This window comes from Dromiciops gliroides, chromosome 4 (assembly GCF_019393635.1).
Source record: "Dromiciops gliroides isolate mDroGli1 chromosome 4, mDroGli1.pri, whole genome shotgun sequence".
Classification (NCBI taxonomy): Eukaryota; Metazoa; Chordata; class Mammalia; order Microbiotheria; family Microbiotheriidae; genus Dromiciops; species Dromiciops gliroides.
In genome coordinates, this window is record NC_057864.1 from 244,047,535 (window position 1) to 244,295,178 (window position 247,644).

The 247,644-nt window shown below is 40.9% G+C and overlaps 5 protein-coding genes, 1 non-coding gene and 1 pseudogene across 9 annotated transcripts; 3 read left to right on the top strand and 4 right to left on the bottom strand.

The window, feature by feature from the left end:
- Nucleotides 1-8,605: 8,605 nt before the first annotated feature.
- On the top strand, nt 8,606-21,120 carry HMGA1 (high mobility group AT-hook 1). Of its 2 annotated transcripts, none has more exons than XM_044004984.1 (5): nt 8,606-8,735; nt 13,146-13,295; nt 16,623-16,706; nt 18,034-18,084; nt 19,547-21,120. In XM_044004984.1, the coding sequence occupies exons 2-5, from the start codon at nt 13,194-13,196 to the stop codon at nt 19,598-19,600; spliced, it is 291 nt and encodes a 96-aa protein (XP_043860919.1). In that variant the 5' UTR covers nt 8,606-8,735; nt 13,146-13,193; the 3' UTR covers nt 19,601-21,120. The 2 variants fall into 2 exon arrangements, with proteins under 2 accessions (XP_043860919.1, XP_043860920.1); XM_044004985.1 differs by having other exon boundaries at nt 16,626-16,706.
- A 90-nt stretch (nt 21,121-21,210) lies between these two features.
- Nucleotides 21,211-25,117, bottom strand: SMIM29 (small integral membrane protein 29). Of its 2 annotated transcripts, none has more exons than XM_044004983.1 (5): nt 24,988-25,117; nt 22,779-22,976; nt 22,581-22,606; nt 21,911-22,016; nt 21,211-21,719 (listed from the first exon to the last, which is right to left on the bottom strand). In XM_044004983.1, exons 2-5 carry the CDS (start codon nt 22,887-22,889, stop codon nt 21,654-21,656), a joined length of 309 nt encoding a protein of 102 aa, XP_043860918.1. In that variant the 5' UTR covers nt 22,890-22,976; nt 24,988-25,117; the 3' UTR covers nt 21,211-21,653. The 2 variants fall into 2 exon arrangements, with proteins under 2 accessions (XP_043860918.1, XP_043860916.1); XM_044004981.1 differs by having other exon boundaries at nt 22,779-23,089; nt 24,988-25,075.
- On the top strand, nt 24,136-36,836 carry LOC122755975 (extensin-like). Of its 2 annotated transcripts, none has more exons than XM_044004980.1 (2): nt 24,136-24,836; nt 36,772-36,836. In XM_044004980.1, exons 1-2 carry the CDS (start codon nt 24,523-24,525, stop codon nt 36,782-36,784), a joined length of 327 nt encoding a protein of 108 aa, XP_043860915.1. In that variant the 5' UTR covers nt 24,136-24,522; the 3' UTR covers nt 36,785-36,836. The 2 variants fall into 2 exon arrangements, with proteins under 2 accessions (XP_043860915.1, XP_043860914.1); XM_044004979.1 differs by lacking the exon at nt 36,772-36,836 and adding an exon at nt 34,863-34,920.
- Nucleotides 36,837-76,401: 39,565 nt separating this feature from the next.
- Nucleotides 76,402-168,613, bottom strand: NUDT3 (nudix hydrolase 3). The gene is made up of 5 exons (XM_044002187.1): nt 168,214-168,613; nt 146,707-146,817; nt 89,759-89,803; nt 88,293-88,377; nt 76,402-85,907 (listed from the first exon to the last, which is right to left on the bottom strand). Exons 1-5 carry the CDS (start codon nt 168,310-168,312, stop codon nt 85,729-85,731), a joined length of 519 nt encoding a protein of 172 aa, XP_043858122.1. The 5' UTR covers nt 168,313-168,613; the 3' UTR covers nt 76,402-85,728.
- LOC122726938 lies at nt 146,227-146,334 on the bottom strand. Its single transcript, XR_006352929.1, has one exon. It is a non-coding gene; the product is annotated as a U6 spliceosomal RNA (small nuclear RNA).
- A 15,535-nt stretch (nt 168,614-184,148) lies between the features above and the next one.
- RPS10 (ribosomal protein S10) lies at nt 184,149-197,149 on the bottom strand. The gene is made up of 6 exons (XM_044002188.1): nt 197,050-197,149; nt 195,529-195,678; nt 193,623-193,794; nt 191,430-191,507; nt 184,636-184,691; nt 184,149-184,238 (listed from the first exon to the last, which is right to left on the bottom strand). Exons 2-6 carry the CDS (start codon nt 195,676-195,678, stop codon nt 184,197-184,199), a joined length of 498 nt encoding a protein of 165 aa, XP_043858123.1. The 5' UTR covers nt 197,050-197,149; the 3' UTR covers nt 184,149-184,196.
- LOC122754124 lies at nt 186,027-186,512 on the top strand (annotated as a pseudogene).
- Nucleotides 197,150-247,644: the final 50,495 nt, after the last annotated feature.

A 247,644-nucleotide genomic window follows, 5' to 3' on the forward strand; every position in this document is an offset into this window, starting at 1 on the left:
TAACCCTCATTGCCCTGCAAAAAAAAATTTAATAATAATAATAATATCAATAAACATGTGCCTGGCACTGTGCTCAGCTCTAGAGGTGTAAAAAAGAGGCAAAAGACAGTCCATGACCTCAAGAAGCTTACAATCAAATGGAGGGGCCAACATGCAAACAGACATATACAAAGTAATCTATATACAGGATAAATAGGAGATAATTAATACAGGGAAGGCACTAGTATTAAAAAGGGGTGGAGGTTTCCTGTGGAAGGTGGGATTTTAGTTGGGACTTAAAGGAAGTAGTTGGGAGAGAATTTTAAGCATGAGGGACAGCCAGAGAACATGCCCAGAGCCAGAGATGGAAGTGTCTTGTTCGTGGAATTGCTGGAAGATCAGTGTCACTAAAGATAGAGAAATGGGGAGGATAAAAGAGGACAAAAGAGGGAAAGAAGAAAATGATAAAGAGGAAGAGAGGGGGGAAAAGGGAAAAACAAGGGATAGAAGAGAAGAGGAAAAAAGGAAAGGTCTGAAGAAAAAGCTAAAGGGAGGAATGAATGAAGCATTTATTAAGTCCTATGTGCTAAGTTCTTGCAGATACAAACAGAAAAAGTAAGACAGTCCCTACTGGCAAAGACAAAGAGGGCTTGAAAGAAGGAAGGAGGAAAATGGAGCTAGAGAAGGAGGGAAAAGAAGGAAGTCCAGTTCATTGAGAGTTCCAGATAGTTGATTGATTTAAAATTTGATTTTGCTGACTGATGTGATTCCTCTATACTATACAGTTGCTAAAATTTTGGAGAATCAGAAAGTGTCAAACAGCTTGTGCACATTCACAGATAGAAACATGCACACATGACCTGATTCAAAGGACATGAGGTTGCTGCTACCCTGTCTGGTCAGTTTGCCATCCTAGATATGCTAGGTTGGAGGTGGAAGTCAGGAGACTCAGCAGTGCAGCTGGAAGAGAAGTGAGCTGTAGTTGGTTCTGGGCAGGAGCTCATCTATGAGAAAAGGGGGTGGAGGCATCTCCAGGGCAAAAAGGTCACTAGGCCAAAGGTGGAAAAAGAAACTCATGTGGTAATAAGTTTAGAGATTGGCCTTGTGATTTCATTACTATAGAGAACTTCAGGTAAGGAAATTCCCTCTACCACTGAAAATGGGCACCCTCTCTGCAATCTGCAAGCAGGTAGATTTGAGAAAAACCTGGAAAGACTTACATGAACTGATGCAAAGTTAAGTGAGCAGAACCAGGAGAACATTGTACATGGTCTTTTTTTTTTTTTTTTTGGTGAGGCAGTTGGGGTTAAGTGACTTGCCCAGGATCACATAGCTAGTTCTACAGTCTTAAGAAGTGAGAACTACAAAATTTACTGAGAACTGATTCCCTACCCAGTCCCCTGTTTCCCAGACAAATGAATTGCCTGGGGCTGACTGTCTCTGTCATTTCCAGACTCTTGATGGACTTATGGACGTTCCCCCAAGCAACTTCTCCCCTACCAATGTTCCCCACCTTACTCCCTGGACTTTAGGTTATTAGGTAAAAAGATTCATTTACATTAGTTTCTGTGAGAAACTTACCTTTCCCAAGGGTAGTTTCATAGCTCCCTCTGTTCCCTTACCTCATAAAAACCCTGTCCTTGTTTCCCATCTTTGGGTATTCCTTCCTAGCCTCCGAGCTTTGAGATACCAGGAGCCTCTACCCAGATTAAAGACCTTATTTCTCCTATATTGATTGTTTCCTTAATTTCCAGGTTAACAGAAAAATGCCTAGAGCTCTGAGTTAAGTGATTTGCTCAGGGTCATATAACTAGTATGTGTGAGCTTGCTATGTGTGTATATGTATATACTTATATACTCACTTAAATATATATACACATACATATATATTTTACCCCAAGGGAAAGCTTGAAAGCAGGTCTTCCTAGTCTCAAGGCCATTTCTCTTAACCACTATTCCACAACTGACTCTATACTCTGGTAAAGTGTATGACCTTGTTTGGAGAAGGCATAGAGATAATGGGTGTAGTCACAGGAATTATGGTAGTGTTGATTTGATCATTGTTCCCCATCAAGAAATAAAAAGGAGGGGCAGGTAGGTGGTACAGTGGATAAAGCACCAGCTCTGGATTTAGGAGTACCTGAGGAGAGAAGGGAACATGGGTGAGAGATGTTTCAAAAGTAGAAATGACAAGACTTTGAGAAGAACTAGGAGGCATCTGTAGAAGTTACAAAGAGGAAAATTTAAGATTGATTTCAGAAGAAACTTCTTACTAGAGCTATCTGAAAGTGAAATACAGTGCTTTCATAAGTGGTAAATTCCTCCTGGATTCACATCCTATCTGACCACCAAACCTGGTCATCTCAATGCTCTCTGTCCAACCATCCCTTTTTATTTCTTTTTTTTTGAGGGGGGGAATGGGGGTTAAGTGACTTGCCCAGGGTCACACAGCTAGTATGTGTCAAGTGTCTGAGGCTGGATTTGAACTCAGGTACTCCTGACTATTGAAATAGTCTTCTTGTCCTGCCTCAAGTCTATCCCCACTCCAGTCCATCTTCCACTCACCTGTCAAGTACAGATCTGACCATGTCATCCCCTTATTCAATAAACTCCAATGGTTCTATTACCTCCAGATTCAAATATAAATATTCTCTGTTTGGCTTTTAAAGCTTTTTACAATCTAGTCTCTTACTGCCTTCTATTTTTTTTTTTACTTCTTTGTTATCTATGATCCAGAGACAGACCTCTTTCCTTACCTCTGCTTCCTCAATTTCCTATCTTCCTCCAAGACTCAGCTGCTTTCTTTATCTATTCTCCCCTCACCACTTGTCTTTCTTTGAAGATTACTTCCAATTTACGTTGTATATATCTTGTATATATATATATATATATACATATATACACACACACACACACACACACACACACACACACACACACACAAAGTTCTCTCTCTGTCTCTCTCTCTCTATATATATATATATGTTCCCCATTAGAATATGACCTCCTGCTATAAGAAATGACAAGCAGGCAGATTTCAGAAAAACCTGGAAAGACTTACACGACCTGATGCAAAGTGAAGTGAGCAGAACCAGGGGAACATTGTACACAGGAACCTCAACATTGGACAGTAATCAACTACAAGCCATACAATGATCCAAGACAATTCCAAAGGTCTCATGAGGAAAATTACTATTCATATTCAGAGAAAGAATTAATGGGAATCTGAATGCAGATCAAAGTATACTATTTTCACTTTATTTTCTGTGGGAGTTTTTTTGGGTCTGTTTTCTCTTTCACAACATGACGAATATGGAAATGTGTTTTGCATGATTGTACACACATATCTTATATCAAATTACTATCTTAAAGAAGGGAAAGTGAAGGAGGGAGGGGAAAATTTGGAATAAAAAATTTTAAAATTAATGTCAAAATTTGTCTTTACATGTATTAGAAAAAATAAAATACTATTAAAAAAAGACTAAAACAAAAAGAAAAAAAAAGAATGTGACCACCTTAAGGGCAGAGACCTTGTTTTTGCTTTGGTTGTTATCCTCAGCATGAAGCAGCATCTGGCAGACAGTAAGCACTTAATAAATACTTATTGACAACTATCATATACCCACTCCCCTGAGTCTTCTCTTCCATAGGCTCATCAGCCACAGTTCTTCTAGATGACATGGACTCCAAAGGTCTTGACCATTCTGGCTTTTTCTGGAATTTTCTAGAAATCAATGTCCTTCCTAAAACGTGAGTGTCCAGAATTGAAAGATGTATTACAGATGAGGTCTGATCAAGGTAGAATGCAGAGGGACCACCATCTTATTCCTGGAAGCTAGGCCTCTCTTAATGTAGCACAAGATGATTTTTTTTTTAAGTTACACTATTAATTTATGTTGAATATACAAGTCACTGAAAACTCCATTTATCTTTTTCAGACTGCTTTCTATCTGTACCTTCCACTACCACCTTGGTAAAGTCAATTTTTCAAACACATGTATAAGGCTCTGCATTTACTCCTATTACCTTTCAGCTTATTATATTCAGCTAAATGGATTTTTTTGAAAGAGAGCAGAAAATTAAATTACCAAAATAAAAAACGAACAAGGTAAAATCACAATGAATAGTGCCAAAGCCACTATATATGGTTATATCCCAACCAAAATGAGCACCTCATTCCTTTTCTCCCCTGCCCTCATCTGACAGGGACAATTCTACATACTTTTGTTGACGTGTGCCTACCAGCATCTCTCTTGCCCTAAATGGACTCCTCTCTCTACCCAAGTCTGATAAACTTAACAAACTTTTGGTTAATATGTGCTTACTGCTAAACATCTATGTGCTTGGAGTCCAAAAGTCCCGAGTTCAAACCATCCTCAGATACTAGTTGTGTGAACCTGGGCAAGGCACTTAGCCAATGTTGGCCTCAGTTTCCTCATCTATGAAATAAGGATGGGGCAGCTAGGTGGCACAGTGGATAGAGCACCAGCCATGGACTCAGGAGGACCTGAGTTCAAATATGACCTCGGACACTTGACACTGTGACCCTGGGCAAGTCACTTAACCCCAATTGCCTCACCAAAAAGAAATAAAGATAATAATAACACCTACCTGCCAAAGTTGTAAGGATAAAATGAAGTATTTGAAAAGCACTTTGTAAACCATAAGATGTTCTATAAATGTTAGCTGTTGTTATTACGGGCTAGGCATTACCCATCCTTCAAGATCTACCTTCTCAGTGAAGCCCACCCTAACCCAGAGAAAACAATTCTCCCCCTTCCTAAGAGTCTGAAGCATTTGGTTCACTGGGTTTAGAGCTGGAAGCAATTTAAGAGATCTTCTAGTCCAACCTTCTCAATATACAGATTGGTAAATTAAGTCCCAAAGAGAAGGGAAAATCACTTGCCCAAGTATACACAGCTAACACAATACTAGAGCTGGGACTAAAATTCAGGTTATAGGACCATAGACTTGGAGATGGAATGACCTTAAAGATCACCCCGTTCAACCCTCTCATTTTATAGATGAGAAAATGGAGGCCCAGAGAGGTAAATTAAGTGCCCAAGGTGACATAGGCAAGTTGTTCCCAGACTCCAAATTAAGCTCCCTTTCTACCTCTGAACTAAAGCTCTCCTTACAGTGTGACAGTGATTTCCATGCTGTCTTACAGCATCTCTCCTGCTGCTTTCTAATTTTTTTTTTTATCTTGATGTGTCTTGGTGCTGGATTGATTATAGGGACCTTGAGGGCTGGGTATCTTCTGGTAAAGGGCTTGGCACATAGTAAAGTACACAACATTGGGTGAAGAACTGAATGAATTTAGGTCAGGTGGGACCCAGGAAGTCTGGGAGGGAGGGAAAAATTATCTGGAGTTGAGTGCACTGGATTCTTGAGACTGCCAGAATGTCAGAGCTGAAACCGACCTTACAGATAATCTAATATACCCATTCTCCCCTTTTAACAGAAGAGGAAACCGAGGCCCAGAGATTGGAAAGTCACTCATTTCTCTATGGTTGTTTAGTGAGTTCATGGCAGAACCAGGAGAACCCAGGTTTCTTTCCATACCACATCAGGTTGCCTGTGTAGCAGAGAAGCCCCTCCCCCTTTCCAGGCCACACAGGAAGCCTGGGATATGCATACTTCCAGCAGTTAAAACACTTTTAAAGGGGATGGGGGTGGGGGGTGGGGGTGTTGAGGAAACTTAAAATAGCCCTTGGTCAGACAAGCCCTCTCCACCCCCCACTCCCCACTCCAAGCTTCAGACACTTTCCCGGTTTCTACAGGGGAAGCCCTAACCACATTCTTCAAGGACAGATGAATCCTTAGGGTACAGCAAGATGGCTCCCAAATCAGGACTTTTGGGAATGCAACACTGCTGCTCTGGTCAATGACTGGGGAGGAGGGGAGAGAGGAGGGCAGGGAGGGGAAAAGAAAGAGGAAGCTCCAGCAGTTTCTATTAAAAGCGCCCAGAGGGTCATATACAATTAACTCTCAATACCCCGCCCCCCACTCTCTGAAAGACCAGGTCTCGGGAAGAGACTGCTACTCCCCGCCGCCCCCTCCTCCTGCCCCCGGTCTTTTTTGTGATTTCAACTCTTCCCTCCCCGGCCTTCAAAGCTGCCCTTTGGTGTTCAATGTGACCCGATTTCACCTGTGCAAAATTGCTTGCTTTTTTTTTGTCCTTCTCGGAGGAAGGGATTGAGTTTTTAAAATCCATTGACATAGATGTGCTTTGGGCTGCCCCCCACCCCGAGGAATGGTCCGGGCTACGTGCTCCAATATTACCCTCCTCATTCTCCCAAGCCCTTCTCCACTTGGGAATAGTTCGTTCTCTAGCGTCTTCTGTCCCAGATCTCTTGGCCCTGAATCTCGGAGAAATGATCCCAACCGTCCTTCTCCCTTCTAGGAGGGCTGCCCCAAAGCCCATCTCCTACCCCTAAAAGCCCATCTCAATAGAACCCAAGCTTACAGCCTGCTCCACAGTGCCTCCCCCACCCCCATCTTTAAAAGCAATTTAAAGGCTTCCAGATCAAGGAAAGGGAAAAGGCAGGCTCCCATGCCGGGACCGGGACCCATCGCTCTTGGTTTAGGGGTTTCTGAGTTTTTCTTCCTTAGAACTTTATTTTATTTTTCTGAAGGGAAAGGGCCAAGGAATGAATGACACGGGAAGGAAGAAATAAAGAAAAGAAACAAATGAGTCACAGTTGAGTGTGTCACCGAGCCCCGCATTGCTATATCCTTCATCACTGGAGGTAGTGTGAGGACTCCCCTCAGGAATTCAGGGGCCCGAAGGTTTGGGAGGAGTGGAAGCCGCCGCCATCTCTCCTCTCCAGGTCTGGCCCTTTTACTGCAGGCAACTTTCTACTTCTTCCTCCTTTCCACCGTCAAAGTGTCCCGCCTTCCTTTTTTATGGGATTGGGGGGTGGGTGGGTACAGAAGGGTATCAGGCACCAGGAACCCAGAAACAATCGCCCCGGTCACCTGCCCAAAGGGCATTCCCTGGTTACCGGGGTTGTTTTTTTGTTTTTTTTTTAGGCAAAAGGGCTAATAGTTCGCCTAACAAGGCAGTCCCTGTTTTACAGGCCATTAGTGTCCATTAATAAATTACAGTTAGATTTCACACACGTTTTAATTCCAACTGTCTTGCATTTCACCAGTCAGCCAAACTTTGGTCAACCCTTTCACAAGTAGACAAGGAATAAAGCCCCTTAGACAACCTAACTTAGTTTAGGGAAGTGGAGTACTTTATAAGGAGAAAAACCATAAATTGGCTAATTGGTTTTTTTTTTCTTATTAGGGCCATGTTAACAGGTGTTTCAGTGTTTTACCCTTACACTCTGCAGGCACCTACACGGGGGCACTCGAACTAAGCACGTGTGTACAGACCTGTACAACACCCACCCACCCACATACTTAGGATTGTCCCCACCCAATTCTTCCCACCTCCATAACAGGATTTGAGGTTTGTTTTGGTTTGTTTTGGGTTTTTCCTAGAATAAAGCTAGAAGAGACCCTAGATATAACTGAGTCCAAGTCCCTCTTTTCACGCATGAGGAAACTGGGTCCCACAGAGGTTACGTTGACTTCCTCTAGGTCCTACAGTCGATAAAAAGGCAGAGAAGACCTCCCGGCTGCAAGGCTGGCGCCCTTTTCATTACACCACCCCGGCCTCTCCAGCTCCCAACTGCCCCTAACAAACAAGAAAAGAGACCCCTAGTTTCACCAAGGGAAACTGGGAGGGGGAGGGGAAAAGGGGAGGGGAAAAGGAAAGAGACTATCCAATCGGGCATGTGCGTCCCTCCCCAAGAACCACAACCCCAGGGCTTCTTCGAACAGTGCGTAGTAACGCACTTCCACCCCCAGACCCCACACTCGACCACGCGCCTTCAGCCCCCAAGACCAGGACCACGTGGAGACAGGTACTAAGAAACCCACCATGCTCCGAACCGGCCCCCCCACCCACCCCGAAACCTGATCCCTCAGGCCCACACTTACCCACCCCCTCCCCTCCGCCTCCCCCCACCCCCCCTCCGCGCCCACCTAGCACGCTAGCCCGAGGCCGCCTTTTTAAATCCCCCAGCTCATTTGCATGGCCCCGCCCCCTGCGGTGACACAGCCTCCGCGCGGGCCGGCCTCCGGGCCGTTCCCCCCCCCCCCTCCATACTCCCCCCCCTTTGCCCCCGGTCTCTCTTTTTAAGCTCTCCTGAGCCGGGGCTGCGCTTCTCTAATTGGGAGTGTGAGCCGGGGCTATTTCTGGAGCTGGCGCCGCTCCAAGAGGGCGTGAGTTCGCGGCTGCTGTTCGGGCGGTTTTCTACCTTTTTTTCCTCTCTTCTCCCCCCCCCTTCCTTCCCACCACCCACCACCCTTTAAATAATTTCTATTTATTTATTTATTGGCGGGGGGTGGGTGGGAATGCTCGGGCCGGACCCGGCTTCCTGCCTCATGCCTTTATTTTTTAAAATGTCTATTTATTTCCCCCACCCCTCTTTCCTTCCCCCCACCCCTCCTGCACTGCCCCCCCCCCGAATGTGACACATAAATACCCCGCGGGGGCCTGGGCGGCGGAGCACGCGGCCGGCGGTCTCTGAGCGCTTCTCTCCTCTCTCCCGGTTTCAGATCCGCATTTGCAACAAGCGGCGGCGGCGGCGGCGGCAGCGGGAGGAGCCCGAGCAGGGAAGCTTAGCGAGGTCATTCGTTCGCAGTCCGCGTTGCTCCCCCGCAACCCGGAGCTACGCACCCAAGCCGGCCCGCTGCCGGTGAGTGCCTGCGGCTTTGGGGAGGCCGCCGATGGAGGGGAGGGGAAGGGGGGCGGGGGGCGCCGCCGCCGCCGCCGCCGCGCGTGAAGGGGAGGGGGGCGGGAAGCGCGCGCGCTGCCGGCTTTATTCCCAGGCTCCTGGGCTGCGCGAGCGGCCGCCGAGGTGGGGGGGGGGGCGCATTCGAAAAGGGGGGCCCTCCTAGCACGCCCACTCCCCGGCCTCAGAGGCGAAAACCCGGGGATTGGAGCGTGGTGTTTGGGGGGAGGGGACTCGCACCCGCAGGTAGCCCCCCGGGAGAGAGAGAAGCCGGGGTTCGGTTCTTTTCTCCTCCCCCACCCCCCGCTCTCACCTCTCGCTCTGCATGGAGGCTTTATGATAATAAGAGTATGGGTTGCTCTTTGCAAAGGAGCGGAGCCCACCCGGACCTGGTGATGGAAGCGGGGCGGGGGGGGGGGGCGCTCGGGTTGCAAGGGCACGAGGGAGGAGAAGCTGGGGCTGGGAGGGGGAGAAGTGGGCACGTGCGTCGGGTTCATGCCCATCCCCCCACGGGAGCGGAGGGAAAGGAAAGTCAAGGTAGTGAAGAAGGAAGGGGGGAGGAGGGGCAAGCGCCCCTACCCCCCGTTTGTGACCCCTCCCTCTCCCTCTGGAGGCGGGGCTCCTTTGGGGTAAATGGGGCTTAAGCCGACCCAGCCCCACCCCGCCTGGAGACCAGACCGGCGGCTTGCTGCTCTTCTCACCCCGGGCTCGGCCAGGCCAGCCTTCCCGCCCCCACAAACAGGTTTCTCTGCTTTGCTGGGCCCTGTTGGAACTAGCCCTTTTTGGCACCCCAGGTTTTATTGGGGGGGGTGAGGGGGCGCTCACCCCCGACACTCAGCCATTGTTTCCTCTTTCATCCCTAAAGGGACAGGTACTCCCCCCCCATTTGACTGGGGAACGGAGAGGTAGGGTATTGGGGGTGGGGAAATGTTCTTTGGTCATTAACTCAGTGGGAAACAGAAGGCCTGAAAACGAGGTCCCCCAAAAGCTGAAGAGGCCGGCCCTTCATTCCATCCTGCCTGCCGGGCTGGTGATGGCCTGGTTTCTGCAGAAGCCCAGCTTCCTTGGGGGAGGAGGGGTGTGTAGGTCTCCCCCCCAGGTAGTGTGATTCCACCTGTGAAAAGGAAGGGAGTCACATCTGTGACTTTCAGCAAGCCACTTTTTTCCTTCCCATCTTCCCCTCGATCTGGGCCTTAGTTTCTCCATTAGTAAAAGGGCGGGATTTGGATAGGCTTTTATAGGAACGGTCCATTCCAAACGGCTCAAAAGTCTTCCAAGACTTCTAGGTGGAATGATTTATTTTATCCCATGAAAATTGGACCTCCTTCTATTTAAGCCATTCATTTTAATTTGATTCTCCATTCTCCGAGGAAGTAGACACACAGGATAGGTATGTGTGAGCTTAGCAAGAGCAACTGGAGTGGGTTAAAGTCACCCAGGCCATTGGGGAATGGATCTCAAAGGTTTCAAGTATGACTAAGCAAGAAGATACTAAAAAGGGGCTAGGGATGGGTTCCCCATCCCTTACCTCACATCCCCCCCCCCCAATCCCAGAACAAGCAGGTGTTGGTGCTCAAGAGTTGACTTGAAAGGATAACTGAGTGAATTGCAGCTCCTGGGTGGGAACTTGGGGGGAGGGATGGGGCAGATGGTCCAGATTTCTTATGAGTTGGGCTTTCATTTAGCTGATTAATTTTGTTTAGATTTTAACGGAAACCTGTGGTGTAATATAAGATTCTAATCACTGTCTAATTACAAAGCAAGGCAAACCACTAATTACAAAGCAGGATAAATCACCAAACCACCTTGTTTAAAAGTATCTCAAAATCTAAAATGTTATAAAATAGAATAATTACCAATAGGGCAGAGACCTGCTGTGTGGAGAGAATTTCCCCAAGGCAGAAGGGTGAGGGGGATTCAGAATACTCCATTGAGCTTCGTTTACAAAACATGGGGTTTTTTTGTTGTTGTTTTTTTAAATCTGTGTGTACATACCAGAAAAACTATTTTTTTAAACTACTTAAAAGTTTCAAGACTTTTAGTTTCTTGCATCTAATGGCATATAGAATTGAAAAGGCATGAGGTCCAGGAGGAAGAGAGCTAGTTTGGGGGTATGAACCTGCATTGAAATCCTACCTTTTGTCATTCACCTGTGTGACTTTGGTCAAGCCACTTGAGCTCTCTGGGTTTCAGTTCCTCATTATGTTGACCAATATCCCTTTCAGATCTAAATCTATTTCTTCCCCTTTCCATTATCTTATTTGATCCTTAATGTAATCCTCCAGAGATAAGCATTGTACATTTTCACTTAGCCCCATTTTATAGATAAGGAAAACTGATTCCCATCAAAGTGATGGGTTGGGTGTTTAGGGGGAAAGTGTGTGGCATTTGGAGCAAATGAGTACCTGTTCCCTGAAAGATTAATCCTGGGCAGACAAGAGTCCAAAGGTTCAGCTCTCGCTCTCTCTCTCTTTCTCGTTCTCTCTCTCTTTTTTTTTTTTTTTTTGGTGGGGCAATGAGGGTTAAGTGACTTGACCAGGGTCACACAGCTAGTAAGTGTAAAGTGTCTGAGGCTGGATTTGAACTCGGGTCTTCTGAATCCAGGGCCAGCATTCTATCCACTGCCCCAGGTTCTGCTCTCTCAAGAGACAGGAGTCTCTGCTATGTGACTGATGGTGGTCATTTTAACCTTGGGAATAATAACTTAGAATGGGGTGTTGCCAGTGGAGTTCATGTTTCAAGTTGGAGAAGAGAGAGTCTAATCTCTTTTAGAGGAACCACTGTTCTTCAAGGTTCTAGGATTATATTGAGGAATAGGGGGAGATGGTGGGGACAGCTGGATAGAGAGGCCATTTCTGAGTCAAGAAGACTTGTTCACAGCATACATCTGACAAATACTGGCTTTGTGACTCAAGTCACTTCACCTCAGCCCCTTAGCGCACCCTCCATGGAGGGAATTGCCTCATCTGGGGGGTTCCCTGTGCCAGTGAAATCACACAGTTCCCCCTCTCATAGGCTTCACAACAACCCTGTGAGGTAGGTAGTAATGCTATATTATCCCCATTTTGCAGATGAGGGCCTGAGGCTTCGAATGGGAATGATTTGCTATTGGATGGCAGAGTTTCAGATTGGGCCTCCTCTTGGCTGCCTAATTGTGAAATGCTTTACCTTTTTGCAGCGAGAGAAATCTTAGGTTTAATGTTTGAAAGAATTTACTAACGGAGGGTGACACAACTCTAGAATGGGCCATGAAGAGGAAAGAGCTTTAAGAAGAGATAAGAGGTGATGCTTTAAAAGAGTGATCCTGCCTGTTGGGCAAGTGAGGTAGACTAGACTAGATTACTTGGAACCATTTTCTAGAACTTTGCAGAACTTTTAAGCCTCCAAATATTCCCTGGTTGGTGGAAGGTAGGGAAAGGACGGAGCATAGATCTTTGTGTCTCCTGGGTTGGGAGGAGAAAGAAATAGACATTTATATAGGAACTGTTATACTGAGAGCTTTTACAAATATTATATCATTTGACAATAAACCTGTCAGGTAGATGTTGTCATCCTCCTTTTACAGTGGAGGAAATGGACAAAAAGGTTAAATGACTTGCCCAGGGTCACACAGCTAGTAAGTCTGGGTTTGGACTTGGGTCATCTTGACTCTATACCAGAGCTTAACTGCAAGCCTAGCTGGCCCTGAATGATTCTCAAATGTTCAGCAGCAGACACTGAACACCAGAATCATTAAATACCAATCCCTTCATTTAGCAGATGAAGAAACTGAGGCCAGGGAAATTAGGTAGCTTTCCCAAGGTTACACAACGAATAGTGGTAAGTCCTGGGTTCCCTATAAACATGCCCCACCCTCAAGATGTGTTCTCCTCTAGTTAGTTACTCAGTTTTTCTCCTGTGAAATGGACTCGGCAGAGGAATGGAGGGTCCTAAGTGATAAGTTTGTGGTACTGAGCACAGTCTGAAGCGATGGATTCTCTGTGCTGCCTTTCTCCCTTTCGCTCCTCTCCCAAACTTTGTTCCTGGGCTAGGGCATCTGGGCAGGTCCCTACCTGGAAAAGCCTGGTTGGTAGGCGGGTTGTGCCTCCACTTCTGCCCTGGGCCCTGTGGGGGTGGCAGAAGCTGGGGTTAAGACAAAGAACCTTTTCTGAGCTGGGGAGATAAGGCATAGATTAACTCCATCCCATACAGCCCCCACCACTGCTTGAATAGCAGACACTCCTGGGGGAGGAATCGGCTTGGGTGGGAGCCAGGGAATTCCATCTTTAGGACAGAAGGAGGGAGGAACAAGGGGCCGGTGGCAGGTGGCTACAAGGAGACTTTTTAATCATTTGTGTGGTTGTTGTTTCTTCTTTTTTATGATTCTCTCCCCAGCACCCCACCCCCCTACCCTTTACCACCTCTCATTAGAGAAGGGGGAAGATGAGTGAATCTAGTTCAAAGTCCAGCCAGCCTCTGGCCTCCAAACAGGAGAAAGATGGGTCTGAGAAGAGAGGGCGGGGCCGACCCCGGAAACAACCTCCGGTAAGTGCATGGTAAAGAGATGTCTGAAAGCATCAGCAACCCCAACCCTGTGGTCTCCCCCCCCCCTTTTTTTAGGGGTGCTCAAATAAGGGCAGAATGCCAAAGAAGAGAATAGGTCAGCAGCTTTTATTCCCCATTAGTAGAAAGATCATTGGGTTATGAGTCAGGGGACCAGATTCAAATCTAGCTCTCCTACTTTATTAAAGCGATTGCCCCTCTCTAAACCCCACCTGTGACATAGTCACTAAATCTTGCAGTTTGTAGGTCTTACAATGTGAGTGTGAAGGGGCAGCTAGGTGGCGCAGTGGATAGAGCACCGGCCCTGAAGTCAGGAGTACCTGAGTTCAAATCCAGCCTCAGACACTTAACACTTAATAGCTGTGTGACCCTGGGCAAGTCACTTAACCCCAATTGCCTCACTTTAAAAAAAAAACAACAATGTGAGTGTGAAGTCTTAGACTAGTTTTCTGCTAGGCCTGAGAATGAGTACATAGTTGTGGGTACTATGAGTACTGGGGAACTGGGGGAGTAAATCTGGAATATCAGGAAAACTGGAACAGGGGAAGAAGAAGAAAGGCCAGTAGGGAGATAGACTTCTGTCCTCCCTCCCACTCATATCCACTGTTACAATATTGACCCTGAGAAAGAATTTGGTATCTGCCGTCATCTTGGGAGAGAAGAACGGTACTAAGGGGGGGGGGGGACCACACAAAATCTGAGGGATCCTGTCTCCCGTCCCTGACCTAAACCCAACACATGGGATCATAGCGGTCATGAGAGGGTAGTAGAATGAAGCTGGCACTACCAGCAGACCAGGTCTCCTGTTGGCTAGCTGTGTAAGTAACCCTGAACAAATCACTGGCTTCCTCGGTCTTGGCTTTCTTCTTTGTACCCTGAAAGGGTTAGGATCATAGTACCAGTCTTCTCTCTCTCTGCCACGACTGCCCTAGCCCTACCCTTTGTGTGGGGAGAGGGGTGAACATGGATTTTCTGTTGCTCTGTTACAATCCTCCCTGGGGCTCAGAGATAAGATGTGGGAGAACTCTGAGCATCAGTGTGATTTGTTGGGGGCAATGGGGAACTTGGGCCAAGCAGGGACCGAATGAGCCTTTGTCCTTGGGATGGATCCCAGGTGACTTGTTTATAGTTGCAGTCCAAGTAATCTAACACCCACTCACTCCCCTTTGCCCACAAACCTCTTTTCTGGCCAATGCCAGCCAGAAGGATGGAAAGTGACCACAGACATGGTCAGGTTTAGAGCTGAGGCCAAGACAGCTAGGTGTTACAATGGCTGAAGCACTGAGCCTAGAGTCAGGAAACCCCTGAGTTTACATCTGGCCTGGGCATTTACTAGTTGTATGACCCTAGGCAAGTCACCGAACTTCTGTTTGCCTCACTTTCCTCATTTGTAAAATGAAGATAACAATAGCCTATTCCTCCCAGGTTTGCTATGAGATTCAGATGAGATATTTGTAAAGCACTTGACACATAGTAGGTGCTGTATTAATAAATAGCTAGCTAGAATGTGTTGGATTTACTGTGTGGTGGGCCATGCATCTGTAATCTGGTAGATATCCAAGCCACTTGAGAATCTTTAAGCATCTGCTGGTAAACTTAGGCATTTCCCTCCCCTTGTGGGATGAGTTTTTTTGGGTTTTTTTTGGCGGGGCAATGGGGGTTAAGTGACTTGCCCAGGGTCACACAGCTAGTAAGTGTCTGAGATCAGATTTGAACTCAGGTACTCCTGAATCCAGGGCCGGTGCTTTATCCACTGCGCCACCTAGCTGCCCTCATGGGATGAGTTTTGAAGGAAGTAAAGCAGGCCTCTCTTGAGGAAACTTCTACCCTCTCTGTTCTAATCAGGAGCTAGAATACTTTGTGACCTTGGATGTAGGTCAGGTTACCTTTGGAACCCATCAATAAAATGGGGACACAGGCCCATCTTGCAAAATCCCTGCACACTGTCTCTCAGAGTCATTGGATGAGTAATGGATGGGAAATCTTTCAAGGGATTTAGTTTGTAGATGAGAGAGGTGGTGTGTGTGTGTAGAGAAAGAATAGAAGAAAGACTTTTAACCCTGTGTTTCCTGGGAGGTCGATTGGGTTAGGCTGCCCCGTGTCATGGGGTTGGCCGCCCACTCGCTCTCTGCTCCCCTTAGTCACACATGGACATCCTTTCATCTCTCCCTCCCCTGTGAAGTCAACTGCCAGCACTCACCTTCCTTCTTGCTGGCTGCTGTTGAGCAGGGGAATGGGTGTTGGATTACGTGGACTGTGGCTATAAACAGCCCAGGCCACTGAAGAAACCGGAGCTGGGACGCCCTTCCCTCATTGCCCATGCGTTATTCACAAGCTTTTTATTTCTCTTTGGCTTACGAACATTTCAGCAGCAGAGGTGGGGGGACCTCCAAGGTGGGGTCCGAGGCTTCACTTCCTTTCCCCAGGGGAGGTGGTTTGGCAGAGCCCCCAGAGTTCTGGTGGACATAACTTTCCTTCTCTCTCCTCCCAAGGAGTTAAATTTATCCTTTTCCCCCCTTTACCTTTATCCCTTCCTTCCCCCACCCCCTCCAGGGACTGATGGAGAAAGGTGTGAGGGAGCAGTTGCAGTATGTGTAAGGGGCAGTAGACTGGGAATGGAATAGAATCAGAGAAAAGGGAATTTATCATCATCAGTCAGCTGGGCCCCCAGGCAGAGGACATCATCTTACTTCCAGTGGGTTTTCTTTTTTTTCTTTTTTCTTTTCTTTTTTGTGGGACAATGGGGGTTAAGTGATTTGCCTAGGGTCACACAGCTAGTAAGTGTCGCCACCTAGCCGGCCCCCCCCCCTTTTTTTTGAGACAATTGGGGTTAAGTGACTTGCCCAGGGTCACACAGCTAGTAAGTGTCACCTGTCTGAGGCCAGATTTGAACCAGTACTCCTGACTCCAGGACCGGTGCTCTATCCACTGCGCCACCTAGCTCCCCCTAAGAAAAAGCATGGAGGAGGAATGGTATCCCAGAGTACAGATTATGGATCAGAGGCCTAGAAAGATGTTCATAGTTGGCCTTCCAAGACCTTGACCTTTGTAGGGTCCAGGTCAGCACCATGCTTGAAATTTCCTTCTGTTTCATAATAGAAAGGGAAGATTGAGTAGTGGTTGGTTGACTTTAGTCAAATCCATTTCACTTCATTTGTAAAAATGGGTTCAATAATTTGTGAGTTTGAAGGTGTTTCAGAAATGTGATGCAGTCCTTTGGTTGGTGAGAGACATACTTGTCTTGCCTTGTCTCCTCTACTCATTCTCTCACTATTCTCTATTCCCTGCCCTATGTTGTCTTCCCTCCAGAAGGAACCCAGTGAGGCACCAACTCCCAAGAGACCTCGGGGCAGACCGAAGGGGAGTAAGAACAAGGGGGCTGCAAAAGGCCGGGTGAGTTGCTGGGGCCTGGGGAAGGAAGGGTTTCCTCCACTTAAGCAGCAGTTTTGGTCTCAGGGCATAGATTAGGATGAAGTTAAGAGGTTTGGTGTTCTTCAGCAGAATTTGGAAAGCATCAACTTCTTAAAACCCAATGTTGACTTATGAGGGGGATGAGGGAGGGAAGGGTTAGAGGCATACTCTGTGTGTGTGTGTGTGTGTGTGTGTGTGTGTGTGTGTGTGTGTGTGTGTGTGTGTGCGCGCGCGTGTGTGCGCGCGCGCGTTCGTGCCACATGCACATCCTCAGCAGCAACTAATCGTGACCTGTCTTGGAGGTTGGGGACACAGAGTAGCCTGGAGTCAGGAAGATTTTAAATTCAGTTCTTGACTCACTAGCTATGTGACCTTTGGCAAGTCACTTAATCTCTGATGTGTCCTCCGTTTTCCTCATCTGTAAAATGGGGATAATTAATAGCACCTACCTCTTTCCCAGAGTTGTTGTGAGGATCAAATGAGGTAATTGTAAAGGGCTTAGTTAGTACCAAGTCTGGCACATAGGGAGAGCTCTGAAAATGTTGGCTATTATTATTAATGGGAAAAGACACTGCATTTCCAACCAGAAATCCTTGAGGTTCCTAGTTCTGTTACTCACTGTGTGACCTTAGACATATGTAACTTGGTGTTTCCTCATTTGTAAAATGAGAAATAAAAGAATACTTGTTTTACCTCTCAGGGCTATTAGCAAGGACCGGTAGATATAGAGAATGAGAAACATTCTCAAGGATGGCCTGCTATAGACTAGTACTTGATAGAATGTTTTTTATAAAACTCAATAAAACAAAATGTTTTTTGCTTAGGGTTAGAGAGGAAAGAAATTGGTGTTGGCTGAAGGGGCTTTAGTCCCCTTCTGATTCTCCTGGCCTTAGGGAGAATGGGAAATGATTCATCTAGGGTGTAGGGGGGAAAGGGGAGGAGGGATGATATTCCATTCATCCCCCAAGAAATTTAATTATTGAGGGGGTGGTGAAGGAAGAGGGGGCCAAACACTTTGGGGGGTGGGGACACAGGATGGCTTCTTTGAGAAGCTGTTTTTGCTTTATTTATTTATTTTGAGGGCTCTCGACTCATATCCTCTGAGTCATGGGTGGAAGAGGCTTGGGTCTCTGGTGGGAGGAAAAAGGAGAGGAGTAGGGGTGTGGGGGTGTATAGAATGTCTAGTGTTAGAGGGTAAGCCTTACCTAGCCTTGGAGGGATGTTGAGAGTTCTGGAGTGTCCCACCATACCTGTGGAAGAAAATTCTCCACTCTGCTCCCTTTTAACTCCTGGGTCTGTTCCCCTTTAGAAAACCACCACTGCACCAGGGAGAAAACCAAGAGGTAGACCCAAAAAGCTGGTATGTACAAGAGATGCACTGTGTGAGAGATGGGGGCGGGGGGGCTGTACTCTGGGGTAGGCGGGTCACCTGTTTCTACTACCAGGATCTGACTTGGTCACAGAGAAAGCCTTGAGGAAGGGAGAAGGATGATGCTAGAAATCCCAAGTATCAGTGCCCTGCACATAATGTCGTCTTCCTCTCAATCTTTTCTCTTTTTTTCTCCTGCTGCTTCCCTTATTCCTCCCAAGGAAATTTCATCCACTAAAAATCCCAATTCCCCCCTCCAAGGACAACCTACCCTAGACCAATAAAAGTGGAGAAACAGTAACCGGGGTGCTGTGGTTACTGGGGTCAAGGTGAGGGACCTCTTGGTGAGGAGAATGGATGGCTGTTGAGGCTGGGGGAAACTGCCCAGATACCTCCTGATAAAACTGCAAGGTGGTAGTTAGCCTGAAGCCAGGCACTGTAGGCAGTCTGAGCAGCTGTGTACCATAACCGTTTTCCTTCTCCTCCTCCTCCTCCTCCTCCTCCTCCCCTTACTCACCCCCTTCTACCCTGTCCTACTACCAGTGGCTTTCTGTCTTCAGCCAAACCAGTCCCCCTCCCCTGGGGTGGGGGGTGGAAGAAGAGAAACAGCATCTGGCAGACCTCCAGGAGTGAGTAACAGGAAGCAACTTGTTTTGGAGTCTCTGCCTGGCATGGGGGCCGCCCTGGGTCCGTGCGGTGTCCCCGAATTCCCACCCTGTGAGTGTGCTCCAGAACTCACTTCCCTTTCCTCCACCAAGGTCAGCTCTCGGCCACCCCCTAAGCCAGCTCCTGCTCTCTAGTATTCTGGGGATCTTGTCTAGACCCTGTGGGGAGTTTCTGGGCTGGCCGAGATCCCTCTGAGAGCCCAGCACCCACAGGGCCAGGAGAGAGAGGAAACAAAGGGTGTATCTTATCCAGGTGGCTCACCTCTTGTACTCCTGCTCTGCCACAACTGCCCACCAGGGGATGGGGTCCCCCTGCCCTCCATCTCCTTTTGTGCTTGCTTTTCTTAGCTTTCTTTTGCCAAGAAAGAGGTTTGCTCTGAGCTTAAGCCACTTCCTTTTCCCCCCCTCCCCCTCTGTAGTGGAGAGAAAGAATGCCTGGGGGGGGGGGGAAGAGCCGCCAGGCTGCTATGGGAGCCAGCAGGGCTTGGGGAGGAGCCTTGGGGAGGGCAGGGGAGGGGAGGAAGCAAGTGGAATGAGCTCTGTTTTCCCTTTAAATTCCTCCTCATTTTATGAATGAAACCGGGCAGCAAGAGTGCTGAGTCACCCACACACTCAGCCCTGAGTCATCCCAACCCTTGGAGCACTTGGGGATTGCAGGGGGTGGGGTGGGGGGGCTAAGGCCCCCCCTCCCCAGGTCCAGCCCTGTGGGTTGTGGGGGGGTGGTTTGTGGGGGAGCTTCAGTTCCCTCCTCCCCTCCTCCTTCAACTGCAAGCTTCCTTTCTCTTCAGGAGAAAGAAGAGGAAGAGGGGATATCCCAGGAGTCTTCGGAGGAGGAGCAGTAACCAGGTCTGCTTGTATTGCGCTACCTCATTCCCCTTGATGATGATGACGACGACTCGGCGGCCCTTTCCTTCTGGGACTAGACAGAAAAATGTTGATCTTCTTTAAATCTCCACTTTTCTTTCCCCACCTTTCCTTTCTCTCAGTCTGTCCTTCCTGGTTCTGCTGGTGAGAGAAATAACTGCTCTACCAGGGAAATGCCTCCCCATTCACACATTGAACATGTTCACACTAATCCTGGCCACCCACTCCATGTGGGATTATGCTGGGCAGGGTGGAGCAGGCAGCAAGTGGTTGAGGTGCTCTGCCTCTCCCCCCACCTCCCACATCCATCCATCCATCTATCTACCCATAGACCCACCCACTCTTTCCCAGGATAGGGATTTCTTTTGTATTCCTGCTTCCCTGGACAGAGCTAACCTTTTGACTTAGCTGCCAACACCTGTTTCTTTGTCTCTGCCCCCTGGAAAATGGGACCAGGGTTCCTGTTTTCCCATCTCCCTCCCCCCTTGCCCACCCCAACTCAAGGGTTTGAGAGGGAAGGACAGATGTCCGACTATCTTGATCCTAAGAGCTCAGCTTCAACCGACTTCTGTCTGGGGATATTCTATATCATACTATCCCTCCTACCTTTCTACCTAGTCAAGCTTGGTCCCAAGGGTGGAGGTGGGAGCAGACTTTTTACTGGGAGTTAGAAGGGGGAGCCCAATACCTACCCTTCCCCCCCCCCCCTCCCCATCTGCTCTACACTCTGGCATTTCCTGAGCATCAAACTGGAATGGGGCTGGGCTGGAAGTCTAGGGTGTAGGGTATGAATTGAGAAGTAGCTAAGGGGAAGGGAGAGGGCCTGATTCATGTTTCCTTGCTGCTCAGGAGATCTAGGGAGAAGGGGGACTAGGGAGAAGGGGGACTGGACAATCCTATTAATTTCCCCCAATCCTGGGCTGGCCTTCCTGGGCCTATGATTTTTGCCTTTGGAATGCATGTTTTGCAAGGATATTTCCTTCTCAGCCCCCCACCCCACCCCCCTCCATCCTTTCAGAATGCCATCCCCCTCCCCCTAGGAGCTGGTTACATCTTCCCTCCGTTCACAATCTACCTCTGAACACATTTTGTTGGTTTTCTTTTTTAAACGGTTTTGTTCTTGCATTCTGGCTTCCAGACACTCAGCCATGCAGTTTTGTTGGTTCTCATGTTCACCTGCCCTCTAACCCTTCCCCATCCACCCTGCTCATCCTCCCCAAATCATCACAAGGAGGGCTTGGGGAGATAAGAGTGGACACCAGGCCTAGTTTACTAAAAAAGTGACATTGTTGGGGAGGTGGGCCCCAGGGGAGCTGCCCACCCCCACTTCTATCAGTCCCTCCTTTGGTAATCTTCAAATGGGGAGGGTTATGGGAAGGAGGTCCAGCTGAAGTGGGGGAAGGGGTGGTCCCAGACTGGTGTGAGGGGGGAACCCCCCCCCCACTCTGGTTTCCTATTTGCAGTTACTTGAATAAAAATAAATTCCTTTTTTTCTGGATGAAAGTCTGATAATAGGGGTATACTTCTACGTGTTCTTGCGGCCTTTTATAGATGGCTCCAGGACCTGAAATGGGACTAGATGCCACACTCCCATCCACAAAACATTTTATTTACAAAATAGATACTGTGTAATATAAACAAAGCTATCCCTAGAGACAGAATTCCACTATGAATCCCTCCCTAGGAAGCCATGACCCAGCACCTGACAGCAGCAAGGGCAAGGTTGAGCATGCTGGGACATCTCTGGGGAAGGCAGGAGTCCAACAGGGCCAGCTGATTCCTACCCCTCCCCTTCAGTTTTAGGGTTTGCTAAAATACTTCAGGAAAAGCAAGGCAGAGATGAGGATTCTTGTCAAAGGACAGCTGTCCTAGCCAGCAGGTCAAGTAAGGAAGGGACTATTGTGCGTCCTATTGCTGGGCAAGGCTGAAGAGGGAGGCTCTCCAGTGGGAGATAGCAGAAATGAGCAGTTCTGGACTCTTGTAACAGGTGAGAAGGTCTCCCCTTGGGTGGGGCAGTTCTGCTTCCCTTGTTTATGTCTTCACATCCAGCAGGGGCATCCGTTTATGTTGGTAGCTACTGTGCCAACCATGGACCACCTGTAAGGGGAAAAATGGAGCCTGAAAACCCCAACTTTGTACAGGTCCCAGTCTGGCTAGTGGCAAGACAGGAAATGGCTCCCCAAACCTTCAGTGGGGTATTCTCACTCCTTTCATCAGCCCAGGATATCCAGACCAAAATAATCCCTGTGAGAACTCCAGGATGAGGCTGGAAGGGTTGAATCACTCACCTTGGGATCCCCCACCTCACATAGCAACTCCTGCTCAGCTTCATGCAATTCTTCAGCTGGGTCATAACTGTACATAGGCAGCAGATGGTGCCGGAGCCTGTCGACCCTGGAAAGGAAGGGGTCCCCAAATTTCCCTTTTTCCCACTCCTCAGGCCCCAAAGCAGACACGGAGAACCTTCACTCAAGGTTGAGTAAACTGACCAGTCTCCACCTCCCCAAACCCATCATGGTGTTCAGAGAAAAGTAATAAGGGATGCACACCCTGAAGAGGAGCATCTCCATAACCAGCTTTCAGAGATGATACAGAGGGGAATCTTGGAATAGATGGGAGACTGGAATTAGAAGACTTAACAGGATATAAAACACCCAAGTGTTTTACAATTTTGGTCTTTGAGTTACATATACATGTGAATTCATTTGATCTTTACAACCTCTAAAGTAGATGTACTAACAGATGGGGAAACGGAGTAACAAAATGGCTACGTGCAGTGCCCAGTCCCACACAGGCATTATCTAAAGCAGGATCAACACCAGTCCCCCTGACCCCGGTTCCAGTATTCTGTCCAGTGCGCCACCTAGCTGCCTAATTAGGGAGGTCCCCAATCTGAAGCAGCACTACCTTCTCCCACCCCCTTGGTGCCCGTTTCCCTTCAGCTGGACCAGCACTTACCGTTTCTTCTTCTGGATGTACATCATCTGCAATAAAGCATACAGGGTGAGGAGGACTAGGCAGAAGAAGGGTCCATCATCCCCTCCCCCCCCACTTCCAACTACCATCCCCAACAAGAGATCCATCCACCACCCTAGGAAGAGCCTTTGGGGTAAAGGGAGGTGCAGGGAGGGATAAAGGTAGGGCTTCTTTCCTTACCACAGCCACCACCACCCCTACTAGGGTGATGAGGAAGAAGGGGCCAAGCACGTAGCCCACCAGGGAGTCACTGGCAGCCCTTGGGGCACTGGGTGCTGTCGTGTTACTCATCACATCAGCAGCCAGGGCAGGGGCAGGAACAGCAGAGAGGAGCCGTCAGCATGGGGCGCTTCGGGAGGGACACCTCCACTCGGGTCCCTGGGGTCAGGGGCACAAAAGTTCTCCATTTCACTCGATGGGATTCAAACCTGGAAATCCCTCCAGAAGGCTGACCATGACCTTGCCCTTCCCCTCCCCGAGGCCTCAGGACACTGTACAAGAACAATAATGATATTAACACATTTCTATTGGGCTTTCAAAGTGTATTTCTCACAACAGCACTATGAGGCAAGGAGAAAGGTGGGGCCTTAAAACAAGTGCAAATAGCAAAATTTCCCTTTCTCCAGGGGAGGAAACTGAGACCCAGAAAGATGAGTGACTTGCCCAAGGCCAAAAAGCTAACAAGTGGCAAGACAGATTCAAACCCTAATTTCAGAAACAATTCATGTCAGAAACCTGTGACCCACCAATAGAATGTGTCATACCTGGGTTCAAATCCCACCTGTGTGGCCACAAGCACATTATAACCTCTTTCTCTGGGGCTTGTGTTCTTATCTTTTTTTTTAAATTTTTTAATAGAAAAAATTTATTTTCTAAAATATATAAAAACAAAATTTTAACATCAATTTTTAAAAAACTTTGTGTTACAACTTCTCCCCCCCCCTCCATTCACACCCCCCACCCACAAGAACTCAAGCAATTCAAAATAAGTTATACATGAGTAGTCATGGAAAAATTCCCATATTAGCTAGTTGTGAGAGAAAACAGTCAAAAAAACCCCAAAACTTCAGATTAAGGAACTGTCAGAGGAAAAGAAAAAAAAATTCTTATGTGTTTCCATCTGTTTTCAGATGTGTTCTTATCTTTTAAATGAAAGTTGGACTCAGTGATGTCTAAGGTCCTTTCCACTAATTAAAATATTTCATCTTTTCTTCACCACCCACTTCAAAATCTTAATTGATGGGAACAGTCATTTATTAAGCACCTACTGTGTACAGCGTTCTCTACTAAGGGCCGGATTGGAACCAGTCCCAGCAGAGAGAGGGGAAGTCCTGCCTCAGAAGTAAGAGATGTTGGAAACCACCTGACTATGCACCTTTTTCCCTTCTCACCCTCTGGGACCAAGGCCAGAATGGGCTCAAGAAGCTCATCTAACCACACCCAGAGGCTCCATTTCCAAGAAGAGCACCAAATTTCTAACTCAGGGCAGATTAAAGAAGGCACACCCACCCACCCACCCCAAGGCCACCCTCTTTCCCAAGGCAAGATGTGCCACACTTCGTCCATGCAAGCGACACCCTATCCCCTCACTCTTGAAACGTGGTTTTAAGAAATCCCTTTCATTCTTACACTACCCTACTCCCCACTCCCAGACTCAGGTCTGGACAGGGCTGGGAAGGCTCCATGGCCTCGACCATTCCAATCTGCAAAATGCTAAGAGCAGGGACTGAAATACGGGGAGGGCAGAGAATAGCGAAAAGATGATGTCACTATCTGTGACACCTTCAGGTCCTTCCCATCATCTCCCTAGGGCCAGTAGTACCCTTAGTTTGGCATAAGGTTGGGAGTCCTGGCAAAGAGGGGAGGGACCCGGGGGTGGGCAGCATCAACCTGACCCAGTCCCAAAGTCCTGAAGATCCTGAGGATGCCAGGACCAGGTAACATCACGCTGGGATGGGGGCAACGCAGACCTAAGCAGTCAGCTTCCCAGGGCAGCTCCAAGAACCCCACCCCCACCCCGAGTCCCCGCTGGGAAGGTATCCAGGGCTGGCCCCCATATTCATCAAGCCCGACCCACACATTCCCGCCTCTCCAGCTCGTGCACACGCCCAGCTTGGTCCTGGGGAACCCCCGGGCACCTGGGCATCCCCTGCCCCAGAGCCACTTCCCTCAAAAGGCACCTGCTCAGCTTCCCCCACCTCCCGCAACCCAAGCCCCTCCGGATTCAACGGGGCCCAGGTAGGAAGGAAATGAGGTGCAATGTTCCTGGGGAGTTCCTGGGGGGACGGGGGGAGAACAGCTGCCTCTTGCCAGCCAGGCCTCTGCACTCCGGGGCACGGACACCGTGCCCGCACTCTGCAGCCCCCCGGGCACTGCCAAACGGCCTTACCTCCCGCGGCTGCGGCCCCAGCTTACACGGCCTCCGCAAGGCTGCAAGCAAGGACCCCCCCCATTCTCCCCCCACCCCGGAAGCGGCCAGAGCAGCGCGTGACGCTAGAGCCCTGGGAAAGAGGGTGGGGCCCAGGAGCCAGAGTGCAGCCAATCCGGAGGGGAGGTGGTGGGCGGGGCCGGAGAGATAAAAAGCACGGCCAACCCCAAATGGTAGGATGGGCGGAGTCCCCGAGCCGCCAATTACAGGGAAGAGAGGGAGGAGGCGGGACTAACATGCTCCGCGAGGACGGAAGCGGAGGGCGCGGCCGGGAGCCGCAGGGGCGAGAGCGAGACGTCAGGGGGCAGCAGAGGGCCGCAGAGCCGAGGAAGGTTAGGGGAGGGTGAAGGAGGAAGGGAGGGGGGAAGAGGAGAGGGAGAGGAGAAACCTATTTACCCAGCGTCCTTTGAGGCTGGCAAAGAAAACTGAGAAGCTATGGCGTCCATTCCCCTGCTGATTCTGGTATACTCCGCATCCTCCACTAGATATTGTGGTGGCTCAGAAGCTGTTAGAGCCCTGGAGAAAGAGAAAGAAAACCCCATCGAATCCTCCATCCCCACCCCCCCAAGGAAATACTTCCTAATGGCTAACCTAAGTCCCCCGGGGCTGCAGAAGCTCGCAAGGCCTCTCTTAATCTGTTCTCCATGGAGCCAGGAGATCCTAAGGTTCCCAAATCCATAGAGCAAGCCCTTTGGGGTGCAGGGGGATACCCCCACACCATACCCATGGACTTAGGAGGAATTGGGAGCAGACCCAGGATGGGCCACAGACATTAATTATCTCTTCCCATCTGCTGAGCCAGGAGGAAGAGAGGGCAAGACAAAGAATGAAAAAAAGTGGCTTATATTTGTGCAAATTCGTTTTAAATTGGTTTTTATTGGATCAAAGCTTTAGAGCTGGAAAAGGGCCATAGGGTCATCTGGCCTTGTCCAACATTCAATTTTATGGATGAGGAAACAGACTCACGACTCCAGGACTCACGATCATTCTACTGTATATTAAAGCCATTATGTCATTTGATGGCCCCTGTGGACCAGCAGGGCAAGGATTATTACCATTATTTTATAGATGAAGAAACTTGGATTCAGGGAATAGCTTGTCCACGGGTCACACTGCTGCTAATGGTGGAACCTGGACTGGAACTGTAGTGGTATTGTTACCACTACAACATACCACTGCTACTTTTCACAGTAACTCATATTTTTCAGTAGTGGCTTCTTTTTGGGGGGGCATTATTTTCGTCAGTAAGTTTCTGCACCTCCTTTTCCATTTCACCAATGCTACTTTTTAAGGAGTTGTTTTCTTCAGTGGATTCTCCCCCCCCCCCCCATTTGTCCAATTGTATTTTTTAAGGAAGTATTTTATTTTATTTTATTGGGGGGGGGTAGTGACTTGCCCAGGGTCACACAGCTAAGTCAGTATCAAGTGTCTGAGGTCAGATTTGAACTCAGGTACTCCTGAATCCAGGGCCGGTGCTTTATCCACTGCTCCACCTAGCGGCCGAGGGTAGTTTTCAACATTGATTTTCATAAGATTTAGAGTTCTAAATTTTTCTCCCTCCCTCTTCTCTCCCCTCCACAAGATCGCAACCAGGTTATATTTGTACAATCCACAAGTGTTCTTTTTATCAGTTCTTTCTATGGGGGTGCATAATAAGCTTCCTCATTAGTTCCTTGGGATTGTCTTGGATCATTGCATTGCTGAGAGTAGTTAAGTCATTCACAATTGCTCATTGAACAATACTGCTGTCAACTATGCACAATGTCCTCCCAGCTCTGCTCACTTCAATATACATCCATGTTCACTAGTCTTTCCAGGTTTTTCTGGAATCATCCTGTTTGTCATTTCCTGTAGCACAAGACCATTCCACTACAATCATATAGCACAGCTTTTTCCATCATTCCTCAATTGATGGACATTCCCTTGATTCTCAATTCTTAGCCTCCACCAATAGTTGCTATAAAAATTCTTTGTACAATTTTCCCCCCTTTTCTCTTTTTCATGATTACTATTGTTAATGGTTTCCCTTCCATCCTACTCCTTTCCCCATGATATTTATTCTATTATCCATCTTCTTTCTTCCTATCACTCTTCAAAAGGGATTTGCTTCTGTCTGTCCCCTCCCCCAATCTGCCCTTCCATCTTTTGCCCCTCTCCCTTTATCCCCTTCCCCTCTTCTTTTCCTGCAGGGTTAGAGAGATTACTTCACCCAATTGAGTGTGTACATTATTCCCTCCTTGAGCCTTTTCTAATGAGATTGAGGTCTTTGAGCCAATTCTGCTGAGTGTTAGGCTCATTTACTGCCCACATTAAATACCCCCACTCCATAAGCCTTTTCCTGTTTCTTTCATGTAGGATTGCACCTCTGCCCTTTCCTCTCCCCCAGTGCATTTCCTTCACCCCTCAATTTAACCCTAAAGATGTCATCACCTAGCTAGGTGATACAGTAGACAAAGCATCACCCCTGGAATCCAGGGGAATCTCAACCAAAATCTGGCCTCAGACACAAGACAGTCACCTACTGTATAACCCCAGGTATGTCCCCCAGCTCCAATTTCTATTTTAGCTTCTTCTTCTAGAATTTCAGGGCAATTTTCCCTGAGAATGTCTTTTTTTTTAATTAATTAAGTATTTTTTTTCCTGTTACATGTAAAGATAGTTCTCAACTTTTGTTTATACAAGCTTTCCAATTTCAGATTTTTCTCCCTCCCTCCCCTCCCTCTCCCCTCCCCTAGACAGCAGGTAATCTGATATACATTATATATATATATATATATATATATATATATATATATATATATATATATATATATACACATATATACATATATACATATACACATAATAACATTAAACATATTTCTGCATTAGTCATGTTATAAGAGAAAAATCAGAGCAATGACGAAAAACCTCAAAAGAGAAAAACATCAGCACCAAAAACAAAAGAAATAGTATGGTTCATTCAGCATCTACTCCACAGTTCTTTTTTTTTTTTTCCTGGATTTGGAGATCCTCTTCTATCATGAGTTCCCTGGAACTCTTCTGTACCATTGCATTGGTGAGAAGAATATAGGAAGAATATAGTCCATCACAGTAGATCAACACTCAATGTTGATGATACTGTGTACAATGTTCTGGTTCTGCTCATCTCACTCATCATCAGCCCAGGCAAGACCCTCCAGGTTTCTCTGAACTCCTCCTGCTCATCGTTTCTTACAGCACAATAGTGTTCCATTGTATTCATATACCACAACTTGTCCAGCCATTCCCCAATTGATGGGCATCCCCTCAACTTCCAATTCCTTGCCACCACATAAAGAGCAGCTATAAACATTTTTGTACATGTGGGTTCCTTTCCCCTTTCCATGATTTCTTTGGGCAGAAGACTCAAAAGTGGTATTGCTGGGTCAAAGGGTATGCACAGCTTTATTGCCCTTTGGGCATAATTCCAAATTGCTCTCCAGAATGGTTGGATCAGTTCACTGCTCCACCAACAATGCATTAGTGTTCCAATTTTTCCACAGCTTCTCCAACATTTATTATTTTCCTTTTTTGTCATGTTAGCCAATCTTATAGGTGTCAGGTGGTACCTCAGAGTTGTTTTAATTTGCATCTCTCTAATCAGAGATTTAGAGCATTTTTTCATATGGGAACAGATAGCTTTGGTTTCTTCATCAGAAAACTGCCTGTTCATATCCTTTGACCATTTCTCAATTGGGGAATGTCTTGGATTCTTATAAATTTGATTTAGTTCCCTATATATTTTAGAAATGAGGCCTTTATCAGAAGTACTGGCCATAAAAATTGTTTCCCAGCTTTCTGCCTCCCTTCTAATTTTGGATGCATTGTTTCTGTTTGTACAAAAATTTTTTTATTTAATGTAATCAAAATCATCCATTTTGCATTTTATAATATACTCTATCTCTTTTTTGGTCATAAACTGTTTTCCTTTCCAAAGATCTGATAGGTAGACTATTCCTTTCTCTCCTAATTTACCTATGGTATCACCTCTTATGTCTAAATCGTGTATCCATTTTGACCTTATTTTAGTATAAGGTGTAAGATGTTGGTCTATGCCTAATTTCTGCCATACTATCTTCCAGTTTTTCCAGCAGTTTTTGTCAAATACTGAGTTCCTATCCCAGAAGCTGGAGTCTTTGGGTTTATCAAACACTACAATACTAGTGTCATTTACTACTGCGTTTCCTGTGCCTAGCCTATTCCATTGATCCTCCACTCTATTTCTTAGCCAGTACCAGATAGTTTTGATGACTGCCGCTTTATAATAAAGCTCCAGGTTTGGTACCGCTAACCCACTTTCCTGTGAATTTTTTTTCATTATTTCCCTGGATATTCTTGATTTTTTGTTTTTCCAGATGAATTTTGTTATTATTTTTTCTAGCTCTATAAAATAATTTTTAGGTAGTCTGATTGGTATGGCTCTGAATAAGTAAATTAATTTAGGTGGTATTGTCATTTTTACTATATTAGTTCTGCCTATCCATGAGCAAGTGATATCTTTCCAATTATTTAGATCTGATTTGATTTGTGTGAAGAGTTTGGTAGTTGTGTTCATAGAGTTCCTAGGTTTGTCTTGGCAAGTAGACTCCCAAGTATTTTATATTATCTACCATTACTTTAAATGGAATTTCTCTTTCTATCTTTTGCTGCTGGACTTTGTTGGTCATGTATAGAAATGATCATGATTTATGTGGATTTATTTTATATCCTGCTACTTTGCTAGAGTTGTTAATTGTTTCAAGTAATTTTTGAGTTGATTCTCTAGGATTCTTTAAGTATACCATCATATCATCTGCAGAGTGATAGTTTTGCTTCCTCCTTGCCTATTCTGATTCCTTTAATTCCTTTTTCTTCTTTTATTGCTAAAGCTAACATTTCTAGTACAATATTAAATAATAGGGGTGATAATGGACATCCCTGTTTCACCCCTGATCTTATTGGGAAGGCCTCTAATTTATCTCCATTGCATATAATATTTGCTGATGGCTTTAGGTAGATACTGTTTATTATTCTAAGGAAAGCTCCACCTATTCCTAAACTCTCTAGTTTTTTAATTAGGAATGGGTGTTGTATTTTGTCAAAAGCTTTCTCTGCATCTATTGAGATAATCATATGATTTTGGTTGGTTTTCTTATTGATGTGGTGGATTATGTTAATAGTTTTCCTAATGTTGAACTAGCCCTGCATTCCTGGTATAAATCCCACCTGGTCATAGTGTATTATCCTGGTGATCACTTGCTGTAATCTCCTTGCTAATATCTTATTTAAGATTTTAGCATCAATATTCATTAGGGAAATTGGTCTATAATTTTCTTTTTCTGTTTTTGCTTTGCCTGGTTTTGGTATCACCACCATATTTGTGTCATAAAATGAATCTGGTAGAACTCCTTCTTCACCTATTTTTCCAAATAATTTGTATAATATTGGAATTAATTGTTCTTTAAATGTTTGGTAAAATTCACCTGTAAACCCATATGGCCCTGGGGATTTTTTCTTAGGGAGTTCATTAATGGCTTGTTCAATTTCTTTTTCTAATATGGGTTTATTTAAGGATTTTATTTCCTCTTCAGTTAACCTGGGCAGTTTGTATTTTTGTAAATATTCATCCATTCATTTAGATTGTCAAATTTATTGGCATACAGTTGGGCAAAACAATTCCTAATTATTGATTTAATTTCCACTTCATTGGTGGTAACATCACCCTTTTCATTTTTGATACTGGTAATTTGGTTTTCTTCTTTCTTTTTTTAATCAAATTAACCAATATTTTATCTATTTTATTGGTTTTTTCATAAAACCAGCTCTTAGTTTTATTGATTAATTCTATAGTTTTTTTGCTTTCAATCTTATTCATTTCTCCTTTAATTTTCAGGATCTCCAGGTTAGTATCTAATTGGGGATTTATAATTTGTACTTTTTCTAGCTTTTTAAGTTGCATGTCCAATTCATTAATCACCTCTTTCTTTTTTTTATTCATGTAAGCATTTAGAGCTATAAATTTTCCCCTAAGCACAGCTTTGGCTGTATCCCATAGATTTTGGTATGTTGTCTCATTATTGCCATTCTCTTAGATATAGTTATTGATTGTTTCTATGATTAGTTGTTTGGCCCATTCATTCTTTAGAATGATATTATTTAGTTTCCAATTGATTTTCATTCTACTTTTCCCTGGCTCTTTCTTACATGTAATTTTTATTGCATCATGATCTGAGAAGGATGCATTTACTATTTCTGCCTTTCTACATTTGACTATGATGTTTTTGTGCCCTAATACATGGTCAATTTTTGAAAATGTGCCATGTACTGCTGAGAAAAAGGTATATTCCTTTCTATCCCCATTCAATTTTCTCCAGACATCTATCATGTCTAACTTTTCTAGTAACCTATTCACCTCTTTCACTTCTTATTTATTTTTCGGCTAGATTTATCTAATTCTGAGAAGGGGAGATTCAGATCCCCCAATAGTATAGTATTACTGTCTAATTCCTCTTGTAACTCATTTAACTTCTCCTCTAAGAACTTGGATGCTATACCACTTGGTGCATACATATTTAATATTGATATTACTTCATTATCTATAGTACCTTTAAGCAAGATGTAATTTCCTTCCTTATCTCTTTTAATGAGATCTATTTTTGCCTGAGCTTTGTCTGAGATAAGGATTGCTACCCCTGCTTTTTTTTACTTTAGCTGAAGCATAATATATTCTGCTCCAGCCTTTTACCTTTACTCTGTGTGTATCTCTCTGCTTCAAATGTGTTTCTTGTAAACAGCATATTGTAGGATTCTGGTTTTTAATCCACTCTGCAATTCGCTTCCATTTTATAGCAGAGTTCATCCCATTCACATTCACAGTTCTTATTATTGACTGTCTATTCCCCTCCATTCTATTTACCCCCTTTGTACTTTTCCCCGCTTCTTTCACCCTATTCCTCCTCACTGATGTTTTACTTCTTACCCCTGCCTCCCCCAATCTGCCCTCCCTTTTTATCACCCCCCTCTCTTTTCTTTACCCTTTTCTCCCTTGCTTTTGTCCTCCTTTCTATCAGTCTCTCCCTTCCCCTTCCCCTTTTGCTTCCCTAAAGAATGAGCTAAGTTTCTTTATCCCAATGAACGTGTATGTCATTCCCTCTTTGAATCAAATCTAATGAGAATAGGGTTGAAACAATGTTCACCCCTCCTTTCTTTCCCTCTATTGTAATAGGTGTTTTTTTCACCTCTTCATATGATATAATTCATCCCATTCCACCTCCCCTTTCCTCTCCTCCCCATAGACTCCCTTTTTAACCCCTTAATTTTTTTTGTATCATCACATCAAAGACAATTTATATTTATACCCTCTGTGTAAACTCCTTCTCTCTGCCCAAATACATTTACAATTCTTAAGAGTTATGAGTATTATCTTCCCATGTAGGGATATAAACAGTTTAACCTAATTGGGTAACCTTTTTTTTCCCCTCTGTTTACCTTTTTAAACTTCTCTTGAGTCTAGTATGTTAAAATTGAATTTTCTATTCAGTTCTGGTCTTTTCACTAGGAAAGATTGAACGTCCCCAATGTCATTAAATGTCCATCTTTTCCCCTGAAAGAGAGTGCACATTTTTGCTGGGTAATAGATTCTTGGCTGCAATCCAAGTTCCTTTGCCTTCCGGAATATCATATTCCAAGCCTTGCGGTCCTTTAATGTTGAAGCTGCCAGGTCCTGAGCAATCCTGACTGTGGCTCCATGATATTTAAATTGCTTCTTTCTGGCTGCTTGGAGTATTTTCTCCTTCACCTGATAATTCTGGAATTTGGCTACAATATTCCTTGGAGTTTTCCTTTTGGGGTCTCTTTCAGGAGGTGATCGGTGGATTCTTTCAATGATGATTTTATCCTCTGATTCTATGATATCAGGGCAGTTCTCCTTAATAATTTCCTGGAATATGGTGTCTAGATTCTTTTTCTGGTCATGGCTTTCAGGCAGTCCAATGATTCTCAAATTGTCTCTCTTGGATCTGTTTTCCAGATCAGTTGTCTTTCCAATGAGGTATTTCACATTTTCTTCTATTTTTTCATTCTTTTGATTCTGCTTGACTGATTCCTGGTGTCTCATGGATTCCTTACCTTCCAACTGTCCAATTTTAATTTTTAAGGCAGTGTTTTCTTCAGTGAGATTATGCACCTTTTTTTCCATTTGGCCAAGTGAATTTTTTAAGGCAGTGTTTTCTTCAATGAGATTATGCACCTTTTTTTCCATTTGGCCAAGTGAATTTTTTAAGGCAGTGTTTTCTTCAATGAGATTATGCACCTTTTTTTCCATTTGGCCAAATGAATTTTTTAAGGCATTGTTTTCTTCAGTGAAATTATGCACTTTTTTGTTTCATTTGGCCAGTCAATCTTTGTGCTTCCTTTTCCAAGCTGCTGATTCTTTTTTCATAGTTTTCTTGTTTTGCTTTCATTTCTCTCCCCATTTTTTCTTGTACCTCTCTCAATTGATTTTTAAAATCCTTTTTGAGCTCTTCCAGGAAGGCTTTTTGTTCTTGAGACCAATTCACCTTCCCTCGTAAGGCTTCCCATGTAGGCAATTTGAGGGTATTGTCCTCATCTGAGTTTGTGTTGGCTTCTTCCCTATTGATACAGAAGCTCTCAATGGAGAGGGCTCTTTTTTGCTTCTTACTCATTATTGCAGCTTACTTATTTATTTATTTTTTAAGTTGAGGTCTACTCTGGGGGCACCAGGGTCCCTGTTTTGGGCTTCTTGTGCAGGGGTATAGGTGCTGTGTGACCGGCTTTTTACTCTGAGGCCTTTATAGTGTGTGTAGTTCACCCCCCTGCACTTCCTGTCTGAGCGCGCTTGGCCAGGTGCCCGATCCCGCCTGTCCCGTTCGTGGCCCTACACCTGGAAGCCTGCCCTCCCGGCCGTTGCAGGTAGGTTTTTCCACTGTCCTTCTTGGCCACCAGATTTTTGAGCCAGGTTCCAGGGGCCTCAGTTGTTTGGCTGTGGCCCACAGCTCCTGCTGACTCGCCCTGACCCCCTCGGCGCTGGGTTGCTGCCCTTCGCTGGGCCTCCCTTTTGCCCAAGTCAGACTGACCTTTTCCTGAAGTCTTCTAAATTATCTCTGGTTGGAAGATTGTGTCTCTCTGTCTCTTTGCAGGTTCTGTAGTTTCAGAATCCATCCAAAGGCTTGATTTAATGTTCTTTTTGAGGGAACAGAAGGAGAGCTCAGGCAGCTTGCTGCTTCCTCTCTGCCATCTTGGCTCCGCCTCCTGAGAATATCTTGGAAGATGATGTCTAAGCTATTTCCTTGATCATGGTTTTCAGATAGACCAATAATTTTCAAATTATCTTTCCTGGACCTATTTTCCAGGTCAGCAGTTTTTCCCAGAAGATATTTCACATTGCCCTCTATTTTTTTATTCATTTGGATTTGCTTTATTGTGTCTTGGTTTCTCATAAAGTCACTGGCTTCCTTTTGTTCAATCCTCATTCTTAGGCAATTACTTTCATCAGAGAGCTTTTGTACTTCATTTTCCATTTGGCCAATTTGACTTTTCAAGCTATTGATTTTTTTCTCATGTCTTTCCTGTATCACCCTCATTTCTCTTTCCATTTTTTCTTCTACCTCTCTAACTTTATCTTCAAAGTACTTTTTGAGCACCTCTATGGCCTGAGACCAATTCGTATTTTTCTTGGAAGCTTTAGATATAGGGGCCCTGATGTTGACATCTTCCTCTGAGGGTGCCCCTTGGTCTTCCTTGTTACTGAAGAAACTTTCTATGGTCCTCACCTTTCTCTGTCTGCTCACCTTGCCTTTCTTTTACTTGATTTTTAGCTCCTTAAATTGGGGCACTATTTCCAGGCTGCAGTATCCCTAGCTTAAGAAGTCCCAGGTGGTATGATTTAAGAAGGATCAGGTTCTTCACTCGCCTGGCCTGTTCCCTGATCCCAGATGACTCCAGACCAACTTGCCAAACTTGCTAATCAACCACTGGCCATAGAAGCTTTCTACAGTAAGGGATCTTTTCTGTTTCTTTTTCTTTTTTTTTTTAGTGAAGCAACTGGGGTTAAGTGACTTGCCCAGGGTCACACAGCTAGTAAGTGCTAAGTGTCTGAGGTCGGATTTGAACTCAGGTACTCCTGACTCCAGGGCTGGTGCTCTATCCACTCCAGGGCTGGTGCTCTATCCACTTTCTGTTTCTTACTCATATTTTAGCCTATTTTGTGACTTTTAAAGTTGAGCTCTGTTCCTGGGGCACAGGGGCCACTGTTGCAATCCTCTTGTGGTGCGGGCCAGGGGCCTGATCACTGGTTTTTTGCTCTGAAGCCTCTGTGGCTTGCATATACCTCTCTGCTCTGGGCTTGCTCCCTGTGCTGGAATGGCTTGGCCTAGTTGAACATGTCCTGTGGGTGGTTCTCTAGCTGGCAGTTTGCCCTCTCAGCCAATGCTGGTGGGTCTCACAACTGACCTGCTTCATCACCAGCCTTCTGAGCCAGGATGGAGGGGCCTCAGCTGCTGATCTGTGCTATGGCCAAGAGCCTCCAGCTAACTTGTCCAGACACTCTCCTTGTTGTACTGGCTCTCCTTTTGCCCAAATGAAACAGACTTTTCCTGAAGACTTCCAAATTATCTCAAAATAGAAGATTGTTTCTATTTGTTTTTGTAGCTCTGTAGCTCCAGAATCTGTTTAGAGGCTTGAGTTAATGTTGTTTCTGAGGGAAACTCCAGAGAGCTCAGGCAACTTCCTGGATTCTCTCAGCCATCTTGGCTCCACCCCCTTAGTAGTGCCATCTTTACAAAAGATGAAGCTCCTGCCTTCAGGTAGCTTCCAGTCTAACAGAACAAGATTAGAAGGTGTTAGGTAAAAAATGGGTGTTTATGTAACAGTTCCCCTGAGGGGTTTAGCAAAGGTACTTATAGCTATCATACATACATATATCTATATAAAGAGATATAAATAGATGCAAATCTTAGTCTAGTTTTAAGCTTTAATATCTTAGAACTGATCTAAGACTTTTGGAACACATTGGATAATTGTTACAGAACTGATCACCTGAGCTGGAAGAAAGCTTAGAATCCACTGAGTTGCACCTATTCCTTTATGGGGAAGAGGAGGGAGAAGACTTGAAATTCAGAAAGAAGTGAGTCATTCCCAGAGCTCAGAGTTACAAGCTCAGAGTCAATGACAAGACAAAAATGAGACAATTCCCCAAGGGACTTCAGAAATGGTGTCTCATAGAAACTGGCATCTGAGATGAGCTTTGAATTGAGAACTACAAAATTTATGGAGAACTGATTCCCCACCCAGTCCCCTCTTTCCCAGACAAATGAATTGCCTGGGGCTGACAGTCTTTGTCATTTCCAGACCCTTGATGAATTTATGGACCTTCCCCCAAGCAACTTATCCCTTCCCAATGTTCCCCACCTTACTCCCGGACTTTATGTTATTATGTAAAAAGGGTCCACCTACATTAAGTAGTTTCTATTCAGAGTCAGTAACACCTATACTTAATTTAGGAGCAGTTCTATTATTTCTTTTGTCAGAGGTTCATTTACATTAATTAGCTATATGTCTCTCTGGAGCAATCTTTTGGTTCCCTTTTTGTTCTGTTACCCCATTAAAAATCCTGTCCTCTGTTCCCATTTTTGGGTATTCCTAGCTTTGCCATACCAAGAGCTATAGTTCCTCTGCCCCGATTAAAGACCTTATTTCTCCTATATTGATTGTTTCCTTAATTTCCAGGTTAACAGAATGAAGCTAGGGAATTGAAGAAACAGAATTTGTTTCTGTGATGGAGAAGAACATGGATGAAAGCATGGAAGAGATAAAAAATAAAATGTTGAGTTTAACATTTGTTCAACTTATAAGCCAGAACAAAATAATGTAATGATCCCTCCCAGGTAACACAAGAATTTTATTATTTTTTTTAAACTCATAACTTTTATTATGATGTAGTCACTTCTAACAATTTCTTCTACATAGTGCTTACTTTTCCATAAAAAACAAAAACAAACCAGTTGTACCAGAATGTATGTTACTTTCTGTTTTGTATTGTTTGAAATATTGGGAGCTAGCCCGTCTCTGTTCTAAATTATTAGGAAACTCAGCTGGAGTTTTTAAGATATTGCTACTTATAAGTTAATAGTATTTTAACCAGTTTTTGGCATTAAGCATTTATTAAACCATATTAAATGTTAGTAAAGGATTGACCACATGTCTCCTTGAGTTCCCTACTAGTTACATACCTAGCACATTTTTCCAAGCTGGAGAGGAGAGTGTATGGTTAACTCAAGGGGGTCCTGGTGCCAGAGAGGAGATAATGAAAGCCTTCTGAGATCCACTCCAGTTCCTCCTTCCGTAGAAGTGACTCTTACACACTGCTCAAAGCTAATTGGGTAGCATCATTCAACTCCATTGATTGACATGACTTGGGGGTGGTCCATATTAAAATGAGCTGTACCTTGCTGACCTCAGGGTCTAATGAAAGACAAACCCTCAGTGAGCCAAGGCTTTCAGGTAGGTGTGGTTTCTATTGTTTCTACTGAGTTAGTCTGATTTCTATTTCTATTGATCCACTTTAATCTCCCAAAAGAGATTAGCTAAAGTTTCTGAGCTAAACCTTAGAGTGGGGGGGAATCTCTGTGTTCTCCAAAAGTCCATTATTAGTAATTTTTTTCTCACAGGTTTTTGTAATTTACTGCACACTATCCATTGTTTTTGATCTGAGGTTTTAAACATGTTTTATTGATACATTTTGTTTTAATATCACCTTCTTAAGTTTATCTCTTTATTACCTAGAAAGACATTCTGTATAATAAAGGTCAAAAAAATAAAACAGGAGAGGCAGGGGATTAGGAGTTTGGCAAAACCACCAACACATCAACCAGTCCAAAGTATTGCATTTTATATGCAAAATAGTCACATATGCGATAGTCTACCACCACATCTGCAAAGAAAAAAATTATATTTTCTCAGTAGTCCAGTGGATAGGGTACTGTGCCTGAAATCAAGAAGACTTGAGTTCAAATGGAGCATCAGACATTTACTAGCTGTGTGGCCCTGGACAAGTCACTTAGCATCTATTTGCTTCAGTTTCCTCATCTGTAAATTGGAGATAATAACAGTACTTACCTCCCAGGATTGTTGTAAGGATCAAATCAGATAATATTCATAAATGCTTACTAAGATCAGTGCCTAGGACATAATGGGCACTTAACAAATAATGTATTCTTCCTTTTCCATGCTAACCATGTATAACATTGGTGTCTGCCTCAAATAGAAACTAATCCTTGCCTGCTGCATATTGACTTAGAAAACCACAAACATGGGGCAGCTAGGTGGCACAGTGGATAAAGCACCGGCCCTGGATTCAGGAGGACCTGAGTTCAAATCCAACCTCAGGCACTTAACACTTACTAGCTGTGTGACCCTGGGCAAGTCACTTAACCCCAATTGCCTTACCAAAAAAAAAAAAAAAGAAAGAAAACCACAAACTAACATTTTATTGTTGTTGTTCAGTCTTTTCTGTCCTTTGTAAAGAATTGTTATTTGAGGTTTTTATGACCCCATCTTTGGCTAGAATTTATTTTTAAAAAACCTCGGCACGCACACTGGCCTCTGGGGCTCCACAAATGGCACAGTGCTCTACCCACTGGTTGTAGCCATTGCCATGGCGCTGGCACCTCACATCATCACTCATGGGTGTCTACGTGGGCCTGGCAAAATTATAATGATTGGAAGCCTAGTGAAGGCAATCATGTGACTGTCAGAGCGTCCAGCCAATTGGCTGGGGGTTGTCTGGGGTCTGCTGGGAAGAAGGGGGGAGGAGATTCACCATTCTAGCTGGAAGCTGGAAGCTGGAAGCTGGAAGGCGACAGGACACTGCTGTGTATTCTCAGCTGATTCCTGGGCGGTAGTGTTATTCAGGTTGTATAATTTCCCTTTCCCCATTTTATTTCCTTTCCTTGATCCTACTGATTCTGTTTGCTTGGTTTTTTAAAGTTCGTTCTTGTTAAATAAATCCTGCTCTGTTTTGAGGGAGGCTGCCGGTCTCCTTCCTTGCCCCAATATTGCGGCAAGCCACTTAGCTAACACTCCCCAATTTAAAATTGGTCCCGGGGGCAGCTAGGTGGCGCAGTGGATAGAGCACCGGCCCTGGAGTCAGGAGTACCTGAGTTCAAATACAGCCTCAGACACTTAACACTTACTAGCTGTGTGACCCAGGGCAAGTCACTTAACCCCAATTGCCTCGCCAAAAAAAAGAAAAAAAAAATTAAAATTGGTCCCCATGCCTGCCAGACTATTTGGGACCCCATTTGGGTTTTTCATGGCAAAATACTGGAGTGGTTTGTCATTTCCTTCTCCAGCTCATTTTACAGATGAAGAAATCGAGGCAAACAGGGTGTAGTGACATACCCACCATCACACAGCTAGTAAGTGTCTGAGGCTGGATTTGAACTCACTCAGGAATATGTCTTTCTGATTCCAAACCCAGTGCTCTATGCAAATGACACTATTTATTTTGTATTTGTATTTATATTATTTAACACTTCCCAGTTACATTTTAGCCTGGTTTGGGCTCCACTAGGGAGTTTTGTAGGGTGATTGGCTAGAGTTTGACACCTCTGATGTCAAACTAAGGTAGTCAAACTTGACGAAGATACATAGAGTAACTTCACATGGTAGGAATTCAGTGTCCTAGGGGGCAGCTAGGTGACGCAGTGGATAAGGCATTGGCCCTGGATTCAAGAATACCTGAGTTCAAATCCAGCCAGAGATACTTTACACATTCTACCTGTGTGACCCTGGGCAAGTCACTTGACTCTCATTGCTGTGCAAAAAAAAAAAAAAAGGAATTCAGTGTCCTTCACCATCTTAGTTGTCTTCCTCAGGATGATCTTCAGTTTATCAACATCCTTTCTGAAATGTGGTATCCAGAGCTGACACGATACTTCAGTTGTGGTCCAATCAAGGCAGATTATATAGTATCCAGGACACCTTCTGGGTCCTGGATACCTTTTAATGAAACCTAAGATTTCATTAACTTTCTTAGGAAAACCATGAAGCAAATCCAAATAAGACATCAACCTTGACTAGCAGATTATCATATATGACACTGTATTCCTCAGAACCTCTCCACAAGAAGGAAGGAGATAAATTCTAAATATATATATATATATATAAATTTAACTTATATTGAATTGCTTGAGTTCTTGGAAGGCAAGGAGGAAGGGAAGAAGAGAATTTGGAACACAAAGTTTTTAAAAAATTGATGTCAAAATTTGTATTTTACATGTAATTTGAGAAAATAAAATTCTAAATATAAAAAAGGAAGGAGATGTGTTTTTTTTTTTTTTGCAGGGCAATGGGGGTTAAGTGACTTGCCCAGGGTCACACAGCTAGTAAGTGTCAAGTGTCTAAGGCTGGATTTGAACTCAGGTCCTCCTGACTCTAGGGCCAGTGCTCTATCCACTGTGCCACCTAGCTGTCCCACTGCACCACCTAGCTGCTCCTTCTTTTCTTTATTTTAATTCAATTTTTATTTCATTTACAGTTCTGAATTCTGTTTGTCCCACCTCCCTCTTCCTCTGCCCCACCCACTGGGAAAGCAAGAAAAATAGAAATGTTACAAATATGCAGAGCCAAGCCAAAACAAGTTCCTGCATTAGCCATGTCATATATATGTGTGTGTATATATATATATGTATGTGTGTGTATATATATATGTATGTGTGTGTATATATATATATGTATGTGTGTATATATATATATATGTCTGTGTGTGTGTATGTATATGTATATACATATATATGGGTACAAGTGCATATACAGCATGGATGTGTATACTCTGTGTGTGTGTGTGTGTGTGTGTGTGTGTGTGTGTGTGTGTGTACTTCAGTCTTCATTCTGAATCTGTCTGGAGGTAGATAGCATATTTCAACGTGAGTCCTCAGGTTATGGTTGGTCGTTACTTTATCAACTGTTTTCTAGGGCCAAGACTACTTGTTACAGTCCCTCAGAATTCCTATTTCTTTTGCAGGTTGTTTTTTTTTCTTTCCATTTATGTAGTTGTAGTCATTGTATATATTGTTCTCTGGGTACAGCATATTTTACTCTATCACTTCAAACTAGTCTTCCCATCTTTTTTAAAATTCTTTCAATCAAAACTACTCTGTGCCATGCCCTGTACTAGTTACTGGAGATACAAGTACTAAGAATGAAACAATCCCTACTCTCAAGGAGCTTACATTCTAACTGGGGAGACAATATATTTAAGTATATACAGAATAAGTGTAAATGACATAAATATGAAGTACAAGGTAGTTTGGAAGGGGGGACACTTACCAAGGGGATGTCAGGAAAAGCTACATATTTCTCAAGATAGCATTTGAGCTGTCTTGAAAGAAGAGGGGAATCCTAAGAGAAAGCTGAAGAAGGAGCACATTTCAGGCTTGGGAAACCATTGATGCAAAGACATGGAGACAGTTGCTGGAGGATCTTGGGTACAGAATAGAGAGAAGGCAAGTTTGGCTGAATATCAGAGTGGGGTGAGTGGAAGGAATAATGTACAGTGAGACTAGAAAGATAAAAAGGGAGATCAGCCTGAGTTGTAAAGGGCTTTCAAAGTTAAAAACTGTAACAGGGTTTATTCTGGTCCTACTCAGAGAGGGTCAGGTCTGCTACATCTCTAACCACTTGATCCCTTCCTATTTCTTCAGTATCCTGAGAGGGTTGGGGAAGTCTCTGTTTTCCTGGGATCAGCTTAAGCCCCGCCACCAATTGTGTTCCCCCTTTTTTTAGAGGTCTGTGACTAGCACTCTAATTTTGTTTAATTTAACATCAGATTAGCTTTTTCGGGGGGCGGGGGGCAATGAGGGTTAAGTGACTTGCCCAGGGTCACACAGCTAGTAAGTGTCAAGTGTCTGAGGCCAGATTTGAACTCAGGTTCTCCTGAATCTAGGGCCAGTGCTCTCTCCACTGTGCCATCTAGCTGTCCCCCCAGACTAGCATTTAAAAGGAGTATTTATTTAAAAGATACAAGACCAAACATACAAATATGTTCCTCCAGTATTTAGGGTATAATCTCCCCTCCCCCACTCCTCAGGGGACAAGAGGGATATTAGGCTCATAATTTAGCTCAGTTCTTACATACCACTAGTCCCATCAAGTTCAAGTCCAAAATCCCACCAGGCTGGCATCTCAGATCATTGTTTCACTGGGATTCTCTCCTATGCTGGCTTCAATATCCAGCCTAGAGTACTGTGCTATGAGATCTCTATGGCTCAAGTTCCCATGTTGGTGATTCTGCTCCCCAGCATCTAGAATTGAAAAGGTCAAAGAAAAAAATATCAAAACTTCAAGGCTAGGGGGGCAGCTAGGTGGCGCAGTGGATAGAGCACCGACCCTGGAGTCAGGAGTACCTGAGTTCAAATCTGGCCTCAGACACTTAACACTTACTAGCTGTGTGACCCTGGGCAAGTCACTTAACCCCAATTGCCTCACTAAAAAAATAAAAAAAAACAAAAACAAAAACAAAACTTCAAGGCTATTTCTTGTTGTTCTTTTGTTGTTGTGGTTTTGGGTGAGGCAGTTGGGGTTAAGTGACTTGCCCAGGGTCACACAGTAAGTTGTCAAGTGTCTGGGGTCAGATTTGAACTCAGGTACTCCTGACTCCAGGGCCACCTAGCTGCCCCTCAAGGCTATTTCTTGGGGCAACATGGCCCAGGGGAGGGAAAGAGAGGTGGCTGTCCCCACTTATTTCATGGTATTAGCAGCTGTGAATGAATGAGTCATTCATTCCAGATTCAAATGAAAGAAGGCAGGCTGTGCTCAGTAAGTAGTTTTAAAGACACAGTTCCAACTATGGAGCCAATGGAAAGAGGCTGGTCCTAACCCCATGGTAGGCCAGCCCAGAATGTGCATAGATGGACCAGATTTCTGTATCTCCCAGAAGCAAGTCCCCAGTGCTTCCCACAAAAGTGACTCTATCTTAGTTGATCTGGGGCAAACCCCCCAGTATGCTGAGTTTATATTTTATTCTAGAGGCAATATAGAACCACTAGAGTTTATCCAGGAGGGGAGTGATATGGTTAGATTTGGACTTAAGGAAAATCACTTTGTCTACAGTATGGAGGATGTATTGGATTGGGATTCAATTAGGAGGCCATTATAATCATAAATAATGCATTCTTTAAGCATTTATATAGTACAATATCCCATAAGATTCAAATATATATACATTACAGTTTGTGCAGCTACTTCCCAATCAACAGGTTTCTGTTTTGTTTTGTTTTGTTACCACTAGTATTACTTTGAAACTTTTCAAACATTTGGGAACTTTCTTTTTGTTTTTTTGTGGGGCAATGGGGGTTAAGTGACTTTCCCAGGGTCCCAGCTAGTAAGTGTCAAGTGTCTGAGGCCGGATTTGAACTCAGGTACTCCTGAATCCAGGGCCCGTGCTTTATCCACTGTGTCACCTAGCCGCCCCCGGGAACTTTCTTTTTGTCTTTCACATCTTTAGGGCATATGTAATGTAGGGTATTGAGATCTGGATCAAAGGGTATGAATGGTTTAGAGGCTTTTCTTGCATAATTTCAAACTCTTTTCCAAAATGAGCAGGCCAATTTACACCTCCACCTAGAACAGGGCTTCTTAAGCTTTTTCCACTTGAGATCCCTTTTCACCAGAGAAAATTTTAAGTGACCCTGAGTATATAGATATATAAAATAGGTATACATAACCTTTTACTGTTGCCAAATTTTTTACAACCCCCACATTCAGTTACTCAAATCCATATGGGGTAGAGAATATGGCATATAAAATTATATGTGGTCACCTTATTTCTGTCCCAAGTTTGGGGAAAATTAGCTGGGGTTCCTAATATAGTTATTACTTAGAAATCAGAAGCTTTATCACTAGTTTTGGGGCATTAAGCATTTATTAAAGTATATTAAATATTAGTAAAAAGAGCACACATGTCTCTAAAAGTTAAGAAAAGGCTTATCTAGCCTAGAGGAGAGAATAGAGTTCAGCCTGTCCTGCTTCTTCCTCCAAGTCCTCTGCCACCAAGAGCACCTCCAAAAGAGTCTAACTGAGAGTAACTGTGTGTGGAAGCTTTTTCTGGGTCCAGAGGAGAGGCAGTCCTTACACACTGCTTCAAGCTAATTGGCTAGCATCAACCAAATCCATTGGTTCACTGGATTTGAGGGTGGTCCCATGTTGAGGTCAGAGTTCACACCTTCTTGAGGCCCAGGCAGGTGTGGTTTTAATTGAATTAATTTTAAGTGAGTTAGACAGTGAAGTCAAGTCAATCCAACCAATCTTAATCCAATCAACTGGGGGGAGGGGAGGTGCGCACCCTTTGGGCATTCCCAAAACCCTATTATTTTCTTATAAGACCCACAGTTTAAGAAGCAAGGACCTAGAATATATTGGTGTACCTGACTTCTGCCATCTGCTTTAGTATTGGTTATTTCAGTGTTTTTTTCATCTTTTTTCATTCATTTATTCATCAGTTTTTCTGGGTGAAGAGTAAAACCTCAAAGTTGTTTTAATTTGTATTTCTTTTATCTTTTAAATAATCAGTAAGCATTTATTAGCATTATATGCAAAGCACTTATTATTAGTGATTTGCAAAAATGTTTCATTGGTTGTTGATAATTTGTGTTTTTTTTTTCAACTATTCCTATTCTTTGACCACTTGTCTAAGAATTTGGGGATGACTGCTGCCTAGTCATGCCAGTCAGTCAACAAGCATTTTTAAACACTTAATTATGTGCCAGGCATTGTGCAAAGTGCTGGCAATACAAATACAAGCCAAAAAAAAATAGTTCCTGCCTTCAAAGAGCTTATATTATAGAAGACAACATATAAAAAGAAGCTGAAAAGTGGAGAGAAGGAGGGAGGAATCCAGAAGAGTACAGCCTAGTTCAGAAGTGAAGTAATGACTGGCCTTCTTCTTAAAAGGAAGTTCTGGAAGAAGCTATCCAACTAGAAGGAGGGGTGCCAAGGGCAGAAGATAACTTACAAAGTATGAGTTCCAGGGCTGAAATGATCTTTTAGGATGTTAGCTCCAGGATCACCACCCTTTATTCCAGTCCCCACCAATTTCCCCCATAACATAGGATAAAGATTTCTCTGGGGCATGATGGAGAAATTCAGAGGAGAGCAGCCTAGTGGGAAATTAAAACATGGCAGGCTTGGCTGCCTCTTGAAATGGAAGAAGGAGCCGTTCAATTACAGGCAGGCACCCCAAGGTCAGAGGATACTTCCAAGGTATGAGTTCCTGGGCTATAGTGATCCTTCATGCCTCCTCCAATTTGTAATTGTAAAGTTGATTTTTTTGAACTCATACAAGTATAAGACTTTACATTTGATATTAAATGCCACATTACATATTCAATTTTATATTCTACCTAGTCAAGATACTTTTTTTAAGCAAATAATCCATTTATCTAAGTCAATAGCAAAACAGAAATCAGAGAAAGTATGTATTGGATAGCATATATCAGACAGTACAGAATGAAAGAACTCTCCTATTGGGAGTGAGGTAAATTGGCTCAACAGAGAGAGAGAGAGAGAGAGAGAGAGAGAGAGAGAGAGAGAGAGGGAGCCAAGATGGCGGAGGAAAGGCAGTGAGCTCCCCAACTCATGACACGATCACTCCAAAAAACATCCAAATAAGGTCATAGGAAAATGCCTGGAGCAGCAAAACTCACAGAAGAATGTGCTGAAATCATCTTCTAACCAAGAATGGCTTGGAAGGTCAGAAGGAGGGAGCTGCTGTGCTGATACAGGATTCGAGCCCAACCCCACAGTCACCCTGATACAGATCCAGTCCCAGGAAGGCCTCACCAGAGAAGGAGACCCCCAGAGCCTCTGAATCAGCTGAAGCACCAGTGTTGTCTGGAACTAAGCTCACAATCTGGTGAGTGGGCTGAGCCCTGAACAGGGAAGAGACTACAGGGGTCTATGCTGGTGCTAAGGCACAACTTGGATTTTACACCCCTACTGAGAACCAGGTGGTAGGCTCCAGTAGAAGTGGCCCAGGTGGGGGAGGGGCACAGGCTCGTCAGAGCTAACAACCACAACACACAAAGCTGGTTGATTGGCAAGTTGGTCTGGGGTCATCTAGGACCAGGAAACAGGCCAGGCAAGGGAAGAACCTGATTCTCCTTAAATCATACCACCTGGGACTTCTTAAGCTTGGGATACTGCAGCCTGGAAACAGTGCCCCACTTTAAGGAGCTAAAAGTCTAGTAAAAGAAAGGCAAGGGGGCAGCTAGGTGGCACAGTGGATAGAGCACCGGCCCTGGAGTCAGGAGTACCTGAGTTCAAATGCAGCCTCAGACACTTAACACTTACTAGCTGTGTGACCCTGAGCAAGTCACTTAACCCCAATTGCCTCACTAAAAAAAAAAAAAAGAAAGAAAGGCAAGATGAGTAGACAGAGAAAGGTGAGGACCATAGAAAGTTTCTTCAGTAACAAGGAAGACCAAGGGGCACACTCAGAGGAAGATGTCAACATCAGGGCCCCTATATCTAAAGCTTCCAAGAAAAATATGAATTGGTCTCAGGCCATAGAGGTGCTCAAAAAGGACTTTGAAGATAAAATTAGAGAGGTAGAGGAAAAAATGGAAAGAGAAATGAGGGTGATGCAGGAAAGACATGAGAAAAAAGTCAACAGCTTGAAAAGTCAAATGGAAAAGGAGGTACAAAAGCTCTCTGATGAAAATAATTGCCTAAGAATGAGGATTGAACAAATGGAAGCCGGTGACTTTATGAGAAACCAAGACACAATAAAGCAAATCCAAATGAATAAAAAAATAGAGGGCAATGTGAAATATCTTCTGGGAAAAACTGCTGACCTGGAAAATAGGTCCAGGAAAGATAATTTGAAAATTATTGGTCTATTTGAAAACCATGATCAAGGAAAGAGCTTAGACATCATCTTCTAAGATATTCTCAGGGAAAATTGCCCTGAAATTCTAGAAGAAGAAGCTAAAATAGAAATTGCAAGACTCCACCAATCACCTCCAGAAAGAGATCCCCAAAAGAAAACTCCTAGGAATATTATAGCCAAATTCCATAGCTCTCAGGTCAAGGAGAAAATATTGCAAGCTGCCAAAAAGAAAGAATTCTAGTGCTGTGGAGCCCCAGTCAGGATAGCACAAGATCTAGCAGCTTTTACATTAAAGGACTGGAGGGCATGGAATATAATATTCCAAAGGGCAAAGGAAATGAGATTACAACCAAGAATCACCTACCCAGCAAAATTCAGCATTATCTTTCAGCGTAAAAAATGGGACTTTAATGAAAAAGAAGACTTTCAGATATTTGTGATAAACACAGAGAGAGAGATCCAGATCCAGATTTACCCAAGGGGAATTCCCCAACATCTCTAGTGTATCAAGCTGGGGATAGAGACATGATGGAGACTGCCAGCTCCTCTCATTTTGGCTTCTTCCCAGAGTCTTATTTTCCTTTAAGCAACCATCTTCTCGCTCAAAACTGAAAGCCAGAAGCACACAAAGTCCAAAGAGAAAGAAGAGACTTGAAGAAGGCAAAGAGACTAAAGAGATTCCTCTTTTTCACTCTCACCAACTCCTTCCTTCAAGGAGAAGAGAGTTCCATACCAATGGGTTTGGGATTCAGATGACATTACTTCCCTGGGCTGAAATTCTTTTAGTTCCTCATGAAGATTTGCTGAGGCAAGTCCAAAATCTATAACTATACGGTTTAAACACAAGCACAAGCACTTTAAAACTACAAGGATGTGACAATGATGCTCTGTTAGAGGAATTTTGAACTGATCCATCCATTCTGGAGAGCAAATTGGAATGTGAAAATTGGAGTGACACCCCCTGCTGGAGAGATACTATAGGAAAACTCCGCCATGAGGAGAAGGTATCTGAGGGCAAGCCATGTGGTTTGGAAGGTCAGTTCCTTGGTGTCAGGAAGTAACATTTGCTCGTGGGTACTGTCGATCAAAGCTACCAGCCAATTAGCTTGGAGCTGTGTGTGGGTGGATGGGATGTTTCCGGTTTTCACAGGAGGCTTGTGGAATGAAAAAGGGGTGAGGCTCTCTTTCTCTTTCGCTAGGACCTGGGGTGGGGTGGAGTGGGGCTGGAGACACTGGCTCCCTGAGATAGATAGATGAATCTAGGCCTCTTTCTCTCTCTTCACCAAATTCTTATGCTCCTTAATAAATGCTTAAAAGTCTAAACTCTTGCTAAAGCTTCTAATTCATTGGCAACCACTTATTAGATTTTTATACAGTCTAGCTAGTATCTTAGCCACCTTACAGACAGAAACTATTCAGGAAGTATACCCAAAAGGCTATAAAACTGTGCATACCCAGCAATATCACTATCCCAAAGAGATCAAAGGAAAAGGAAATGGACCCATATGTACAAAAGTATTTATAGTAGCTCTTTTTGTGGTAGGAAAGAATTGGAGATTATGGGGATGCCCATCAGTTGGGGAATGGCTGAACAAGTTGTGCTATATGATTGTAATGGGGTATATTGTACTATAAGAAATGTTGAGCAGGATGCTTTCAGACAAACCTAGAAAGATTTACATGAACTGATGCAGAATGAAGTGGATAGAATCAGAAGAACATTGTACACAGTAACAGAAACATTGTATGACAATCAACTGTGAATGACTTAGCTTTTCTGACCAATACAATGATCCAAGACAATTTTGAAGGATTTATGATGAAAAATGCTATCTACCTTCAAAGAAAGAATAGATGGAATCTGAATGGAGTTGGAAGCATACTTTTTTAAATCATAAAAGTATTTTATTATTTTCTTTTTTTAATTATTACATGTAGAGATAGTTTTCAACATTTGTTTTTGTAAGATTTATAGTTCTAAATTTTTCTCCCTCTGTCCTAGAAGCAGTCTGATGTAGGTTATATATGTACAATCACATTAAACATATTTCTGCATCAGTCATATTGTGAAAGAAGAATCAGAACAAAAGGGAAAAACCTCAAAAAACAACAAAAAAAGTAGAAACAGTATGGTTCAATCTGCACCTAGATTCTACAGTTCTTTTTTGTGGATGTGGAAAGCATTTTCCATCATGAGTCCTTCGGAATTATTTTGGACCATTGTATTGCTAAGAAGAGTTAAGTCTATCACAGTTGATCATCACACAATGTTGTTGATACTGTGTACAATGTTCTCCTGGTTCTGCTCATCTCACTCAGCATCAGTTCATGTAAGTCCTTCCAGATTTCTCTGAAATCTGCCTGCTCATCGTTTCTTAAAGCACAATAGTATTCCATTACATTCATATACCACAACTTGTTCAGCCATTCCCCAATTGATGGGCATCCCCTCAATTTCCAATTCCTTGCCACCACAAAAAGAGCAGCTATAAATATTTTTGTACATCTGGGTCCTTTTACCTTTTGTATGATCTCTTTGGGATAAAGACCTAATATTGGTATTGCTGGGTCAAAGGGCAGAAGCAGACTTTTTTTTTTTGAGGCAATCGGGGTTAAGTGACTTGCCCAGGGTCACACAGCTAGTAAGTGTCAAGTGTCTGAAGCCAGATTTGAACTCAGGTCCTCCTGAATCCAGGGCCGGTGGTTTATCCACTTTGCTACCTAGCTGCACCCATTTCCTTTCTTTTAAAGGAATATTTTCCCCAATTATATGTAAAAACAATTTTTAACATTATTTTTTAAAATTTTTGAGTTCCAAATTCTTTCCCTTCCGCTTCTCCCCCATTGAGGAAGCAAGCAATTTGATATAGGCTAGACATGTGGAATCACATAAAACATATTTCCATGTTAGTCATGTTGTGAAATAAAGTACAGACAAAGAAACCCCAAGAAAAATAAAGTAAAGGACAAGTATGCTTCCATCTGCATTCAGACTCCATCAGTTCTTTCTCTGGAGATGGAGAGCATTTTTCATCACAAGTCCTTCAGAACCATCTTGGATCATTGTATTGCTGAGAATAGCTAAGTCATTCCCAGCTGATCATCTACCATCCAGCTACATTAGTCCATTTGCTGTTCCTCAGACTGGAAGCTCCATCTCACAACTCCCATGCCCAGAATTCTTTCTCTTTCTGGTCTCTGCCTCCTGTCTTTCCTGGTTTCCTTCAAGATTTAGCTCAAATCCTATCTTCTGCTGGAGACCTTTCCTAATCTAGTTTCCCTTTTACATTATCTCCCATTCATTCACTCTGCACCTGTCTTATATGTACCAAATTATTTACATGTTATCTCCCCCATCAAAATGTGAGCTCCATGAGGAAAGGAATTCCTTTTAGCATTCTTTGTGTCCTCAGTACAGTGCCTGGCACATCGTGAGCACTGTATATTATAGAGGGGAGTAAAGTGTAAGAAGACTGGAAAGGTCAGAAGGGGTCAGGTTAAATAGGGTTTTAAATGACAGAAGACTATATTTAGTACTGGATATAATAGAGAGCCAATAGAATTTACTGAGTAGAGGGGGAAAGGGGTAACATGGGCAGACCTATAGTCATTAAGAAAACCACTTCAGCAGCTGAGTAGAGGAGAGATTGAAGTGGTGAGAGACTGGGAAACCAATTAGAAGGCTGCAGCATGAGGTGATGAGGGGCTGATTTAGGGTGGTGACAATATTAGTGGAGAAAAAAGAATATTATACTATAGGAGAGGAAGTGTAGGGGAGATGTTATGAGGGTAGAAACAAGATTTGGCAACATCTTGGTTATGTGTGGGGTGAGACATCAGAGTGAGGAGTCAAGGATCATAGAAAGGTTTCAAGCCTGAATGATGAGCAAGATGATGGTATCCTTGATAGGATAGGATAGAACAGAGAATTTGGGGATAAAGGCAAAGAGTTATTTTGAGACCATATGTTGAGTTGAAAATGCCTGGGAAAACAACTAGTTCAGGATGTCCAAAAGGCAGTTGTTATAGGACTGTAGCTCAGAAGAGAGACTAGGGCTGAATGTATAGATCTGATAATCATTTCCATAGAAATAATAACTGAACCATGAGAGCTGATGAGATCACTAAATAATATCATGTAAAAGAAAGTCATGTCCAGAACCTTGGGGTATCCCATGGTTAATGGGCATGACCTGGATGAAGATGCAGCAAACAGACTAAGAGGGAGGGTTGAGAAAGTAGTGTCACAGAAACTTAGGAGAGTGCATCCCAAAAGGAGGTAGTCAAAAGTGTCAAATGTTGCAAGTTAAGAAGAATTAGAATTAATAGACTGTTATTTGGCAATTAAGAGGAATTCATTGGTAGTTTTGGAGAGGGTAGTTTCAGTTGAATGGTGAGGTTATAAATCATATTGTAGGTTTAGAAGAGAGAAGAAAGGAGAGGAAAGGAAATGGAGGTACTTCACAGACAGTATTCTCAAGGAGTTTAGCCAAGAAAGAAGGAAGATATATGGTATACTCCATCTTACAAGGAATAACAGTAAAGAAAGTCAAAAAATTGTTATTACCTACTCTGTTATTGCAAGAGAGAGAGAGAGCAAGAGAGAGCTCTAAGCATGTCTAAGCATATGTCTCCACATACTGAAATCTTCCATTATTACTATTTTATGCCTTGGTGTCAGACTTGGAATGTGTTTTTTCTTTTTGTCCATTTGGCCTATAATACACTCCTATGACAAGATTGCTTCTGATTTTACTTCCATTGATCTTCACTCAAATGTTTGCCACCATGCTTCCCCTTTTGGTTCTTGGATTTTTTCATGTGGGTATATCTCCCTAATATGCAATGTTATTCTACCATGTCTCATTCCTCTTCCTATTTCTCCCTCTCCTTATCCCTCCATTCTCACCCTAACCCCTAGCTCCAGTTTTACTATTCTGTTCCTTTTAAAGAGGGTATAATATTCTAGAAGCAGGTTTTAATAATAGGTCTTCATCAGTCCCAAGGATAAACTTTTTATCCTTAAGGTGGGATCTCTAGTTCATAATGCTTGTCACCTATACTTTATAAATTTGCGAAAGACATACAAAGCCATAGGTTTTATTACTGGTTTCCATCTTGGATTTTGTCTCCTATCAACTTTTGGATGTCTCTACTGTTCTTCTCCCTACATTGTAGAAAGTCTCTAGAGTAACTTGATGAATATATACCTAGATAGTTTTCTTTCTCTTGGGCAGCTAGGTGGTACAGTAGATAGAGCTCTAGGCCTGAAGTCACAAAGACTCATCTCCCTGAATTCAAATCCAGCCTCAGATACTTCCTAGCTGTATTACCCTGGGCAAGTCACTTAACCCTTAAAAACGAACTAGAGAAGAAAATGGCAAACTACTCCAGAATCTTTGCTAAGAAAACTTCAGATGGGGTCACTAAAAGTCAGACATGACTAAACAACAACTTTTTCTTCCTCACCTCTTGGATGATGCCACACCTGACATTTATCCTTGGAGGATAAATGGTCCACTCCTCCTTAAATAACACCCTGGAATTGTTTTGTTTGTTTTTTTCATGGGAGAAGAGGTGGAAAGCATAAAAATAAATAAATAAATGCTTGAAAATTGAACAAATAAAATAAATTTGATGTGTTTTTGTTTTTTTTTAAAAAGAACCCATATTTGCTTCTTAGCTCTAAGAGTTCGGTAGTCCTTTATTCTGATATTGATACATATTTGTCATTGACTTCTTCAAGGGCTGGGATCTAGCCCCTTAGATCCCAGGATCTTTGGATCGAAAAGTATTAACAATTTAACAAACTTTTCTTTCATAACTCAAAATTATTTTCTGAAAAGGTAGGATGAATTTATAACTCCACTAGCTGGCAATTAGTATACTCATTCTCCCATTGCTCCTCCAACATTTAACTTTTCCCATCTTTTATCATCTTTGTCAACTTGAAGAAAGTGAGATGAAACTTCATTTGCATTTCTCATTTGGTTAGTATTGATATTGAACAATTTTGGAAATTATTTTTTTAAAGTTTGCCTTTGGGGCAGCTAGGTGGTGCAGTGGATAGAGCACTGGCCCTGGAGTCAGGAGTACCTGAGTTCAAATCCAGTCTCAGACACTTAATACTTACTAGCTGTGTGACCCTGGGCAAGTCACTTAATCCCAATTGCCTCACTAAAAAAAATAAATAAATAAATAAAAAATAAAGTTTGCCTTTTTTCTTTTGGAAAAGGGATATTTTTCTTTTCTTTTTTTTTCCCCCAGGGCAATGAGAGTTAAATGACTTGCCCAGGGTCACACAGCTAGTAAGTGTCAAGTGTCTGAGGCCAGATTTGAACTCAGGTCCTCCTGAATCCAGGGTCGGTGCTTTATCTACTGTGCCACTTAGCTGCCCCAGGGAATAGTTTTCAATGAATGCTCATGACCTTTAATTATTTGACTCTTGGGAAATGATTCCTAGTCTAATAGATGTGCCAAATCCTTTCAGATTTTGGTTGTCAAATTTATTAGAGATATTTGATTCAAAGATTTTTTTTTCAATCCTTATCTTTTATTCTAATTTTAACTACATTGATTTTGCTAGTGCAAAAGATTTATATATTCAAAATTAGTTATTTTATCTTTTATAATCTCCTATATCCCATGTCTACTTATGACTTCTTCCCCCATCCACACTTGTATGCCTTACTTTTTTTTTTTTAGCAACAAACATTTATTTTATTTTTTCCAGTTACATGTAAGGGTAGCTTTCAACATTCATTTTCATAAGATTTAGAGTTCCAAACTTTTCTCCCTCCCTCCCTTTCCTCCCCCCTCCACAAGATTGCAACCAGGTTATATATGTACAATTCACAAGTGTTCTTTTTATCAGTTCTTTGTATGGGGGTGAATAGTGAGCTTCCTCATTAGTTCCTTGGGATTGTCTTGCATCATTACATTGCTGAGAGTAGTTAAGTCATTCACATTTGCTCATTGAACAATACTGCTGTCACTGCTTACTTTTATTTTTAAAATATAGTTTAGGGGCAGCTAGGTGGCACAGTGGATAGAACACTGGCCCTGGAGTCAGGAGGACCTGAGTTCAAATCTGACCTCAGACACTTGACACTTACTAGCTGTGTGACCCTGGGCAAGTCATTTAACCCCAATTGCCTCACCAAAAACTAAACAAAAATAAAATATAGTTTATTGATATCTATTGCTTTTGTATTGCTTACATTTCCTCCAGCATTCCTCCCCCTCTGACCTGATAGCTATCTCTTATAAAGAATTTTTTTTTTTAGTGAGACAATCGGGGTTAAGTGACTTGCCCAGGGTCACATAGCTAGTAAGTGTTAAGTGTCTGAGGTCAGATTTGAACTCAGGTACTCCTGACTCCAGGGGGGGATGCTCTATCCACTGCACCACCTAGCTGCCCCAAGAAAAGTTTTTTAAAGGAAAAAAGGAAAAAATCAGCAAAATACTGGAAAAAAAATCTGTGGTTATATTCAGGGTTCCACATTTCTGGATTTCACCTGTGAGATTAAAATTGGATATTAGATCATAAATCTACCCTACTTAACCTTTCCCTTAATTTATCTCCCAGACTAGTAAATGGAAGAAGCTTCTGGTTTTCTAGATAGAGCTTTTATTGTATGGTAGTCACAAGGTGATGTTGATTAGAAGGATAGAAAGTAGAAATACAATACAAATCATCTTAAGTCTAGGCTTAGTCTATATTCCGTATAAAACTCACCAAAAGCGGAAGGCCACCTTTGGGGCGAGAGACCGAGTCAAGCACGTGCTGTTAACCGAGAGCCGGGCCGAGTCAAACTCCAGTCCAAGTCTGTCTGTGCAGCGCAGCCAGGAGACCAGCGGAGCAGGAAAAAAGGCCCCACTTCCGTTCTCTCCTTGCCTTTTAAGCTCGCACCCCGAAAGTTGAGTGCTCAGCAGGCAATCTGGCCTGCGTTGCAGGCGGACTGGTGTGCGTAATTCATGCTGTTGGTCTCCTCCCCCAAAGGGTGGTCCTAAAAAAAACTGGCGTCTCTCCATTATCTAACCAACTGTTAAAACTTTTTACCACATTCCCCCCTTTTGTTCCTCAAGACACCTCTAAAAAGGAACAGGGGCAAAAAAAAAAAAAGGAGCAGGGGCTTGGGAGTATTTTGTCATACTCCTTTTTTGGAGCTACTCTTCTCTAATCTTGTTTATTTTTAAAGTTTCATTGGTGCCTTTTGTTTTTATATCATAGACACTACTGGATAAACCCTCCACCCCAACCCAAGTAAGTCATCCCTTACAACAGAGAAAAACAGTTAAGCAAAACCAACTGAAAAAATAACCACATGTATAGCTTACATAATATGCTTGTTACACCAATACCAGCCTTTTCCCACCATCGAAAGAAGGGAAATACATTTCTTCATCTTGGTCATTAGATTATATATTGTTCAACTTCATTTTATAGGATTTTTTTCCGACTTACATTAATGTAGCAGTTCTGTATATTGTTCTCCTGGTTCTGCACACTTCATGACACATTAGTTAATACATCTCCCCTTGTTTCTCTGAATTCTTTATATTCAAAATTTCTTATAGAATAATAATATCCCATGCCATTCACATGAACAATGTGTTCAGCCATTCCCTAGTAGACAGACATCTACTGATTATGTAGTTCTTCATTTCCATAAGCAATGCTGCTGTATATATTGTAGGATGTTTCCAAACTCTTTTTTCTCTCTTCAGCCTCTCTATAGGACTTAGCCCGTGGGATCTCTTGGGATAAACAATATGAACAGTATAGTGGTTTTTCTTATATAGTTGCAAATAACGATAGTTGGAACAACTCATAGATCCATAAAGAATGAATGAGCATCAACATATTGCCATTATTGATTATGATTATTAGTAATGATTATTGGTATCTTTTGTCACCAGTTTCCTGAGTGTAAAGGGAAATCCCAGGATTGTTTTCATATGTTATCTCTCTTATTAGTGATTTGGCACAGTTTTTCCTATGGTTGTGGATCATTTGCCTTCTTTTGAGAACTACTTGTTTTTACCCTGACTGGGGAATGATTTCTTAGTCTTTTAGACTCATGTCAAATCTCTTTAGAATTTAGATGTAAAAACATGTAGCAGATGGATTTTACACAAAGATATTTCTCCTCTGGGCAGCTAGATAGAGCAGTGGATAAAACACTGGCCCTGGATTCAACAGGAGCTGAGTTCAAATCTGTCCTCAGACACTTAACACTAGCTGTGTGATCCTGGGCAAGTCATTTAACCCCAATTGCCCCCCCCAAATATATATATATATATTTCTCCTCAATTTATATCCTTTTCCTAATTTGTGCTACACTGATATAGTACCTACCCCCAGGGTTCTTGTGAGAAACAAATGAGATAGTATTTATAAATGCTTTGCAAACCTTCAAGTATTATGTAAATGCTAGCTACTACTATGACTACTGTTAGTATAAAAGTTTTTTTAATTTCATAAAGTATGCTTATATACTTTGATTTTTATAATTGCTTCTATCCTGTGCCTAGTTATAAATTCTTCTGTTATCCATACCTGTGTATTTGAGCAAGGGCCTCTTGGAGCCACTGCTTTAACTGAGGCCTTGCAAACAATAGCTCTGAACCAATTGGCAGATCTCTAAGCTAGTTACACACACACACACACACACACACACACACCTTTTTCTCTGTCTCATATTTTCCAAAAATTGCCAGGATTTCTCTGGGAGAGAAGCAGCAAGGCCAGCAATAAGCTTCATGCACAGATACACATACACTGGTGATATTAAGACTTCCAGGAAATAAAAGGTAATCTTCCTCTGAATGTGTTGGGATTCTTCATTTTAAGAAGGCATTTTACTCTATTAGTTCTTTTTGAGTCCTACAATGACTCTGTGGGAGTTGAGCAGAGATTACTGTTCCCATTGTGTAGATGAGAAACCTGAAGCCCACAGAGGGGAAATTATTTGACCCTGATCACAGAACTATTCAGTGACTGAATTCTAGTACTAGTTCTAGAACCCAGAATTTCTGACTTCCAGTCTAGTGTTTCTTTTACTATACCAGGCTGCCTTCTCATTATTCTTTACAAAGAGTTGATTTTTCCACCTGAATGTGAAGGAATGACCCACTAATGACTCACTGCATGGGTAAGGAGAGGAGTTCTGTGTATTTCTTGGAATTATATGAGGAATTACCCCTAAATCCAGTTGAGTATAAAGTTCCATCTTATATTTTGCCCTCTATACTCTTTGGCATCCTAGAAGAGGGGACCAGAGAATCCAATTGGGAGAAGTTGTAATGAGACCAAATATGGGGGAATAAGAGAAGCATCACTCCAGATACATTAATCAATAAACATTTATTAAGCACCTAGGTGCAACTAGGTAGAGCAGTGCATACAGGCCTGGAGTCTGGAAGACCTGAGTTTAAATCTACCCTCAAATACTTCCCAGTTGGGGGCAGCTAGGTGGTGCAGTGGATAGAGCACTGGCCCTGGATTCAGGAGGACCTGAGTTCAAATCTGGCCTCAGACACTTAACACTTACCAGCTGTGTGACTCTGGGCAAATCACTTAACCCCAATTGCCTCACCAAAAAAAAAAAAAACAAACCCAAAACCCCAAACTTCCCAGTTGTATGACCTTAAGTAAGTCACTTAATCTTGTTTGCCTTAGTTTCCTCATCTGTAAAATTAGCTGGAGAAGGAAATCACAAACCACCCTAGTATCTTTGCCAAGAAAACCCCAAATGGAGTCACGAAGAGTCAGACACGACAGAAATAACTCAACAATAATAGCATAATTTAAAAGATATTCAAGATCAATTTTCTAGATATCTCAAAGATTAGAAGAATGCTCCCCAAATGAACAAGAATTTCCCAATGCAGAAATTCTCCACACTTTTAGAGTTTTTTACTTCTAATTTACAGGCTTGCAATGTTGCAAGCATCACTGAGAGATTAAGTTACTTGCCCAGTGTAATGTAGCCACAATGTATCACAGGCAGGCCTTGAACCCCAGCCTTCCTGACTCCAAGACCAATCCCTCTCTCCTTCCTCACCTTTTAGGCACTGGAGATAAAAAACCAAGAACAAAAATAGCCCCTCCCTTCAAGGAATTTACATTCTTTTGGAGAAACACCATGTAAAACAAGAAATACAAGATTTAATTTAAGGACAGACAGACAAGACTGACTGACAGACAGAGAGGCAGAGAGACCTAGAGAGAGTACACTAAAAGCTGGAAGAACCAGGAAAGTCACCTGGATGTTTGGATGGAAGCTAAGGATTCCTGGAGACAGAGGTGAGGTACAATGTGTTCTAAGCACATGGAGGGGCCTGTGGGAGATAAAATGTTGAGCTGAAGCAATGGCTAATACAGTCCAGTGTGACTGGAATGTAAAGAATGTGATAGGTCTGAGAGATTAGGTTGAAGCTAAAATGTGAGGCTTAAAAGAGTTTTTTATAAATGTCATGGGGAAAATGGAGTAGGGGATTTGGGTAGGGATAGGGGTTTGGGGTCCTTAGGAATTCCTCTTTTTTTTTTTAGTGAGGCAATTGGAGTTAAGTGACTTGCCCAGGGTCACACAGCTAGTAAGTGTCAAGTGTCTGAGATCGGATTTGAACTCATGTACTTCTGAATCCAGGGCCAGTGCACCACCTAGCTGCCCAGGAATTCCTCTTTAAAGAATTACATCCTCTTACACACAAAAGCAATTAGAAGTAGATAGTTGTTTATTTAGGGGCAAGGGAAGGGAAGGGAAACCAAGAGAGAAATCATTGGACTTCTTCTCATGGGAGAAAGGCATGACACAGAGGTGCCTCTGAGGTACCAATCTCCTCAAGCAGGAGACAGGCTGGTACTTTTATAGAGGACTGGTGGGAGTGACCATCTGACTGTGGAAAGTTCCTTTAGTGAGGGAGGACCATTCCCCGCCGGGTGGTTGCTATAGTTTAGGTCCAAATGAGGATTATTTAAGGATGGGACTGACTTGAGCATGTTTGTTGGCAACAGTGATGAAGCAAGTAAGTAGGGAAATATTTTGAGAAAAGGAGAAAAAATGTTTGAAGAAGAAGGTATGGAAGGGAGAAAGAGATCAAGGGTACGAGTGAGGGATTGGCCATGTCAAGGAGAAAGGCTACCTTTTTCTCAGAACTTTGGAACTAAGAAAAGAAAGACTGGAGAAGAGAGGGATTTTATGGTGTGGAGTAAAGGAGAAGACGGAGTTCACAGTGGATGAACTTGATTTTGTCAGTAAAAGAAGTGGCAAAGGTCTCCTGCTAAGCTGGATGGAGGGAAGGGGGAGGGAGTAGCACAGGGGGCTTGAGAGAAAAGAAGGTTCAGAATAGTTGCCACAGGGAGCAGGGAAGAATGAAAAGAATGCCGTGCCTTGGGGACCAGTTGGTATAAAAGAGGATGCATTTTATTGGACCCAGTCCCATTGTTTGAGCTTTGAAATTTTTAATTTTTTAAATTATGAACTTGAAAAATATCAAGCACAACCATTTCTGTTTTTAAAATATCTGAGTTCCAAATTCTCTCCCTCTCTCCCACTCCTCCTCCAGCCATTGAGAAGGCAAGCAATATATTGATACATGGGAAGTCATGCAAAACATTCCATATTAGACGTGTTGCAAAAAGTAAACAAGAAAAAGCAAGGAAATTAAAGTGAAAACAGTAAAGCATGGACATTTCAATATACAAAGAACAGAAAAAAGAGGATTTCATAAGAAATTATGAACTTTTATAACATGGTTTGTTTTTAAGTATAAAAATTTATAGGAATTTTAAGTATATGAATAATAGGAATTTAATGACAGTTACAAAACTGCTCTGCTTTTCTGTGTCCCTTCCTGAATATCTTTCTGCTTTCTTCTGTGTATTTTTTAAAATGATTCATGAATGCCCCTTTTTTTGCATCACTTTTCACTCCTCATCCCTTCTACAGGAGCATTTAGTAGCAGTTGGGGGAAGGTAGAAATTGGGGCAGAAAATATACTGGATTTGTAGTAGTCAGATCCAAAAGTGAGGGATTTGAATTAGATGACCTATAAAGGTGCTTTCCAATTCAATTATTCCAGCAAAAATGGGAATAGAGAAGCCAATTTAGGGTAATTCAGGCAGTTTAAAAACTTTTAAAAATTCATTTTGAACTTAAATATAAAAAGATTGTTATGGGAGAAAATGGGGTACGAGAAGATTCCTTGATTGTGCCCCAGAAAACTTCTGGGATACTCTGGGCCCCATGACAAGATTTTTTAAAAACCCAAAACATTCCCATTTACACAGTACAACATAAGAAAGAGGATTCAATATGATATGGGGGAGAAAGTTCCTTGACCTCCCCAGACAACTTCTGGGGTAACCGGGGCCCATAATACTCCCGTAACAAATAAAAAATCATAAATCTCCGTTTCACACTATTTACTTTTTTGAAGAACTATGTAATAGGGGGCAGCTAGGTAGCACAGTGGATAAAGCACTGGCCCTGGATTCAGTATACCTGAGTTCAAATCCAGCCTCAGACATTTGACACTTACTAGCTGTATGACCCTGGGCAAGTCACTTAACCCTCATTGCCCCACAACAAAAAAAAAAGAAAGAAAATTCATTTTCAAAACTACCCTGTTTTTCTGTGGCTCCCTATAATTTTTTGTTTGTTTTCTGCTGTGCACTTATTTTTCCCTCCCTCCCACCTAGAGAAAGCTATCATTATATATATGTATACATATGTATATGTGTGTATACACATGTATATTATATAGGTATATTGTGTGTATAGTATGTATGTAAAACAATATGATACATATTTCTATTTATCAGCTCTTTCTCTGGACATGGATAGCATCTTCTTTCATAGGTCCTTTATAAGTTATTTGAAATTAGTTGTTCTTTAAAATGTGGTAGAATTCACTTGTAAATAAATTGGATCCTGATACTTTTTTCTTAGGAAGCTCATTTATGGCCTATTCAATTCCCTTTTCTAAAATAGGTTTTGTGGGAAAATATGGGCCCCCCCTCAAAAGCTGATTGAAGTTGTCTGGGGAACAATTAATGTCAGCTCCTTTCCTTCCTCTCCTCCCCAGCAATCAGGATCACATGATGAGACAGACCCACAGCTGGTCATGTTGGGGAGGGCTGTTTAGAGGGCTGCCCCTTTGACTATACTGCATTTCAATTGGCTAGTGTTTGGCACCAGTGTCTTGTAACTGAGGAAGAAGGGAGGGGCCAGCCAGGTTGAGATAAAAGGGCTCCCAAGTCCCACTATGGCTGCCATTTCCATTAGGGAGCTGGCCCATTTGCTCTTGAATGTATAAATAAAGATCTTTGAGTCCCAGAAATTTTTAAATGTGGTTTCTCACAGATTTATTTAGGTAATTTTTTTCCTCTTCTATTAATCTAGGCAGTTTATACTTTGGTAAATATTTTCCTGTTTCACTTAAACTATTAACTTTATTGGCACATAATTGGGCAAAATAACTCCTTATAATTACTTTGATTTCATCTTCATTAGTGGTATAATTCACCTTTACATGTCTATTTTATTGTGTTTTTTTTTTCATAAAACCCACTCCTAGTTTAATTTGTTAATTCAATGGATTTCTTTATACTCAATTTTACTAATCATACCTTTAACTTTTAAGATTTCCAATTTGGTGTTTAATTGAGGATTTTTAATTTGTTCATTTTCTAATTTTTAAAATTGTATACCAATTGTTAGGTTGTTTAGTCTCCAATTATTTCTTTTTGTTTGTTTTTGTTTTTGTTTTTGGCAGGGCAATAAGGGTTAAGTGTCTTGCCCAAGGTCACATAGCTAGTAAGCATCAAGTGTCTGAGGCTAGATTTGGAATCTGTGTTTCATGCAGGTTTTTGTAGACAATTTTGTAACCAGACCTTTTTTTTTTTTTAACTGTTCTACAATTGACTAAAAGGTATGGAGGGGTAGGGGAAGCTAGGTGGCACAGTGGATAGTGCACTGGCCCTGAAATTGGAAGGATCTGAGTTCAAATCTCACTTCAGACTAGCTGTGTGACCCTGAGCAAGTCACTTAACCTCAATTGCCTTAAATATCTAGGGCCATCTCCAGTTGTCCTGATATATATATATATAAATTTTTATTAAAAAATTTTTTTTTAGTGAGGCAATTGGGGTTAAGTGACTTGCCCAGGGTCACACAGCTAGTAAGTGTTAAGTGTCTGAGGCTGGATTTGAACTCAGGTCCTCCTGACTCCAGGGCTGGTGCTTTATCCACTGTACCACCTAGCTGCCCCCTCCTGATATATAGCTTGCCACTGGACCCAGATGGCTCTGGAGGAAAGAGTGAGTTTGCTGACCTTGCACAGCCCTCCCTAACTTAAATCCAATTCAGTGCATGTCATGACATCATCCCAATGTCATGATGCTCTTCAGGAACAAAGGACAAACAAGGAACAAAAGAAGGAATTATGGACTTGGCTCTTCTCAGCAATACAACTATCTAAGATAATTCCAAAAGATTCTTGATGGAAAATTCTCACCACATCCAGAGAAAGAACTATGGAGTCTGAATGCAGATCAAAGCATACTATTTCCACTTTTTTGGAGTTTTGAGGGGTTTCTTTTTTGTGATTTTTCCTTTTCTGTTTCTTCTCTCTGTGGAAATTTATTTTGATTTGGGGACCCTACCTTTAGGCTGAGATTAGAAAGCCTTAGGCCCTCAGGGTCTCTTCTATGTGGGAGGTACTGGTGCCCCTCCCGCTCTGCTTCAGCTGAGCCAAAAAGCCCGTGGGCTGTACAAGATGCCAGGTCAGACAGCTGGGGGAAAAGCCCAGAAGAGGTCAGCACAGGGTACAGGTTGGAGAAAGTGAAGATTAAGCGGAGTTAGAATAAAGACCTGAGTGCCCTAAGGCAAGCAGCGGCTAAGGTCCTTATTGTATTAAAAAAGGTCCAGGCCCAGTAGGTGGGAAAGAGACGCAGTGGAAAGAGACACCACAACACAGTCAGGTTGTACATTTTATTTCCCTGTATTCTTAATTTTAAATAGTATCTCATAAATAAACTCTGCTTTGATTATTTAATTAAGAGGCTTCTTAATATTTTGCTTATCAATTTGGGAGTGGAGCAGTGTAGTGGAACTTTATAAACGGCCCATATTAAATTAAATTCAGTCAGATAGCCAGCTAGTCAAAACTCCCCAGTTTAGTCCTCCATAGATCAGTCCCCCTAAAATTAGCCCCAGTAATCATCAAAAATATTTCTACATCTCACAACCTGACTAATGTGGAAATATGTTTAACATGATTGCACATATATAGCCTATGTCAGACTGCTTGCCATTATTGGGGGGACTTGCAACCTGGATGGGGGGGGGCTAAGTCACCCAAAGAATTGGAGGCTTATCACGAATCTTGTAAAATAAAAAGAGATTTATTAGGGGAGAGGAATATATGGGAGGGAGGGGGAAGATACACACAGAATCTCTATGGAAAAACTGCCCCTCCAGAGAGAAGACCTGTTTTTTGTGTGTTTATAAAACAAAAGGGAGGAAATTACAAAACAAGAGGAAATGCAAAAACTGGGAAGGGCAAGATGACTGGGAGGGGATCTTTGAATAATGGGGTATCAGTGGGATATGCAGCATCCATCCATATCCTGCATATCATTTTACAGACCTTGGTATTGCTTATCAGCATGCCAGGCTAGTGCTGGCAACACCCATTCCTGAGGTGGGGGGCAGAGCTGCTGTTCCCTTGGAAAAGTTTAAGGATTCCTTGGGGGTTGGGATCATTAGGTTTCTCGGGGTCCCAGTACATTCCCACAACACCATCTTAGAGAGGAGAGGAGAGGGAGGAGGGAGGGAGAAATATTTGGAACTCAAAGATTTTTTAAAAAATTAATGTTAAAATTTGTCTTTACATATAATTGGCAAAAAATAAATACTATTTAAAAGATAAAAAATAAAAGTAAAAAAAAATAAAGCTAGCTTGTTAGCCCAGCAGTTAGTCCAGGTAAGAGGCAGTGACTGAAGGGCAGCTAGGTGGCCCAGTGCATAGAGTACCAACCCTGGAGTCAGGACACCCGAGTTCAAATCTGGTCTCAGACACTTGACACTTACTAGCTGTGTGACCCTGGGCAAGTCACTTAACCCCAATTGCCTCAAAAAAAAAAAGAGGCAGTGACAGAGAAGGGAACAACTCTTCACCTCTTGAGGAAGAGCAGGTTTCTCTCTCCTTTCCATCAGCCTGGGCACTTTGTATTGGAGCTATGAGCTACTCACCAAATAGGAGCCATCACACCCATCAGCCAAGATGGTCTGGGAGTTCAAGGCACAGGGGGCACACATCCAGAAGGGTTTAAAGACACACAATTTCTATAGGAGCCCAGACACAAAGATGAGTAGTATTCCAGGTGAGAAGTAGCTTTAGGAAGCATGACCTCTGGCAGAAGAGAAGAGAGCTGGCTATGTATTTGATAGAGAGCTAATCCTGAAAACTGAAAACTGACTTGTGGAAAAGATCAATCTCAGGGAAGCCAATTGAGCAAGCAACCCAGTAGAGATGCAGGGAGAGCAGCGTGAGAACTCTGTGAGATGGGAAAAGGCATCTGTCATAGGCATGAATTGACCTGGTTTCATGTGCTTCTTACATTTGTACTTTATTACTGGGCTGTGTGTGGCCATTCTTGCTAATGCTGTTTGTATTTGTGGGGGAGATTATACCCCAGATTTATGGTGGAGGGGGAATGTCCTAAATCTACTGTTTTTACCATGCCATTTTTTGCCTTTATTTTGTTTTCTTTCTTTCTTTTTCTTTCTTTCTTTCTTTCTTTCTTTCTTTCTTTCTTTCTTTCTTTCTTTCTTTCTTTCTTTCTTTCTTTCTTTCTTTCTTTCTTTCTTTGAGGCAATTGGGATTAAGTGACTTGCCCAGGGTTACACAGCTAGTAAGTGTTAAGTGCCTGAGGCTGAATTTGAACTCAGGTTCTCTAAATCCAGGGCCTGTGCTTTATCCACTGTGCCACCTAGCTGCCTCCCTGATTGCTGACTATTAACATGCACTGATTGGCCCCAACAACAATAACAAAACAACTAACATTTACATAACACTTACTATGCTCAGGGAACTGTGATAATAGCTTTACAATTATATCTCATTTGACCCTCACAACAACCCTGTGAGGTAGGTGATATTATCCCCATTTTAATGAGCAAACTGAGGCAAACAGAGGTTAAGAGACTTCTCCAGGGTCACACAGCTAAGTGTCTAAGAAGCTGGGTTAGAACTCAGGTTTTCCTGCCTCCAGGTCCAGTGATCTATCTACTGAATCATCTAGATGCCCAATAGTTTTGGGATGTCCAAACCCACAGACTGACCTTCAACCTGGGGACAATAATGATTGTAGCTAATACTTAATAGAGCACTTTAAGGTTTGCAAATACACATATTATCTTTGCTCTCTGGGGAGTTGGTGTAAAGAGGGTGCTACATATACATTAAGACTATTCCTAGGGGCAGCTAGATGGTGCAGTGGATAAAGCACCAGCCCTGGCTGGATTCAGGAGTACCTGAGTTCAAATCCAGCCTCAGACACTTGACACTTACTAGCTGTGTGACCCTGGGCAAGTCACTTAACCCTCATTGCCCTGCCCCCCCCAAAAAATTTAAGAAAAAAAACCCCCACAAGCAACCAAATAAAAAAGGCTATTCCTTGATACGTTTTGTATGGTAGAAATAATACATTTTATGGAATCAGGGGTCTTGGATTTGAATCCCACCTTCAACATTCATGACCCATGTGATCTTGGGTAGGACATTCAACCCCTTTAGCTTCAGTTTCCTTATTTGTAAAACAAAAGGGTTAAAATAGAGTCCCTTCGGGCTCTAAATCTATGATGCTATATGATGCTCTATCAGTATCAGTATCAAGAGAGGCATAAAACAGGGAGATACACATTTAATACAAACGTGGTTGCCAGTGTCTTGTAGGGTGGCCTGAGAAAAGTCCAACTAAAAAAAGAAATTCTACAGATTGTGAAGCCAGACATTTGTGTGTGTGGATGGCATCGTGCAGATTACATAAAGCCCAACAATACTGATGATGAGTAAGGGAGGTAGGGTGGTCATGTAACAACCTACTTTTCCCAGAGTTGCCAAGATAATCTTCCTTATGAACTACTCTGAACTTGATTCAGAGCCTACATAGCCATCCCCACCCACAGCCATTGCTGAGGGGAAAAATTATTGTGGAGGAGTGCATTTTCCGTCATCACTACCAGCTACAACTGCCGACCTGCTGCCACCAGCTGGGCAGATAGACATTGAGACCTGGGAGAGGCCCCCCAGGGCTGGTTCCAGCCCAACCTATGCATCCATCATCTGGGGAAGGGTCCACTGAAAATCACCCATGGTGATTGCCACCCACAGCACAGGCCAGCCAGCCTAGCTGAAAGCAGCAGAATATCCCAAAGAAGAGACACTAGGGAAATCAAACCCTCAGATCCTGATTGGAGAGAGCTCAGAATGCTGAACCCAAGAGCTTTGGGAACGGCAAGGATTCCAACCCAGTGCCTGCATCCATCACCCTGGGAAGCAGCCCCTGTGGAGATGCAGCCTGGCCACTGCTCCTGCTGGAGTTGCAGCCACAGGTACTGAAGACCCAGAAAGGAAAGTTCTTGTCACCAAAGTCCTTTTCACTCTAAAATGGCTCAACATCCTCCACTGGTATGATCTTATCAGTGGAAATGACACAAAAGAAGATGACTTTTTTTTTTTTTTTGAGGCAATCAGGGTTAAGTGACTTGCCCAGGGTTACACAGTCTGTAAGAGTCTGAGGCCAAATTAGAACTCAGGTTCTCCTGCCTCTAGGCCCATCCTCTATCCACTGTGCCACCTGGCTGCCCCCATGACTTTTCCATATGACTGCAGCTGAAACCTTTCATAAACATTTTCTCCTCCCATTAAAATGGGAGCCCCTTGGTACTACCTCATACCTATTGTATTGGATAATAGGACAGCAGAGGAAAATGACAAATGTTGTAGGAGATATGGGGGAAATGAGCCATTAATGCACCATTGGTGGAATTGTAAACTGATTCAAACATTCTGTAGAGCAATTGGAACTATGGCCAAAGAACTAGAAAACCATGCATACTCTTTGACCTAGTAATACCACTACTAGGTCACTATCCAAAAGGAGATAAAACCCAAAAAGTTAAAGGACCCATATGTACAAAAAACATTTATGGCAACTCTTTTCTGGTGCAAAGATTTCAAAATTGAAGAGATGCCCATCAACTGGGGAATGGCTGAACAAATTGCAGGATGAGATTATGATGGAACATTATTGTACTATAAGAAATGATGAGCAGGATGCTCTCAGAAAAACCTGCAAAGACTTACATGAGCTGATGCAAAGTGAAATGTGCTGTATACAAAGTTAACAGTAATATTCTAAGATGATCAGCTGTGAATGACTCATCTACTCTCAGCAATACAATGATCCAAGACAACTCTGAAGGACTTTTGATGAAAAATGCCATCCATCCCCAGAAGAAGAACTAATGGAGTCTGAATACAGATTGAATCATAATTTTTTATTATCATAAAAGCATTTTATCATTTTCTAGTTACATGTAGAAATAGTTTTTAATGCTTCTTTTTACAAGATTGCTAGTTTCAAATTTTTCTCTCTCCTCCCCAAGACAGCAAGCAATCTGATATAGGTTATATATGTACAATCACATTAAACATTTCTGCATTAGTCACGCTGTGAAAGAAGAATCAGAGCAAAAGGGAAAAACCTCAAAAAAGAAAAACAAAAAAGTAGAAATAGTATGGTTCAATCTACATCTAGATTCCACAGTTCTTTTTTCTGGATTTGGAGAGCATTTTCCATCATGAGTCTTTTGGAACTATCTTGTACCATTGTATTGCTGAGAAGAGTCAAGTCTATCACAGTTGATCAACACACAATGTTGTTGATACTGTGTTCTGAACATCTCACTCAGCATCAGTTCATGAGAGTCCTTCCAGGTGAAGCATAATTTTTTAAAAGTTTCTTTTTTCTTTTTTAAATTTTGGGTGAGGAAATTGGGGTAAAGTGACTTGCCCAGGGTCACACAGCTAGTAAGTGTCAGGTGTCTGAGGCTGGATTTGAACTCAGGTCCTCCTGAATCCATGGCCGGTGCTTTATCCACTGTGCCATCTAGCTGCCCCCAAAATTTATTTTTCTTAAGTTTTTTTTGACTGCTTTCTTTCACAACCTGACTAATATGGAAATGTTTTGAATGACTACACATGTATAACTTATATTGAATTGCTTGAGTTCTTAAGGGGGGTGGGGGGAAGAGAGGGAAGGAGAGAATTTGGAGCACAAAGTTTTAAAAATGATCATTAAAAATTGTTTTTACATGTAATTGGGGAAAAATCAAATTCTAAATAAATGGGGGAAAATGTGAGCCCCTTGAGAGCAGAAACTCTCTCCTATTTGTATCCCTAGTACAGTGCTTTGCCTATAGTAAATATTTAGTAAATGCTTCATTCATTCTTTCATTCTTTTATTCAATTGCCGACCAGATCAATAGGCTCCTGAATTTGTCATTTGGGTTCCTCCACAGTTAAGATACAGTGAAAGTTTAAAAATGAGGCATGGTGGAGGGGGGCAGCTAGGTGGCACAGTGGATAAAGCACCAGCCCTGGATTCAGGAGGACCTGAGTTTAAATCCGACCTCAGACACCTGACACTTACTAGCTGTGTGACCCTGGGCAAGTCACTTAACTCTCATTGCCTGGCCCAAAACCTTCAAAAAACCAAAAAGAAAAACAAAAATGAGGCATCCAATGGGGGAGACGACACACAAATAAGTAGGCATACAGAAGATGCACTCAGTAAACGGAAGGTCGGAAGGTCTTTCAGAAGGAAGTCCTCACTGTTTCCTCCCGGCCATGGCTATCTGTGCTCCTTTCTCCCTCTCTGTCCCTATTTAGGCCAGCACACACAGGTAGTTCAAGGACGCCTTTGTGCTTGAGTGGTGTAAGGGAATCTCAGGACACAGTTTGCATCCTGTTGAGGTAGGTCACATGTTCTTCAGCCTCCTGTTACTTACTTCACTTGGCTCAGGTTAGAAGCTGTAAATAATCCCTTCCAGGACCTTGCTGTGGTCACCTTTCAGAGGGGCCCTGCAGCTTGGCCAATTCTGCCCAGTCCACCTGAGCTGTATTATGACCTTTAATTTTTTACTGGAGGAGAAGCAGGCCCTTTCCTGTTCCCAGCTATACCCTCTCTACTGAGCACTGGCCAGACATGTGATACGTTTTCCGTCTTTCTCCACAACTTAGTGGACATTTGCTCACCTGGCACATAGTAGATGCTCCATGAAGATTTTTCGGCAAGGGATGGGTCCAGTGCTGTAGTCTAGAACAACCTCTGATTTTTCAGGCCTAGTCTTCCCACTCCAAAGAACTCCCTATGCCCCTTGCCATAGCCCCTCTTTCTTTCCTGTTACTCTCCTCTCCCTTCTTCCCTGACCCTGCTCTGAAATTCTAGCTGCTTGTTGCCTCCATGCCTATGGCCTCAGAGGTGTGAAATCAATTTCCCAATCCCACTTGCCCGAGTGGTACCCAATCCTTTTCTATAAGCCACTCAAAGTATCCTGAAGCAGGGACCTAGGATTCTTTGCCAGAGCTTGTTGCAAAACTGTGCCTGGTCCTGAGGCCAGCCTCTTGCAAAATGATCCCAGACTCTCAGGGCCCAAAGCCCTCTTGCCCATGGCTCTTTGCCATAACCCATTTCGTATGTGTCCGATCTGCCCTTTCTCAGTCCTGTTTTGGAGGTGTGGGTCCCAGCCTTGGTGGCAGAGGAGGGTTCGGTGGGTTGTCTGAGGTTGGAGGTGACAGTCCTGGCCCCTGTGTGAGGGGTCTATAGGCTGCCCAGTAACCTTCCCTTCCTGCTTCTGGCTCCCATGGGCATCTCCTATTAAGTCATACGGCCTTTTCTGGAATGAACCAAAGAAAAAGGCCCTTTGCTTCCAGCACTATTTGGCTCATTGAATTTTACTTTGAAGCCCAGCAAAGAACCTTGACACTGTGGGGGCACATCTAGGAATAAAGAAGAATGACAGGATTTAGGGGACCACAGACTCTAGTACAAGCCCTAGGTTTTACAGGTGGTGCCCAAGGCCATAGGATCAGAGTGAAAGTTGGAAGGTACCTTCGAAAGCCAAAGTCTTGGCTTTACAGATGAGGAAAGGAGACCCAGGGTAGTTAAATCACTGGTTCAGGGTCATACAGCTCGTCATTAGCAGGGCAGGCTGCAGGCCCAGATCTTCTGATAACAGCCCTGGGGTTGCATATATTTCGGAGGAAACAATGAAGCCTCCTTTCTCTTTATAACACCCTTTATACTACTGTTCTCTATCCAGAATCTCTCATTTTCTTTTCCCTTCTTATAGTCATTCAAAATGTGTGTTTTTAAAAAATATTGTGGGTTTCTAAAATACTGTTACTTATACATTAATGGCTATTGCACCAGTTTTGGCAGTAAGCATTTATTATTCATTAAGATCACATATTAATAAAGTATTGACCACATGTCTGACTTCCCCACTGGTCACAGGTTTACAGGCCTAAGCAATTACATATCCAGTAAAAGTCCCAAGAAGGAGGCCAAGTGGGGCAGCTAGGTGGCGCAGTGGATAGAGCACTGGCCTTGGATTCAGGAGGACCTGAGTTCAAATCCGGCCTCAGACACTTGACACTTACTAGCTGTGTGACCCTGGGCAAGTCACTTAACCCCAATTGCCTCACAAAAAAAAAAAAGGAGGAGGCCAAGAGAGCTCGAGAGAGCACATGGCCTCAAGTCTTAAACTGAAGGCTCATCCCAGGTTGGTTTCTGGGGAGGGGGAGAGAGCAACTAACACTTACACATCTGGGTTTCTCCTAGAAATTCATTATTAATAATTATTTCCTCAGGGGCAGCTAGGTGGTGCAGTGGATAAAGCACCGGCCCTGGAGTCAGGAGGACCTGAGTTCAAAACTGGCCTCAGACCCTTGACATTTACTAGCTGTGTGGCCCTGGGCAAGTCACTTAACCCCAATTGCCTCACCAAAAAAAATTAATTATTTCCTCACATGAGGAAAGCCACAGTGAAGGAAGGCCCAGAGGGGGTGCATTTTTCTGAGTTGCCTCCCCAACTCTATATCTCTCCTTAGTCAGTATCACCATCATCATCCTCATCCCATTACTACTCATCATGGCTCACATTCACACCACCTTTTAAGGCTCCCAAAGCTCTATCCTCAACACACTTCTTTAGGGCAGATGACCTCTTGTTTTGAAGCATTCATGACCTCATTCTCTCCCACCACAAAGAAGAAGATCATAGCCCTGCCAATGCCTTCTTATCCCATGCAACAGTTATGTAGGTCATGGCTTCTTAAACTTTTTCCACTCGTGACCCCTTTTCAACCAAAAAATTTTTACATGACCCCAGGAACACAGGTATATAAAAATAGGTATAGAAATCAAACATTTACTGCTAAGTTTTTCACGACCCTCATGTTCAGTTGTGCAACCCCATGTGGGATGGAGACCCACAGTTTAAGAAGCTTTGGTCTGGGTCCTTCCATAAAACCTCCAGAAAGAATCTACCCAATCCAATATGTTTGATAGGCCTTCCCCTGGGTTGTGGGACATTTCACATTCACAATACTTGACTAGTCCACTTACTTTCCTGAGTGTAGGGGCCAATTTTTTTTTTTTGGGGGGGTGAGGCAATTGGGGTTAAGTGACTTGCCCACTGCCACACAGCTAGTAAGTGTTAAGTGTCTGAGGTCGGATTTGAACTCAGGTCCTCCTGAATCCAGGGCTGGTGCTCTATCCACTGCACCACCTAGCTGCCCCTTTGCCTTTTTTTTCCATTTTTTTTTTTGGGGGGGGGAGGACCAATTTTTAATTGGAGAGTATTCTTTACATGATTGTACATGTCTCATCTTGTGTGTGAGTCTTGGTTGGTAATTTAGGCTGTGGCATATCATCCCCACCATGAATTCCTCCATTTCCTTTACAGTTTCCTGCTGTTTTTGTTTTTTTCCAAAGCTGTGGCAGCCCTAAGGAGAAGAATAGTGTGGAAAGGTCGGTTGATTAGCCAATATCCATGTATTAAGCTCCTACTATAAAAAAAAAGAAAAAAAAAGAAGCAGCTCCTACTATGTGTCAGGCACTGTTAGGCACAGGGGATTCAAAGAAAGGTAAAAGACAATTCCTGCCCTCAAGGAGCTTTACAATCCAATGGGGAGATAACAAACAAAGAAATATACAAAACAAGGTATGTAGAAAGATGAGTAGGAAACAGGAAAAGTTCTGTTAGGGAGCAACTCAGGATCATTGAAAGAGCTGCAGTTTTCAAAATATGATCTGGCTTCTTTTTCTTCTTACTCAAGTACCTGTTCAGCTGAGGAGAAAATACAGTGATAATATTCTAGATGAAAATAGAAAAAGAAAAAAAAAACAGGGATGTTTTTCTAGATGATTTTATGCAGCAAACTGCATTTAACATTTTTTTCAATTAACATTTATTTTCTCTCTCTACCACCTCCCCTGCACCCCCCTCCCCAAATCCAAACTCTTGTAACAAAATGCATAGTAAGCAAAACCCCCCCAAAACAGAACATTGGCCATGTCCTCAAAATGTGTCTTATTCTACATATTTAGTCCATTCTCTCTCTATGAGGAGGTAACATTTATAAAATTTATATAGCACTTTAAGGTTTTGCAGAGTGCTTTACAAATATTCTCTTGTTTTATCTTCATAGGAACCCTGAGAGGCAGGTGTTAATGTTATCATCAACTTGTGGATGAGGAAACTTGAGGCTAAAGGGAGGCTATGATAATTTGCCCAGACCATAAAATTAGTGTTTGCGGCTGGATTTGAACTCAGGTCTTCCTGACTCTTGAGTCCAATGATCTATCCTGTAAGGGGGGTTTTAAAAAGATCCCTCAGGTTTGTTAAGCCACCAATCTGTAAGGGCCAAATTTAATATTGGATCTCTTCCTCACTGCCCCCTCCCCAATCGTTTCTCTCAGACTGATGAGAAATGAGATTAAAAAGCCTCTTTCCAGATAAACAAAAAAACAGGCTTTATTGATGTGGAGACTAATTTAGAAATAAGAACAAAGACAAGCAGGAAATATGACCTGTAAACTTGCCCACTAGACTCAGCTGCTTTGTGTTCAACTCTCTATCCCCTGTGCGTTCGAGTTTAGCTTTCTCGCCCACACAATAAAAAAACCATTCTCTCACAGGAAACCTGGGCTGACCACCTACACACCCCAAGCTAATTCGCTGGCACCCCTAGGGGCAGCATCCAAGGCTGGCTGGGGCACGGGGTTTCTTTGCATACCCTCTGCTTGGCCAGAGGGAGCTGGTGCTTGGGCTTTTTGTGCATATCCCATCTGGGCGGAGGGATCCGGGGCATGCCTGAGGCTTTCCAATTTTAGCCAAAGATGGGGTCCCCCAAATCACAATAATTCTTACACTGTCAACCTCTCACCTTGACAAAGGGGTACTCTGGGGGACCTTCTCATAACTCTTGAGTCTTGTTGGATCTTTATAATGTAACATTTGTCTCAAGTCTCAATCCTCTCCAATCCATTCAATTCTCCACACAGCTGCCAATGTGATTTTCCTAAAGCACGTCTCACTGAATCATTCCCTTACTCAAACCCCAGTGGCTCCCTATTGCACCTATGAGCAAATTCAAACTCCTGTTTCGCACTTACAGCCAAATCCTGGCTCCAAACTACTCTTTGGGGCTCCTATTACTCTCCTTCATGCACTCTTCAGTCCAACTGAGCTGGCTTTTTTACTATTTTTCACAGTACATCTCTCCACTGATGCCTTTGTTCAGGTTGTCCCCTATGTCTAGGGATGTATTCTCTCCATACCAGAGATTCTCTCTAGTATTCTCCATAGTAGTTCAAAAGTCACCCCCTATAAATGACCTTATTTTTGTACTAGCTTATATGTGTGTGATTTTCCTAATAGAATGAAAGCTCCCAGAGGACAAAGACTTCAATTTTTGTCTTTGTAGCCCCTGAACCTAAGAGTGCCTGGTATATAGTAGGAACTGAATAAATACTTGATGATTGATCAGTTGGACCTGATGTCAATTACTGCTAAAAGAAGATGTAAATGGGAGGTGAATTCAATTGCAAACCAACCCAAACTGTCCCAGATGCAAACTAGACTTCAGCAAAGTCTAAGCAGTACTCATGCTACACTTGGAATGGTTTCCTCTGCCAGTTATAGCACCATTTCCCCATTTACGGGTCTGAAAAGCTTTTTTTTTTTTTTTGTGGGGCAATGAGGGTTAAGTGACTTGCCCAGGGTCACACAGCTAGTAAGTGTCAAGTGTCTGAGGTCAAATTTGAACTCAGGACCTCCTGAATCCAGGGCCGGTGCTTTATCCACTGTGCCACCTAGCTGCCCCCAATGGGCTGAAAATCTTGAAGTCATCCTGAACTCTTGCCTTTGTTCTAATACTAGACCTTAGCATTGTGAACTCCACTTGAGAACACCTTCAAAACCAATGGATTTGGATGATGCCAACCAAAGGCTAGATAGGCCTTTTTCTTAACTTTCTGAACTCCTTGTGAATACCTGTATGCTTTAATAAATTTTTCTTGTCCTTGACCCTTCACCATTTCTACCACTAGTAGCTTAAGCCCCTCATTGACATACACCTGAAATCACAGAATTTCAGAGCCATTTAGTCCAACCCACACCCCCAAAAGAATCTCCACTACCTCATCCCCAACAAAAGGCCATCTAGCCTCCACTTGAAAAAAACTCCAATGAGGAAAAACCCACCATCTTGTTTTATTGTATCTTTGTGTCTCAAAGTCATTAGTTTCCATTTGTTCAGTTCTAATTTAAAACAATCCATTCTCCTTTTGGTTAACTCCCCCAGTCCCCTACCTCCCAAACTGACTTCAAGCCTAAATCTACCTCTCACCAGCTTCACACTGCTCTCGTTTGCCCTCTGGGGCCAAAATGAACAAGCCTAATTCTTCTCCAACGTGATTGATTTTTAGCTACTACTATCATGTAGTTTGAGGCTTAATAATTGCTTCAAGTAGTCTTCCTATGATATAGATTCAACTTTTCTTCATCATCCTGGTTGTCTTCCTCTGAAGCTCATCAAAGTCTTTTTTTTTGGTTTGTTTGTGTGTGTGGGGGGGGCAATGGGGGTTAAATGACTTGCCCAGGGTCACACAGCTAGTAAGTGTCAGGGGTCTGAGGCCAGATTTGAACTCAGGTCCTCCTGAATCCAGGGCCGGTGCTTTATCTACTATGCCACCTAGCTGCCCCCTCATCAAAGTCTTTTGTAAAGTGTGGTGCCCAGGAACTCCAGGAAGATGTCACTAAATAGTAGGTATGGAATGTTAATTCAGTTTTGGGTTAATCAGCTGTCATTCAGTAGTAGGCAGTTCTCTGAATGAAGGGAACACAGGACAAATGAGGGAAGGAGCTCTGATCATGAGATAATGTTCAAACCAATACAGGGGGAGGGAGGTCTGAACAGCCAGGAGAATGTGAGGGCACTGACAACTTTCTGATGGTGAGGAGAGACTATCAAAAGCACCAAACCCACCTTCTGGCAAATTGACTTTTCTGTTCAAGACTGGCCCAGTGTATAACCACTGGTCAGAGTGCTGGGAGGACCAGAACTTACAGGACTTAATGGAAGGAGTGAAGTTGAGTCAGACCTGAGTTCAGGTTCCACATCCACCACTACTTTGTTGTGCAAATTTGGGAAGGTCAATTTTCATGAGGGGAAAAAAAAAACCTGAAGACTTGGAAATCTTCTAGTTGGGCTCCCTGTTCCATCCTCTTTGTTAGATAAATCACCTTAAATAGCAGCTCCATGAATGCCATGTCATGTTCAAAACCTTCATTCTTAGCATTGTCTAAAGGCCTCTTGATTTTTAAGATCCAACACAATTGCATCCCCACCTTAATGATCCAATCTTGTCTTGCACACCTTCTCAAGTACTCTGTTCTTCTACTCTCTCACAAATACCCATATTCAACTCCCTGACTTTTTGTTCATTTCCTGTTTTTGACCATTTGTCTTGCTTTCCTCCCTTTTATCTAACCATTATCTAAACATAACTCATCTTCTAAGACCCACCTTCTTCACAAAACCACCTCCAGTTACTCTGGACCTCATGCTCCTTCCTTTTTGAACTCTACTTATAGTTAGGTGCTTTGTGGCTTCTCTTCTCGGCGGACCACTCATCCTGACCAAACTGGCTGTCTAGCAGCAACAAGACCCTTTCCTGGTTTGAGTTACTGAAAAGCAGAGTTTGCACAGTAGTACTTTTCTGTTGGTCCAACTGCTAGGGGACCATTCAAGACAATAGCAGGGACAAATAACTATGAGGAACTGGAGAACTGCTGGTAAGAAATGAGGACACCAGGCAGAAGTGTATGTGAAATACCAGTGTTTATTTGTTGGCACGAAATTACAACCTACAAATTCCAATGCCTTTCCCTCACACAAAACTCAAATTGAAGGAAATTGATTAACATATAAAGGAACTGCACACTCAGACATATTAATATCAGGATTTAAAAAAAAATATGGGTGGGAGACTTTTAGTGGCGGCATCAAAGCTTTATCTAGACCACAGATGAGAGGGATGGTTTTACTTTTTATTGCTGAGACTATGAAAAGATTATTAAACATGCCTACCTCATCTTACGCAGAAAAGGTGTGTGTGTGTGTGTGTGTGTGTGTGTGTGTATGTGTATTTGTGTACGTACTATTCACAGCTTGAAACTGTCATGATCTTTCTTATTCATCCCTATTTCTCTACACCTTGGATTGAACCCAAATACTGCCAGCAAAGGACAAGCCTAGGAGAGGGGGGAAAGAGGACAGGAAGAAGAGGAATGAAGCCTGAAAAAACCTTGAAAAAAGAAAAAAAGAAAAAGAAAAACCTGTAATTTTCTTCCACATCCATATTACAGGCTTCAGAATTGTTCCCATTCCAGGAGGGAGATTAAATCATCTTCCTTAGGAACTCTATGTTAAAATGCCATAAATGGAGGACAAGCTAAGAGAAATGGACCCCCCAGAAAGCTTACCTAACTTACAAGTTATGAAGGTTATTTTGGGAAAGTGTGCACGGGGAGGGATGGGAGAAAATGAAAAAGTTTAAACCACAACATTTCAATAACCAGAATCAGTAATAAAAAGCATGAGGTGGAGGGAACATAATCCTTTGGCCCCTGATGAGTCCTACAGTTGTTCCTCTGCTTCCACAGTCCAATGAGCTCTCCTTTAGGATCACTTGTTCAATGTCCCTCTTTCAAGGTAATTGAGACTATAAATTTTAAGCTGTTCTTTTCACAGATGCAAAACACACAACCCCAGCAAAGAGGTGTTTGCATTCTCTGGCCCTGAGGATAGCTGGATATGTCCCAAGACCAGAAGTGGGATACGCCTCTTGTCCCAAAATGTGTCATGGGCAATGCATTAGAATGCCAAAGCCTTTTTTCCCCCCTGGCCTGAGATGAACAACAAAGTCCTAAGATATTGGCTCTGTTACCAGCTTCAAATCTTTGAGGGCTGGTTTCTGGATGAGGAAGCCTTGGGTTCTGAAATTTGGTTTTGGAATCACTTGATTTTGGCTGGTTTTGGTACATATTATCCCATTGTTAATATGGGGATAGACAGAGAAAGGATCATGGAAGGGCTTTTTTTTTTTTTTTTTGCCCTTATGGGGGGAAAAAACCAGATTCAATACATTTTGCTTCTTTGCCTCAACTTGAGATCTCCTGGAAACATTTGTTTATATTTGTCTAAGAAGGAAACATATAGCTTTTATATTGGGTCATTTCACAGGGAATGCTGCAATGGAGGAAAGTGGGATTGGCATTTCTAAATTCACTTTTAAAAAAACTAAAAAAAAACTAGTGTTATACTGTAAGTGACAACTTGTATCACCCACAGTGACAAGTATTCTACTGCAGAGAAAGTACTCCAGAGACAGCAACCTGTTTGGAGAGAACACACATTACTGGTAAAACCCATGCAGCTTGACTTTTGGCTTTCAATACTTCATGCTTGTCCTTTACAAAAGGCCACCAATTGGTGACAGAAGACAATGTGCTGGAAATAAAGGATTGGCTGGCAATTGCAACACATGAAGATACTCATTTGTTGCCACTTTTACAGCTCAGATACACATGAGTATGTGAGATTCTTGCTTAACACACTTCACTTTTGTTTTAAAACAGTTCCTAACATCCTCAAATACTCTCAGTCACTTCCTCAAACAAAAGACAATCTGATACACACAGCTAGGACATCTTTTTCTAAAGACATGCTAACCGTGATAACCTTAGGAGTTCAACTCAACCAGCTGAAAAGAGCCTATGAATACTCCCACTTTAGAGAAAGCAAACCTTAACAAGCAAATCTCCCAGAAATTAGGCCCATCAAATACACATTCGAGGGTCCGGATCTTTACAAACCAGCTGTGAAATTTTCAGACCATGTAGAATGGACTTTATATATTTCTTTACAAAGCTACATTCAAATCCTTTCCATTTTAAATGGGTTTCAATTCCCTTCTCTACTAATAAATGACATAATCCCATGCAGTTACTACAGTCTACTGGGGCTGTAACTAACCTTTTATATTAAGCATAGTGTAGCATAACACATTTACATAAATTCTGAAGATTTAAAACTCCACAGACCAAGACAACATGGCCTTTTCTGTCTATGAGTGGAGCAGGAAAAGCAAGCTCTCACATTAAACTTTAGACCTGAGAGGAATAGTCATCTTGATAAACCCTTTGTGCAAAAGAGGCTCCATCTGATATGTGGAGCAAGGCAGAAAAGTTGGATTCTCTCTCCCAACTGACAGCTGCTCATCCCTTCTTTGGCCTTGTCATTCATGTACCAGCTCAGGGAGAACACTAGCTTCTTGCCCAATGACAAGATAACTTGATCTCAATTTGCATTTTCCTCAGGGCTTCAGAAGCACAGATCTAATTTTTGCTTCAAGTCTCTGCTCTTTGCTAAGGATCTTCTAAGAATGGTTCAATTTAATTTTAGTTCCTATGGTAACATAGATTTTTTTAGTCCTGAAAGACTTAAATTGCTGTCCCCTATCCCAAACCAACCCCAACTGTTTGTCCCCCAACCCCCCACCCCCACCCCAATCACTCATGTTAAGCAAAGGTTTCCATAAAATGTAGCACACTTAATACTGTACATTCCTGGGGCACCCAGGATACAGAGAAAAATCAGCTTTCTACTTTTGAACAGAAAGTAAACACACAACTCAGCGATGAGAATACAGTTAAAAGAGCTCTGTTGTAGGATACCGAGTTGGACAGGACTACATGGACCTCAGTCAACACCTCCTGCAAAAGAAAGCCTTTCAGTACTCGACCTGTTAGGCAAACATTTTCAATTAAGGCAAAGTTGCTCTAAGCTACTTTGCTCAGGAAGATTCTCAAGGGGATTATTTCCAGTGTAAGTTTATGGACAATGTCACTGGATAAATTGTTAAGTCACCATATCTTGAGTTCCAGGAGTAACAGAGACTTCATAAAACAGTGTGGTTTGAGGTCCCCGTACTAGTTCTCTTTAAAGAAATTCCAGAAGTTTTTGTAGAGACTCAAAATATTCTTCCTTCCTGGCCCAATTCTTCTTTAATTGTTGCCAGAAACACACCTGGCAAATAAATGATCCTTTGAGTACATGTTAAACTATTAAGCTGTGATAAACATTCTTGGCTCTAGGTGCACATACAGAGATTATGATCAGATCAACTAGTCTGGAATTCAACACCTAGATAAGTGCTTAGCTATACTCAAGTATTGTTCTGAACAGAATAAATGTCATGGCTAATCAGCACATTAGATAGTTTGTGCTGATATTTTTGCTCCCCAACCAAAGATTTTGTTGTTGTTTTTAATGGATAGTTTTCTTTCTGCATTTGATGTGATTAGTGTATTAAAAGGATATTTGGGGGCAGCTGGGTGGCACAGTGGATAGAGCACCGGCCCTGGAGTCAGGAGGACCTGAGTTCAAATCTGGCCTCAGATACTTGACACTTACTAGCTGTGTGATCTTGGGCAAGTCACTTAACCCCATCCACCTCAAAAAAAAAAAAAAGGATATTTGGAAAGCTTAGCAAAATGAAATCATAGCTACCTTACTCTTTTGTATTTAAAGCTAATTAAAGCATAAAGTTGAAAACAATCAGAGAAAAAAAAATCTAAGATCTGATTACTGATAGACAGTAGCCTAGGAATTTCATCATACAGGTAACTTATGGTATCTTTTTTTTAAATAAAAAATTTTCTTTTTAGCATAATCCCCTCCAGTATCAATTAGTGGATTTCTGAGTTAGAATTATTGATCAGTCACTCCACCCTGCCCCATGCCAATAATGCCATTTTTCAGAAACCCTAATCAAATTAATGCTATCAATGGTAGCCCCCAACCTTAAAACTAAATGGTTATCTGCAATAGAGGTTGAGCTTCCAATGAAATGGCCCTAAAGTTTCTAAGGTTTTTCTTTAAAGTTGGATAGAATCAATTAATGTTTTGCATTTGGTCCTTCTCGATGGGAAACACATGATTTTGCCAGATGTGAAACGTCCAAGTTCCTAACATCTCCAGGAAGGTCCTGGGCTAAAGAAAATGGTGAACCTTTGTGAAAACATTGAATAAGCACCACTGAAAGTCCAATTAGATAGAATTAAAAGCTGTCAGTCTCCAGAAGGAAATGAAAGATCTGATTCTACCAACTGGAACTTGATAGAAATAACCTAGCAACAGTTTTTTTCTCATCTAAATACAGTACACACATGCATCATATTCAGCATTCTCTCAATTTTTTTCCCCAATTCCAGAGTATCCTCCCATTTTTGGTGATGTGTGAGAAGGGGCACCCAGAAAAAGGGAACACATTCAGAGGCCTCTCTGGATTCCAAGAGCTTCTAATTTCAAGGTCAGCACTGCCAAACAAGACCCATATTTTTCCTTGGATTTCTTCTCCATTACCACACATTGAAATAAGCTGTTCTTTCACATATACATTATGAAGCTCAGTCCATATGCTTGCTGCTCATCTGAGAGCACAAGAGCCCAACTTTGGAAGATATTCCCTTTCACAATTTCCAAGTCTCACATGCTTCTCTGGGGCAAGCCTGATTTCCTGTGTGGTTTACATTAACAGAATGTCAATGTGGTTAGACAGTGTAACAAAACTATGTGAACTGCAAGCAGTCCCTTGCCTTTTTTAGAGATTAAAAAAAGAGGGGAGGGAGAGAGGTGAGGAATGGGGGGAGACTATATCAAAATACTTGATTTCTGGGGGCAGCTAGGTGGCGCAGTGGATAAAGCACCGGCCCTGGATTCAGGAGGACCTAAGTTCAAATCTGCCCTCAGACACTTGACACTTACTAGCTGTGTGACACTGGGCAAGTCACTTAACCCACAGTGCCTTGCAAAAAAAAAAAAAATACTTGATTTCTGTTATCTTGGGGAAAAAAAATTACTTCACAGCTAGATTCCCCAAATACAGCTGGCTTGAGTTAATTATCCTGTACTCCAGCTTATTTTCTTGATGCAGGTTATTTTCTGAAAAGCAGATGGAATCCAAACCAAAGGACATTACCGATTATACCACATCTCTATGTCTTCAGCCCTCTCCCCTGACAAACACACACGTGCACATACAGAGAAAAATTGTTACTATGTAAATCACTACATTTTCTATTGCACATACTAAGTATATTCTCAGTTCAGGCTTCAAGAACACTAGAGAAGTATTGGAATACCATAGTGCTAGGTAAGGAGCACATTATGGTTGTGAAGTCTTTATTAATTGAAAAAGTAAACATGGCTCAGAATAACTAATTTAAAGGAAAAGGAAGTGGGGGGAAACTTATTCAGACCTCTAGAGACACATCAATTTTTCAGTACAGAAAGCAGAACTCATACTAGGGTCTAAAAGGTGCATATTCATGGCCCTTTATTTAAGAACATAGAAAGAAGCCTTGAGCAACTACTTTACCCAGAGGATGGAAAGCAGAGGAAGAAAGTCTCCATTCCATAACTTTCCCCCCCTTCCTTATAAATCACAAAGACCAAAATATTTTTTTTTTCTGTGGAGTAAGATTCTAGCATGGGCTACTAACCAACTTCTAAAATGAAAAGAGAAAACTTTTCTTCACTACAGAGAAACTTGACTGTGTAGAAACAGGATAGCAAAGCTCCTGCAACATACCTCTCAAGTACCTTATATTCATGCTCCTTCCACCAAGGTGTTTTCTAGCCCCGTACTTGGGGTTGAGAATCAAGACCACAGAGAGCAAAATTCTATTGCTGGGCTGTGCAGCCCATGTGACATGACTTCAGAAATAGTGCAGAGCAACTCTTCTGAAACGATGTGTCATCTTAGAAAAACTGATGTGTCTCAAGTTTATACTGTTTCTCCCTTCGATCCATTTCAGTTAACCCTGACTTCACAGGGCCACAATAAGTGAACCTTTCGGACACCAGGGTATTTGCAGGCTTTGGAAAAGTGAATTCAATGACTATACTTTCATGTTAGACCTATCACTCACTCACTCACTCACACACACTCCCTCTCTCTTTTTTCTCTCCAAGAAAGGTAGGATAGTCCTACTGGCACCCAATGAATGCAGCCTATGACCCAATCAGAAGTTTTACCAAATGGCTGCAATCTTTATAAACCTTTTAAGGGAAAAAAGGGAACATAAATTTAAAAAAATTTTTAAAAGAAAAAAAAAAAAGAGCCAACCATGTCTACTCTTTTGTAGTGGGTATTCACTAATAGATAAAATGTACATGGCTCCTAAAATATGAGCAAAATCAAAAGGGTATGTTTTTCAATATATGTGAATGGTTTGCATATATGTACGCACCTTTTTGTTTCTTGTTTTCTTTGGGGAAATGGGACTATGGAAGTTAAAGGTCAATGCATCCATCTATCAAATCAATCCACTATTCTATCACAAGACATCTCTAATACATACTAGAAAAGACAGGAATGGAATTTGTGATACAGAAAGGAAAAACAAAACCTTCATTCATTGGAAATATGGTGCAATAATGCACTAATTTTAAATAGGGGTATTGGACAAAGCTTCCATTTTTAGTTGAGTCTATCAATAAGTCCCTCCAGCTAAGGGCATTAATAACATTGATTCATGACACATTAAAATACTTCCTTGGCATAACTGGTTTTCCTGACCCAAACAGAAAAGCCATCAGCAGTCATTAACAATATTCTGCCCTTCCATTTTGAATTTAGCAGCCCAGTAACAAAATTTTCAAAATGTTGTTAAACAAGCCTTTTTTTTTTTTTTTAAGGTCTGCATGCTATTGATATCAAAACTTCAGTGGCTCTTTCAGGAGTACCAGCTGTTTTCCTGCACATCATTTTCAAAACAGCAAATCTATAGAGCAAAGACAGCACTGATCCGGAAGACAGCAGTAGTTGGCTGTGTTCCTGGGATGTCACTTAGATCTTGGATGACTTGGTTTGATTTTGTTTTCCTTGGCTTTTTTGGGCAGGACCTTGGAGTGCTTTAAAGTAGGAGATGGGGGTGGGGGGGCGTAGCTAGGTGGTACAGTGGATAAAGCACTGGCCCTGGATTCAGGAGGACTTGAGTTCAAATCTAGACTCAGACACTTGACACTTACTAGCTGTGTGACCAAGCAAGTCACTTAACCCTCATTGCCCCGCCAAAAAAAAAAAAAAAAGTAGGAGATGGGCTTCTTCGAAAGAGATAATATGTTCATTTTTAAATGGTCACATGGAGAACTGAGTTCAACATTTAGAATCAAAGTGTAATGCTCTGTTTCCAACCACTGGGAATCCTGAATCATGAATATAAAACTACTTTATTAGTATGGGATTACTGTATTCTGACAAAAATGCTAGTACTGCTTTTTGGCCTGTAGTTCAAAGCTTAGCTTTGCTGTGATCTTCAAAGCTTCTAAAACCAGCTATCTTCTTTCTCCAGAGTCTGACACTAAATTGAAAGGTCTACCAGACTTACTTGTTCCTCTTTTAGTGGGAGGGAAGAAAAAAACCTTTTTGAAAGTCTAAGTATTTATTAGAATTATTAAATAAAAGAGTACTGCAGATTTAATTTCACATCTTGGCTATGTTTTGACAAAGGAGATGCTACTGAGAACCTAGCAACAACCTCCTGTCCCAAGCCAGGGATTAACTAATGCCCTGCCCCCGCCCATCCCCCAAACTCACAACCATTCCTTTTTATTTCCCAACTAAACAACACAGTTGGCAAATAAAGACAGTATGAAACATCAATAAACCAGCAAAAGAGTTTAAAGTGTGCCAATACATTATGTAGCTATTCTAATAAATGATTAAGAGTCATCTATCTACACTAGTACTTCTGGGTAGAAGTTGTACCTTTCATATCCACACAGCAGGAGACAATTCAATATTCTGAGCATGCTCCATGGTAAAATTATAAGTGCTGCTATGCCAAAAACACAATAGTGAGCACATGGATTTTCCCCTCACGTGCTTCTTTTTGGGGACACACTACAGTTGCCCTAGCAAAGAAGAGGAGGAACACGTGCGGGCTACAATGGGGAAGCACAGTCAGATGCTTTAGCACAAATACGATATCCAGTTCAGCACGATAAGGCATATGGACAAAAAGAAAGAGAGATCATCAATTACAAGTAGAGCTATGGAAAGAACTTCAAACTGGCAGGATAGAATTGGCGTTGGCTATTCCAGTTCTTTAGAGATTTTAATCCCAAGAGCTCTAGTTCAAATCTCCATTGTTACCAGGGCAGGTTGAGATTCAATTCTATCAGTCTTTCACTGGATCTAGACTGGGGCTACTTGTTCCTCCTGCCTGGGTAAGTAAAAGAAGTAAAGAGTTCTTCACGTTTTCTTCGGACAGAGTAGCAATGCCAACTTAGATGACAGAAGCTTGTGAGCACCAAGGGCAGTCTGAAGGTTGTCCAACTCTTTCCTCACCCAGGTCATCATAACAAATGACTAAAGGTGAGAAAGTTGAAGAATAAACAGGCAAACTGGCCTAGGACTGTCAAAAAAAATGAAGATTAACTCTACTAAGCAGGTTACTTAAACTCTCTTCTCCTCTTCTGAAGCATTTGCAAGTGAAAGAAACTCTGTAAAATTAGACTCTTAAATGTGTCCTTCTACAATCATTTATTTACATATTATATGTCAATATATAATGTGTATATAAATGCACTGTGTGCTGAACATGACCAAACTGCAGGTCTGAACAGCACATTGCAGGACAGATTCCTGTTAAAAGATGGCCTTGCATTAGTATCTTTTAGTTTAAAAAAGAGGAAAATGTCTGGCCAGGATGGGAAATGGACACATAGGAACACTTCAGAGTGCAAAGCAGAGGAGAAGCTGCCCGTCTCTCTTCAGAGGGTAGAGGTGGTACTAAGGGAAAGGACACATCATGCACAAAATATACTTTACAAAATACATACCCACCCCACCCTTAGCCGCCAAAAGAGGATTTTTTAGAAAAAGAAAAAAAGCTCCACTTAATACCAAACAGCAACATTATCAAAGAACAATTCCTCTGTTTCAGGCTGCTGCTCATGTCTTGTTTGAAGGAGGAGGCATGTGAAGAGAGGGGAAAAAGAGAAGAATCAGGGAGAGGGAGAGATCCAGATTTTAGTCTATTTTCTGATTTCTGTTCTTCTTGGGAAGATGTCTTCAGTCATCTAATGTCTGGCACTGAGCTCTGACTGGTAACCGAGTATGTAGTGCCCATAACCACGGTGCCGTTGTTTGCCAGGCAGCCTTGCCTCAAGGTTTCAAAGTATGAGGCCTGCACGGGTTTGTGATTCTGCAGCACTTTTATGGCATCTTCTATTTTAAACCAATCCCTTTTCCTTCCTGTTGGGGGGGTAGAAAGAGGGATAGGAGTGTTAGGGAAGCAAGGAAAAGCTCCTTATCTGATAGCTAGTCTGCAGAGGAAGAGTTTAGCATCAAAGCACTTTGGCAGGATAAGAGACCCCACAGACAGATGGCCCACCCTGACTGTTCCTGCCACTATAAAACAAAAAGCAAAAAGACTCCCAACAAATTTCTTTTAATTTAATGCGAATAAAGAGATGTCTGTTTTCTTTAAGATATAACAAATTAGGGGCAGCTAGGTGGCGCAGTGGATAGAGCACCGGCCCTGGATTCAGGAGGACCTGGGATCAAATCCGGCCTCAGACCCTTGACACTTACTAGCTGTGTGACCCTGGGCAAGTCACTTAACCCCAATTGTCTCACCCCTCCCCCCAAAAAAGATATAACAAATTATACCAAAGAACAAAAAAAAGGGGGGGGGTGTCAGCAAAACAAACCAGCAAACGAACAAACAAAAATCTCATTTCATACACTGGGAAGGAGGTGACAGAAAAAAAAATTGCAATAAAAGTAATTAAAAAACAATTATTTAAATATTATAACACTAAGACTGTATTATTACTTCAAGTCAGAAGTAAAACTAATGACATTGTGATATTATGGCTCATGAATAGTACCCATATCACAAATCCTGTTGCCATACAGGACAACAAAGACTTGTATGAACTGATGCTGAGCAAAAGGGATAGAAGAATCAAGAGAACCATTGCTACAACAAGGTGGTAAAGACAAACCACGAGTCCAGAGGACTAATGGTGCAGCATGCAGCCTGAGAGGGGAGGGACTCAGGTGTAGAGTAAGACATGTATTTATTATTAACAAAAGGTTTTGGGTTCTTCTTTTTTTAAATTAGAGGTATGATGGGAGTGAGAGAAAATAGATTGTTCATTAAAAAAAAAATTTTAAGTATAGCAACACTGGCACTTTACTCATATATTTATTCGTATATTTGTTCTGAGAAGTAGTATGGCATCATGGATAGAGAGCAGGCCTCAACTCAGGAAGTCCTGTGTTCAAGTCCTACTTCTGTAAGATAGTGGCTCCCTGACCTCAGTCAATTAATTGCTCAAGTGCCCCAGCTAACTCTACCAGACGCTAAGTTGCAGAGAAAGTGTTGACCTGATTTGGTAAAATGAGTTTCCTCATCCAAGAACTCTCTGTACCAGTGAAATCACAAGTCCAGTCCTATCTCTATTCCACTGGCAATTCTAGTTCATTATTTGGTCATCTTTTGGGCACAGCAAATAGTTTGGCAGTGTTTTTGGCAAGGGGATAGCCTATGGTGAAATTATACAAATATGATTTAAACAGAAAAACCGACAATGCTTTGCTGATGGCACTTCCACTTGAATATATGTCTGTTTCCAGTGGTGTGACATTAAATCAATAACCCTTGTTACCTGCTCACCCACAGAATTCTGATTTTGTTATTTATTATTATTATTTTTTGTGGCAATGAGGGTTAAGTGACTTGCCCAGGGTCATACAGCTAGTAAGTGTCAAGTGTCTGAGGCCATTTTGAACTCAGGTCCTCCTGAATCCAGGGCTGATGCTTTATCCACTTCACCACCTAACTGCCCCCAGAATTCTGACTTTGTAAAAAGGACTTCCAATATCAATTTACAAAAGATCAAACAGCTCTTTTGGAGAGAGCCTGCCCCACAAGAAAGGCTGGAATGAATAAAACAGGAAGTCACTGAATCAGTCTAAGACTATTAAGTAACTCTTTCATAAAAAGCTCTGGATTTGGAGCAGTCAGAGAAATGGAACTCAAATCCTTATTCTGGTACTACTTCTGTATGACCTTAGCCAAGTCACTTAACCTTGTAGGTCTGTTTTTTTCACTTCCAAAATGACAGGAGTGGACTAGATGGCCTCTGGGATCCCTTCCAACACCAGATGTATGATCTTATGATTCTAAAAGGGCCACAACGAAAAACATGGTAATACCTAGTTTTGTTTTCTAAAGAAATAAGGACAGTTTGGCACAAGTTGAACAATACAAATGTTAATGACTGAGTCAGGTAGTTTTTTTCTTCCTTTCAGAAAAAATTTGATTTTAGAAATAAATTCAATATACCCTCCTGTTTTCCACTGACAGGCTCTGAGGAGATATGAGGGAAAATGAGAGCGAATTTTAGCTTATTTAAAATAAATTCTAAAATTCTCACCCTCTCAAGTTCAAAGATTTATGGGTTTCCTCCCTTCTCCTCCTTTCTTTTTAATGACTTTCCCATTTTTTCCTACAAATAATTCATGATCCTTCTGTGATATAACAGCTACTAAGGTAAGAGTACAAGGAGCACCTGGTGAGGTGCTACTTAGAGCATCATCTCTGGACACTCAACAGTCTGGATCAATTACCAATGTTAACTGAGTCCTCCCAGTCTTCCAGCACTTCTGTGACAATAAGCACAAAGACATAGGTTCTGTGCTTCCTTTCCTGGTTCTGAAGAAGAAAGAAAAAGTGAACATCTATCAGACAGCTGGTAATATAAAGCAAACTTATGTGCCTCTGTTAAGGGTACTTGAACAGGAGGATTCTTCTTTTACTTTCTTATTTTCTTAAAAATCATAGAATCTATTTAGAATAGGTTTCACCAAACAAGGTCATTTGGCTACAATACCTTGGGCATAAAGGTCCCATTCCCCCTCCACCCATACTTCTCCATGACTACCACCGAAAAACCTCCTGAAAGCACTATATAAATTCAGTCAGATGACATACCAGGCTAGGATAATGAGATCAATGCCAAAATGATCAGAGACAGTGGATCAGGAGGGTGCATCAGAGGCTATTTTCCTTACAGACTTTATCACTCAGTTCTGTTTTCTTACTTCTTGTTCTTTCTGGGCCAGCTTCACCAAATAGTCACCTCAACACCTTCTTCATCATTAAGGAAAGGCGGGCTATGCTTAGGATGATTACTGGACATTGTGCAGATCTCAGTTAAAGGCTGTGGAAGGGACTACACCTTGGAAAGTAGAGGGATGCCCAGATCATTAGAGGTCTTCAAGCAAAAGATAGGTGAAGACTTAGTTATTGTTCAGGCATGGCCCCAAGTCTCTTTCCAACTGTGAGATTCTATTATTCTGTGCTTTTATTGGCTCTGGGATGCATGGTCTCTCAAACTGGCCTATCTGCTACTTTACTCCCCAAACTGGAGTATCATTTCCCTACTTTGTGTCTCTGCACAGGCTGTCTCACCTGCCTCCAATGAACTTCCTGCTCATTTTTGCCTCTTGGGATCCTCAACTTTTTTCAAGGCTCAGCTCAGGGACCATCTTCTATCAGAAAGACTTACCTGATCTCTTTAGTCATTAGTGGTCTCTCTTTCTCCTCTAATGCTCATGTATTAATACTTACCTGTATAATGATCCCTCTCCCCAGTAAATTATAATCTCAGAAATGAGACCTTTATCAGAGAAACTTACTACAAAGATTTTCCCCCCCAATTACCTCTTTTCCCTTTTAATGTTAGCTGCATTGGTTTGTTTGTCCAAAACCTTTTAGATATTATGTAATCATAATTGTCCATTTTATTTCCTGTGATCCTCTTTACCCTGTGTTTGGTCATGAACTCTTCCCATCCAAAAAAGTACCTTCTTCCTTGATCTTCTAATTTCTTTATGATCTAACTTTTTATATCTAAGTCATGTATTCATTTAGAGTTTATTTTGGTATAGGATATGAGGTTTTAATCTAAACCTAATTTCTGCCAGACTTTTTCGTCACACTAATAAAACTTTTAAAGGTTACCCAAGCTACTGGAGTGTTCATATTAATTGCTCAAAAATTTGGAAGAAGTTAAAAGATTTAACTAACTTACCTCAAAAATGCCTACCAATCTTCCCAATGTCCCTTTCACTCCAGCCTGAATAAAAGAGAAAAGAAAACAAGGTATTAATACTTTGGTCCTCTATCATGCTGTCTTCATTTTAAATCGCATGAAAATAAAAGTTAAATCCAGATGGCTTGGGGCAGCTAGGTGTAAAAAGTGGAAAAAGCACCGGCCCTGGATTCAGGAGTACCTGAGTTCAAATCTGGCCTCAGACACTTAACAGTAGCTGTGTGACCCTGGACAAGTCACTTAACCCCAATTGCCTCACTAAAAAAAAAAATCCAGATGGCTTCCTTGCCTATAGTAGCTGTAGCAGTGCTCAGTGTCTTGGGAACATGTTGGACAGAAGTACTACCAGCTCCTCTCCCATGAAGATACATCAGCCTGACCACTTTCCATACACCTATTTATAAATATATTTTAGCCCTTCCATTGTCCAAGCCAAAAACTAGCAATGTAAAAGCTTAAGATAAAACTAAGGGCTTTTTTGATTATTTCCATGGTACTGCCACTTATGTGATGGGCCTGGGTTGTAAGGGTACACATTTGAATTCCCAGTTTTGACTTGCAGCAGGACTAAAACTGATTAGGGGGATGGAGCAAGAGAGAGCTGGGGCAGTGGGGTGGAGGGAGGGAATAGAGAAAGGGAAAAGGGGAGGGGAGAGAGACAAGAAAGAACAAGAGGGGAAGGGAGAGAGAGAGACACAGAAACAGAGACAAAGAAAGGCATCAGGCTGCTTAATAAGGGATCATTCATTTATTCATTCAGCAAAGAAATATTGTGAAAGATAAAAAGGTCAGGCAACAAAATATTGAACTAGAGACTCAGAGAGAGTTGGGTTCAAATCTTGCTTCTTCTGTAAAAATGCTTATATCTCAATGAACCTCAGTTTTTCCACCTGTAAAATGGGGATACTAGTTCTTTATTATACTACCTATCCTAGAGGATGGCTGCCAAAGCCAATAAACAGTTATTAAGTGCCCACTCTCAGGGAGCCCAGGGTCTAACAGGAGGAACAGCATGGAAACAATCACACAGAAACAAACAAGATATACACAGGATAAATGATAAAGAGGAAACTAAAAAAAATTTACACCCTCCAGTTTATTTTTTATTTTTCACTTTCCTTAAATTTTTTAGTCCCTAATTTTCCCCCTCCCTCCAGGCCCCATTCCTCCCCAACCCATTGAGAAGGCAAGCAACATAATAATTTTGTGTACTTCTTCAGGGCAGCAACTGTCTTTTGCCTTTCTTTGCAACCCAGCATTTAGCACAGTGCTTGGTACATAGTAAGCACTAAATAAATGTTTACTGACTAGTCGACTAATATCCTGACATATTTTTCACTTGAACTATTATTTGCCTGTATTTGTCCTGTCCTATAAATGACACATAAAAAGTAAAGATTTAGCAAAAATGTAGATTCAGATTTTGTAACTTTTTTTCTTTCTGGTGAGGGAGGCAGTGAGGACTAAGTGACTTGCCCAAGATCATATAGCTAGTAAGTATCAAGTGTCTGAGGCCGAATTTGAACTCAGGTCCTCCTGAATATAGGGCTGGTGCTTTATCCAATGCAACACCTAGCTGCCCCCTAGGTTTTATAACTTTTTAGGCAGATAAGAAGTAGCTTGGATCTCAAAGAACTGGATCCCAATTCTGACAGGTTAGCTGTGTGATCCTGGGCAAATCACTTAAATCTCTGAATCTCAGTTTTCTGTAAAATGCAGGTAATAACACCTGATTTACTTAACTGAGAGCTTTAAAATGCTAAATTTATCTGATTTCAAAACAACATACACGCATATTTAAAATAATTCTAGATAGTATAAAATACCTGGAAATACATACGCCAAAACAAACCCAAGAACTTTATTAAAAAAATTCTAGGGGGCAGCTAGATGGCACAGTGGATAGAACACTGGCCCTGGAGTACTTGAGTTCAAATCTGGCCTCAGACACTTAACACTTACTAGCTGTGTGACCCTGGGCAAGTCACTTAATCCCAATTGCCTCACTAAAAAAAAAATCTAAAAAACCCTTTTTATACAAATAAAATCACATTTAAGTAACTGCAGAGATATTAATTGTTCATGAGTAAGAAGGGCCAATATAATAAAAAGTGACAATTTTATCCCAACCAAATTACAAAAAAATTATTTTATTGAATTAGAAAAAAATAACAAAATTCATTTGAAAAAACAAAAAGTCAAGAATATCAAAGGAAACAATGAAAAAAGTATAAAGGAAGGAGGTTTAGCAGTATCAGATCTTAATAAAACTCCCTGATACTGGCTAAGAAATGGAAAGGTAAATCAATGGAATACAGTAGACAATTTACAGCTTCAAATAAACATAATAATCTTATATTTGACAAATTTAAAAGATTTAAGATTTTGGGAAAAGAATTCATTATTTGGTAAAAATTGTTGGAAAAACAGTATGGACCAAACTAGGCCTGGACCAAATATCTCACACTATTTACCAAGATAAGATCAAAATGGATACATTACCTAGATATAAAAGATAGATTTTACAAGAAAATTAGAATAACATGAAACATATTACTTATCAGACTAATGGATAAACAATTTATGAATAAACAAGAGAGTAAAATTAGGTGTAAAATGGATTATGTCAACTACATTAAATTAAAAAGGGCTTGGGGGGGCATCTAGGTGGTGCGGTGGATAAAGCACTGGCCCTGGATTCAGGAGGACCTGAGTTCAAATTCAGCCTCAGACACTTGACAGACCCTGGGCAAGTCACTTAACCCTCATTGCCTCGCCTCGGGGGCCCCCCCCCCGTTTGTGCAAATAAAATGAATGCAGTCAAGATTAGAAGAAAAGCAGAAAATCAGGGGAAAATTTTTATAGACTGTTTATCAGATAATAGGCTTATATCTAAAATACATAAAGAACTTTGTCAAATACAGAAGAATATGTGTCATTCTCCAACTGATAAATGGTCAAAGAATATGAACAGGCAGTTTTCCAATGAAGAAATCAAAACAATTTATAGTCACATTAAAAATGTTCTTCATCACTGATAAGAGAAATGCAGACTAAAACAACCTTGAGATATCATTTTACAACTACCAGATTGGCTAATATGATAGAAGGGGAAAGTGACAAATATGGGAGAGGATGTGGAAAAGTTGGGACACTAATTTATTGGTGGTGGAATCGTGAAATGATCCAGCCATTTGGGAGAGCAATCTGGAATTATGCCCAAAGAGTTATTAAAATACTTATACCCTTTGACCCAGAAATACCACTACTTGGTCTATTTCCAAAGATGATTAGGGAAAAAGGAAGAAGGTTTATAGCATCTCTTTTTGTGTTGGTAAAGAACTGGAAATTGCAGGAATGCTCATCAATTGGGGAACGACAGAACAAGTTGTGGTATGTGATATGATGGAATAATGTAAGAAATGATGAGCTCAATGATTTTAGAAAAATAGGTAAAGACTTGCACGAAAGAGTAAAATAAGCAGAATCAAGAGAACACTGCATACAAGCAACATTGTTCTAACAATGACTTTGAGGAAATAAGTTACTCTATTATAAATACCCAAATTAACTATAAAGAACATATGAAGAAAGATGCTACCTGTATGCAGAAAAAAAACTGATAAATAGAAGTATGTATTGAACAATTTTACACACATACACACACACATACACACACACCCCCTACCCTATTTGCATCTAATGGTAGCCATCTCTAGGGGAGGGAGGGAGGGAGGAAAAAAAAATTTATATTATAATTTTATTATATATTTGAAAGGAATAGCAAGTTGTGCACAGATTTGCAGTTTCATGTATAAGCATCTTTTTTATTGTATTATGTTATGGAAATGCTAGTTTCATTCCATTAATTAAAAATGAAAAAGTAGAAAAAATATAACAAAAAATTATCATGTACTCATTATATATAGGATACAATACAGCCAACAAGCACTTATTAAACACCTAAGTGCCAGTCACTGTGCTATGTGGCAGTGATACAAAAAAATAAATGAAATAGAACTACATTCTGCTGGTAAGACAAAATATGTGCACACATACACACACACTTTACCTTGTAGTGAATGGATTATAATGGTGGGAGATTTAGGGAAGAGAGGCAATTTAAGAAGCTACTTTTAGGTGATGAGGGGCTAAACTAGATGGGATGGTAGTTTTATGAATAGAGAGAAGGGGAGAGGTGTGACAAACAGAACTGATGAGATTTAACACCTGATCAGGTATGTGACAGCTAGGTGACTCAGTGGATATAGAGCTGGGCCTGGAGTCAGGAAGATAAATCAAATCTTCCTCAGTTCAAATCTGACCTTAAACACTTAGTAGCTGTGTGACCCTAGGCAAGTCATTTAACCCTGTTTGCCTCAAGTTTTCTCACTTGGAAAATGAGGTAGAGAAGGAAATGGCAAACCACTCCAGTATCTTTGCCAAGAAAACCCCAAATGGGATCATGAAGAGTCAGATGACAACAACAACAACAACAACAACAGAAAATGCTGAGAAAAGGAGACTGAAAAGTTGGAGAGAAATTAGAGGTAGACAAGGAAGATGATATTGTAACAGGACAAGTGAGAAATGATAGGAGCCTAAACTAGGGTGGTTGCAGTGTGAGTGGAGAGAAGGGGATGGAAATGACATGTTGTGGAAGTAGAACTGACACGACTTGGCAACTGACTTGACATGGGAGTTCCCTTTAGGTTTTCATGACGCTGCTCTCCTCTGTTACTCCCTTCTATCTGTCCCACAGCCCCTTCCCAATTTCCTCTGTGGGCTCTTCAATACATCAAGTCTTCTTGCCCTGAGAATTTTCCAAGGCTATGTCTGTCCTGGATTCCTTCTCTTTTCCCACTATACTATCTATGGAAGCATACTAAACATTTTCCCATTCAAATGAAAATATCAAGAACTATTTTTTTAGTTTGAGACTCTTTCCGGATTTCTCTTTAGGAAAGTGTGTTACAGAACAAGAACAAAAGCTGAGGTCTGGGAAAATAGATTCAAGGTATAACCCAAATTTAGAAAAAGGAAAGTCTCTGGGGTCCAGTTAAAATCATTGCCTCCTCCAACCCCTGTAGGGATTAAGAGTTATGACTCACAAAAGTCAATAACCCTTTCCCCATTTTGAAGGGATTACAGTATTGATCAGAGGAGGGGGAGTGGTCAGAGAAGAAATTGAGTGGTTTTAGATTAAGTGACTATAATTTTATTTGATAGAATAGAATGTTAACTCAAAATCGTATTTGTATATTGTGTGTGACCTTTCAGTTGTTCAGGATTCCTATGTTACTATTCATAATTGTCTTATGTCATGTTCAAGGGCATCTTTCTCAAGCAGATCAATGCTTTAATGTAGATTAACGTTTAATGAATCAAGATTGTTTCTGGCAGACTTGTGCCTAAAATGCAGAGTAAAGTAGTCATATTTTTGTCATAATTAATTTTGCTGATCTCATCAGCTCCTATGGGTTTTCATCTCTATGCAGATGGTTGCCAGACTGTGCTGAGTGTAATTGTGCTGAGCTGCAGTTATACATCTCCAAATTATTTTTGTGTATCCCCAAAATTATCTTCCCCTTCCAAGACCACCTCCTCTTTCCAAATTTCCTTGTTGTTTAGGACAACACCATCTCCCCAGTCAACTAGGCTCAAAACCTCCCTGTCATCCTTAACTCCTTTCACTTACTCCACATATTCAATCCATGGATTTTGTCATTTCTACCTTAACAACATCTCTCGTATATAGCCACCACCTCACTTCAGGATCTCTGCATTACTGCAATATCTATCTATCTATCTATCTATCTATCTATCTATCTATCTATCTATCTATCTATCTTTCTTTCTTTCTTTTTTGGGGGGCAGGGCAATGAGGGTTAAGTGACTTGCCCAGGGTCACACAGCTAGGAAGTGTCAAGTGTCTGAGTCTGAATTTGAACTCAGGTCCACCTCTGCCACCTAGCTGCCCCCTACTGCAATAGCTTTCTAACTGGTTTCCCTGCCCCAGGTCTCTCCCCATTACAATCCACCCTTCACTCAGCTTTCAAAATGATTTTTATAGACAGCAAGTCTGACCATGAAAACTTCGACTCAATGAGCTCCTGGGGCACCTTCAGTTTTGTATATACAACTTTTAAAGGTTTACAAAGAGCTTTGACAAGAAAGTGTTTTAGGATTAGTTAGGGAGAATATATTAAAAACATATTTAGGAGCTATAATTGCAGAAAAAAACTTTTAAAATGTATGGCTGGGGCAGCTAGGTGGTGCAGTGGATAAAGCACCGGCCCTGGAGTCAGGAGGACTCAAATCAGGAGAGTTCAAATCTGGCCTCAGACACTTAACACTTACTAGCTGTGTGACCCGGGGCAAGTCACAACCCTCATTGCCCCATAAAAATAAATAAATGAATGAATGAATGAATAAATAAACAAACAAATAAAAAATGTATGGCTAAGAAAGTTCAATAGGGTGAAAGTTTAAATGGAATGAAAATTAATGAATAAAATACTAGAGGGCATTCATTAAACAGAAACCTAAAGTAACTAACTTCTTATATTATAAAAGACAGTAATCTGAAGTTTTAGTTGAGTATCCAAAATAACAACCATAAAGCTGAAGCCAGTAGTTAGGTCCTTCCTGTATCAGTATGCATTATGTCAAACAATCACTTTAAAAACATGCCTCTGGAATTATGCAAATAGCAGGCACTTGAATATTTACTGATAATACAAGAGATTAAAAAAATACAACAAACTTCATATAGGAGGTCTTTAACTGGAACAGGGCACCTCTCAGAACTGTACATTTGCATTCATTGCTTGTTCATTATCAGATTATACACCATTCCCCCTTACATTAACTTGCCAATATGCCTTTTCCCATTATTTCTCCAAATTACACATTTATATTCTTTTGTCTCCCTTCCGGCTCCAAAAAGAGTTTGAAGTCACATCAATGGAAATGTTTTCTTATTTAAATTGATTTCCTCCCCACTATTGGAAATAGTTGGTTTTCCATAGCCAACTAAGAATAACCGGGTTGCACTCCATGAATTTAACTAGTGATGTTTATTATTGCACAAGAGGGACGAGCTGGCAGGCAAAAACAATTTGGAAAGCCAATTCTTCACTCCCACCTCAAGCAGCCAGATTATGCTCAAATAATCTCTGGAGACAGATGAAATGGTTTCCCACAAAACTGGACCTTCATACTTACAGTGTTTAGGAAAAGTCAGTGGTATACATCAGGGCTTCTTAAACTTTTTCCACTCCCAACCCTTTTTGGCAGAGTATATAAGTATATAAAATACTTATACAGAACCTTTTACTGTTGCCACATTTTTCATGACCCCCACATTCAGTTATGAGACCCCAATGGGGTGGTGACCCACAGTTTAAGAAGCTTTGGTATACATTACAAGGGAAGGGGAGGGAAAAGGGAAGAAGTTTAGAGAACGATTTATATAGGAAACAGAAGTTACTTTTTCTTTGGAGTGGTGAAGCAGTATTCAACAGAAGTTGAATAGGTTAAATAGGTTAAAAGCGTTTTAAAAAGAGAACTAAAACTAAAAATACACAATAGCAACAAATCCTAAAACTAAAGGGCACAATCAATTATTTATGAAGCACTGATAAACAATTATTTTTTAAGCATTTCTACAAGATCTTCCATATCTATATTCAACATAAACAGCAATGCAATCTGTTATGGTACAAAGAATTGGGCTAGAAGTCAGGATTTTGCCAGACACCTAGGAAAGTCACTTTCATTTTCTGGACCAATTTTTAATCTGTAAAATGAAGGGATTAGACTAGATGATCTTTAAGGTTCTTTGCAGCAATGGCATTATGTTACTAGATTCCAATGGTTTACAAATGTTGGTTCAGCAACAGCTGGGACAATTGAGTACATTATACCTTTTTACCTAGTGGAAATGTTCCTAATAAAGTTTTGTATAAATCTCATCATGATCTCTTCATTGACATTTCTGTGCTTAACTCTGATCCATCCTCAACTGGCAGAAACTAATTTAAATTTCTACAGTCTGTGAGCCTTTTTGTCAAGCCAATAATCAATAAGCCAACATAATTATACTAATGGAAATTGTATTTAAAAGATCCTTGTGGGTAAATCAGAGAATTACCCCAAAAAAGTATCTTTTTTCTAAATTTAGATTTGGGGATTTTCATGGATCACATTGACTTGGAGCTAGAAGTACCCAAAGGTCATCTAATCCAAGCTCCTTCTTTACAAAATAAGAAACCTAAGTTGAAAAAAAGTCAAACAACTTTTTCTAACTCACAGAAAGTAAATGGCAGATCCAAGATTAAAACCAGGGTCCTTTTAATTGTGAAGCAATGAAGTGGTAAGATATGATTTTTTTTTAAGTGAGGCAATTGGGGTTAAGTGACTTGCTCAGGGTCACACAGCTAGTAAGTGTTAAGTGTCTGAGGCCGAATTTGAACTCAGGTCCTCCTGACTCCAGGGCTGGTGCTCTATCCACTGTGCCACCTAGCTGCCCTGGTAAAATATGATCTTAACTAATTAATGTTAATTAACCAATTAATATTGGTAACTTCTGGGCCTCAGTTTCCTAATCTGCAAAATGAAGAATGCCTGTATTACCTAACTCAGAGGTATGCTATGAACGAAGTGCTTTGTAAAATTTAAATTGCTATATGAATGTGAATTATTATTATGTGTTCACTTGCTTTCATTACTTAAAGCGCTCAAAATCTCCAAGATGGAGATTAGAGATTGACCATCTCAATTCAGACATGAACAGACACAGAAAGAAGTGGAGTGAGCTTGCTGCTTAAGGAATCCAAGTCCCACTGTGCTTCCTCTACATAACAACAATCATCAGTAAAACTAGCAATGCCTTTTTGTCTTGATTCTTCAAAAAAAAATGTACATCTAAAATGAAGAACTCTATTCTAGTTCTTTATGATTCAAGTATCTACAATAAAGAGAAAGTAATTATTGACAAGTAAAAGCCTTAAGCTTGCTTCAATAATCTTTGCAGTATACTTCCCTCGCCCAAACTTCATCTCTTCTCTTTGGAATACTAACACAGACAACAACACTTGAGGAGGCTATTTTTGCATATCACATGATCACTGCATGCAGGTCAATGTAGGTATCATCATTACATATGACAGATATCTGGCTCTGATATTTAGGGATGAAGGTTTTATTTGGTCCAGAAGATTGTTTAATCTAGCCAGGTTGCTTGTTTGGATCAGTTTTTTCTTGAAGTCAAACGAGTTACAAACTGGATAAGGGTATCAAGTCAAGGTGGTGGGATTGGGCAGAGAATCCAACTCAAATCCAACTCAAATCGTATCATAGCTATAAAAATTCAAGCTATGACTGTTTATTTTACATAAGCCTAAGAAAATGAAAGTGAAAATTCTTCCCAACTTAGCTTAGATGAATACAAATTAAAGTCTAATATTTTAGGTCCAATAGATTGTGGTTGTTGTTTGACCTTCATTCTCAAAGAACACCATGACATCGGGAAGGTCATGGCATGACTTGCAAGTGAATTGGATTTAAGTGAGGCAGGGATGTGCAAAGTCACAAGCCTTACTCTCTCCTCCAGAACTATCTGGGTCCAGTGGCAAGATGAGTGGCAACGCCCCTGGAATATAGTGGGAGACCTTGGCCTTTTTGAGCTAAAGTTTTTCCCAGGTCATTTTGCTTGAGGCAACACCCATTCAATGATTAAGGCTAGGTCAAATAGAAGTGGACTAAGAAACTCCTACTTTTGGGGGCAGCTAGGTGGCACAGTGTATAGAGCATTGGCCCTGGAGTCAGGAGGACCTGAGTTCAAATCCAGCCTCAGACACTTAACACTTACTAGCTGTGTAACCCTGGGCAAGTCACTTAACCCCAATTGCCTAAAAACAAAAAAAACCCCTACTACTTTTAAAGATTCCTATGTATTCATTTTATTTGGCAGAAGGCAATCAATTAACTTATCATCCCAATAATGTTAGTTCTTGATGGTAGTTCCTAACATGTGACTACTACTAGACTTTCCAACAAGGAGACACTCGAGGCAGGGACATCAGTAATGAAATCAGGAGGGACCTAATTATGGTGGTTGCAGTGTCAGATGAGAAAAGGATGCATATATGGGGGGTGTTACAAAGGTAAAATCAACATGCCTTGACTACTGATTGGATATGGAGGGTGAAAGTGAGGAGTAAAGGGTGACACCTAAAAAAAAAAAAAAGGTGACACCTAGGTTGTGAGTCGGGATGAGCAGGAGGATGGTGATACCCTTGATAATAACAGGGAAAGAGGCGGCTAGGTGGCGAAGTGGATAAAGCACAGGCCCTGGATTCAGGAGTACCTGAGTTCAAATCCGGCCTCAGACACTTGACACTTACTAGCTGTGTGACCCTGGGCAAGTCACTTAACCCCCACTGCCCTGCAAACACCCCCCCCCAAAATAAATAAATAGATAATAACAGGGAAAGTATAGGAAGAACAGAGGGATTGGGGAGGAAGATATAATTCAGTTTTGGACATGATGAGTTTCACATGTCTACAGGATTTCCAGTTTGAAATGATGAAAAGGCAGTTGGAAATGTGTGAGACTAGACATGTATATCTGAGAGACATCTACACAGAAGGGTTAGCTGAAACCATTGGAGATGATGAGATTAACAAATGAAACTGTATAGAATGAGAAGGCAAGCACAGGACAGAGCCTTGAGGATCACCCACAGTTAAAGGGAGATTTCTGTCCAATTTAGAGAAGTCAAAGTTGCACAATTACTTCATTTACCACAAGGAAAACATGAAGGAAGATCCAATTAAGTATTTTTTTAAAAGTAATTTATGGGGTTTTGGTTTTAAATATTTACAACAAATGTAGTCAGAAGCTGCCAGAAAAATTAACTGTTGGTGCTAACAAAGTTGGATTTTCTATTCATAAGCCTTAGAATATTAATAATGGGGGCAGCTAGGTGGTGCAGTAGATAAAGCACCATCCCTGGATCCAGGAGGACCTGAGTTCAAATCCAGCCTCAGGCACATGACACTTTCTAGCTGTATGACCCTGGGGAAGTCACTTAGCCCTCATTGCCCGGTCCCCCCCCAAAAGAATATTAATAATGTACGAACTCCTTTAGTCAATTTCATGATGGACACTCTTTGAACAGTAAAAGTAGTGTGGCACCCAGCAGCAATGAATTTTTTGTCAGGAAGAACTAGATCCAAATACTGCCTCTGACATTTATTAGCTGTGTGACTATGGGCATATCATTCAAATTCTCTTAAGCCTTACTTTCTTCATCTCTACAATGGGTATAATGCCTAAGTACTGACATCAGTGGGTAGTTTTAAGTAATGTATGAGATAATGTGTGTAAAGTACTTGGCAAACTTTAAAGTGCTATATTAAATGTCAGTTATTTACATCCCTTCATGAAATCATACACAAAAGATTTTTTAAATTTATATTTGCTTAAACCAAAATCATACTATAATAATTTAAGCCTTCCAGAATCAGTCTGAAGTACACAATGTAAACTCTCACAAGAATGGGCTCACATTCTTGACATGTGGCATATTAGCTATCAGAATGTAATTTTTAGAAGATCTAGTTTTGATTCTTTGACTTACTCCTTCATTTCTTACTAAGAGAAATACCATTTATATTTACATATTAAGACAAGTTATGTTACTCTTGTTCATGGGTTTAAGATAATCCTTCCATTTTTTTCTCCTTGATCTTTTTTTCTAGGTCAGTTGTTTTTGCTGGGATTTCACATTTTCTTCTATTTTTTCAGTTTTTTTTACTTTATTATTTCTTTTTTTTTTTAATTTTTTTTTATTAGGCAATTGGGGTTAAGTTACTTGCCCAAGGTCACACAGCTAGTAAATGTTAAGTGTCTGAGGCTGGATTTGAACTCAGGTACTCCTGACTTCAGGGCTGGTGTTTTATCTACTGTGCCACCTAGCCGCCCCTACTTTATTATTTCTTGATGTCTTTTGGAGTCATTAACTTCCTCCATTTGGTTAATTTAATTTTTAGGAATTTATTTTCTTCATTAAAGTTTTGTGCCTCTTTTATCAAACTGTTAATTCTCTTTTTAAATCTTTTTTTTTTAAATAGCTCCTTCTTTACTCTTCTAAGAATTCTTGTTGGGCTTGCATCCAAATCTATTTGTCTTTGCTTGTAGATGTTTTTAAGTCATTGCTGACTTCAGTGTTATATAATACACAGTGTTTTAAGTTTTAAGCTTCCCTGTTACCATAGTAGTTCTTTATGATAGGGCTCTTTTTTGTTTGCTCATTCTTCCAGCTGACTTCTTGACTTTGGACTTTATGTTAGTGTTTGACTCTGTTCACTTGGGGTGGTAGAGAGGAGTGATGTCTGGCCTGAGCATCTGTCCTTCTGCTGATTTCAGAACCCAGTTTTAGGGCCTAGTTTTCAGTTCTCCCAAAGTGGTGTGATCTAAGGAGAGTTCATTGCCCTTCTGGTCTGAGCTCTGCAAATTGGGTCCACTGGCTTATTAAAGACTGAGTTTCCACAGACTGCTGCTGACCTCAGTTACTCTTAGTCTACTGGGAGGTTCTGCAGGTTCAGAGTGACTGAACTACTTGCTCCCCTTTGGTCCAGGTCTCCTGCCCTGATAATTCCATTCCACTGCAGGTTTATGTGCAGGGCTAAAGGTTAGAACTGAGTCACTGCTTTGCTCCTGGGCTCAAAGCTAGACAGCCAAGTTTCTGGAATTTGTTCAGTGCTTAATATTCAACAAGGGCCCTGTTCCCTTGCAACCACTCCTCTCTGTCCTGGGTCTGTGACCTGGAAATGAGTAATGGGCCACAAAGCTGCCAGATGGCTCTTGTTCTTACTCCCAGCACTAGTTTAAGGATCCCCTGGGTTCTCTTTCTGCTCTCAAGGTTCCTGTACTGGTGATCTGTCTTGGATCCCTTTTGGTCCCTGGATATTGGAATGTTCTTTACTGCTGCTGCCTGCGTGTTCTTGGCCAGCCTCTGCCCTAGTGTTAGCAACCCTTTCAGCCTATCTTCCTAAGCTTCCTTGGGCTGGAAAAATAACTCACTGTGACTTTCTCTTCAATTTCTTGTTCAGAATTTGGTCTAGTTTATTTTCTAGGTTGTTGTAGAAAATGTGTGCTAGGGAGCTAAGGCAAAAAATGCTTCCTCTCACTCCTGTACCCCGATTCTGCCACTTCATGCTACTCATTTTTTTTTTCAGCAACAAACATTTATTTTACTTTCCAGTTACATGTAAGGGTAGTTTTCAACATTCATTTTCATAAGATTTAGAGTTCCAAATTTTTCTCCCTCCCTCTTCTCTCCCCTCCACAAGATCGCAACCAGGTTATATATGTACAATCCACAAGTGTTCTTTTTATCAGTTCTTTCTATGGGGGTGCATAGTAAGCTTCCTCATTAGTTCCTTGGGATTGTCTTGGATCATTGCATTGCTGAGAGTAGTTAAGTCACTCACAATTGCTCATTGAACAATACTGCTGTCACTATGCACAATGTCCTCCCAGCTCAGCTAACTTCACTATACATCCATGTTCATTAGTCTTTCCAGGTTTTACTGGGATCATCCTGTTTGTCATTTCCTGTAGCACAAGACCATTCCACTACAATTATATAGCACAGCTTTTTCCATCATTCCTCAATTGATGGACATTCCCTTGATTCTCAATTCTTAGCCTCCACCAACAGTTACTATAAATATTTTTTGTACAATTTTCCCCCCTTTTCTCTTTTTCAAGATTACTATTGTTAATGGTTTCCCTTCCATCCTACTCCCTTCCCCATGATATTTATTCTATTATCCATCTTCTTTCTTCCTATCACTCTTCAAAAGGGATTTGCTTCTGTCTGTCCCCTCCCCGACTTTGCCTTTCCTTCTTTTGCCCCTCTCTCTTTAACCCCTTCACCTCCTCTTTTCCTGCAGGGTTAGAGAAATTACTCCACCCAATTGAGTGTGTACATTATTCCCACCTTGAGCCAATTCTAATGAGATTGAGGTCTTTGAGCCAATTCTGATGAGTGTTAGGCTCATTTACTGCCCAGATTAAACAGTTGGGTGTGTGTTAGTCCCTCCTTGAGGCAGCTCTGATGAGTTTGAGATCTTTGAGCCTTTTCTGATGAGTGTAAAATTCATTTACTGCCCTGTTCCTCTCCCATCTCTTCCCCCACTCCATAAGCCTTTTCCTGTTTCTTTCATGTAGGATTTCACCTCTGCCCTTCCCCCTCCCCCAGTGCATTCCCTTCACCCCTCAATTTAACCCTAAAGATGTCATAACCTAGCTAGGTGACACAGTGGACAAAAGGGGAATCCCAGCCAAAACCTGGCCTCAGACACAAGACAGTCACCCACTGTACAACCACAGGTATGTCCCCCAGCTCCAATTCTTTATGGTTCTCTAGGATCTTGTATTTGAAAGTCAAATTTGCCATTCGGTTCAAGTCTTTTCATCACAAATATCTGAAAGTCTTCTTTTTCATTAAAGTCCCATGTTTTTTCCGCTGAAAGATTATGCTGAATTTTGCTGGGTAGGTAAATCTTGGTTGTAATCCCATTTCCTTTACCCTTTGGAATATCATATTCCATGCCCCCCGGTCCTTTAATGTAGAAGCTGCTAAATTTTGTGCTATCCTGACTGGGGCTCCACAGTACTTGAATTCTTTTTTTTTTTTTTTTTTTTTTTGGTGAGGCAATTGGGGTTAAGTGACTTTCCCAGGGTCACACAGCTAGTAAGAGTTAAGTGTCTGAGGCCGGATTTGAACTCAGGTACTCCTGACTCCAGGGCCGGTGCTCTATCCACTTCGCCACCTAGCCGCCCCACGCCACCTAGCTGCCCCCCGAATTCTTTCTTTTTGGCAGCTTGCAATATTTTCTCCTTGACCTGAGAGCTATGGAATTTGGCTATAATATTCCTAGGAGTTTCCCTTTTGGGATCTCTTTCTGGAGGTGATTGGTGGATTCTTGCAATTTCTATTTTAGCTTCTTCTTCTAGAATTTCAGGGCAATTTTCCCTGAGAATATCTTGGAAGATGGTGTCTAAGCTCTTTCCTTGATCATGGTTTTCAGGTAGACCAATAATTTTCAAATTTTCTCTCCTGGACCTATTTTCCAGGTCAGCAGTTTTTCCCAGAAGATATTTCACATTGCCCTCTATTTTTTCATTAATTTGGATTTACTTTATTGTGTCTTGGTTTCTCATAAAGTCACTGGCTTCCATTTGTTCAATCCTCATTCTTAGGCAATTATTTTCATCAGAGAGCTTTTGTACCTCCTTTTCCATTTGGCCAATTTGACTTTTCAAGCTGTTGACTTTTTTCTCATGTCTTTCCTGCATCACCCTCATTTCACTTTCCATTTTTTCCTCTACCTCTCTAACTTTATCTTCAAAGTCCTTTTTGAGCATCTCTATGGCCTGAGACCAATTCGTATTTTTCTTGGAAGCTTTAGATATAGGGGCCCTGATGTTGACATCTTCCTCTGAGGGTGCCCCTTGGTCTTCCTTGTTACTGAAGAAACTTTCTATGGTCCTCACCTTTCTCTGTCTGCTCATCTTGCCTTTCTTTTACTTGACTTTTAGCTCCTTAAAGTGGGGCACTGTTTCCAGGCTGCAGTATCCCAAGCTTAAGAAGTCCCAGGAGGTATGATTTAAGGAGAATCAGATTCTTCCCTCGCCTGCCCTGTTTCCTGGTCCTAGATGACCCCAGACCAACTTGCTAATCAACCAGCTTTGTGTGTTGTGGTTGTTAGCTCTGACGAGCCTGTGCCCTTCCCCAACCTGGGCCACTGCTACTCGAGCCTACCTCCTGGTTCTCAGCAGGGGTGTAAAATCCAAGTTCTGCCTTAGCACCAGCATAGACCCCTGTAGTCTCCCCTCTGCCCAGGGCTCAGCCCACTCACCAGATTGTGAGCTTAGTTCCAGACAACACTGGTGCTTCAGTTGATTCAGAGGTTCTGGGGGTCTGCTCCTCTGGTGAGGCCTTCCTGGGACTGGATCTGTGTCAGGGTGAGTGTGAGGTTGGGCTCAACTTCTGTATCAGCACAGCAGCTCCCTCCTTCTGACCTTCCAAGCCGTTCTTGCTTAGAAGATGATTTCAGGGGCAGCTAGGTGGTGCAGTGGATAGAGCACCGGCCCTGGATTTAGAAGGACCTGAGTTCAAATCTGGCCTCAAACACTTAACAATTACTAGTTGTGTTACCCCAATTGCCTCACAAAATAAATAAATAAATTTTTTAAAAAGAAGAAGATGATTTCAGCACATTCTTCTGTGAGTTTTGCTGCTCTGGACATTTTCCTATGGTGTTATTTGGATGTTTTTTGGAGTGATCATGTCATGAGTTCAAGGGCTCACTGCCTTTCCTCCCACCTCATGTTACTCTTAATATATCACTCCATCAACAGGCAAAAAGAAAATTTCAACTGTGGCCATAACAAAACTGTTCTTTCAACAGCATTTAATACTATATGTAAACAATTTACACAGAAGAATCATTTCTCAAACTAGACTAGGTAGCCATAGCAAGCTCAGTTCACCCTTTTAATCCTACACTAGAAGCCATTAAAAGTGAGGTTGTTTGTTCTCGTTCTCTCTCTCTCTCTCTCTCTCTCTCTCTTGCAGGGCAATGAGGGTTAAGTGACTTGCCTAGGGTCACACAACTAGTTAAGTGCCAAGTGTCTGAGGCCATATTTGAACTCAGGTCCTCCTGAATCCAGGGCCAGTGCTTTATCCACTGTGCCACCTAGCAGCCTTGGAGGTTGTTTTTTAAGCAAAATTACTTACTTTGAAAACTTTTTTTTTTTGGGGGGGGGGGGGCCTGTGGGGCAATGAGGGTTAAGTGACTTGCCCAAGGGCACACAGCTAGTGTCAAAGTGTCTGAGGTCAGATTTGAAGTCAGGTCTTACTGAATCCAGGGTTGGTGCTTTATCCACTGCACCACCTAGCTGCCCTGCTTTGAAAACTTTTTTTGGGGGGGGGGGGCAATGGGGGTCCAGTGACTTGCCCAGGGTCACACAGCTAGTAAGTATCAAGTGTCTGAAGCTGGACTTGAACTCAGGTACTCCTGAATCCAGCTGCCCCTGAAAACTTTTAAAGAGTTTAATGTTTTGACTGATGCAGAAATATGTTTAATGTTATATAACAGATTACCTGCTGTCTAGGGGAGGAGGGAGAAAAATTTGAAATTGGAAATCTTATCTAAACAAAGGCTGAAAACTCAAATAAATAAATAAATAAATAATTTTTAAGGAAGAAAGATTCAATCCCCCCCCCAAAAGAGTTTAATGTTTGCTTAATCTTTTAAAAAATAAGGATTCAAAAGGGAAAAAATCCCAAAGAATCCAAAGGTTTTATGAGGTTGAAATACAGTTCAGAATAAATGAAAATAGGAGCTAGACCAAATGACCTCTTGCTATCCCTTTCAAAATTATGATTTTGATTGTATAAAAGTAAATTCCGGGGGCAGCTAGGTGGCGCAATGGATAAAGCACCAGCCCTGGATTCACGAGGACCTGAGTTCAAATAGGGCCTCAGACACTTGGCACTTAACTTGCGGTGTGACCCTGGGCAAGTTACTTAACCCTCATTGCCTTGGGAGGGGGGGGGAGGGAAGTAAATTCCCCTCAAGAACATAATCCTATATAGAAATATGTTCCCTTGCCTCTGAAGTCTTTTGAACTTCAGAATAATGCCCTCATTCAGTTTTGTACCCTTTACTGTACTATGGTTATACTCCCATAAAAGAGTTGATCAGTTCATCTCCTTTCTGTTTACATAATCTTAGAGGTCATTGGAAGAGTTGTAGACATCACCCACTATCTCCTTGTTTCTATTTTTTCTTCATCTATTATAAAATCATTCTCCCTATGATTAGATCTTTTGAGAGACTATTTTTACACTATGTTTTGAAAGTGTATTGCTTTAAAGATTTGAGGTACAAACATTAACAAAACAACTAACTGATAAAATCCATTATTCAGATGACTCTCCCTTATTTCCTACTACCCACAAAAGCACCAACAAGTTGGAAAGGCAATAAAGAAAAAAGGAAATTTTAACAAATGAAATAAGAAACATTTTAATGGCATTAAAGTAGGCTTGTAATAGTTGCCATTTCACCTGATGGACTCTGAAAAGAAACAAATGCAAGGCTTCAATGGGGAAAAAATAGAATATGAAGTAAAGGTGAGGGTACTAGTAGAAGGGAAGGGACTTAACCCATGTGAGGATAATTGAGTGTGGAGGAAAGGAAAGAAAAGAAAATGACAACAATACAATTAGAGGTTAAATACAAATTTGAGGCTCTTGCTAAAGAAAAAAAATGGATGTTCTGGGGGGAAAACTCAAGCCACAGAAGCTGTCAGGTAAGAGAGCATCCAGTAACAGATGCCTTAATGTAGTCACATGGGTTTAGGATAAATCAGAAGAAGTTTCTATAATATCTGTTCTTTCTCCTTAGGGAAAAAATTGTTTGTATAAGATCTATTACATCACCCCAAGTGGGCTGGAATCCTCTAAAGATAGCCTGAAAATGTCTTATAACTGTTGCTGGATCTTCATCAAATTTGGGGATATCACTATTCTACATGCTTAAATCTTTGGGGCCAAAAGGCTTATGCTATCTTAGGACCACTACGGCCCCTCTCTGGTCATGAGTGACAATCTCTTGTAGAGGTAAAATGGCCTTAGGTTTCTCTTTCCTCTTGAGGGAAGCCAGATTTAGACGATACAAGGGGAGACAGAACAGGAAGGGTCAGTATCAAAAGATGGCACCATGGCTGTAGAAACAATAGCGCTTCTCTTCGGCTGAGCAACCACAGGTGAAGGGATCTAGCACCTTCACCTGAATAGCTGCAGGGTGAGGAGTAGGTGGAGTTAGAGATATTGCCTCAGCCATGGCAGGAGGAGGAAGAGGTGTGGCTACTTTGGGAGGAGTGGGCTGAGCCTCAGTATGTGGGAAGGAGATGGAGGCTACTGCCTCCATGAGCTCAGCAGCAGAGTCAGGGCAGGGTGTTCTACTCTGAGAATCAGGAGGAGGGGGAAATGCAAAAAGTGGAGAGGGGGAGGAGACTGATTAGATAGGAAGCCATAAAAAGCAGGGGTAAAAGGGCAACAAGATAGATGGAGGATATGGAGGTAAATTACATGGGGTAAGGGTTTGGAAAAGGTGAAGGAAGAGGAAGGTTGGTCTGAGGAGATCCCAGAGGAATAGAAGAATTTGTAGGAGGAGTTGAGTCAAATGGGGAGAGTGGAAGCCCATCTGGTAAGGTACGAGTTGGGGAGGGTGAGGGAGAAGCTGGCACATGCTCCCATGCATGGTCTCTGAATCTGTTAATGTACTCTGGAGATACCAATAAACCAATTCATTGGAAGCTCTATTCTCAATGTCTACTTTTAAATCTCTCAGGGTTTGAGAATTAAAAGAACCATATTTAGGCCACAAAGGTTCCCTTGATAAGTTAAAATAAGTTTTATACCAGGTGTAACAGTTTAATAAACTGCTCCCTTAGGTTAGTACTGCAAATGGGTTATTATAGTGAGATGCAGGTATAAGGTTTAAACTATTTAACTTAAAAATTCTAGTCCTTTTTATATTCTAAATAACTAAAATGTACAAGAATCTGACTTTGCAATTACTTTAAATCAAGGGGTATTTAGATTTGGACTTCCAAAATAAAGTAATCTGGAACTAGGGAAGTAAATCCACTGAAGAGGTGCCCTGAAGCCCCTGCAAATACTATGGGCAATGCACAATAGGATTTTTTATGATGGACACTCATGAACAGTGTGATGTTTAAAATCTAATGTGGGGGGGGGCAACTAGATGGCGCAGTGGTTAAAGCACCGGCCCAGGATTCAGGAGTACCTGAGTTCAAATCCGGCCTCAGACACTTGACACTTACTAGCTGGGTGACCATGGGCAAGTCACTTAACCCCCATTGCCTAAAAAAAATTAAAAAATAAAATAAATAAAAAATAAAAAATAAAATAAAATCTAATGTGGGTCCTAACCCCCCCCCCCAGTTTTGGGGGAGGAAACTGGCTAAGATTACTAATAAATTCAGCAAGAGTTTAGGCTTTTAAGTATGTATTAAAGTGTATTAGAAGTTAGTGAAGAGAGATATGCCTAAATATCTCCTCATCCTCCAGACCAGGCCCCTCCTTGCCCTGTGATTTCTGTGACCCTGCTCAGCTTGAAGCAGGTACAGAAGAAGAATCTTACATATAAAAGAAGTGGGGAAATGACATGAGCTTAGGATAAACCAGAAGTTTCTCCGGTGAAAAGCAAAACCAAAGATGAGCAGATAACAGGACAGACATATAGAGGAATCAAGGGACTATTAAAGTTTAGACTGACCAACTAGATATTGGGACAGACATATCTAAGAAGTAAGAGGAGATAAAATTCTATAGCAGGTAAGTCATTTAGGTGTGGCTACTGACTGGAGCTAGGAGACAGAGATAACCCCAGAGGTCAGGACCATCATTCCAAAAAAAAATCCTCTTGGCTCTCAGGAATATGACAAGAATCCAAACTTTCCCCACCCCACCCAAAAGGAACTTTCCACTTTCAGGTGGACACCCCATCTATCCTTTTGCTTTCCTTCTGTTCTAGAAGGAGGATATTTCTAAACCACCTTCTCCTAGGGGGTGAAGTCTTTGACTTCCCCCTCAGTCACTTTTTTTTAGCGCCAAATAAAGGACTACTTTAATTCTAATTGAGGACCCCCACCTTTTCCCTGTGACAGTAGTCTGAGTGAGGTTCAGGATCCCAGGATTCTCCCTTATGTGCCACTTATGCTGCCAGAGGAAAGAGACTAAAGGTTATAGGGAGGTCCCCAGTCAGAGCCAGGGGGAAGTCCTGCAATTAGAACATGAGGTTTCATGGACCATTTCTTGCTTGTTACATTCCCTAAGCCACAGCATGGGAAGCAGGTGGCCCTGTCAAGATAACCAGTCCCAATTCTGGTCAATAGCTGATGCTCCTAGAAAGGGAAAACTGGAGAGGTAAACCAAAACATGACAGACCCTAGATAGCACAAGATGGAAACAAACAGCTTTACTGAGGGGAAATAGCACAAATGACACCAACAGAAGAAACCTAAAAATTACTGTCCATGATTATGAAGTCTCAGGCAAAAAACTGAAGATTATAGGGCCATTGGTTGTATTTTCCTCATCATTCCCTGCCTATTGAAGGCAAGGGAAGAGCTAATTTGGTAAATGAACAACTGGCTGAGAAGATGGTGTGTGAAAATCAGATTCAGATTTATAGGTTCAGATTTGTGGATCACAGCACACAGGGCTGACAGATTCCTGGCCAGAGGACACCTAACAAAGGCTGGTGGAAATGTACTTTTCCAGTTGTCATGCCAGTCTAATTAAAAGGGTTTAAACTAAAAAGGATGGAGGGAGAAGACTGCTTATGTATGTCTCCAAAATTAGATACTACAGGGAATAGTCACAAATAAAGAAGAATAGCTGCTAACACACCAGCACATTCATAGGAGACAAAACCTACAGAAAAGTCAAGAAGGATGAAGACTGAGAAAAGGCCATTATATTTTGCAGTTAAGAGATTACTGGTAACTCTGGGAATAGTAGTTTCATTTGAGTGATGAGGAAGCCAGACTGCAAAGGGCTGGAAAGTCAGAGAAGAGAAAATGAAGCTAAGTGAGTACAGACAGTTTTTTCGAAGAGTTTGGCTGAGAAAGGGAGATATAGGTGTTAACTTGAGGGGATAGTTGCATACAGTAGAGTGATGTTTTGTTTTGTTTTTTAAAGAATAGGGGCAGTTGGGAAGATGTTATGGAGTTGGGATATATCAAGGAATTTGGGACTATTAAAATTTAAATTGGCCAGCTAAACTGAAGGATGAACATAGCTTGAGAAGGAAGGAAGATAAGCCCATTAGGCGTGGATGCTGCCAGGGGACAGAGATAATTCCAGAAGGGTGGACCACCACCTCTCCTTCAAGCCTTCCCCCACCCCTAAAGGGAGCTTTCCATTGTTAGGTGGTCACCCCATCTATGGTCTATAAAAGCTTTTATCTTTCTTCTGTTCGACAAGAAATGCATTTCAAAGAATCATGTCTCTAAACCATTTTCTCCCCTCCAGAGTCTGTCTCTGTCTCTCTGTTCCTTTGTCTAGCACATTTTATTCTAACTGGATGTGTGTGCAAGAGGGTGTAATTTTTTTTTCTTTTCTTTCTTTCTTTTTTTTTTTTAGTGAGGCAATTGGGGTTAAGTGACTTGCCCAGGGTCACACAGCTAGTAAGTGTTAAGTGTCTGAGGCCAGATTTGAACTCAGGTACTCCTGACTCCAGGTCCGGTACTCTATTCACTGCTCCACCTAGCTGCCCGGAGGGTGTAATTTTTAAAAGAGGAATCAGTAGCTAAGGAAGAGTTGGAGGGGGAGGGGGAGGGGGAGGGGGAGTATACATGTAGAAGGCTTGGACATGCCAAGGAAAAGGGCCAATTTTTTGCCAGACTAGGAAAAAGGACGAAAGGAGCCAGGGGTAATGTCAGAGTGATTTGAGATGAAGAAAAAAAAAGAGAAGAATTCGTGCTGAATAGCCTAAATTTTCTCAGTAAAGAGGTGAGGTCCTCAGCTAGGGGTAGGGAAGGAAGAGTAGGTGTGGAATAACTTCTCTGTGATAAGGAATCAATTAGGGAATAATAAAAACACTTTCTTGCTGAAATAGTGGCTCACTTAAAGCTGGATAAAATGAATTTAAAATACACCCCATCAACACAGTCAATCCAATCGATCTAATCAATCTGGGGCCTTTGGATGTGGGCAAAGCCCATTATTTTCTTACATATGGTTTCTCTAGCTTCAATGAGCAGCTGTGAGTGTGGAAGAGGAAGTAGATGGCAGAAGCAATGCATTTCTGGCAAGAGATGAGAAGCAATTAGAAAAGAGAGTGAAAGATTTAAGAGCAGAATACAATTTTGAGTTGAGATGGTGAACAAATAGGGTTGAGCCTGGAAAGGCAGGAAAACGAAGTTAGAGAAGGTTAATGGCCTGAGAAACTACTGAAGGACAGAGCAATTGGAGGCAGAGTAGGCTCCGATCAGCTGAGGCCTAGAAAGAAATGGAATGATAGGTAAATTTGTTGTTCGTCCTTCATTCTTGAAGCAGACCAATGAAGTTACAAGGGTGATGTCTTGACTTACATGTGAATTAGATTTAAGTAAGGAAAAACTATGCAAAGTCATTGTGAGAAATGGGTAGTTGTCTCCTCTCATGGTGGATATAACAGTCAATCATACTTCCCTGACCTGTTTGTAGGACAAAGGTCTCAGATCCCCTCCTCCCCCTCAGGTTAGCAAGGTCACATGGTTCAAGGAGCCCTGGTCTCAATTAGGTCCTCTCCAGAGTTCTGTCCATATTCGGAAGTATAAGGTCCACTCCTGAGTTATGCCCATACAAGGAAGAGGGGTGGGAATATTGCTTTCCGATTAGCTAGTTTTTGCATGTAGATTGTAACCCCAACCAGTGATGAAAAAGGGGAAGGTCCGTTCGCGTTAGGGACTAGGGTATAAAACAGGGCCTTCGAGTTCCCTTTCGGGGCACCCACTAGCTGCACACTAGGGTGCCTCCTCATGAGAAGAAAATAAAGCCTTTGTCACCTCGCTGCTGAGTTCCTGAGAATTATTGAGAAGAGGATGGATTTTTCCCTCACAGTCATCAATCAGCCTTACTCTCCCCTCCAGAGTCCTTGAAGTCCAGTGGCAAGACAGAAGTCAAGGGCATCCACCAGGGCATAGGATGAATGGGTGACCTTGGCCTTTCCAAATTAAGGTCTTTTTGTCAGTTAGCCTGAGGGAATGCCCATACAATGACTAAGGGATGGGTAAGAACTGAGACAAAAGATGGCCCAATTTACCATCACAAATATATCAGTCTGGGAGGGGAAGACACTTAAAAGTTTCAGGACAGAACAAAAAACAATTGGTATTTACACTAGAGAGGCTAGGAAAACCAAAGTGATTAGGGTTTAAAGCCTAGTGCTTCTATTTAAAATACAATGGACTTTTTAAAAGCCATAGTTCAAAAAAATATGTTCAAGACAAAAAGTTAATTGTCTCAGCTTTTTTTTTGGGGGGGGTGTGGATAAATTTCAAATTAAAAAAATATTAATAACTGAATAGATAACTACAGAAAAGGATCTACACCCCACCCCAAAATATCTTACGAAATATAAGTGAGGGAAAAATATATTCCTGTGGACAGAGCACCTACATATGGGAAGAGAAGGTGGAGAGGAGGAGGAGGAGAAGATGGGGAAAGGAAGAAAGAAACTAGTACTCCCCAACTTCTGCCAGGTTAGGTCCCCAGAGGGCAGTTACTACTATTCTCAAACAGCACGGTAAAGACAGTTAATACAAAATATTCCCATGAAACCTGCTTCACACTTTCCCACAAATACACACAGCATCACAGCATCCATGGTAGGAGTAAGCTTAAATTTAGACAGTAATAGTAGTGAGGCACTACTGTAAGATATCTGTGTGACAAAGGTTTAACTCACACCTGCTCGTTGTTCATCCTTTGTTCAACCAATGAACACAAGGGTGATGCCTTGATTTGCTTGTGAAAGAATGTGAGACAGAGCTTCACAAGTCTCACTCTCTCCTCCAGGATCAAGAGAAAAGTCAAGATGACTCATCATTTTCAATGTGCTGTCTATATTTTTCTGACACAATTGTAAGCTTCACAAAAAACAGGTTAAACAATCAGTACATTTCACAGAGATGGCATTTAGCAATCTGTCTAGAGGATTACCTTGCAATCCAAGTTTCTAAAATCTATTTCCTCCTGTTCTGGAATTCCACTTCTTCTGCTGGCTAAAGGGAATCATCATAAGTACTGACTGATAACTTTCGATATATCCAGTTCCAGAGATGAACACCAGAACTATAAAACCTAACAAATAACTCACAGCCAAGTTTGTACATATTATAAATGTAGATTATACATAAGACATTTCCAATTTCATCAAACAGATGTTAATCCTAATGGTCTCTTGTAAAGTTAGCTCTAATTCATAGAGAAATTTTTCAGAACAAATTATGGAAAAAAGTTTTAGCTTTATTTTATAGTAATGCTATAAAACATCACAGATATTTTGTGTACCTCTAAAGTATGAATTTTGGATGTCTGCTCTCGGGGCATAGTTTATGTAGATTACATGATTTTCCCCCCTAGAAGACTAATGGGTTTCTTTTCCTCCTCAACTATGGCCAGAGATTAAGTTTAATATCCTTTCAGAAAATATTTTTTAAGCCCAACTGGGAGAAAATCCAAATTCTACCACTTTTCTTCCTCCCCTTTCCCAAGAGAAGATGACTGTAATGTCTTCAACCTAAAGACAGCTCAATGTCATTTATACTTACTTGTCTCAAGGCTTATATATAGCCTTATTAAAATATTCTGTTGCCTACCACTGCCTCAGTAACAGAATTCTAATGGTTAGACAGGCAAAAATAAAACTCAAAACTAACCGTTGACTTCTATAATAATAATAATAACAATTCAGCATTTATAGAGCACTTTAAGGTTTGCAAAGTGCTTTACAAATATTATCTCATTTGAACCTCACAACAACCCTGGGAATTAAAGGCTATTATCCCCATTTTACAGATGAGGAAACTAAGGCAGCCAGAAGTTTAGTGACTTGACTAGGAAGTGTCAGAGGTTGAATTTAAACTTGGGCTTTCCTGACTCTATCCACCTCACCACCCAGCTACCTGAAAGCAAGAATGTTAAGAATTTCTATTTTGAAGGATCTGCAACACTTGTGGGTAATTGTGGGATCTAGTGTGCTAGTAAGAGCTACAGCCTCACCAGACATTCTTCCCTTTTCTGCACTCCACAATCCATCCAAGCTGGCCTTCTCTGTTCCTCTGCACTGGTCTACACATAAGGTCATCTCAAGCGCCTAGAATGCACTGCTTTCCTTATCAATGTTTCATGAGTCCCTCTTTTCCTTTAAGATGCAGCTCAGGCACCAACCTTCTTCATTAAGTTTTTTTTTTTTTAAGTAAAGCAATTGGGGTTAAGTGACTTGCCCAGGGTCACACAGCTAGTAAGTGTTAAGTGTCTGAGGCCGGATTTGAACTCAGGTACTCCTGAATCCAGGGCCGGTGCTCTATCCACTGTGCCACCTAGCTGTCCCTTCATTAAATTTTTCATCATCCCTCTAACTGCTCATGTCCTCCCTCTCCAGCTACCTTATATTTAACTACTTTGTCTATATTTGTAATAATTAACTTTTTACTTGTGTGATACATATTTTTTTTTTTGTCTTTTTTTAGGCAACGGGGGTTAAGTGACTTGCCCACGGTCACACAGCTAGTAAATGTCAAGTGTCTGAGGCCGGATTTGAACTCAGGTACTCCTGAGTCCAGGGCCGGTGCTTTAACCACTGCGCCATCTAGCTGCCCCCTGTGTGATACATATTAATGTATGTACTTTTTGTCTCCTCCATTAGAAGGTAAGCTCATTGTGAGTAGGGATTGTTTCATTCTTTGTACTTGTATCCCTAATATCTAGCACAGTTCCTGAAACCTCTAGTGTGTAATAAATACTACTTAACTGATGACTGACCAGTCATAGGAGTAGCTTAGGTAGGGGTCATAGGATTTAAGGAGTCTGAGGAAAGGGGAAAGATAGAAATATGCATATTATACTGCACAAGATACTATTATCTCAGCAGAGTAGGTATATATCAAATTACATATTATAAGCCCCTTCAGCTAATGATCTTCAAGAAATGCCTGGGCCCAAAAATTCATGCATTGATCTGGCAATGAGTCTTTCCAAATTCTGTCACTAGATCCCAAATGTGAAGCCTTTTCGCTTTAATAGGCTCTTATGAGAGTTTACACTCCACTGGTATAGCCTTCAAAAACCCAGTCATTTCCAGGGGCCAAGAAGGACTTTAGTGGAGGAGGTTCTGAAAACATCAAGTAGATATGATGTAGGAGGCAAAAAAAAAAAAGAAAAAAAAAAGAAAAAAAAAAAGGGGGGTTAACAGAAAAATCTAAGGCCCAAGTTCTAATTTAGATATGAGTTCTAAAAGGGATTCAGACCCCAGTTAATGGATGACTTAAGATTTGGGAAACAAGTCAGGGCCTAGGTTCTCTTACCCCCATTAATCACCACCCATAACAGAAACATAAAGAGGCAGGTCAGAGAGACTTTAACTATAACAATGATACATTGAGACGGTATAGAAATTCAAACTGGAAATAAATGAAGATGTTTTGAAACTAAGCACGGGAATCAAAAAGATTGCACGTGTAGAAAAGGCCAAATTCGTCCCCAGATTCACCTTATGCCCCATAAATCCCCAAAACACACCTCCACAGAAAAAGGTTCCCTCTTCATGTTGGTTTAGGACCCCAGGAACTCCAAATTATAATAAGCCCTCTCCTGTGCCTCCCTAAAGTGGAGATTATGATAATGAGACTGATAATCAATTTATCCGTACTATTAATATAACTATCTTTTCTTTCCCTATTCAAGAGATACCTCTCCACTTTTCTTGTTCGATCCCTGTGGTCACTCACAGTATTGCAATAAAACTTGGGAAATTGAGTCACTGTGTGTTGTAATTCTTTTGGGATGACTCATGATCAATTTGACCCTAAATCCATCCCATGTCAGATATAGCAATTAAAATCAAGGACTATTTATCAAGTGATTACTACATGCAAAGCTCAGAATATTTAGTATTTACAGCCTTTTGCCTCCATTTCAAAAGAAGTGAAAGACACAAAAAGCAATTATTAAACATTTTGTCTTCAAAAAAAACTTATTGGAGAAAAAAACTTACCTCCTTACTTATTAATCCAATAAGTTTTTTTCTTACCAAACTTTCGAATTTCTTGGCATCTAAAATACCAAGCTCTACATCCTGAGTGCAAAAGCTGTCCATGGGTGGGGACTGTGTAAGTAGACACATACACATAGCTTTGGGTTATTAATTTTTATGTAAAAAATAGCACTACCACAGAAGAATGTTTATATACACACACACATGCCGATAACCCTGCAATTAACGCAACACAGTTGGTGTGTTGGTGAGTTTGTCAGCTTTATTTGGAAATTTCCTCATGAAACGCTCTACCCTATAATTTTCCCATAAAGAAAAAGCTTAATGACTTATCTGGTAATAGACCTGAATTTTCTAAATAAACTCCACTTGAATTGCATCTTTCCTAATTTTACCGCCACATCTTTGTTCAGAAAATAAATATTAAAATCTCCAGAAGAACAGGTTCAGGTTTTAAAGCTGAATTGGTATCAAAACCAAAAAGGGTATTTCCTTTTACAGATATCAGAAAAAATTCAAGTTGGAATATTAGCTATTCTACTTTGCTTTATTTGACCTCAAACATGACATCCAAAATCTTAAGGGAAAAAAATGTGATTTTTGTTTTCTCCTATTATTTAATTTGATACTTCTCAGAAAATCCTTAATATTCAAAGTATTTCAGATCTCCACAAATATGACCTTTAGCCGTTACATTTTGTTTGTTTGTTAGTGAGGCAATTGGGGTTAAGTGACTTGCCCAGGGTCACACAGCTAGTAAGTGTTAAATGTCTGAGGCTGGATTTGAACTCAGGTCCCTCCTGACTCCAGGGCCAGTGCTCTATCCACTGTGCCACCTAGCTGCCCCTAGCCTTTACATTTTAATTATTAAGGATTGGAACATCTTAAAGAATTTTACATTTTAATGATTCATAGTAATCAAAAAGATAATGCAAAAATTTATTACCAACTAATATTTTCAATATTCTCTCCCATCAAGTCTAAGTTTTCTTTCCACTGCCTACCTTTCAGTAGAATCTACTAGAGCTGGAAAACGTCATCAAAGTCACATTATCAGAATGAAGATAAAGAAGTAAAAGGTCTGGCTAAATCAGTCCCCAAATAACTGACAACTGTCTATGTATGTAACACATAATAGGCATATTCTGACCATGAAACAGGAAAAAAGGGACCAGGGAATAGGAATCACCTGCAGTGTCTAACGGGTTCAAATAAACCACCCTTATATGTTCCAACAACAACAAAAAGGGTGCTGAAATATGCAATAATCCCATATGTGCATGACATCTGGCCAAAAGGAAGGGAGAGAGAGACAGACAAGACACACAGAGACAATTGGAAGGAGAATAAATAGCTTAGAGGAGAAAATGTCAAGTCTTTTTCAAGTAAAAGATCCAGAACAGATTAAACAGATATTCGTTAGTTCATGAGAACAAAAAATAAACATAATCAAGAGACTGAAAAAAATAGAAGAAAATGTAAAACATGTTATAAAAAACAAGTGATCTGGAAAACAGATCAAGAAATGAACTTTAAGAATCACCAGGTTCCTTGAAAGTCATAATTAAAAAAAAAAAGTTTGGACACCGTTTCACAAAAATCACAAAAGAGGGGGCAGATACATGGCGCAGTGGTAAAGCACCAGCCCTGGATTCAGGAGTACCTGAGTTCAAATCCGGCCTCAGACACTTGACACTTACTAGCTGTGTGACCCTGGACAAGTCACTTAACACCCATTGCCCTGCAAACAAACAAACAAACAAACAAACAAACAATCACAAAAGAAAGTTAAGACCTATTCGAATCAGAGGGTGAAATAAAGGTAGAAGGAATCCAACAATCATTCCCTGAAAGGAACAGCAAGATGAAAAGTGTCAGGAATGCCATGGCCAAAACCTAGGGTTCCCACGTCAAAGGAAAAATAAATTAAGCATTCAGGGAACTAATGGTAGAATTACATTATAACCAACAGCTTTTACTATAAATAAGAGATCTTGGAATTTTTGTTGTTTCTCAGTTGTGTCTTACTCTTCATGATCCCATTTGGAGTTTTCTTGGCAAAGGTACTGGAGTGGGTTTGCCATTTCCTTCTCCAGATCATCTGACAAAAGAGGAAACTGAGGAAAACAGGGTTAAGTGACCTGCCCAGGGTTACACAGCTAGTAAGTATCTGAAGTCAGATTTGAACTCACAAAGATGAGTCTTCCTGATTCCAGACCTGGCACTCTATCCACTGTGCCACCTAGCTGAGTTTGGAATACAAGATTCTAAAAGTTAGAAGAGAGAGGCTTGGGGCAGCTAGGTGGTGCAGTGGATAGAGCACTGGCCCTGGAGTCAGGAGTACCTGAGTTCAAATTTGGCCTCAGACACTTAACACTTACTAGCTGTGTGACCCTGGGCAAGTCACTTAACCCCAATTGCCTCACTAAAAAAAAAAAGAAGAATAAGAAGAGATAGGCTTATAATTAATAACAAATTACCATACAAAAAAGCTAAGTATAATCCCTACAGGAGGAAAAATGTAGAAGAGTTTTAAGCATTTGTGTTGAAAAGACAAGGGTTGAGTTAGAACTCTGAAATACAAACACAAGGATCCAGAGAAACACAGAAAAGTAAATTCAGTTGAACAAATGAAAGGGCCTATGATGATATAGTGCTAACATTTTAAGAGAAAGAGGAAAAAACAAGTATGCCTTCAGAACTTTAATGTCTATTTTCAAAAGGTACTGGAAAGAGTTAAATAAGAAAAACAGAGGTCCTTGGGTTGGGTTCTATTTTGAGGATGTGAAGAAGGAAAAGAGAAGGGAGGATAAAAGGAACACATTATGCAGATGATTTGTAGATCTCTTTAGACAGTTCTAACTTTTCTCCAGACCTCCAGGTTCATAACCAGCTGTCTATTAGATGTCCTGAAATGGAATTCCTGTAGACATGACCAAAAGAGAATTTGTTATTCTCCACCACCACCTTTTCCCTAAACCTCTCTTATTATTATTTTTTTGTGTGCTCTATCCACTGTGCCACCTGGCTGTCCCAACCTCTCTTATTATTGCCAAGAGCCTCACCAATTTCCTAGTCACCCATGTTTACAATCAAGGTATTAACCTTCACTTCTGAACCTCTAACATGCCCCAAATAAAAAATTTTCACTAAGTTTTATCCTTTTGTTATGGGGGAGAAACCGATAGGAGAAAGCACGTGGGTCCTTAGGATTCCTCTGTGCGTCAAATGATATGGGGGAAAATGGGGTACGGGTATGGTTAGGGGTTGGGGTTCTTAGGAATTCCTCTTTAAAGAATTACACCCTCTTGCACACAAAAGTAGTTAGAATAAGGTGATAGTTTATTTAGGAGCAAGGGAAGGGAAGGGTGGGGGGAGAGAAACCATGAAAGAAATCCTTGGTCTTTTCATGGGGAGATTGGCATAAAGCACATGGCTCAGAGGTACCAAATCTCCTCGAACAGGAGACTGGAAGGTACTTTTATAGAGGACTGATGGGGGTGGACCATCTGCACGTGAAAAGTTCCTTTAGTGAGAGAGGACCATGCCCCACTGGTGGTAACTGGGGGAATTGGGGGAGGAGTGGAGGACCATCCCCCACTGGTAGTGACTAGAAGAATTGGGTGAGGGGTGGCTATAGACCTCTTTTCAGCACACAAAGGCCGAAGCCACACCCAAATTTATCTCCCCAGGGTAAGGGAGACCAGAACGAAAGGGAGGAATCCCAAGCTAGCTCAGTCCAGATTTGGTTCAGTTTATCTCTCTAGGCGTTATCTGTCCTCTGGTTTAGTTTCTCAAGGAGAAGATTCCTTCATGTGCCCCAGAGAACTTCTGGGGTGCTCCGTGCCCCATGACACTTTCTACCTTCATATTTCCTTCTCTCCCTTCACACAGCTTCCACCTAGGCACATGCCTGCATCACTTCATACTTAGACTACTAAAATAACCTTCTGGTTGGTCGTTTCTGCTTCAAGCCTTTCCCTGCTTGAGTGCATCCTCCACTCAGTTGTCAAACTGATCTCTAAAGCAGGATTGATCAAGTCACCCAGCTATTAAACAAGTTCCAGTGGTTACCTATTACCTCTAAGATCAAATATAAACTGTTTTTTTGACTTTTGAAGCTGTTTACAACCTGACTCCTTCCTACTTCTCCAATCTATTCACACTTACTCTCCTCCATGTACTATATACACTGGCCTATCTGCTATTCCTCACCCATGGCATTCCATCTCCCCTACCTCTATCTTTTTTGGAGGGGAAGGGGGACAGGGCAATGAGGGTTAAGTGACTTGCCCAGGGTCACACAGCTAGTAAGTGTCAAGTGTCTGAGGCTGGATTTGAACTCAGGTGCTCCTGAATCCAGGGCAGTGCTTTATCCACTGTGCCACCTAGCTGCCCCCTACCTCTATCTTTTGAAACTGATTTCATGCCTATGCTCCAGTTATATTCATGGTGGTTTTACTGCAAACATTTATCATATGCAGTGTAATATGCTTTCCATGGGATGCATGGGGTTAGGGAAAGAGCTTTGCAATTTCCCTAAACAAACTTAGCCTATTCTGTTCCTCCTTTTCAATGAATGAACCCAACTGACTATCCATGTCTATGGTTTGTCCCAAAGAAGTACAATGGATGAAATGATGAAAGAACTTTTTATAGAGGTTTTTTTTTTTTTTTTAGTGAGGCAATTGGGGTTAAGTGACTTGCCCAGGGTCACACAGCTAGTAAGTATTAAGTGTCTGAGGCCGGATTTGAACTCAGGTACTCCTGACTCCAGGGCCGGTGCTCTATCCACTGCACCATCTAGCTGCCCCTATAGTTTTATAGACTGACCATCTAAAATGTCTGTTGAAATTTGGGCAATAAGGGGCAGCTAGGTGGCGCAGTGGATAGAGCACCGGCCCTGGAGTCAGGAGTACCTGAGTTCAAATCCGGCCTCAGACACTTAATACTTACTAGCTGTGTGACCCTGGGCAAGTCACTTAACCCCAATTGCCTCACTGAAAAAAAAAAAGAAAGAAAAAAAAAAGAAATTTGGGCAATAAACATTCTTCACCCCCTAAGTCTTTCCCATGGGGATAGCTAGGCCAAACTCCTTTGAGTGATTACAGATCTCTTAGAGTGAGCTCTGAAATGTACTGGGGCTTGATACAATCAGCATCATGTCTTTTGCAAATAGAAGGATCTAGAGGTGTGAAGCTTTTGTATAATCTAAAAGTCTTTGGTCTCATTTCCTTCCTAAACTATGTTTTCCCATATTTTTTTTCCCTATCCTCACATCTTTTCCACCTTTGGATTAAAGTTACCATGTATCAGAGCATTTTGTTGATTTTGTTTGGAGAGTCTTGTTGATTCTTCATAGACTTTCTCTACCTATTTCATCCTTAGCAATTGATGTTGGTCTATAAGCTGCAATTATTTTCATGATGATCATTTTGCAAATATTTATTATTAGTACTACAATTTGTGGTGACCAAGTATTCCATGAAGTAATGTTTTTTGTTTCGTTTGGGCATATGATTAAACTTACTCTGCCAACTCCTTTCTTGGCCTCTCTAAGGGATTATCTTTGAGTCATCCTTCTACGTAGATACAACTTCCTTCTATCTTCTGGTTTCATTTATAGTAAAGAATGTCAAGACATAATTTATTTGCTCTAGTAATATGTCTACTTGTTGGTGACTGGACAAGAACCCATGGTACACATCGGAAATCCCCCTACTGGTGGGGAGGCTGAGGCTGGTGGATTGTTTGAGTTTAGGAGTTCTGAGCTACAGTAGGGCTAAAGCTGGTCAGGTATCTGCACTAAGTCTGGCATTAATATAGGGGTTAATAAACTCATATGGGAAAAAAAAAAAAAGCAAGGTTCCATACCTATTAACAGGAACTGAGACCTGAGTGGCCACTGTACTTCCGGCCTGAGTGAGAGGGAGATCCAAACTAAATGATTAACCCTATTTAAAAATACCTTTCCCAATAAACCATTACTCAAAATATGTTCCCTATATTTCTATTAAGACAGAATTTTCTGGGGGTTGATTTTTTTTTTTTTGGCTTTAAAGTACTCATAGAGAATGGTAATCATGAAAATGCCTGTCTATGTGTACCTAAATATGTTACCTAAAATAACCACTGATAAGAATAGTCCAATTAAAAAAAAAAAAGAATAGTCTAGTAACAAATGCTTATTGCGAGCCTGCTACATGCAAGGAACCATATTAAAAGAAATACTACAACTTCCTATAAAACTAATATATGTCTTAAATTTAATAAGTACTTAGAGCTTTAATATTCTGTATTATTTTGTTCCTAAAAACTTCAAAACCTTTTGGAACAATGAGAGCTTATTCCACAGCACTAGGTGGTTTTAAAGAGCTTTATGGGATATGTAACCCAGTAATTAAAAAAGTAATTTTCCTTTTTGACCTCTAGTAAATCTTTTAGTCATGGAACATAGGTATAGAGATCTCCCCCTACATATCTTTTTATTTTAGGAGGTAGTCCTGTTTTGTCCTCCTAGCTTAGCAATATGGAAAACTGCTAACGTCTAAAAATGTAGGCAAATAACTTTATTCCAGAGAAAAAAATATCACATCTATGTTAGAAACTATTTATGGGGCTGTTTCATATTGGAAGTCAAGAGTCAGTTCACATCTTTAGCTTTACCTTTCAAGTGCTCAAATAAATCACTGCTGAATCTCTGGTTTCTGGTGGCTGAGAACTTGGAAAGGCCCTTCCTCTGTTACATTTCAGTAAGTGAAAGGAAACCCTGGCAGAGGTATCATCTCCAGTGAAGAAACTGGCTTAAGCTGGTTGTGATAATTCCCCTGCTCAGCCATAGCTCCCTTTCTCACTTGGTTCCAGAGTGTAATTCAAAACTTGGCTGCCAGTCATTCTGAGTAAAGTACCTATCAGCTTGAATGCTATTAACAAAACAATAAATCTATTCCTTAGTGAAACTGGAGGCCCTTTGCTATAGTTTTATTTAGAGGTGTTTATTTCTCAATATTGTAACTACTGTTGTATATTATAGTCACTTTGGGTTTTAAAATGAAAAAATTTAAATAATGTAATTTTGGAGTTGAAAGGTACCTCAGACATCACTTAATCCAAACCTCCCTTCATTTCATAAATAAGGAACAGAGAAATCAAGGAGAGATACATTAGGACTCGATTCAGGTCCTAAGATTCATATTTCACTTAATTTGCTAGGGCTAGCAAAGCTCCTAGAGATCACCTACATCAGTGGTGTAAAACTCAAAATGGAAAGAAGGTGGTGTGGGGATAGAGGACAGACTCATACATAAGCATCTCTGTGGACCACACATTAATTCAGAAAACCCTGTTTACATTACCTATGTTCTATTGCATTTATATATATATTTTTTATGTATTTCCCAATTATATTTTAATCTGTGCTGTAGCCTTACTCAAGAGTGTTAGGCCAGTCTCATGTTTGAATCATCCCGATAGTGTTTTCTGCCACTGGACCCAGATGGCTTTGGAGAAAGTGAAGCTGGTGACTTTGCAAAGCCGTTCCAGATGTTTAAGGCAATTGGAGTTAAATAACTTGTACAGGGTCACAACAGCTATGTAATGATTGGAATGACGCCACCTACTGGAGACTTGCTGTGGAGAGCTCCACCATGAGGAAAATGCCTCAGAGGCATTGTGGCTTTTCCTTGGCGTCAGGAAATGACGTTTGCTCATGGGTGCTGTCTATCAAGTCTACCAGCCAATCAACTGGAGGAGCCTCCTATGGTCTGGGAGGAGACAGGAAGGAGGAAAGGGAGTCTGCGCAGAGAGCGTGGGCCTTTTTGGCTTCCGGACTTGATGGTGGTGGTGGCGGCAGAGGACTTCACAGGAAATTTGAGGAAAGATAGGAATGCCAGGCTGTTAGAATTCTGTTCTCAATCTTTTTCTTTCTATTTTCCAATAAACCCTTAAAAACCTAAACTCGTTTTATCAGTGATTTTTAGTCAGTTTCCCCCAAACTGGGGGAACACATTAGAATCCACATTTAGAATCTTAAATTACACAGTTAGTAAGCATCGGAGATCAAATTTGAATTCAGGTCCTCCCAACTTCAGGGCAAGTGTTCTATCCACTGCACCACCGAGGTGGCCCCTGTTTTTGAACTGATGCAAATGGAAAGCCCAAGTCAATCAATTCCTCTAGGACTCCACTCACCATTTCTGTGATTTTTAAATCTCTTTACCACATGGCCCTTACTCTTTCTAGTATACATTACTATTCCCTTTCTCCTACTCTAAAATCCAGCCAAACTAGCCTTCTTGTCCCTCACACTGGCACGCTTGCTTGTCCTCCAAGCCTGGAATAAGCAGTCTCATTTCCTCCCCTAAAAAATCATTTATCTCTTTCAAGACTCAGTACACACCACCTTCTAGATGAAATCTTTGCTGATTTCTCATAATTGCTAGTGCCCTCCATTCCCTAAATTACCTCTACTGTATTTTTATATTTATTCTCTACCATACAGAATATTTCCCTAACTAAATATAACCTCCTTGAAGGCAGGAACTATTTCATTTTAGTCTTTGTATTTCTAGTGCTTTATACACAGTAGGTGCTTAATAAATGATTGGTAACTGACTGATACACAAACAAAAACACCCTTCCATTGTCACCATTCCCCAGTATGTACTGTCTCCCCTATCAGGGTATAAGCTCCTTGAAGGTGAGATATTTCAACTTTGGATTTGTATCCCCAGTGCTTGGCATATAGTTAGCACTTAAGTGCTCATTCGTTCATTCATTCGTTCATTCATTCAGTCATTCATTCAGTCAAGTCAGTCAGTCACATAGAACACTTCCAAGAAAGGTATTATTTAAATTTAGTAGCAAATTAAACCTTTCACAGTTTAATGAAAATACATGGTGTGACCAGTATTTTTGAATTCACTTAACTTGAGTTAAACCAAAAGAATCTGTGAATTAATAATTTACAGTATATGATAGTGTGACTCTGGATCTTAAGGAAGAGAAGCACATCACTGGTGAAACACACACAAAGTCATGGATACAAGGAAACCTGCTTCTGCCTCATTGCTACCCTGGGATGCCAGTCTTATTCTGATTCTGGGAAAGGAAGCTACACACTCAAATACAACTAGTAAATCATTTTTTTGTACAGAACTACAGACTTGGAGTGGCCAAAGGTAGGTAAGGTTTATACAGTCTCATACTCAGGTAGACAATGGGAGCTATTTTACATGCTCACAATCATACCTCTGAATACACAAATGACATGTACATATAGCACAATGAACAAAACATGTTTCTGGACATGATCAATATGGGAATTTGTTTTATTTGACCATACTTATTTGTTTTTCTTTTTTTCAGTGGAAAAGAGGTGAAAGGGAGAGAAAATAAATGCTTGTCAAATGAAGTAACCTTAGTACTTTATCTTTTCTTAAATGAATAGACTTACAAAGCTTTTTAATAAATTAATTGCTGATAAAGCCATAACGGATGATTAAGAAAAATTTGGGCTATATGGACCATGTTTCGTTTGGAATGACCTTACACAAAATGGCCTTCAGTGCCAGTTTCAAAGGCAGAGAGAATATTAGATTGGATATGGAACTAATCCAGTACAGCATTTCTTAAGTTCTAAATAAGCCACTGGTTAGTTTACATAAGGATTCTTACTATTTTAAGACCAAATATATTCGATGGTATCAAATGAGAGGCATTTTAAAACCATGCCTTTTAATATATTTCCTACAACTGTAGGCTAGAATAGTTTGAAGAGTACTATTATAGTCTTTTATGGATTTCAATGGGCTTTTCTTCTTCTTTTTGGAGCCACCTGGTCTCCAGCCAGCATTTCCAAACAAAAAGAGGTTTCTACAAGTAAAGAAAGAAGTCTGCTACTGTTAAGTCCTTAATATATGGGAGAAAATTAAGGATAATACTCTTTGCACCAATTGTTTTAAGTGATATGGTGGGAAATGGGGTACGGGTTGGGGTTCTTAGGAATTTCTCTTTAAAGAATTACACCCTCTTGCACACAAAAAGTAGTTAGAATAAGGTGGTAGTTTATTTAGGAGCAAGGGAAGGGAAGGGTGGGGGAGAGAAACCATGAAAGAAATCCTTGGACTTTTCATGGGGAGATTGGCATAGAGCACATGGCTCAGAGGTACCAAATCTCCTCGAACAGGAGACTGGAAGGTACTTTTATAGAGGCCTGATGGGGGTGGACCATCTGCATGTGAAAAGTTCCTTTAGTGAGAGAGGACCATCCCCCACAGGTGGTAGCTGGGGGAATTGGGTGAGGAGTGGAGGACCATCCCCCACTGGTAGTGACTAAAGGAATTGGGTGAGGGGTGGCTACAGACCTCTTTTCAGCACACAAAGGCTGCAGCCACACCCAAATTTATCTCTCCAGGGTAAGGGAGACCAGAATGAAGGGGAGGAATCCCAAGCTAGCTCAGTCCAGATATGGTTCAGCTCATCTCTCTAGGCGTTATCTGTCCTCTGGTTTAGTTTCTCAAGGAGAAGGTTCCTTCATGTGCCCCAGAGAACTTCTGGGGTGCTCTGCACCCCATGACATAAGGAACTAATATATTAGCACTCACTTTGTGCAGAACAATGAAAAAAGTAGCAGCATCAGGAATTTTACTAAATGCCATTTTTTGAATGCTTGTTATGTATTGTACACTGACCATAAGAAGTTCATAGTTAGGGAGAAAGGACACATACATTGTAATACAAGACAGTATAAATGCTAGATAGTGATGATAAAGGATATTAGACCAAGAGATTACATTTAAAAGGGACATATATTAAGTCTTTTTTTAGGGGGGAGGGAGGGCAATGAGGATTAAGTGACTTGCCCAGGGTCACAAAGCTAATGTCAAGTGTCTGAGGCCATAATTGAACTCAGGTCCTCCTGAATCTAGGGCCCATGCTTTATCCACTGTGTCACTTAGCTGCCCCTGACATATATTAAGTCTTACATAGGTTTAAAAAAAACTTCATTAAGAACGAGAAAGGAATAATATGTTTAGTATAGTTTGTATGAAAAGGTTCTGGGGACTCTGATGGACTGCAAGCTCCATCCAAGGCAAGCACTGTTTTATACAGCATTAGAACATTAAAGCACAAGAGGGCAGGTTATGGACAGCAGTTCAGAGAATGTTAAATCTCTTTTTAAGGGAGGGGGTAGGTGTATGTCACTAAAAACTACTTGCATGCTAAGGAATGGAGACAGAAGATGTTGTGCAACCCTGCTGACTAGGCCCTTAATGCAACAAGGGCATCTCTTCATTCTCCTCCATCTGATTCTCTATCTCACTCTCCACAGTAGCTGTTTTCTTCTCTCCTGAATCTCCAACCCCTGGAGAGTATCTCAACTCAAACTTTAAGGAGCAAATGGAGGGCATTCCCTGTGAGCTCTCTCTCCTTTCTCAAAACCCTCTGACATAATCTGACATTCTCTCCTTTCACTTCAGTCTCTGACAAAAAGGCAGCCTTTCCCCTCAACCAAGGGCATACCTTTTATGTGTCCTTTCCAAAAAAATATACATCCATGATCTCCCCTGCACACTTTTTTTTTGGTGAGGCAATTGGGGTCAAGTGACTTGCCCAGGGTCACACAGCTAGTACATGTCAAGTGGCTGAGGTCGGATTTGAACTCAGGTCCTCCTGACTCCAGGACCAGTGCTCTATCCACTGCACCACCTAGCTGCCCCCCCCTGCACACTTTCAATCACCAATCTCCTGCTCTATTGGGAGATAGCACCCAATGCCTACAAACATAAAAAGGTGACTTCCAATCTTGAAAAAAACACCTCTCACTTGACCCTACCATCTCAAGCTATTATCCTTTTACTTTACTCTTTCATACCCAACTCTCAAAAAACCTCTCTACTTCCCTTGCTCTCACTTCCTTTTCTTCAACTTACTTCTCAGTTTGGTTCTTAACCTCATCAATTAACTGAAACTGCTCCCTCCAAAGTTACCAATAAACTCTTAGCTGCCACAAGCAGCTAGGCAGTGCTGCAGATACAGCACCAAGCCTGGCATCAGGAAGACCTGAGTTCAAATTTGGCCTCATTCACTTACTAACTATGGCCCTAGGCAAGTCACTTAACCCTGTTTGTCTCAGGTTCCTCATCTGTAAAATGAGCTGGAGGATATGGGTCACAAAGAGTCAGAGGCAACTGAAAAGACTAAACAGCAACAACTTAGTTGTCAAATCTGATGGTCTTTTCTAAATCTTCATCCTCTTTCTCTCTCTTAAGATACTTTCTTTTCTTCGGGTTTTCATGACATTGCTCTCTTGATTTTCTTCCTACCCATCTGACTGCTCCTTCTCAGAATGTTTTGTTGGATTATCATTCATAACTCCCTTAAATAACTGTGGGTGTCCCTCACAGCTCTGTCCAGGTCCTTTTCTCTTTAAGTTATTCATCAACTCCCATGGGTTTATTAGTTCTATGTAGACGACCCCCAAATATATTCAGTCCTATTTTCCCTCTTTACCCCACCTTCACCCATCATCAGCTTTACAAAACAATTCCGACTAGATGTCGATGGGCACCACGAACTCAACATGTCCAAAACAGAACTCATTATTCCCCTCTTTCCCACAATCTTCCCCTTTTCTGAATTTCCTCATTTCTATCTAGGGCACCAGATTCATAACTTCAAAGTTATCTTTAGCTGCTCAATCTTCCTCATACCACATATCCAATCAATTGTTGTTGATCCAACTTCCATGATATCTCTTGTATCTGCCCTTTTCTCTCTACTTACATGGCTCCTTATTACTTTTTGCTTTGGACTTAATGGAATAGTCTCCAAACTGTCTGTCCCCCGTCTCAAGTTTCTCCCTCCCCAAACCAGATGGCAAAGTGATTTTCCCAAAGCAGAAGTTTCCTTTCAAGGGCAGTCCTCTACTCAATAAATCCAAATAGCTTCCTATCTGGATCAAACAGGGTAAGATCAAATACAGACACTACTCTGTTTGGCACTCAAAGCTCTTTACAACCTGGCCCCTCCTACCTTTACAATCATATCATACATTATTCCCCTCCAGAGACCCTACATTTCAGTCAAACTGTTCTTGCTATTCTTCATTCACAACACCATCTCTTACCTCTATGCCTTTGCTAGGCTGCCCCTTATGCTTAGGGAGCACTTCCTCCTCACAACTGCCTCTAAGAACTGCTAGTTTCCTTCAAAGCTCACCCTAAGAACCACTTTCTACATGATACCCTGATACTCCACTAAAAAAATTACTTTGCATTACACACACACACACACACACACACACACACACACACACACACACACCTCTATGTATACATGTATATGCTGTCTCCCTCAAAAGAAAGTTAAGTTTCCTCAAAGAAGAGACATTTTCAATTCTGTCTGTTTCCCCAGTGCCTAGCACTTAATAAGTGCTCATTAGTTACCAGATGTATACATTACTATGTATATATTACCACCTATATGCTAACACCTGTCCATCTCAAGATTGGTTTCCTCCATACCCAACAAAAATAATTTTCTATCACAGAATTTTTTACCTGTGGCTCAGAAGAGAAATTGGCAAGAATTTATAAGCTTTTAAAGAGATTTTTGATCACCAGAAATTCTAGTTCTCTAAGGTCTGAATTTGTCCATATGTCCTTAAAGAGACTCATAATTATGGGTTTAATGATCATTTTAAAGAGTTACAGAAATGGAAGGGACCTTACAAATCATCTAGTTCAACCACCTCATTTTATGATGAGGAAATTAAAGTTCAGAAAAGTTGAGTTGCCCAAGGGTATACAGGCACTGAGCAGCAAAGCCCCCTTTTTGCTAGGGACTTTCCCTCTAAAGTTACCTTTCAACCACTCTGTATCTTGTATGTGCCTATTTATTAACATGCTGCATCCCTACAGGCATACTTTGTTTTACTATGCTTCACAGATATTGCATTTCTTTTATAAACTGAAGGTTTATGGCAACTCTGAATCATGCAAATCTATCAGCACCATTTTCCCAACAGCTTGGGTTCACATTGTGTTTCTGTGTCCCATTTTGGTAATTCTCTCATATTTTAAGCTTTTTCATTATTACTATATCTGTTATGGTGATCTGTGATTAGTGATCTTCAATGTTACTATTTTGAGTAACTGTTTTGAGGTGCCATGAACTGTACTCATATAAGACAGTGAACTCAATTAATAAATGCTGTGGGTGTTCTGACTACTCCACTGATGAGTCACACAACAATATGAAATTAGGCCAATTAATAACTGTACAATAGCCTAAACGTTCAAGGGAAAGGATGTCTCTACTTCATTGTTGTCTTATTTTAAGAAATTGCCACAGCCACCCCTACCTTAAGCAACCACCACCCTGATCAGTCAGCAGCCACCAACATCAAGGTAAGACCCTCCACCAGCAAAATATGCCCCCATAGCTTTTAAATTATGCATACCAGGGGGCAGCTAGGTGGCGCAGTGGATAAAGCACTAGTCCTGGATTCAGGAGGACCTGAGTTCAAATCCGGTCTCAGACACTTGATACTGGCTGTGTGACCCTGGGCAAGTCACTTAACCCTCACTGCCCCCCCCCAAAAAAAACAACAAAATAAACTATGTATACCCTTTGCCCCACCAATACTGCTACTAGATCTATATCCCAAAGAAATCAAAGGAAGAATTGGAAACTGAGGATGCTCATCGATTGGTGAATGACTAAACAAGTTATGTTATATGCATATGATGGAAAACTATTGTGCTATAAGAAATAATAAAGGAGACAGTGTCAGAAAAACCTGGGAAGAACTATGCAATGATACAAAGCAAACACAATCAGAATAAGGTGACAGCAATACTGTTAAGATAATGAACTCTATGGGGGCAGCTAGGTGGCATAGTGGATAAAGCACTGACCTTGGATTCAGGAGTACCTGAGTTCAAATCCAGCCTCAGACACTTGACACTTACTAGCTATGTGACCCTGGGCAAGTCACTTAACCCTCATTGCCAAAAAACAAAAAAAAGGGGGGGAAAAAACCGAAAATGAACTCTAAAAGACTTTAAAACTCTGAACCACATAATGACCTACCACAATTCCAAAGGAAGTTGAGCCTTGAAGAAGAGTCTGAAAGGCAAAAGTGAGGAGGAAATACATTCCAAATAAAGGGAACTGCACAAATGTACAGAAGCATGAAATGACAAATTTGGGAAATAGCTAGTGGTATGGTGAGAAATGATTAGGTGAACTAGCATATTGGTAATATAAATGAAATGATAATATAAATGATATGATATATATACATATATTTTAAAATACCCTCCATCAGCAATAAGATTATGACTCACTGAAGGTTCTTTATGATAGTTAGCATTTTTAGCAATAAAGTATTTTAAATTAAGATACATTGACTGGGGGTTTTTTTTAGACATAAAACCACTGCATACTTAACAAACTACAGTATAATATAAAAACATAACTTTATATGCACTGGGAAACCAAAAAGTTCATGTGATTCACTTTACTGCAGTGATTTGGAGCTGAACCTGTATTAAAATGTAAGGTCCTTGAGGGCAGAGTTTGTTGTGGCCTTCCTTTGTACTTCTAACATGTAGCACAAAACCTGGTATTTAACTTGAGTGCAGTGCTGTGGCTACTATACCATGCTGCTCAATTGTTGCAGGTAAAGGAAAAGATTCAACATCTCTTTGTCCTGATTATTTTTCTTTTCAAAACTCCAATTTGTGCTTAAATCGTTCTAATGAACTAAAGATGTATATGGCCTGAAAGAACAACAGGCTGCGATGCTGGCAGAAGGGCTCTATGGCACAGATCTCTCAATGTTCAAAGTAAGTTGTCCTGATGAAAATTAAAGATATCTGAAGTAGAAAAGGGTAAAAGGAGTTGAACTGTAATTGCTGAACAAAAGAACTCTGATACAGCTTCTCTTTTCTGCTCTGCCAGCCAACAGTTTTGAACTTTCACAATGAATTAGTAAGAGAAAGTTGCTTTCAAAATACCACACAAAAGAGTACTTTTTATTACACAGAAACTGTCATAGGGATGGCTGGAGAAAGCATTTCTTGTACTGTTATTATGGGATATCTGTAGAACAATGAAATAACAGTTATAAGACTGGTCCCTTTGGTTTTATAAGTCATGGGATTTTCCCCTACTGAACTAAAAACTGGAGGCCTACCTAGAAACGGGTGGTTAAATATGTTGTTAAAAATAATCTACTTTAAAACTGAGGGCTTTCTTCAATAATTCAGGTAATGTTTCTAATGTTGCAGATTCATCAATTTCAAAAATTTAGCAAATAGGCTATGCCTTTAAATGTTTGATAAGCAAATGCTGAATTAGAAGCAGGTTAGGCTTAATCATACCTATGTCTAATAATGCTATTATATGCTACTTTTTTTTTTAGTGAGGCAATTGGGGTTAAGTGACTTGCCCAGGGTCACACAGCTAGTAAGTGTTAAGTGTCCGAGGCCGGATTTGAACTCAGGTACTCCTGACTCCAGGGCCGGCACTCTATCCACTGCGCCACCTAGCTGCCCCTATTAAGGTTTCTAAAATGTCAAACTGTTGGAAAAATTAAGGCCCAAATACTTACCCTACCATTCTTTTCAATTTGGTTGTTTTTAGAATGCATCTGATAAACGACCTTTTCTCTTCTTCCTTATTTATCAAATAAGGGGCCTGCAATAAACTATTTGAATAGAGGCCACTATGCTTTGACTGCTGTTTTTTAAATTTCCTTCTGCAATTATGTAATTTAAAATCATATTTGATTTTATATACTGCCTTCTCCCTAAATTTTCCAAAAGGAGTTAAAAATAAATTGTTTTTTTTCTCTATTAATATTGTTGGGATTGAAGCAAGACTAGAGAACATCTTGTCCGTGTCGGTATAAAGATTTTATCAGGGTAATATTAAAATGGATCATGACTCATCCATATCTTAGTATACAAGACTCAGAAAATAGTCTGTTGTGCCCATGTGCCCATGACTGCCCAACTCCTAAGTATCAAGAGTCAGAATTTCAACTGAATTCTTTCCAACTCCATCTGTGCTCTAGGCCAGTGGTGACAAACTCAAATAAGAAATGAAGGCCACTAAGCTATGTTGGTGTACCTTTGTGGCAAAGCTGATAGAATGCCAGGCCTGGAGTCAGGAAAACTCATCTTCCTGAGTTCAAATCTGGCCTCAGGGTCACATAGCTAATAAATGTCTGAGTAAGTCACTTAACCCTGTTTGCCTCAGTTTCCTCATTTGTAAAATGACCTATAGAAAGAAACAGCAAGTCATTGTTGTATCTTTCTGAAGAAAATCCCAGATGGGATCAGGAAGAGTCAGACACAACTGAATGACTGAACAACAAAGTGTACATAAGGATCCCTGTGGGTTGAATATGAACTTAGAAAACCACATATGGACATTATCTAAGTTCTACTGTATTTTTATTTCTTGTGTTAAATATTTCCCAATTACATTTTCATTAGTTCAGCTGTAGTCCAGAGTGTTGCAAGCCACCTATTCGATACTTCTGCTCTATGCTATGCTTCCTCAAATTCTTTTTCAGATAGATGGGAAGATGTAAAGCTGTTTTTAAAAAATCTGTTTAAGGTCAACTATATTAATGTGGAACTGGAGTTTGAAACCTGACATCTTGTCTTTCACTCAATGTTAGGTCCAGGTTGAGGAAGGATTCCCTGGAGATGGTGTGGTGCTGCAGATACCCTCATTTGTGAATGACAGTGTTTTGATTGCATCAAGTCCCAATTACAGCTGTCCTCCAGGAGGAGCCTCTGCCATCATTCAAAGGAGTCTGACCTGACCATCCACATAGGAAAGATCGAAAGACTAAGTGGATGAAGACTTCTACATGCAGTGAGATTAGCGTGATATAGATTGTCCAACAATACATCCATCTGGGACAGATGATACAGATGAAAAATGAGCTGGGCTCAGTGCTGAGAAGGAGCAACGCAGCAAACTGCAAAAAGCTCTTTTACTGAAATGCAGCTTCCCATGGAAGGAAAAACCTGAACTTTTCAATAGGAACATTCCATTGGTATAGCTAGATGGCAGCAAGACATGGAATACCATACATAGCCTTTGAAGAACTACGTATCATTATCACACAGAGGGCACTAGGTAGGTTTGTGGTGGGTGTGAGCAGACTGTAATATATAACTGTAGAGGAACTCCAAAGAATAGGAATAAGGATGTTATCAAAGAACTGTGCGACAGAAAGGAAAAACTGGCTGGTCATGTGGCAAGAGTGATGGATATTATGTGGAAAGACAGAGCTTTCCACTATTATTCTTGCAATATCAAGAAAAGACAAAACATTCAAAGTATTGGGTGGGCTCCCATGGCAAAATTTTGGGAGAACAAGGGTAGGAGTTGCATGGGATGCATAAGTAGCAGCAAGTAGTAACATTGTTGGAGGGGAGCTCCTGAATCATTATCACAGATCCATTTGAGCATCTGAGAGCTAAAGCAATAGACTTAATACACCCAGACAGACAGGGTAGGTGTGGAGGTACATATGTGCGCACACGTATGGACATACTTTGTGATTGATACCAACTTTTTTAAAAGCAACAAATAACATTACCAATTCAGGAGATGATTGAGAACTGTGGCTTTTTTAACAACTCGACTCAGCATGCCACTAATTATAACAGTGATTACTGTTGCTTCTTTTTTTCCCGTTACTTCCTTTTTATTTAAAAAAAATAATAAACATACATTTTTAGCACTGCTTTTTTTTTTTTGGTGAGGCAATTGGGGTCAAGTGACTTACCCAGGGTCACACAGCTAGTAAGTGTCAAGGATCTGAGGCCATATTTGAATTCAGGTCCTCCTGAATCCAGGGCCTGTGCTCTATCCACTGTGCCACCTAGCTGCCCCTTAACATTGCTTTAAAAAAAAATTTTGAGTTCCAAATTCTTTCTTGTCTCTCCCATCCCTCCCATATCCATTGAAAAGGCAACAATGATATCAATTACACAGGTGAAATCCTGCGAAACATACTTCTGTATTAGTTATGTTTCAAAAACAAAAAGAAAAAAAATTATACTTCAATTTACAGTAAGAGTTCATCAATTCTCTCTCTGGAGGTAGATAGCATTTTTCATCATGAGTTCTTTGTAACTGAACAGACTATAACTAAAAAAACAATTATCTTTTATTAAATCTTTTGTCCACAGGGGCTTAATGATTTTCAGCTCTATTCTCTATCCATAAATTATGTACCTTCTTGGGAACCAAGGGAAGAAAAACTTCTCTATTACTGCCCTATAAAACTTCTTCAACAATTGACCCTCCCAGTTGTCTAAATTTTATCTAAAATACTTCATTGCAATTAAAGAGGAAAAGGGCCTATATGTACAAATATATTTATAGCAGCAGCTCTTTTTATGGTAGCAAAGAATTGGAAAGTGAGGTGATATCCATCAACTAGGGAATGGTTGAACAAATTACAGTATATGAAATGTTTTATGCTTTGAGGAAAATGATGAAGGCAATGGTTTTAGAATACCTGGGAAGACTTGTATGAACTGATGCAAAGTGATGTGAGCAGAACCAGGAGAACAACCTTTACAGTAACAATAATACTGCAAAGACAAGCAACTCTGAAAAACTGAGACTGACTGACACCATGGAAATAATTGCAGTTCCAGAGGACACATGATAAAGCACACTATCCATCTCCATATAGGGAGCTGATAGATTCAGAGGACAAACTGAAGCATACTTTTTTTTGGGGGGGGATATGACTAATTGTGGGAATTTGTTTTGTTTGACTATATACATATTTGCAACAGATTTTGTTTTTCTTGCTTTCTCAGTGGGTGGGGGAAGGAAAGAATTCTGAACTGAAAATAAAGTTAAATTAAAAAAAAAAAATCAAGCCACCTCAAAGTTACCAAGACAAAAAATGGAATTCATCTTCCCTTGTGATGAGTACCTTATACAAGTTTCCCTTTCACTATTATCATCAACAGCACCCTCCTTATATCCCAAAAGCTTGTGACTGAGCTTATTTAAGACATTTAACCGTACTTTAGCAGTCCTTTACCCCCACAGATCCAATCAATAAGCAAGTTTTATCACTTCTTCCACAATATGTCTTGGTATTCTCTTCTCTCTCCATTTCTAAAACTTTTACTTTATTTCAGGTCTTTACCATCTCATACCTGGATTATTATAACTCTGGCTAGTCTTCTTACTTCCAGTTTCTCCCTGATTCAGTGTATCCTGAAAACAACTTGTCACAATGATCTCTTTCAAAACACCAATTCCTACTGCCATCGTCCAATAAACAACCTATAATTACTTTCTATATCTACTACAGAAAAGCTTCCTAAACTGTGGGTCATGAACCCATTTGGGGTCACATAACTGAATGTGGGGGTCATGAAAAATTTGGCAACAGTAAAAGGTTATGCATACCTATTTTATATACCTATATACCTGGGGTTGTGTAAAAGTTTCTCAGGGGAAAAGGGGAAAAAGTTTAAGAAGCCCTGTACTAGAGTAAACCTAAACTAAACAAAGTACTTTAGGTTTCCCCATCAGTTGCCTCTTCTAAAACCATTAAGATTCTACAGACCAGTCACTTTACTTCTCTGGACCTCAGTTTCCCCACTTGTAAAACGAAGGCACTAAAACAGATCTGATTCCAGAAGATTCCTGAACCTCAGGATGAATTATTTTTATCTTGAGGACAAATGGTAGAATGGGGATGGGGATAAAAAGGCAGTTACTCTACCACTTCATGACCATACTGAGACCTGAACTTTCCCAATATTCTGGAACAATATGGAAGCCCAACACTGCCCAAGAGTGGAAGCATGACATCATACTCCACACCCCAGGAGAGCTGAAGCAGTGACAATGTTACCCCTTTGATAGTAACACTGGATGGTAATAGCATAAGTTGGTTAACCTAGTAGCTATCCAAGCTTATTGATGGACACTTAGACTTGCCTTGTGAATTAGGCTGCACTCAAGAAAAAGGCACTTACTTATATATTAACTGTACCTTCGAGTCTTTATCCAGCCAACACAGCAACAGAAGGGGCAGCCACCCCACTGAGCCTAAAACGAACGTCTCCACAGCTATAGACTCCCAAGGACTCACATCTAACAATAACAAAAAAAGCATAAATGCTATAGATCAGATTGCTCTCTTCTTGTCTACTGAATGTGCCACAAAGGAGGAGAAAGTCTTTATTACTCTCATTAGAAATATTTCCTGATTTTAAAATTATTATTATTATTTTGCAGGGCAATGAGGGTTAAGTGACTTGCCCAGGGTCACACAGATAAGCCGTATTTGAACTCAGGTCCTCCTGAATCCAGGGCTGGTGCTTTATCCACTGTGACACCTAGCTGTCCCTCCTGATTTGGGGGGGGGGGGCAACTGGGGTTAAGTGACTTGCCCAGGGTCACACAGCTAGTAAGTGTTAAGTGTCTGAGGCCGGATTTGAACTCAGGTCCTCCTGAATCCAGGGCCAGTGCTCTATCCACTGCGCCACCTAGCTGCCCAGCTGATTTATTTTTTAAGGTCAATAATGACAACCAGGTAGGTGATTCTGGCTGATTAGACTGAGTGTAGACTTATCTATTGGGCGGGAGAATGATGTGTCCAATCCTAGAATTATATTTCTCTTTAATTTTCAATATAAAGAAGCAACTTAAAATACCAAAGAAAATGTAATGCTCTTAATGGATTCATATTGCTATTTTTCTCTGCTACTGCCATTCACAACCCCTGAACAAACATCCATTTAGTATTTAAAAATATTATATTACTACACCTCTGTCACACTAAAGCACTATCTACTATAACCAAATTTCTAACAAACTTTAAAAGCTTTTTTCTGCTAGCATTGGCTTCAATTTTACTTAAATTCTTTTTAACTTACTGCAGTTTAAGTCTAAGCTTCTTCTTCATTTTTTTGTCAAACCAGTAATAGAAAGACAAATAGGCAATAGGATCATAGAGCTGGAAGTGAACTTAGAAGCCATCTAGTCCCACCCCCTCTTTTTTATTTTTACAGATGAAGAACTCAGGCCCAAGGAGGTTATGTGACTTGCACAGAGTCAAACAGCTAATAAATATCTGAGGCAGGATTTGAGCCTCTGGGGTCTTCCTGACTCCAAGATCAGCACTCTCTCCAATAGGCCATGCAGCTTTTCCCAATACTTACAATCTGTTAAGAGGCGTGCTTATCCTTTCTTGGCCACTATCTATGCTACTTGGATCTTACTCCTGATTTTTTCCACTCATGAGTGAAACTAGGGCAAAGGCTACCAAGATTCATGGCCATAATCCTCACATTTATCATTCATTACTCAGAAATGCCATTCTGCTCTTGCCAGACAAACATTCTCAACAGCACAGTGAGCTGTGATTTTGAGATACAGTGATTTGTATCTTCTTTATTCTTCCTCTCTTCTTTTATGCTGCTGCTCAGGTCAGGAATACCTTCCAACTTTCTTTCTGCTCACCCATAGTCATTACTTTTTTATTTTTTGGTTGGTTGTTGTTTTTTTTGGTGGGGCAATGAGGGTTAAGTGACTTGCCCAGGGTCACACAGTTAATAAGTATTAAGTGTTTAAGGCTGGATTTGAACTCAGGTCCTCCTGAATCCAGGGCCAGTGCTTAATCCACTGCACCTCAGTCATTACTTTTTTTCTTTTTAAGTGAGGCAATTGGGGTTAAGTGACTTGCCCAGGGTCACACAACTAGTAAGTATCAACTGTCTGAGTCCAGATTTGAATTCAGGTACTCCTGACTCCAGGGCTGGTGCTCTATCCACTGCGCCACCTAGCTGCCCCTCAGTCATTACTTTTTTAAAAATTTGGCTCAAAGAATCCGAACAAGTTATACAATGTCAATAGGGTAAAGAAAACAACTTTGAAAGATTTCAGAACCTGATCAATGAAATGACCAGTTATGATTCTGTCAGACTGCTAATGAAGTATGATTCCCATCTCCTTGTTAAAACACCAGAGTTACAAAATGAGACATACATTTTCAAACATAGCTAATATGTGATTTTGTTTTGTTTGACTATGATGACTTGTTACAAGGAGAGGGCTTTTATTTGGTGGGGCAGAATTAGTGGGAGGAAAGTTGATGAGTATGTGATGACTGATTTTTTAAAAAGCATTAATGTAAAATTAAAAGTACAAAGAGAGAAAGAAGTTCAGAAGGGGACAAAGACAAGTAGGGTACGTTTACTGCTATTGTGTTAAATATAACCTACAATTCACAAAAACCATATGTAAGAATTAATAGTTTCATATACAATTCTGTTTCTTTGTATACTGAAATTTTTATGCTTGCTGATATTAAGTTCACCATTAAAAAAAAGAATAAAGACAAAGATTTGGTCCAAGTCTCTTTTTCTCTAAGAAGGATTCCATGTTTTGTAGTTTCCTAGAACTTATGTTTATTAATGAAGTATTTATTAATCACCTACTGTGTATACATCATTGTACCCAATTACTATAAGAGATTAAAAAAGAAAAAAGTCAGTTCTCAACCCAGTGTTGACATTTTAAAATACTGCAGAAGCTATGAGGAAAAATGAGGAAATGAGGAATGAGGAAAATGAGCAATGAGGGGAAAAGAATCACCCATGAGACAAGGTTAGTTTAGGAAGAAGGTAAGGCTAGAGAGAAATAAGGAATCTGGACTGACAAAGTAGGAAGAAGGAGCAAACTGAAAAAGCAAAGACATGCAAGTAAGGATGGGTCGTGATTTGTGAAGGACAGTAAGAACAGAAATAAGGGAAGAGGTAGAAGCTAGATAGAGAAACCGAGGGACCGACCAAATAAAATTGGTTTCTCAGTTCGAAGTCTTTGATATAAGGCCACAAACTGGTAGAGAGCCTTCTTTGCAGAGTCAGAAAATGTGGGTTTACATTCTGGAGAGCAATTTGGAACTATGCCCAAAGGGCTATAGTACTGTGCATACCCTTTGACCCAGCAATACCACTGCTAGGTTTACATCCCAAAGACATCTCACAAAAGAGAAAATGACCTATTTCTATGAAAATATTTATAGCAGCTCTTTTTGTGGTGGCTAAGAAATCAAAGGAATGCCCATAAATTGGGAAATGGCTAAACAAGCTGTAGTATATGATGGTGATGGAATATTATTGTGCTATAAGAAATGAGAAACAGGATGTTTTCAGAAAGGCCTGGAAAGACTTGTATGAACTGATGTATAGTGAAGAGAGCAGAATCAAGGGAACATTGTGCATAGAGACAGCAATATTGTCTGATGAACTGTGAAAGACTTAACTATTCTCACAAATACAATGATCCAAAAAAATCCCAAAGGACTATTGATGAAACATACTATCCACCTCCAAAGAAAGAACTAATATTCATGGAAAACAGACTGAAGCATGATATTTTTCACTCTTTCATTTTTTTCTTTTATTCAAGTTATCTTATACAAAATGACTAATATAGTAATGTTTTACATAATCATACATGTATAACCTATATCTGACTGCTTACTACATCAGGGAGGGGGGAGAGATCAATTTTTATTACTTTAAAAGAAAAAAAAAAAGAAAATGTGGGTTCACAGGAGAACACCGTACACAGTGACAGCAATACTGCATGATGATCAACTGTGAATGACTTAGCTACTTTGATCAAAACAATTTAAAAGGACTCCTGATGAAAAGTGCTATCCACCTCCAGAGAGAGAACTAACGGATTCTAAATGCAAATTGAAGCATAGTAATTTTTGGTCTGTGTTTTCTTTTACATGACTAATATGGAAATATTATTTAGTATGATTGCACATGTATGACCTATATCATATTGCTTACTGTCTCAGGAAGCAGGGAAAGGAACTCAAAATTTAAAAAAACAAATGTTTTAAGGGCAGCTAGGTGGCGCAGTGGATAGAGCACCAGCCCTGGAGTCAGGAGTACCTGAGTTCAAATCCGGCCTCAGACACTTAACACTTACTAGCTGTTTGACCCTAGGCAAGTCACTTAACCTCAACTGCCTCACTAAAAAAACAAACAAATGTTTTAAATGGTTTTTACATGTAATTGGGGAAAAATAAGATATTATTAAAAATAAAATATTATTTTAAAAAAGATTCTGCAACTTACTATCTGTGTGAGCTTGGGCAAATCACTTAACCTTTCTATAACTCAGGTGGTTTTTTTTCTCCCTAAGTACCTTCTTCTTCTTTTTTTTTTTTTGGCTGGGCAATTGGGGTTAAGTGACTTGCCCAGGGTCACACAGCTAGTAAGCGTTAAGTGTTTGAGGCTGCATTTGAACTCAGGTCCTCCTGAATCCAAGGCCAGTGCTCTATCCACTGCGCCACCTAGCTGCCCCAAGTACCTTCTTTTAAGTATCTGTTTTCTTTCTCATTTTAATCAAATTAACAGGGAAACTGGGAGATAACAGATAAGGTTTTTTGAGACAATTTTAGGCTGTAATTTCATAAGATCATGTTAGGGCTTTGTTTTTGTCCATTTTCGATTTTTATTTTTATTTTTGTCTTAGTAAGGCAAATTTTGAATCATAGGAGGGGGATTAGACAAAGCATAATACCCCGTGAAATTCCCTAGGACTTTCCATTAGGAAAGCTACTCATGGATTGGGATAAGTGTAAATTAACAGTGAAATCAGACATGACCAAGAGAAAGCTTAGAGGACTCTGTTTTAGGTGGCATAGCTTATTAGAGGAACAATGACCACAATTTGGGTCATTTGATCCTCAAACATTGAGGAATTTGCAAATAATCCTGTGCCATGCATCCCCCAAATGTTTAATTTATTGGGAACTCTGGAGTAGGGTGAGTCAGAGCTCACACAAGGGGATACACCAATTTTTATCCCCTCTCCCTCTATTTCCTCTAAGAAAACTTGCTTTTAAAGGAGACAGAAAAGCCCCAAATTCTTCCCCTTCAAGAGATCCTCACTCATGATCAAAAGGCTGCTGTAGTGAGGCTCAGACAATATACACCCTTTGGTCCCAAAGATATGTGTTCATGTAAATGAGATATTCCTAAATTTGCTGAAGATCCCTTTGTGGTTGCCAAAACTGTGGTGTTTAAAATTCTATGTGGTCGCCTTATTTCTGTCCCAAATTTAGGGAAAATTAGCTGGGGTTTCTAATATATTCATTACTTATAAATTAGAAGCTTTAGCACTAGTTTGGAGCATTAAGCATTTATTAAAGCATACCAAATATTAGTAAAGAGAAAACATTTGGCTCAGAAAATTAAGAAGCCTATCTAGCCACCATGAGTGCATCTGAGAGCCTATGTCTTTGTTTTTTGAGGGACAATGAGGGTTAAGTGACTTGCCCAGGGTCACACAGCTAGTAAGTGTCAAATATCTGAGGCCATATTTGAAGTCAGGTCCTCCTGACTCCAGGGTCAGTGCTCTATCCACTGTGCCAACCTAGCTGCTCCCAAGCCTGTGTCTTTGTGGAAGCTTCCTCCGGCCCTTCCACACTACTCAAAGCTAATTGGCTAGCATCCTTCAAATCTATTGGTTTACTGGACTTGAGGGTGGTCCATGAGCAGAACGTGCTGAGGTCAGAGTTCAGAGAACACACCCTCTAAGGGCCAGGCTTTCAGGTAGGTGTGGTTTTAATTAACTTAAGTGAGTTAATCAGCAAAGTCAATCCAATCAGTTCCAAAGGTCTGTCATGCTGGGGTGGGAGTGGGGATAAGCTCCCACTATAAAATGCTCGAATAGCTTGCATCTCAAATAGTCTCTGACAACTGAAGCCCAACTCCTGGCCTTCTGTTTCCACTAACAGGAGAAGGGGAGAAGGTGAGTCACTGGTGCCTTAAAACCAGTTGCTTCGGGCAGGTGGGGCTCATTAGCCTTGGTAGGCAACCTGCCCGGGGGAAGGAAACCCTGATTTTAAACCTCCGTTGCCTTGCGGCTATACCCATATATAGGAAAGGCTCTCAGAGTTAACCCTGAGGAAAAACCAGGAGTCGGAGTCCCTTAGGCAGTTGGATGTTGGACATCACATCCCTCTCTCGACTCCTGCAGTGGCACTGGTGCCAAACTGTATCGGCTCTGCCTCTCCTTTGGGTCCACCAGTGTCACATAGAGGGAAAACCTGCTGCATGGGCAACAGCTTGTTTTCCAATTGATCTGCCCAGGCCAGCGCCCTGGAGAGGACACTCCAGCTACTCCTCATGGGGTAGATACAACACAGGATGCAGCAGTTACTGGTTATAAGTCACTCAGGAGCTATAGCTCCCGTATCAGACTGCACAGCCACACTGTGGCCTGTGGCTCTTCAAGGTGCTGATCCATGGTCATCCTTGACTGGTGGAGGCCTACTACTACAATCCAATCAATCTTAATATTTTCCCCTCGGGGGCAGCTAGGTGGTGTAGTGGATAAAGCACTGGCCCTGGATTTAGGAGTACCTGAGTTCAAATCCGGCCTCAGACACTTGACACATACTAGCTCACTTAACCCCCATTACCCCGCAAAAAAAAAAAAAAATCCCCTCAAGCCAGGGCCTCTGGGCATTCTAAAACCCATTATTTTCTCAGTGTCAAGTGTCTGAGGCTGGATTTGAACTCATGTCCTCATGAATCCAGGGCCAGTGCTTTATCCACTGTACCACCTAGCTGCCCCAATACTTTTTAATTTATCTATTTAAAAAATATCATTCTGAGAAGTGAACCATGAGCTATTCTATTCACTAGACTGTCAAAGGGGTCCATGACAAGAAAAGGTTAGGAAGTTCTACTCTATTAGACTGTCTTGCTTTTCTATCTGAATCTCTAGCACTGTGCATTGAGTGTTTACTGAGTGCTTTTTCACTCACTCACTCACTCACTCATTCATTCATTCATTCACTTTCCTCTAGGGGATTTGCAAAGCTGAAAGTCATTAGATACTGCAATGGTTCACCTTTCCTAGGGTCCTGCCTAGATTATGGGAAATGCCAATATATTCTTAGCTCATCATAAAAGTTAGTAGCAGGTAGTAAGCTATATTAGAATGTATATCGGGGAGGAGAACACTGTGCGCAGTGAGAACAATATTGTCTGATGAAGAACTGTGAATGACAACTATTCTCAGCAATACAATGCACCAAGACAATCCCAAAGGACTAATGATGAAGCATACTATTCACCTCCAAATAAAGAACTGAAACTGGTTGAACACAGACTGAAGCATGCTATTTTTTGCCTTCTTTCCTTTTATTATTCAAGTTTTCCTATACAAAATTACTAACATGGTAATGTTTTATGTAATTGCACATGTATAACTTATATCCAATTGCCTACTACCTCAGGGAAGAGAGAGGGGAGGGAAAGAAGGAAAGATAGAATTTGGAACTCAAAACTTTAAGTAAAAATGTTTATTATTATTTTTTAAAAAGAATTTACAATGGGTTAACTAATAGCAATTGGTATTTATATATCATTTTAAGGATTATAATATATCCTTTGCTGTACTTTTGGCCTGACCAATGAGGTTTGATTTTTAATTCGCTGAGAGGTAACAAGATTACAGAAAATATATACTTCACAAATTTGCATGTCATCCTTGTGCAGGGGGTCATGCTAATCTTCTCTGTATCGTTCCAATTTTAGTATATGTGCTGCCGAAGCAAGCAATACATTAAAGATATAAAGGCAGAGTGACTGATTCCCCCAAGGACACAAAGTAGTACAGTATCCTAACCATGCCTCTTTTAAACCATAAGAGATGCTGATGTATGCTAAGGTATGGCCATTTAAGACATAAGGAAAGTGCATTTTATAATGATAAAAATTACTTTTCTATGATACTAAAAGCATTACACACATGGAAATATTTTAAAAGATGGCACAAATAGAACAGAATAGAGTTGGGTAGGGGTAGGGTATTTATTCAGATTATTTTAAGAAAATAGAAGGGAAAGAAATAACATCCCTCCTTAAAAAGAAATAGTTATTGGCAATGTAAATGTTTTAACTGATCACTCCCTTTTTTTCTTTTATATATACCTCTTCACACACTTCCCGAACAGCAGCCACACCTGGCTCCTCTTCAGGCTCCATGCCTCCTCCTGGGACAATCCATTTGTCTGGATGACGACTACTGCTCACCAGCAGCACCTAATATTAAAAAATATATATATATGTATATATCTGTGTGTATATAAATTTGTATCTATCATATAATAAAAATGCTTATTTGGGAAACACCAAAAGTTAAAGAAAACAAAAATGATCATGCACTAACTAAGCAGGTTTGCCATGGTGGTTTATCCCTAATTTTATAAATTTCCAACCTAGCCAAACTTGCCTTTTTATGCTGTTCCTCAAATGTGACATTACATCTTTTGAGTCTTTGCTCAGGCTATTCTTCATGCCTGAACTCCTTCCTCAGCTGCACTTTAGGATCCCTGGTTTACTTCAAAGCTTAGTTCAAACATCACCTCCCACATGAAACCATTCTTGATGCTCCAAGCTGGCTAATGTTTAGTTCACTCTCAAAATTAGCTAGTACAAGTTGTGTATATACTTATATGTGTACGTTTTCTGCCCAAAAGAAACGTGAGCTCGTTGAGGGCAGAAACCGCCCCCTCCCCCATCTCCAGTTCTGTACCTAGCACACAATAGGCACTTAAATATTTGTCTGACTCAAACATTCCATAAGATCCTGGGCTTTTTTTCTTTAGCTAGTATCATGTTTTAACTCCCCAAATCTCTGAAAGAGGAAACAAAGTCATTTTTGGGTATATTAAAGGGGCTTAAGTAGCCAGTAGTCACCACCTTTACCTTGTTTTATGAGTCGCAGTTCAAGGGATACAAACATTTTTTAAAAATAGAAATCCTGGGGGCAGCTAGGTGGCACAGTGGATAAAGCACCAACCCTGGATTCAGGAGGACCCGAGTTCAAATGCGGCCTCAGACATTTGACACTTACTAGCCATGTGACCCTGGGCAAGTCACTCAACCCTCATTGCCCCACTCCCCCCCAAAAAATCCTTCATATATAATTGAGTTGATTAAAAAAAGAAAGGTAGATTGCTAAGTATTAGTAAGAGAGGCAATGGAGTCTTGGGAAAACACACCTGATACTTAACAGCATTGTGACCAAGGGCAAGTCACTTAACATATCAGAGAGTTTAATAAATGGGATTCTATAATAAGTTCTTATTCTGAAGTTTCATATTATCATGTAAACTTTGCTTTGTTCATCTTTTATCCCCACCCCTCCCCCCAGGAGAATGTCACCTTCATAAGGGCATGAAGTGTTTTTGTTCTGTCTCTGATACTCAATGGCTAGCACAGTACCAAGTTCACAGTAGGCACTTAATAAATGCTTACTGGACTGGACTGGAGAACCCAAAATAAGGACAAAAATATTTTAAGTTGAAAGTGAAATTCTACTCATATTAACTAGTGAACAGCTTCTTTAAGGAGTACAAACAGTCCATACAGCAGTTTCTTTGACTAAGAATGCCCAACCCACTTCCTTTGTAACACCATACAAATATAAAAGTCTGCAGACTTAAATTTTCACATACAAAGTGCTTTAAAATATTTACAACATATATTACTGTCATTTTTATTCCCTAGAAGAGTTCTAAGTAAACTAGTTTATATTGAAAATGATCCAATGTTACATAATAACAGAAGATAAGTTTAAGTTTCACTGGGCTGCAACCTGTAACCAAGGAAGATGACCTGACAAAGATGTGTTCTCCTCCTTATAGAGTTGGGGGTCATACAGTTTAGCTGGATGCCAGAAGAAAAGTACCATATCAGGTAAGATAATATTCAGTATTTTTCTTGTAAAGCAGAATAGAGTGCTAAGGAATAAGTTAATGTACCATGACAGGGACTTGATAGCAGCCAATGTTTTAAATGTTTGATCAGAATTTCAAATGGCACCCTGCTTAAAAAAAAACTGAATAGAAAATTCAGTATTCACTTTCATCTTGCAAACAAAAGTCTGAAATGGAATAGAAGGGAGAGAGAGGCAAAATGGCTTAGTAGATACAAAATGTTGGAGTCAGAAGGCCCTAAATACAAATCCCACCTCTAACATTTAATAGATGTGTGGTCGTGAGCAAGTAACCTACCACTCTATCAGCTTCCTCTCCTGTAAAAAGACTGGTGTCCCTTCAAGCTTTAAGTCTAGGGTACTAAAACTATCTTGTTGGAATACCCAAATTATACCTATAATTGTAACCTCATTCAACGAGCTGAACATTCAAAAGAACACATAGGGAAATTCGCAGAAGGTAAGATCTATATCAACAGTATAAGACCCTCTATAATGCAGATAGGTTCAAGTCTGATTGAAAGCATATCTAGCATCTACTAAGGGCATGAAAAAATGGAGCCATTTACAACTCTCTGGAATCTATGTAAAAGACTAAAATATGAAAAAGTAGGTTATTTTGCAAAGATGATGTCTATAGCACATAAATGTAATGGAGTATTACTGTGCTATAAAAAACAAGGAATACTTTCACAAAATGATTTAAAGTGAAGTAAGCAGGGGGAAGCTAGGTGGCGCAGTGGATAAAGCACTGGCCTTGGATTCAGGAGGACCTGAGTTCAAATCCAGCCTCAGACACTTGACACTAGCTGTGTGACCCTGGGCAAGTCACTTAACCCTCATTGCCCTGCCCCCCCCCCAAAAAAAACCAAACCAAATAAAAGTGAAGTAAGCAAAGCCAAGTAAATGATGTACATAAGGACTACAATAATGTAAAGGAAAGAGTAGTCTCTCTGATAAAGACCTCATTGTATCTCTGATAAAGGCCTCCTGGTATCTCTGATAAAAGGCCTCATTTCTCAAATATACAGAGAACTGAGTCAAATTTATAAGAATACAAATCTTTCCCCAATTGAGAAATGGTCAAAGGATGTGAAGACAGTTTTCAGACAAAGAAATCAAAGCTAACATCATATGAAAAAAATCTATCTAAATCACTACTGACCAGAGAAATAAAATTAAAACAACTTTGAGGTATAATCTCGCACCCATCAAAGTGCCTAATATGACAAAAAAAGAAAATGATGGATTTTGGAGGGGATGTGGGAAAACTGGGACACTAATCCACTGTTGGTACAGTTATGAACTGATCCAACCATTCTGGAAGGCAATTTGGAGCTATGCCCAAAGGACTATGATACAGCACTACCACTACTATGTCAATATCCCAAACATATCTAAAAAAGAGAGAAAAGGACCTATTTGTACAAAAATATTTCTAGCAGCTCTTTTTGTGGTGGCTAAGAATTGGAAATCAAAGGGATACCCATCAATTGGGGAATGGCTAAACAAGCAGTGATATATCATTGTAATGGAATATTACTGTGCTATAAGAAATAACATGCAGGATGATTTCAGAAAAACCTGGACTTACATGAACTGATGTATAGTGAACAGAACCAGGAGAACATTATACAAAATGACAGCAATATTGTTTGATGAAGAACTGTGAATGACTTGGCTATTCTCAGCAATACAATGATCCAAGACAATCCCAAAAAACTAATGATGAAGCATACTGTCTCCAGAGAAAGAAGTGATATTGAAGAATGCTGTTTTTCACTTTCTTTCATGTTTTTCTTCTAGTCGAGTCTTCTTATATAATATGGTAATGTTTTACATAATTGCACATGTATAACCTATATCTTGGACAGCTTACTACCTTAGGGTGGGGGGGGAGGAGGGAAGGAAAGATGGAGGGATAGAATTTGAAACTCAAAACTTCAAATAAAAATGTTAATTTTTTAAAAAGAAAGAACAACCATCATAAAACAAATGAAAATAAACACTGCTGAATTACAAAAAAATAAGCATGGTCCAAAGAAGAGATATGAGAAGACATCTTCCCCATTCCTCTGCATAAGTAAGAGGTCTATAGGTATGGAACACTTCACATCTTTTCACATGGACTGATTTTTTCCCCCTTCCTCTTAAATAAAATATTTTTTGTTACATGAGATGGTTCTCTGGGAGAAGAAGGGAAGGAATAGTGGGAGAAATTCAGGCAGTGTAACCAGAAAAGATGCTAATAAAATTTAAAAAAAAATTTTTTTTTAAAGCCAAGAAAAAATAGCCTTTTTTGACCCCATCCTTAATCCAAATTCTTATTTTGTTAACAGTACTTGTACTATTAATGTCCTCACCCTTGAAACCTGTTAAAGGCATGAAAAAATGGAAGCAACAATGATTTTCTCTAAACTGGGTAAAAGATTTAAAATCTGAAAAGGTAGGCTTTCCAACACAATTGTTCATTCAAACTCTTGTTTTGTAGTGGTGCTGTTAATTTTCTCACCCCCGAAGTCAGAAAGTATTCTAACAGGCAGAGGCCTCCTCTTCGTGCTGTCAGGTTGAGAACATACTTGAATGGAAGAAAGGAGGGAGACTTTGATCTCTATCGTACCAAGCAGATATTGTTTTACATTTTCTCTTCAGCTGTTTCTGACCTTCAAAAGGAGGATAAAAAACTTAATTCTCAGTATAAATTCTAATTTTTCAATTTTGATATGCAGTTATTGGACCCAATAGCCATTATTAATTATTAATGATGCCAAATTCCTTATGTAACCATACTTTACTTAAAGAATCACATAAGAAACATTCCATACAGGTGAAGCTTCTAAATACTGAATTTAAATTTCTCTTTGAAAAATGTACTTTGACAAAGCACTAATTATTCAGCTTAACAATAGTGACTAGGGGTAGCTAGGTAGTTCAGTGGATAAAGCACCAGCCCTGGATTCAGGAGGACCTGAGTTCAAATCTGGTCTCAGACACTTGACACTTACTAGCTGTGTGACCTTGGGCAAGTCACTTAACCCTCATTGCCCTGCAAAAAAAACCCCAATAGTGACTAGATAACTAAAACACTTCAGTTTATATGAAAGGAGACAATTTCCAAGCTCTCTTCATTATCTTCATCCATAAGGAGATACACTAAAAAGGCACCAAAGCAATCTAGTTGCTAAAGGTACACCACATTTTTTTTAAGCATTTAACATATGCTAGATAACACTTTCAATCAGGCTTGAACCTATCTGCATTATAGAAGTTCTTTTATCCAGTTGATATAGGTCTTATCTCCTATCTATCTGGTGTCTGGAGTAGAATCTGAACTGAGATCTTCCTGATTCCAAATCCAACACTCACTCCACATCATGCTTTTTGAGAAAGTCTACAACTGTTGCTGGATTTCTGTGTAAAACTGTTGAAAGAGAGCTGCTATTTGTCTCTGTAGACCCAGCATTAAGTGACTGTTGAAGTGAATGGAAGGAAAGGCAACAAACAGAATTAAGTGTCCCACAACTTTTGGACTACAAATTGCTGAATAGGTACCTATCTGCATTGGTGCACATGGAGCTCTGATGAAATCAGAGGAGAGGAAAGAGGAGAGAGAAAAGAGAGACATTTCTAGGATGTATCACAGGATTAGTACAGATTTAACCTCATCAACAATTAAATTTCAGACAAGGGATGGGTAAAATACAATTAAAACTGTCAGTCCTAATAACCCTGAAACACTGCAAAAATTAGAGTGCCTTCTAAAGCAAAGAAAGATGAAATGGTGTTTAAAACAGCTTTAGTGTATAGTGATTTTATATATTAAATGACTTTATTCTAATTATTTGAAAAAATCAGTAATACACACACTCCAGTTCCCAACTATTTTGAAATAATGGAAGCTGACCACAGGGTAGTTTATTCCAGTCTTGAGGTAGTCACCAATCACACCAATGTTCAACATATTCTGAGCCAGAAGAGGCAGAGATATGCAAATGAAGAGTGTCACTGTCCAAGTAAGTCAAAGGATATTTGGTCATTTCACAGTCAGAATAATAGTGATGGGAATGAGGTGGGCTAAAGAGACAAGTGACCAAGAGGTCACTATCAACAGTATATACTTCACCTCTCCCTGCAGTTTCCTCTAGCTTTTATAAACAACAGCTGGTGTTAAAACTGTGTTTTATCAAAACACATTAAGGGAAAAAGGTGAAGAATACTGAGGCTTGTAAGTTAGAGTGGTCCAGTCAGCAGTTATATGAGATTAGGAAGTCCTGGCACTGGAAAAAGAGGGACCAAAATAGAAGTATTAAGCATAACTAGATGACAATCTGATGAACATTATTTTTAGTAACTATACATTTTTACCTTCCACATATTTTAAAAATTTGATCCTAATTAATTTTAAAATCCTGATAAGAATAGGAAACTTTAAAAATTATGCACAATGTCTAGTATAAATTACTAGGAAGGTTCTTACTACTTTAGATCATAAATCAAAATATTTACTGACTGTCCATCAGGGAGCATGACACTATATTAAGCTCAGGTTTTATAATTTTCAATGTACAGGCAACTCAAAGCAGCTTATATAGATCTAGTGACAGAGAGTAAATAACCAAATATAAAACATCTTAATCAAGTTCTAAAAACATTATCATTGGAGAAGGAAGCATATATCTTGGCTGATTTTAGAAGATCTAACAACCTGGAAGAAAGTATAATAGGTATTAGAAATCATCTTTTGGGGCAGCTAGGTGGCACAGTGGATAGAGTACCAGACCTGGAGTCAGGAGTACCTGAGTTCAAATCCGGCCTCAGACGCTTGACACTTACTAGCTGTGTGACCCTGGGCAAGTCACTTAACCCCAACTGCCTCACCAAAAAAACAAACAAAAAACAAACAAACAAAAACAAATAAGAAATCATCTTCCAATATTCATAGAAAGTTTCACTTTCAAATTTGACAATATTCCCTTCCACTGATTAATTCTGCTGACATGCTGATACCACTTTACTTAGTTTACAAGCAATTTTCCAGAAAGCTATTTGAAACTCAAACACTTGACCACCACCCCTGCTCTAGGTAATGTTTAAGGAACATAATAATTCCGTTTTCTGTGGTGCTTTACCTCAGCCTATGGAGCCAGGCTGTCAATTCACAGCTCGAGAGTGTTCCAGGGAGAAGCTCAGAATGGGTTCAGGATGGGGAAACTGGCCAAATGCCTATAATTTTCTTTTTCATTATTCAGTGTGGCTTTATCTGAAGAGGTATTCCCCAAATATGGGGTATACTCTTTGTTCAAATATCAATGTTCAAGATATTCTAAATACAAATAAAAGTGATTTTTGAATTATCTTCTATCTTGGTCTCTTGGTCTTATTAGTAGAGATGATCAAGAAACAATGACATCTTCAATTTTGAGGCTTTCACAAAACTAAAGGATCAACATTCTTATGAAGGTGTTATATAAAGCTAAGAACAACAAAGATCCTATTCATAAGTTTCTTCTCATTGTTTTGATAATCATTTTCCTTCTTCCTCCCTAAAACTAACATTACGAAAGGGTTATTTGACCACCAGAAAAGATGGAATCAGTGATAAAACACTGGAAACTTTCCTTCACCTCCTGCTACAGATGGTGAACCAAGCAGGTTTTCATTAGGGATGCTTCAAAAGAAACTCACTTCAGGACACCAAGCTGGTCTGTTCTCCTACTGAAACCACTAGAAATATTCCTGCAACAATATATATCCTATATTATAATATTAAAATATATCTTTGAAACTTATTATTTCTGAACAATATTCAGAAAACAACAGAACAGGCTAGAAATTAAATGATCAATTAATTATTTTGGGTTATACAAACACATATTAATTCTCAAATTAGAATTATGTATTTAAGTTGTGAAATTTTAAACATGAATTTCAATATACATACAAAATACAGCACTATAAAACCCTAAAAATAAGCAAATAAAGCTGAATTTATTAGCCATATTTTTTTCCTTTCATAAAAACTAGCTCCCTTTAAACAAAAAGTCCTATCATGCATGTAGTCTCATTAATTTACACTTCACTAATTTAAAATTCACAATTCAGACAAGGGATGGATAAAGATTTACATTTTTGTGGAGAAAGGGTATACCAAGTATAAAAATGATTTATAGGGAAATATTTAAATAATCTGAAAAGTTTTAAAAATTATTCTCAAGAATCTGTTCATTTGTAAACTAAGCATATAATTCTTGTCTATTCATAATGACCTCTATCAAGTAATATTTTATTAGCCCTATAAGTTACTTAATATACATAATATACTTAAAAGGAACAAAACTTTTATTTTGATTCTATAATTCAGATTGTTTTTTGGTCTTTCCCCAATTTAGTCTGAATCAATTAAAATTTAATGTACTTATTATTTATAAATGCAGAAGCAGCTTTTCAACATTACAGAATATATAGTGTGTAAGGTTGGGGGAAAAAACTTTCAAATTACTGTATATGTGCACTTTAAAATATCAATTTTTTTATACAATAAGACTATTTATTTACTCTGTAACCACAAAAAAAAGTTAAAGTATGTTTGTATTTTTAGAAATATTTTGTCTAGATGACAGTATGTTTTGGTAAGTTCAGAACTGGTTAAACAGGAAGGTCCAAAAAAAAGAGGTTGGTCTCTAATGGTGTGATGTCACCATGGAAGTCTCTGGTGGAGTAGGCCCCAGAGTCCTGCACTTGGCCTTGTTCTGTTTAACATTCGTCAAAGACATAGACAAAGACATGTATGGCATGCCTATCTAATCTACAAATGACAGGAAGCTGGAAGAGACAGCTAACAGAGTCAGGATCCCAAATGATCCTGACAGGTTAAAACATTGGGCTAAATCTAATAAGAGGGAATTTAATAAAGAAAATGGACACTTAAAGACTGTTAAAGAGGGCAGCTAGGTGGCACAGTGGATAAAGCACTGACCTGAGTTCAAATCCAGCCTCAGACACTTGACACTAGCTGTGTGACCCTGGGCAAATCACTTAACCCTCATTGCTCCGCCAAAAAAAAAAAAGACTGTTAAAAATTGTCTTTACATGTAATTAGCAGGAAAAACCTATTTTTAATAAATAAGTGATGGTTGTCTTTCCATTGTGGGATGTCATATTAATCTTTTTTAAGCTTATTATCAATTGGTGCCACCCTGCTAATTATTAAAAAAAAATACAAAGTACACTATAATCTTTTGTATAACCCAAGTCACAAGATTAGTGATCTATCAAGTAGTTAACAAGAATTTATTAAGCATCTACTATATTCCCTGTGCTAGGAAACAACACAGTCCCTGCCCTCAGGGAGCATACGTTCTGAGGGTTATTTTCTAACACACATTCCTGTGCACATACAGAAATAATTATTTGTGTCCAGAAGATCCTAGATAATTATAAGATTTCATGATTTTCTTATGTGTCGATCTGAATTTCCTGGAGGGCTAGCAGTATAATTTAAAAGCAGCTTCTACATTCCTTTTTGTATCCTAGCCAAGGCTACTATAACAGAAGTCTATTATAATAGTTGCAACATGGGCATTATCTGCTTATTTTATGAGCTGCAGTGAAAAAAACCACATGCGGACCCAAAGAAGAAACACGTTAAAGGAAGTGAAAAACAACTTTAAGCAATACAGTGCAGTTATGAAATGTAAAAGAAAGATAGTAGCAGTAAGCAGATGTACTTGAGCTGTAGCAATGAGAGATAGGCAGCTTTCTGAATGATGGTCACTTCTAGAGCCCTTCAGTAAGTACTGAGAGTGGGAAAAGCCATATCTGATCTTTCTTGGGTTTTTTTTGGTGAGGCAATTGGGGTTAAGTGACTTGCCCAGGTGATTGTTAAGTGTCTGAGGCTGGATATGAACTCAGGTCCTCCTGAATTCGGGGCTGGTGCTCTATCTACTGCGCCACCTAGCTGCCCCTGATCTTTCAACAATAATCGTACATAGGAATAAAAACCATAATTAGCACCAGGAACCATTTTCAAATAAAAAGAACAAGACAAAGAATGATAAATTTCAGAATAAGAATAATGCTCTCAAAGGGCCACCTAGTGCTACCAACTCATTTCAGCAACTCTTTGCACCATACCTCATATAATCAGGCCAGGTGTTATACCACCTCTTCAGAGAAAGAATATCAGCACAAAGTTTTAAAAAATCAATGTGAAAAGTAATGATGAGCAGGAGGAGTGCAGAGAAACCTGGAAGGACTTATATGAACTAATGCTGACTGAGAGGAACAGAACCAGAAGAGTGTACACAGTAACAGCAACATTGTGTGATGAACAATGGGGATAGACTTGGCTCTTCTCAGCAGTGCAATGATCCAAAACAATTTCAAAGAACTCATGATAGAAAATGTTCTCAACATCCAGAAAAGAGAACTGTATTTGTGAATGCAGATTGAACCATATGGGGGTAGCTAGGTGGCACAGTGGATAGAGCACTGGCCCTAGAGTCAAGAGGACCTGAGTTCAAATCTGGCCTCAGACACTTGACACTTACTAGCTGTGTGACCTTGGGCAAGTCACTTAACCCTCACTGCCCAACCTAAAACCAAAAAAAACCCCCAAAAACCAGATTGAACCATACTGTTTCTACTTTTGGGTTGGTTTTTTCCCCCTTCTTTGTTGAGGCTTTCCCCCTGGGCTCTGACTCTTCTTTCACAATATGCCCAATGCAGAAATATGTTTAATGTGATTGCACACATACAACCTATATTAGATTGTTTTCTGTCTTAGGGAGGAGGGAGGGAAGGGAGGCTGGGAGAAAAATTTGGAACTAAAAATCCTATGGGGGCAGCTAGGTGGCGCAGCAGATAGAGCACCAGCCCTGGAGTCAGGAGTACCTGAGTTCAAATCTGGCCTCAGACACTTGACACTTACTAGCTATGTGACCCTGGGCAAGTCACTTAACCCCAATTGCCTCCCCCCCCCAAAAAAACTATGAAAACAAATGTTGAAAACTATCCTTATATATAACTGGAAAATAATAAAATACTGAACAGGGGAAAAAAAAAGAATATCAGCATCAGGGTTAAGAGCTTTTAGGTGATTATAAAACTTCAGAAATGAAAATTTTGTATATAATAATGATAATAATAACTAATATTTATGTGCTAAGCACTGTGGTCAGCAATTTGTAATTATCTCATTTGATCCTCACAACAACCCTACAAGGTAGGTGCTGTTATTATTCTCTTTTTACAGATGAAGAAATCGAGGCAAACCAAGGTTAAGTAACAAAGCTAGTTAAGTATCAAAGGAGGATTTGAACTCTGGTCTTCCTGACTCCAGGCCCTGCATACTCAATCTGCAGTGCTGCTCTTTTCACACAGATATTTTAATTTCAAGCCAAGGAACCCTCTTTTATTGGTGTATTTTATAAATGCTAACAGTTCTGATCAAGGCAAAAAGATATTTAAGCATTGGGAATGTATTGAACAGAAAGAGAACTCAAAAATTTGCTGATATTCCCTCGGAAAAGACACTAAATTAGTGACTGTTCTTTATATATGTTTATCCTAATCAGTAGGATATACTTCTGAAAATTCTATTATCAACCTTTTTAATTTATAAAAAAATGAAGACAACAGTCATCATTAGAATTCTTTTAAGTCTGAAAAGGAAATAAATTCTGCTTTTGTTTATATTTTGGGTTCCAAGGCAAAGCTATAGACAAGACAGATCAAATTGGTATGACAAAAAAATGTATGGGTATTCTACCAATTTTCATTATCAATTTCCAATATAGGGGGCAGCTAGGTGGCATAGTGGATAAAGCACCAGCCCTGGATTCAGGAGGACCTGAGTTCAAATCTAGCCTCAGACACTTGACACTTACTAGCTGTGTGACCCTGGGCAAGTCACTTAACCCTCAATGCCCAACCAAAAAACCACCACCAACAAAAAAATTCCAACATATAAGTAATTTAGCTAAAATTTTCTTCTACTTTATTAAACATTAATTGTGCTATTTTTTCCTTGAATAATACAGATATGCCTCTAACGTTGTCACTAGCAGAATATGAATAGCATCTTCCAGATACTTCTAATGTGCTGACCCTAGGAAAATGATAACAATCACCTTAATATTACTAATACAGTGGTCTGACCTGAATACATGTTTAGACTGCAGGATGGTTTTGTTAGGAAATTCAAAACCCTTCACACAAAATAAGATTTGTTTAGAAAAAAACTATGTTAGGATGATTTCAGAAAGGCCTGGAAAGACTTACTGATGTATAGTGAAAAGAGCAGAAACAAAGGAACATTGTGTACAAAAAAGACAGCAATACTGTTTGATGAAGAACTGTGAAAGACTTCACGATTCTCAACAATACAATGATTCAAGACAATCCCAAAGGACTACTGATGAAACATACTATCCACCTCCAAAGAAAGAACTGATATTGATGGAAAACAGACTGAAGCATGCTATTTTTCACTTTCTTTCATTTTTTTCTTTTATTCAAGTTTTCTTATACAAAATGACTGACATGGTAATGTTTTACATAATCATACATGTATAACCTATATCTGATTGCTTACTGCCTCAGGGAAGGGGGAGGGGAAGCAGGGAATGAAGGATAAAAAAACTATAAATAAAAATGTTTATTACTGGGCAGCTAGGTGGTGCAGTGGATAAAGCACTGGCCCTGGATTCAGGAGGAGAGGACCTGAGTTCAAATCCGACCTCAGACACTTGACACTTACTAGCTGTGAGACCCTGGGCAAGTCACTTAACCCTCACTACCCCACCAAAAAAAGAAAAAAATGTTTATTACTTAAAAAAAAGAGAGAGAAAGAAAGAAAAAGAAAAAACCATGCTAGTATCAGAATGCATGACCCTTGAGTACAAGCCTTAGATAGGGGAAAGTAACTGTGTTTAGATTTAAAAGGTCTTTCCTGTACCAGTCCTCTTCTCCCAATCAAGTCATCAATGTTCATAATCTACAGCCCATTCATACCCTCTAAGGATCTTTCCACTGCCCTTTGGATCACCAACAATCTTAATTCTTCAGAGATTGTGGCATCAGATGCTTCTCAGGAGCTATGACCTAAGAAAATAATTCAAAGTAACAATAGTAATAATAACAGTAATAATAGCAGCTTTTATGTAGCATTTTAAAGTTTGCAAAGCATTTTAATTATCTAATCCTCACATCTCTGGGAGGTAGGTGCTATTATCCCCACTTTACAGATGAGTAAACTGAGGTAAGCAGAGATTAAATAACTTGCCAGTTTAATAAACTGGTTACAAAGCTTGTGTCTGAAATTGGATTTGAACACAAAAAGAGGGGGGAAAGCCTATTTGTAACAACAAAAAAAGTTCAAAGCTTCTGTTCTATATAGTAGCCAAACAACATTAACTACAAACCAAAACCTAAAAGTTACCCAAGTACAGGAGTCATCGGATCATGAATTTAGAGCTGGAAAAGAACTTGGAGGCCATCTAGTCCAATCCTTCATTTTACAGATATAAGAAACTGAGGCATAGAGACTTTCCCAGGATTACAAAGTCAGTATGCGGGTCAGCAGCAAGATTTGGACACTGACAACAAGACCATACACCTATTTACTATACCATAAATTAAGACAAGGGAATATATATTTATTTCCGTATTTCAAGGATCCATGATTTCATTGGTGTAGACAACTTTCCTATTGACATAAATTGCAACCTCCATACCTTGACAGGAAAGAAAGAAGGAAATGTTTTAACTAAGTGTCTATTTTGTGCCAGGCACTTTGCTAGGAACTTTACAAAGAGCATCTCATTTTATTCTCAAAATGAGTAACAACCTTTGAGGGAGGTGCTATTATCATCTCCATTTTACAGTAGAGGAAATTAAAGCTGACAGAGGTTAAGTGATTTGGCCACGGTCACACAGCTAATAAGTATGAGACCAGATTTGAACTGAGATTTTCTTGACTCTAAGTTCAGGACTCTACCCACTGCACCTCTCTGCTATCTAATTGTGTTCATGTGTTGCTGTGGTCAAAAAGATTCATCATCTGGTGGTCAAACATCTAGCATTGATGAGTTTCTCTAAAATTTAGCTATGCTGGTTTTCACTCAACAGAGACACTCTGTCACTGGGCTGGTATCTGAGATCTTTATAGTTTGACAGAATCTGGTCAAGCTTGTGTATGGTCATGTCTACACCATAAGGAGGCATCAGAAGAGGACTTTAGTGGACATATATTACCTGTAAGTGTGATAGATGGAAAGAAAATATAGTTAGCTCTATAGGAAATGATGGAGAAATGAAAAAAATTGATTCTTTTTTTTTGGGTGGGGCAATAGGGGTTAAGTGACTTGCCCAAGGTCACACAGCTAGTAAGTGTCAAGCGTCTGAGGCCGGATTTGAACTCAGGTACTCCTGAATCCAGGGCCGGTGCTTTATCCACTGCGCCACCTAACAGCTCCCCAAAAAATTGACTCTTGAAAGATGTTTACTGTCATATAACAAACACTTAAATAATTGTCAAATGATTTAATGGAATTGAGTTGGAAGGGACCATAGAATCATCCGGTCCAACACCATTTTAAAGGTGAAGAAACTGAGGTCCAGAGAAAGGGTATGACTTACCCAAGATCACAAAAGTAATAAGTAGCTGAGTCAAGATTCAAAATCATATATGCCATATTATGACAATGTAAAAAAACGCATTTTATGGTGGACAGAATGAACTTAAGGCCACACAGACAGAAGAATGGGTTCATATGTCATTTCTGACAGGAGCTGGGTAAGTCACATAAATTCTGAGTCTCAGTTTCCTCACCTGTGAGAGAGAGATAAAAAAATACCATACAATTTATCTAATTGGGTTGTTATGATGCTCCAATTAAATAATGGATGTAAAGTGCTTTGTAGAGAGATCTTGAGATCATATGCATGGATGATAATTAAACCCATGGGAGCTGAGAATATACTGAGAGAAGAGGGCCTCAAACAGTGCTGTGAGGCACATTCACAAGTCAGAGAAATAAGCAGTATTATGAAAACCAGACCAAAGAAAAATTTTCAAGAAAGAATAGGTAAGAGGGGCAGTTAGGTGGCGCAGTGGATAAAGCACCAGCCCTGAATTCAGGAGGACCTGAGTTCAAATCCGGACACAGACACTTGACATTTACTAGCTGTGTGATCCTGGGCAAGTCACTTAACTCTCATTGCCCTGCAAAAAAAAAGAAAGAAAGAAAGAATAGGTAAGAATCATGAGGACTGTGAAAAGACCAGATATGGCAACTCAGAGATCTGCCAACATACTATACCACATTCCACAATAAATTCACAATGAATAAATGACCTTAATATTGAAGATCACACCAAATATAGGGAATATTTTCTATCTCCCTCCCTATCTAGAAAACTGGGTCTCCCCATCTCACTCAAGTTAGAAGTGCAGTGGCTAGTCACAGGTCCAATCCCACTACTGATCAATACAGAAACTTTGACTTGCTCTATTTCCAACCTTGCCTCATCCCCTCCTCCGCAAGAGGCAGCCTGGTAGCACCTCCTGTTTTCAGGGGTTCAGTTGGATTTAGAGTGGATACTTGATTGGCTTTAGCCCTATTGTAGCTAAAATCTCTTGAGCTCAAGTGATTCACCAACCTCAGCCTCTCGAGTAGCAGGAATTACAGTTTTATGCCGCTATGCCTGGCTTAGGAAATACATTCTTTTTTTTTTTTTTAGTGAGGCAGTTGGGGTTAAGTGATTTGCCCAGGGTCACACAGCTAGTAAGTGTTAAGTGTCTAAGGCCAGATTTGAACTCAGGTCCTCCTGACTCCATGGCCAGTGCTTTATCCACTGTGCCACCTAGCTGCCCCAGGAAATACATTCTTAACCATACAAGTGATAGAAGCAATTACAAAAGCTAATAACTTTCATTACATGAAATTGAAAAGCTCCTGCCCAAATAAAAATGATGCATCTAGGTTAAGAAGGGAAGAGGTTAATGTGTATGGTGGGGGGGGAATCTATCACATTTCTCAGATAAAAGTTTGATATCCAAAATATACAGACAACTAACAAGTATATATAAGGAAGAAAAAAAACATTTTCCAACAGATAAGAAGTCAAAGGATATACACCAACAGTTCACAAAAGAAGAATTGCAAACTAATGAACAAAAAGAATAAAAGAATGTTCCAAATCACTAACAATAACAGAGATGAGTTTGGTACCTAGCTCACAATTTTTCTCTCTTCCCCAATTGTTACTCTCATACTTGAAGACTTCAATATACATACTGACTCTCTTCAAAACCCTAACCACTCAGTTCTTCAACCTGCCCACTTCCCATGACCTACTCCAAGCGTTACACCCCTCTGTCATTCCCACTCTCACTTATATTCAATCTCTCCCTGGCTACTGGCTCCTACCCTATGGCCTTCAAGAATGAAAATGTCGGGGCAGCTAGGTGGCGCAGTGGATAAGCATGGGCCTTGGAGTCAGGAGTACCTGAGTTCAAATCCGGCCTCAGACACTTAACACTTACTAGCTGTGTGACCCTGGGCAAGTCACTTAACCCCAATTGCCTCACTAAAAAAAAAAAAAAAAGAATGAAAATGTCTCCCCCATCCTCAAAAAACCTTCCATCCTCTATCATGACTAAAGTCCTAGATAAGGTCAACTATAATATGTGCCTCCTCTTTATCTCCTCTTACTTTCTTCTTAACCCTGGCCTCTGACCTTATCATTTCATCGAAACTGCTCTCTAAAATTACCAATGATCTCTTAGTTACCAAATCCAATGGCTTTTTCTCAATTCACACTCTCCTTGACCCCCCTGCTGCCTTTGACAATAATGATCACCTTCCCCCTCCACACACTCTCTTCTCTCTAAGTTTTCAGGAAACCACTCTCTCCTGATTTTCCTCCTGCCTATCACACTGCTCTTTCTCAGTCCTTTTTGCTACATCCTCATCTAAGTAACACTCTCTAATTGTAGGTGTCCCTGAGGGTTCTGTCCTGGGCTCTATTCCCTTTCAGTCTAATCTACTTCACTGGGTGATCTTTTTTTCTATTCTGATGATTCTAAAATCTACTTATTCTGCCCCAAACTCTCTGCTGACCTCTGATCTTGAATCTCCAACTGGTTGTCTAGTACGCATCTTTTTTTCGGGGGGGGGGGGGGAGGGCAGGGCAATGCGGGTCAAGTGACTTGCCCAGGGTCACACAGCTAGTAAGTGTCAAGTGTCTGAGGCTGGATTTGAACTCAGGTCCTCCTGAATCCAGGGCCGGTGCTTTATCCACTGAGCCACCTAGCTGCCCCTTAGTACACATCTTAAAGCCAACATGTCCAAAACCAACCTCAATTATCTTTCCCCCAACTTCCCTACTATGTTGAGGGCAACACCATTCTCCCAGTCCCTCAGGCTTCTCATCTAGGAGTTATACTCACCTCCTATCTTCCACTCTCATATCTAAGTTGTTGCAAGGTCTGTCAATTTCACCTTTGCAATGTCTCTCCAAAACACTCCTTTCTCTCCTCTGAAACCGCCACACTCTGGTTCAGGCCCTCAACACCTCACATCTGGACCACAAGAATAGCCTGATGATGCTGAATCTGTCTGCATCAAGTCCCTCCCCATTCTTGTCCATTTTCCATTGAGCCACTAAAGTGATTTTTCTAAAGTGCAGGTCTGACCACATCACCAACCCCCTACTCAAATCCCAGTGACTCCCTACTTTCTCAAGGATCAAATACAAAATCCTCTGTTTGCTATTCAAAATCCTTCATGACCTAGCCCCTCCTACCTTTCCAATCTTCTGACATGTTATTCCTTATCACATACTCTGCTTTTTGATCCAGTGGCAGTGACCTGGCTGTTCCAGGAACAAGACACTCATCTCTCAGCTCTGGGCATTTTCTCTATCTGTCCCCTTGCCTGGAATCCTCTCCTTCCTCATATCTATCTATTGCATTCTCTGGTTTTCTTTAAGTACCAACTAAAATCCCATCTTCTACAGGAAGCTTTTCCCAACCTGCCTGAACTCTAGTACTGTCCCTCTTTTAATTATTTCTTATTTATCCTGCACATAGCTTATTTGTACATATTTGTTTGCTTCTTATCTCCTCACCTCAATAAGAATGTGAGCTCCTTGAGGGCAGGGGCTATCTTTTGTCTCTTTTTGAATTCCCAGAGCTTAGCACAATGCTTGGCATAGTATATGGTTAATAAGTGTAAATTGACTGACAAACTTCACCAAAAAAAGCTGGATACTTCATACTGCCACAGGTCAATACAAACCTATATTCCTTGGGCATACTGTAGCCTCCCTGGGCCTAAGATTCCTCTTCTGTAAAATCACAAAATTAAGAAAGTTGGTTAATTAGATCACTTACAGCTTCAATATTCCATGACCATGATTCACGAATAGCTTCATTACCCAACTCTCAAAAGTTAATTCAGTATAAGTAATGCAATGTTCAGTTAGGTTTATAAATGGGTTTTTGATACACTTATCAGCATTCCTCTGAACAGTTTTAGATTAAAATCCTAAAGGAGAGTGACAATGCCTATGCCTTTTATTTTTAGGATGCCCTTAAACATTTAACAATTATTGTCTCGACTGAAAAAGATTTACATCCCAAAAATCTTGGATGATTGAAGTACTGCTACTGATTGTGTTATTACTAAGTAGCATAATTTTTAAGCAAAAAAGATTAGGGAAAAAAAAGGAACCTTAATTAACTTATCCATAATGGATTTCCATTTTTAAAAATAGTTCATATACATATATATTTATAATATAAAAGATTTTACATCAGAATTATAAACTTATAGTTAATTGGAAGGTTAACAAAATTTGCTATTATTATTTCAATAATTTTTTCCCTGAGCTGTGAACGGATCCAACCATTCTGGAGAGCAATTTGGAACAATGCCCAAAGGGTTATAAAACTGTGCATACCCTTTGACCTAGCAACACCACTATTATAAAGACCTAAGTCTTTATCCCAAAGAGATCATAAAAAAAGGAAAAAGGACTCACATGCACAAAAATATTTATAGCTGCTCTTTTTGTGGTGGCAAAGAATTGGAAATTGAAGGGATGCCCAACAATTGGGGAATGGCTAAACAAGTTGTGGAATATCAATGTAATGAAATACTATTGTGGGGCAGCTAGGTGGCGCAGGGGATAAAGCACCGGCCCTGGATTCAGGAGTACCTGAGTTCAAATCCGGCCTCAGACACTTGACACTTACTAGCTGAGTGACCCTGGGCAAGTCACTTAACCCCCACTGCCCTGCCAAAAAAAAAAAAAAAAAGAAAAAGAAATACTATTGTGCTGTAAGAAATGATGAGCAGGCTGATTTCAGAGAAACCTGGAAGGACTTACATGAACTGATGCTGAGTGAGATGAACAGAACCAGGAAAACATTCTACATAGTATCAACAACACTGAGTGATGATCAACTGTGAGAGACTTAACTCTTCTCAGCCATACAAAGGTCCAAGATAATTCCAAAGGACTCATGATGGAAAATACTCTCCACATCCAGAAATAAGAACTGTGGAATCTAGATGCAGATTAAACCATACTGTTTCTATTTTTTTTTTAGGTTTTCCCCTTTTGTTCTGATTCTTCTTCCACAACATGACTAATGCAGAAATGTGTTTAATGTGACTATACATATATAAACTATACCAGATTGCTTGCTGTCTTGGGGAGGGGGAGGGAAAGAGAAAAGTTGTAACTAGGAATCTTATAAAAACAAATGTTGAAAACTATCTCTACATGTAACTAGAAAATAATAAAATACTTTTATGATAAATAATAATAATATTTTTCCCCTGAAGCCTGGGATCCCATCTGATATCCTAAAGCTACAAATATGATAGTAAACTGAACAAAGCTTCTGTGAAACTAAGACGGCCACCTAATGTCCTAAAAGAGTACATAAAGGGGCAGCTAGGCGGTAAAGTGGATAAAGCATCAGTCCTGGATTCAGGAAGACCTGAGTTCAAATCTGGCCTCAGACATTTGACACTTACTGGCTGTGTGACCCTGGGCAAGTAACTTAACCCTCATTGCCCTGCACAAAAAAACAAAAAACAAAAAAACAAAACCAATAAATCTGATTTGGAAAGCTTTAAAACAAGTGCCTGTATACAAAGTATCTAGTCTCTGGTACTACTGTAAGAAAACAATACCTCAACAATACAAATTTTGTCACCAGAATTCACTTGTTTTGATATTAATTTTAATTCCTACTTCATCTAAAATCTCTCTGAACGGTACCTACAGACAATCCATCATTTCATCAATTTCTTTTCACAAGTACTGGCTCAGATTTCTTTTCCTGTTTCCATATAATGTGCTGCAGATCTGCCATCATTAACACACTGCTGAAGGTTTTCTCATAATATAACATAATGAATTTTAATGGCCTTTGTTGTTTCCACTTTTACTTTACCATTTTATGATGTACACACTTTCCCAAAAGCACCATGTTAAATTTCCAAGGCCCTTTTCTTTATTTCTGAAGCACTGTATTCACTGAATCACCACAGAAACTACTTTAGAAGCACGGATTTTTCCATAACTACCAAAAATAAATCAATAATTCAAAGCATTCCTGTCTTCTTCACAACCCCCTCCCAAACAATTTTTGCCGTAAGGCCTTTACTTTTGGTCAGTGGAAGGAATTAGTCCAAGGACCTTAATTACAGGTTTCAGCCTTGAAGATTAACTATAATGCTGAAAATTTTCCAGCCCACAAAGATTATTTCACCAACTCTCCCTTTTCTGGGACTGTCCCAGGTATACTGCTTGTAGCAAAATAGTTGCCACTGGACATCTAAACACTCAGCTATTTGTAGGTCTTTCCTTGCCCAGGAAGTATGATCAACACAAACCTCAGGCAAACTGAACAAATGCTAAATGAAGCAAATTACTAGCCTAGCCTTGTTCGGTGACACTGTGGTCACTCAACGAATGTGTCTGACAAATATAGTTCTGTGTCCGATGACTCAAAAACTCGGGCTGTAGGAGGATTCTAACTACGGACCATTCATTAAGCCACCGCCATTTGACCTCTGTCATTCTTATCAAAAGAGAATTAGAGCCTCCACCACCAGCTCCGAAATTACTTTCCCACATCCTTTATTTCCCCTTTTCCCTCCTTAGGGGCTCCATAATTTCTCCAAACAGCTTCTGGCTCGCTTCCTCTCCATAATCTTTTCCTTATTCATCACCTCTGGGAATTGCACAGGCGAGACTTTTTCCACCCAGGGCAAATCCCAGCCCTTTAAAAAGGGTCCCAGCCCTGGGGCAAGTCAACTGGGCCCGCAGACACCCCCCTCCTCCTCCAGCATCCACCTCCTCCTCAATCTAACACCCCCTCACAGACCCTCTTCTCCATCCCCCATCTTTCAGCCCTGCCCCACCCTACCCCACATCTCTTCCAGAATGACAACCTCCCTTCTCTTGCCCCCCCCCAAGTCTACTTGATGGGGGGAAGGGAAAAAAATCGTCTCCTCTCCTTTCCCTTGCTCCAGAAGAGTCGGGGGAGGGAGTGGACACCCCATTTCTCCTCCGTTTCCGTCGTCTCCCCATCCAGTCTGGGGAGTCCCTATTGTCTCGCACGTTGCCCCCGTTTGGTCCGTCCCCACGCGCGCCCTGCGGTCCCCTCCCCCCAGTACCCGGTGCCCCCTTACCTCCTCCTCTCTCTCGTTGCGGAAGCACAAACACGCGGCCCGCTTCTTGTAGCCGTCGCCGTCGTAGGTCCGGGTCTGGTTCGACTTGAGCTTCATCATTGTCCGGGCCCGGGGTCGCGGGGTCAGGGCAGGAGGGGATGGGGCGCGTAAGGAGAAGCCGCCGCCGCTGCCGGGATATGAGTCTAGGCCGGGGCCGGTCGGGGTAGAGGCCGCTCCGGGGGCTGGTCCCAGACGCGCGCGCGCCGGGAGGGAGGAGGGGAAGGAGCCGCTTCTCTGCTACACGGCTCTGCCGCTGTCCCGTCTCGGCCGCCTCATTCCTCCCGCCCTAGACCCGCTGTCGTCGTCGTCGTCGTCGTCGCTGCCGCCGCCGTCACGGCCGCCACCGCCTCCTCCGCCGCCGCTTGCTTCACGGCCGCCGCTGCCGCCGCCCCCTCTGCCAGCGCCGCCGCCACCGACGACGACCAAGCCGCCATCTTGGGGCGCGCTGCGTCAGCGGCGTAAGGCCGCGCGGAGCGACAAGGCCGCTCCCGCGCTCCCGGCGCAAGCGGCTTTCGGGAATCGCTCCCTCCCCAGCGACCACGGCTCGAGCCCTTGCGCCAACCGCGCGGGCGTAAACGGGCGTCTGGGATGGGGCCAGCCCCCGTCGGAGGGGTTGGGGGCGGGGAGTCTGGTGGAGGCAACTACGCCAGTAGCGTAGCTGGGTATGCAGCGGGTGTGGCTGGATTAGGCGCGCTAGAAGAATAAAGGAAGCCTGAGCGAAGAGCTGGGGCTCGGGTTCGGAGCTACGTCATCAGAGGGGCCCTAGAGCCAAGCTGGTCCTCCCGGGGCAGGTGGGAGCCTCCCGGCTCGTGCTGGAGATCCTAGCTTGTGACTTAGGGACTAGGATGAGTCAGGAAGGGGCCATCCATTCAAAAGAACAAATCTTTATCCCTCTAGTCTTGGAAAATCCAAGGAAATTGCTTTTGCTTCACATAAATGGGGAGTGGGGAGGTTGTGCAGAACGGAGCATGTGCTATAAAGAGTCTAAAATAGCAATATCGCTGGCAACAGTGAAGGCACACTCCCACCATGTTCCCTATTCTCCCCAAAATCTTTTCTCCCTCAACCCCAATCATTTAAAAAAAAATGCAGCAAAATACTCCCAAGAAATGTAAGAGAGCATCTCCTGGGGTTCACTCAATTTTTTGAGTTGTTTCTGTAGTGAATCTTTTTCAAACAACTAAGATTCATTATTGGTATGTCCTGTCCCCAGCCCCACCAAGAACGGGGGTCATCTGATCCAATGTTTATCCTTGACAGTAAGTTCCTTGGACTCTGGCAGCTAGCAGGGCAAGTGAATAGAGTGCTAGGTCTAGAGTCAGGAAGACGCATCTTCCTGAGTTCAAATTTGACCTCAGACTTACCATCTGTGCAAGTCACTTAACCCTATTTTCCTCAAGTTTCATCAGTTTTTTTATTTCTGTAAACTAAGCTGGAGAAGGAAATGGAAAACCACTCCAGTACCTTTGTAAGAAAACCCCAAATAGGGTTACAAAGAATCAGGACTGAACAACAACAAAAAGTTCTTGGAAGGGTGTGGTTGCCTTGAGTGTCAAAAAATTAGAAGTGGGTCACAAAACATCTCATAACTTCTTTTAATTACATTATTTCAAAAAGTATATGATTTATTCTTTTTGTTGTTGTTGTTGTTTTGTTTGTTTTTTGTGGGGCAATGAGGGTTAAGTGACTTGCCCAGAGTCACACAGCTAGTAAGTGTCAAGTGTCTGAGGTCACATTTGAACTCGGGTCCTCCTGAATCCAGGCTGGTGCTTTATCTACTGCGCCACCTAGCTGCCCCCTCCTTTTATTCTTTTTTTGTTTGTTTTTGTTTATATATATGTATGATTTATTCTTAACGGTTTGCTGAATTGAAAGAGATACTGACTCTGGAGTCAGTTATTTGCTATCTTAGTTCTTGGCCAAGTCATTTTAACCTCTGTGGACCTCAGAGATTATTGATCTCTAAGGTCCCTTCCATAGATTTAAATCTATCATCTTGTGATCTTTGTGGGTATAGTCTCCACCAACACAAATTAAAATCTCTCCATGCCTTTGTAGTTATGTTTATTAGCTGCAGTGGTCAAAGAAATTCATCAGCTAATAGCAAACCTCTCCTTTAATTAGGCCGGTCTTTGGTAGACAGGCTGAACCACCAGGCAGATATTTGAAACACCTTCGACTTGATATTAGGGCCTGCCAAGGCTTAGTTTCCAATAGCATAGACTTTAAGAGCCCAGTGTACTTTCTGGCCATGGTGAGCTTCAGAATAGGAATTTAGTAATGACGAATTTAGCTTATTCCATCACCTTACTTAAATTTTCACTCCCAATCACTATTTATAGCAATCAGCTTCAGGTATTTATGGTCCACTGCTTAAGGCCATATTTCATTTGCCCTAAATTTATTTCTTTAAAGTTTCAACATGTGTTTGCTTCATCTATATGCCGCTGACCTTTATCAACTGTATTTATGCCAATTCTTTAGAACTTTGTCCTTCCAATGTGAAGTCTTAGCCTTTTTAGCTGGCATAGGGTAGTTGATTTTCATTGTGTATCTCCAGATTTTTTTCCCCATTTGAGGAGCAATGACTAGAATCCCAAGAACAGATATATAAATAAGATGTCTTCTGTTTATTTCCAAATCTTTTTCAGTGATCCTTGTGGAGTTGAGAGAAGACAAGATTTGGAGCCAGGCATGGTGGCACACACCTGTTATCTATCCCTGTAACTGGGGTAGATGGATTGCTTGAACTTAAGAGTGCCAAGCTAGGGGCAGCTAGGTGGCGCAGTGGATAGAAGACTGGCCCTGGAGTCAGGAGGACCTGAGTTCAAATCCGACCTCAGACACTTAACACATACTAGTTGTGTGACCCTGGGCAAGTCACTTAACCCCAGTTGCCTCACACACACACAAAAAAACCAATTTAAAAATAAATAAATAAATAAAAGGGTGTCAAGCTAAATTAGGTGATTTTGTGATTGGGCATACGCACTGAGTTTGACACCAATATGGTCAAACTCTAGAAGTAGGGAGACCCTAAGGAGGGACAAACTGGCCCAGCTTAGAAAGAGAGCAGATCAAACAAAGCTTCTATGCTTACCAGAAGTTTGACCTATCTGTGAGTAGCCACTCTAACTCCAGACTAGGCAAGATAGAGAGACCCAGTCTCCAACAAATAAAAGAACCCAAGATTTGGAGTAAACCCACCTACATTTAATCCCAGCACTGCTGCTTATTACCTTTGAGACCTTAGACAAATCACTTTATTTCTCTGTGACTCACTTTGCTCATCCATAAAGTGGGGAAGTTGGACAAAAGGATTTCTAAAGTCCCTCTTAATTCTAAATGCCATTAGCTTCTTGTGAGGCCCAGCATTTTTAGAATTTTTGGTTTCAAGCACCACCCTAGGCCCATATTTTCAAGGAACGATCTACAATGACTCTGAGTAATAACTTCAATCCTTACTGAACAGTTGGCCACAGTTTTCTGCACATATTAGGAATATGTATCAGGAAATAACTTACTGAATCAATTGTTTGCCAACTAAATCATTCAAGAGCTTTTCCTGAAACATATTCCTCTTAATTTAGCATTTCATTACTTGGGAAAAAAATTTGTTGCCAATCTGCACATTGCCTAAAATTGTTTTTAATCACTTACAAGAACTGTAAAATTAGGCCTAGTGCCAATGCTTTAGGTACCTCCTATTTACACTGTCCTGTACAATTGTCATAGCTGCTTTAGCAAAAACAAACAAAAAACTAGAAAACGATTGGATGTTGTTTAAAAAAGTGGACCTTTCAAGGAAACTTTTGGATTCATTAAAAGGACTGCAGGTTTCCAGTCTACTCTTCTGTTCACTTCTAAACCCAGCTCGTTGTCCCTCCACAATGTTTGTCCAAGGCATAGATACTGTTAAACTACTTTCGTGGGTTTACTGCCCCATGAGGCTTACCAGAGAGGGGCCTTTCTTGATACTCCTAATTGTTGGCGCTCTTTCCCTAGTCTCTTCTGATGTTTATAAAGTCTGAGAGACATAGTTTTTGGATAATTATAGAACTTTTTTTTTTCGGGGCAATGAGGGTTAAGTGACTTGCCCAGGGTAGTTTCTGGATAATTAATCACTTTATTAATAATGCTAGAGTATTAGGAATAAAATGGGTCAGTGACACTCTTGAATGCCAAAAAATGAATAATGACAGTGGGCTCACGGTTTATGTGCCCTTGGAAGATTGAGTGTTCCTGAGGGTGATTTGTTAACAAGCAATAAGAAAGAATGAATATTACATTGAGAGGTAGACCTGTTCAAATGAGGAGTTGGGGCATATAACTTTGATTTACTTTTAAATTGTCCAGTCTTGGGCAATTTAATCAAATAATTTATCCCCACTCAAACCTGTATAGAGCACAATGGGTTTACCCAGCTGGCTGGGGTCTGAATAAGATTGTTAAGAAAGTTAATCAAATCTCATTATCAGCGATATCCTTCAGAGACCTAACAACCCACAGGCTTCTGAAAAAATTATTAATATGAGAGAAGTAATGATTTATCTTACCCTGAAATTATTTTGTATTTACTTTGTGTTTACATTGTAACTCATATCTGTGTACATGTTCATTTTACTTAGTAGGAAATGAGTTCCTTGAAGGCACTATTTCCTTTTTGCCTCTATATCCCTAGACCATCGATTAACAAGCATTTATTAAGTGCCTTCTGTGTGCCCACTGAGAGGATAGAAAGACAAAGAATGAAACAATCCCTGCTCCCAAGTTTATGTTCTGTTGAGAATGCTCACAGGAGGTGCTCAGTAAATGCTCAGCATTGCTTGCTGGAAAATAAGCTGTCTTCCACCACCTTTCCTGTGTGTATGGGCTGTTATTCTCAATAATCTTGGGTCTTATTTGGGGGTCCAGGTATATTCCCAGGTTCTAGTCAATCAGAAAAATGTTGTCGCATATCAAGATCTCAACATCTACAGATTCTTTCTCTGGTCCATTCTACTTTCCCAACATCCCTGTATAAACTCTGTTCCCTTCTCTGATACTGTCCCCACTCTGACCTCAGGTCCTTATCACATCATGTGCTGATGGGACTGCCTCCCTCAAGTGACTACTCACCTTCATTCTATCCCTCCACTCAACTGCAGAGTGATCTTCTTAAAAGGCACATCTCGGGGGCAGCTAGGTGGCGCAGTGGATAAAGCACTGGCCCTGGATTCAGGAGGACCTGAGTTCAAATCCGGCCTCAGACACTTGACACTTACTAGCTGTGTGACCCTGGGCAAGTCACTTAACCCCCATTGCCCCGCAAAAAAAAAAAAAAGGCACATCTGACCTTTCGAATACACCATCCCCCTCCACACTCAACCAACTACAGCGCCTTATTATTATTATTATCCACAGCAAGAAGATCTGGGGCAATAGTAATAGTAAATATTTACACAACACCTTAAGGTTTTCAAAGAGCTTTACAAATATCTCACTTTATCATAACAACCCTGAGAGGTAAGTGCTATTACCCCCAATTTATGGAGGAGGAAACTGAAGCAAAAAGTAATTGAGTTGTCCATGGTCATACAGCTAACAAATATCTCAGGCCAGATTGGAACTCAGGTATTCCTGATTTCGGGTCCAATATTCTTATCCACTGTACTACCTAGCTTCCCTCCAGGATGTCAGACTTGTCCAGCATGGATGAGGGTAGCAGAGGATGAGAAGCTGTGGATAGGTTGTGATTTGCACTGTTGGAAGAAGCCGACAAAATCTGAGATTCATTAATGTATCCACCAAAGTCAATTCCAATGAATAGAAAACATCTAAATTATGGTATATTTGAATATTATAAAGGATTGTAATAATGATAACTACAAAGAACACAGGAAGATCTGAAGGCATGAAATAATGTAAAGTGATATGATTAGAACAACATATATACTGACTGCATCTGTTTTTTTTTCCTTAAGAAAACAAAGCCACTTATCTGTTAGAAAGCCAGATTTGGCTAAATAAGCACCGCAAAACTGATCCTTTTTGGCCCAGAGATTTCTTTACTAGGGCCCAAGGATGTTATTAAAAGTAAAAACAAAAACAAAGAACCCTGTCTGTACAATATTTTCAGTGGATTTGTCATAACATCAGAAAAAATAAAAACAAAAAACAACCAACCTGTAAACAGCCTAAAGGCCCAACAATTGGGTGCTAAATCAATTGTGGCATATCGAATATTACTCAAAGGAATCTGTGATCTCACTTATGTGGATATTCCCTTCCAACAATTCACCCTGTTCATTCCTGCCCATATTGAATGACACTTGTCAGTGTCCTCTAACTTTACCATGGTGTCTCCACCCAATGTGCTGGAAGAGGGAGAAGAAAGGGGGAAGGGGATGGTTTCCTTGGTTTCTTGTGATAGCACAAGAGTACCAGAGGTGGACACAGCTCATCTCTTCATCAGTTCTTTCTCACTCCCAACACATGATCAACCCATCATCTCTTCTGATCATACATTTCTTTGCTAACATAATTTACTCCTGATTCTTCTTCTTCTTCTTTTTTTTTTTAAAGTGAGGCAATTGGGGTTAAGTGACTTGCCCAGGGTCACACAGCTAGTAAGTGTTAAGTGTCTGAGGCCTAATTTGAACTCAGGTCCTCCTGAATCCAGGGCTGGTGCTCTATCCACTGTGCCACCTAGCTGCCCCCCTGATTCTTCTTATATGTTGCCACCTGTACTTGAGCCCAGTGTACTCACATTTAAGAATATATTGCTTACTGTCCTAGAAAAGTGACAAATATGAATCTAATGAATCATGGAAAGGTTTATATGAAATGATAAAGCAGAATCAAAACAGCTATCAAAATAGTAATGAAATCAAAAAACAAGTCAAAAATATTAATTCCTTAAAGTTTTCATGTTCATATACATATTTTATATACACATTTCCTTTTAGCAAACTGTAGTTTGGTTATATATGGTTTTATTTCTTATTTTATGTTTATTTTATTATTTTTGCTATTTATTAAACTTATACTAATATTTTAAAATTATTGATATATTTAGGTTTTACATCAACTGTATCATGCATGTCCCTAACTTGCTGATTGTGGCGAGCCAATTAGAAACTTCCTGTTTATCAATGCCATTTTTATCTACCACCACCACCTTTCCTCCTCTGAGATTCATTCAATCCATATTTTTCACCCAGTGGAGAATCAGGCAGCTGTTATCTATTATTCCTCAGGATACTCTCCTTTTCTTGGTGAATACTGTGCCTGTCTTACTGTCTGTCTCCTGGATACTCTCTCCTCTCTAGGTTTTGCCAATACTGCTTTCTCCTGGTTTTCCTCCTCCCTCTCTGACCATTCCTTCTTAGTCTCCCTTGTTGAATATTCATCTTCATTCCACCATCCTTGAGCTATCCTTGATGCTCTTCTCTTCTTTCTCCATACTCTCTTTCTTGGTCTCATCTCCCATGGTTTCTGTTGTCATCTCTATATGTGATTCCCAGATTTATATGTCCCACCCTGACCTTCAGTCCTGCACGGTGCACCAACTACTGCACATCTTGAACTGAATGTCTTGTAGCCATCTAAACTCAAAAGGTCCACAACAAAGCTTATTATCTGCCCTCCACCCCATATACAACATTTCCTTCTTCCAAACTTTCCCATTACTACTGAGCACCACCATCCACTCTGTCACCAAGGTTCACAGTCTAGGCGTCATTCTTGACTACTCAATTGCACTCACCCACAATCTCTTGCTAAGTTTTCACCACCTTTGCTATAGCTCTTGTCTATGTCCTATTTTTACATCTACCACCCTGGTGCCAGCCATAGCCTGCTGGTTGGTTTCTCTGCGTCATCTCTCCCCACTCTATTCCATCATCCAATCTTCCACCTAAATAATCTTCCTAAAACACAGGTCAGACCATATCACTCCTCTATTCAATAAATTCCAGTGGCTTCCTCCCTCTGCTATCAAATATATAAAATCCTCTGTTTAGCTTTTAAAATCTTTCACAACCTGGGCTCTTCCTACCTTTCCATTCTTCTCACATTTTACTCCCTTCAAAGTCATGCAGCTCTTGGCTTAAGGAAGTCCCAGGGAGAGATGGTGACTTTAAGAGAAAAAAACTGAAAACAAATCCAATAATGCTGATCTTGTTGCTCTGCACACACAATGCTCAATCTCTTAACTGTGCGTTTCATTTGCTGTGCTCCATGCTCTCCTGCCTCCCCTGTATCTCCTGACTTCCCTGGCTTTGAGACAGCTCAAATCCAACCTTCTGCAAGAGGCCTTTCCCACTGTCTTCCGACCCAATAGCTTGCTTGTGCTTCTACCTCCCATTTAGGCTGTATACATTTTATATGCACATAGTTGTATGTACCTTATTACCTTCATTAGAATGTGAGCTACTTAAGCATAGGGAACATTCCCCCCCTTTTCTTTTTATCCCCAGCATTTAGCAGTGCTAGGCACAGAGTAAACACTAAATAAATTCTCACTCACTGACTGACCAATATATCTCATCCTTTCCATTGTCCTGTATAACAAAAAATTTGTTCAGCAAAACTATCAGAAAATTTTGATACCACATATGGTGTTCTGCATCCATGGTCCTATTCCTCTCACTCTAAAACCTCCCAACCTCTCTGCAAGGGAAGCTGTAAGAGTGTTCTACATACTCATTTTATTTTAACAACTATGAGAGATGTATAATAAATGTATTACCAACCACCTTTTACAAATGAGACTAAGTAAAATGACCTACTCAACACTCAAACCCAAGTCCTAAAACTTCAATCCAGTGTTTTCCACTACACTGTGTTGTCAGTTAAAAAACAAAAATTCTTTGTGGAGCAATAGCATAAGTCACAGTGTGTGGAATCCTACAAAGGGCATATAGTCCACAGGACAAATCCAAGTCACCTGAGATTTTTTGCAAAAAAAAAAAAAATTTGCCTAGTTACAATCACACAGGAATTAGCCACCACATGGTTTACATCACTTAGTACTTAAAAAAAAAAAAACAACCCAAACATTTAGCCTGACTGCAAATAGGCAGGTCTCTGATCTATCATGTGGCTCACTGTTGAAGAATCTAGACCAATAGAAAGTGCCCCAGAATACTAAGATCTGGGTCCCATTACTTACTAGCTATGAGACCTAAGCACACTTACCAACAGGATATTGCAATAGTTCAGTGTGGTGGTAAAGTCAGAGGAGAGAAGAGGGTGTATTGGAGAGATGTTGCAAAGGAGAAATCAACAAGTCTTGGCAACAACTTGAATATGAGGGTTAAGAGACAGTGAGGGGGGCAACTAGGTGGCATGGTGAATAGAGTACTGGCCCTGGATTCAGGAGGACCTGAGTTCAAATCCAGCCTCAGACACTTGACACTTACTATCTGTGTGACCCTGGGCAAGTCACTTAACCCCAACTGCCTCACCAAAAAAAAAAAAGAAAGAGACAGTGAGGAATACAGGACGACTCCAAGGTTGTGAGCCCGAGGGACTGGGAGGATGTTGTTGCCCTCTATAGTAATTGGAAAGGTATGATGAGGGGAAGGTTTAGGAGGAAAGATGAGTTTTGGATATGTTAAGTTTAAGGTGTCTACTGGACATCTGGGTAGAGGTGTGAGGAGAGGTTAGGGTAAGATAGGTAGATTTGAAAATTGTTAACATAGAGATAGATGGTAATTAAATCCATGAGATCACCAGGAGCAGTAAAGGAGAAGAGAAGTAGGCCCAGGACAAAAGCCTGTTATGTCAAGGATTTCATCCTTGAGTTTTTTCAAAACTCCTGGATGGTGCAGGGATTAGCTTTAACTAATTTACCTAAATCTAGTATTTCACTTTGGCCTAGAATTTCTTTTTTTTTTTTTTTTGTAGGGCAATGGTGGTTAAGCGACTTGCCCAGGGTCACACAGCTAATAAGTGTTAAGTATCTGAGGCTGAATTTGAACTCAGGTCCTCCTGAATCCAGAGCCAGTGCTTTATCCACTGCACCATCTAGCTGCCCCCGGCCTAGAATTTCTTACCTGCTTTACACTCCAATATAATCTAGTCCCTCTGACATTTTTGCTTAAAAAACGAACAAAAAACCCCAAAGAACTAAGGGATCTTATTTAGACTCAGGCAAAGAAGTCACTGTCTCTCTGCAGCTTCTTTCTCATCCCTCCAAATCCCTTTTGCACTGGGTTGAAAGGCCTCTACTGATTCTTGAATTTCTGGATTTTGACATATATTGAAGCAATTTCTTATTAACCTTGTGAGGTGCTCTTTAAATTCTAGTTTGCATTCAGTCTGCCCCACTTTGTCTCAGCATGAATAATGTGGCCCTTATTAAAAAGATGCCCTTTTCCCTATAATAGTCTCTTTAACTATCCACCAACTGAATTCTTTTTCAAGTTGTCTCTTCTTTTGGATCTTTGCCATACATTTACCTTGGGCTTCCAATAGGTGTTTTAAAATAGAAAGTCCCAGGGCTTCTTTGTAGGTTATAGAATTTTAAAGCCATTCCTAACTTCTTTTTTCCAGCTGCCTTCATTGTGTCCCAGTTTCCTTTTCTAAAAATGAGTAACCAAGTGACAGGCTTATTTTGGTTTCTCCTTTCCCAGCAGAATGTTGAATTCAATGATATCACTGTCACTATCCCAATTACTTCCTGTACCAGTTCCTAGTAATACCCAGAAAGAAGTAAGTCCAATACGAAGCACAGCACCTTGTCCACACATTCCAATTTTCATTGAATAAAGCCTAGTATAAGTCAAGCATAATTTTAAAACCAGCTAAAAAGAGTATTTTCTTTAAGAAACCAATTTCTTGTATTCCCCCAAACCTCAGATACATACTGTGAAGTAATTTGCTAAAAATCTACATGGATTATTAAAGTCCTTCCTATCTAGACCAATTTTGCAGCTTCCTTGACACTCACTTAACATTCTCAGTTGTTTTATCATCCTACTCAGTCCTTTTTTGAATATAAAGTATGGAATTTGTAATCACAGAAATAATACACTCTTGTTGCTATCCCTTAGCAGTGCCGCCTATTTGTTTCTCTACCTCAAATATATATATATATATACACACACACACACACGTGTGTATCTATGTATGTATGTGTATGTATATGTATATATAAAACCTAGGAAAAACATAGCCCATTGATTATCCTAAGTCCCCAACATGCCAGATACACCAAAGCCACCATACTAATGCTGGGAGCATTCAGATTTACCTATTCATTTAAAAACATTTGTACAGAACCACCAGTATACTCTTGTTCGACTTTACCATCATTTCATCCAAGTTAGTGGGAGAGAGGTAGTGATATGGTGGGAGGGGAAAAGCTCAATTGGGCTTATGACCTTAGGGAACATAGAGCTGGAGTCAAAAAGGCAAGTTCAAATCCTACCTCTGACACTTACTAGGTTCTGTAGCCACAGGTATATCACTTGTGAGCCTTTTTTCTCATCTGTCTGCAAAATGGGGAGAGAATAAATAACATAGTATCCCTGTTAGGGTCAAATGAGAGACTGGATATAAAAAATACTTTGCCAACTTTAAAGGCTATTTGGAAGCCAGTTATTTTTTAAAAAAATATTTTCTATTTTTCCCCAATTACATGTAAAGATAATTACTATTCTTTTAAATTTTTCCATATTTAACATTTTTTAAAAATTGAGCTCCAAATTTTCTGCCTCCTTCCGATCCCTCACTTCTCCTTGAGACAGTAAGCAGTTTGATGTTATACATGTGCAATCATGCAAAACATATTACCATATTAGTTATGTTGTGAAAGAAGCCAGACCAAAAAAAAAAACCACATAAAAAAAAGTGAAAAATAGTATACTTCAATCTACACTCAAACTCCATCACTTCTTCCTCTGAAGGTAGACAGCATTTTTCATCAGGACTCCTTTGGAATTGCTTTGGAACACTATTGCTAAGAGCTAAATCATTTCAGTTGATCATTGTACAATATTGCTATTACTGTGTATATTGTTCTGGTTCTGCTCACCTCACTGAGCTCATCAGTTTGTCTTCCCAGGCTTTTCTGAAATCAGGCTGCTCATTTTTTATTTTTTTTTTGTGGGGCAATGGGGGTTAAATGACTTGCCCAGGGTCACACAGCTAGCAAGTGTCAAGTGTCTGAGGTTGGATTTGAACTCAGGTCCTCCTGAATCCAGGGCCAGTGCTTTATCCACTGCGCCACCTAGCTGCCTCTCAGCCTGCTCATTTTTGATAGCATAATATTCCATTACAATTTTATACTACAACTTGTTCTGCCATTCCGTAATTGATAGACATCTCAATTTCCAATTCTTTGCCACCAGTTGCTAGATACTTTTGTACAAATAGGTCCTTTGGGGGGGGCAGCTAGGTGGCGCAGTGGATAAAGCACCAACCCTGGATTTGAGAGGACCTGAGTTCAAATCTGGTCTCAGACACTTGACACTTAATAGCTGTGTGACCTTGGCCTAGTCACTTAACCCTCATTGCCCCACCAAAAAATAAATATATAGGGAAAAAAACCCCAAACCCAAATAGGTCCTTTGTGCCCCCATCCCCCTTTTAATTTCTTTGGGATACAGATCTAGTAGTGGTACTATAAGCCAATTATCATTGCAGGCTAATTATTTTTCATTTTTTCTTACTAACGAGTTTGTGAGCTTTTTGAAGCATGGTATACTGAGAGACCCCTAGACCAGGAGTAAGGGGTTCCATGGCTCTAAACCTGATTCAGTCACTAATTCCCTTTAATAAATTACCCTCTCCGGGTCTTAGTTGTAAAATAAGGGGTTTAGACTAGATGGGAGAGCTCAACCTTGTCTTGAGGATCCCTTCTCAGTTATGTTTTTTTTTTTTTTGATGAGGCAATTGAGGTTAAGTGACTTGCCCAGGATCACACACTTAGTGTCAAAGGTCTGAGGCCATATTTGAACTCAGGTCCTCCTGAATTCAATTTGTTATTGTGACTTTTTGTTTTGAGGGGTTTATGTTTTGGTGCCAATCTGTGACTTCCTAGGAATTCTTCCACCAAGTCGGGTTAGTCTTAATTGTTTGAGGAATTTAGGAGTTAAGTGACTTTCATGGTCATTTGGCTTGTTAGAATTAGGACTTGAACCTATGCCTTCCTATCATCTGTCATACTGCTGGCTTTGCTATCTTATCTGGGTCAACTCCCTCTACCAATACTTAACCACACAACTCTGTAAATTTACTTACGGATCTGCACTTTTACAGACAACACAAGTTTAATAGTTTCACAACTTTCCCACCCTTAGCAGTAGGAGATTATCAGGCCTGTGGTAATTTATACCACTGAAAGAAACTAGGTCTAGAGCTCCAGCTGAAAAGCTATAAAGATTTAGGGCGCTAGGCCATTTGGGCTAGAAATTACAAATCTTTTCATTCTGTTTTGGTGAGAAGGAAAAGGGAAGACAGGGAGCCAGCAGCATCTCAGAGTCTAATCCAGGTTAAACAATCCCCTCAGCGTGTGAACACGGGCAAACCACTTGACATCATTCAAGCCAGCTGGAAAATTGGATAAAAAGCCAGGCCAGGCAAAGGCAGCCAATGGGGCACTGAAAGTTTCCCCAAACACTAGCCCTTTCTGCCAAAGAAAGCTTCCCCTACTGGCAGTGAAGGCTCCAAATTAGCTGTTTATAAATGCAAGCCAGCAAGATTTTGCCTTGGGTTAGCCTGACATCTATTGGTCTCCACTAAGACTGCATGGGCAAGATAAAAAAACAAAAACCCAGTTTTTCAATTCTTGAAAACCTTCTTAAACCACCACCTCTGGCTACTCTTTGAAATAGAATCCTCAGTTACTGGGAAAGACTCTACAAAGTCTTTTAATTCATTCAACAATTTAGTCATCCTTGTGGGCTACCCTTTCCAATCATATTTTACAACTTATGAGTTGGCTCCTGGAATTCCTTCAAGCAAGTTTTTATAGAACTCTCCTGCAAATCTTAGGTTGTTATTACTCATCCAGTGATGCTGCCAGGAGTCCTCTTCCTACACACTTATTCCTATCTATACAGCATTATCAGAGGTGTATGTTAGAATTTACAAATCATTATGAAGTGGAGTTTAGGGATAGTGGCTGAGCCTTCTTTTCCAGACGGGTTAATTTCCTCTACTCTCACTTAAATTCTCACAGTAGCTCAAAGGTCTTGTGGCTGACAAAGGAATTACATAAAAGATTGTCCTGTTAAAAAATAACTAAGCCTAAAATCAAGAAAAGCAAGTTCTTGAAAAGGAAAATAAGGTACAGCTTTGTTTGTGGTTCCTCAATTTCTAGATCATAATCATCTCTTAACCCCATACTGAGAGTACTGGAAATCAACTTTTGAAATAAAATTAACATTGCTTAATATTCAACTTAAATCTTGAAGCTCATTTACAGTGAAAGCAAAATGGACAGAAAGCACAATTTATTACTCCTCCCATGTTCTCTCCTAAATCTTATACTACATACCCTATCCCCTGAAACCTTCTACAGTAAGGTTTCTTCTTAATCTTGTGCCGCAAACCTCCCTTGACCCGGTGAAGCCTGTGGACTTCTCAGAATTTTTTTTTTTTTTTTTTTGCAGGGCAATGGGGGTTAAGTGACTTGCCCAGGGTCACACAGCTAGTAAGTGTCAAGTGTCTGAGGCCGGATTTGAACCTGGGTACTCCTGAATCCAAGGCCGGTGCTTTATCCACTGCACCACCTAGCTGCCCCCTCAGAATGTTTTTAAATGTATAAAATACACAGGATCACAAAGGAAACCAACTATATTTAAAAAAATAAAACAAGTTCACATACTGCAGATAAAGAACCTCTGCTCTACAGAACCCCTAGCTGAGATTTTGCACTTTTTTCCCCCAAAGAATTCTATGGATAACCTGCTACACTGGAAGAAAAACTTTACTACCAATGGCTGTGCTTAAGATGAAAACTTAATAACAAAAATAATGTACATTTTCAAATACACCATAACACTTCCAATGAGCTATTATCTCATCCTTTCCAAATCAGTATTCAGTGACTTGGAGAGCTATTAACAGCTGACCTAAGTTAGTCTGTGAATAGTTGGTTTACTAGACCTCAAAATGCTGAGTTATTTCTTCAGCTTCATAGGCCTTTCAACCCAAGGTCAGTTTAAAATTCCTCATCACACCATATCCTTGGTTTTGGAATTTTAAGCTTTTCACTGGTGAAAACACCTACTCTCTCCACTAAGCAACTATATTCTTTTTTTTTTTTTTAAGTGAGGCAATTGGGGTTAAGTGACTTGCCCAGGGTCACACAGCTAGTAAGTGTCAAGTGTCTGAGGCTGGATTTGAACTCAGGTATTCCTGAATCCAGGGCTGGTGCTTTATCCACTGGGCCACCTCGCTGCCCCTCACTATGAAGTCTTAATTAATTAGTGAGGCAATGGGGGTTAAGTGACTTGCCCAAGGTCACACAGCTAGTAAGTGTTAAGTGTCTGAGGTCGGATTTGAACTCAGGTACTCCTGACTTCAGGGCCGGTGCTTTATCCACTGCGCCACCCAGCCGCCCCAACTATATTCAATTCTTAGCAGTGACAAGCAGACTTTACTGGGAGGACAATTCTGAGACCTCAGGAGTGTTTTTAGACAAGTCAAACAGACAGCTCCCGTTTCAAAGCAATTGGGAAAGAGATGCATGCTATTTCAAAGCAGCTCTCACAGAAATATCTTTTGTCATCCTGAAGGAGAGGGCAAGGAAGACCAGACCTCCTCCCCTAACTCCCTTCCCCTCACTGCGCCCTAATCATGGCCTTTCACTTTAAATACTGATAGACGAATCTGTCTCTCCGGAGAAGAACCAAAGGAACAGAGAGAGTACAAGTATCAGTGAAACAGAAACACAAGATCAATACATTTTTTTCCCAAATTTTATTCAATATGAAACATCTCTACGCTTTTTATTGAGGAGGCTGACCACGTCCACGACCAAATCCACCTCTCTGTAAGAGAAAAGGAAAAAGTTACATCCATGTCCCATAATCTCACCTCTCTTCTTCCAAACATTCCTTCTGTGGGCTTTGCTGAATCTCATTATCATTTAAATTTGCTTTTCCCTCAAAGGAATTCCCAGAGATTTTCTGAGAAGGCCCAAGTGATCTATGAAGTACTTCCAACCAACTCTTGTTTTGGGAGCCGATGAAGAAGCTACTGAGCATGGATGGCACCCCAACAAACCCCAGGAGTTGTCTGCCTACATAAAAGTGTGTTGTTCTATCCACTCTCCAGCAAAGGCATACAGGCAATGCAAACTCACTTGGTACAAATAGTTTCTAAAAACCTAGCTAGGCTCAGGAGAATGGTTACATATACATGAAAATTCAAAAAGGAATTACTTACAAACTGGAATTCTGTTGCTGACCCAGCACCAGCCTCAGCCTTCTTGTCAGCACCAGCTAGGAAAAGAAGCAGTTAAAAGTTAGAATGATCATCTGGGGTGTTTCACATGAAGAGCAGATCCCAAAAAGGGAGATGGAAGAAAAAGCACCGTTTGAATTAAGGAACGCCCCACCCCCACGCAAACATTAAGCACATGCTATGCACCAGGTACTGGGTACTGTGCAACAGTCCCTGCCCTCAAGGAACTCATCATTAGGGAAGTTGAGACAAGTGTGCACACATAAAACCATTAGGTACATGCAAGACTTATACAGAGTAGAAGGAAGGGGTCTCAAGGAGAAACAGCAAGAGGGTACAGGAAAAGGGTGCATACAGAAAGTGGGATTTGAGTTGAGTTTTGGAAGAAGTTGGGGAAAGAGGTAATGAGGGGGAACACTCCAAGCACAGGCAGATGGGAGATGGAACATCCCCTCCGTGTAAGAGCCACCAGGGAGACCAGATCACATAGTGTTAACAGGAATAAAGTGCATAAAGCTTAAGATGATGGAAGGGGCCCAGTTGTGAAGAAATTAGCTGCCAAACAGAAGATTTTATTTGATCCCAGTTGTACTAGGGAGTCACTAAAGTTTACTGAGGGTGTATGTATGTGTGGCCACTTTTTAAAAGTCAGCAGAATGAAAGATGGGTTAGAATGGGGATGTGGCATGGAGATTATTAGAAAGTTATTACAAAAAATGCAGGAAAATGAGATGTGGCTGTGGCAAGTATAAAGAAGGGGACAGAAGAGATATTGTTAAAATAGAAACTTCAAGATTTAGCAACAAATTGCATTGCAAGGGGAGCTAGAGAAGAGTGAAGCATACTGGGAGAATGGTAGTGCCCTCAAAAGTAAAGAAAGTTGGGGCAGTGGATAAAGCACCAGCTTTGAACGCAGGAGGACCTGAGTTCAAATCCGACCTCAGACACTTGAAACTAGCTGTGTGACCCTGGGCAAGTCACTTAACCCTCATTGCCCTGCCCCGCCCCCCAAAGTAAAGAAAGTTGAGAAAAGGGAGCTGCCAATGATTTTACTTTAGATATGGTGAATCTGAGATGCCTATAGGACATCCAGTTCCAGATGTTATTCAGGACTGGAACTCAGGAGATTGGAGATGAACATATAGATCTGGGAATCATGTGCACAGAGATGAAAACCAATGACCAAATAAGAGAATTCGGAGAGAATGGGGACAACAAGGGCTAGTATGCATCACCTAGACAAAGATTCAGCAAAAAGAGCAGTGTCACCAGACTCCCACCCTGGGTCTTAAAACATGACGGGAGGTGTTTGGCTAAACCAGACAGCTAGTTTGAAAAGCCAGACTAGCTGCTGGTGGATGAGAAATTCAGGATCTGGGCTCAAATCCACACCCTGACTTAAATTTTGTGTGTCCTGGGAGACCATCAGCACTGTGATGAGGCCAAGGCTGTAGAAACCCCTCACATGGATATTGAGGCCCTGAAGAAGCTGAATAAAGAACAAGAAACTGGTCGAGAAGCTGGCTAAAAAGTATGATGCTTTTTGGCCTCTGAGTCCTTGATCAAGCAAATCGCTCGAATCCTGGGCCCTGGTCTGAACCAAGCCAGCAAGTTTCCACCTCTGCTCACCCACAATGAGAATATGGTGGGGCAAAGGTCGATGAGGTTAAATATACTATCAAGTTCCAGATGAAGAAGGTGCTGTGTCTGGCAGTGGCTGTTGGCCATGTGAAGATGACAGATGATGAGCTTGTCTATAACATCTATCTGGCTGGTTTCTCTGCTAAAGAAAAACTGGCAGAATGTGAGGGCTACTGTATATCAAGAGCACCATGGGCAAGCCTCAGTGGCTTTATTAAATCAGCATGGTGTTAATAAGTGGTGGAAGCTGCTAATGGGGGAAAAAAAGCAGTGTCACAAACACTTACAAAGGAGAGTCTATCATGAAGGAAAAAAAGGCACCAACATGGTAAAAAAATTTCAGGGCCTTCAAGAATGAGGAACATTTTTTTAAAAAGCCATTTAGGAGAAATACAGGAGATAGGCTTGTGGGGATGGTCAGAACAAGTGAGTTAATGATGTGGAAAACATGGACACATCTGTAGAGAGTAAGAAAAGAAACCAGTAAATAGGGAGAGTGAAGATAAAAAACTGAATAGTATGATAAAGGCAATTTGATGGAGAAGTTGGGAAAGGGTGAGTGGGACCAAAGGGCTCATATCAAGGGGCAAAGAGAAGGGCCACATCTTTACGGGAGTGAAGTAGATGGTAGGGGAAGATGAGCAATGAGAAGAGGAGGGGAGGAGTTCTGCCTCACTTTTTTGGTCAAGTATGAGGCTAGGCCTCAGCAAAAAGGGTAAGGTAAGCGGGTGTCTCAGGACACTTGAGGAGAAGCAAAGTTTGGAAGGGCCATTTGGAAGAGGATTGGGGTGTAGATGATTGCCCTGAGGGCCCAGTTGAGATTAGATAACTGGTTTACCAGTTTAATTGAGAAAGGAAGAGTGTAGTAGGTACAAGTGTTATATCCTTCGGGTGGCAGGAAAAGAAGTCAAGGTGAAGATTAAGAACAGGCTGAGGGGTCGGTCATAAGGCACAAGGGAAGGTGGAAAGATGGGGAAAAAAAAGATCAGATAAAAAATTTAATAAGGCTAAATTTACCTGATTTTTAAAAAGCAATGCCCCGCCCCCCAGTAGTGCAGTGGATAAAGCACCAGCCCTGGATTCAGGAGGACCTGAGTTCAAATCCAGCCTCAGACACATGACACTAGCTGTGTGACCCTGAGCAAGTCACTTAAGCCTCATTATCCCCCCCCCCCCCCCGCCCCAATCAATGGGAAAAATGAGAAGTCAGAAAGGTTAAATTAGGAGCCCTTGGAAGGATCATTGGGTTAGTACTATAGGCCCACCACTTTAACTGTACAGGAGCGGTTCAAAGGTCCCTAAAATTTCTACCATGAAGCAGTGAATACTGCTCTCCTAGCTTCAATTCCCTTCTAATTTATTGTCCCAAACTTATCATAAAGAATTCTTAATAGTACCGGAATGTTGAGACCTAAACCTGCTACCATGATGCACTGACTGGAGACTGAAGAAAAACAGGAGAAGCTACTCAGTAGTTACTCTACAATCACCTTGCACTGAACAAGCTCAAAGTTTTTGGTTTAGAGGGTTCAGTTTTGTCTGACTCTGTAACCCCATTTGGGGTTACAAAAAAAGACTAGATGGTGTGGCCACTACCATGAAGCTTCTAATGAGTCTATTACATTAAACCATTTCAACAGTTTTGAAAAAGCAATCCCAATTTAACCTCCTCTCTGTTAAATCTTTTGTGAATCTGCTTCGTGAACATGTTGGATCAGAATTTTATGACTTTTTTAATAAGTAAAAGTTGTAGAATTTGTAGCCCTTAGAATCTTGACAAAGTGACATTACAGTGTAATACTTCTGGCCAGGCTGATCCCATCATATTTTCAGTGAAATATAGTGTACACGAGGAATAAAAGAAGCAAAAAGAACTGGAAATGTGATCAGGGTAGTTACTCCCAAGTTAGCTGCAAGGAGACTAAATATTTGGAGCAAAATAGTAATCAAATACTCTCATGGAGGGTAATTTAGAGGTGTAGCAGAAAAAAGGAAGCTATGGGGTCTAATCTGAGCTCCTCTTGCAACTTTATGTTTTAGGTTAACTATTCAGGGGTATCCCCAAATGTACTGATGGAGGCCATAGCATCCCTCCAGGTCATTTTACAAATGAAGCAACTGAGGCAAACAGTGAAGTGACTTGTGTGAGAAAATAATGGGATTTTGGCAGATACTCAAAAGCTCACCTGGAGATTAATCTAAACTGACTGAATTGAGAGTGATTGCTGATTAGCCTACTACAACAATACCCTTAAGAAGGTATTGTTCTCAGAAGCTAAGGACTTTGAACTCAACTTGAGACCACCTTCAAGTCCAGTTGAACCAACGGATTTGGATGCAGCTTGAAGCAGTGTGTAAGGACTGTCCATGCTCCAGACCTAGAAAAGGCTTCCATACAGTTTGCTGGGGAGTTTGTGGTTGAAGTAGACTTGTGTCAAAGGACTTGAAGAACCAGACCAGGCTGGAACTCTAGGCTAGATAGGCCTTTTCTTTTTATTTTTAAAGTGAGGCAAATGGGGTTAAGTGACTTGCCCAGGGTTACACAGCTACTAAGTGTTAAGTGTCTGAGGCCGGATTTGAACTCGGGTAACTCCTGACTCCAGGGCCGGTGCTCTATCCACTGCGCCACCTAGCTGCCCCATAGGCCTTTTCTTAATTCCACATGTTCTCTTTTTTCTAATACCTAGTATGCTTTAATAAATGCTTAATGCCCAAAGACTGGTGCTAAAGCTTCTAATTTAAGGCAACCACACATTTAGATTTTAAACATCACACTTGTCCAGGGTCACATCTAGTGAGTGTCTACGGCCAGTTTTCTTCTACCTCTGTGCACTTTCAGAGTCTTGGAATATACTCCACCTCTGATCAAATTCCTTTCTCCTTCAAGGTAGAGGCAGTGTGTGTGTGTGTGTGTGTGTGTGTTTTAAAGGGGATAGGGATACAGAAAGTAATATTTGCCAAGCCTGCCCTTCTAGCACAGCAGTCACTTGCTATGATTTAATGCAACTGACAAAAGGTGACATTTGGGCAGCTGCCTGTTTTTGCACTGAAGTGAGCTAAGAATGAAGTTTTATTGTAGTTAAAACCGTTTTTTGCAAGCAGCAAACCAACTTGGCTCATGTAAATCACTTTTTGTGTACATGTCCTCCCTATTAGATTTGGTTTCTTAAAAGTGAATCTGGGGGCAGCTAGGTGGTGCAGTGGATAGAGCACCGGCCCTGGAGTCAGGAGTACCTGAGTTCAAATCCGGCTTCAGACACTTAACACTTACTAGCTGTGTGACCCTGGGCAAGTCACTTAACCCCAATTGCCTCACTTAAAAAAAAAAAAAAGTGAATCTGGGGAACCCCAAACTCAACAAAGGATCAAAGACCAGCCCTAGTGGCTGAGAAATTGCTGAAAAATTTAGATCCCATCCTGGGGAGGGCAGGAAAAAGTTCTTAGTGAAGCTTCTTGCAGAATGTTGTCCTATTATGCCTAACACTTACCTTGCAAACCCTTGAGCCCAGGATTACCCAAACTCCATCTATCTCCACAATCTCCCAAACCTCTCCAGATCTCTTACCACCTCTCCATCTTCTCAACGGAAGAAAAAAGGCCATCTTGTTCTCCTCCTTTGGACTCCACACCTCATTCCTCATTCTCTCCTAGGTAGCTGGTGGACTGGGTTTAGAGTCAGAAAGACCCCAGTTCAAACCTGGCCCCAGACATTTACCAGCTGTGTTACCCTGGAAAGTTACCCCCCCTGTCTGTCTCAGTTTCCTCAACTGTAAAATGGGGATAAAACCGTCCACCTTCTGTGGTGGTTGTAAGGATCAAACAAGATATTTGCAAAGCACTTAGTACAGTGACTGGCACAGAGCAGACAATTATATACGCTGGTTGTTAATATCCCTTCTGCTTTGGAAGTTTATTTTATCCTATGAACTGTCCCCTCCTTTTCTTGCAACCTCTCCTAATCCACAGGCTCCTTTCCAGCCAACCCCCGCCCAGGTTCATTCCATTCTTTAAAAAACAAACCCCTTCCCCCAACCTTGCCTTCCCCCTCCCAAGCTATTAATCATGGCTGTTGTCCTTGGCAACTAAACTCCTAAAAGGCTTAACACAGGTGTTTCCTCCACCTAGTATTTCTTAGGCATTAATCAATCCCAACTCCACCACTCTTAACAAAGACCTCTCTACCAACTCTCTCCTCACTGATAAATCTACCCCCAGTCCTGACTCTTGTGACCATACACTATCTCCTTTATTCTCTTAGGGACCATACATCTTACCAGCTCCAAGGTTTCAGATTTATGCAGGCTGACTCACAAAACTGCATATCCAACCTTCACTTCTTTCTTTAGCTACAGCTTTCCCCCAGCACCTGATTTCCAACTGGTTGGCTATCTCCAAAGACACTGAGAACTCACAATGTCTTTCCCCTAAACCCACCCTTCTTCCAACCATCCAGGCTCACAAACCAGAAGTCTTTCTCAACTCATTCCCCATATCTAAACAAACAATAAATCTTGTCAATTCTGACACAAACTCAGTTTTTTCCTAGTCACAAAGTCACCCACCACCCCAGTTCAAGACTTCATCCCTGCTTACAGCTGAGCCCCCACACCAAGCCCTCCTAACTGGTCTCCTCCAATCCCTAATATATCCCCCTCCATATTGTTGCCAAATTCTGAAAGCTCAGTCCAGACCATGTCACTGTCCAGCACAAAAAGCGCCACTGACTTCCAAATGCCCCACGGACAAAATATAAACTGTTCTACTTGGTATCTTGAGCCCTCTGGCCTGACCACTCTATTTCAGATGATTATTCCTCCCCCTCCACATACCACGTCCCAGCCACAGTGCCAGCAGTCCCCTTGCTGTTTCCCATGTGCCCTTTTCCTTTCTGTCAGTTGAAATCCCTACCTCCCTTCAAGGCTCAGTCCCTACATGAGGCCCTGATCCTTAGCTGTTAGTGCCCTACCCCAATATACATCGTATTTTGCATGTACTTACTAGAAGACATATTGCGTGTTCCCCCCAGCCCTCAGGAGGAGGATTTTCTTTTTCTTTGATGTCAATACCAAACATGACAAGTGCTTAATAAATGCATGACTAAATTGACAAAGTTCCCAGGTAGCAAGATAACTTACGGGGAGCAGCACTTCGTCTGTATGTGTCTCTGTCAGCTTCACCACGAGTAAGCCGGGCAGGTCGCTCACCCTCCAGGCCTATACAAATCAAGAACACCATTAATACCACAAAACCCAGTTAACACGGAAATGTAGACATTCCTAACTCTGGAGTGGCTACAGAGGGGAAGTTGTATTCCCCAAACCCCAAACTCTAACACAGAATGGGCATATTCAAACAACTCAGAATATTATCTGGATCCCCCAAAATCACTTATGAAAAGCTATTTTAATCTATAATATGGCTGAAACATTGTATGCTTAAAGCAAAATCAGCAGAAATTTTATTCCTGACTTTATAAATGTTTAAAACATTCCATTTCTAAAACTGGAGACTTTAATGGAGTTTCAGAAAGCCCTGGAAGCTTCTACAACTCCCTTATCTTTATTCATTAGGACACATCAGTCCAAATAAGCTGAGGTGTGGCACAGATAGATTCATAATACCAGAAACTAAAGAGATATAGGAAAAAAATTCTAGAACCCCTAGAAAGCATTGAGGTCATTCTATACTTTCAAAAGTGCACCAAAATTGGGACGTGCTAATCCTTGTTGGTGGAGTTATGAATGGATCCAACCATTCTGGAGAACAAGTTAGAACTATGCCCAAAGGGCTACAGAACTGTGTGTGCCCTTTGATCCAGAAATACTACTGTTTCTATCCCAAAGACACACCCAAAAAGAGAAAAAAGACCCATGTGTACAAAAATACTTATAGCAGCTCTTTTTGTAGTAGCTAAGAATTAGAAATCAAAGGAATGTCCATCAATAGGGAATGGCTAAACAAACTGGTATAGGTTGGTGATGGAACATTATTGTGCCATAAGGAAAGACAAGCAGGATGATTTTGGAGAGGCCTGGAAATACCTGTTTAAACTGATATATAGTGAAGTGAGCAGAACCAGGAGAACATTTTGCAGTGACAGCAATAATGTTTGATGAAGTTAATGACAACTACTCTCAGAAATACAATAATGGAAGATAATCCCAAAGGACTACAGAAAGACCTGATATTGACTGAAACAGGCTATTTTTCACTTTCTTTCATTTTTTTCCTTTTATCTAAGTTTCCTTATACAAAATTACTAATATTCCTAAAATTACCAATATTGCAATGTTTTACTTAAATGCACACGTATAACATATCTGATTGCTTACCCTCTCTCTGGGGAGGGAGGGATAAAATTTGGAACTTAAAACTTTAAACACATCCCAGTAATTTTGGGGGAAGTCACACAGGAACCACTGGAAATTTCTCTAAAACCTCTCACTCCATCCTACCACCACCTCAATCCTGAGACTTCATGGAGTTAGTGCAAAATGAATTGTTACTGGTTTCAGCAGAATTGTAAAGGCCAACACGGTATTACAATGAAATTCTGAATAGACAATCCTTTTGGGAGACCAAAAAACCCCCTAACTACAGAACAGACAAGTTTATAGGAGCTTCAAAAACTGGGGGGAGGGGAAAAGCCCCAGTTATCTGGTTTGGTATATAAGGGCAACAGTGGTAGGAGATTGTTAAAAAATAAAGGAAATGTCATGTAGGTGATTAACATTTATCTGGGCTTTTGAAAGAAATAAACAGAGCAAAGTTCTTTATTTAATCTAACTCTCAGAACATTCCCTCATACAGAAATAAGTTAATACTTAAAAAAATCATAAGCAAAACCCTAGTCGTACCCAATTCAACACTTCACAAATAAAGGTGGCCACAGGAGAAATGTGTGCTGAAAATCCTCAAGATAGAGGGGAAGAGCTGAGGAAAATTTGGAACAAAAGATAATACTCCTCCACAGAAACAGTTCCAAAAATGAATGATCCTATATAGATCTTTAAAAGTCCCACTGAGATAGCAGGGTTCCCCTTCCTAACCTCTACACTGGAGCAGAAAGAATGAAGCAAAGGTTGAAAGGACTTGATCAAGGTTAATGTCATGAGTCACTTTTTAAAAATAGACTTTAAAAGCTTGTTATGACTACACCTCTATTTTGTGTACTTCATTGTTACTCAAGAATAAAACATAGGTTTTACTCTTAAGGCAAACAGTATGCCACTACTAACAAATACTTGCTTCCAATGAGTTTTCAGCCTTGATGTGTGAGCTTAAAGAGGCTCATGGTGGTATAACCATACAATTTTCAAGCACAATACCTTTAGGCCTTGGCCTTCCCGTCTCAGGACGACTTCTTCGGAGTGTGGCAGGCACAATCTCAGGGGGCAGGTGAAGGTAATCCCGGAGATACTGAATGCCCTCATTGGTGAGATACCAGTAGAAATGCCTCCATGCAAACTGCTCCTTAACATAGCCACGAGACTTTAGAGACTGAAAAAGAGAAAACAACCAGTTTATTACCTGGTTTCTCATAATTAAATGGTCTGAGGAAGAAATTGTAAAACCTTTCTTCATATGGTTTTTTTGGGGAGGGTGGGTGGGATGGAAGAACAAAAACCACTTTCCTTAAAACAACCCCAAGACAGTGTTAGTTATTTCCACCATCTTATAAAGGAGACTCAAAGGCTCAATGTTTGATTGCTCAGGACTAAGTGTAAAGGTGTGCTTCCAAAGCCAAGTATAACTTAACCCACTACACCAAGCTTGACTTCTAGCCAAAGATAATGGTTTTCAGTTAAAATAAGAATGAATCTGTGAACCACTCAGAAGCCAATACTTCAAAGTGAAATTAAATTCCAATACTTCTAAGGACCACTAGAGGAAAAAAAAAACTTCCTTGAAATTATAAATGGCTACAAAGGAGAAAAATGAAGAGTGTCTAAGAGTCTATAAATCAGCACTAGCTGGGAACATATTAGTTTTAAGCTTTACAATTTTAAGTCCATTCAAATCAATATCATTTAATACTCAATGCTGTTAAGGCCACCTTAGATATTATCTTCATTTCACAAAAGAGAAAACTAAAGCACTTCTGTGACTTAAAGTAACACAATTAGTGTTCAAACCAGATTAAGAACACATATTGTGATCTGTAGCCAGTCAGCCAGCAAGCATTCACTAAGGATTTCCTATGAACCAGACTGTGCTAAGGAAATCAAGAAAGGCAAACACTTGGTTCTTGCCCTCAATGAACTCACATGGCAAGATAAAAAACAATGCAAATGGGGGGCAGCTAGGTGGCATAGTGGATAAAGCACTGGCCCTAGATTCAGGAGGACCTCAGTTCAAATCTGGCCTCAGACACTTGACACCTACTAGCTGTGCGACCCTGGGCAGGTCACTCAACCCTCATTGCCCTGCAAAAAATAAAATAAATGGAAGGTTGCTACTGGGGTGGGAAAGACTCTTGCAGAAGGTGGTAACTGAGCTGAGTCTTGAGGAAGTGAGGAGGTAGAGGTAAAGAGGGATAACATAGAGTGTGTGGGGGGAGTGGGGGTGTTGGAAGATGTCATCAGCAAATAGGCCATAAGAGTATGAAGGATCATAAGAGTATAAAGGAGAGTAGAGTTTAAAATGTCAAACAAAACTGATTTGGCTAGCTGACCAGAGGATGCTTTGGAGTTAGGAAGATAAGAGGCACTGAAACCAACCAAAAGGCAATTATTGCAATAACCCAGGTGTAAGGCTGTGAATGCTTGTGCCAGGCTGGCTTCTGTGTGAGTGGAGAGAAGGAAATTTTAATGAGTCCTGTTCTAGTAATCTTAAATACTGGACAGCTAGATGGTGCAGTGGATAGAAGCACCAGGCCTGCAATCAAGAAGAAACTCAGGAAGGTGTGAGTTCAACGTAAACGTTTACCAACTTACTAAGCTGTGTGACGTTGGGAAATCACTTAACCTGTTTGCCTCAGTTTCCTCATTTGTAAAATGAGGATAATAATAGCACCTACCTCCTAAGGTTGTTGTGAGGATCAAATGAGACAACAATGTAAAATAAAATGTTTGGCACAGTGCCCGGTACTATATGCTAGCTATTATTACCTTTTAATGGGCAGTATTATGGACAGGTTAAATTTCCAGGATTACCTCAAACAATCCCAAAAATCTACCGAAACTTTTAAATGGCACCACTCCCTACCCTACTCCTCCCATTGTCCCTCAGTACCTGCATAGCCTTCATCACATGGAGATTGGGCACATTCTTGTCTGCCAGCTCAGGATGCTTTGGCATGTGGACATCTTTCTTGGCTACCATTACTCCCTCCTTAAAAAGGAGTTCGTAGATAGCAATTCGGTTCTTCTTGGGCATCAACATCTGAAAGATAAAAATACCAATCAATAAAGAGTGTGGTTTAGGAATGTAGTCAATCAACACTTCAATAAAATATTTCAAGATGATTCTGTCCCTTAGGCAGCCTAAGACTTTTCGAATCAAGCTCTAAAATTTAAAATATAGCTGTAGAGTAGCTAGTTTTCAGACTCAATTTAGCTCAACCCTTAGCAAAAAAAAAAAAAATATTCCTGCATGTGATTGACAACGTTTATTTACTGAATAAAGTGCTGGAAACAGACAAAATCTCGGCCAACAGGAATACACTCTGTCCAGCCACATCAGGCAAAAGCAGTGAGTGAAAATAAAAAAAGAAAAACCCAAGGCAGAAACACCATTCTGAAGAATGAACAAATTTATTTCCGTTTACACCAGCTTCTGTGTCTTTTTTGATAGTACCTCTTCAATCTGAAATATCAGAGAAAAATCAAGAGTAAGGCAATCAAGTTAACACAGAAATGCTCTATTAGCATTAGGTTTGGTGACGGCCTATTTGGATGCAAATCCTGGCTCAATCACCTGGTTGTGACTTCAACCTTTAAGGGTCTTAGTGTCCCGATTTGTAAAGCTAGGAAATTGGTTTCTAGTTAGAACTTAGTTCTTAAGTTCTTCTTTTAGCTCCTATCGAGAGAAGACCAGATGCTCCAAAAACCGTAATTATGTAAGTCGGAATTTAAACAACACGATTGTTGGGAACCAAGAAACTCTTATTCATAGTTACCCAAGTACTTTAATAGAAACTACATCCACCTATGCCGTGCAAAGTGACTGAGGAAGCACACCTGGAAATCGGATTCAAAACCCAGGTGGTTCCTACTTGGGTGACTTTAGGCACGTCCCAAACCTCTCTAGACCTCAGTTTCTCCACGTGCAAAATGAAGGAGACAGTTTAGATGACTTTGGTGGTGCTTTCTAGGTTTCGATCTACGTTCTTACGATTGCTCTTTAATCTAAGCTCTCCAGCTGGCCACCCCCAAGCCCAAGAGCCCCAGTTTCTCCAGCTTCCTGCCCAGTGCAGGCCCACTCCAAAGCAGGCTCCGGGACCTGGACTTCGTACGAGTACCCTTTCCCAGAGAAATAAGAGACGGGTTAGCACGCTTCCCAACCCCCTTAGGGCCTGTGGGGTTCCAAATGCGGGCCGCGGCCTGGAACTGGCCTGGCCCGCGCCTCTCCCCCTCCTTCCGGGGTGGCTTCCATCCCAGTGCCATGGAAGCCTCCTTCCTTGCTGTTTAGAAATAAAGGCACTCGCGGGGCTAGAAAAGCCCCCCGGCCCAAGGCAGCATGCGACCGGAGGTGTCGGCGGCGGGATGGGCCCGATGCAGTGCGGATGGAAAAACGGCCCCATTCCTGGCTCACCTCGGCGGCGGCGACAACAGGTTCTGCTCTAGACGGAGCCCTGGATAGAAAGGAAAGAGCATGCGCGGCGCGGTGCCTCTTCCGGCCTTCGCTAAGGACCCTGTTAATGACGTCAGGACCAGGAGGGCCTTGAGTGTCTTCGCTAGTGCCTGATTGAAAGCTCCCAGGGAATCTTAAGGGCACCCTTTGATGGCCTCCTGTGGTTAGTTTCCTTTTTTAGATGACGCAGACATGCACTCTCCAGGGAAAGGCATCCGGGACACCAGCCCTCTCTCTTTTCAAGAAAAAAAAATCCAATTGGAAGCTTCTTAGGGAATAGGTGATTTGTAAATATCCTTCTGATCTTTCAAATTCAGATATGTGCACCTATACACACGTGTGTGCATACATATGCATAAGTGCACACACATGCGTGCATGCGCACACCCACCTATACACACATATATAGTGTATGCATACACACCCACATATATGCACATATCGTATGCATATCTGCATATATAACATGTAGATATATAGACATATATTTTAAAGAAAGAGCAAAAGGTTCATTAATGTCTGACTGTAACTATTTGGGGTTTTCTTGGCAGAGATACTGGAGTGGTTTGCTATTCCCTTCTCCAGTTCATTTTACAGATGAGGAAACTGAGGCAAACAGGGTAAAGTGACTTGCCCAGAGTCACATAGCTAGCGAGTGTCTGAGATAGGATTTGAACTCATGAAAAAGCCACTTCCTGATTCCAGCAGGCCCAGCACTCTATCCACTGTGTGCCACTTTCTGATGGCTAGAAGGAAAAGGGATTGAGAAAGTCTTCCTGTATGTAGGAGGTGGGATTTTAGTTCGGACTTGAAGCCAGAGAAGTCAGTAAGCAGAGTAGTGGAGGGAGAACCTTCCATAGACCTGGGCGACAGCTAGAGAAAATGCCTGGGGCAGGAGAGAGCCTATTGTTCCTGGAACAGCCAGGAGGCCGGGGTCACTGGAACAAAGAGTACTTGGCAGCTAATAAGGTATTTGAAGACCAGAAAGGTAGGGGAGGAGTAGGTTATGAAGGGTTTTGAATAGCAGAGTACTTAGTATTTTATCCAGGAGATGATTGGGAACCACTGGAATTTAGTGAATAGGGGAGTAACTAAATACTATCTTCCCCCTTTTGGATTTCCTTCCTCTACACTGAATATATCTTGTATGCCCAGTTGTGGGCATTCGGTCTCCATGAGAATATAAGTCCCTCAGGGGCAGGGACTATTCTTTACTTTCTTTGTATCCCTAGCACTTAGTCCAGTGCCTGGCTCATCGTTTTCAATAAATACTTGTTTGATTGACAAATGACACAGTAGTCAAGCACATAGAGAATACTGGGAATTAAAATGGAGGCTGTGGGTTACAGTGACTCCCTTTAAGACCATCACTTAACTCTCATTGCCCCGCCAATAAAAAGAAAAATTAAAAAAAAAAAGACAAAAATATATTACTATACCTACCTACTTGAATATGTATGTTAGTCCTTCTTTGAGCCAATTCTGATGATATTAAGGTTCACTCACTCCCCAGCTCCTCCCCCCTCTTCTACTCTCCTCTATAAGCTTTTTTCTTGTTTCCTTCAGGTGGAATTGTAAACATTTGTTACTTCTTGGAGTGTTAGATAGTTGCACCAAAGGGCCTATCCCACAGCACTTGGGGGTTTTCTTCAAAGACCACCCTAACACTATTGATATAGTGGGAAAATGGGTACGGTTTGGGGTTCTTGGGAATTCCTCTTTAAAGAATTACACCCTCTTGCACACAAAACTTAGTTGGAATAAGGTGATAGTTTATTTAGGGCCAAGGGAAGGGAAGGGTGGGGGGAGGGAAACCATGAAAGAAATCCTTGGACTTTTCATGGGGAGATTTGGCATAAAGCACGTGGCTCAGAGGTACCAAATCTCCCCGAACAGGAGACTGGAAGGTACTTTTATAGAGGCCTGATGGGGGTGGACCATCTGCCTGTGGAAAGTTCCTTTAATGAAGGTGGACCATCCCCCACTGGTGGTAGCTGGGGGAATTGGGTGAGGAGTGGAGGACCATCCCCCACTAGTAGTGACTAGAGGAATTGGGTGAGGGGTGGCTACGGATCCCTCTTCAGGACACAAAGGACGCAGCCACACCCAAACTTATCTCCCCAGGGTAAGGGAGACCAGAATGAAGGGTAGGAATCCCAAACTAGCTCAGATTTGGTTCCTCTAGGCGTTATCTGTCCTCTGGTTTAGTTTCTCAAGGAGAAGATTACTCAGTGTGCCCCAGAGAAATTCTGGGGTGCTCTGCGCCCCATGACACTATGAAGTCTTTTTTTTTTTTTTTTGCGGGGCAATGGGGGCTAAGTGACTTGCCCAGGGTCACACAGCTAGTAAGTGTCAAGTGTCTGAGGCTGGATTTGAACTCAGGTATTCCTGAATCCAGGGCTGGTGCTTTATCCAGTGGGCCACCTAGCTGCCCCTCACTATGAAGTCTTAATTAATTAATTAGTGAGGCAATTGGAGTTAGTGACTTGCCCAAGGTCACACAGCTAGTAAGTATTAAGTGTCTGAGGTCGGATTTGAACTCAGGTATTCCTGATTCCAGGGCCGGTGCTCTATCCACTGTGCCACCTAGCTGCCCTGCTATGAAGTCTTAATCCGGGGAGAGGACCATCTTGCAAAAATTCGCTGTAGATTGTGCTCTGCCAAGTTTGGCTTTGGAAATTACAGATTGACCTGGAATAGTCTTCACCTCCCAACCATCCTGCCCCAAACCTAATTTCTTTTAATATAATTTAATTCTGGATAACATTTCCTTACAGTTGTTAATTCATGCAATATATCCTCATACTAACCAAGGAGTATAATGGTCAGACCTGTGGTCAGTCTGGTTGAAGAGGAGCCCGTGGGCAGAGCAGCTCTTTTCCCCAAAAGAAAAACATTGGAGTTTTCAGAAAAATTCATCCACCACCTTTGGGGGCCTGCTTCTCCCATCCTTCCTCCTGCTGTCAGGCATATCTACCTGGACCCCTTTGGTATTCAGAACCGCTGCAAGAAATGCTTCAATAAAGCAGCCTCGCCAACAACGCAGCAGGTGGATGATCAATCTGTTAACTTTCACTTCCCTTTCTGATCAGACATTTCCTACATGATCCTTCCTATGTCATCGCTATTCCCTGCCCCGTTCTTGCACTCAAGTCATTTACTGTTCTTTTTTTTTTTTTTTTTTTGCTGGGCAATGAGGGTTAAGTGATTTGCCCAGGGTCACACAGCTAGTGTCAAGTGTTTGAGGCCAGATTTGAACTCAGGTCCTCCTGAATCCAGGGCTGGTGCTCACTGTACCACTTAGCTTCCGTACTGTTCATTTTCCACGGCCCATTTACATCCTTCAAATAACTTTCCATTGCCTTTTCAGTCACTAATAATCTTGATTTTTTTTTTTTAGAAATTGTGGCAATGGGTGCTTCTCAGGGGCTATAACTCAAGACAGTAATTCAAAATAATAATGATTATTACTAACATTTATATAGCCTTTTAAGGTTTGCAAAACAATTTACATATCTCATTTAATACTTACAACTCTGGGAGATAGGTGCTATTATTCCTGTTTTACAGATGGGAAAACTGAGGCAGATAGATTTTTTTTTTTAAGCGGTTTGCCCAGTATCACATAGCTAGTAAGTACCTGAGACTGAATTTGAACTCAAAAGGAGAGGGGAAAGCCTATTTGTTTTGTTTTTAAAAATCATACAGCTCTTACTAGCTGTGTGACCCTGGGCAAGTCACTTAACCCCAATTGCCTCACCAAAAACAACAACAACAACAACAAAACCAACTAAAAGTAAAAAAAAATCATACAGTTTATGCTCTATATTAGAGGTTTCAAACATGTGTGGACCCTGAGTGTTGCCTGAACCAGATTAAAATGTAATTGGGAGGGGCAGCTAGGTGGCACAGTGGATAGAGCACCGGCTGTGGAGTCAGGAGTACCTAAGTTCAAATCCAGCCTCAGACACTTGACACTTACTAGCTGTGTGACCCTAGGCAAGTCACTTAACCCCAGTTGCCTCACTTAAAAAAAATGTAATTGGGAAATGTTATGGGCCCATAGCACCCCAGAAGTTCTCTGGGGCTCATCAAAGAACCTTCTTGAAGAAACTAAACCAGAGGACAGACACACCTAGAGAGATAAGTGGAACCAGATCAAACAGAACTAGCTCAGAGACCCCCACCCTTCATTCTAGTCTCCCTCAACCCTGAGGTGATAAGATTAGGAGTGGCTGCTTCCTTTGTGACTGCAGCCACCCCTCACCCAATTCCTCCTGCCACCACCAGTGGGGGATGGTCCTCCCTCACTAAAGGAACTTTCCAGTCAGATGGTCAACCCCATCAGTCCTCTATAAAAGTACCTGCCAGTCTCCTGCTTGAGGAGATTGGTATCTTAGAGCCACTCTCTCTGTGCCATGCCTTTCTCCCCATGAGAAGTCCAAGGACTTCTTTCATGATTTCCCTTCCCTTCCCCTTCCCTTCCTTGCCCCGAAATAAACTATTCTAACTGCTTTTGTGTGCAAGAGGATGTAATTCTTTAAAGAGGAATTCTTAAGGACTCCAACCCCCTACCCCTACCCCATCCCAAACCCCCTACCCCATTTTCCCCATGACAGGAAATATCTAAGAAAATAAAGAAAAGGGGCGGCTAGGTGGCATAGTGGATAAAGCACCGGCCCTGGATTCAGGAGTACCTGAGTTCAAATCTGGCCTCAGACACTTGACACTTACTAGCTGTGTGACCCTGGGAAAGTCACTTAACCCCCATTGCCCTGCCAAAAAAGAAAAGAAGAAAATAAACAAAAATACAATAAAACATAGACAATATTAATATGTGTTTTTCTAAATCAATATGTGTCCTGCTGGTATCCTTAGGTATGGTTTAGTGGTCCTGTTTCTATCTGAATTTGTCATCTTCTGGCTTTACATAGTAGCCAGAACAACGATATGAACTACAAACCAAACCTACAAGCTGCCCAAATGCAGGTTGGACTCATATAATCATGAATTTAGAGCTGTAAGGAATCTTAGAGGTCAACCCTCTCATTTTACAGATGAAGAAACTGAGGCACAGAGACCCATGCCCATCTAGCTAGTTTATGGCGGGACTTGAACTTTGACTCCAAGTTCAAATCTCTATTCTCCCTGTCATTGGACAAGGCAAGAGAATAATATTATGTTTCTTTTATTTCCATGATTCCATTGGTGGGGATACTTTCTCACAGAGACAAATTGTAATTTCTCCACTCCTTAAAAGGAAGGAAACAGTATTTTTAAGCACCTAATGTTATGGGGAAGGCAGCTAGGTGGTGCTAGAGACTTGAAGTTAAGAAGACTTGTCTTGAGTTCAAGCTGTGCACTTGAATACTTTGGGTATATGTGATGATGGGAGGACTGAGGGGATGAGGAAGAGGGTGGAGAATCTTGTCCATGTGTTGACACTTGGCAGAACCACATAGTGAGCTGCATGTATTTGCCCCAAGTGGCCTGGAGATTTCTTGGGCAGCATCAGCTTTGGGTCTTGCTTTGTGGGCAATCCCAAGTTTGAGAATTCAAGACCTACTGGAGAGAGAAGGTGATTTTCTGATTCAATATAAGTGCTTACTATGTATCTATCAGGCACTATGTTTACAAATATTATTCAACTTGATCCCTGCAACAGCTCTGAGAAATAGGTGCTATTATTATCCCCATTTTACAATTGAGGAAACTGAGGCTGGCAGAAGTTATTAAGCTACTTGCCCAAGGTCACACAGCCAGTAAGTATCTGGAGATAGATTGGAACTCAAGTCTTCCTGATTCCAGACTCAGTGAAGCTGCTTTGAGAAGAAAGGATTGTCAGCTTAGTACCTTTTCAGTGTCCTACTTGGACTATAAAGCCAGTGTGTGTGTGTATGTGTATGCACACATGTGCAAACCCTTTTTAATTTCATGTAATCAAAATGATCTATTTTACTTCCCATGATCCACTCTATTTCTTGTTAGGTCATAAATTCCTTCCTTGTCCACAGAGCTGACAAGTAAGTTTTTCCATACTCCTCGAATTTGCTTATGGAATGATCCTTTATGTCTAAATCATGTACCTATTTGGACCTTATCTTGGTATACAGTGTGAAATGTTGGTCTCTGCCTGGTTTCTGCCAAACAGCCTTCCAGTTTTCCCAGAAATTTTTGTCAATTAGTGAGTTCTTTCCTCAAAAGCTTGAATCTTTGGGTTTATCAAACACTGGATTTCCTACTGTATATTGTGTACTTAATCTATTCCATTGACCCAGCACTCTATTTCTTAGCCAATACCAGATTAAAGTCAGTGAATTAATCTCTCCAACTCCCTACCCCCACAGGTGAAAGGATTTATGGTTGTCAGCTGGGGTATGCCAGAGCCAGCTCATAAATAACTGCCTTGGGAGAGCCATTTTAAAATTTTCAGGTGAGCACTTTCACCTCAAAAAATCCTCATTGCTGTAAATTAGGGTGTGATTAGTTGGTTTTTAATTGTCTGGACTTGAGAAAGTGTTAATAATGCAGATTAAATTTAAAAGTATTTTTAGGATTTTCCACCCCCAACCCCCAGCCTGATTGTTAAAAATTTGCTAGCAAACTACAGTTTGGGGGCAGCTATGTGGCACAGTGGATAGAGCACTGGCCCGGAGTCAGGAGTACCTGAGTTCAAATCCGGCCTCAGACACTTAACACTTACTAGCTGTGTGACCCTGGGCAAGTCACTTAACCCCAATTGCCTCAAAAACAAACAAACAAACAAACAAAAACCCACTACAGTTTAGATCTGTAAACACTGCTTGAGTTTCCTGAAGTTCAGTAGAGAGCTCCTGGAATGAAGGAAGTCATCACCAGCCTGGAAGCCTGATGAATGTAATTGAATAATAATAATAACTAGTGTTTTAAGATGTAAAAGTGTTTTGGGTTTTTTTGCAGGGCAATGATGGTTAAGTGACTTGCCCAGGGTCACACAGCTAGTAAGTATCAAGTGTCTGAGAACAAATTTGAACTCAGGTCCCCTGAATCCAGGTCCAGGGCTCTATCCACCATGCCACCTAGCTGCCCCTGTAAAAGTGTTTTACAAATATTTATAGTGGCTCTTTTGGTGATAGCTAAGAATTGGAAATCAAAGAACTGTCCAATAATTGGGGAATGGCTAAATAAGCTGTGGTACATGATTGTAATAAAATATTATTGAGTTGTAAGAAATGACAGGCAGGATAATTTCAGAAAGGCCTGGAAAGACTTATATGAACTGATGTATAGTGAAATGAGCAGATCCAGGAGAACATTGTGAAAAGTGACAGCAATATTGTTTGATAGAGAACTTTGAATGACAACTACTTTAAGCAATACAATGATCCAAGACAATCCCAATGGACTCCCAAGAAAGAACTGATATTGAATGAATACAGACTAAAGCATGCTGATTTTCTTTTTCTTTCATTTTTTCTTTTATTTGAGTTTTCTTAAATAAAATGACCAATATGGTAATGTTTTACATAATTGCACATATATAACCTATATCTGATTGTTTATTTCCTCAGGGATGGGGAAGGGAAGGGAGGAAGGGATAGAATTTGGAACTCAAAACTTTAAATAAAAATGTTTATTAATTTTAATTTTTTGAAAAGTATTTTACATCCATTATTTCATTTGAGTCTCATAATACCTCTGCTAGAGATTCTCTTCCTCCTCTACCACCACCTTCTTTTCTTCCTCCTTTTAAAAAAAATTTGGATCCTGTTTTTCCCTTTTATTTCTTTATGTTCAAATATAAATTTGTTTAATTATTTTTGACAATTTTTTTTGGCAATTTTGAGCTCTGAATTCTCTCCCTTACTGAGAAAGCAAGCAACATGATAAAAATTATATGTGTGAAATCATGCAGAACATATTTCCATATTCCTGCTAGGGATTCTCAAACAACCTTCCCTTCCAGTGAGCCCCACCTCCCCAATGTACCTATACCATCCTCCAGAGTCCAGATTAATCTGGGAGGGTCACTCACCCCCTCCTCCATGAGGAAGTACCTTAGATCCATAAAGAACCCCATTACCCTAACACACACACACACACACACACACACACACACACATCTTGCACAGTCTGCCTAACTCACAGTACCAGTGAAATACTCAATCCAGGTTTTTTATTTTATCCCTTGTTTTTCCTCAGTTCTGGCTCTACTAGGTCCAGTAACTTGGTTTCACAGATTATCTCTATACATAGGATTCCCAAATCTACTCCTGTCTGGTTCACTCTTCCAGCCTTGATCCTCATCAGAACTGCTGCCACTACTGTTGTCTGGCACTAACTCAGACAGCAAATGATGGCTGAATAAAATAAGATGAAAAATAAGAGGATAGGGTAGAGGTAGGTGATGTGGGATGGATTTAGGGTCAAATTGATTGTGAGTCTTCCCAAAAGACTCAGTGACTCAGTTTTATTGCAATACTGTGAGTGACCACAGGGAGAGCATCATGGAGGTGTCTCTCAAATAGGGAAAGGAAAGAGTTATATTTATAGTATGGATAAATTGATAATCAGTCTCATTATAATAATCTCCACCTTGGGGAGGTACAGGGGAGGGCTTATCCTAATTTGGAGTTCCTGGGGGCTTGAGCCAACCCCAGAGGTGGGTCCCTTTTTCCGTGGAGGTGTGTTTTACACATCATAAGGTGAATCTGGGGACAAATTTGGCCTTTTCTGCTCATGTCACCTTTTGATTCCCATGCTTAGTTTCAAAATATTTTCATTTATCAGTTAGAATTTCTATATCCTGTCAGTGTATCATTGTTATAATTAAGGTCCCTATGACCTGCCTCTTTATGTTCTTGTTATCGATGCTGATTAATGTGAATAACAAGAGCCTAGGCCCTGACTTGTATTAATGAAGACTCTCAAGTCTTAAGTTATCAGTTAACTGGAGTCTGAATCCCTTGTAGAACTCAGATCTAAATTAGTGCTTGGGTCTTAGGTTTTTCTGTTAACCCCTTTTTTTGCTTCCTATATCAATAGGGTAACATGGCTTATCCTTAGTGGTATGCTGATAAGTGTTTGGTAAATGTAACAACCAGCTCTCCTGAAAAAAAAAATGTACTCATGACATGCCTTTTTTTTTTTTAAACAAATAATAAATCCTTTTTTTTTTTGCAACATTTATTTTATTTTTTCCAGTTACATGTAAGTATAGTTTTCAACATTCATTTTCTTTCTTTTTTTTTTTTTTTGCTGGGCAATGAGGGTTAAGTGACTTGCCCAAGGTTACACAGCTAGTAAGTGTCAAGGGTCTGAGGCTGGATTTGAACTCAGGTACTCCTGAATCCAGGGCCAGTGCTTTTATCCACTGCGCCACCTAGCTGCCCCCAACATTCATTTTCATAAGATTTAGAGTTCCAAATTTTTCTCCCTCCCTCCCTCCCTTTCCTCCCCCCTCCACAAGATCGCAACCAGGTTATATATGTACAATCCACAAGTGCTCTTTTTATCACTTCTTTCTATGGGGGTGGATAGTAAGCTTCCTCATTAGTCCCTTGGGATTGTCTTGGATCATTGTATTGCTGAGAGTAGTTAAGTCATTCACAATTGCTCACTGAACAATACTGCTGTCACTATGCACAATGTCTTCCCAGTTCTGCTCACTTCACTATTCATCAGTTCATATAAGTCTTTCCAGGTTTTTCTAGTATCATCCTGTTTGTCATTTCCTATTGCACAATACTATTCCACTACAATCATATACCACAGCTTCTTCAGTCATTCCTCAGTTGATGGACATTCCCTTGATTCTCAATTCTTAGCCACCACAAAGAGTTGCTATAAATATTTTTTGTACAATTTTCCCCCCTTTTCTCTTTTTCATGATTACTATTGTTTACTGTTTCCCTTCCATCCCATTCCCTTCCCCATGATATTTATTCTATTATCCATCTTCTTTCATCCTATCCCTCTTCAAAAGGGATTTGCTTCTGCATGACACACTTTTAAGTTAAACTAGATGGCACCAGTCCTGGAATCAGGAGGACCTGAATTCAAATCCAGTCTCAGATACTTACTAGCTATGTGACCCTGGGCAAATCACTTAACACTGGTTGCAAAAAAAAAAAGTTTGACCTACATTATTAACTTTTTCTCCATAACTTCTTTTTTTTTTTGGCAGGGCAATGAGGGTTAAGTGACTTGCCCAGGGTCACACAGCTAGTGTCAAGTGTCTGAGGTCAGATTTATCCACTGCACTACCTAGCTGCCTCCCATAACTTTCTTAAATTAGACAATCAACTAAACAATATATCAAGTGCTGATTTGTAGCATGTATAGTAAGTTCACATTGAAAATTTGACAATCAGCTCTTGTGAATTGTTTGACAAGATTCCAGCATACCAATCTTCCTTAATTTTTTTCTAAAATATAAATCATACCTTCTTTTTCTTTCCTCAGCTTAAATAGGCTTAATATTATAATTAATATTATATTAGGCTAGGGTCTAATGATATGGGGTGGGGGAGATTGAAAGAGGGCCCAAATCAGGAGATATGTGCAATACTCCTGCCCACAGACCACACATTCCCAGAACCCACTTTGAAATAGAAGGTTACAGAAATATTCACCTCTCAACTATTCATGGTGTTTGGAGGAACAGAACAAATGAAACTCACAGTCCGCACCTTTTTTTTTAAGAACCAGATTATTTTAACCTACTGCATTACATTAAAAAATCCCAAATCATATCTTTTGTTTCTGCAGTGCTTCCATTTTCTGAACATAGCCTTCTGCTCTCCCCTCACCCAGGGAAGCATGCTTTGTGACAAAGAATAAAAAAGAGCAGGGGGAAAAAGCACTTCTAACTATACGTTTTAACGGGTCTTGACCGATTTTCTTTTTGGTAGCTTGCAGCTATTCTATGAATTGCACTTAATGGAAATAAAAGATTTTCCCCTTCTTCTCACTTCTGAAGCCTCTTTTTCCTCTAAGGAGAGATGCTTTGAAGAAAGTTTTGAATAAGATGAACTGAAGACAGTGGTTCAGTGGATGGAGAAAAGGCAAGGTTGTTAGCTTCCTGTGAACTTGACAGCATATCAGGAAACCAAATATAGAATGTGGTGGGATAGGTGGGGTGGAGCAGGGAAGGAGAAGCCATGCTGGAGAGGACACTCTTGTGGAATGAAAGTTGAGTATGTACCAAAGGGGTGTGTGTGTGTGTGTGTGTGTGTGTGTGTGTGTGTGTGTGTGTGTTTAAATCTCAGACTTTGTTAATACTAGGGGGGAAAGATGGCCAAGAGCACATTAAAAACTACTGATCTATGGGCCTACTCTCTTATCTATACAAAATCTTTTAAATCAATCAACATTTATTAAGCACCAAGCTTAAATTAATTAAATTGATCAATTAAATTAATTCATTAAATTGATGTGCCAAGGGGCAGCTAGGTGGCGCAGTGGATAGAGCACCGGCCCTGGAGTCAGGAGGACCTGAGTTCAAATCTGGCCTCAGACACTTAACACTTACTAGCTGTGTGACCCTGGGCAAGTCACTTAACCCCAATTGCCTCACTTAAAAAAAAAAATTTGATGTGCCAAACACTATGCTAAGCGCTGTCATTTTTGCACAAATGTCATGTTTTGTCCTTTGAAAAGAGACAAGAGATTGTACATATATAACCTATATCAAATTACTTGTTATCTTGGAAAGGGGGAGGGGGAGGGGGAGGGAGGGAGGGAGAAAAATTTGGAACTAGAAATCTTATAAAAACAAATGTTGAAAACTATCTCTACATGTAACTAGAAAATAATAAAATACTTTTATGATTAAAAAAAGAAAAGAGACAAGAAATGGTCAAAAGTGAGGAAGTGAAATGAGGAATCTGATTGAAAAAGAAAGAATAGGAGGTAAGTGATAGTTCTTGGATGACTCTCCCCTCCCTAATAATCATTTCCTTGTGTATACCTTGTTTAGGTACTTTTCATACAGAAGGTGATTCAATTTAATTCAAAAAGCACTTATTAAAGTACTGTGTTCAGGGTACTTAACAAGATACTGAGGATACAAAGAGTAATAATCCTCAAGGAGATTACATTCTACCTGAAGAAACAAATATACTCAAGGTAAATAATGAAGACAGTGAAAATGAACAACCTGGGGTATAGATAAGGCCTTTTGGAGGAGGGAGCTCTTGAGCTGGGCTTTGAAAGGAGTTAGGGATTCCAAGAGGCTGAGATTAGGAAAGTGGATTCTGGGAATGAGGAGGAATGAGTTCATGCAAAGGTCTGGAAGCCGGAGATGATATATATTATATGGGGGACAATGTTGTCTGCCACAGTTGCGCAAAGGGGAATAATATGAAATCAATTTAGAAAGGTAGGTTGAAACCAGATTGAGAATGGCTCAAAATACCAAACAGAGGAATTTGTATTTCATCTTGGAGTCAATAAGAGGAAACCATTGATGCTTTTTGAGTAAGGGAGTAATATGTCTTCAGAATATCAATCTAGGAGCTATATGCTGGATGGATTATAGAGGGAAAAGAATGGAGATTGGAAGACCAATAAGGAGACTTGCTATAGACTACCTGGGAGCTGAGGAGGGTCTGAACTACTGGGACACACACATACAAACACACACACACACACACACACACACACAGAGGATTGTGGTAGCTTCTACAGGTAGGAGTGGAGTTAATAAAGACAGATTTTGAGGAAAAGATAATGAGTTTTGTTTGGGATGTGTAGAGTTTGAGAATATCATAAGAGTATGAAACATCAAGGTACATTGTTGGGCAGTGGGTGGATGGGAACTTAAACTCAATAGAGAAAGGAATGCTGGCTATGGAGAAGTGGGATTCATCTATTTAGAAGTGATTTAACCCATGGGAGTTGATGAGATCACCAGGAAAAAAATAGAGAAAAGAGGAGGCAGATTGTCACCATTGCCCGCCACCACAGTCACCATCATCACTGCCATTACCAGTGCTCAGGCCTAGAGTACATTGTGAGTGCTGCTCAGTTCCTCCTCCTCCTCCACTTAGGAGCTGCCAAGCTTCCTTGGGACTTATTCCAATAAACTATTAAAGAATAGTAGATTACTATGGAATTCTTGGTGTGCAGAGCACATGGTCCACTTGAGGTTATTTAAAAGGTACTTCATGAATTGGCAATTTAAATGGCACTTGGATAAAATATAGAAAATAAAGGAGAAAGGAGATTCAGATGAATAACTGAAACATGAGTGTTTTCAATACTAAAAAAAAATGGGATAACTGTTACCAATATAGTATGGAAAAGAAGGATTAAATGGTGAAGGTGGAGGTGGAAATCATTTTGATAGCCCATCTGAATACAGATACACATTCTATTTTTTCTTTTTTGCGGGGCAATGGGGGTTAAGTGACTTGCCCAGGGTCACACAGCTAGTAAGTGTCAGGTATCTGAGGCCCGATTTGAACTCAGGTACTCCTGAATCCAGGGTCGGGGCTTTATCCTCTGTGCCACCTAGCTGCCCCCAGATACACATTCTAAATGCCAGATAATGTCTTCAGGGAATTTGGAATGGTTCATCTTGGCCTTTGTAATCAACAAACAGGCACAATGGGATTTTATATTATCTTCATCTGTCAGTTAACTGTGAAATTGTAAAGATGTGGTTTAGTGTTATATATCCTTGGTGAAAACATGCTCATTCTTGAGTAATACTCTCAGTGACTATGACATTTGCACATAAAGACAAGTCCTTAGCACGTAGGTGCTAAATGTTGATTGATTAAAAAGATTCTGTATAGACTAGAGAGTAGGCCCATAGATCTATAGTTGTTTTTTTTTTTTTAGTGAGGCAATTGGGGTTAAGTGACTTGCCCAGGGTCACACAGCTATTAAGTGTTAAGTGTCTGAGGCCGAATTTGAACTCAGGTACTCCTGACTCCAGGGCCGGTGCTCTATCCACTGCGCCACCTAGCTGCCCCCGATCTATAGTTTTTAATGTGCTCTTGGCCATCCTTCCCCCATAGTATGAACAAAGTCTGAGAATCCTCCCCCACCCCCAACACACACACACCCCTTTGGTATCTGCCTAACTTTCAGATACCTTGTATTTGGGTGCTTTCACAAGAATGCCATTTCCAGCATGGCTCTCCTGTACATATATTTGGTTCAATCCGGCTGCTTTTTTATTTCTTTGGTTTCTGTTGGGCAATGTCTATGTCCTCTATAAACACATTCAGGACTTTGGTGTTAGGATCTAAATCTCATGGTTCTATTGTCCTGGATGGTGCAAATAGTTGCTTAATTTTTTTTTTTTTTACTTAGAGTGAGACTTCTGGGGAATCTGTAAGCCTTTGGATTTTTTCATTCCTTCTTCCTGAACCACTTTGTCCCACATATATTCTTCCTATACAGTTTTCCCCACCTTTCTACTCATTGCTAAGTAAGAGAATATATGTTAATTTCATTGATAGTCTTATTAAGTTCTTCATAGAATTTCTTATGACTTCATCCTCAGCAACCATTGTAAGTACATAAATCATTTTCATGGTGATTTTTTTTTTTTTTTTGGTGAGGCAATTGGGGTTAAGTGACTTGCCCAAGGTCACACAGCTAGTAAGTGTTAAGTGTCTGAGGCTGGGTTTGAACTCAGGTCCTCCTGACTCCAGGGCCAGTGCTCTATCCACTGCGCCACCTAGCTGCCCCTCATGGTGATTTTTTAAAACAAATACTTATTAGTATTGTGATAAAGGATTACCAAATATTCCATGGAATAATGTTTCAATCAAGAAGCATTTTTAAGTACCTACTATGGTGGCAGTCATTGTGCTAAATACTTGAGATACAAAAAAAAAAAGGCCAAAAAAAGGAAGGAACGAAAGAAAGAAGGAAGAAAACCAGTTTCTGTCCTCAAGAAACTCACACCCTAATGGTTGAGACTACATGCAGTCAATTGCATACAAACAAGGTATATATACAATATAATTTGGAAATAATCCACAGAGAGAAGGCACTAGAATTAAGGGGGATTGGGAAAGGTTTCCTGTAGAAGGTGAAATTTTACCTGGGATTTGAAGGGAGTCAAGGAAGCCAGGAGGCAAGTCAGTGTTGTTGTTTGTTAAATTGTAGTTTAGAGATGGAATGCCATACTTGAGGAAGTATTACTGGATTGAAGAGTACGTAGGAGGAACTAAAAAGACTAGAAAGGTAGGAAGGGGCCAGGTTGTGAGAGGCTTTAAGTGCCAAACAAAGGATAGGGAGTGACTAGAATTGATTGAATAGGGGAGGTGGGGGTGACTTGGTTGGACCTGCATTTTAGGAAATCCAATCTGATACCTCAATGGAGGGTAGACTAGAGCAGGAAGGGCAACCAATCAGAAGACTATTATAATAGTCGGGGCTTGAGGTAATCAGGGCCCCAACCAGAGGGGTATCTAGGTTAGAGGAGATGTGACAAGGAAGAATTGTCAATGGATTAGGTATGGAAGGTGGGAGAGAATGAGGAATAGAGGATAACACCTAGGTTTTCAGCCTGGGTGACTTAGGTGGATGATATGGCCCTCGATAGTGATAGGAAAGTTAGGAGGAAGGGAGGGTTTTGGACACACCTACAAGGCATCCAGTCCAAGTTGTATAAAAGACAGTTGGACATCTGAGACTGGAGGTTAGGAGAGAGACTGAGGCTAGATAAGTAGATTTGAGACCCATCAGCATAGAAATGATTATAGAATCCATGGGAGCTAATATAGATAGATAGATAGATGATAGATAGATAGATAGATGATAGATAGATAGATAGATGATAGATAATAGATAGATAGATAGATAGATAGATAGATAGATAGATAGATAGATAGATAGATAGATAGATAGATAGATAGGCATGGATGGATGGCCAGATGCTTGCCTCCGCATGATAAAATCCAGTTTATTCCCTCCTTTTCTTTGTTTCACAAATGAGTACTTGGGAACCATCCTTGCCTTTAGCAGCAATGTCCTTTTTTCTTTTGGTTTCCTTTATAGCAAGAATGTAATGATTCATTGTTTTCAGCTCTTCCAGCAATATGTCATTTGTCCATGGTCAAAGACCTCACATTTAGGGGACCAATAGTCAAAATAAAGTTTATTGATAGTCTTAAAACTTCATAATTCTTAGCCCACTCTGCCCCCTTTCCTGCTACTCAGTCACAGTCATTGCAGAAACGGGACTGAAAGGGCTATTGTAAATCATTTTAAAATTTTCTCAGCAAGTTTTTCAAAATAAGGGGGAAAATCCCTTATTCCATGAATAAAATTTTATGTTAAACTTAACAAGGTATAAAATAATAATAGCTAACACTTATGTGTTAAAGTTGTCTAAGTGCTTCACATGTAGTCTCACATTTAATCTTTTTAAAAATTCAATTTCATTTTTTCAATTAATGTAAATCAATGTTCTCCCTCTTCCATCTCCTCCCATTCAAAAAAAGAAAGAAAAAGGAAAAATGGAATTTCTGTAATAAATATGCATAGTTAAGAAAAGCAAATTCCATCTTGCCCACATCTAATTTTGCCTACACAGTTTATCTCCTTGGCAGCTAGGTGGTGGTGCATTGGATAGAGAGCTGGTGAACTCAGACCTAGGGTCTGAGTTCAAAATTGGCTTCAGACACTTACTAGCTGTCTGATCCCTGGGCAAGACAGTTAACCTCTGCCTCAGTTTCCTCATCTGTAAAATGAGGATCATAATAACACCTTCCTCCTGAGATTATTGTGAGGATCGAATTAGATAATATTTATGTAAAGTGCTTAGTGCAGTGTCTGGCATGTAGTAAGCACTATATAAATGTTAGCTATTATAATTATTACCTCTTTCTTAGGAGGTCAATAGCATGCTTCATCATTAGTCCTCTGGAACTGTTGGTCGCTGAATCGATCAGAATTCTTAAATCTTTCAAAATTATTTGTCTTTTGCTGTTATCATTGAGTCATTTCAGCGTCCAGTTCTGTGACCTCATTTGGAGTTTTCTTGGCAAAGATACTGGAGTGATTTGCCATTTCCTTCTCCAGTTTATTTTACAGATGAGGGAACCGAGGTAAATAGGGTTAAGTGACTTGCCCAGGGTCACATAGCTAAGTGTCTGAGGCCAGATTTGATGTCTTCCTAACTTCAGGCCTGGCCATTTATCCACTGCACCACCTAGCTTCCTGTTTGTCTTCACAATGTTGCTATTGTATGCATTGTTCTCCTTGGTTCTGCTCATTACATTCTGCAACCTTTGATATAAACCCTCCCAAGTTTCTCTGAAACCATAGCTTTCATTATTTCTTAAGATGCAATAGTGTTCATCACCTCCACGTACCATAACTTGTTCAGCCATGCCCCATTTGATGAGTACCCCTTTAGTTTCCAGTTCTTTGACATTACAAAAAAGAACTGCTATACATATTTTTGTACAAGAAGGTCTTTTCCCTCTTTCTTTTATCTCTTTGGAATATATGTCTATTTAACTTGATTGTCACAGCAACCTATGAGGTAGGGGCTCTTACTATTCCCAATTTACAGATGAGGAAATGGAAGCTGAGAAACTTGTTACATGCTTGCCTAGTGTCACAAGCTAGTGAGTGTCTGAGGGAGAATTCAGACCTGGTCTTCTTGATTTTATTATGTCCAGTGCGAGATCCATTAAAAAATAGTAACTTCCCTGTTTGTGTTACTCTTCTTTTTTTTTTCTTTTTGTGTTTTAAATGTCTTAGTGATGATCATTTATTTAAACTTTAAAAATCTTTATCACTTCCAAGTAAAAGTCTTCTTTTGTACCAAGTTAAGTGTAGTCTAGCAAAACAAATCAACACATCATCCATGTCTGGAAATGTATGACTCATTCTGCACCTCCAGGCCTTTGCCTCTCTGGTAAGAAAGAGGGGAGAGGCGTGTTTCCTCATTAGCCATTTAAAGTGGTGGTTGAGTCCTATTTTGATCAGAAGCAAAGCATTTAACCCATTATAAGTAGATGAGATAGGTAATGTAAGTATTAAGATCATCTCTACCGGGGCAGCTAGATGGCGCAGTGGATAGAGAACTGGCCCTGGAGTCAGGAGTACCTGAGTTCAAATCCAGCCTCAGACACTTAACACTTACTAGCTGTGTGACCTTGGGCAAGTCACTTAACCCCAATTGCCTCACCAAAAAAACCCCTAAAAAAAAAAAAAAGATCATCTCTACCATAGTTGAGAAAACGAATGCTTCCAGGAATAAAGTCATTTGCCCGTTATCACAAAGCTAATGTCAGAGATAAGAAGTAAATTCAAATTTGTTATGTCCAGTGTTAGTTCTCATTTAAAAAAAAGTTTTATGTTAATAAAGTTTATTGGTGTGCTTATACCCCTCAGTCCCCCCAAAAAAACAACAAGAAAAACAATTAAGCAAAAGCAACTGATACAGTGACCACAGCTGACCACCATTTTGTAACCATGGCCCTCTGGGATGAGGTAGGTGGCATAGTGGATAGAGTGTGGGCCTGAAATCAGGAAGACTCATCTTCCTCAGTTCAAATCTGACCTCAGACTCTTTTGAGCTGTGTGACCTTGGTCAAATCACTTAACCCCATTTGCCTCAAGTTCCTCGTCTGCAGAAGGAAATGACAAGCCATGCCTCTAGTATCTTTGTCAAGAAAACCTTTGGGGTCATGAAGAGTTGGACATGATTCAACAACAACTATAGTCTTTCACATTTCTACTATAGAGAAGTTGATGTTCCTTCATCAGTAGCTGGGTGGTATAGGGAATAAAGTATTGGATCTGGAGTCAGGAAGCACTATATAAATACTATCTATCTATCTATCATATCTATATATCACACATATAGTATATAGATCTATATAGTATATTTATTTATTTATTTATTCATTCATTCATTTATTTATTTTGTGGGGCTATGAGGGTTAAGTGACTTGTCCGGGGTCACACAGCTAGTAAGTGTCAAGTATCTGAGGTCAGATTTGAACTCGGGTCCTCCTGAATCTAGGGCTGGTGCTTTATCCCCTGCACCACCTAGCTGCCACCTTTTAATTTTTATTTATGTATTTATTTTTATATAGCATATACTGATATATACATATGTAAAATGATATTGTATATAATATATGTAGTATAAATATTCTCTATACTATAATAAATACTGTGTGTATAATAGTATATAAATGTACTAAATACAATATATAAATACTAAATAAATACTTTATAAATGTTGCCTATTACTATTATTATTATTAAAGGGCTTTGTAAAACTATAAAATGTTATGTAAATGATATCTAGCCATTATTAATCTCTGAGGCTGTGTTGGTTTCAGTTTAGTATAGTATATTTCCATTACCCTTTACTGCTTCTTCTCTAGGTTAATAGTGAAAAATAACATTGATTATAGACTGAACTCAGATTCTATGAAAGCCAGATTTGAGGGAAAGTATTGCTTATATTCATGCTAATATGTTAGGATGACAGAATTCATCCACCAGAGCCTTTAGCAAATTATTAAAGGGAGGAAGGGAATAAGCATTTGTATGTGCCTATTACTTAACAAGTAATGTATTAAATACTACCATGTGAAGTAGGTGTTGTTACAATCCCCATTTTACAATTGAGGAAACTGAGGCAGACAGAGGTTAAGTAACTTGCTCAGGGTCACACAACTAGTAAGTATCTGAGGTCAAATTTGAACTCAGGTCCTTCTGACTCCAGATGTGAACTTTATTCATTGTGTCACCTAGCAGCTTTGTAAAAGGCCTTAATGTCAATCTATTAATTTCCCCTTTTCATTTAGAATCTGTTGCCATATTGGCTCTCTGGAAGGGGAAGAAGGAATGATCCTTGGGGGAAATTATGATGGTGTAAAAAAACCAAAAGATATCAATAAAATTTTATTTTAAAAAATTAATAGAATGGGAGGGAAACCCATCTAAAACTGTCACATTCTCAAATTTGTCTGAACTTTTATTCCCCCCTCCCAAAATATTTTATTTTTTTCCAGTTATATGTAACTGAAATTCTTTTAAACCAAACTTCATCAATGTAAGAGGCAGGAAAAAAAAGTGCAAAATAACTGTGTAGTAGGGAATAAATATATTGACTTAAATTCATTCTATGACATAAATGACTGATCTCAGATTGTTTCCAAGCTCAGATTTTGATGAGAAGAGCAGGGGCCTAGAGAGGACCTGAGAAGGGGAGGTAGGGGTGGAACAACAAAGGAATTCTTCAAGTCTAGGAGAGAAACCAGAGAGGAGGGACTCAGGGAGGCCAGACTAGAGGATATGCTTTGTACAGAACCTGTTTTTCTTTCTAGGCTGCCTCTTTCTGTGTTGCCCACATCTTTGCTTCCTTAGGCCAGAGGAGGAAAGCCCACTGTTGCATAGATCCAAGCACAGTGATATATGGAGACAGCTGATTGGGGGTGAGGAGAACTGGGTTCTGCTACTTTGCCCCTGACTATCTGTATAATTTCAGCTTTCTGGGTCTTTGTTTTCTCCTCTGTAGAATGAAGGGGTTAGAAAAAAAATTATCTCCACAAGTCTTCCCCAGCTCTAATGTTCTGTGAGTGCAAAAGTCCTAAAATTAGTTAGTTTGTTTTTTTTAACAGATGTTCTAGGCCTTACTTTCTTCCCTGCTTCCTCCTATACCTAGAACAGGTTTCCAATTACCTACCTCTTGTTTTTTTGTTTTTTGAGAAAATTTTTTTCAAAGGCCATCTGTGCTGTGAATTGTTTCATTTATAGCTTCTAGAGACTTGTATGTGTATATATGTATATGTATGTGTGTGTGCGTGTGTGTATGTATATATCTATAGCTAGGCTGGAAGAGAGGAGTCCTGGGTCCAAGACCCGACTCTAATACTAACCGAATGTGTGACCTTGGGGGAGTCACTGCCCCTTCTCTGAGTGTCAATTTCTGCCTTTGGAAAGCAGCAAGAGCTCAGATCTCCACTGAGGCTTCTGAAGCACTTGCATTACAGGCAAGCTGACCATGAGTGCTTAAGCCCTAATAATAAGGACACAGCTTAAGTGCCTGCCGGAGATGAAAATACAAGGAAATAGAAAGACAGTCTTTGCCCTCACGGACCTTTCATTCTTGTAGGGGAAGAGAGCACATAAAAGGGATCAGAGAGCAGGTAAAGGGAGGAAGAAGGTGCTGGGGAATAAGGAGAGTTGAGCATGGTGCTGAAGACCAGCGCAGCCAGGAGGGGAATATCACCATACACAGACAAGGTCATGACTTTCCTCCTGTCACACAGCTAGTAAGTATCAGCAGCAGGACTGGAAATCCAGAATTTCGGATGCTGTTGATTTGGTACTGCTTGCTGCTACATCATGCTGGGGGTGGCGGTGCAGCCTGGAGGAATGTTAATGTGTCTGCCAGCTCAAACGTTCTGTGAATCCAGGAAGACGCTCACATTGGCATCCTTGTACTTATGCTGTCCACATGCGAAGCTGATGCCTCTAAGGATGCTATTTCCCAACTCGGCAAATATAGCTCTGAAGAGCACGAGCATTCTCTCCACTCGGCCTCCATCCCTTTCCCTCTCCCTCTCCCTTCTTCCCTCCCCCAGTCTCTCTTTGTCTGTCTCTCTCTCTCTGTTTCTGTGGGTCTCTTTGTTTCTTTCTCTGTTTTTCTCTCTGTCTCTGTCTCTTTCTCTCTGTCTGTTTCTGTCTCTCTGTCTCTGTCTCTCTCTTTCTCTCTCGCTTCTTATTGTCTTCTCTGCCCTTGTGGGGACCTTCTGCCAGGAGTTTCCTATGCTGTTGAATGAGATGAAAACATTTGGAAAAATGAAGTGACCAGTGGTTCTAAACACTAGGTGTTACAAAGCACTATAATAATAACCACAATATCAAGCACACATGTGGCGCTTTAAAGTTTACAAAGTACTTAACATATATTATTTCATTTGACCCTCATAAAAATTCTTTGAGATAAAAGATGATGATGATATGATCTCCACTTTACAGATGTGGAAACTGAGGTTGAGAGAGGTTAAAGGACTCATCCAGACAGCTAGATAGATAAGATAGATAAAACCTTTATTATTAATTACTTACTCTGTGCCACACATTGTGCTAGGTGCTAGGAATACTAATACAAGCAAAAGAAGACAGTTCCTACCCTCAAGGACCTTATATTCTAATAAGTGAAGACAGCACATATAAGAGAAATGGGAAGGGATGGTGAAAAAGTCTGGAGAGTATGTCTGGACGAGGCCCTTCATGACTGATGCTCTGGCAGGAAATCACCAATCAGGGGAGGGGAGCTATGTCCAAGTTAAGGGGACAGAGAAGTCCAGATCATTATTACCAGAGAGAGAAACTAGCAAGTGTCTGAAGTAGAATTTGAACTTGTGTCCTCTTGGCTCTAAGTCTAAAGTGTTATTCAGTGTGCCCTTATCTTTAAGCACATTAACTCATTTTGTGATCACAACAGCCTTTTGAGATAGAATAAGTATTATTTCATCATTTTACAGATAGGAAAACTGACCCTTGAAAGCTAAGGGTCTTATCCAATGTTACATAGCCATTAAACATAGAAAAAAGGATTTGAACCCTTCTCTTGACTTCAAGCCAACATTTTTTGGAATAGATAATAATATGCAGCTGTTGTTTCCCAGCTATTGATAATATTGAGTTACCATTGTCTTTGTTGTTGTTGTTGTTTTTGTTTTTTTTTTTGTGGGGCAATGAGGGTTAAGTGACTTGTCCAGGGTCACACAGCTAGTAAGTATCAAGTATCTGAGACTGGATTTGAACGCAGGTCCTCCTGAATCCAAAGCCTGGTGCTTTATCCCCTGTGCCACCTAGCTGCCCCCATTAAGTCTTTTTTTTTTTTTGGTGAGGCAATTGGGGTTAAGTGACTTGCCCAGGGTCACACAGCTAGTAAGTGTTAAGTGTCTGAGGCCTGATTTGAACTCAGGTCCTCCTGAATCCAGGGCTGGTGCTCTATCCACTGCACCACCTAGCCGCCCCCCCCCCATTAAGTCTTTTTTTTTTGGCGGGACAATGGGGGTTAAGTGACTTGCCCAGGGTCACACAGCTAGTGTCAAGTGTCTGAGGCTGGATTTGAACTCAGGTCCTCCTGAATCCAGGGCCAGTGCTTTATCCACTGTGCTACCTAGCTGCCCCCCCATTAAGTCTTTTTTTTTTTTTTGCAGGGCAATGGGAGTTAAGTGACTTGCCCAGGGTCACACAACTAGTAAGTGTCAAGTGTCTGAGGACGGATTTGAACTCAGGTACTCCTGAATCCAGGGCCGGTGCTCTATCCACTGCACCACCTAGCTGCCCCCCCCCCATTAAGTCTTAATGATGTGATGATTCTTGTGTTTCCTGTAGTAATAATAATAGCTAGCATTTATATAGGTCTTTAAAGTTTGCAAAGTGTTTTACAATCATCTCATCTTATGCTCACAATCCTGGGAGGTAGATGCATTTTACGGCGTGAGAATTGGAATGACACCCCCTGCTGGGAAAGATATTGCAGGGAAGCTCCGCCATGAGGAGAAAGCATGTGATTTAGAGACCATGTGACTTTAGCGTTACCCGGTGTCCAGAAGTTGCCCAGTGTCTGGAAGTTACATCTATAGAACCACCTGTGGAACCTGTCAATCAGAGCTACCAGCCAATTAGCTTGGAGGTGTGTGTGTGTGTGTGTGTGTGTGTGTGTGTGTGTGTGTGTGTGTGTGTGTGTGAGTGATTCTGGTTTCTCAGGAGGCTTCTGGGAGAAGGGGAGGATCGAGCAGGCCTTTCGGTTGGAGACTTAGGCAAGGGAGTAAGAGGCAGGCAGGATAGGGAAAGCTAGCAAATTTCATTCTTTATCCACGTGTTTCTCTTTACTAACCCCTAATATACTTTAATAAATACTTAATGCCTAAAGATTGGTGCTATATGTTTTCTAATTTAAGGCAACCACTCATTAGATTTTAGACATCATAGCTAGAATTTTAGGCCCCTTACAACAGATAAGGAAACTGAGGCAAACAGAAATTAAGTTACATCATAATCATTAAGTTATTATAATCTCCATTTTATAGATGGAAAAACTGAGGGAAACAGAGGTTACATGACTTGCCTAGGGTCATGCAGCTAGTCTGAGGCAAGATATGAATTCAGGTCTTCCAGACTCCAGGTTCAGTGTTCCATCTACTGCACCACCTAGCAATTTCCTGTCTCAGATTTGCCTGAGGCTATCCTTTGTGCTTATCTCATTTTCCCTTATATCATAGGAGATAACATGATATAGTGGATAGAGTCCTGGGTAGGGAGCCAGAAGACTTGTGCTCTTCTCCAGGGTCTGTTTCTCATGCCCTGGGTGACCAAACATTAGTGAATCAATTGGGATTTGGGATTCAAAGACCAAAATGAGAGTGCTTGTCTTCAAGAAGCTTACAGTCAATAAAATATCTCATAAAAAAAAAAGAAGCTTACAGTCTATGGGGGAAATGACATGTATACATAAAAGGATAATGAGACAGGGTGAGAAGTTGATAAGTTTTCCTGATCTATTACTTTAATAAATAATACAAAATAGTAATTATTTTTGAGGGGTGGCAGAAGGCACTTGGACATATGGGGAGTTGGAGGGAGATCAGGAAAGGCAGCTAGGTGGCATAATGGATAGAGCACTGGGCTTGGAGTCAGGAAGATGAGTTCTAATCTAGCCTCAGACACTTTCTAGCTGTGTGACTCTGGGCAAGTAACTTAACCCTGTTAAGTTTCTTCATCTGTAAAATGGGGATAATAATAGTTCCTACCTCCCAGGGCCATTATGAGGATCAAATGATATCATACTTGTAAAAGCGCTTAATACAGTGCTATGCAGTAAGTGCTATATAAATGTTTAGGATTGTTAATATTATTATGGAAGTGGTGCTTGAGCTGAGCTTTAAAGGAAGTTAGGAAAGAAATGAGAAGCAGGATGATTTCAGAAAAACCTGGAAAGGCTTATATGAACTGATGCAAAGTGAAGTGAATAGAAACAAGAGAATGTTGAACACAGTAACGGCAATATTGCATGATGAAAAACTATGAATGACTTAGCTCTTCTCAAGCAATGTAATGATCCAGGACAATACTAAGGGACTAATAATAAAGCATACTATCCACCTCTAAAGAAAGAACTGATAGTGTCTGAATAAAAGACTGAAACATGTTATTTTTCACTTTCCTTCATTTTTTTTCATTCAAGTCTTCTTGTACAAAATGACTATTATGGAAATGTTTTACAAGTATATTACAATGTATAAACTATATCAGATCACCAGCCTCAAGGAGGGGGGAAAGGGATAGAATTTGGAACTCACAACCTTAAAAAATATGTTTAAATTGTTTTAACATGTAATTGGGGAAAAATAAATATTATATACATACACATATACATGCATGTATATGTATATATACATGCATATATATGTATATGGAAGTTATAGGTATGTGTATATATGTATATATGTGTGTGTATATCTATATGTATGTATGTATATAAGTTAGAAAGTTAAAGAAGAGAGGGCAGCTAGGTAGTGCAATGGATAAAGCACTGACTCTGGATTCAGGAGGACCTGAGTTCAAATCCAGCCTCAGACACTTGACACTTACTACCTATGTGACCTTGGGCAAGTCATTTAACCTTCATTGCCCCACAAAGGAAAGAAAGTTAAAGAGGAGGAGGCAAGAGGGGAAGGCACGCCAAGTTGGACAGGACAGCCTAGGCAAAGGCATGTAGATGGGAGATGGAATGTTATATGTGAGCACCAGCAGGAAGGCTAGTTTGACTGGATCCTAGAGAATGGAAAGGGGAGTAATGTATATAGGGGAGTCTGGAAAACACAAGATGCTCCATTTCTCTATTCCAGACATTTTTCCTGGCTTTTCCATGCCTGGGATGTTCTCCCTTCTCTGATCCACCTACTGACTTCCCTGGCTTTCTTTAAGTCCCAAGTAAAATTTCACCTTCTACAGCAAGCCTTTCCCAACCCCTCTTAATTCCAGCATCTTCCCTCTGTTAATTATTAGCTTGTTTTGAAAATATTTGTTTGCATGTTATCACTCCCATTAGATTAGATTGTAAGCCCCTGGAGGAGAGAGACTGTCTTTTGCCCCTTTTTGATCAGTACCAGTGCTTAGCACAGTGCCTGGCATATAGTAGGTGCCTAATAAATGTTTACTAACTGATTGATTGATTGAAAAGTAGGTTAGAGGGGCAGCTAGGTGACACAGTGGATAGAGCACTGGCCCTGGAGTCAGGAGTACCTGAGTTCAAATCTGGCCTCAGACATTTAACACTTACTAGCTGTGTGACCCTGGGCAAGTCACTTAGCCCCAATTGCCTCACAAAAAAAAAAAAAAAGTAGGTTAGAGCCAGACTGTGAAAGACTTTAAATACAAAGGAGATACGTTTGTATTTGATTGTAGAAGTAAGAGAGAGCCCTTGGATTTTTCTGAACCTGGAAGAGTGCCATAGTCAGAGATATACCTTAGGAATATCACTTTGGCAACTATGTGAAGGATGAATGGGAGAAAAATGGATTTGAGGCAGGGAAACCAATGAAATTCTCCTGGCCTTTGTTTACTCATTTATAAAATGATGATCAGACTAGATTACATCTAGGGTCGCTTTCCAACTCCACCTTCAGAGAGCTAGTACAATATAGTAGGGGTGCTCAGGGAGGGCTAGCACCTCTGGCGTGAGGGCTTCCTAAGCCCTTTTTAGGACTTCTCATCCACCTTTGGTGTCCACCTATCACCCAGCTCTCACCTATAGCTCCAAGAAACTAGAGCATGCACAGAAGCCACATCCCAGTAAAAACCTCTTGGTAGATGGGCCAAACGAGGTTGAGGGTAACCGACAGGCCTCAAACCCCTCAATGAGTTAGGAGAGTGTTTGCCCAAAGCATGTGAAGACCTCCCCCAATGGAATGTGCCCATAAGAATAATTAGTTCCAACGGCCATGAAGGTGGCTGAAGTAGGCACTGTGGTCTGGTCAGACACTGGGCCATCACTAGTCATCTTGACTTTTGTCCTGCCCCTGGACTTTGATGACTCTGGAAGAGTGAGGTCGACAGTTTCATGCAACTGTGCCTCATTTCAATGTGAAAGTCAACACATAATCCCTTGATATCATTGGTCCTCTTCAAAAAAGGACAAACAACTATAGTGTGAAAGCATCTAGACTTGGAGATCTGAGTTCAAGAAACATCTTTCACACAGGGATGTGAAGGTGAGAAAGTATTTGTTGGTTCAATTGCGTCTGACTCTCTGTGACCCTATTTGGGGTTTTCTTTCTTTTTTTTTTTAAGTGAGGCAATTGGGGTTAAGTGACTTGCCCAGGGTCACACAGCTAGTAAGTGTTAAGTGTCTGAGGCCGGATTTGAACTCAGGTACTCCTGGCTCCAGGGCCGGTGCTCTATCCACTGCGCCACCTAGCTGCCCCAACACCAATTTCCTTAAACTGGGCCATCTCCAGGCATCCTGATATATATCTTGGACCCAGATGGCTTCAGAGGATAAAGTGAGGTTGGTGATTTTGTACAGCCCTCCCTAACTGAAATCCAGTTCACTACAAGTCATGACATCACCCCAATGTCATGGTCCTCTTTGAGAATGAGGGACAAATAACATTGAATAACATTTCTGCAGAAAAATAAGGCAAAATTGTGATAGAGGAAAGTAACATATGCTTGAGGAACAAAGAATGTGAAAAATTCAGAGAAGGATAGATTTCTATGAACTGATGCTGGACAAAGTAAGCAGAATAAGGAAAACATTATACATCATGACTTTAACAATGAAAACAGAAAACATAACAATGACAGGAAGAAAAAACACAACCTTAATGCTGTGCAATTAAAATGACCAAGATTGTCCCTGAAAAAAAGAAGGAAAAAAATGTACCATCCTCCCTTCTTTGCAAAGGAAGGGGGACTGTAGATGTGGAATATTATACATATTCTTAGACTCAGTTGATGAATAAATTAATTTTATTGGCCCGTTTTCCCCTCTTTTTTATTTTGCTACAAGAGATGACTCTAAGGAAGGAAGGGGAAGGATATATTTAGAATTAATGAATAAATGAAAATGCATTTATTAAGCTCTTTTTATGTGCCAAGCATCCTGGCCTGGAAATAAAGGTCCTTTTCTTTGGTTTCTTTTTTGGGGGGAGGGGGAGTTTGAGAGGGTCACAGAGCTAGTAAGTATCAAATGTTTGCAGCTGGATTTGAACTCAGGTCCTCCTGACTCCAGGGCCAGTACTCTATTCACTGCACCACCTAACTGCCCCAAAAAGGTGCTTTAAAAACAAAAGAATCAATACATTTTTTTTAAAGTTAGCATTGATATTTTAGGAAACAGCTGGCATTAAAAAAAGCTGCAATAAAATTATTATTTTTTAAAGTTTGCTTATTCTAAATAAAGAAGTGGTAAAAGTGGGAGGGAAGTCAGGCAGCTTCTCAGGACAGGCCCAGAGAGAGGGCTCTTCCAGAGTTTTTATTCTTCCACAGAACCCTTCAGGGTCTGGGAATATGTGGTGGGGACTGGGCCCAAGAAGCTTCTCTGGAGGTAGGGGTTAAGACCTCAGCCTGAAAAATCCAAATTCAAAAACAGGTAAATGAATGGTAGGGATGATGGAGCCAGAATTCAGATTCCATCTGAGAAAGAAGCAGAGTCAAAATCAGGAATTTCAGCCTGGATCAAGAGAAGGCTACCCGGAGGTGAAGGCCTCCCTGTAGAATGCATGCTCATTGCTGTCAGGAACTACCTTTTTTTTGGTCTTTGTAACCCCTAGTCTTAACATGGTGCCTGACAAAATAATATGGGATCTCAATAAAGGCATGTTGACATTTTTGCTGAATAGTTCACCACTGGGCAAGTAGCAGCTAGACAAGGAGTGATCTCAATTATCTTGCAGTCTGTGGGCACATGAATATTTCTATGCTTATGTGTGAGTGCGTGTGGCCAGATCCACTCTCTGGGTTTTTTTGAGGTCCCATCATTTTCTTTCTACATCAAGGTCTCATAATAATAATAGCTGGAAATTATATTGCCCTTTCGGTTTTAAAAAACACTTTCTACACATTATCTCATTTGAGGGTCACAGCAACCTTGTGAAATAGGTGGGTCAGACATTATTATCTCAATAGAGATTCAGCACCCAAACTATGAGGTTTTGCGGCTGACATTCACATAGAGAAAGGAATTCAGGTTGGTGAGTGGAGAACATTAGCCTTTGTGCCTTTACTTTTCTTTTGCTTGGGTTTAAATGCATTTGCATGCTAAGCCAGTGAGGGTCTGGAGAATGTTTAACCCTAAATTGTCTGAGAATTCTGCTCCAGGGAGGCAAAGAAAAGAAAGAAATATGTATTTATATAGCACCTACTATGTGCTAGATGAGCAGCCCTGGCACCTAACACTTTTTTTTTTTTTTTGCAGGGCAATGAGGGTTAAGTGACTTGCCTAGGGTCACAGAGCTAGTAAGTGTCAAGTGTCTGAGGCCAGATTTGAACTCAGGTCCTCCTGAATCCAGGGCTGGTGCTTTATCCACTGCGCCACCTAGTTGCCCCCTGGCACCTAACTCTTACCTGTGGCCCCAAGAACCTGTAGCATGCACAGTGACCACACTCAGGTCTTGGCAGATGGACTAAACCAGGTTGAGGATAACGAGCAGGCTTCAAAGCCATTGGTAAGTTAGGGAAATGTCTACCCCAAGCATGGGAAGACTTTCCCCAGTGGAATGGACAGAGGAAAACAATTTGTTCCAAGGGCCATGAAGGTAGCTGAGGCAGGTGCTGTGGTGCTTGGTCAGACACTGAAGATACCAAGGTCATCCGATGCATCCTGGACCATCACCAGTCGTCTTGACTTTTGTCCTGTCACTGGACTTTGATGACTCTGGAAGAGAGTGAGGCTGATTTCTTGTGCAACTATGCCTCGCTTAAATCCAATTCACGTTCAGTTCAACACATCATCCCTTGACATCAATGTTCCTCTGTAAAAACAAAGGAAAAACAACAACACCTATGTGCCAAGCACTGTATGAAGCATTTTATGAAGGTTCTCTCATTTGAGATGAGAGGAAAGTGCTGTTATCTCCCTTTTAGAATTGAGAAAATGGGGGGCAGCTAGATGGCGCAGTGAATAAAGCACTGGCCTTGGATTCAGGAGTACCTGAGTTCAAATCCGGCCTCAGACACTTTACACTTACTAGCTGTGTGACCCTGGGCAAGTCACTTAACCTTCATTAACCCACACAAAAAAAAAGAATTGAGAAAACGGTGGTAAACAGATTAAGTGACTTCTGCGAGATATAATTATTAATAATTGATATCTTGGGGGACCCAGTGATCTCCTCTTCTTTCTTAGTCCTTTCTCCCTCCCCCACTCCAAGATTTAAGTTCTCCTTGAAAGTAAGATTCATCTGGGTCAAGCCAGGCCTAAGCTTACAAAGAGTCTTGGGTGGAGACAGATTCTTTTGTCTAGATTGGTAAGGGAAGTTACTGATAAAATTAAACCACATCTAGATGGAAAAGATTTTGTCCTGATCAGCTTGAGGGGACATGGGGGGAGAGGTCTCTTCATTTTTTCTCTGATGTCATCTTACCAAGAATTGAGTGACCTGAGTCAGGGATTCCCAGACTTCTTCTTCTTCTTCTTTTTTTTTTTTGGAGGCAATTGGGGTTAAGTGACTTGCCCAGGGTCACACAGCTAGTAAGTGTTAAGTGTCTGAGGCTGGATTTGAACTCAGGTCCTCCTGAATCCACTTCACCACCTAGTTGCCCCAGACTTAATTTTAATATAATAAATCATGTCAACCAATCAGATTTGATTGTTAAGCAATTAGATTTGATTGCTATGTGGCATACCTCCTCCAGTTGGAAGGGTATATGAACTGAGGCCCCACTGCCTTGTAGGTTTTTGGTCTGAGAGAGATGACCAATCCTTTTATTAATAATCCACTGACCTATTAATAAAATAATTCAATTACCCAGAAACTATGTCTCATATTTTTGTCACATTTGTCTGTGGTCACACACTGAATAAGTGTCTGTGGTCTAAGTTTTAGATTGGGTCAAGAGGTTCTTGTTTTATTCCCAGATAACCAGAAAGTGATGTCAACAGCCCCAGCCCTTAGGCTCCTGAACCAACCAAGTCTCCAAGATAACTTTGATACTTTTTGAGGAAAAATTAGCTTAACTTGAACAGGGGAAGGGATTAAGATATTTCTCCTGCCACAGTCCCCTCTTACTTCTTCCCCTTTTTCATGGTGCCCCCACCCTAGTTCAGACCACTACCTGGACCATAATAACCTGACTTGTTATATGTCTGCTCCAAAATCTTCAATGATTTCTTAGTACCTTTACTGTCATCCTGTAAAAATCACAGTGTGTGCGTGTGTGTGTCTTTCTTAGTCATTGCCAGCAAGATTCTTCCTTTTTTTTTTTTTTTTGCAGGGTAATGAGGGTTAAGTGACTTGCCCAGAGTCACACAGCTAGTTAAGTGTCAAGTGTCTGAGGTTGGATTTGAACTCAGGTCCTCCTGACTCCAGGGCCCGTGCTCTATCCACTGCACCACTTAGCTGCACCCACCCATGCTTTTTAGAGTGATGTTTTCAGCAATTTTGTCAGATGCTTTCAATGAGGACAAAAATGACTTCGAGGTCAGCTACCACACTGATGGTAAATGATTTAACTTGAAAAGGCTATAAGCCAAGACTACAGTGGAGGGAGAGTTGGTGGGAGACTTTTTGTTCACAGATGATTGTGCACTTAATGCAGCCTCTGAAGCTGAGATGCAACAGAGTATGAATTGATTCTCTGCCACTTGTGCTGAATCTGGCCTGACAAATAATACCAAGAAAGCAGAGAGCTTTCTTATTGCTCCCCAAGCCAGCACCACACCATCCACATGTAGAACTGATGTAGGAGGAAAAAAATGGGGTTAATAGAAAAACCTAAGACCCAAGCTCTAATTCAGATTTGAGCTCTAAGAGGGATTCAGACCCCAGTTAATGGATAACTTACAAGTCAGGATGCTAAGTTCTCTTGACCCACAACAGGAACATAAAAGGGGCAGGTCATATAACAATGATAAAATGACAGCCTATAGAAATTTAGACGAGAAATAAATGATAAATGAAGATGTTTTGAAACTAAGCATGGGAACCAGAAAGAGACATACGCAGAAAACGTCAAATTTGTCCCCAGATTCACCTTATGACATGTAAACCCCCAAAACACACCCGCCTTGGGGGTTGGCTTAGGACCCCAGGAACTCTAAATTAGGATAAGCCCTCCCCTGTACCTCCCCAAGGTGGAGATTATTATAATGAGACTGATAATCAATTTATCCATACTATAAATATAACTGTCTTTTCTTTCACTATTTGAGAGATACCTTTCCACTATTCTGGTTCTCTCCCTGTGTTCACTCACAGTATTGCAATAAGACTTGGGAAACTGAGTCACTGAGTCTTGTAATTCTTTTGAGACAATTTGACCCCAAATTCCATCCCATATCAGAACTATCAGTTACAGAAAATGGAGAAATTTTGAATGTTGTGGTTAAGTTCATTTACCTTGGCAGTATGCTGTCCAGGAATGTCCTCATAGATGATAAGGTTTGACCCACTCATTACCAGAGCCAGTTCAATGTTTGGGAGGCTCCAAAGGAAAGTGTGGGAGAGAAGAGGTATTGGACTCTACCAAACTGAAGGTCTACAGAGCTGTTGTGCTCACCTCATTGTTGTATGCCCATGAAACTTGGACAGTATTCTAGAGGCATGCCAGGAAACTGAATCACTTCCATTTGAACTGTCTTAGGAAGATTCTGAAGATCGCTTGGCAAGATAGGGTACCAGATATTGAGGTCCTTTCTCAAGCTGAATTGTCAAGCATTCACCCTCTACTGCAAACAGTCTAACTCCAATGGTCTGATCACATTATTCAAATGGACAGGATATTCAACTGATGTTTGCCTAAAAGATGACTTTACAGATAACTCACACAAAGCAAGCAGTCACATGGAGGTCAGAAGATGTGATACAGGGACGTTCTCAAGGTCTCTCTGAAGAACTTTGGAATGTATTGTGAGATGTGGGAGACACTGGTATAGGACAGTCCAGCATGGCATACCCACATCAAAGAAGGTGATGCATTCTATGAACAAAGTAGAATTGCAATAGCTCAAAACAAACATGAGGTGTGCAAATTTAGAGACATCTCTACTCCAAATGTTCATATAGAATATTTGTGCCCAACCTCTGGTCCGAGCTTTCCCAGTTTATATTGGTCTGATCAGCCACAGTTGGCCACACTGTACCTTGACCCTGACATAGTGATGTCATTTTGTTCCTCTTCAAGCACAAAAGACAACAGCCAGTACCTTTACTGTAGGATAAAAGACAAACTCCTTAGTTTGGCATTTTAGGTGGTCCATAATTTGGTTTCAATATACCTGTCTAGTTTTCTTTCTTTCCTTCTTTCTCTTTTTGGATGGGGCAATGAGGGTTAAGTGACTTGCCCAGGGTCATACAGCTAGTAAGTGTCAAGTGTCTGAGGCTGTATTTATACTTGGATCTCCTGAATCCAGGGTTGGTGCTTTGCTCCTGTCCAGTTTTATTTCACACTGGACACTCCATGTACCAGCCAAGTGAGTCTACTAGCTATTCCCTAACCTTGTCCTGACAAGTCCTGCCCAATGCCTTGTCCCAAGGCACCCCTACCCCAATTGTAATAAAATAGGAGAATAATGTGTTCTCACCACATGACAAATGATGACCTTCACTTACTATTACTTTCTATCTTCCTCCTCCTCCTCCTCCTCCTTCCTTATTATTCCTTTGCTACCCACCACCTACCTCCACATAATTTCCTTCTCTGTAAAATTAAAGGGTTGGAATAGATGATCTCTAAGGTGCTTTCCAGTTCTTACAATTATATAATTTTATGATTCTGAGTTGGCATGATCCCCACAGTTTGTATACCTTAGGAGCAAAACAAACTGACATGTCTCCCCTCCTTGAGGGCAGGGACTATTTCATTGTATTTCCAGTGCCTGACCCATAGTAGGAATTTAAGAAGTGTTTTTTGATTGATTAATTAAATCCAGAATACTTGGGTTCAGATCCTGTTCCTTAGGCAAATCATTATCATCTCTGGACCTCAATGTCCTCATCTGTCAAATGAGGGGTTTCTCTAACTGACCCCAAGGGTTCTTTTTAAGTTCTAGATACATAAACACATGCATGCATGCATATATGCACATATACACACATTTACAAATGTAACTTGGTATATGTATATATGTGTGTATACACACATACACACACACACACACACACACACACACATACATATACATATGAAGCTCGGTGAGGAAGAATTGGTTACCTACTTTCCCCTGCCCCATCTCGGTTACTCTCCCAGACCATCTCAATTCTGCACTGTCTATTGGGACATATGGTCAACCTCATAATAAGTCAAGCTAAGAACCCTGCTGACTGAGATCCAAATGGAACAGAAGGCCAGCACAAAGCAGCCGCCCATGCTAGCATTATAAATAACGAACTCCCAGCACTGGTGGCAGCTCTGCATAGTCTATTTAATTTGCCTCCAAATGTTATGGGAGTGGCCCCTCTCAGTGGGATGGAAAGTGTCTTAATAAACTTTCTTCTGGGGACTGCTGTACTCAGCCCTGGGAAAGGGCAAGGTCTGGCAATTGGCAGGTCACACAATGGTCCCAGGAAGTCAGGATTTCACTCATTCCCCTCCCCCCTTCATCTTGTTGGGCTCCATTTTCCTGGGCTCTTTCCTTGTCTTTCTTTCCCTGACTCTGGCTGTGGGTGAGGATTAGTCATTTTTCCTGAGGGCTGACTTTCATTCTTTGAGATAGGAGGGAAGAGGCATTTTCTCTGGTCTCTGATCCTCCCTCTGGTGGGTTTGAAAATGTAAGGGAGGATAAACCCCCTGTGATTGTTTCCTTTGTTCTATGGTATAAAGAGATTTCTTTGCAAAACTGGGAAGGAGGGGCATCCCAAATGTCTCTCTGGTTGGTTCTTCCCTTTCAGGTTTTGGGTAAAGATGCCCTTGAGTCCAAATAAACTAACTAACTAACTAAATAAATCACACGATCAGGCTTGCCTTCTCCCTTTTTCTCCCTCCCTCCAAAAAAAAAAAAGTTGCTAAGGTTCAAGGTAACACTAATACTTCAGATGACCATAATTAAGATCCAGAAAGGCTTGGGCAGATGTGAGGGAAAACAATCCTCTTCTCAATAATTCTCGGGAACTCAGCAGTGATGTGACAAAGGCTCTTTTATTTCCTTCTCAAGAGAAGGAGGCACCCTAGTGTGCAGCTAGTGGGTGCAAAGAAAGGGGGCTCACAGGCCCTGTTTTAAACCCTAGTCCCTAACGCAAATGGACCCTCCCCTTTTTCATCATTGGTCCAATTACTCAAGGGTTACAATAAAAAAACTAGCTAATTGGAAGGCAATATTCCCATCCCTCTTCCGTAAAAGGGCATAACTCAGGAGTAGACCTTATTGAGACCAGGGTTCCTTGAACCATGTGATTTTGTTAGCCAGAAGGGCTAGGGGGCAGCTAGGTGGCGCAGTGGATAAAGTACCGGCCCTGGATTTAGGAGTACCTGAGTTCAAATCTGGCCTCAGACACTTGACACATACTAGTTGTGTGACCCTGGGCAAGTCACTTAACCCCCATTGCCCCACAAAAACAAAACAAAACAAAAAAAACAGGTCAGGAGGAGTATGATTGACTGTTATATCCCCATTGAGAGGAGACAACTACCCATTTTCTCACAGCAGACCAGGAGGCTAGATCGAAGCCAAAATAATATTTAATAGGCATAAATATCAGATCCTGAACTTAGGCTCAAAAAAAATTCTAAGGATCAATCAATCAACAAATATTTATTAAGAGACTACAATATGCTAGACCCTGCTAGACTGGAAATATGAAAATAAGAATAAAACAGATTCTATCTGTTGGGGAGGACAACATGTGCACACACACATATATATCCAGTTATATAATACAAGATTCTATTGAGGCAGAAGGCACTAGCAGCTGAGGAGTGGGGTAGGGATCAGAAAAGGCTTCAGGCTCAGCTACATGAGGACAGCAGAGGAGAGATGAGCTTTGATGGCGATTCATTGGAAGAAGATTTAAGGATCTTAATGAACTGGATTGCAATGAAATACAGTGACTTGTCCAGAATCACATGGATAAATTAGCTAGTCCCAAACTGGTTGGTTGAACTGGAGAATTAATTTGATAATCCATTCATCTTTGGAGCTTCAGCCCCAGGACCCAGTTCATGTGGCTGGTGACTGAGCATACGCAAATGAACCCATTTAGCCCATTATATCTATCAGCTGGCCCTAGACACTAGACCAAGCTTTCTTTAGCTTCACATCCCATCCCTAGACAAAACTTAGTAGGACAGTGCACAGTCAGGAAAAAGTGAGTTCAAATCCAACCTCAGACACTTAGTTGTGTGTGGCCTTGGGCAAGTCACTTAATTCCTGATTACCTTAGTTTCCTCAACTATAAAATGGGAATGATAATAGCACCTATCTCCCAGAGTTGCTGTGAGGATCAAATAAGATAATATCTGTAAGGTGCCTGGCACATGGTAAATGCTTGTTTTCTTCCAGCTATCCATCTAGGTCATTTCAGTATCTGGTCCTCTCTATCCTACATGTATTGTCCTATCCTGTTAAACTCTCTGAGGGCAAACAGTGTTTCCTTCTTTCTTTCTTTCTTTCTTCCTTTCTTCCTTTCTTTCTTTCTTTCTTTCTTTCTTTCTTTCTTTCTTTCTTTCTTTCTTTCTTTCTTTCTTTCTTTCTTTCTTTCTTCCTTCCTTCCTTCCTTCCTTCCTTCCTTCCTTCCTTCCTTCCTTCCTTCCTTCCTTCCTTTCTTTCTTTCTTTCGTAAGGTTTAAAATTCTAGTTGTGATGTCTAAAATCTAATGAGTAGTCACCTTAAGTATTTATCAAAGTATACTAGGGGTTAGGGGAGAGAGAGAGAGAGAGAGAAAACAGCCTTCGTCTAGCTATCTCTAAGAGCCAGCCTCTGACCTCCCACCAAGCCCAAGTCTGGAACTGAAAAGACCTCACTCCTCCCTGGCTTCTCCCAGAAGCCTCCTGTGAAACAGGAAACAGGGCCGTCCACACACAGAGCTCCAAGCTAATTGGCTGGTAACACTGATTGACATGACTAACAGGTAGCAGACATGACTTCCTGAGGCCTATCTGACCTTCGAAACCCTAGAAAGGTCACTTCTGGACGCTAAGTCACATGTATTCTTTTCATGGCAGTGCTTCCCTGCAGTGTCTTTCTCAGTAGGTTGGTAGCACTCTAATTCTCACACTTTCTTTCTTTCTTTCTTTTTTTTTTTATGGGGTAATGAGGGTTAAGTGACTTGCCCAGGATCACACAGCTAGTAAGTGTCAAGTGTCTGAGGCTGGATTTGAACTCAGGTCCTCTTGAATCCAGGGCTGGTGCTTTATCCACTGCACTACCTAGCTGCCCCAGTGTTTATTTTTTAATCTTTGCATCTCTAGCCCTAAGAATAGTATCTGGGACATAGTAAGTTCTTAATAAATGCCTTTTGATCCATTCATTAATTATTTCAATTACATATAATTGAACTTAATTGATGCTAAGGCCCATATGGGATAGTGTATGAATGTATTGCTCAGTCTAGAAAAATACTTCCATCTTGAGAAGAACCATCAATGCCTTTAATACAAACCCCTTGATAAATAGGGATATTGAAGAACTATAATCTATCTATCTATATATACATATAGATATGATATATAATATATATGCGTATACATATATATGTAGATATGTCTGTGTGCCCTTATGTCAGATAGATGATAGAAAGATAGATAGAGGTATTGTAAAGTTACTTGGATTTGGGAAAATGCCCCCTTCCTAACATCTTTCCCTCAGATTACACATGAGGAGGCCAAAGTGAGGAGGAAAGAAGCAGGCAATTCACATCAGCTTTGGCTGCAACTGTGCCCTTTCCTAGGTTCAACCAGAGAAAGACAAATCCCTTCTGAGTCATGGAACACATCAAGGTGACTGCCTCAGGCTCCCTCCCCTCCCTTTCAGAACAAGCTATTGGTTGGAGCTGCAGGATGGAGGTAGAAACATTGGTTTGTGAAAGAAGAAAATCCAAGTATTCCCACTGGTTCTACCCTATACACACAATCATCGGTCAAGGGTGAGAGGAGGAGCTGGGAACCCCTAATATATATATATATATAATTTTTTTTTTGCAGGACAATGGGGGTTAAGTGACTTGCCCAGGGTCACACAGCTAGTAAGTGTCAAGTGTCTGAGGTCAGATTTGAACTCAGGTCCTTCTGACTCCAGGGCAGGTGCTCTATCCACTGTGCCACCTAGCTGCCCCAAAACTTAGTTCTTAAAAACATAGAAATCAAACATAGAAAAGTAAAGAATTTGCCTTGCTGCAAGAGTATGGGATAGGGGGTGGCTAGGTGGCACAGTAGATAAAGCACAGGCCCTGGATTCAGGAATACCTGAGTTCAAATCCGGTCTCAGACACTTGACACTTACTAGCTGTGTGACCCTGGGCAAGTCACTTAACCCCCATTGCCCCGCAAAAAACAAAAACAAAAGAGTATGGGATGATATACGAAGAATAGAAAGGAAAGTTTGCTTCAGTATAAACTGAAGCCCTGGAGTTGGGAGGAGAGTCTACTAGATTAAATAAAGGCACAGGCATGGAACATGCTTGGCACTACAGGGACTTATTTTGTTTGGTTGGACCATAGGGAGTTGGGGAATTATGTGAGATTAAGCTAGAAGTAGAAGCTGGAGTAGGATTGTGGAGGATCACTTATTTGGGTTATTTCGTAGGGGGAGTCACATGATCACTTCAATGCATTAGGAAGATGACAAAGGATTACAGACAGAATCATAAACCTTAGGCTGGAAGGGAACTTTAAGGAGATCTAGTCGAAATCCCTCATTTTCCAGATGGGGAAATTGAGACTCATAAAAGTCAAATGACTTACCCAAGGCTACACAGGCAGAAGAAGCAGCTGCATAGGATAGAGTGTTGGCTTTGGAATCAGAAAAGTCCCACCTTTGACAGATACTGACTGCATGACCCTGGGCAAGCCACAACCTCCCATTTCTCTAGGCAATTCTCTGAGATGATACACTGCAAAGAGGGTGCTGACCTGCATTGCTAAAGGGAGTGCCCTCATCTGAGAATCTCCTAAGTCAAGGAAATCACAAGTCCACTCCCTATTTATCTCCAAAGAGGCAGGAAATGGCAGAGCTGGGGACTGAGTCAAAGATGCCTATAAACAGTATACTATAAACCCAGTGAGCTTTCCAGGGCCTCAAGCTGCTTCAGTGGTCATGGTGTGCAGGGGGGATGAGGAAAGCATGCATTTGCACCTGATTTCAGTAGGTGAGAATGAGTCAGTGGGATAGTGAACCCACCCAGGTGCACTTGAGGACAAAGAGTAAAGACCACAGTAGAAAAGTGATGGTGGGTAGCCCTGTTCTGTAGAGGATGGCATTTTTTTTCCTTGCTTAAAGCTAGGTCCTTTAGGCATAAAGGGAAGGAGAAGGGAGGAATAAGACAAGGGGTGTGTGTGTGTGTGTGTGTGTATGCATCTGTATGTGTGTTTATACATATACACATAGAAATATATACAATATATGCATATTGACATACATATGTATATATGTTTAAATAACACGCATATTATATATATATATGTATATATATATTGTGGGGCAGCTAGGTGGTGGAGTGGATAAAGTACCGGCCGTGGATTCAGAAGGACCTAAGTTCAAATCCAGCCTCAGACACTTGACACTAGCTGTGTGACCCTGGGCAAGTCACTTAACTCTCATTGCCCTGCAAAAACAAAACAAAATAAAACAAGTACATAGTGCATATGTAAATATATATATATATATATATACAGTATATATATACCTATATGTATGTACATATACATATACCTATACATCTATACCTACACACACGTATAGATGTGTGTGCATATACACATGCATATACATATACACATTTAATGTATATGTATATATATGTATGTGTGTATATATACATATGTGTGTGTGTGTGTGTGTGTGTGTGTGTGTGTATATATGTCCAGGGGAGATTGAGCCATGTCTTTCCTAGGGCATTTCCAAATGCCGGCTCGTATCCTAGGCTGATGCAAGTGGAACAGATGGGTTCAGACTTCCAACCCTTGTCCAGATGCCTTCAGGGCAGGGAACACCACTACTGAGTCATAGAGCTGCCTAAAAATTGAATCTGCAGCCAAGAATTTATGCAAACGGGCACACACACAAATTCCCTTTTGATTCACTGCACCCAAGTTCAAGGAGAGACTTAAACTTGGGGTCAAAAATTAACCAGGCAATTTTGTTCATATTTCTCAAATGATCTATGACCTGGGAAATGGATAGGTACTTTAAAAAACTCAAGCAAACTTCCCTTACTGCTCTCCCCACGTCATCTCATTCTCTTGTGGCAAGACAATCCTACTCTTCCTTGGTTGGTTTCTATTTTTTCTCAAGAGATAAGTTTTTATTGAGGTCTTTTTTTTTTGTTGGTGAGGCAATTGGGGTTAGGTGACTTGCCCAGGGTCACACAGCTAATAAGTGTGTAAAGTGTCTGAGATCACATTTGAACTCAGGTCCTCCTGAATCCAGGGCCGCTGCTCTATCCACTGCGCTACCTAGCTGCCCCGGTCTTTTGTTTTTGCATCATGATTATTTCCCCCAGTATCCCTTCCCCTCCCCCTCCCAGACAGCCATCCTTTATAACAAATAATATATATTTAAAGAAAATAAAAGAAAAAGAAGAAGCAAAAACCAGAACAAGTGATCAAAACATTGAAACAGCCCAAACACATGTTCAATATGCAACACGTCTGAACCTCTCACTTCCACAAAGAGAAAGATTGGGGGTTGTCCTCTCATGTCTCTTCTTTTAACTCATGCTTCAGGCCCCTCTCAATTATTCTTCACAATTCTGCAACATTCTCTTTGTGAATGGCTGGTCTTTCCATTTACATTGCTGTAGTCACTGTTTTCTTGGTTCCGTTTATATCACTCTGCATCATTTCATGTATCTTCCCATGCTTCTCTGAATTTATCTCACTTGTTATTTCTTTCTTTCTTTCTTTTTTGGTGAGGCAATTGGGATTAAGTGATTTGCCCAGGGTCACACAGCTAGTAAGTGTCAAGTGTCTGAGGCTGGATTTGAACTCAGGTCCTCCTGAATCCAGGGCCAGTGCTCTATCCACTGCACCACCTAGCTGCCCCCACCCACAAAGCTATTTCAAATCTTCTCTTTTCATCTCATCTTTCACATCACCTCCTTCCACACTAGCTACTCTTCAGATGAGGATCTCACTTCTTACCTAACAGAAAACTGAGGCTACTATGACCTCCTTCTTCTCTCCTTCTTTTTATTTAAGATATCCTTGATATCATCATCCCCTACTCTCCTTTGTTCCATTCTCTATTTTTTTTTTTTTAGGGCAATGAGGGTTTAGTGATTTGCCCAGGATCACACAGCTAGTAAGTGTTCCATTCTCTATTAAAGAAATAATCTTCCTTTCTAAGGCCAATCTCTCTAAACCTGTCCTTTATCCTATCCCCTTGTGTCTTCTCCAGCAGATTGGCCTTTCAATCATTCATTCTTTTCTCTTTCACTGTTTCTTTGTTCCTTCCTTTCTTCTTTCCTTTCTTTCTCTTCCTTCCTTTCTTTTTCTCTCTCATTTTCTCTTTCTATCTCTCTTATCTTCAGTTTTCTCCTAGCTACTGCCCTACTGCCTTCAAATACTCCTAGATCTTCTCTAGCCCTAAAGAAAAACTTTCCTCGTCCCTACCATCCTCTAAAGCTATTGTCTTTTATTCTTTTTTTTTCCTCAGCCAAAATTCCAGGAGAAGCTATCTATACTCATCTTTATTTCATCACCCCTCACTCCTTCCTCAAACCTTTGCTATCTGGCTTTTGACTTCATCACTCAGCTGAAACTTCTTTCTCTGAAGTTACCAAGGATCTCTCCAGTGCCAAATCTAATGCCCTATTCTCAGTCCTCTCATTATTCTTGACCTTTCTGCTGCAAATGACACTGCTGACCACCCTCTCCTACTAGAGACTTTCCCGTCTAGGGTTTTGTGATATCACTCTCACTAGGCTCTCTTCCCACCTGTCTGTTTGCTCCTCATTCTCCCTTATGGATCACAATCCCACTATGGATCATTACCCCCTAACTGTGGATGTTCCCCAGAGTTCAGTTCTGGGCTCTCTTATCTTCTCTATGCACATTGTCTCTCTTGGTGATCTTGTTACCTCATCTCTATGCAGATGATGTACAGATTTGTTTATGCAACTTCAGTATTTCCCCTGAGTCTCAGCCTCAGCCTCAGCTACTGGATATTTCAAACTGGAAACATCTGAAACTCAACATGTCCAAAACAGAACTCATTATCTTCCTCCTTCCCCACCTCCTTTTTACCTAATTTCTCTATTTTTTTGTCCAGGGCACCACCATTTTCCCAGTCTCTGAGGTACGTCACATGGGTGTTCACCCCACATCTTTGAGCCATTACTATTTTTTTTTTTAATTTTTGTTTTTTTGTGAGGCAATTGGGGTTAAGTGACTTGCCCAGGGTCACACAGCTAGTAAGTGTTAAGTGTCTGAGGTCGGATTTGAACTCAGGTCCTACTGAATCCAGGGCCAGTGCTCTATCCACTTTGAGCCATTACTCTCTCAAATCCAACCCTTTCTATCTACGCAACCAACCACCACCTTAGTCCTTATAACTTTTTGCTTGGATTATTGCAATGTTCTCCTAACGGATTTCCTTGTTCTGTCTCTTACTTACAGTTGGCCCCTTCCACAGCTTCCAAAGTCACCAATGTAATTTTCCCCAACCAGAGGTAAGACCAAATCATTCCCCTACTCAGCAGACTCCAGCAGCTCCATATTACTCCTAAGATCAAATGTAAATTTCTGTTTAGCTTTTAAAGACCTTTACAAAGTGGCCCCAACCTCTCTTTCCAGCCTCCTTATATACATCCCTTCCCTCTTTCCCCTCTACATTATGTGATCCAATTGGACTGGTCACTCTATTCCTCACACTCCATCTCCTGTTTCTGGGTCTCAGCAATGACTGACCTCCCATGCCTGGAATGTACTCCTTTCCCATCATCCCACTGCTAGTGCTTTCCCTCTGAGACGACCTCCTATTTATACTGTATATATTTTGTGTGTGCTCAGTTTTTTGCATGTTATCTCCCTCATTAAAATGTAAACTTCTTGAGGCCAGGGAGCTTATTGTTTTGTTTTGTTTTTTGTTTTTTGGCTTTTCTTTTTATCACCAGGGCTCATCACAGTGCTAGGCACATACGTGCTTAATAAATGCCTGTTTACTGACTAATTCACCTTCCCCCATAGACTCCCTTTCTTTCTTTACATAGAATTCAAGCATTGCCTTGCACATGAAGCTTTTTGTGACCCCACACCCTCAATTCTTAGAACCCTCCTCAAATTCCCTTGTATTTAACTTTTATATTAATCTGTTATGCATAGATTTATTCTATATATACTTATATATGTAGTATTGTCTCTGTAATATAATGTATGGGTTTTTTTTGGGTGAGGCAGTTGGGGTTAAGTGACTTGCCTAGGGTCACACAGCTAGTAAGTGTTAAGTGTCTGAGGCTGGATTTGAACTCAGGTACTCCTGACTCCAGGGCTGGTGCTTTATCCACTGTGCCACCTAGCTGCCCCTGCAATATAATGTAAATTCCTTGTCCCCAATATCTAGCAAAGTACACGGCACATAGTGGGTGCTTAATAAATATTTTTCTGAGTGACTGATTCAAGGCTCAAGCCTCAGCCCAACTCTTTCGGGAAACTTTTTCTGACCAGTAATCTCTCACAATGTTTTTTCCCCTTTCCCACAAATTTTCCCAATGATAATTGTCTGTATCATACATTCATCAGTTATTATTAACTTCCCTTTATTTTTAATTGTCTCTTCTTGCCCAGCTTTGGCATTGGGAGATCAGTTCTCAATCTGAGAGGGAGTATACCAAAAGCTGGGAAAAAAACTGGGAACTGACTATTTTTTAAAAAGGTGACTGAGACAATGATTCACCAATATTACTAACAACTTTTCTATCTCTACATTCTAAAAAAATGAGAATCATCTATATAGGGAAAAGAAACATGGCATAGTAGATAGAGAACTGGAGTTGGGAAAAGCTGGATTTAAGTCCTGCCTGCCTCTGATACATACATATGTGGTCCTGGACAAGTTATTTAACTTCTCAGTAGTACAGGCAATTCTACAAGACCATAAGTTACAGCATAGTTGGTGAATTGTATTGGTAGAGAGAATTTTCACACTAGTTTCCTTACACCAATGAAATCTCAGACCTATACAGTCAAAAAAATCTACTCACCATTGAGGAAATCCTTCATAAAAATTTGAGAAGAGAACAGGTAGGATTTCACAAACTGTCTTCTATAGTAGATCACATCTTTCCAGTCATATAAATGACTGAAAGGTGTAGAGAGCACAAGAATTGCTTATTGTTCACTAACTATAAAAGGTATTTCATTACGTAGAGCAAAACAAAACAAAACAAAACCCCAAACACTGCCACAAAGGCTATCTTCCAATATCTCCCTTGCATTTGTCAAAATAATATGATCCACTGACATATAACTACAAAGATAACTATTTGATGACTCTCTGGTGATTAATAGCAAGCAAGGAATAAAACAAGGAGACACTCACTGAAGGCATTTGCCAGCATCATGGATAATATCCAAATGGAAGAGGGATTTCCTATAGATGGTAATTTCCTCCATTTGCTTATCTTTCTGAAGGACATTGTGCTGGTAACACTGAGGCCCAGAATAGTACTCTTGGATAAGACATAATTAGGAACTAGAAAAAACTAGGTGGATTAAGAGTGACTATTGTCCAGGCTATGATATAAATTTGAATGGACAGCTATAGATTGTCCATCAGAACATATATCCTGGATAGATGCTGCAATGTGAGCTAGGCCCAGAGTTGAACAGAAGAGAAGGCTAGATTGTGTTTAGAAAGAGACAAAGTTCTTTCGATGGGACCCAAACAAAGGTCCATCTTTTTAATGACAATATTCTTCCAGTGATGCTGTAAGGTTGCAAACCATGAAATGCCACAGTCTACAAAGAATTAAAGTTGGAGGTCACCAAAAAGGTAGTGAAAGGTGCATGGTAGGAGAGAGCAGGCCACACTGTATCATATTTGAAGAATTGTGTAGGAAAAACTGTGCACAAAACATCATCAGAGGGATGTATCACTGTGGGGATAAAGGATGGACTGGTCATTTATTGAGAGCAAGGGATAAACTTATGATAAGTTGTGTTTTCCACTGATATCTCTGTAATATCAAGAGAATTAGGGGAAATCCTTCCCCTTCCCCATATTGCTGTGATAGGCTGTGAAGAATTTCTGGAGGTCATGTTTAACCATCAAATAGGATGGACGGTCAACGATGGGCTACTATTTGCATCACTGGATGAAGTACCTACAATGAAATCATTCATTAAAGTATACTTACCTCTCTTTTTTGTAAATATTCATATTTATATTCAGGGACATAAAATTTCCTCTATGGATTTCTTTAGCTGACTTCTGTGTTAAGATAATGGATTTAGCAGATACTCAGGGACCCACCTGGAGATTTAAACTGATTGAATTAGATAAGGTGACTGACTGTTGATGATTACTAAAGTGTAAGCACATCTGGCTGGTACTTAAGGGTACTTAAGAAAGTAATTGTTCTCAGAAGCTAAAAACTTGGAACTTTGACCACCTTCAGGCCCAGTCAACCAATCAGCTTGAAGAACCTCCCATTTCTGGGACGGGAACAGGAAGGAGGAAGTGGAGGCTGCGCAGAGAGCTCGGAGATCTTTTGGCTGTGAGAGATGGTGGTGGTGGCAGAGGACTTCAGAAGTGGAAGCTAGGAAAGCTAGGATTGCTAGATTATAGGAAGTCTGTTCTCAATCTTTCTCTTTCTTTTACTATCTTTCAATAAATCCTTAAAAAACCTAAATTCGTTTATCAGTGATTTTAGTCAGTTTCCCCCCAAACTGGGGGGACAGATTAGAACCCACATTTAGAATTTTAAATTACACACTTCATATATTTAGCATGTTGTTTCACCACTATTGGTTGCATTTATATGATTTTTAAAAAAAAATTTTTAAATTAAAATTTTTTTTGTGAGGCAATTGGGGCCAAGTGACTTGCCTAGAGTCACACAGCTATTAAGTATCAAGTGTCTGAGACCGGATTTGAATTTGGGTCCTCTTGAATCCAGGGCTGGCACTCTACCACTGCACCACATAGCTGCCCCCATTTATATGATTTTTTTTTTTTTAGTGAGGCAATTGGGGTTAAGTGACTAGAAGTGACTTGTCCAGGGTCACACAGCTAGTAAGTGTTAAGTGTCTGAGGCCGGATTTGAACTCAGGTACTCCTGACTCCAGGGCTGGTGCTCTATCCACTGTGCCACCTAGCTGCCCCATTTATATGATTTTTAAAAAATTATTTCCATAATGTGATCTTTTCCATTTATTCAGGATGTGGCTTCTCAGTCTCTGCTTATGACTGCATATTTTGTTCATTTTTTCCCTTATTGATTGCAATTTATATTGCATTATGGTCTAGATAAAATTTTGTCTTTTTACATTTATTTGATTTCATTCTGTCCTAATACTTAATCAGTGTTTATATAAGACACACAAGAACATATGAAACATATTATTTCCTCTAAGATGCCCATTTAGAAGTCTTTATCTATCAAATCCAATTCTTACAACATTTTTTCAAGTCTAATTTACTTCTTATGTAACTGCCTATTGGATTTGTCAAATTCTGACAAAGGAATGTTACGGTCACACGACATTAATATCTTATTATCCTTACTAGAATTAGTGTTTCTTTTCTTTTTTTTTTTAGTTAGAATAAGGTGGTAGTTTATTTAGAGGCAAGGGAAGGGAAGGTGGGGGCGGGGAGGGAAACCATGAAAGAAATCCTTGGACTTCTCATGGGGAGATAGGCACAAAGCACGTGGCTCAGAGGTACCAGTCTCTAGTGTTTCTTTTTAATCCAAGGTTACCTAAAACCATTAATGATGACTCTTTGGGTTGAGTCATTTGACAAGTTCTGCATTTTATGTAACTATGTACTGATTATCTAGCTCACATCTCAATCTCTTTTCTTTTTTTTTTTTTTAGACTTTTTTTTTTTTAGTGAGGCAATTGGGGTTAAGTGACTTGCCCAGGGTCACACAGCTAGTAAGTGTTAAGTGTCTGAGGCCGGATTTGAACTCAGGTACTCCTGACTCCAGGGCCGGTGCTTTATCCACTGCGCCACCTAGCTGCCCCTCAATCTCTTTTCACAGGAATAACACATTAGACTTTGTTCAGTTCTTTGCTGAAACCTAGGTAATCTATAGCTATAGCAGCATTCCCCTAATCTACTGGTCTAGAACCCTGTTTTGTTTTGTTTTGTTTTTAAAGGAAATTAAGTCAGTCTGACAGAATCTATTCTTTTCTTTGGTCTAGATCTATGATTTCATTGGTATAGAGAACTCCTCATACCAATCTAAAGTTTATCAATAGCTGTTCCACAATTTATCATCTTAGAGACTTATCTATGGCACAGAGAGGTTAAGTAACTTCTTCAGGGTCACATAGTCAATATGTGTCAGAGGCTGGACTTGAACAGAGGTGTGCTGGAGCCAGCTCAGACCACCTCATCATAGCCCATTGTTAAATTTTCAGTGTAAGCATTTACAGCTCAGAAATCAGCAGTACCTACAAATCAGGGTTTGATTTATTATTTAGTTGATTACCTAGTCTTAAGGAAGTGTTAATAATGAAGATTAAGCTTAACATAATTTCCCTTCTCCACCCCATCCCCCAAATCCTGAGTCCAGTTGTTTTTGTTAAACATTTGTCAGCACACCTTCATACTGCTCTATAAACATAGTTTGAGTTCAGCAGGAGTGCCTGCCTTAGAAGGCTCAGGGAACAGAAGTTATCATCAGGCTGGAAGGACAAGAGATCAGAAGGTAACAACAACAACAACAACAACAGCCTTAAAGTTTGCACAATGCTCTAATCCACTATCTCATCTGAGCCTCAGAACACCTTTGTTTTTTTTGCAGGGCAAAGAGGGTTAAGTGACTTGCCCAGGGTCACACAGCTAGTAAGTGTCAAGTGTCTGAGGCCGGATTTGAACTCAGGTACTCCTGAATCCAGGGCCGGTGCTTTACCACTGCGCTATCTAGCTACCCCCAACACCTTTGTTTTTAATCCAGGTTTTCCTGACTCTTAAAACTACTTCAACTAGTCTAACACACAGCCTGTTCTTGATGAAGTCACGCTTGCTATTTGGGAACACTGCTTCCATTTCTAGATGTACATTTGTTGTTCAGTTGTTTCAGACGCACCTGACTCTTCGTGACCCCATTTGGGGTTTTCTCAGCAAAGATGTGGTTTGCCATTTCCCTCTCTGGTTCATTTTACAGATGGGGAAACTGAGGCAAACAGGTTGAAGTGACTTGCCCAAGGTCACCCAGCTAGCAAGTGTTTCAAGCCTGATTAGAACTCAGGAAGATGAATCTTCCTGGCATCAAGCCCCTTACTTTTTCCACTGTGCCATCTGGCTGCCCCAGATGTATACTAACCTTCCTTTAATTATGTAGTCTAGAATTGTTCATACCTCCATCTTAAGACAGTGTTAAGTGTTAAGACAGTTATCTTAAGGGGGCAGCTAGGTGGCGCAGTGGATAAAGCACCGGCCCTGGATTCAGGAGCTCCTGAGTTCAAATCCGGCCTCAGACACTTGACACTTACTAGCTGTGTGACCCTGGGCAAGTCACTTGACCCCCATTGCCCCACAAACAAACAAACAAAAGACAGTTATCTTAGCACATAGTAGGTGCTTATTAAATGTTTATTGACTGACTAACTATCCTTAGAATTTGTATTTTAACAAGAGCTTGCCTTGACCTAAAATAATAATTATCTAAAAATAGTAGAATGCCAGGGGGGAGACACTTTGAAGCAAGGTGGCTCTTCACATCACATCACATCAACAACCCACCTTCTTTGCAGAGACTGTCTTAGATTGGTCCACACTCTGAACCATGAGCTTGCTATGAATGGGTGTGAACTGCATGGATGCCCACTAAGGTGTTAGCTGATAACCTAAGTCTGATCAATACATTGAAAAGAGCACTGGACTAGCAGTCCTGGAGAACCCTGGGCTCTCATCTTGTCTTTGCCATGCATGTTACTTTTTCCCCAGGCACAGCTTTCACCTCTATGCTTCTGATGGGTTTCTTGTGTCAAAATAACTTCTTTTACATTTCCATCTATCCTAATTCTGCCTATTCTTCAATGATGATATGATGATGATAGCTAACATTTATATACCACTTATTATTATTAAAACCAGGCACTTGGGGGCAGCTAGATGGCACAGTGGTTAAAGCGCTGGCCCTGGATTCAGGAGTACCTGAGTTCAAATCCAGCCTCAGACACTTAACACTTACTAGCTGTGTGACCCTGGGCAAGTCACTTAACCCCCCATTGCCCCGCAAAAAACCCCCAAACAAACAAAAACAAAACAAAACAAACAAAAACAGGCACTTGTTTTTTTTTTAAATTAAATTAATTAATTAATTAATTTTTTAGTGAGGCAATTGGGGTTAAGTGACTTGCCCAGGGTCACACAGCTAGTAAGTGTTAAGAGTCTAAAGCCGGACTTGAACTCAGGTACTCCTGACTCCAGGGCCAGTGCTCTATCCACTGTGCCACCTAGCTGCCCCTAGGCACTTGGTTTTACAATTATTATCTCATTGGATCCTCACAACCCCTGAAAGGTAGGTGCTATTATTACCCCCATTTTACAGATGAGGAAACTGAGGTTAAATGACTTGCCCAGAGTCACTCAGGTGGTAAGTGTCTGAGGCCAAATTTGAATTTCCAGGTCTAGCATTTTATCTACTGCAACACCTAGCTTAAATATTATTATCCCCCAGATTTCTCTGATGTCTTCCAGTCCATAGCGATGCCTTCCCTCCTCAGAACTTAGAGAGCATTTGGCACCACTCATATGGTGCTTATTATTTATTGGCTTGTATTGCTATATGCATACATGCTTACTTCCTCCACTATTAGACAGGAAATTCCATGAGAGCATAAACGCCGGTCTTATATGATACATCTCTCTCTCAATCTCCCACAGCACCTAGCAAGTGCCTTTTGCATTATTATTCATCCAATGATTGAAATCCAGCTATTCCACATCCACTCCCCCAGGTCTCTCCCCTCCTCACACCCCATTCTCTTGAGGGTTGTTTGCCCTTCTCTCTCTAACTTTCTAATCCCTTAGATTCTCCAGGGGAAGGGAAACCCGTAGGCTAAAAATAG

Excerpts from the sequence above, each read along its gene's own strand:
- HMGA1 (XM_044004984.1), top strand. The coding sequence starts at position 13,194 with ATGAGTGAATCTAGTTCAAAGTCCAGCCAGCCTCTGGCCTCCAAACAG. Across the intron at positions 13,296-16,622 it reads GACCCCGGAAACAACCTCCG|AAGGAACCCAGTGAGGCACC; the intron begins GTAAGTGCATGG and ends TCTTCCCTCCAG. Across the intron at positions 18,085-19,546 it reads GAGGTAGACCCAAAAAGCTG|GAGAAAGAAGAGGAAGAGGG; the intron begins GTATGTACAAGA and ends CTTTCTCTTCAG.
- SMIM29 (XM_044004983.1), bottom strand. The coding sequence starts at position 22,889 with ATGAGTAACACGACAGCACCCAGTGCCCCAAGGGCTGCCAGTGACTCC. Across the intron at positions 22,607-22,778 it reads TAGGGGTGGTGGTGGCTGTG|ATGATGTACATCCAGAAGAA; the intron begins GTAAGGAAAGAA and ends GCTTTATTGCAG. Across the intron at positions 21,720-21,910 it reads GTGAGGTGGGGGATCCCAAG|GTGGTCCATGGTTGGCACAG; the intron begins GTGAGTGATTCA and ends TTCCCCTTACAG.
- LOC122755975 (XM_044004979.1), top strand. The coding sequence starts at position 24,523 with ATGCCAGGACCAGGTAACATCACGCTGGGATGGGGGCAACGCAGACCT. Across the intron at positions 24,837-34,862 it reads CCGGATTCAACGGGGCCCAG|CTCCTTAAATTGGGGCACTA; the intron begins GTAGGAAGGAAA and ends CTTGATTTTTAG.
- NUDT3 (XM_044002187.1), bottom strand. The coding sequence starts at position 168,312 with ATGATGAAGCTCAAGTCGAACCAGACCCGGACCTACGACGGCGACGGC. Across the intron at positions 89,804-146,706 it reads TTCGGGAAGTGTGTGAAGAG|GCTGGAGTGAAAGGGACATT; the intron begins GTATATATAAAA and ends TCTTTTATTCAG. Across the intron at positions 85,908-88,292 it reads GGAGGACTCAGTTAACATTG|GAAGGAAAAGGGATTGGTTT; the intron begins GTAATTGATCCA and ends CCCCCCCAACAG.
- RPS10 (XM_044002188.1), bottom strand. The coding sequence starts at position 195,678 with ATGTTGATGCCCAAGAAGAACCGAATTGCTATCTACGAACTCCTTTTT. Across the intron at positions 191,508-193,622 it reads GGGAAGGCCAAGGCCTAAAG|GCCTGGAGGGTGAGCGACCT; the intron begins GTATTGTGCTTG and ends TGATTTGTATAG. Across the intron at positions 184,239-184,635 it reads CAGCAACAGAATTCCAGTTT|AGAGGTGGATTTGGTCGTGG; the intron begins GTAAGTAATTCC and ends TTTCTCTTACAG.